General features: G+C 42.2%; 14 protein-coding genes and 1 long non-coding RNA gene across 20 annotated transcripts in view; 10 read left to right on the forward strand and 5 right to left on the reverse strand.

The window, feature by feature from the left end:
• Positions 1-443: 443 nt before the first annotated feature.
• Positions 444-2,360, reverse strand: LOC121195730 (GTPase IMAP family member 7-like). Its single transcript, XM_041059380.1, has 2 exons — positions 2,318-2,360; positions 444-2,210 (listed from the first exon to the last, which is right to left on the reverse strand). The coding sequence occupies exons 1-2, from the start codon at positions 2,343-2,345 to the stop codon at positions 1,420-1,422; spliced, it is 819 nt and encodes a 272-aa protein (XP_040915314.1). The 5' UTR covers positions 2,346-2,360; the 3' UTR covers positions 444-1,419.
• On the forward strand, positions 2,326-7,245 carry LOC121195729 (GTPase IMAP family member 8-like). Of its 2 annotated transcripts, none has more exons than XM_041059379.1 (5): positions 2,326-2,566; positions 3,586-4,129; positions 4,443-4,474; positions 4,669-4,701; positions 4,899-7,245. In XM_041059379.1, exons 1-5 carry the CDS (start codon positions 2,539-2,541, stop codon positions 5,540-5,542), a joined length of 1,281 nt encoding a protein of 426 aa, XP_040915313.1. In that variant the 5' UTR covers positions 2,326-2,538; the 3' UTR covers positions 5,543-7,245. The 2 variants fall into 2 exon arrangements, with proteins under 2 accessions (XP_040915313.1, XP_040915312.1); XM_041059378.1 differs by having other exon boundaries at positions 2,327-2,566; positions 4,669-4,716.
• A 650-nt stretch (positions 7,246-7,895) lies between these two features.
• On the forward strand, positions 7,896-13,770 carry dnajc25 (DnaJ (Hsp40) homolog, subfamily C, member 25). Its single transcript, XM_041059577.1, has 5 exons — positions 7,896-8,363; positions 9,962-10,114; positions 11,222-11,592; positions 11,720-11,819; positions 12,538-13,770. Exons 1-5 carry the CDS (start codon positions 7,911-7,913, stop codon positions 12,658-12,660), a joined length of 1,200 nt encoding a protein of 399 aa, XP_040915511.1. The 5' UTR covers positions 7,896-7,910; the 3' UTR covers positions 12,661-13,770.
• Positions 13,771-16,102: 2,332 nt separating this feature from the next.
• LOC121195716 (spindlin-1) lies at positions 16,103-25,732 on the reverse strand. The gene is made up of 8 exons (XM_041059349.1): positions 25,597-25,732; positions 21,426-21,527; positions 20,464-20,569; positions 19,998-20,046; positions 19,645-19,780; positions 19,192-19,309; positions 18,811-19,044; positions 16,103-18,700 (listed from the first exon to the last, which is right to left on the reverse strand). Exons 3-8 carry the CDS (start codon positions 20,501-20,503, stop codon positions 18,501-18,503), a joined length of 777 nt encoding a protein of 258 aa, XP_040915283.1. The 5' UTR covers positions 20,504-20,569; positions 21,426-21,527; positions 25,597-25,732; the 3' UTR covers positions 16,103-18,500.
• A 3,290-nt stretch (positions 25,733-29,022) lies between these two features.
• Positions 29,023-35,817, reverse strand: zmp:0000001301 (rab9 effector protein with kelch motifs). The gene is made up of 18 exons (XM_041059767.1): positions 35,756-35,817; positions 35,349-35,421; positions 35,171-35,210; positions 34,985-35,063; positions 34,806-34,894; positions 34,554-34,700; positions 34,325-34,376; positions 34,087-34,187; positions 32,603-32,688; positions 32,383-32,464; positions 32,195-32,280; positions 31,987-32,074; positions 31,721-31,769; positions 31,475-31,565; positions 30,201-30,301; positions 29,968-30,052; positions 29,531-29,635; positions 29,023-29,210 (listed from the first exon to the last, which is right to left on the reverse strand). Exons 1-18 carry the CDS (start codon positions 35,815-35,817, stop codon positions 29,106-29,108), a joined length of 1,521 nt encoding a protein of 506 aa, XP_040915701.1. The 3' UTR covers positions 29,023-29,105.
• Positions 33,869-38,033, forward strand: LOC121196004. Its single transcript, XR_005895528.1, has 3 exons — positions 33,869-34,210; positions 36,491-36,560; positions 37,871-38,033. It is a non-coding gene; the product is annotated as an uncharacterized LOC121196004 (long non-coding RNA).
• A 1,637-nt stretch (positions 38,034-39,670) lies between these two features.
• mfsd14ba (major facilitator superfamily domain containing 14Ba) lies at positions 39,671-48,114 on the forward strand. Its single transcript, XM_041059768.1, has 12 exons — positions 39,671-39,763; positions 42,980-43,078; positions 43,345-43,407; positions 43,487-43,614; positions 43,794-43,908; positions 44,453-44,671; positions 45,083-45,196; positions 45,611-45,682; positions 45,875-45,987; positions 46,495-46,592; positions 47,123-47,286; positions 47,842-48,114. The coding sequence occupies exons 1-12, from the start codon at positions 39,689-39,691 to the stop codon at positions 48,112-48,114; spliced, it is 1,533 nt and encodes a 510-aa protein (XP_040915702.1). The 5' UTR covers positions 39,671-39,688.
• A 3,527-nt stretch (positions 48,115-51,641) lies between these two features.
• LOC121195019 lies at positions 51,642-56,547 on the forward strand. Its single transcript, XM_041058169.1, has 7 exons — positions 51,642-51,747; positions 52,882-53,001; positions 53,088-53,459; positions 53,604-53,717; positions 54,404-54,985; positions 55,182-55,298; positions 55,385-56,547. The coding sequence occupies exons 1-7, from the start codon at positions 51,666-51,668 to the stop codon at positions 55,996-55,998; spliced, it is 2,001 nt and encodes a 666-aa protein (XP_040914103.1). The 5' UTR covers positions 51,642-51,665; the 3' UTR covers positions 55,999-56,547.
• A 3,069-nt stretch (positions 56,548-59,616) lies between these two features.
• Positions 59,617-107,332, forward strand: shroom3 (shroom family member 3). Of its 4 annotated transcripts, none has more exons than XM_041059605.1 (26): positions 59,617-60,235; positions 66,426-66,580; positions 77,796-77,978; positions 87,352-87,477; positions 89,518-89,739; positions 90,178-90,503; positions 90,591-90,846; positions 91,023-91,073; positions 91,273-91,758; positions 92,009-92,305; positions 92,419-92,845; positions 92,959-93,092; positions 93,314-93,460; positions 93,574-94,046; positions 94,207-94,434; positions 94,652-94,859; positions 95,050-95,362; positions 97,481-97,557; positions 100,133-100,215; positions 100,354-101,125; positions 101,251-101,473; positions 101,558-101,703; positions 102,828-102,927; positions 103,335-103,500; positions 103,639-103,760; positions 104,408-107,332. In XM_041059605.1, the coding sequence occupies exons 1-26, from the start codon at positions 60,044-60,046 to the stop codon at positions 104,810-104,812; spliced, it is 6,318 nt and encodes a 2,105-aa protein (XP_040915539.1). In that variant the 5' UTR covers positions 59,617-60,043; the 3' UTR covers positions 104,813-107,332. The 4 variants fall into 4 exon arrangements, with proteins under 4 accessions (XP_040915539.1, XP_040915540.1, XP_040915541.1 ...); XM_041059606.1 differs by having other exon boundaries at positions 91,023-91,072; positions 91,278-91,758; XM_041059607.1 differs by lacking the exons at positions 59,617-60,235; positions 66,426-66,580 and adding an exon at positions 70,204-70,282.
• Positions 107,333-107,534: 202 nt separating this feature from the next.
• LOC121195897 lies at positions 107,535-114,810 on the forward strand. Its single transcript, XM_041059609.1, has 5 exons — positions 107,535-109,024; positions 109,466-109,612; positions 110,553-110,956; positions 111,166-111,353; positions 111,452-114,810. The coding sequence occupies exons 1-5, from the start codon at positions 107,620-107,622 to the stop codon at positions 111,909-111,911; spliced, it is 2,604 nt and encodes an 867-aa protein (XP_040915543.1). The 5' UTR covers positions 107,535-107,619; the 3' UTR covers positions 111,912-114,810.
• An 11,443-nt stretch (positions 114,811-126,253) lies between these two features.
• ccni (cyclin I) lies at positions 126,254-138,187 on the reverse strand. The gene is made up of 10 exons (XM_041058886.1): positions 137,951-138,187; positions 136,584-136,743; positions 130,806-130,940; positions 130,157-130,231; positions 129,906-130,046; positions 129,680-129,808; positions 129,415-129,516; positions 128,549-128,714; positions 128,140-128,360; positions 126,254-127,060 (listed from the first exon to the last, which is right to left on the reverse strand). The coding sequence occupies exons 2-10, from the start codon at positions 136,695-136,697 to the stop codon at positions 126,842-126,844; spliced, it is 1,302 nt and encodes a 433-aa protein (XP_040914820.1). The 5' UTR covers positions 136,698-136,743; positions 137,951-138,187; the 3' UTR covers positions 126,254-126,841.
• Positions 138,188-139,419: 1,232 nt separating this feature from the next.
• On the forward strand, positions 139,420-146,645 carry ccng2 (cyclin G2). Its single transcript, XM_041059385.1, has 8 exons — positions 139,420-139,556; positions 140,948-141,105; positions 141,197-141,334; positions 141,801-142,051; positions 142,553-142,631; positions 142,783-142,881; positions 143,818-144,017; positions 145,380-146,645. Exons 2-8 carry the CDS (start codon positions 141,001-141,003, stop codon positions 145,510-145,512), a joined length of 1,005 nt encoding a protein of 334 aa, XP_040915319.1. The 5' UTR covers positions 139,420-139,556; positions 140,948-141,000; the 3' UTR covers positions 145,513-146,645.
• Positions 146,646-147,657: 1,012 nt separating this feature from the next.
• taf1c (TATA-box binding protein associated factor, RNA polymerase I subunit C) lies at positions 147,658-154,164 on the reverse strand. The gene is made up of 15 exons (XM_041059384.1): positions 153,734-154,164; positions 152,811-152,922; positions 152,456-152,505; positions 152,250-152,345; positions 151,988-152,055; positions 151,609-151,859; positions 151,355-151,486; positions 151,138-151,255; positions 150,979-151,050; positions 150,730-150,865; positions 150,357-150,485; positions 149,990-150,191; positions 149,722-149,859; positions 148,128-149,575; positions 147,658-147,975 (listed from the first exon to the last, which is right to left on the reverse strand). Exons 1-15 carry the CDS (start codon positions 153,893-153,895, stop codon positions 147,709-147,711), a joined length of 3,381 nt encoding a protein of 1,126 aa, XP_040915318.1. The 5' UTR covers positions 153,896-154,164; the 3' UTR covers positions 147,658-147,708.
• A 414-nt stretch (positions 154,165-154,578) lies between these two features.
• LOC121195732 (WD repeat-containing protein 7) lies at positions 154,579-240,553 on the forward strand. The gene is given in 31 exon segments (XM_041059383.1): positions 154,579-154,723; positions 156,143-156,314; positions 156,447-156,553; positions 156,655-156,733; positions 156,986-157,160; positions 157,500-157,576; positions 157,836-157,955; positions 158,056-158,201; positions 158,330-158,432; positions 165,081-165,209; positions 165,211-165,229; positions 166,431-166,546; positions 166,658-166,790; positions 167,084-167,304; positions 168,381-168,576; positions 170,690-170,904; positions 176,981-177,214; positions 177,465-177,758; positions 178,590-178,786; positions 183,930-184,027; positions 192,246-192,364; positions 192,663-192,786; positions 198,536-198,649; positions 212,093-212,320; positions 218,266-218,452; positions 226,998-227,115; positions 227,592-227,741; positions 227,869-227,951; positions 228,370-228,469; positions 234,987-235,091; positions 236,604-240,553. Coding segments are annotated over 30 exon segments (4,350 nt in total). The 5' UTR covers positions 154,579-154,723; positions 156,143-156,155; the 3' UTR covers positions 236,808-240,553.
• Positions 240,554-271,747: 31,194 nt separating this feature from the next.
• st8sia3 (ST8 alpha-N-acetyl-neuraminide alpha-2,8-sialyltransferase 3) overlaps positions 271,748-286,933 on the forward strand; it is a 19,747-nt gene continuing 4,561 nt past the window's right edge. Inside the window, exons 1-2 of one of the 2 annotated variants that reach the window (XM_041059108.1) lie at positions 280,216-280,899; positions 284,767-284,796. In XM_041059108.1, coding sequence (XP_040915042.1) covers positions 280,646-280,899; positions 284,767-284,796 — 284 coding nt within the window. In that variant the 5' untranslated portion in view covers positions 280,216-280,645. Of the gene's footprint in view, positions 271,797-280,215; positions 280,900-284,766; positions 284,797-286,933 lie in introns of those variants that run through there. The other variant, XM_041059107.1, reaches the window with a different exon arrangement.

Raw genomic sequence — 286,933 nt, forward strand, 5'->3', positions numbered from 1 at the left:
ATGTACACAGACTGCATTGTTGTGTCAGCATTGTTGCAGGGAGATTAGTTAGAAGCTGCAGCAAACTCAAACTGATGTGTTTTTTCGAAACACCTGATTTTCTCACCGTCTGTCACAGATACTTTAACCTTTAAACTGTAGCTGTGATAAAAAAAAAAAAAAAAACAATGAGGGAAAAGAGCCCAGGCTGAAAGACGCAAGAAGAAGTGATTGGGATTCATTTTCTTGATATTTCTTTTTTGGTATGTCTTTTGAAATTCTGAATTGACACTTGAACTTGTGTGAAGTGCGCCTCACCTCTGTGAATGTATATTACATGTCGTTTGCCTGATACATCTTCACTGGATGATAAATGTGAATTTGAGTAAAGCTGCTCACAGCATTTTATCTAGACAAACTTTTAATTCATAATGTTATGTGACTTATGTGACTGGAGAAAACTAAAAAAGCTAAGAAACACAGAGGCTTTTATGCTTTTTTATTTTTATGATGAATAGCTGTTGAACAGTGGAAATTCAGAAAATGTGGAAAACATCAGAGACATCATTGACCCTCTGCTAAACTGGGTCCTCTGTCCTTCATAAAAATCTGAACAAAATATACGTCATTGACCCTCTGGGTCTTCTGTCAATTACAAAAATCAGAAAACATCATGGACGTCCTTGACCCTCTGTTGAACTGGGTCCTCTGTCCTTCATAAAAATCAGAAAACATCATGGACGTCCTTGACCCTCTGTTAAACTGGGTCCTCTGTCCTTCATAAAAATCAGAAAACATCATGGACGTCCTTGACCCTCTGTTAAACTGGGTCCTCTGTCCTTCATAAAAATCAGAAAACATCATGGACGTCCTTGACCCTCTGTTAAACTGGGTCCTCTGTCCTTGACAAAAGTCTGAAAACATCAGAGACGTCCTTGACCCTCTGATAAACTGGGTCCTCTGTCTTTCATAAAAATAAGAAAACATCAGAGACGTCCTTGACCCTGTGTTAAACTGGGTCCTCTGTCCTTGACAAAAGTCTGAAAACATCAGAGACATCCTTGACCCTCTGCATCCTGGGTCATCTGTCCTTATAACATCCGAATAACAGGAAAAATACAGTCAAAGACATTCACCTTGCAAGAGAGACTGACATTTATTTGAACATACTGGAAGTAACATGCGTTAGTGCTGCTGCATTCCTGAACTGCACTGTCAGAAAACTAAAACTGGAAGATCCGGACCACCGGTTAGTTAACTGTTATTATTAGTTATTGTTTGATCACAAATACAATCACAATATCTGCGATTTAATTACATTAAACATGTCTGATAACTGTCTTTTTTTTCCTGTACATTAAAGTTTAATCCCCACCCAGATTATAACTGAACTAAGCTGCTTCGAATCCGATGAGTAGTGGAAACTGAAGGCTGTTTCCATCAGACAGCTGGTCTCACGTTGGAGTAGGAGGTGGCGATGGAGTGGCCCAGGTCGTTGGGGTTGTCCTGTGCTGCAGCAGCCAGTATGGCCTGGAAGAGGATGACCCTCTGCATCAGGTCGGACATGAAGGAGAAGTTGTAAACCTGCTGCTCTGCTTTGTCTCTGTCCTTTCTCTGCTCCTGCAGAGTCTGCTCCGCTTCCTCATACATTTCTTCACTGAAGTGCCTTCCGCCGTTCGCTGCCACCATCTCATCGATCTTTCTGATCAGCTGAACCACCTGAGTTCTGTCCCTCCTTTTCTTGTTATTGAAGACATGGTACCTGTTACCGCACCTGTTTATCACCTCTTGAAGTTTCGGGTGGCCGGTTTGCACGTACTCCTGTATGGTTCTGCCCTTCAGCTCATCACCACGCGTGAACAGAACAATCATGTACTTAGACGCCTCAGGCCCAAAGATTTTTTCCAGGGCTTGCACACAGTTTTCTTCTTCCTTGGTGAACCTGCCTATCTGGATGACAAGCACGAAGGCGTGAGGGCCAGGAGAGGACACCTGGATGCATTTTGCAATCTCTTTCTTAATGCTTTCTGCACTTTTAGATGTATCCAGAATCCCAGGCGTATCAACCACGTGGATCTTTCTGCGACTGTTGACCCGCTCTTTTTCGCAGCTCTCGGTCACAGACTGCGCACTCGCCGAAGACTCAAAAACCTTTCTACCCACGATGGTGTTGCCGACAGCGCTCTTCCCAACTCCGGTTTTCCCAATCATCACAATCCTCAGTGGAGGACCTGCAAACAGAATGAATGCCCAATGATAAAAATGTTAGAAGCTGAAAAAAAGAATCACATAATTACGACAACAATTGTTGACCGCAAAAGGAGCTGATGAACGTCACCTTCAGGGATTGAGGAGTGGATACCCATGTCTCTCTCGACTCGATCTGTTGGGAGAATGAGCAAAGACAGAGATCAGTTTTGGTTTTGAGCGAAACAGTTTTCAGCCCTCCCACTGGGTGGATCAGCCTTTATTAGCAAGATTCAGACAGCAAGATTGACAGACAGATCCAGAGACTCTGGTGAAACCTACCTGCTGTTTGTTCTCTACCAAGTAGCTGCAATGCATTCAAACAGACCACCACCACCAGGTAAATGAAGCTTACTTCTTTTTTTTTGAAGGGGGGGGGGGGGGGGGGGGGGCTAACATGGGACAAAGGCCTCTTGCAACATGCAAACAAAGGAAATTGCAATTGATAGTGTTTTTGACATGTTGAAAAACTGTAAAACAAAATTACTGGATGAACGGCTTAAAGTTTACGCTACTAATTTTAATTATGAGTGACATAGATTTCAAATAATGACAGCCTTCACCATCAATTACGCAAGGTATGTGTTAAAGCAGTGCATAGTAGCATAGCGTCTGAAATTCAAACTGAACCACAGTTATGCAACATTTAGTTGGCCAGGTAACTACTGTAACATAACAGTAGTTCATAACACCAGTGTATTTCAGGGAAGAGTGCTGTGATACCTGTGAAACCTTTACTCCTAATTTTTCTCCAAATGTCATTTCAGTGAAATTGTACTGGGGTATGAGCCTTACTCATCATTACCCCCATCATTTGCTTGTAAGCTACATTTTCCACGAGTTTGTTTACCCCGTCTTTGTTCCTCATTCCAGCCCTGCTGGCTACTGTCAATCAGACGAGGAAGCTGACACGCCCTTTCAGTGGCCAAGATTAAAACAAGTATTTCTGATATTTCCCAAAAGATTAAAAGAAAAATTGTTAACAATGAATTTAAAAAGCATTTTAATGTTATCCTTATTGCAAAAACAGATGACTAAATGTGGTTTCAAAGAGTGCAGTCTGGTTTAATAAGATACCATTAGATTAAAAATGGTATCTTTGATCACACAGATAATCTCACCTTTAATTTCACCACCACACCCACATCTAATCTGCACAAACCGCTGGATTTTGCATGAGACGCACTTGGCCATCAGTTAGCGTGACACCCATATACCAGGAAGTCAAAAGGCAAACTTGCTAGAAGAAGTTCAGGGGCAGGCTAACTGACCCCTGGACGTTCGACTGGAACCATTTGAAAACCCCAAATTAAATATTGTATATCAAAACATATTACTATTTTTTTTATCTTTCCACAGAGTATCCTCAGAGGCTAACCATCGCTCTGTTTGGAAAGAGAGTTCAGTTAAAGAACGCCATTGGAAATATGATCCTCAGTAGTAAAAATGCTTTTGTCACAATATCAAATAGCCATGTTGTGGCAGAGAGCAACTTGTTCAAAATAATCAACACTGCTGATTTCCTTGATGAAGACTGTCTGTACCCAGACCAGCAGATAATTGACTTCATGGCAGTTTCTCATCCTGGCCCCAATCTGTTCATACTGGCAGTAGATTCAGAAAACACTCAGGAGGAAAAAGTCGTCGCTCAGATCAGTAGGCTTCAGGACGCCTTCGGAGAAAAGATCACAGCGCACTTGGTCGTCATGTTACCAGACCTTGAAAGCTTCCACTCGCTCGGTCACCTGAGGGAACTGTTCAACATCCTGCTGGCAATCGCCAACGAAAATCTGGCCAAGGAATGCAGGAAGTGGTGTCAGAACCATCAGCCATTCTTGTATGACTACAAACACTACAGCCAAGATGTTGTGATGCGAAGAAAGACAGTCTTGGAGAAGCTAAGGTATCATTTAATTACTACATAAAAGCCGTGACCATGAATATGTGCAGACATCAGAGGTCCCACCTTACTACAGAGCTAGCTTGTGTTTCTCTGTGTTTCTCATTTTGAGAGAAAACATTCATAATTTATAGCCCACTAAAGTAGGAAAAATGAAATTAGCCTAAAATACAGCAGTTAGCCCCAGAAAGGCCAATTTCAGAAACCAGTCATGCGAAACATGGATGAGCATAAACTAACCTTAAACCAGGAAGGGACTTCTCTCTGTCGCTTTCATAAAGGGATATCGAAACACTAATTATGATAACTGTTTCAGGTCGAACCCTCAGTGTCACAATGGCAGACCTGGTAAGTCTGTGGTTTTAATTACTCTGAGTTATATAAAGAAAATACCAAATAACGTTTACCTGGCTAGATTTTGGTCCAGCTGTTGGTTCGTTGGACTCTGCCACAGCTGCCAAAGTTTCTTTTCATGGACAAGATTTCATGGAATGAAGGAATGCATCTTAATAAATGGCAGTTTGTATGTTGCATCTTCACAGGTGATGTCCCCACCAGTCCACACCCCTCACAACGTGTGTTTCCTGCAGGTGCATAACAACATATACATCAGAATTTAATAAGATTTTTCTTTTTTTAAAAGTCTGTATTTGTGCCTTTTTGCTAATAACACCAATATCCAAGCATGTAAGACTGATTTCATGTATGGGGTCTTTTCATGGTAATTGTCAGTCGAAAATACAGACAAATCATCTGTAACTGTATCCTCCAGGTAACACTGCCTATGGAGTGTCGGAGAACATATTCAACATCGTTTTACTGGGACTGACTGGGACCGGAAAGAGTGCATCTGCAAACACCATCCTGGCTGCTGGAAACTCCCAGCTGGATCCAAGTCAGCTTTTTAAATCTGAGCCAAGCTCCATGCCGGTCACCACGCAGTGTGAGGTCAGAATCATGGAGAAGCCGTTCGGGATGCACGTGAGAGTGGTCGACACTCCAGACTTCTTTCATGACCAACTCCAAAATCCCCAGGCACAGATAGAGGAGTGTAAGAGGTACTGTAAGCAAGGGCAATGTGTGGCGCTGCTCGTGTTACAGCTGGGCCGGTTCACAGATGTTGAGAGAGGAATTTTAGAAAACCTGGAGAACAAGTTAGGCTGGATGATCAGGGAGAGCACGATCGTGGTGCTGACCCACGGAGATGACCTGAAAGGAAACGTGGAGGAGTTTGTCAATGCACATGCTGCCCTGAGGAACATTATCGAAATGTGCGGTTTTCGCTATCATGTACTTAACAACAACTCCAAAGACATTAAGCAGGTCATGGAGCTCATCAAGAAAATTCCAAATTACAAAAAAGTTTTCCCAAAGTTCACAAAAAAGATGTCAGGTTCTGAATGCTTGGTCTGTTAGACGGCCAGCTTGTGCTCATTGTTGCAGTCAGTTAACCATGAACAAATCTGTTCTTGTTTTTTCATGCTGAAGGATTTAATTGATTCCAGTGTCCGAGCAATAACACAGATGTAGTTTATAAATTTATCAACCCGTTAGATCTTTAGGATCATGTTACCATGATTTTTGTTGTCGAACATTCAGAATATTCCATAAGTGTTTTGTGAATGTTTTCCTGATTAAATCCAGCAGAGAGCACAACAGAAAAAGGTTTATTTTTTTTTTTTCAAATGATCAAAAAATGATTTGGTTTTGTTTATCGTTTGTATGTTTGTATATTAGAATTTAGTCTTGGATTCTTTTCTGAGTGAGTCACTTTGATTTAATGTATTTTTATTCAGATTTTGGACTGATATATAGATTTTTGCCTGTTTAGCATTAGCATTCATGAACAGTACACACTGAAGAGCATGAATTCTGTTTATGTTATTATTGTTATTGTTTGTTTGTTGTTGGTTTGGTTAGGGTTTTTCATTTTGGGTTTTTTTTTTTCCATGGCACCTGCCAGGCTCTGTCAAGCAGTGTGTTGCATTTGCAGACAAAGTGCTACTGAACACAGATGGTCTGAAGAAGAAGACAAAGAAAAAGATGATACTTCAACACATTTCTACCACATTCTTAATCAGAGTCACCATTTAGTTTTTGAGTGAGCTGAATGTGTGTGTGTGTGTGTGTGTGTGTGTGTGTGTGTGTGTGTTTTGCCTCTGACATGTGTTGCACAATCAGGAGCACACAGGAGCTGTTCAGCAGGGAATTTCCCATTGTTTAGCTGTCAGTGTGACAAAGCTCACAATAAAATGTCTCTGACTTTCTTCATGCTCCCACCATGACCTGCTTCACCATCTGGCCTCATATCATCCACTGTAACAGTAGAAGTATTTCATAGCAGTGTCCTGCTACACTGCTCCTGATGCCTCTGTGACCTCAGTGGTATGAACTCTTTTTAAGAATCTTATTCTTAAGCTTATTTCTTACTCAGCTTATTCTTCCTCAAAGTGAGTTGAGGCGATCAACATCCATCTCATGCCTGTCTGTTAAATACAGAGCTGGAGTCAAGCTGTGATTAGCTTAGCTTATCTTAGCATAAAGACTGGAAGCATGGAGAAACAGTTATGCTGGCTAAGTCCAAAGCTCAGAACTACACCTACCAACACCTCTAAACCTCGCTGATCAACATGCTGCAACAACAATGTGGTGCAGTGACTCCCGGAAGTGTAGCTGTCACAGTGAGAATGATTTGTGAGCCACCTCAGCTTTTCTTGACAGTGTGTGTGCATTTATTTCTATGAGTCGGGACGTGACAGTGAGCATCCAGTGCTTATGTGCTGTCTGCAGTTAAGGGGACAAAGGTAGCAGATGTCTTTACCTGAGTCTTTCCATTTTGTCAGTGTTTTATATTGTCCTCTACATTTAAGAGGCAAATAATGTACTTTTTCTTCACTACATTTATCTGGCAGCTGGAGTTACTGGTTAATTTTTTGATTAACATTTTACACTCTGAGATCAGTATGGCTCCTTTGGATCAAAATCTCCAAAATGAAAAATAGCCTCGTTTCAGCTCCATAATAAAATTTGATTCATATGAGAGTTTTAGAGATTTTTTTTTGTTTATCTGAAAGGATGAAAATCCATGAATTACCATTAAAGTTTAGTCTCAAGTGCAATTTACTGCTTGTTCTTGCATAGGCTACTTAAGTGAGAATCTGAAACATGGACAGCAATAACACAGTAATTCACCACCAGGGGACGACAGAGGAAGCCACTGCATGGCACGTCATCATTCAGTCCCGGACACAAAGATTGTGCACACGAGGAAGAAGGATTACTCTGGAGTATAACACCTGATCTCCTCGTTTTTTTCTTTTTTCCTGAAAACATCTTTATTAGAGGAATACTTCGACATATTGGAAAATGCACATATTCACTTATATAGCATAGGTCCTCATAAAATCGCCATATATCTCACTTTGTGTATGGATTGTACAAACTGTTGAGCATATCAGTTGCTGAGCTTTACAGGTGCTGGAGTCAGAGGAGCTGCTTTGCTCTGTCTCCAGTCTTAATGCTAAGCTAGGCTAACTGACTCCCAGCAAAGTGCAGGGGAAGTCTCACATATAACAAAAATGATCAAATACAACAAGAAGAGAAAAAAAAGCCACTGAAAGATAATGTAAAAGAAAGAAAGAAAGAAAAACATGAAATAAATAGATTAATAAAAATAAAACAAAAAAGTGCTTCACTCGACCATTTCTACAGCTTCTACTGCTTTCAAGGAATCCTTGTAACAATTCAGAAACGTCCTCTTCCTCATCTCTATAGACGATCTCTGATGCTGTTCCGGCGCTTCCTGATGCTGCAGGCAGCGTGCGACAGGACAGCCTGGGCTCCCGAGCTGGCAGCGGCAGCCAGGGGGACAGAGATGGCTGCGTCCACGGAGCGGAGCCGAGGCGGCGGCGGCGGTGACGGTGGCGGAGGGTTTGCTGGGTGTCCGCGGACGGTGAAGCCTTGGCGGCGGTTGGCGGTGCTCCTGTTCTGTTTGTCCAGCCTGCCGGCGGTCACGGCGCTGGTGGAGGGCCTGTACTGCGGCACGGAGGTCTGCTACGATGTGCTCGGCGTCACCCGGGAGGCCTCCAAGGCGGAGATCGCCCGGGCTTACCGGCAGCTGGCCCGCCGGTACCACCCGGACCGGTTCAGGGCGGGAGAGCCCGGCTTGGAGGGAGAGACCCAGGAGTCCGCGCATAAGAAGTTCCTGCTCGTCGCGACCGCGTACGAGACGTTAAAGGTCGGTCCAAGTCTCTGTCAGAGCCTCTGCAAAGTTTTCCCTCTGCAGCCTCATGTCTGTCTGTTTAAGGTGTTTGTGTTGATAATGCAGACTGATCCTTCTACTCCCGTAGTACCACCGTAGATATTCAGTGTGTGCTCACATCCCATAATATTCCAGTAATTTATAAATGTGCAGGGACTGATGTTGCCTTATGGTACCATCATATTTATCCCCATTACTCAGAACCCAATTATAACCCACTGCAGGTTTTATCTTACGGTCTGTGTCCTGTGGTGTAGCTTTAACATTCTGATAATATTCATGCAGTGACTGACCATCTAATTCCTGTAACACTCTGTTAAATGTGTTCTCTCATAGTTGATAACATTATCTACTGTACTGCCCCTCACAGTCACTGCTTACCTGCTCTGGCACAGTCCAGTGTTGTAATCACTTGTTTTCTTCTTAATGAATCATTTCTATATTACTCTGTGGGGATTCACTCTGTTTACATCCTATAATAGTCTTTTTATAATAATCCATGATGTCCCTTATCATTAACCAGTATACTTTTCTCTCATAGTTTGTGTGTTTCCTTCCTGTGGAATCTCAGTAATATTCTCACAGTATTCATGATGATAAAGTGTTGCTCTTATTCTCCTCTATGGCATGTTGTGATCATTAAGGACGGCTGGTTAAGGATGGCTGCAGTGTGTTCAGGCAAAGCTTCACGCTCAGGAAACTCGTGTCAGTAGAAGACTTTATACGTTTATTGATCAGCCACAGAGGAGCACGAAAAGAGACACTGCAGACTCGTTTCCAAAATGGCTGGGTTGATAACGTGATGCATCTAATGGCCATCAGTTTGCACAGCTGTCACAGAGACGCTCACTAAAACAATATTACAAAGCCTGATAAATGTACAGTGTGTTATACAGAGAGGTGATTCTGTTGTTTAGCCAACTCTCATTGATTTGAATGGGGGAGTACTGTGGGACTGCAGGACTACTGTATTAGGTTTAGCTGGGTGTTCCTAATAAACTGCCAACTCGGTATATATTTTATAAATGCTAAACTAGAGTCTGTTCTTTCTAACATCAGGACAGATGTGTTTGTTTTGCTAATTGGAAGAGAAACTCATCTGCACATTTTCTATGTTTCAAATCATTTCAGTTTGACCACCGAGTCCATGCAGCGTGTTACTTTTCATACGCAGCAAACATAAAACATGACATTTATTCCTGTGCACAAAGTTACATGTGTTATTTTATGAGCACAAATCTCCTGTGAGATGAGATCAGGCTGGTGAGTCCAGAGGAAAATGGGCTAACACTCTCACATGACAGTGCCCTGAATAACTTTCATATTGACCAGTATAACAGCAGGTATGGGTACAGTGTACATGCAGACCAGTAGGAAAGTGCCACATAGACAGAACAACATATATGTTTCCCCAGATGTATAGAAAATGAAAATGATTTAGTTTCTTGTTTTTTTTTTTTGTTTTTTTTAATGATGAAGCAAGTTTTAGCTGAGTTCCTCCTTTAGGTCTTCAGGACAGAAACCATCACGTACAAACAGAAGTCATGCATCGTTGTCTGTGTGTGTGTGCGCAGGACGAGGACACGCGGCGGGACTACGACTACATGCTGGACCATCCTGAGGAGTACTACCAGCACTACTACGCCTACTACCGCCGACAGCTCACCCCCAAAGTGGATGTCAGGGTCGTCATCCTGGTCACCATCTGTGCCATCTCCATCTTCCAGGTACGACTGCAGCCTCCAGCACGTACAGAAAGTTGTTAAAAATAGGAAAAATATGTAAATATATAAGAATATATATAAAAATATACAATAAATAAATATATATATATATATTTTTAAAAAAACAGTTTGAGCCGTTTTCTCTCAGGACAGTTTAAGGGATCATCAGCTTGTTGATTTGTCGGTCCACCACTGAAACATCCCAAAATGAGATTTCACACAGGCGTTCAGAGAGAGACTCCTTCTAACTGTGGTGATGACCTGACTTTTCCTATAGCGCCTATATACTTTGGTATGTGACTAAATACATAGTTGATATATTGCACACGTATCTGTGTAGTATCCGTGTTTACATTGGCTGATGTGTCTGTAAATGACAGTATGTTGATAAATCTGCAGACTCTGAGCACAGAGCCACATACACACACACACACATACACACACACGACTCCACTGTGTTTACTTTAATTAAATCGATGCAAACTTCAGCTCATTAATCCTTTGTGTCATTGCCTCATTTACATCTTTCTTTTTGGAAAAAGTAGCATTTCACGTTTTACCACTGAAATGTTTGACAGTGTAAATGCAGCTGTGTCACATTTTATGGTCATGATGTGAGAGTTTATGACTTGAGAGTAGAAATAAAACTGAAAATCAACCTTTTTTATATATTACTTTTTTTTTCTATCATGATTGTATAAGTTAAAGTTAAAATTAAACACACACACACACCATCTGACTGTCGCTGCAGATTGGATCTGCTGTGTGTTCAGATTGTGCTGCTCTGCACTGTCCACACTACAACATGATCACCTGGAGAAGCTTCTGTCCTATTGTTGAACTGTTGTTGTCATGTGAACCTGTGATTGTCAGCTGCTACAGAGCAATGAGAGCAGTGATGTGACTGACCCTTTGATAATAGTAGGTCTACATATACATATTATAGATATAGATATATGTATATGTATATGTAGAACTACAATCACAACAGATCAATGCAGTGATAAATATTTTTATTTTAGAAATGGTAAACAGGACATGGGCTGAGCAATGTGATGTCCAGGTGTGAGACAGCCAGGTAAAAAACCCTCCCTGTGTCTCCTCCTCCAGTATTACAGCTGGCACAGCAGCTACAACGAGGCCATCAACTACCTGGTGACGGTCCCCAAATACCGAATCCAGGCCACGGAGATCGCCAAGCAGCAGGGGCTCCTCAACCGCACCAAGGAGAAGGGCAAAAACCGCCGCTCCAAAGAGGAGATCCGGGAGCAGGAGGAGGAGGTGATCCGTGACATCATCAAAAACAAGATCGACATTAAAGGAGGCTACCAGAAGCCCAACCTGTCGGACATCCTGCTGTGTCAGATCGTGCTCTCCCCTTACTACCTGACCAACTACGTGGCCTGGTACGTCTCCTGGGTTTACCGCTTCACCATCTGCAGGGAGGAGTACGGAGACGAGGAGAAGCTCTACATCATCAGGTCGGTTCTTATGGAAAAGTTGAACTTAGAACTGCTTTGGGTTATGTTTCTTACGCCAGCGTCCTCTCCAGTGTCCGTCTGTCCGTCTGTCTGTCTCACAGCATGCTGTCTGTGTTTTGACTCTCAGGAGGTACATGAAGATGTCTCAGTCTCAGTTTGACAGTCTGGATGAAAACAGCAGACAGTCCTTCCTGGAGAAGCAGCTCTGGATCAAAGAAAACTACGAGGTTTGTGGTTTTCAGTTGTCTCTCTGTAAACACTAACAATCTTTTGGACCACTTGCTTTTATTTTTTTTCTTCACTCCACCCTCCCTCCTCTTCCTCGTCTTCTTGATTCATCCTTATGGACTGTCCATCCTTCACTATTTACTTTCTTCTTCTTTCCTACCAGCTGCCTTCAGTCCAGGTGATATTTTTGTCTTCATTTTAGTTTGTCTTTCTTCTGTCCTCCATCCATTTACTCACCCCATGAATAAAAGCTTACGCAACACTTCCTCTTATTCCTGTAACCAGCCCCTGGTAAACTGAGTACACCCCTGGTCAGTGTCATTAAAATGCTAGATGATTCAAAATTGTATCATCATACAGTAATTGTATTATTTTTGAGTTGAAACGTAGGCTGTTCAAGCTTCTTTATGATTACATACGTACCCATATGGGCCCCAAGGTACAATGATAAACCACTGCAACAGATGTGATTTCCAGCTAAGACTAACTGCATGACCAAGGTTAGAAAAGAACCTGTGAACACCACAGTTTTAGTCTGAGATGTGTCTGAACTTCCTGAAGAAATGAGAAACGAACAAGTTAGTGCTTCTCCCGCATGAAAACATGACTTTACAGTAGGTTTTTAATGTGAAGGACCGGCAAAGTGTCCTGGTTGCAGCTGTAAGCCCCAGAATATGCCGTTAGCGGGGGTGTGACCGTTCCTCATGTGTGTTTCAGGTGTACAGGAAGGAGCAGGAGGAGGAGATGAAGGTAAAGATGGCGACCGACCCGAGGATGAAGAGGTACCGCCGCTGGATGAAGAACGAGGGACCGGGCCGGCTGACGTTCATCGACGACTGACGGGCCCGCGAAGCACCGTCTGTAACATACACACCTGCCTCAGTGCCAACATACACGGGACAACACACGCCGTGCCGTGTGGAGAAACGCCTGTACAGAAAGATTAACTATGCCTGTTTATATAGCCAGAGATATTTTCATAGCGATCGGGCCTCATAAAGGGGGGATGACCATGTGGAATAAACTGTGAGCTAAGAAATTTGAGTAATTTTTTTTTTTTTAACACAATGCTTTTTGTTTTTTCCCCTTTCCAAACCAAGTCCATTACACCTTTAATGAAGTTTAACGATTCTTTTAAACTTTTATTTCTGTCATTTTCTCCAGCTGTTTTTACTTTTATCCTGCTGGTGAAAACAGATTGATGGGTTTTGGCGGCTGAGTTTTTTTTTTTTTTTTTCTGATTTCTGCTGGATAACTGACATCATCCAGGTGAAAGGTGATTAACGTAGTAACCAGAAGGCTGCCGGTCTGCCACAGCCAACAGTACAGTCAAAGTGCCCTTGGGTGAGGCATTGGGTCGCCATCTGCTCACTCTGTATGCTGCTTTAGAGCATCTGTTAAACGTCTGAAGTGTAAAATAAGTGAAGAGTATTTGCATTTATTGCTTTCGTGATGAATAAACCAGGGCCGGAGCGTAATGTGAAAGAACAGTGACACTTTGCTTAAATCCTCCCGTTCACTTTCTGACTCACAGCCAGAAGAGAGGATGGATATCAGTTTGAACTGGAGGACGCTGATAAACTGGTTTAAACGGAGGATTTTCTCTGGGGATTTGGTCTCCTCTGATCTGTGTTGTTGAAGCTTTTCTATCTTTAAAAAAAAAACGCAGAAGCAAAAACAGACGAGCATCGTTCAGACGTTTGTGTAAATCAGAAGCCAAAGTCACAACTGCGAGTATGTGTAAATTGTGCAGCAGCAGATGTTTATCGCCCAGGGAGTCTGTTCTTGTGGTTTCTGCTCCGTCTCCTCAGAAGTTCAGGTGACCGCCTACTGTTTACTGCATTTTGCAACTTGGTTTTACTTAAAAATTATTTATTGTTTTCACATATCATTGGACTATATGTTGTCATTTTTGTGCTGAGGTGGCATTAAAGCTAAACTGTAACTACACAGTCATACATGTTATGAAAAAGAGAAATGTATCATTTCCTTATAGGGTCATTTCAGTTTGGCTTCAGATAAAGGAACGATGATTTGAATGTTGAAGTAAAGTCCGCAGAGAAATGTAACAGGAGAAGTGTTTATGCTGACTCATCCTAAAAAAAGGAAAGGTAGCAAAGGTTTGGTATGATGCAAGAAGAGTGAGTTTGTAAAAACTTGTTAACGCTCGCTCGTTCACACTGTCACGTTGTGTTGTGTGGAAAGCTGGAGTTCGTATCTGAGTCTCAGCTTCAGCTTCACCTCAACAGGAATTTCATCTCAGAAACACGGAACGCTCCGACTGTATTTTTGATATGATCCGATACCTGAAACAATGATTGGATTGCCATTAAATTCATCTGCAGCATTTATGATAAGACAAAAACATTATCTGGTTCTCGCTTCTCCAAAATGTTTTTTTTTTTTAATAACACTGTAAATTATATATATTTGGACACTTGGTCAAATAAATCAGGACTAAACAATTAGTTATTTTTAATTAATCCATTTGTCCAATTACTATTAGTCAATCAGTAACTGATTAATCAACAAACAAACAAACAAACCGTTTCATCACTGAATTAAAATAATCTGATGTTGCAGCCTTTGTTGTCATGTTGTTGACATGTTCCAGTTTGGTCACTTTGCAGAATGTTCCCATTTCCCAGCGTACACCACGGAGGTGAACAAACATGGCCGTTACCTTGTATACATGCACTGATTGTTTTTGTTAATATTTTGATCTGAATCTCTTAATATCAGTAAATGTGCTTATTCTTTGTGAATGAGATGAGAAGTTTGATATTCAGTGTTAAGTATGGAGCCGGAGTCAGGACGTGGTTAGCCTAGCTTAGCATTAAGACTGGAAGCTAGCTGTCCCAATGTTCAAACAGACACATACCAGCTACTCTGAAGCTCACTAATTAAAATGTGTCTGACCTCATCAGATGTAAAACGATGTAAAAACGATAATTAGTAAATTTCTGAGCAGTTACACGCTGGAACTGTTTAACCATCTGTCCGCTGCTTCTGTGCAGCGTCTCCAGTTACAGGACCAGGCTGCCAGATACGGTCGACGCACACAGGCTTTGGTTTTCTCTACTCGTTTACACAGACACAAGGTAAGTATCGGTGTTCTTAATTCACTTGAACAAGCTAATTTCAACAAGTGTTGAACTTCTCCATATGTCATGTTACGGACGTACCTCCCAACAGGAAGTGGAATGAAGCTTTAAGTGCGTTTTAAATTTTCTTTTTCAATTCTTTTTAAATTTAGGAGCAGAGCCCGACTGCTGCTGAGCTTTTTAGGGCTAATATACAAATTTTGATATTTATATTTGTTTGGAAATTTCGATCACAACAGTTGTTATTCCAGCCGAGGTGCCCTCGAGCAAAACAGCAAACCTCCTGATGCTGATACCAACAAAATGTCTAATACCTGAGGGTGAACCACGGCGGAAAGAAAACAAAGCACGCCACGTCAGGTTTTCCATTAACAATAAAAATTATTAACATACATTTTAAAACATACAAAAACAAACAATACAAGGCAGAAGGATGATAAAAGGCCAATGTCATTCCAACATTAACAACAGTAATCTGTTTTTAGTAGTGAAATGAACAGAATGAATGGACCAAGTCTTTGTAACAACGCGTTATCTTGTTAATTAAAATAGTGCCTGCTGAGATGATCACAATCATACTTCTCCTTAAAGAAAAACAAAACACATACACAAGTGCAGAAATCTACAGATCTCTTAGTCCGTCTTTTTTCTTTTTTTTCTTTTTTTTTTTTGTTAAGTGCGGTTATAGTAAGAGCTGTAATCTGCCTCGGCAACTAACTACATCACAGGAAGCACACAGACTGAAGGTTTTACATAAAAAGAAAAACAGTTCTGTGCATCAAGCTGAACCATCTGATTGCTTAAAGACACTTTTTCTTTTTTAATTCTTATATTTGATCACCAGTTGCTGTCGCATTTGAAAACGTACAACCTCAAAAACCAAATAGCAAATTGCAGTCAATTATTTAGCCTCAAAGTACAAGTGCAAAATCAGTACAGAACACGTGTTTATGAAAAACCTTCTGTCTTGAGTAAATTCCAAATAAAATAAAGAGTACATTTGTGGAAAAAGGAAATTTTAATCTTCACTGCTTGTTAATCTCTTCATATACTAAACACAACCGACTGTGTCCTCTCTTACTGCATACATGCTGTGGAACAGACCGGATCTTCTCCACGGGCATCTGACAGGATGGCCCGGGAGAACATCAGATCTACGCCACAAGGAGTCTGTAATATTTTGGTTTGTGTGTAAATACAAACTGGGATACTTCTGTTTCAGTAATAGTTGTTTTTTTTTTTTTCAGCTGACACATAGGAGTAAACTGGAATCACAGGCTTCCAACGCTGAACATCTGAACTGTCTCACTGATCCCTTCAAAACCGAGAACTCGACGGTTTCGCTACAGTGGATTTGTTTTTCTTGTCGATTCTGGTGATGTTAAAAAGTCTCACACAACCGTCAACTGCCCCAGGAACATTCTCCTCGTCTCTTGCTCCAAATTTTTAAGGTGCGTTTAACCACAGTTTTCAGCTCCTTAAATCCTTTGTGTTTCCACGAATTGTGACATTTAGAATCCATCAATGCGTCCGATGTTCAAATGAAGGAAGAGGAACCTGTGAAACTGTAGATCTGAGTGTTTGTCCATCCGTAACAAACCAGGTAACATTAAAACAAATTGCCAAGGACAGAAAGGGCTTTGGCCGAGTTTCAGTTTCGTTTCTCTGTCCTTTTACTCCTTCACTGACGATTTAGAAAAGATAACACAAGAGCAATTCCAAAGGCTTTAGTGAAGTCACAAGAAAGCTGTCCGATTGTCTTTAACATCAAACAACTTCACGACAGGAAAGGATTTTGGCAATGATCGAAGCAAAAACAAAAAAGCAAAAAAAAAAAAAAAGTTTTAACTGCAGATGCCTTTAGATGATGATCTGTTGACCTTCTTCATCAATGTTCAGTTGAAATTGTAAAATGGAGCCTGTGTAAGTAGCACACTGTGTGATGAAGAAATCTGTCTTGCTTTGTACAACGAGTGAAACAGAATCCCACTTCAGTCGACCCCCACTTTCACAAAAGGGGGAAAATTAGGGTTTGATATTTTTAATAGCTACTCTTTCAGAGATGCCCCCCTGGTACATGACAAAACCTTGTTTGAAGGTTGTTTTTATTTTATTCTTTTAGAATTTATTCTTTTAGACTGTCTCTAACTTTGAGGTTAAACTGGGACCAGTACCTTTTCACTTCCTGTCTTATGGATCTCAGTTGTTTGGAAGCCCAGAGGCAAAAAAAACCCAAAACAAACAAATGCAATATTAAGAATGGCAAACTCTTAGGAAATAATCACATTTATGAGATTAGAAGTTCTTTTAAGTTTATGATTTAAGTAAAGATTTTAAGTAAAGATTTACTAAGTCAGCATACCAATACACAATCAGAGATTTACTTATTCAACATTATGTAGCAAAGTAAAAGGAAAAATGATTGTCTTACTTCACAATCCTTAAATATAAAGTCAAAATTATTAAATGTATTATTTCAAAATTACAATTTCTTAAAGTAAACCATTTTAACTTACTAAGTCACAATTCATTTTTTTTAAAGTCTCAAAGTTAAAGTTAACTGTAAAATAAAAACATGAGTTAAAAAAAAGTGAATCTTTTTTTTAAAATATGACAGGTGAAATTCTTTGGACTTGATCGTTTTCATTTAGAAAGTCGCAATTTTTGACTTCTTGTCTCATAATTTTGACTTAAAGTGAGTATTTTTGTTTTCATCATTTCTAACTATTCATCTGTTATGTTATGTTTTGTTTTTTTCTTTTCCTGGCAGAATTGGGCTTCCATACAGTTGTGATCCAGTCCCTGGTAGATGTGACAGATGAGCGGGATTACAGAGGTGATCCACAACAATGAGCTGTATTCTCTGTTCTTGTCTTAAACTGTTCCAAAAACAAACACGAGCTCATTCTACATCGCGACAGCAGCTGCTTGTTCGTCTGGTCTGAGAATTCACCTCCTTCCAGTCTGTCTTTTTGAAGCCCCTTCCACCACTGAGCACCGGACTTCACTTCCTCACGGGGAGTCTCCTTTTAGCTGATGTAGGAAACATGACAATACATTTTTGAAGACTTTCAGTTTGACCATGTTTCCTCTGCAACCAGCACACTGGATGAAATCAGACACCAAAGATGAATTGGAAGATTTCATTTCTTTAGATGTGAGGAGGTCTTGGGAAATCATGAACAAATTTTAAGAGATTCTAAAAATCCTCCATCTCGTTTCAGCTCTCGTTTCAGCTTCACAATAGATTGCTGTCCAATAACATAATGTTTGGACAGCTTTCCTTTTTTCAGAAAGGTATTAAGGGGCTTCAAAAAGCGTAGGACCTTGTAAGGGGGACGCAATTTATTTTTTTCTGTTTTAAAGGTCATAGATGAGAGGCTTCCACTTCACCAAGCCCACTCTCAGCAAGTATCTATCCTGTGTTCTTCCGCAGCAAGAATTCTTTTTCGAGCTTTTGTTTTTGTGTTTGATGGACTGAGGGACAAGCACTGGATCAAATGCTTCAGATGTTTCACCATGTGTTGCACTTTGTTTCTGTCTCGGGGGGAGGGGGCTCAGGACGTCCGCTAAGTTTTACGAAGTTTTCACCAGGTCGTAAACGTAAATGAGGAAATCGTCGTCAAACTTGATGAAGTAGACAGAGGGCTTGGCCTCCACCTGGTGGATGACCATGCCCGTTCGTTTGCCGCCGTCCTCTTTGGCGTACTCGACCTGTTTACCCACCAGGCTGTCCACCACCTCGCCAGGTTCCCTCTCCGTTGGAACACTGTCGTCTGTAGAGAGACAGAAAGAGACTCGTTACCAATGATCTTAGTGATATCGTCGTCTTACTTAAAACAAGAAAAACAAAGACACAGGTAAAAGGACCCATCTTCTCACTCACTGGAGTCAGGCATGATGCGCAGGTCTCCTTCTTTATAGTCGTCCAGCAGCTGGTACATATAGAGGACAGGGTCTTTCTCATAGGTGATGTAAAACCAGGTGGTCATGATGGGAGCCCGGGCCAGCACCATCCCCCTCCACTCCTCCTTCGGACCCTCCTCCGTCTCAAACATGTGCTCCACTGCTTTACCTATCATGGCATCTGCCAGGCTGACGTCTGTCAGACGGGATTTAGCTGCAGGGATTAAAATAAATACTCATATATAATAAAAATATATACATATTATAATACTAATAATATATATATATATATAATTAGCATGTAGCACGTTATGTTTGTGGTCAGTCAGTCAGTGTGATCCTGCTCTGAGTTCAGCCTTACCCAGTCTGTCAGGGAGCACCTCCAGCCCCTGAACCCTCTCATCTTTATGAAGCTCCAGACCATAAACACAGTCGAACCCATCGTACTTTATCAGATAGAGAGCAGGGTTCACTGGGACCTGGTTGAAACACAAAACAGTTGAAACCCAGTTGAACGCTAGTTTTTCTTTTCGTACCATCCCTCTCTCCTTTAATTATACAGTATTGTGCAACAACAATACACGTTTTAGTTTGCTGGAAGCGGGCACCGGTGTAGCAGTGAAGATACTGAGCTCAGCGTAGGTGTAAGCAGATAGAATGAGTTCAACATGCTCAACAAGGACTGCCTGCATAGCTAAAGAAGGATTGTAAAATATAAAAACGTGACTAGGAAACAACTTCTGTGCCTGAGTGAACTCGTGCAAAGCTCCATCAGTCCCTCATTCGATCGCTAATTACTCAGCTCTTTGATTACCTGGTCGAGCACCGTTCCTTTCCAGACCACATGGCCTCCTCCCTCCTTCCACACGTGCTGGATCCTGCAGCCGACGATGTTGCGTCGAGGCTGCGACAGAACTTTGGTGGTGGGACCCAGGCTGCTCTTATGTTTCCTTTACAGAAATATGAAACGACCTGGTCAACATTATCTGCTCCGAGACTGTTTGTTTGTTTGTTGCTTGCGTTTTGATCTGCACCTGTCTGATACCCTCATGTGGCAACAGAAACATTATCTTTTATTCTAATCTCACATTTCCTGCAACAGGAAATTTGAGTCAGAATATATTGGCCATGACAAAAATAAATGAGCTGCAAAGCATCTTAACTCACTTGTGGGGATTCTTTTTCTTCATCATATTTGCAGAAACACCTGCATGCCCTGGGGGGAAAAAACAAATCACGGCACATTTATCAAACACCGTGCGAATTACAGCTTTCTGCCAAATATAAAATGGTGGTGGTTGCATGTGTTCTTGTCAGTTCACTGCAGCTCTCGGATGCTTCATATCACTGCCGACCATTTTTAGAAGCATTTTGATTAAAGTGAAAACCTCTGCATGTTGTGTTACAAGCTTTTCCCAATTCATGCAAGTGGTGCTGTAATGTTAAGTGCTTTTCTCTCTGTCTTCCAGGTTGGTCTCTATGCAGCAAGACTGTAAGTTGATTTTCATAAAGATGAATGGAAACCAGTGGAAATCCATCAGAAAGCAAATACTACTACCACTGAGTTGCTGCATGTTTAATGTGTGACATGTTAATATCTTTGTGTGTCCTGGCAGTGAATGCGGCCTCTGACCTGTATCAGCTGTGTCTCTGTGTCCCGGAGTGTTCTTCATTCATCTGGAGGCAGAGAGGCAGCCAGGCTGCCCGGCCACACAGCTACAACACAAACCTGTCCAGGGCTGAAACAACAGAGGGGAGAAAACAGAGAGGTGAGGAATAATAATACATTTTTTTTTTTTTTTTTAAACTACCATGCACCCCCTGCTGGTTTGGGATCAGATCATCAATAACCTTTACTGGCATCTATGGGTGAAAAGCAGGGATTACAACAACATCTACACACAGTGGCTTCAGAAAGTATTCAGACCTCTTCATCTCTGGACCCTTCACTGTGTTGTACATTTAATTTTACATGGATAAAATTGCCATTTTCCATCAGTCAACAATCAATAACCCATAATGACAAAGTGTAAACATGTTTTTTGAAATTTTTGCAGATTTATTGGAAAAAAAAAATCAGAGCCTGAAGTTTTACATTTACAGAAATACTCCCGACTTTTAATTCAGTATTTTGTAGAAGCCCCTTTGAAGTCCCTTCTTCCTGAAGCCACTGTATGTCCTGGGCCTGTACCAGGAAGCAAGATTAGTGGGTTCATTCAGTTATTTGGCCTCATCTCAGGTCGTCTGGTATCATGAGGCCAGCTTACTTTTGTCCTGGCTAGATCACCATGGTAACCTACGCTGCCCAAGAGAGCCAGACTAAGTTCATGAAACAGACCAAAGCACGTTTAGAATAACTTAGCACAAAAAACGAGAAAGCCGGGGGAAACTACTAGTCAAGGAAAGAGAATAAATAGACCTTCCACCAACTCAACTCAGAGCTGGTTGGTATTGTTGGTTGGTTGGTCAGGTACTGAAAGCTGGCACCAAACATCGGGTCAGATTTTAAAACATTCTTTACATATGAAATCCTAGTTTTACAGATTGTACACTGTATCTTATCTTGTACACATACACACACACACTGTATTTTACCCAGTCTTCAGTGTTCAGGTACGATGATGATGAGATGTTTAGCTCTGTTCTGGGTTCTCAGGAGTCAGGGTTCACGTCTGCAGGGCAAAACCAGAACCAGACCTGTGACAGTAAAACACAAGGCAACAAAAACTGTGAGATGATCGATCTGAAAACATGCAGAAGGGTCACAGTTATGTCTTATTTCACTGACTTTCAGTAAAAGACAGCAGTAAAATAAGTTACAACTATAGATCTGTAGTTAAACTTTACTCATTTATGATCAAATGTTATAATGAAGTTTCCTACTTCAGTCATGTGATGACAACAGAGACACACAGAGAATAAAGGGGGATTATAAGATGCAGCTGGATGCTGTGGAAAAGCTTTTATGTAGAGCCTACATATATATATATAAACAGCATATATGTGATTTATGTAATTATATTATTAAATGTCCAACTATGCATGTGACCAAACTCTACCTCACATGTCGTGGTGCAGAAGGAAAAACAAAATGTGGATTTTGTGGAGGAGTAAGAGAGCAGTGTCGGTTCAGGCCACAGCAGATCAGCCTTCAAAAGGTTTCATGTCCTGAACATGAGACTTCAATTATTGATCAGTGGAGCCTGTGAGGAAGGCCTGCAGTGTATTATTTATCTGTAGGCAGGGTGTTATGTAACACATCTGACCCTCTAACTGCTCTCTGTCCCCTTCACTCTCTGCTCAAAACCACTGACCATAAAAACCTTCCAAGCACAGTTACTAATGCGAAGCAAAGCTGAGAAAATTACAAATTAAAAGTTCAAACTAAGCTACAACTGTTCTGTTGTTGGGTCATATGAGACATTCCCTTCATGTACCCTCATCTTTTACACCTGAGATAACTGAAATCATCTCAAACGCAGCCAAATCTGAAGCCCAAATCCAACTCGAGACCAAAAGCTATATTTTTTTTCTTAGTACAAACTGGCTAGCGATGCATGGACACAAACAGTACAGTCAGGAAGACAAGGTGAGAAATTTCTCACTAAATTACGTTTAAGCTTTACACAGAAGCCGTCCACCAGAAACACAATACTAAATACGGGTTCAAGTCAGGTAGCAAGACGAAACCAAAAAGATATCACACAGTCTCAGTTATCAGCCACATGAACCACGAAAAATATATTTCCCGGCTCAAAGTCTTTACAAAACGTTAAGTGCTGAGATAATTAAATGATAGATCAATTAGTCTATCAACTAAAAATCATTCAGCAACTATTTTAATAAGCAGTTTTTTTTTTTTTTTTGTTTAAGTCTTTATTTTTTCTTTTAACAAAATGCCAAAAATTCACTGGTCCGACCTTTTCCACTGTGCATACTGCTGGTTTTGTTTGTACATTCACAGTATGTATTCAACATAAATGGCTTTTCAGTCTGATGACAGGTTCATAACAGCACATCTGAGGAAGTCAGCTTGAGCTTTGGGACAATGTGATGGACGTTTTTTTTACTAAATTCTGATATTTGCAAGATATTCAATAGATTTCATCATACAGTACAACTCCACAGAATGAAAGTGATGGAAGAGCAGAATGAAAATGGAAGCTCATCTACTGAGCGTTTGGTTTGCTTCAACAATCTCTGTGACTCCGGTTTCATGTTTATTAGTGAACAGATCTCAAATATAGTTATTGTAGTGGGAACAATTAAAGCCAGCACTATTACTTTAGGCTTTGGTAAACAGCTAAAGCTCCAGCTTTCAAAGAATGGGTAACTGTGATGGCAGAGATGAAATCCTACGAGTCTATAGTGAACACATTAAAAGGTTGTTTGGAGGTTTTTTGGACCTATATAAAGACTGATGGGGAGCCTGTTTAGATTTCCAGAACTGCCCAAAAACCTCATGTGACTGGGACACGTTTTCTGTTTCCTTTGTTGTGGACTGAGCTTCACACTTCTGTATGTGCTACTTGTTTTCATCCATTTCACTGTTATTTGTTTTCCTTGTTTTTGCTTCTCCGCACCGTGTCTTGCGGTGGTGTTTGCGCCTGAGATCCTCAAGTGATGTGGATGTTTTTCTGTTTTTTTTTTTTTGTTTGTTTTTTTTTAGTGCTATGCTCCAGTGCTTCCCGTGGAAGATTTAATAAAAGAAAAAGAATTACAGCAGGTACAGCAAATGCTTGGTGAAGGCTTTGCAGGGTTTGTGACTCACACACACTCCTGCTCTGCTGCTGGTTACCTGCACAGGAAACTAACCTACCAGAAACATGGGAGACATTTTGCAGTGTTTGGCTGCAGCTGGTGGTGATTTCCCTCCCGTTGCCCCGAGCAACACATGATTAGTCATCTGTTGTCAAGAGGGGCCGAGCAGTGCTGGACACGAATGAACGGACAGAACGTCATTCTGTCCGGTGTAACTCTAATGTACTGGGACCAGCGAGGTGGAGTCTAGTACCAACCTGGGAGCAAAAGTAGATCATTCTTTGCACACACTGTACGAGCTCAGGATGTGTGTGTGTGTGTGTGTGTGTGTGTGTGTGTGTGTGTGTGTGTGTGTGTGCAAAGAACTCTGGACTGAAAAATGTATCAAACACTGGACGTTTCAGTACCCCCCCCCCCCCCCCCCAAAACATCTGGATCATATCAAGTCCCAGAATTGCCCAAACTGTTAAGACGGTGAGACCACGGCTCCGTGGACCAACAAGTACAATAAAGCTAATGTGTATTTAAAGATTACTTCTAGTACTTTAACACTGGATCTACCAATTCTTTTCAATATGTTTCTCTATTAAGAAAAAAAAGAGAAACCTTTTAATGTATTAATTTGACATAAAATTTCAAGCAAACTGAAGCTAGCTAATTGAAACCACTGAAAGCTTTTTATTTTTAAACCAGTTTCTGCAGTAATGTAGTACGGCCTGCCAGATAAATTATCTATGAATACCTTCGACTGCCCTTCATTTGTCATGTGACCCTCAGCTTGCATCACAGAGGTCCCTCAAGACTCTACCGAGACGAGGGGACTGGTAACACCAGTGCTAACCTGTGGACGCAAACATTTCAGAGACATTGTCTCAACATCTTTTTTTAAAATAAAAACCAAAGCTATCAGCAAGGAAAGATGCCACTAAGTGTTAAAGTGGGACAACTGGGCGATTTGGGTGAAATGAGCCTTTAAAGAGAATGAAGCCTGTGGATGCAGACTGTCTTTGTTACAATGGTGGGAAGACAGATGTGCTGCAGATGTGTTGAAACAATACATTTTCCAGGAGCCGCACGAAAAACAAAAACGCTAAAAACAGACAGGAACACAGTTATAACCGTGTACGACTCTAATCTTCAGTTACTGTTCAGCAGGAGACGAGCATCAGCAGCTCGTGCAAGTGGGTTGTAGTTTTCCCTGCAGGATCATACTTGTTAACCTTTGCTTTGATTTGGTTACAAGTTGGAAAAGGGGGCGTAGCTGTCAGTGGACTACAGCATTCAAATTATCTTTCAGTAACTCACACATACACACACACACATACAAAAAAAAAAATCACAGTTGTGCATGCTTTATTACTTTATTGTCTGCATTAGAATGAAAAACTGCAGCATTATGCATCTGTGAAAGACTGTGCCACACCAGAGTCTGTGTTAAAAATACAGTTTTTCACTGCCTTCAGTCTGCACTCTGACAGCTGTTTTAGCCCCCTTTCTTTTGTTTCTTTCTCTTCCCTCTGCCTGTCTTTCTCTGTTAATACATGAGGTTGCTAGTTTGACCACCACCTAGCTAACAGGCGAGGTTAAAAAAAAAAAATCATAAATATACTGTCATCATCTGCACTGACAAACGACCAAGCAGGTTCTGCAGGGCCAACGTCAGCCATGTTGCTCGCTTTCTTTCTTTTTTTCATCATTATTATACACAGCTCCAGATCAGGTGAAAAGGGGGGCGGATAGGGGCCTCAAACGAGCGGACAACGGGCTGCTGTCCGACAGTATATCTGCGGAAAAGGCAGAAATATCCCAGACAGAAAGACAGCAGCAGACTGGGTTAGGTCTCTGGCTGTCTGCTGCTGCTTCCCCCGCCCCTCCCCCGCAAGACCAACCGTCGGCGGGAGAACGCAACTGACAAAACGAGCGCTCAGTGTGTGTTGTTTTTGGCTGTTTACCTGCGGGCTGGCTAGCTAGCTAACAGACAGGTGTATGTTTGTTTCTGTCTTACCGTTATTGTTTTTTAAAAATGGAGGTCGAAGGGGGCAGCGGCGGGTTTTCTCGCCTCCTGCTGTCTGTCCACAGAGCCCGTTTCGACTTCACAGGAACCAGCAGAGACTCCACAGCCATCTCACCGTGGAAAGTTAAACCAGACACGACGAAACGTGACACGTCCGGTCAAGCCTTTCACAATAAAAGCGTTTGTGCCTTACACTAGACAAAGACGAGATGAGAGTAAATGCTCCAAAATATATGACAAAAGCAGGGGTAGCTGGTACCCTGTGGCCACTAATGTAAGGCATCTTTAAAGGAACATTTAAAAATATCTTCTAAAATGAATTTTGTTCTGTTGTTGTCCTTAGAACCAGATGAGAAGATGGAAATTAGTTTTATCTCTGTGCATCCAGTGGGTAGGTCCAGACTTAGCTCAGCACAAAGACTGGAAACAGGGGAAACTGCTGGTCTAACTCCATTTCATAGGGAAAAATACTCCTTCCATATGTTATATCCTGAGAATCGAACAAGGGTGGTGGAAATTTAAATGTAAATACGAGATGTGGTTTGGCAGAAGTGAGCTTTTTGTTCATCAACAAAAACCAGCCAAAGCCTATTTCAAACCCAGAAGGGCATTCCAGCACCTTCAGTTAATAAGAACATAAATCTGTTTGGCAGTTTCACACATGATAATGTCAAACGATTTCATTTTCATTTTCTGCAGCCTGGTTCCTTTCAGCTGATGCCATCCACATACTCTCTCAACAAATCAGGAAGTAATGTCACAACACGGCTCCACCCCCACACTCCACACACATCCCTTTTTTCATTCTCATCCATAGTCAAACTGACCAATATGCATAAAAGGACCAGGATTTTAATTTATATGTTACCAGGTCTAAGTTAAGGTTATTAGAGAAGTGCACAGAGCAAATCATTGTTATAAAATAGAGAAAAACAAACCCTGACAAATATTAAGAACAAATATGGAAGAGGTGAGAGAGAAGTGAAATGTAACACAAAGCCCAAGCTCAGACTGGAGACCCAACTCTTATTTTATTTTATCGCCTCTTTTCCGGTCGTATTGCCGTGAGCGTGACGCTCTTCACTTTCTCTCCCCGCCCCTGCCTGTCTCTGCCAAATAGTGCAACTGAGAGGAAATACAAAGACACAGACTGGCGCATTACGCTGTTTTTCCTTGCTTAATAGTGATCCATCCTGGTGTTGAATGCGACAGTGGAGGAGACAGACAGACAGACAGACAGATGAACAGTCAAAAAGACATAGAAAGATGGGCGTGAAAGAAAATAAGACATGCAACAGTTCAGGCAGTTCATTCAAAAATAAAACGACTTATCATAAATATAGTGTCTTGGCTGTTAAAGCAACATTTTTCTTATTTTATTCCTCTTCTCAGAGCTGTGATGCTACTCTGTTAGTTGGGGGAGTTTATTGTGCCATCATATTATGTTGGATTGATCTAAATAACCCCATACCATTGTTTTGTCCATGTCTTTGTTCAGTCTGAATGTGTTGCTGCTAAGACACAGTGATGCAGTTGTGTGGTTTTTTTTTATTATATATATTTGTAATGTCTGAAAAGTAACAGACAAATGAGTTCAATTCTGTAAATTTTCTCATGAATAGCAGGTTGTACAGCAAACGCTGGGTTTTGAAACTGGAAATTTACTGGAACCAAACACTTTTCATCGCCGTGGTTAGACTGAGACCTGCATCCACTTTTGGGTGACACAATAGAGAAGTTCATGCATTGACCAGAGACCAGAGACCAGAAAGCATGAACATGGAAGAATCACGAACGAGTTCTGTACCAGAGAGAGATTCCCCAGAGACAACTCCTGAGACGGAGACCAAGTCTAAGGATCACGATGGACCAGCCTAAAATTGATCCTTCTGCTGATCCATCTGTTGATCGAGCTACTGATTCGTCTGTGGATCCACCTTCTGATCCATGTACTGATCTATCTGCTAATTCTTATTCTGGTCTTCCTGCAGATCCTTCCAATGATCCACCTGCTGATCATTTTACCAATCCGCCTGCGGATCCACCTACTGATCCAGGTACTGATCCATGTACTGATCCATCTACTGATCCATGTACTGATCCATCTATTAATCCTTGTCCTGGTCCACCTGCAGATCCTTCTGTCCCTCGTGAGGAGTCTACAAACAAAATGCCACGCTCTCAAGAACCAAAGCCAGGAGGTCACCCAAGCCAAACGTCTTGTTAACCAGACCATGGAGGGACTCATCTTTTCTCACGCTTATGAGAAATGGAAGTCGTGATTACAAGATAAGTTCTCCTTTCTTTCTTTGGTCTCTGGTGGTTCAGAAGAGTCTGTGTGAGAATCTGAGAAACTGCTCTGAGATTCTGGAATCTTATAGTGATGTCACCACCAGTTGTGAGGACACTTGTTGACATAATGCTTTCTCTAGCCCCTGACCCTGACCCTGACCTAAACCTGATTCTAACCTGAGTCCTAAAACCAAGTCTTAATCCTCAAACAGGCCTTTAAAGGTATATCAGAATAAAACAGCGTGACATGACTCATGTTGACCTTATGTCATATCTGCAGTTCACCCACATGTATAATGTGCGTGACAGATGCATCTCATTCTGCTGCCAATTCTGCTGCATGGCCTGCAACAGCTGTGCAGCCCCTCATGCTTCAGTGGTTTGTCTGAAGATGCTGCAGACAAACAAACAACTGATAAATGACTGAGAGTCGACAACAGCTGGTAAAAGTCCTGTTGTCAACTCTCTGCTGGAATCTGGTTTCACAAACACTTGTTGTACAGTGGAGCTGTCGTTATTTACCTCTGTTTGCTAAAGTTTCCATTCATACTGCTGCCACTTGGACCGGAAGAAGCTGAGCATGTCTCACTATGTAATGATAACCCCTGACTTTTACCTATTTCAACAATTCAGTTCAATACTTTCAGCCAAGAATTTCTGCCATTTATCCATTTAGATAATTCACTGATCCACTATTTTTAGCTACTTCAAATCTCAGTGTTTAAACCGCTCGCCAGCTAATGTCACCACCCTCAGGTGCAGCATGTGGTGTTCAGTTGTTTCATCTGACTCAGTGTGCAGATAGATTTTTTTTTAAATCAAATCATCATTTTTATTTTTATACCCGCAGGCGACTGCAGAGGTACTCCAGTTATAGAAGTAGCTCGGTTTGAGAGGGGAATCCGTGATTTACGCCGTCTGAGCTTTCAGTCTTCATTATGAAATTCTCACATTCTGATCAATCAATTAATCAGTGAAGTTATCCTTTTCTTTTACAGTTTAATTATCACTAAAAGATAAAAACTTTTCGTATTTTTAATTGTATTTTTATTGGAGGTTTACTTGGACGTTTTATACATATCGAACACTTTCAAATATAACTGACACATTGATATCTAACCCACTCCACCCCCATCCGGATGAAAGACAAAAGGCAAAGGGTCAAGACCATCTATCTGTCTATCTATCTTTCTATCTATCTATCTGTCTCACATTCCTTTGAACTGCTGCATGATGGACAGAAGATGTTCGCTGCGTTTCTGGATGCTGCTCTGCTCGTCCTTCAGCCTCTCCTGCTCCAGCAACATGTCCTCCTGAGGAGACAGACAGACAGAGAGAGGGGAGGTGCTATTTAAATTTAATACTCCCATATTTCAGACAGTAAGTCACTGATGACTCTGCCAGGTGCTGAGATTTTCACTGTGCAGTCCCCGATCCAGTCTCAGTTTAGTTTAGTTTAGTTTCAGTTTTAAGGACAAAAAGTCCTGTAATTTCCCCAAAGAAAAAGGCAGCACCTCATGTCTTGACCATTTTGGTGAGGACATTTTGACCTGTCCTCACAACCACAGAGGGCAGTTTGAGGGTTCAGATCCGATTTGTTCAGATCCGAGTGTGTGTGTGTGTGTTTACTTACTCGGAGTCTGCAGAGCTCCCTCCTCTCTCTGTCGTTCTCCTCAGCCCTGGCTCGGAGCCAGGTCTCATTCTGAGAGCGATGTCTGTCCAACATGTCCTGCAGCTCCTGACACAGACACACACACTTTTTTTTCTCAGTACTACAAACAATAAAATAATTATACTGATTAAAATGAAAGATTAAATTAGACTACAGTATACTAGATTAGATTCCAGAAAATAAAATATATTGGGTTAGATTAGATCATTTAGGGACAGATTACATTAGATTTGGATTAAATTAGAAAAATTGGATTGTTTTACAGTAGAATAAATTATTGCACATTAGATTAGATAAATAGAATGGACTGGATCAGATTAAAGTTAACTAGATAGAAATGATTAAATTAGATTAGCGACAGTTAGCTGAGATTTGATTGGATGAAAGCAGTGATGGACCTGTTGCTGCTGTTGTCTGTGGGCATCATGAGCTTCTTTCTCCCTTTGCAGAGCAGCAGCAGCTTTAGATAACTCTGACTTCTCTCTGGACAAAAAGACATTTAGCTGTAAAAGTCAATACAAGGTTGGTAGTTATATGGACAGATGTTTAATTAATGAAACTGTCAGTCAGATCCAGAATTGTGACCAGCAGTGTTAGTCTTATCCAAAATGGTGGAAACAGTCTTAGGTACCGATCCAGTTTCTGGAACTCCTGGTCCAGCAGAGTGAAGGCGGTCTGGATCATTTTCATGGCCTGATCTCGAACTGCACTGAAGTCTCTGTGGACAAACACCTGCAGGAGGACGCACACACAAAATCATCTCTTATATTATGAGTGTGAGCAGAGAGCAGCTGCTGCTGCTACTGCTACTACTACTGCTACTGCTGCTACTACTACCACTACTACTGCGACTGGTACTGCTACTGCTACTATTACCTGTGACTGCTACTGCTACTACTGCTATTAGTACAACTACTACTACTGCTACTGCTTCTACTCTTGCTGCTACTAGTACTACTACTATTACTGCAACTACTACTACTGCTACTGCAATTATTACTACAACTAGTATTGTTTCAACTGCCACTGCTACTACTAATACTACAACTACTTCTGCTACTACTACTGGTATTACTACTACTACTGCTACTGTAATAGAAACAGCTACTGCTACACCTAAGGTACTGAAAGAAGACACAGGGTGTTTATAACCAGTCCAGAGCATCTTCAGATCAAACAGCTTCTGTTTCACTTCACTTCTTTCAGATAAACAATAATTATGACACATGATAATAAGCGACAGCCCTCTCTGTTTTGTTACACAATGAGATTGGACCTGAAATCTTCAGCATGTGACAGCAGAGTTCCTCTTTGGGGAGGGCGGGGGGGTTTGGGTGATGCAGGTTTTGTGTTTCTAACTGTTCTTGTGCAGCTTCAGAGTTTCAAGCTTAAACTGTGTTCACTGGCTCAGTAGGTCTCTCCCTGCCTGCACCTGCACCTCTGATTGGCTTTCGCTCTCCTCCACCTCCTCTCTCCGCGTCTTTTTAATCAATCAGCTACAGAGCACTTCATCTTTGGAACGCGGTAAATGAATTATTCTGAATGTTTCATCGCTGATGGGACGAGCAAGAAAACAGCCTAATGATCATCATGCACTCACATGCATGCGACCATGGGAGATTTTAACTTGCACGCTCTCAGAAAATGGTTTCAGCTACAGGTAGAGTTTCACCTTGCTGCCACCCAAAAAAAAAAAAAAAAAAAAGGAACAATGATGTTGCTGAGTGACAGATGCACCAGCAGCAACTTACTGTCTGAAAGCTTTACTATTTCTACTGTTACTACATCTGCTACTGCTTTTACTTTACTGCTAAATTTTTCTCTGGAGGCTCTTACACGTCTTAACCAGCTATTTAATTCTTTCCCTTTACAAAGTGTGTGTGTGTGTGTGTGTGTTGTTGTCACTTGTGCAGTAGCTGCTGTGTTCCTGGACAGGCTGCATGGAGCAGACTCGCTCAGCTCATAGCGGACGTTGGGGACCTTTGTGGGGGTGAAGCTGTTAACGGTGGAAACCAGAATGAAACCAAAGTGTTAAAACTGAGAGACGAGAGAACAAACGGAGCATGACATAAGACTGAAACTGCAGACACACACACACACACCACACACAAAGATGAAACAGAAATGCAGGTGTCCACAGCAGCTGCTGACCTGTGGCTGAGTCCCTGAAGACCAAACTCTGACAGAATCTCCTTCATCACTGGGGAGAAAAGGTTGTTTTGTTTTGTTTTTTCAGTTTTTTCCAGAACTACTTCTGTCACTTTTCGGTCTTTAGCTCCTCCGCTGGTAAAACACTAAGAACTGTTATATCATCCATATGTTTTTTTTCTTTTTTCTTTCCAACACTTTTCAAACTGCAGCCTCTGGACACCAGTGTTAAAAGTTATTTTAGAATCAGTTAAACATGAATAATACACCTGGTTGTCTCTCTGAGGGGTTGATGAGCTTCATCACCTTCAGGTCATTAAACTCCTGCTCTTCATTCTTTCCTCCAAACACATACAGCTGTCAACCCAACACACACACACACACACAAAGTATGTTTTGTATTATAAGACACAATGATGATAAATGCACACAATGATGTAACAACATGAATATAATGTTATTATGTGGCACACTGACATGACTGTGGAGGATGAAGGCTGTGTGTCCGTGGCGACGAGCCGGAGGAATCCCAACGTACAGCGGAAGCTTCCACTTCATCTTAGCTGGAGAGACGCAGTGTGAGATAGAGCATAAGTCAGTCTTTAGAGTTTATTTAGAATAATTCATCCTTTTATTTATCAGTTAATCTGCAGTGTCTCGCTCACCAATGCTGAGTTTATGGATTTCGTTGGACGACGTCACTGTCCCGTCCTCATTTGTGCTTCTGCCACCAAACAAGTAGATGTCCTTCATGGGATTTGATGAAGAGGAAACGAGGAGCATTCAGTATCATGAAAGAACAACAACAACAAAAGTTAATCCAATGCAATCAGACTGTAGAAAGACTTCAGATGAATTGTGTTTTGTGTGTGTCTGTGTGTGTACTTTATCATGGTGAGCAGTCAGTGTTTGTCTGGTACAGGCTGCAGGTGATTCTCCCCTCACCTCCCATTTCTGCCATATCAGGTCCTCTAAAGAACAGGGCAGACACAAAGGTCAAAGGTCAGGGTCTACTGAATAATCTGTGGAGATAAAAATGTTAAATCTGAGGTTGTTAAAGGTTCACTGAAGCATTTTGAGCTCATGTAGTGCTGTGGAGCTTTTTTCTATGAGCAGGACCTTGATTTGTTTGAGTAGTGCAGGAAGGTGAACATGCACGTGTGTGCACATGGATGATGCAGCACACACTCCTGCCAGTGGTTTCAAACTGTTTCACTGGTCTACCAGTGGCATGATAAGCAGCATTGCACCAACAAAGGCAGGAAAGAAGAAGATTGCAGCATCAAGCACCATGGATGTAAACAATGCTAAAGTTAAGATGCCTAAAAATTTTTTTTTTGCAAATGTTTTACGAGAAAAAAAAGGATTTAACACTGTTCGTCTGTTAGAGCTTAAGATTACACACAGTGTGTTCTGTCATCACCAGCTGCTTTCTGAACCCTTTTGTTTTGAACTCTTTTGTGAACATTTGGACCTTTTTGGACTCTGGTTTAGTTTAAGTTCTGTTAGTAGTTCCGGTTTTATTTTGAACTCATAGCTCTTGTGTATCTTGTCTTGTTCTACTTCCTGTCTTTGTCGGGTTTTCCCTCCTTTTGTGATTGTCTGCCCCGCCCTAATTGGTGTCACCTGTTGTCCATTACCTCATATATTTAAGTCTAGTTGTTTACCTGTGTTCTTTTCAGTTGGTCTGTGCCTGTATCTGAATCTGTAGCTGTGTCCATACCTGAGTCTGCCCGTGTCTTTACATGTGTTGGTTCCCCATATTGATTCCCCCTGTTCATTCGTGTACCTGCGCCTTGTGTTTTTCCTCCACCTCATGGACTTACCTAGGTTACCTGTTGATTTCAGTAAGGACATTTGTATTTTCATTCCAGAGTCTTTTTCTCCTTTGTTAATGATTTTTAGTTGTTTAAGTTTTGTTCTCTGGCCTTGGAATCTCCCCGTGATTTAGAGTTAACTAAAAGACTTTTAAGTTTACTCATCACCTTGAGTTTGGGTCCTCTCTTCCCTCGTGTTCCCGGTTGCCTTGGACGTGACAGTGTTCTGATGCATAACCTTTAAACTTTTAAAAAGTCTGAACTGACTATATCACATTAACACCAGACATAAAATATTATGTTTCTACTGCATTTATATAAAATTCCAGTAGAACTTATGTTCATTTCAAACCACAATCTTGACATGTATGAAGTAAAACATGTCATGAAACCCACTATCTTTAACATTCAAACTGGCAGTGAAACATAAACACCCTTTGATTTCAATGAAATCACTTCTCACACTGTCTTTTCCTGTGTGTGTTTATGTGTGTGTGTAGGTGTGTGGAGGCTGAACCACGTGTGTTTAGCTGTGTTGGAATCAGCATCTACCTGTGTTGAGGACGTGGAGGTCTCTACAGAAGTCTCCACCTGCTCCGTAACCTCCGAACATGAACACATGATCTCCAACCAGGGCGAAACTCTGATCACACCTGCACACACACCACAACGCACAGTAAGTGTCAGTGTATGTTAATATTAATAACCTGCATATGTTGGATATCACAAACTCAGATTACACACTGAGTGACAAGAAACATGCAGTTTTCAGTGGAACAAAGTGTCTCACAGAGCAGGAGGCAGTGATCCACTGGTTTTAACGGGCGTCCAGGTGAGAGACACTGAAACACAGCCAGTCAGAGTGTTTGAGCTGTAGATACAGAAACTAGTTGTATTATTATTATTATTATTCCTTTTACCAGTAAAAAACATCTGCAGCCTTTCTAAGTTGAAATGGAAAAAAAGAAATATGACCATCAAGGTAGTAATTCTGCGAGTGTATTTTTAATTTCCTGGACCTGTGCTGAAGACCAGGAGGTCGTCGGTTGGACTCCCTCCCAGAATGCCTCCATACACATAGATGTTGTCTCCCACCACAGCAGAGCTGTGTCTGAGGGTCCTGAGGGTAATACCTCCAGTTGCTAAGCAATCCCAGGTCAGAGTCACTGTCAGAAAAAGGAAATACCGTCACTGCCATGTTTGGCTTTAGTGATGGAGGGGGGGTGGGGGGGTCTTCATCTCCTCCTCCATCTGTTGTGTAACATCCTCACCTATGTCAAAGCTGTGGACTCCTGGGAGACACTCAGTGGCGTCAGGGCTGGACTCTCCACCGAACAGATACAACTTGCCTTTCACAACACTGAGGACAACAAGACAAAGATATAACAGTACTGTCAAAGCTAGTGAAGTGAGTAAGAAGTCAAGTTTAGGAGTCAGTGTTGTAGTTGACCAGAGAGTGTGTCCTTCTCTGGCTGAGGGAACCTCTCCGCTCTGAGGAATCTCCTCCCAGCTCACATCATCAGGAGAAACTACAAACAACAACAAACCCTCTGATTAACCAGGGACCAGTTTGTAAGACCACTGTCCACTCCTTTAATATCTTTGGCACACGTGAGAATAAATAAATCATTTGTACCTGTTAACATGTAGAAGTCATTGAAGTAAACAAGGTTGTCCTCCTAAATAAAGGAGAAAAATAGTACCGTCCAGATTTCAGTCATGTTTTACTGTAAGTGTGAAGCAGGCTGCTGTTTGTCAGATCTGCCTGATTGAAAAGGGCTTAAAGAGGAAGGAGAAGAAGAAGTTCAGATCACCTTCTGGTTGATGCTGGAGGCTCCTCCGAACAGGAAGGCGACATTTCCTGCCACAGCTAAAGCATGTCCATACCTGTGGAAGACGACAGGAACATTTCCATTTTCATCTGAACACTACTCGATGTAAAGTGCGACTATTTAACGTTTAATGAACAGCAGCCGCTTTGGCCATAACTGAAAATTAGAGGTAAATGTTAAAGCTGGCAAACCAGTGCAGTGATGTCAGTCTACTGTATCTGAAGCCATCATTAGCCAGTGCTGTCCACTGGTCATACGTGACCAAGTGAGGCTGTAGTGTAGTAGTTTGGGCTGTGTTTCGCTGCTTATGTATTCAACTGTGTCGAGCTCTTTGTTTGTCAGAGGAAGAAGGTTTTCTTTTTTCTATGTACAAGAACAGAGTCACCCACCTGGGACTTGGGGCTTCTCCCCTCATTTCTTTCTCCAGCCAGTGACCGCTGGCTAATGCCATCTTCACATCCGCTGTCTCACACACACACACACACACACACACACACACACAAGTTGGGGTTTTTTTTGTTTTTTTTTTAACTCTTATTGTTTTTCCCGCTCTGTTGCTTTGTGTTTCAGTCAGAATATCTGCAGGCTAATTTATTAGATTCAAAGTTAAATGTGCTGAACATGCAAGAAGATGATTGGTTGTCAGCACCATGTGACATTAATGAAGCATGGCTTGTTTGGCTCATAATCCCTGAACTGTGAGTCAAAGAAGCCCTGGTGAAACATTGTTTTTATCACTATTCCTACAGAATTTCATGACCTGTTTCACATAATCTGTCATCACTTTTAAACACGTTGTGCTGGTGCAAGTTACTGATGACAGATGTCAACTCCCGAGTGAGTGAACCTGCAAAATCTGATGACCTTTCGCCTCTGGGTGGTGCTACAGCAGCATGATGAACTTAGATGAATATAGCTTGATTCAAACTAATAAATATTGTACATTTTCTGTCATAAACATAACAGATTTTGAGGATTGTGTGGCCTTGGTGGGCATATTAACTCTAAATGATTTGCAGTTATCTTCATAAAAACAGCATCATCAGGGTGAAGCCTACCTGAGGTCTGGGTCTGTCAGGATGTTAACGTCTGGGTTTTCTGCTTCTGTTGTCGTTTCGGTGAAGCTGCACTGAGCCACAGATCAGTCATCTAAGCTCGCAGTCCAACAGCTGTCCTCTGCGTCTCATCTTACAGGTAAGCCACACTTTCCTCTGCAGGTGCACTGTTGCCTAGCAACACCTCCAAACATACTGCTGACTAAAGCAGGCAGGCATCTAACAGGACAGAGTGAGAATAAAAAGGGAGAATCTGTTGTCATGGTAGCTTTGACAGGAGAAAAGATTGTGAGAATTACTCACAACAACTAATGGAGCATATCATTAAAATACAAGACCAACAAATAATCCTCATTATCAGCAACAGTAACAGGGGAGGAACAAAAAAATAACAATCCACCAAAAGATCCTCACAAGATCACTACATGTCTGTAACAAAGCTGTACTGGCTTAGTCCCTATGTGACAATTAAATTCATGATCACTTTCAATCTGGCTTTGGAAACACAGCACTGAAACAGCAACAATACAAATAATGAGCTTAGAGTCAGAGCAGATGACAAAACATGATCTGATTTGATAAATTGATAATCTGGATTTAACCCTGGATTTAACCATTGCATTCAATATAGCAGATCATAAGGTTGTTCTAGACAGACTTGTGAACTGGTGTGAAAGCCTTGACAACTGAGCCTCTAGAGAACATGTTAGCCTTTTTGGTGTTCTGCAGGGTTCGATTCTTGGTCTTTTATTATATATATATATATATATATATATATATATATATGTATGTATGTATGTATGTATGTATGTATGTATGTATGTATGTGTGTGTGTGTGTGTGTGTGTGTGTGTGTGTGTGTGTGTGTGTGTGTGTTTCCATGGTGTAAATTGTCATCAGTCTTTATCTGTAGACTCTGATGCACTGCACCCCATCGTAAATTGCCTCCGCAGCGTGGGACAGTGGATGATTCTTAAATTTCATGAAGACAAAACAGAAATTCTCATAACAACAGAGATAAAAGATTTTTAGTAAACTTGGAAGTCTGACACTTCAGATCAAGTGGAAGTTAAGAATAATAATTTAAAAAAAAAAAAAAAAAAAACACTGGGAAATGCCAAAAAGATTAGTCATGCTTTTGTATTTTCTCACCTGGATCATTGTTATGCACTTTATTCAGGATTGCCATTTTCTAGACTTGCCACTGCATAATAACCTGTTGTTATTATTATTATTGTTGTTGTTATTGTTATTATTATTAGTAGTATTATGAGTCCTCAATGTAAATGTTAGGTGAGTTATTTTCCACACAGACCTTTAAAAACATGTAAGGACCTCTTGTTTTTTTTTCCCAATGCATGCTGGGATAGTGGATGCCTGCCACCTCTGTGAACCCAGTATTGATTAAGAGGAGGAAAAATCTGACATCATCTTCTTATTGATGTTTAGAGACGGAGCCACAGTCCGGACTCTGAACCAGCCTCCGAGCTTCACACCGTCTCCCTGACAGTCTCAGCCTCTGCTGATTGATGATGTAAGACGGTCACGTTTCCCACCGTCACCACTCGTTTTTTTTTTATCATGTTTTATTCACACAGAGACACACACATATACACAACCACAGCTACTGACACGTGACAAACCGGAATGCTGTTTCATTTTCAAAATAAAAAGCATATATTAACAAATTCGTTAACACAGATTTCAGACTCCTTGATAAGAGATTGTGAATGACGCATTTAAAGGCGGTTTGTAAATGTAAAATTAGAACCAAATCAATTGTGTTTGTAAATGTATTGGTGCATTGTTCTCTTTATCTAGCACTTTGATTGTAAAAAGCGACATCATATTTCCGGTCTGGTTGTAACTGTTTCTGTCCAGCTTGACATAGCCCGTCTCCCCCCTCCGGCTCCGGGCCAAGAGATGCTGTAACACACTGCTCTGTGTTCTCAGTCTGTTTTTCACTCCTTCTGTGTTAATCTCGTTTTCAGGGTTTATAAACCAAACGCACCCTGTCCGGGTCTGTTTTCTGCCCCGTTCTGCGGGTTCAGCCAGGTACAGACCCGGATCAGGTCTTCAAGAACCCGTGATGAACCACACCACATTGACCACGACAAGTTCTGTCAATGAGACAGGATATAAAAGGACCTGCCTTTCAAAATAAATGGATGAGGTTATTTAAGTTGACCAGGCTGTAATGAGTCCAGGACGAGTTAATATGCGCGAGCTGCCAACATCCACTGCTGCTAAAAAAAAAAAAAAAAAGTTTAAATCAGACAGTACTGTTTCTGACCCATAGACAATTAAAAACTTTTATATAGCAACCACTACTGAGGCTGTACTGGTATTGTTCATGGATTGTGAGTAATTATTAATGGATAAATTAATGGACTGTAAATATTAATGTCTATGTGCTGGATTATCTACAGGGTTTAAGAACTTTTAAAGGGTTAAATATATTTTACCACTTTATAGACAGTGGAGATAATCAATGATCAGTTAAAAAACAAGAAAAAAAAAAAACAGTTCAGGTCAGTGGTTCCTGTAATGTAATGATTTAAGCTCCTTCAGGATATTACAGTGTCTTAATGGATGTCACGTTCAAAAATGTGCTTAAATTGTCAAAGTGCTTTTGAAATTCAAGTGTTTTTAATGGTTTTGGGGTTTACTCTTCAAATTAAATAATACATCTAGGGACTCTGTAATTTAGACTTTGTGTGTTAACAGAGGTAAATGAATTATTGATCAGGCATGTTTTCACTGGTTTTTCTTTCATAGAATTAAAAATCAGTTAAAGGACTCACAACTCATTTCTTTACCACAAAGAAAACAGTTCTTCCAAACAAATTAATCTAAACTGTGGTAAAACCAAACAAATGCACCAGGATTTCTCTGAAAATATAGATATGAATGTTTCAGTAAGTAAAGACTGGTTGGATAAAACCTCTGTACTCAGTATTTCGAGTGTTGCGAATTGTAGAAATTCCTCTTTTGTTCAGAAAAGAAGCGCAGCTCAAACCGGAAGTCCTGTGCTGTTTCCGTCTAACTTGACAGTGGGTGATCTCACCAGGCGATCCGCGAACTGACGCGCGCACCTACAGCGACAAGTTGTGCATCTAATCTGTCCCCGTTTATATCCTGTTATTATCCTCTGATTGTCGGTTTAGCCTCTTCGGGGCTAAGTAAGGAGACATCCTGGAAGCACCTGGAGAACCGCGGATATCTACGCGGCATGGGTGCTTCGTGACCCGCGGCAGGTGTGAAGAGATGGCGGGGGAGCCACCGGCGGGCACTGGCCGGGTGGTGCTGGTCAAGAAGATCATCATGAAGGACGGAGCAGCGGTGAGTGAACGGCCCCGCCATCATACTCCCTTTTTTTATTATCGCTTTACCAACCTGTATGAATGTTTTTTTTTTTTTTTCCTGCATGTATCCAAGAGATTTTATTAAATCATGTTTAGTTTCTGTAAATTCAATTCAACCACGCGCACTATACAAGTCAGAGACCCGCATCTAGTTAGAATCATTTTTATTTTCTGTAAAACTAAAAATACGCTCAGTGTGTGTGTGTGTGTGTGTGTGTGTGTGTGTGTGTGACATAACAGAGTATTAAAACACATGACGCAAGGCTCATATATAAAATCAGCGGTGCTTTAAAAGGCGAATATTCACGTTCTTGTTATTTTTATATTTTATTTTTTCACAGCAAAATACGCAGAAACAGGATCATTAGTCGAGTAAAGCCGCTCATATTTTCTGTATTGAAGATTCATAGCGGGGGGGGGGTTATTGTTTTTGTGAGCGTCGCTGTGACCAAACACATCTGATCAAATGTTCAGATGTTCAGAAGCTGATTAAATGAATGAGTGAATGAATGAATGAATGAATGACTGATGCGAGAATGAGCCCGAACAGAGCGGATCTGGTCCAAAATGGCTGGAGATGAGAGTGTGAGTGTGTGAGTGTGTGTGTGTTGTAATGGAGACATGGCAGAGAGCTGGGCTTAGTGTGCTGCTGCTGCTGATGTGGTCAGGATGGATCCATTATCTGTTACGTAACAAGCTGTGTGCCTGAAATACACCGAGGGCAGGCTCAGACTGCAGATCCAACACCCCGCAGCCTCCATGGCTCCGTCAGCGTCCATTTTACCGCCACCTTCACGGAGACGTTTCCATTATTCTGAGCTCAGATGGTGTTTGTCATCGACTTAAATCATCAGAGAATCAGATGCGTGCTATTAAAACTACCTTTACCTAAAATTATGGGAAACAGTGGGGTTTTTTTTTTTACAGCATCAAGCAGAAATGTCAAACAGTGTCTGATTCCAGCTTCTCCTCTGTGAAGATGCGCCGCTTCTCTCTGTTTGCCATCATCCTAAAGCCATAAATCCCTGGGTTTGGATTGTGATGCGCGTCTCCCACGATTTTCTGAGACTGAAGTAAATAATAAATAACAATGAATAAAGTCACTGTTAAAATAATCAACAGATTCACTGATGTGAAAATAATCACTGGTAGCAGTTCTACAGCATAAAGACTCTCGAAGAGATTAGAAATAAACATATATATAAAACATAAATAGACCCAGTAATGAACAAAACTGAGTTCAATTAATTCCAACAAATGTCAAACATTTGTTGCTTCCAGCTTCTGAAACGTGAAGCTCTGCTGCTGATTTTACTTTCTGGCCCTCTAGTCATTCTAGTAAAATGACCCATCTTTGTGTTTTGGGTCTGACCACGGTTGAATAAATAAATCATCGACATGAATATGTCAGCTTCTGCTCTGGGCGACTGCGATGGACATTTTTTTCCTCTGTTCTCTGATGTTCTATTGACCAAACATCAAGAAAATCATCCGCAGATTGATTGATACTGAAAATAATTGTTAGTTGCAGAGTTTCCCTGAAGAGATCGTGACGCAGCTCATCTTGTGATGACCTTACTGAGGAGAAAGTGGTCTAATCATTCATTTTATGGCGTCTGCTGTGTGACATATTGCCTCTTATTCCTGTTATGATGATGTCAGTGAAAGGCGGTCTTTGTTCCAGGCTTGGTGGGCCCTGAAACCTTGTATGTACACAATGGTGGCATCTTGGCAGGTACCAACTCATCGGGATATAACACCGTCCATTTTCGTAGCATGGACGTGGATCAGCTCTCCAGCTGTTTTATCACATTTTCTCTTGGATCAACATATTCCATATATGGCTGTACTGTATGTTGCACTTCATATTTAAGCTCTGAGAATCAGTGCAGTCAGTCTGTAAATACATAGGTGTTTTCAGACCTTGTTGCTTTTTGCACTTTACTGTGCAGATTTAATTTTAAATAGATAAAACTGCCACACTTGCTCATTAATCTAAACTCATATCTGGATAGAAACCATGGAAGTCCAGGGAACTTCACTGCTCATCCCATAGTTAATGCCATCATCCCTGTGGAGAAGCATGGTGGTGGCAGCACACTGTGGCTGGTCAGAATTAAGGAAAAGATGAATGCAACCAAATACAGGGAGGTCCTTGACCTGAGACTGGGAGGGACAAATCTCTGTCTGTCTTTGAGTGGCCCAGCTAAAACCTAGATTTAGAGCATCTGTGCAGAGACCTGAAGATGGCAGCTCACAGATGCTTCCTGTTCAGTTTGACGGAGCTTGAGAAAGAAAAGGGTAAACTTCCCAAATCCAGGTGTGCAAAGCTCATAGAGACTTAAAGCTGCTTCTGCGAAGTACTGAAATATCTAAAAATGTGTTTTCATTTTGTGTGTATGATATGAATGTACAGTATCTAAGAGCACAGTGTGTTTTAGAAAACCCCTCTGCATTTAGAGTAACAAAAGCCGTCATCAAACATCGGGTCGGATTCAAACAGTTTCTGGATAAAATCACAATGATTTTTTTTTTTTTTTTAACCTCAGTTTAACATGTTGGGAACGTCACTGTAAGCATGAGACAGATTAAACTTTTGACCTGATGGTGCCAGATGAAAAATTCAGAGGATTCTACCATACATAGTCAAATATTAGTCACTGTTTGTTAAATTTAGAGAAATTGATAGAGAAAAAAAAAATCTGATCCTCCAAGTTTCAAAGTCAGAGGCAACCAAAAAAATATAAAGACAGGAAACAAATCACACAGACTCTCACCTGCTGTCATGAAAACTAAATCTTTGTTGGTATAACCTATTATTATTCAAACTAAACATAGAAAATAGTCCATATCTGCACCTAAATCTGTGTCAGTGTGCTGATAATCACTTCATGTGAGGTGCTCCAGTTTAGTACCTGCTCTATTTTAATCAGTCAGAATGTTGAGCTGCGTTAGAAAATGGGTTTATCTCCTCGTCTCCTCTTTTATAGACAAGTTACTGTGCACAAGAGAAGAGTAGAATTATTCAGTTATATTAAGTTTATAATCTCTGTGTTTTTACTTGTTTTACGAATCTGTACGGATCTGTAAAATCGGTGGAGTGCCCCTTTAATTTCAGAATCAAGTTCAAATCTGAGTCACATCAAAACGTAATAGTGATGATAATTTGTGTGTGTGTGTGTGTGTGTTTCAGTTCCAGCAGGGTATCGGCAGACCCAGTGTGTATCACGCGGTGGTGGTGATCTTCCTGGAGTTCTTCGCCTGGGGTTTACTCACCACGCCCATGCTCACTGTGAGTAACGCCGCGTGGTGGAGGGAAGATGGCGGTCTGTGATGGCGTCAGTGTCACAGTTAATTTAAGTACCCGTTCTCCAGATCAGGGTCCAGAACGCTCTGTCTGGAAAACTGGTATATGAGATATATGAGTGCAGGGTGAATCAACCAACCATCTTTTTTGTTCACTTAGTTTATTTTGCTCCACAAATCTTGTTGTTGTTGTTGTTGTTGTTTTGCTGAAACTGTGAAGGTTGTGTGGGTAATTGTTTTCTCTTTTTGTAGGTTTTACACGAAACCTTTCCCCAGCACACGTTCCTGATGAACGGACTCATTCAGGGGGTGAAGGTAAGAACTTACTGTTGCAGATGCTTCTGTTAAGTGAGGGTTGTTGACACTGTCACTGACTCCGCCTCTCCCTGTCAAGGGTCTGCTGTCTTTCATGTCCGCCCCTCTGATCGGCGCGTTGTCGGACGTGTGGGGCAGGCGCTCCTTCCTGTTGGTCACCGTCTTCTTCACCTGTGCTCCGATCCCTCTGATGAGGCTCAGCCCCTGGTAGGACTCACTGTTTTCTGATGGAACAATGTGTTCAGTTGTCTACAGATTATTACGAGCTAATGGATCGAAAACAAGTCATGTGATCAATCCACGGTTTCCATTCGTTCACAGGTCAGTTAGAGTAGTTCACGTTCTTTCTTGGTTTGAGTTGTTCCTCACACCTGCTCACCCTGCAGGTGGTACTTCGCCATGATCTCCATGTCCGGAGCTTTCTCCGTCACCTTCTCGGTCATCTTCGCCTACGTCGCCGATGTGACAACGGAAAGAGAGAGGAGTACAGCCTACGGTCTGGTGAGGACGAATGTCTGACTCTTTGTCCCTGAATTTAAAGAAATCTTTAAATATATATTTTACTTATATATTTTACTTATATATACATACGTATGCACACACATATATATACAAGAGCATCTGTGAAGTGTCACAAAGCAGTCGCACAGGCAATGACATATACACATCACAATGATCTCATACTATCGAGTGGATGGATGGTGGTGTTGAATGACTGACACTGAATCTGCAACCTCGGAACAGAAACTGACACGTGAGCTAAATCAGAGAACAGACACAAGCTCAGGAGACAAAAAAACAGGAGACAACCACCTTTGTGTTTGTCTTTATGTCCAAAGTTACTTTATACATCGTTTGGACACAGTGATACCTGCTGTAAAAAGTAGGTAGTAAAGAACTTAGCTCACACTTCTATGACCAGATTCAACTTCATCTGGGTTCTGTGTTTATTTCTAATGAGCAATCATGTTAAGCCCTAAATTTGGTAAACATCAGCATTTTAGCATAGCTCTCTCCGTTTCTCTCTCTCCTCTCAACCCTCCAGGTGTCGGCCACTTTCGCAGCCAGCCTGGTGACGAGTCCAGCCATCGGGGCGTACCTGTCAGCCTGGTACGGGGACAACTTGGTGGTTCTGTTGGCCACGCTGATCGCTCTGGCCGACATCTGCTTCATCCTGCTGGCCATGCCCGAGTCTCTGCCGGACAAGATGAGGCTCAACACCTGGGGGGCGCCCATATCCTGGGAGCAGGCCGACCCCTTTGCTGTCAGTAACAAATAGTATCTGCTTGGCTCGTTGTATGAATTATGAATTTATAGCAGACTGACTTGTTTTGTTTTTATAGTTGCCTGAAGTCTTTTCTCAGTGATTTGATTCTCTTCTCTGTTTTTGGATGCAGTATGTAAAAAGTGGAGGCGGGGGCGAAGGCACCTCAGTGTTCCTCAACACAGTAACATTGTTTTAATAATTTAATGCTAACATAGGATTACAGGATGTTAGGATGAAGATAAGATAAAATGAGATGCACAGATTTCACAGCCTGTAACATTTACCCCTTTGAGTTCCAGGCGTTAATTGGTGACTAACTGATCATCTGACAGCACCGGTGTTGTATTTCCTATCTCTCTGTCCCTCTCTCTGCCTGTCTCTCTCTCTCTCTCTCTCTCTCTCCTTCAGTCCCTGAGGAAGGTGGGTCAGGACTCAACTGTCTTACTGATCTGCATCACTGTGTTCCTGTCGTACCTGCCGGAGGCTGGACAGTACTCGAGCTTCTTCCTCTACCTGAGACAGGTGAGGCACAGTGTTTTCCTACGTATGATTGCTAACATTGTTACTGAGATCACTACTACAACTGAGGTGAGGACAGAGCTGACCAGTGGATCCTACACTTCAGTGGTCACCACTCATTCTCCTATTAATATAATTGTTCAGCCTCTGGCAGAATTCTCTCATTATGGGAACCAGCTCATGTGAGCTAAACAGCTATCCGCCTGGATGTTGTTGTTGATTTTAGCCATTAATACAATGTTGTGTTGTACACAACATGTGTTGTACACAACATTGTGTGAAATTCTGCAACATGTTAAATGTTATGTACTTTTAATTTGTGTGAGTAGATTATGATCGTTTTTTTCTCTGACACCTGCTGAGCCGCTCCAAAGGTAACACAATAATAATAATTATTATATCTGTCTGTCCATCCAGGTCATAAATTTCTCCTCCACGACCATTGCTGTTTTTATTGGAGTGGTGGGCATCCTGTCCATCGTAGCTCAGGTAACACGTAGCACAAACACTGCAGAGTATATTCATTTACACATAGGTTAAGTTCCACATATTCAGATTAAATCGATAATCAAATATACTCATTCTAATACAACTTGCTTGTGTAATATATTGTAGTAAGAAAAGTTAATAAACGGGAGAAATTTCAAATTAAATATTTCCTTCCACCCCTTTTCTCCTCAGACTCTCTTCCTCACTCTCCTGATGAGAACTCTGGGTAATAAAAACACTGTTCTGTTGGGTTTGGGCTTTCAAATCCTTCAGCTGGCCTGGTACGGCTTCGGATCAGAGCCATGGTGAGATCTGAGTGTGTGTTAGTGTGTGTGTGTGTGTGTGTATGTTCCTGGTTTATGTGGAAGGCTTCGTTCATTCTAAAGGTGTAAAGCCGGTTTTAGACTGTGAGACATTACCGCTGTGTTGGCATTCTGTGTTTTGATTGGGCAGCAGCAGGGAGCAAATCCACCAGTGATCCTACCAGTGATCTGTATTATACCTGACAGGTTACACTATCCACCTACTCTAATCGCATAATCTAACCAAGTAGAGCAGGTTGTCGTTTCAGTTAGAGGAAATGTTTAGCAGTATGGCACAATTAATACAGCTGCCTAATATTATAAACATTGGTCATTGGCCCTGACCAATCAGACTTAGGAACTGATGACTCTGTTGATTGGGTCCCATTGTGAAATGGGACTTTTTTTACTGTTGGAAGATAATTTAACCCTATGTGTGTGTGTGTGTGTGTGTGTGTGTGTGTGTGTGTGTGTGTGTGTGTGTGTGTGTGTGTGTGTGTGTGTTAACAGGATGATGTGGGCGGCTGGTGCTGTAGCAGCCATGTCCTCCATCACCTTCCCTGCTGTTTCTGCTCTGGTGTCGCAGTCTGCTGATCCTGATAAACAAGGTGACCAAGAAAATCTCCTCTCCACTTCTCCTCTCTTCTTCTGTCCTCCTCTTTTCTTCTCTCCTCTCCTCTCCTCTCTCCTCCTTTCCTCCTCTGTACTCCTGTCCTCCTCTTCTCCTCCCACCTTCTCCCCTCTCTTCTCTTCTCCTCTACTCTCCACTCCCCTCCCCTCCTCTTCTTCACTCCTCTCTTTTGCTCTCCTCTCCTCCTCTTCTCTCTTTTCCTCTCTCTCTCTCCTCTCCTCTCCCCATCCTTGTGTCTCCTCTCTACTCCTCTCCTCCTTGCAGCCCCCCCCCATCTCACCTTCTCTCCTCCCTCCTTCTCTTCTCCTCTGTCTACCTCCTCAGATCAATAGGTCAGTGTGTTACTATAGATTTCTCTGATAGAGGTATGTATTACTAAACCAGGGAGTGAAATCAATCCACTGCCAGCTAAATATATCAGAACGTACAGAGTTCACTGTGTCAGCATTAACATGACCTGTCACACCCCCACCCCTCCCTCTCCCCACCCCCCAACCTGCCCCTCAGGTGTGGTTCAGGGGATGATCACAGGGATCAGAGGCCTGTGTAATGGTCTGGGTCCAGCTTTGTATGGATTCATCTTCTTCCTCTTCAATGTCGAGCTCAACACCATGGACCCCATCCAGGGAGACTACAACATCGACCCCCTGCCTCTGCACAGTCCCACTGAGGTACTGTTATTTTCCAGCCAGCTCTCCCTCATCATGATTTGTTAGAGATGTAGCAACAATCAATACAACAACAATTTCACCTACACAGTGTTTCGAACATAAAGGCACCACCTTTCTTTGTGTTAACTTAGGCTCCATCTACTTATAATGAACACTTGTTTTCATAAAGCCATCAGATTGGTTCAGTTTAAACTATATGTGCATAAAAGGAAAAAGGTTCATATCTATCTCTCTCTCTCCCATATATATATATATGAAATATCAATTCAGTTGGTCTTTAGATCCAGATATAGAAATCTGTCATGTGGTTCCTTGTGGCTACGTTGCAGAAAGTATAGTTCAAGTCAATACAATTACAATTAAGTGAAATTAAATGTGCTTTATAAATAAAATTAAATTAAATTAAATTAAATTAAATTAAATTAAATTAAATTAAAAGAACAGCAATATGGGACAAAATTCAAGTCAAGTTATTTTCCAGATTAAAAATGAAAAGACGGAAACGGAGAAAATGGAGTGAGAAAAATCTCTCTTCTCTCTCTCTTTCTCTCTCAGCGGGCGCTCATCCCCGGCCCGCCCTTCCTGTTGGGGTCGTGTACCGTGGTCGTGGCCTTCCTCGTTGCTCTCTTCATCCCTGAGAAGCCCTCCTGCTCCTCCTCTTCCTCCCAGCTGTCCCTCAGCGACAAGCCCCTCCCAGACAGCAAGGAGTCGATGTCCTCACTGGCCGGCATCCACATCAACACGCCCCTCCCGGGCAGCGATGAGGATACCCCTCCCACCGCCAGCGACGAGGACTTTGAGCCACTGCTGCAGGACAGTATTGTTTGATTGACAGGTAGAAGAACCACAGAAGGTGTGGTTAACATCGTGGTTTTATTATTATTATTATTTTTTTTTTGCAAAAAAAAAAAGGACAAAGAACCAGTAACACATTTGCCGTAGGGCAAAACTAAGTGTACTTTAAAAGTCAGGAAATTGTGATTGACAGCCAGAAGCTCCAACAGTATTGTTTCTTTGCCAGAAAGAGGAACTAACACATAACTTTACTGACCAGGAGCAGAGACAGTAACATCTTGTAAGCGACCAATAAGGATGGTTCTTTAAAGAGGGGGCGGGAGCAAAGAGCTACAAATAAGATGTCATTATTCAATTGGACAGAAGAGATAAAGAGGATTATCTGAGTGACGGAGAGACAACGGGGCCAACAGGAAGACAACAGTTTGAATGGAAACCATCATTTGATTGACAAGAGGAGGGACCAGCTGTCTTTTTATAAATGGGACGGTTGTGGCCAGTTTTGGGAAAAGCCCACAGAAAATCATCTGAAGGGAGGGAAGCGTTTGAGGTTTTCATGGAAGGATTCTCGTTCATCTTAAAGCTTGAAGTTGTTGATTGTTTTTGTGATAAACAAGAAAAGGTGTTTTTACCTTCAGCTGTATCATTTTGAAGCTGTATTTTAATGTTGTGTTTAATTTCTTACTTGTTATTGTGTAAAGGAAACACGTCTGCAGCCTATTTACAGCAGCCAAAACACCGGTGTTGATTTATACTTTGTTTTGTTGAAGAACACTTTTTGTTTTGTTAGAGCTTTTTTCTTTTCGCCAGGATTAAGGGATTTTTATTCTTTTTAAGTGTACAGTATCTTACCTGCTATGAGCTATCGATGCTAAGGAATGAGTGTGAAGACCTGAGAGATGAGTCAACCACCTGAATCCAGCAAACTGTCAAATGTCAAAATATCAATTTTAAACATTATTTTCATCTCACTGCAGTTTTTTAAAATTGTAATTTCATTAAATTTATTCCAGAACAAGAAATTGGAAGATGTTTCAGTCGGTACATTAGTGACAGACCCATAATGTATTTACTGTAGATTTTTTAGAAAATGATGAGAAACAAAAGAATCCTGAACGATACCGAGGTTAAATAAAACACCTCACTGGTTAGATTTTACTCCTGATTTCACCAGTTAGTGTCCCTGTTTGTCACTCTACCTCAGATAAACGTGTTTTTAAATCACACTCAACCTGGATTTACTCATGTACCATCACTTTTGTTTTGTTTTTATATCATAGTCACTTTATGAAAGTGCTGCTGGCTGCTGGCAGCAGGAAAACCTCAGATCTGCGACTCAGTGTGTGCTCAGATTTTTATTTCTAATTTCAGAGAAAAGTGGCTCTGCAGGCCAAACTAGATAAACACTAGAAAAACATTTACCGCTCAACAGATTCTCTGATTTGGTGTAAACTGGTATTCAGTATCTCAGGATTGCATTCTCAACATGTCACCACTTTTGGTTTGTGTATCCAGTTGGTGCTAATTGGACAGCAGGTGACACTGTCATACGTTTTTTTAGTATTTAATGATAATTTGGTTCCAGGTCACTAATGGAGTCTCAAAGTGACACAAAACATTTGAGCTCCAGTTTTTTTTCATACCAAACCTGGTGGCACTATCACACAGTGTTGCTCAAACATGGTCTGCACATGTTTTTACGAGTATTGTAATACCAGACCTGGAGAAAATCTGACTCTTTACGTTTCTTTTAAATGACTTTCTGACATTATCTTGCTTCCCATGGTGTCATGCTGTCATCTAATGCCTGTCCAGAATGTAGGGTTTAGAAATGCCAATAGCTGGCAGCATGACACTACAAGGGTTCTGACTTCCCAGGGTCAGTGTGCCTTTGACTCCAAGTTGCACCAGGTGCTTGGACCCATTTAAACTCTCTCACACGTTTAGTGTTTCTTTAAACTGTGAGATCTGCTGGTTGTTTGTGTGCTAAGGGCGCCTCATCACCCACAGTCCTTCACTGTATGATTTTAGAAAAACACTGAGTTCAGCTGACACGTTGCAGATATGAGGTTTTCCCCTGACAGCAGTGATATTCCTGTGAATGAATTTATACTTGAAGCATCAGACGGAGATTTTACGAGAGCTTTAGAGAAGATTTAGGATCAAATGCTGAAGAGTTTAACAATATATTACTGGCACAGAGTGTATATAGTTATTTGCTTTATGACCTTAAAATGTAAATGTACATGTGAATATTATGGTTTGTATATAATTTAAGTGAAGTGTGGGATTGGCTTGTTTGTTGTGGCTTATAAAGTTTATCTTCTTTTTTTTTTCCTGTGCAGCTCTATTGCATTAACACAGAACGGGTGGGGGTCGGGGGGTGGTTCAGTTCCCCTTGCGCAGCTAAACTGTTATAAAACACCAACAATCATTCTACTGGTTTTTCATATTTGTTCAGCTGAGACTTTGAAACAGACAAATAATTCCCCCTTCTTCTGTTCATTACACATGACTAAGTTTACATGCACACTATTATCTACTGTAAATCTGTCTGTGGTCATATTTGGTACATAATGTTTAGATGAAACAAAGAGACGCTGCTTATTTGTATCCCTGCAACTCTTTTTTACATTTTTAAAATTCTGAATTGTGCTGGATCAGATCAGTTTACCCGCCATAATCCCATCTACTGGGGATTAAGTTTCATGTCATTATCATAATGACAAAAACACCTGTTTTTGTTACCATTATTGTTTGAGATTTTTTCCAAGGACACTAGTTGCTTTCAAAATAACCCACATCACATAATTTAGGCCTCTGAATACCAAGATAAGTGATAATCCAGGGTTCTATAGCCAAGATATGGTGTTTGTATGAGCAAATACTCAAAACCATAGATCATAGGTAGGATATTAGTGTGCATTTGAATACTCATTTTGAATACTGCTCAGTTAGCAGTAAACCTGACTCAACGGTGTAAATATCGTACACAGACTGGACGTCTGTACATGTGACGAAACGAGATGTACATGGGGACTCACTGTAAATAGACTTTGTCTAGTGTCTCATCTGGAGTGTACCAGCCACTTGTTGGTTATTGGAAATTAAAACAACAACACTTGCAAGATGTGTGCCTTTATTTTTTTTATGCTTTTTTTTTTTCAAATTCCATCTGGTTGTTTACATCCCTGCATCCCCCTGACAGCAACAAGAGAAGTTTCTCTTGACCATATTTCAACTGTTAACATTAATTAACTTTAAATCTTGATATTTACTGTTGTTACATTATTAATGTTATTGGGGTTTTTTTATATTGTTCCTAAGATTCTGTTATTGGAAAAATTTGCAAATTTATAGCTGAAATAACTTTAATTAAAATCATCAACTAAGCTGCATTAAACTGATTTGAAATAAAGTCTGGGGGAAAAAATAAATATAGAGTAGAAGAGAAGATCAGTGACGTCTACTGGGCAATATGGGTTATTGTACAGGAACGTCCAGAAATCGTCCAATCAGAGCTTGGTTTGTGGGTCATGTGACATGGCAGCCCAGTAAAGACGCACCAAACGGCAACAACAAATATGGAGGCGTCTCCGTTCAGCTTCACACCGGAGAGGTACTGGACGGAGGAGAAAGAGAGGGCGCTCATAGCGTTTTTCTCCAGTAAGTCAACTTTACAACATCAACTTTCGTTTCATAGGATAAACTGTTCTAAAAGTTGCTGTTTTCAGCGATGCCTTTCCGGAAGCTGCAACATTTGCTGGCAACCGTTGCTCAACAAGACCGACGGCTGTTAGCAATCAGCGACACGGACATATAACAGCAATGGCGACTAGCAACTGGAGTCAAGTTAGCTGTTACTCCTCTAAAATACGCCAACAGCGTCTTCTTGATCTCTGTTTATGTTTTTAAAACTTATCTGAAGGTCTGATTATAAATAAATGACATAAACGAAGTTTTCAGGCTTTCAAATTTAATTAAAATGGTTTGGAAATAAAGTGAAGAGGGAGAAATCCACATAAATTCAGTTTGTCAGTATTTTTGTTATTGCACTGTACCTAGCGTTAGATTTTAGGATGATAGTAATATTCATTTTCTAAAGTCACAGTGAATATATAAAAGTTTTAGTCACGTTTATGTAGTCAGCTACATCCTCAGTATTTGTAACGTTACTTGATTGTAACGTTTGATAGTTGATAGTTACTCTGAACATGTTAGTTTTTAGTCTAATGCTCATTAAACAATCATTGTTCAGAAGCTATGACACACCTGGAGAGTGAAACTGCCCAACTGATCATGAAAGACTTGTGATGCTCCCATTAAAAAAAACACTATCACGTAAACATGTAAACAACATGTACAGCTGACCAGTACATGTTAATCAGTAACTCAGTTAATCAGAGACCAGAATGACAACATGTGAGCTAAACCACAGATGAATGATATCCTCCAAACCACTGCTATCAAAGTAACGTCATCATCACCACAGTGCTCTGGTTTCACCCCAATGTACACTTAATGCTGTATTTGCACATGTGCAATATATACTTTGTACTTGTATACCTTCCTGTAGTAGAAAGAAAAGTCAAAAACAGAATTGGAATATTTCAGACATACATAATCTTAGTCACTGTTTGTAATAGTCCAGTTTACTGCAGGCTGGTAAGATTTTATATTGATTGGCCTATTAACAAACTTTAGATCAATGACTTCAAGTCACTTTAAGTTAGCCGTTTTGGGATTTTTTATTTAATGAAACATCACTAGTCAAGGATCTGGTTTGTTTTCATTTCCCAGAACACAGTTGTCTGTGGAACCACAAGTCAGAGAGCTACAAGAACCGACAGCTGCGATGGAAAACCCTGGAACACCTGAGGATCCTTCTGTCAGCTCACCCTCCACCTGTTTCTTTCACAGGTAAGGCTGCAGGCAGACGCAGTGACTTTCACAGCTGCATTTTGGCTTGGAGGCCAAAAAAAAGAATAATCTTACCTTCTTTCCAGTGGAAGACATTAAGAATAAGTTCAAGAACCTTCGTACGACCTTTCAGCGTCAGTACAAAATGGTAAAGGCGAGCAAGGTGTGCAGGTCGGATGATGTGTTCGTGCCGCAGTGGAAGCACTACCAGCAGCTGATGTTCCTGCAGGGCTGCTGGGACCAGGACGACAGTGTCGATGATCAGCCGCTGTCGCCGCTGACTCTTCCACAGGAGGAGACCCAGTCTGTCCTCACATCCCCGGGACTGATCATCTCCTTGCTTCCTACTCCATCCACCTCCTTTCCCTCCACCTCATCCTCCTCCGTCCCCTCCAACATGATGGTTAAATGTTACTGGACCGAAGAGAGGGAGCGGTCCCTGATAGCTTTTTACTCCGGTAAATAAAACGCTACAGCTTCAAAATAATTACTTATTACTACAGAGGGATTGGCATACAGGAAAACCTAATGATATGGATTCTTACAATGACAAAGTTTGATCGTTAATGGGAGTTAATGCTGTTGTGTGTTGTTGTGAACAGAGCACAACTGTCTGTGGAACAAAAACTCTGAAAACCACAACAACCGTCAGCTCAGACGGAGGCTGCTGGAGGCCCTGAGAGACCAGCTGTCCGAGCACTCGGTGTCTTTCTCAGGTAAATGTAACCTGGTCCTGCTTCTTTGAATCACTACATCCCAGCACACCATCACTGTCAGGGTCACTGGTGGAGGTTTGCACATTATTTGGCACATGAGTAGCAAGTAGTGAAATTTCACTCTCCTGTGGGCGTCCCATGACTCCATGAACTTTACTAACCCCAACTTTAGAACAATTGCTTGAAAGGAATAGTTCAGCATTTCAGATAAATATGCTAATTCGCTTTCGAATTTAAATAATACACCTACCAGCACCTCTAACGCAAGTTGTATCTGTTTGTTTAATAACACAAACAGACTAACCAATCAAGGCAATGGTTGACCAGCAACTGGCATGTTCAGCAACAACTGAAAAGGATCTTACTCTTTAACCAAAACGTTTGCTGTTTTAAGACACTTAAAATAACAATCTGAGCCTGTCAGTGGCAATAACATTCTGAATATCGGATAGCTGTTTTAATGGTAAACATGATAGAAAACAGCGGCCAATTTCCACACCCCATAGACTATGAGTGACAATGTATTTGTGTCCACCTGATGAATGTAAGCCCAGTATTAACTCTCCTTTTAGCTCTGTTTTGGTCTCTACCAACTCCTGACAAAAATCTGTCTCTTTAGCTGCTGAATGTTCCACTTTCTTCACCACATTAACTGTGTCTGTCTGCTGTCTGTCAACGTTCTGCAGTTGAGGACATAAAGTGCAAGTTCAAGAACCTTCGGACAGTTTTTAACCGGGAATATAAGGCGGTCCAGGCCAGCAGGGCGGCTGACAAACTCTACGTGTCCAAGTGGAAGCACTACCAGCAGCTGCTCTTCCTCTGCGACTCCGGCGACGAAGACGACGGCACAGACGACCTGCAGATACTGATGCCACAGGAAGACAAGGATCAGGACCTTGGAAACCAAACACCCTCCTCCACCCTGAGCAGCTTCTCCTCCAGCTCCACCCAAACTAATAGCATCAAGGTCAATCACTCCTCTGCTCCCCCCAGCTCCAGCCAGAGCAACGCCCAAACTAACCCCAGCGCTGCATACAAAATTTTCCTGTCTGTGTCTCCAGACAGTCTCAAACTAGCGAGTCAGACAGCTCCTTCCACACTGCCAGCCTCCCCATCCTCCTCACCACCGGATACCAAACCGTGTACAAACCCCTCCCCTCTAAATTTCTCTGTATCCGGTGCAGTTCAGTCCAACAGCAGACTGAGCACAGACTCCCGCTGCCACTGGAGTGAGGCCAAAGTTCAGCAGCTCATATCATTTTACTCAGGTAGGTGGCATCATTGGAGAGCTACTGACTGACTGTGGGTAGGTTTTAGCTACATTTAGCCTTAGGATGTTTTGCTGGTCTCTGAAGTTACACAATTTTACATGACATGAGAGAATGGATGCAGGAGGAAGATGTCATAGATGTTTTTTTAATATTGTTTTAATGTGAGAAGGTGAAGGTGTCTCTCTTCTTTCAGATCACAGTTGTCTTTGGAACCACAAATGTGAGAGCTACAAGAACCGTCTGCTGAGACAGAGCCTGCTGGAGACACTGAGCAGCCTCCTGTCTGACAATGAGCCGGTTCCGTTCACAGGTAACAAAGATGGTGTGTTAGTGTTATTGTGTTGCTGTGCTTTTATCAGCTGAGACTAACGAGTTCTGTTATTCTTCATGCTCCAGTGGAAGACATAAAGACAAAGTTCAGGAACTTGCGAACCATCTTCCAACGTGAACACAAGGCGGTGAGCTCGAACAAAACGTGTGGTTCAGAGGACTTTTACCTGCCAAAGTGGAAACACTACCGTGAGCTCATGTTCCTCTGTGACTCCTGTGATGAGGACGAGCGACCAGAAGAGCTTCACTTCCACGAACCGCAGGAGTCCGGCCTTCTCAACCTGGATGCCCAATCCCCGCCCTCCTCCCTACACTACCGCGCCACCACTCAAACTGCTACAAAACTGAGCATAACACCTCAGAGCCTCGAAGCCCCACCCTCGCCCACTCCCCCAGACTCCCAGCACTCATCCCCTTCTTCCTCCCCATCCCCCTCCACATCCTCCTCTCACGCCGACAGCCGAGTGTCGGGACGCAAACGAGCGAGCCGCCGGTTGCCGCCCACCACCAGCGAGATGCTGGATTTCATGAGGACGATCTGTCAAAGTCAGACGGTGTCACCGCACGCCGGGTTCCTGAAATACGTAGAGGAGTGTCTGAACGAGACGCCGCCAGACAAAGTGAAGAAACTGAAGAAGAAAATAATTGAGACGATCCACAGCGTGTCAGAGGAGGTTTAGGGTTTCACTGTCTGAGGAGCTTAAGTCAGACTCGGTGCACTGATTTCTTTTCTTTTTTTTTTTTATCCATCGTTCCATTACTCCCTCCCCACCATGTGGTGCATGCAGATCAGAACTCTGGTAATGTACACACAACCTGATGATGGACAATGATAGACTAACTATAAAACAAGTCACAGGTTGAAACAAAGGTCTGCATGTCATAATATTCTGACGTTAGCAAAATGTCAGAATATTAATGTTAACACGTTAGCGCGCTGTGTTACAGGCTAGCACGTTATTGCCAAAGGTTGCACCTTAATGCTAACAGTAGCATGCTAGCATACATAAGGCCAGCATGGCAGTAGTTAGCTTTAGAAGCATTCTGTCATGAGCCAAAGTGTCCATAAGCCAAAGACATGGACATATTTATCTTTTAGGTGGCACTGAAAAGTATATGACATTCTGGTGTTTTAAAATATGTTGTGAATAACTTAATCCAGAGAGCCTTCACAGAAAAAAATGAATTGCATGAAACCAGGAAACATAGTTTGAGGAAAAAATGTTTTTGTTCAGAGGCTTTTGATCGCCGGTCAGTTGAATGGGAAATGATCCTCAGATGCCAAATTGCCACCAAGAGAATCTATCAGCCTTCACTTTAAAGATCTCAACCTCCAGCTTTCTGGTGAATTTGAGACGTAATCTTGATGCTGGCAGAACAAAGTTTTTTTTTAAACTTGAAGAAATTCAGCCGTTTAAAACCCACTCTTTGTCACTTTTGTTTTCTGAAGTGCTAAAATTCAGAAAGTACTTTTGAACAAACGTCTTTGACATGTAATTTACCTCTTTATTTATTTTAGCTTTAGCATTTATGGGGGGGAATTTTGGCATTATTGCCAAAACAATTCTTGTCAGGAACTGATAAGATTGTGTAAAAATGTAAGCAAACTAGACACTTTAATTAATTTTGTTTTATTATTTGACATATTATGATGTTAATGAGCAATTCCACCATTTAAGTACTGTAACTTTTAAATATTGTATTATCAGTCTGAAGATGTAACATTTAACTTTTCTTTTATAATTAAGATTTTATTCCAGTTTCATTATCAGCTGATGAACAGCTGTAAAAAATATTTAAAGTTTATTGACCTGTAAGTTGTTTTTTTTTTTAATTGATGCCTGTAAAAACTTTAAGCTGTTTAAAAATTTTATTCCTATTTAGTGTTAAATATTTAGGTTAAGGTGAAATCTAAATCTCTTGAAGCCATAATGGTTATTTTTGTAGTATCAGCTATGATTGACAGTGTTTTTTTAAAAATATGTTTTCTTTTTTAATAATGCACATTTATATAAGAATGACTTATATCCTTTCTCTGGTGTTTGTTAAAATGTTTGTTTAAATTTGACTCAGTGCCTTAGCAGAATTACAATAACTGCATATATTCAAAATGAAATGTACATGTATAAAATACAAGGACCTGTACAAAGTTCAGTTCCGGGATTTTCTTCTGTAAAGCTTTAATATTATATTATCACAGTTAGGATGAGATTGAAAATATTATTTAAAGCTAATTTTAAAAGGCCAAACCCTGAACTGACCTGTGAGTAACATTAGTTGAACTCCAGCTCATATTTTCATCTAGCAAAATAAAATTGATCTTCTCTTCTGTGGTTGTATGTTGAACAGTTGATTGTAATTCTCTAATGTTCCTCTAGATGGCGATCAGTGACTGCACGCTGCACGCTCTGCCTCCTCTCCCTCTGCGCTGGCCCTTCAAAGGTAAAACTGCTTTACATAAAAAATCAGATATTTCTGTTTCCCGTTCAGAAACAAAGGCTCAACTCAAGGTCCACTTACCTGTTAGTCCTGGAGCTTTTGACAGTTTGATAGATTAAAAGCTGTTGAATTTGGCTTATCTGACTGTGAGACAGAGGACGCCACAGGTGCAGTCATGAAGAAGACAGGCTGCCAGTCTGACGGGCTCACCTGTCTCCTGTTTGACCTACATCCATCAGACTGAGCTTCAGGTGGAAAAACCTCACCGTACCTGAAGTCTCCTAACATTCAAACGCTGAAACGCTTCGTGTGTGTGACCTCAGCCTTTTCCATCCAGAAACCAGGCTCCTCTCTCCTCTTCATGAAGCCCCTGTGACCTCTGACCCCTGTTAGCTGATACACTTGACGACACTTCGATCAAACCACATTCCCCAGCACCCCAACACACCCACACAAGCTGAGGGAGGGCTGGAATTCACTGGTGTTTTGCTTTGGTAGAAGGTGGCGGTGGGGTTCAGAGCCTGCTCTCACTGGGAGTTTAAACTCAGCATGAAGTCCATAAACCACCTGAGTGTCCAAAGCTCTCACCTGTACCTGCCCACGCCAGCAGCCAGGTCTGAGCCTGTCAGGTTACAGGTAAGACTCGGGTCTTACGTTAATGGCTCACGCTGGGCCTGGAACTGATTCACTTGGTGGTTATAACAGGTAAAACTTGTAAAACCTGGCCCATGCAGGACAGGTGTAGCCTCAGCTGCTAACTGAAGTTAGCAACAACGCAACGCAGTCACAACAGCAGGAGAATTTAATGAAGCTGGCTGTTAATGCAGGGTCAGAGCAGGGTTCATATGATTCTCTACTGTTATTACTCACAACTTTTCTCAACTCCATCACTACTATAACCCCCAGAGTAAGTGTGAGTATGACCCACTGAACTGTGTGAAGCACTATCACTCCCCAGTGGTTCAGGCCAGTTTCAAATCAGCTGTGGGTCCACTGACAAGATCTGTCACCTGATTTTTGCAGTTTTAAAGCTTGGATCCAGTGGTTTGAGCATCAGATCCTGATTTAACATCACTACTGAAACTTACCTCAACAGAAATCATACTTTCTTTCATGTAGTTTGAATCTTTGGGATCTTTTAACAGCACAAGCTTTGATCGAATCGATGAATCCTCATAACCCTGAGTCTGACATTTGTTGTTTTTAAGTGGCATGACAACTACTGGATCTAAACGCTCTGATGCTGTACGGGCTAGTTCATCTGAAACACACCGAGGCCTTCGTTTTGTGCTGCTGACGAGTTTTGTTTTTTGTTTTTTTTTTTCTTCCCCTGACAAACATTAACCTGATCATCAAACCGCTTATGTAAACTCCTGTTGTCGGTTTATTGTTAACCATGTAAACGATTTGATGCACCAGGCGGTTAAATCTGGTTCTCCCTATTAATCTGGTTCTGGTGTGAATGGAAACAGTGCCACACCTACTGCTGCAGAGCTCAGCTGCGCTGTGGAGGATTGGATTACAGCTCATCAGCACACACAGAGGAAACACTCTGTTTTCAGTCCTGTGTCCCTCTTTTATTCAGAGCTCTACTCTTTTGTGTGTGTGTTTTTTGTTTTTTACTTCTCCCCTCTCTTTAGGAGTTTCCTTTCTTTTTTTCTTCCTCCTTATTTAATTTTTTTCTTCCTTACTTCTCTTTCCTCTCTTCTTTCTTCCTAACTTCTGTCTCCCTCCTGTCCTGTCCCCCCTTTCTCTCCCTCTGTCTCACTCTACCTCACTCCACCTCCCTCTCTCTCTCTCTCTCTCTCTCTCCCTCTCTCTCTCTTTTCTCTTCGCTCAGTGAGTCGCAGTAAATCCTATTGTGATGCTAAACTGATTTTGAGAGAGAGAGACTCGCGGTGAGAGAGGGAGAGGGAGAGAGAGAGGTTTGGATTTCTGTTTGAACAGATCTGATCTGACCTTCCTTCATCTCTGAGTTTTTATCACTTTCTCCTCTCGGTAAACTTTGAAACTTTCTCTCCAGGCTCCAGCGCGGTAGTTTCGGGGTGTTTTTGGAGCCTGTCTGCCGGAGGATCAGCGGCTCTCTGCGCTTCAGGAATGCACTTTGCAGGAAGCTCAGCTCGTTTCTCGGACACCTCCTGCTTTCCCCTTTTTTTTTTTCCTCAGCGAGGAGTTATAAATGAATGAAGGAAATGCGTTCGTGAAGGACAGATCGTTTTCTTCTCTCCGGTTCCCCGCTCCTCAGTCCGCCGGGCCGCAGCCGGGCTGAGGACAGAGGAGCTCGGAATGAGCGCTCCCTGGCCGGGCATGGAGAGCGGCGGCGGCCGGGCGGGGATCCAGCAGCAGGCGGCGGCGGGCGGTGGAGGAGGCGGAGGCGACGGCTGGGTGCTGTTGGAGGCCCGGCTGCAAGGAGGAGCGCCGTGGGGCTTCACCCTGCAGGGTGGCCTGGAGCACGGAGAGCCGCTCATCATCTCTAAGGTACGAGACAGTAAGGACTGTCATCATCCTATGATTGGTGTTAACCATGATATGTACTAATGCATGGTTTGGTATCAATTATTGTTCGATTAATCGACTAATCATTGTTCATAAATGACAGGATTAATTGTCAGTGGTGATGGAAGTAGTCTATTCAAACTTAAAGTAAAATAAAAAATACAACAAGGTAGAAATATACCATTTCAAGAAGACATTCATATAAATGTTCACGTCAGTTAAGGGAAGTACTGTAAAGGAAAAGTGCAACAGAAGCAGCCTCATGCTGACAGCCTCCATCTGAACTATGTGACTGTTGATTTAAAGGAACACTCCTGCAGTTTTCATACATGCATAAACTTGGGTGATTCTCACGAGACAGATTTGAAAAATAACGGCACCAGAATGAAACCTAACCTAAGCCTCGAAGGATGACGTATCCTGATTTTTAAGCTCAAGCTCCAACACTGGACCTGGATCCTATGTTTCTGATAACGCACCTAAACTCCAGTCCCCCAGCTGGAACTTCATTATATACAGTCTATGGCTGTATGTACAGCTGTTATATACTGTTTCTCTACAGTCCCAAGCCGTTGACTTTGGAAAGCTCTGTAGTTTTGTCCAGCTTAGCATTTAATACATACAACAAATTGGCATGTTATAGCTATTGATAATGGCCACAGCTGTGTAGTTATGTTAATAATGACAAACATTAATATCAGACTTATGGACCCTTCGTACAGTTCGAGTGACAGCTCTTCACTGTAGCATTAACTTGACAGACTGAAGGCACAGCCAGCTTCTCTGCCTCAGTCCTGGACGATCCTAAAAGCTCTAACAACGTTTAGATTTTTCCTCCTAACCCCTACAAGTCTTCTCTGCGACACCTATTCATGAGCTAACCTTCGACCTAACCCCAGTTTATGAAGGCAGCACTATGGGAAGCACACAGGGAAACACGGTTTGTCAGGGCGACAGACTCTGACACCAGACCAGCATGCACAGAGTTCAGTTTTGTAGCTGTCCAACTAGAATTAACAATAATTTGCAGGAGACAGTTGTCATAGCAGTCATCAGTCAAAGCTGTTTAATTTTCCCTCTTTTCTTGATTTTTTTTTATTAGCTCCTGTATTTTGAAAACTGATCTATGGCTTGAAACAGTGAGTATGATAGTCAATAATATTTTATTGATATTTGATTAGTCATGGCTATCTCAGTTAGCTACTGTAATAAGGAAAATGACCACTAATGATCCCCTTCTGTCCTTACAGCCATCGTGGCCTCATTTTATTAAAATGCAAATCAGCAGGCTGGTATGTGTGTGTGTGTGTGTGTGTGTGTGTGTGTGTGTGTGTGTGTGTGTGTGTACGTACGTGTGTGTGTGAAGGTTATTCTGGGACGGAGGCCAAACGGCTGTAAAATAGGACAAGAATGTGAATGATGTGTTTTCCTGGGTGCTTTTATTTTGTACTGTATTTAGATGAGCGTTAGCACAGTCCTCCGCGTTTGACCGAACAGCTGCTCGATGTCTGGTTATCTGTCTGTCTGACATCGTCTCAGTCTTTCAGCTTCTGTGTGTTTCACAATATGTCGTCTTTTTTCTGTCCTTCTTTTTAATTCTTCTTCCTTTCAGTCCAGCCATCATCTCTCTTTGTCGTCTGTCTCTGTCCATGCTAAGGCGGCTAAATCTGAAAACACTGCTCCTTCATCACCTGTACAGGGTTTAAATACAGATGTTGCTCTTTTATGTTTGTTAGAAAGAATCAAACAGTCCTCTGATGGAGGAATAATAAAATAAAGAAAATTGGCATCATTGTAAGATGCAGATTTGTTGAGCTGGTCAAACATATGAGGCTTTTTTTTCTCCACCCTCAGCTTGTGTATCATCAGCGCAGTAAAGTTCTTGTGGTACTTGTGGCTGGGGTCAGAGGTCACAGTGAAGATTTCTGTTAATCCACACAGTTCAGGTCGGGTTAAACAGTCTTAATGAGTCTTAATCTGAAGGTCTCATGATTGGCATCAAACTGGCTGTGTGCACTAACACTGCCGTGGCTGCACCTTCAGAATGAAGGTGAACAGTAAAAGCTGTAGCTCACTGTTCAACTCTGACCGACTCTTCTCACTGTAATTGTACATATTAAAAAGCAACAGACAGTTTAGGTGTGTTCAGATTTGTGTCCACGTCCAATTATAGTCCTGAACAGACCTCGGTCTCCAGGGTAAACCTCTGACAGATTTTCAGTTAGTCCAATCAAAACGTCCAGAGCTCTGCCTAGATAGATTTAATATATCTTGGATCTGGTCTAATTTGGATCCAAAGTTGAGTCTCAGTTCTTCGTAACTGAGACCTCTGAAGACTTCTAGAGTAAAGATGTGACATGTTTTTGCTCATATCAGACTGGTCAGGGCTCCTGTCAGGTCCAATCAAATGTAAGCACCGTCCAAAGACCTGGAACCCTCCTGGAACTAGCACTAGAGGAGAGAATGGACCTGAGACTCGGTTCTGCTCAGGCCCTCAGAGGGGTTTCCACAGGGATTATACCCTGAAGACCTCTGCTGGGCTAAAACTGGGTGTGGCAGTGAAGCTGCTGAGTAAAATGTCATCATAACTGAGACGAATGATGCATTAAGAACAAATAAGAGTCAGGCTGTAAAAACACAGGAGGCTGCAGTGTGTGCGAAGATGACTTTACACCTGTCGTCTGTGCACCAGAATATCCAGGGAAAAAAAATATTTACTTAAATGTTGCCTGATCAGAAGTTGACAAGCTGTTGTATGTTTTAGGAAAACACTGTTCCCGTTTTAGAAATTTCACATGAATGTATTGAAAAGCCAGACGCCCGTGTTTTCCAACAGCGCTTTAAATGCAACATGCATTTGTGGATCAGAGGCTGTGAAAAGAGTCTGAAAACTCTTTTCAAAACTAAATTTCATTAGATATTTGAACATCCTGTTTTGGTTCTGGAGAAGTTTATAATGTTGTATCGATGCCATCATGGTTATCTCAGACCTGGAGAGTTTTTGTATGTAAAATGCTGTCGACATGCATCGTAAGAAATGTAGGATCCAGTGTTTTTGGAGCGTGACTAAGCGTCAAGATACATGGCTTTTTTTTCCTTTTTTTTTTAACTATATTAGATAGTGACGGTGTTGAGACAGACAGGACACATGCTGATAGAGTGAGGTGTATGACATGTGGCAAAGTTAACTGAGTCCGAACCCCTGGGACGTACCTGCCACTTTGATTTTTGGACTTTGCTCATTTGAAACAATGTTTCAAATGGAGGAAATCACTCTTCTTTGGTAACAGAGTCCTTTTTCTGGGTGAGGACCCCCGTTGCTGTCAAATCACAGTCTTCATTGATTAGAGGAGGTATGTTGTTTCAGTCACGGTATGAACAGGCAGAGTCGCTCTGTTTGGATATCTCTGTCTGCAGGATAATGAATTTCAGCTGGAATACCAAAGTCACTAACACACACACACACACACACACACACACACAGTTTTACGGAGTGATTCAGCGGGCCTTATTTGGGTATATTTATTCCTGAAAAAGGCAAACAGTGCAGGCATGTGATCGTTCAACAGAGCTGAGGAGCGCTTTATATTTTAACAGTTTTTCTTTTGAGGATGTTTCGCTTCCTTCACATCAGCACAGCTCATTAGACACAACTCGCATTTGTGTTACTTTTTTTTTGTTTGTTTTGTGTTACTATAACATGTCAGCACTGATGTAGATGCATTTAGAAACCTATCTTTGTCTGTACATGCCCTTGGCCTCACACTAAGCTGCTATTTGTTGTCATTATTTTAATCTGTGTTGTTTTGTATTTTATCAGTTTGTTTCTTCCAAGGTTGCTCTGTTTGGCCTCCTCAGGGCCACCATACTTAGGTGATTAATGTCACTCAGCACATACAGTAAATGAGCGTCGACACTTGCTGGAGCTTTCAGATTTTGGAGCTGGGGTGTGTGGGCCAAAACACGGGATGCTTTTGTTGAAAAGTAACACATGTTGTAATTCAGGGGAGGGTCAGACACACCCTGCAAGAAATTCTTGGCAGTTGTTTTAAGATTTGAAGAGTCCCAGATGGGCGGGGTTTAATATTTCTGAACCGTGCTAGATGCTTCTGTCGATCACAGGAAAGTATGTGAAAACAACTATGAGATAAAGACACTTTTGGGTTGTTGTATTTCACCCCACATGGTGAACCTTACCTTTCTCTGGTCATGTAACCTGTTCTGTGTAGTTATTTATAAGTTTATGAAAGGACGTTGGTAGTCAGGCTTTGAGTTTACTGGTCAGATTCATCTGTGCCAGTTACTGGAACCATCCAGTCTGAATTTGAACAAAGACAGGGTGGACATAGCTTGGACCTGTCAGTCAGTTAGGCATTAATATCTACTTCACAGAGCACTGACTCTGAAAGTTTGCTCTCAGACTCACATCAGAATGAATTCCATGCATAAACACTGTGTTGACATTGTATTTGCACAGAGAAGTTTGGGGTTTTCTCGTTCATTTCAAGTTCTCTTGAAGCAATATCTTGTGGCCATGATGGGAACTGCATCTTACATGCTGAATTCCCCATTCAGACATGGTAGCTGTCACTTAGTAACTTCCTAGTAGTAGCCTGGCTCTTCCTAGCTACTGCTTTTTTCTTATTTTCCCCAGTTCAGGATCCCTACGTTTTGATCAAGCCTATCTCATAGAGACAATGTGACCTTAAAGCAGAGGAACACACACACACACACTGAGATAAACGGACAGACGTACAATCTGGTATTGCTGAGCACACACACTGCACTGACAGGCTGCTAAGAAGCATCATAGGCAGCACTGATAAAGCCATGGGGTCATGCTGATATATACAGTGTGTGTGTGTGTGCGTGTGCGTGTGTGTGTGTGTGTGTGGGAGTTTCAGTTGAATCATCACTTCATCATCAGCAGGTGTTATTGTGATTCTTACTTACACACTTCACTGAACCATCACACAATAAAAGAAACATGCAGCTGGATCTCCTGCTCGCTTGACTTAACAAAAAAAAATCCCAGCTGAAGGTTTTCAGTATTTCACAACATGAAATTCTAGACTGTGGCTAAAGCTAACATGTTCTACATACATAAGAAGCCGATGATTCATTTACAGTAGAAGATGTGGAAATCAAGTAACACCCCTCATCTTGTTCAGCAGTGTAGAGCTAGTTAGGCTTGTATTATACTATAAGTATGCATGTTGTATATAAAGATACAATCAACACAATAATCTGAATTGTGCAACACTGTCATACAACATGTTTCACATTTCCTGTAGGACGATGACCGACCAAACATTACACTGTCTTGGGTAATGGGTTTGGCAGGGGGTGCTGAAGTGTTATTCCCCAAATCAAATGCAGAACAGGACATAGCTACTAACATTAGTCAAAACTCAGATATTTTAGAGTCTTGGTTCCTATACAACTGCTATTCCAGATTAAACGTAACCTTTAACCTCACAAATTAAACATACATACTAATTCTTGGCATTAGAAGTAATCCTACATCACTACTGTAGGTAAGTTAGCTCGATATGCTAAGGTTACATGGAAGCTTAAGGTTTTAAGGGAAAAAAAAGACAAGCAAAACAAAACAAACATGGTCAAATCCATTTCTTGGAATTATTTTTTTTTTTTTTATAAGAAATTGATTTTGGTTTTAGAAGGGAGCGCAGTGCCTTCAGCATGTGGAGTAGTTATGGAAAAATATTCTGCAAAGAATAGAATAATAGAGGCAGACAGGAATTAAAATGACAAAGCTACCAGGCAAACAGCCAACACTCGTCCCTGCAGTGACCCTCTACATAATTTAAACACACACACACACACACACACGCTGCAAGTGTTTCCAGCCTCCCAGACCAATAGAAGCCCTGATAACATAGCTGTCACAAGTGTGACTCAACACGTTTCATCACTGTGTCCAGTACAGAGATGGGTCCAGAATGAGTTTAGTCCAGCTCACAGTACCAGGGACAGTTCTGCAGCTGACACAGTGAACTGCTGCCTTAGTAAATCAGAAGCTAAATACACACACACACACACACACACACACACACCCCTTGCAGCCATAAAACCACTGACATCTGTGCAACACTATGACATTGTCTTGGTAAAATTGTCTCTCAGCGTTTGTGTTTGTGTGTCTGTGCAGGTTGAGGAGGGCGGTAAGGCAGACAGTTTGGAGCAGCCTCTGCTGGTGGGAGACGAGATTATCATCATTAATGACGTTGAGCTGACTGGATACCGACAGGAGGCCATTGCTCTGGTCAAAGGGTCGCACAAGACTCTGAAGCTGACTGTCCGCAGGTACAGACACTGTGTGTGTGTGTGTGTGTGTCTGTGTCTGAGACCCAAAACCTCTTTAAGACACAACCTAAGTGAATCTGACCATTGGCTCACCAGGTTAACAGCTGTTTCTATCTCTGTTATCAGACAGAGAGAATGTTTGACGAGGAAATCTCTGTGGTTGATGGTTAATGAGCAGGAAATTTAGCAGTAAGGGAAAACACCTGTTGAGAAAACATTTGGATTTTTGGATTCTAGTAAATCATTTATTTAGTAGAGACTCAAGAATCTATCTGTCACACACACACACGCAGACTTTCTATAGTGAGGTGAGATATTTTCAGTTTATGCATTTGTTGATTTTCTTTAAAATTACAGTTGAAACCAGTAAAAAGGTTTTCTGGTTTCCTCTGTTGGTGAGGTACTGAATCCAGAATCCAGGATTTTGCTGTATCCTGGTCAGTACTTTGATGTACATCCTGGTTCATAGTCCAAATCAGAGCTGACAGTCTGGAATAAACAGAAAGAGAGAGGACAGGAAAACACTGTTCATTAGCTGTCATCATCACTAGTGCTTCATTAGTAATTATTACTTCCATTGTAAAGCTAATTACAGAGTAAAAGCAAATGCAAATTTCTGAAATTCCTCAGAGGCTCACCTGATTCTTTGCATTTCAGTGAAGCAGTAAACAAAAAGCCAGCTGAAGTCGCTTGTTTTGTAACTGTACATCTGTTCAGTGACATTATTATTTATCAAAGTGAAGCAGTTAATTAGCCATCAACCTCATTTAACAGGCACTATGTTAGCATTAAAATGCTATGGCTATAGCTTCTGCAGCCTTAATCCATTTTAATTTGTTATGTGCACAAAGTGCAATGGCCAAGCTGCAGTATGTGATTAACATGTCAATCAGTCAACAAACAGCTAATAAAACACAGGACATCACACACACATTTATTCTTATCATATGCAAACAAGTCCAGTTGTAAACTCTATTCATTAATCCCAAAATACTTTGGTATGCAAATCTGCATGTTTAATTAAACAAGTATCTGGGATCATAAACAACATGTCTGGCGTTTGTAACAAATAAAATAAAATGTGGATAGACGTGCATGAACTTCGAGGCATGGCTTTCTCTTTCCAATATGGCAGCTGCACCGATGCATCACCACAATGAACAGTAGCAGCCAATGAAGAATCTATGTGCATGCTCTCTCATTTTAGCTTCTCTCAGCTCATTTTAGTTTGCATTCTTATCAGCAACGGCACAGTGATGCTTAGCTGTGCGCTGCAGTTCGCAAACAAGTGGACATCGCCGCCGTTAAATCAGAGATGCAGTCGTCTGGTGTTTAATGGTGAGTGGAAGGGTGGAAGACCTCCATTATGTCTGCCAGAGGGTGTGTCACACCACCCAGCATCTCTCTTAGCATTCACGTTGGTGCCCTGCCAGGTACAAAGCCAGGTATGTATTTGGGTTTGGGGCGTGACTGCTAAAAAGGCTGCTGTTGCTACTGCAGCTTTTATTTACTGGAAGACACATGAGAGGTATGACACAATGCAGGACTTTAGACCTTAGACACTAACACACACACACACACACACAGTAGGACAGGTGTAGAAGCAAACATGGCCTTGTGGGAAGGCGTGGCGAGGAGGGAAGGCGTGAGAATTAAAGCTCCAGACGAGTATGTGACATAGCAGTGGGATGTGTTTTGGTCTGATCAGCTTCCTGTAGGGATCTGATGGGGAACTGTGAAAGATCAGCTGTTCTGAGGTCTGTTTTTATTAAAGTAGATATGCAGTATAGTCTGTCCGGCGGTGCTAACAGGTTTATTCTGACCTGTACTATTACGCTTGTCCAGAGGCATGCTGGGGGGGTTAGAACAGTGAACCTTTGTTTTACGTGTTGTGGCAGTGTGCAGTGCACTGTGCAGCAGGTCAAACTCTGCAGCTGTGTTACCTGAGTCACATTCACCTTCGGACCATAGTGTCCTGCCGGTGGACTCATTTTCCCATGAGCGCTGATGACCAGGAAAGGTAGAGAGCTGTCGGAAAGCTGTAGAGGCTGTTCTGGTTCACTTCCATACTAATTTGTCGTGTGATTTCAAGCTTGTCATTTCACTGCTGCAGCACACTCTGGATGTGTCACACAGGCAGCAGTAGCCAAGTGACAGTAGCCAGTCTGGCCTGATCTGGGAAGCGAATGTGATTCGAAGACTCAGTTTTTTTTTTTGCAGTTGATGCCGGGAGAAGTTTTTTTTTTTTTTTTTCTCCAAAATTCCATTTCAGACTTCTTCAATACAGAAACAGGGGAGTCTCCTGAGTAACTTAACCACTCTGTGGGTTATGTTATTACCATAAGAGAAATGATGTTTTTTTTTTTAGGTCATCTCTTAATAACCATGAGCCTCAGCTGCAGGTGCTAAGGAGAAGAAGCCAGTCAGAGGAGTGAATCAGAGCTGGACGGAGCAAATTCAGCAACGCCTCATCTGTCCCGTTGGGAACCAAACACCACAGTGTAGTGAGAGAGTTCATTCAACTGATCCAGAATCAGAAAGTGAACAGTTTTACCCAGTTTAATCACACAAAACAGGATTCCTGGCTCTTTGATTGGATCATTGACTCCTCTCCTTCACGCTTTCTGTCCACAGGTTTGTAGCTTTGACTTTACTTTGCTCAAAATGACTCATTCAGCAAGATACAACATGTAAATCAGAGAGCTTTGAAGCTGTTGGAGGGTGTAGTTTGTCTCTTTCGATGTACTTAGGGTAGCAGTTTCCCCCTGCTTCATATGTTTGTGCTAAGGTAAACATGTCCTGGACACTTCTCTGTCCTGTAAGCACAGAGACAAAACTGATGTCTGTGTCCTGGTGTGAGTGAGGAGGACAGAGGATTGTCAGACTGACTCTGGGGTTTCTGTGATGAGTTGATCTTCTGCTTTAAAAGACATTTTCTGTGTTTTATTCTTCCTCTTCTCACTCCTCCATCAGCGGTCCGCCCAGCAGTTGTAAAGTAACAGCATCTCAGGGACAATAAAGGTTTATTGGATCAAATTGATAGTTATTGCAGCACAAGACCAAAGTCTGTGTGTGTGTGTGTGTGTGTGTGTGTGTGTGTGAGAGAGAGAGAGAGAGAGAGAGAGAGAGAGAGAGAGAGAGAGAGAGAGAGAGAGAGAGAGAGAGAGAGAGAATACTCTATTCAACAGGTGTTATAAAAGTGTGTGTGTGACTTTGGCAGGTGTTTTGATGTACTGTGTGTGTGAGTTTCTGTGGCAGGTGTTAGCTGGCTTTATAGTTGGCTGTGTGTGTGTGTGTGTGTGTGTGTGTGTGTGTGTGTGTGTGTGTGTGTGTGTGTGTGTGTGTGTGTGTGTGTGTGTGTGTGTGTGTGTGTGTGTGTCTGTCCTCCATCCTCAGTTTGTGTCAGCTCAACAAAAGGTGTGTGACGTCGACACCAAACAAAACACACCAGTCAGACTCCACCTCTCTCCCCACACCTGACTCTCTCTTCCTCTCTCCTCCATACCTGCTGAGCTCCCTCTGATTGGTGCGTTCAGGTGAGCCCTGATTGGCTGAGGGCAGAGAAGTAAAGTGACACAGAGGGAGAGAGACAGAAACACAGAGCCACAAAGAGTCAGAGAGAGAGAGAAACATGCCATTGGTGTATTCACAACAAGCCGAAAACAAAGCAGAGTGTTTTCTGAGGAGCTGCCCGTCAGAGCTGTAAGTCTGTATAAGAGTGTGTTTGGTGTTTTGTGTGTTTCTTGAATGAGGAGCTGAGTTAAGCAAAAGTGAAGGTGGGATTTTAAAAACAGTTTCATAAAATATCCAGATTTATAAGCTCAGAGCAAGTTTTGAGTGGACCATAGAGTTTAGAGGTTCAGCACATGGAGTCAAACTAAAATCATCATATTTCATATTTGAAGTCTTAGATCCATAAACATCAGCTGAGGTTTTGTATCTTCCCTGGTGATTCTCTCCCAGACCTTCACTGCAGCCTCCTCCAGCTCTTTCTTGTTGTGGGGTCTCTCTGTCTTTAGTCTGGTCTTCATCAAGTGGACTGCAGCTCAGTCAGGCTGAGATCAGGTGATCGACTCAACCAGTGGAGGTCGTTCCACCTCTTCACCCTGAAAAGCTCTTTGGCTGCTTTTGTCCGTGTGTTCAGACCTTCTGCATTCACCCTGTCGTTTCCATCAGCGGTGAAATCATCAATAAATGCCAGTGTTCCAGTTCCACTCGCAGTCATACAGAACCAGCTCAATGTTTGACAGATGAGCTGTTTCTTTTTTCCTCCTCACTTTAATCTTTCCATCATTTTGACAGAGGTTGATTTTTTTCTCTCCGGGTTTCTCTTTGCATGTTTTTGTTGCCTTTCTGTTTTTGAGCTGTCTGCATCTTGTGCTGAATCCTCTGAGGTTTTTGTCAGGAATTGTTTTGTTGATCATTGATAAGGAAACATGCACATCTACATTCTGGAGTGCATTCTTGACTTGCTGTGCAGACATAAAGAGGTTTTGCTTTACCATGCAAAGACTAGTGCTCTTCTACCAGCTTGTTTGCTATTTTCTGATCTTCCTGTCTGCACCTGCTTTTTCAGAGCATAACCAACTACCTTTGATCTCCGATAGATTTTTTTTTATCTCCTACACTTGTATGGGCACCTCTTTACTCCTCATGTTGACAGACAGCTCAGCTTAAATGGGAACTCTCAGTCATCTCTGAGCCACATGTGAACTAGTGTTTAAATCACACACAACTACTCAAGAAACATTTAGTAGCCAAATGTCCAATTAATTTTAAACTCTGAGCCTTTTGCGTTGAAAGTGTTATATCCAGGTGCACACAGTTCTTCCTATATTGACACAAACCCACTCAAAGTTGAGACATGGCACTTTAAGGATGTGTCACTGACCTAACACCTATGGTCTGGATTATAAATCACTGTACATAACAAACATTATGTGAAATTGCGGGTGAAAGGGGGGAAAAATGTCTTCTAGCAATCTTCATACCTTCATCAGTAGTTCACTGCAGAGTTTGACAGCCTGTCTGCTCCATAAGTGGCTTCCAGATCTGGACAGTTGTGGGTTTTCGTGGGGGAGTTAGTTGTAACTATTTCTTGGCAGACGACAGATGGGTTGCAGTGACTTTCCAGAGTCTTGTCATCACAGCGAGGTTGCCGGGAAACAAGTTGAGCCTCTGCACAGACGTACTGGGCGGATGGATAACGCTGCTGTTTGTGTCATATACATTAAACCAATGAGACTGTATATTAGTTTGATTTGGAGCTATTTGTTTGAGCTAACTGTTTCTTCACACACACACACACAAGGCTGATATTGATCACCTCATCCCATGCCACCAAAGAAAGTGAAGAAGGGTTTTTCCTTTGTGAAGAAGGAAAGTGAAGAAGTGTTGATCTATTGCTTTAAAGTCCAGACAGATTATCTGATGTGACATCACAGGAAACAGCCTGTCGTCAGATCAAATGCAGTTCAAATTTTTGCTCTCAGATGCAGTTTACATGACAGAGGAAGCCCAACTGACTGCTGAAAGGTTTTTTATTAATGAACTTCCTTATTGTGTGTGTGTGTGTGTGTGTGTTCATTACCTGTATTACTCCTTGCCTTCCATCTTGCAGCTGGTTTAAGCCGTAGTCTGCACCACACCGGTGTTCTGTTACACATACATGAGGCACCTGCTGTTCAAAGTGCAGTGTTCGTTACATCCACAATATGTAAATGTTGGACAGAACAAACAAACTGATAATGCAGTTATAGCCTTACTAGCAGCAGAGCTGAAAATATAAAGTTTGTGTTGTTGGTAGAGGTCATGAGGTGAATAAATTATGATAATCTCCTCTTGTTGTTTGTTTTTTTTAAGCTGGACTGTATAATGAGTCATTAGCTTTAAAAACTAACAAGGGCACTGAGGGCCTTGTAGGCTGCTGTTTGTTTGTGAGTCATTTAGATAAAACTGTATCTTTAAAGTCATGAGAAAAGTCGTAACATGATGAGATTTTTCCATTTAATACTGCTGTTGTAAAGTTACGATTTCATTCTTACAGTAGATCCATTTTTCTCAGCAGACATTTGGACTTGTCATAGTAAGAAAAACATTAGGCGTTACTGAACACATTAACAATGGCTCTGTTCCACTGAAGTGCCCCAGTGAGGCCTGACAGCGTGACACTGAGCCAGCACGAACAATACCAGGACTGAAACTGCTCCGCAGTCAAATGGAATTCAGCCATCATTCATTACACTGTTTACACCTCTGACATGTCAGAATGTCTTCATTATAACGCTCTGTCTTTCAAAGTTATGTCTTCATTCTTGTCGTTATATGACTTGTAGCCTCAGCATGTTTTTTGTTTTCTTATATTATGACTTTAGGCTCCATTAGTAAATCATAGTTTACACTTATCCTGTGACGTAGGATCAGTTGTACATTTCTTGCAAAACTCATGATATCACCTTTAAGCGGTGAACCAACACACTCAAGCCTAGTTTGTATCGATGGGCGCTGAATCCTCAAAGGAAACAATCAAGAATCAGGAGCAGGACAATTTAAGTTTGACAGCTGAAATTACTGGTTGTGCTGAGTCATTACTCAAGAGTAATGTTCTTCCCATTCATCTCTTCTGTCCTTTGTGTGAAATGCTAATTAGAAATGTTAGCATGCCTATAAAACACTGTCCACAAATAGACTTTTTTTTAGTGTCTTGCGTTTCATTTACATTCAGTCAGTTCCAGAAACGTCCATCATCAAAATATCATTCCTACTGTTTAACGTCAGTGTGTGTCTTCACTGTGGACACACTGTGCAGTCAGTCAGTATTTTGCAGAGCAGGTTCAGCTCTCATGTCCGCCCGCTCTTCAGTGGTCTCAGTATTTGCACATGCTTTGTTTTGTTTTGTTTGTGTGACTCAGGCAGAATGCAAAACTGACCACGGAAAACAACACCTGTCCCTCCTCATTCAGTCCTTCTGCTCTGATAAAGATCAGACTACAGTTGTAAGTCACAACTTTTATTTCCAACTTGTTATATTTTTACCTCTCTAATTATTTAAGTACGTTGATCTGATTTGATTAAAATGTGTTTTGTGTCTCTTAGTCTCTTAGAGAGCTGTGGTGTGTTAACAACAGGGGAGAGGATGCACTGTCACAACTCTAGTATTATAAAATAAGAATTGTAATAATATAGACTGATTTTCAGTTGAACAAAGGGACCTAGAACAAACCAGGAAAACCATTTGCAATAATGTAGCTTGCCAACATTAAATGAATAAGCTGAGCCTGACTCTGGAAATACTTGTCTGTGGAGCTCACACTTGGCAAATCACTGCTGTTTGAAATCGCTAAGCTGTACTGTCCATCTGGGATTTTATGTCTAATTTCTGTTTTACTGGTATTAATCCATGTTGGTTTATTCCTGTATTGTGGTTTCTACTGGTTGTTTTGAGCAAAAATTGTGAGAGTGCTACAGAACAGCTGTCTTTATCAACTCTGCTTTTATAACATTGAATGAGAGTTAAACAGCTGAGAGCAGGAGATGAGTCATGACGTCAAAATGCTGTGTCACTCTGTATGTGTGTGTGTGTGTTAGGAGGTCATGCAGCATACCAGCAGTTTGTCACAGCGTGTGCGTGTGAGATGAGGATTGTTAGGTGTTATAACTGGGATCTGTACGGGATCTGTACCTGTCTGTACGAACAGGTAGGCGATGCTCTAGCTGTTGTAGTGGTGCTTTGACCTTTGACCTTTGACTTCCTTAGATTTTGGTTATGATGCTGTTGATCTGAGGACCAAAGCTCACTCTGCTCACTGTAACTGCAGGTTATCATCAGTATGTTTCCATGTAAAAGTTTCTATCATTTGGAGTGAAGGGTTATTGTTGAACCTTACTGCATAAACATAAACCAGTGTTTATGCTGTTATTTGTTATTATTTATTTTCAATTATTTTTTTTTTTTATGAAAAAAATAAAACATTTAAATGAAATCAGGTGGGTTAAGAATGGAAATGTACTTAGTGACGATTGAGGGCCAAGAGGAGTTTGAACACTTTGCCTTCTTGAGAGTTTTAATCACAGTTGTGTGGTTCTCTGTAGGTGCCCCCCCCACCCTACACCCCCACCCTTTGTCTTCCTCCATTCATCTCCAGTGACTCTGTGTTTTCAAGCTCTTTTGTCGTCGGTTGACGTAATCGAGCTGAATGAATGTTTGAGTTTCTCTGCTCAAAAAAAGAAGAGGAAGAAGTCATTACGGGGACAGACCGCCACAATGCTGTTTCCCAGGCAACTGCTCTCTGTGTGCATCTGTGTGTGTGTGTGTCCTTGTGTTTAAGACATTACACAAGGACTGAGATCCGTTCACACAGTGACTTTGAGTGAGGACTCATCTGGGTCAGAAAACAAAGTTTATATTGGACAGTTCAGCTAAATTCAGTCTTATTTTCAGTGACAATATCTTGAAAATTCTTTACTCTGTACAACATCTGTGTAAATACAGCAATGTGTTCAGGTTCAGGTTAACTCTCCTGGGAATAACTGTGAGTGTAAATGATCCTGAAATTCATCTCTTTTTATTATTTTTTGAGGCATTTTATGCCTGTACTGGACAGCCAATAGTAGAAAGATGAGGGGGCACTTAATGTGGACCCTCCCAAGGGAAAGTGAACAAGGGCTTGTTCAATACTTGAAACCCTGAATGAACACAAGACCAAAAGGAATCACAGCACCCGCTGAGAGGGGATCAGAGATCAAACACCAGGAGTCAGCGGATAGTCGGAGAAAGATTAAGGAGAACGTTTGCACCAGAGACCATCTCTGAACAGTGACAGCGGTTAAAGTCAACCACATGTTATCATGTGACTCAAATCAGTACAGTAGAGCCGTCTCTATGACAACTGAGCAGCTGAATCCGTTGGTGAAGATCGAAAGATGTGGTTAAAAACTTGAAACTGAAAGGCTTTTTTGTTTATTTAATCATTTTTGTATTTATTTATTTGGTAGGCTATCGATTTACCTTTCAGAAGATTTACTGTGTCACGATATAATTTGCTATTGTTATGTAAAATGACATTGTACTTCTGATAGAATGTTTTATCCCTATCTAAAGCATAGTTGGCTTAGATGTACAAATGATTTCAGGGATTTTCTAACCCTGCCAGTTCTGTGAGTTTGAACAAAGTTTTGACAAACGGCATGAGGTTCAGTTGAAGGTCAGAAGGCGTTTAATTCATACTTTCCTCCTCTGACTGAATGCTACTGTTCAACTCTGCATGTCAGTGTATGTACCTGAAAACTGTTGCATTCAGGTGAGTTCTATGTGTGTGGTGTGTGTGTGTGTGTGTGTGCATGTGTGTGTGATGAAACGGAAAAATGGTATGTGACAACACGGTCCCTCCTGTTCTGGTGATTTCAGGGTGTTGTGGCTGTCACACATTCCTCTGACCAGCTCGACAGGTTTCACTTTAATGGTCTTTTATCTGTGCGCCTGTGTGTGTGTGTGTCCGTGTGTGTTGTACATAGATGTCTGCTGTATGAATCTGTTGTGAATACACAGCAGTGGAATGTCCTCAGTTCATAATATAAGTCTGGGTGTGTTTGTGTGAGTGTGTGTGTTTTTAGAAGTTGTGTATTGTGTCCTTCATTCATCTCCGTCTTTAAAAGGATTGTAGGTTTAAATTGCTCTGCGTGGTGGAGGGAGGACACTGCTCTTACTTTAATCACAGACTGAGGCGTTTGTTATCTGATGACAAAGGGATTTATTGTCATACACTGTATAAATTCTGATATTAAAAGTTTGTTTTTAACTGTGACTTCATCCTTTTCCTCAATCGTTGAGCTACAGTAATGTGCAGTGTGCACCTCACAGACCTGATGCATAATTAACCACCATGATATCTATGGACATCAGTCCACAATCTATAAAGACAGAAACATTCATTAAAATACTAAAATATATGTCACATCAGTTAAATGTATGTCTGTAACAGTTCATACATTTAACAGTTCATACATTCATCTCCACAGTTAAATGTATGTCTGTAACAGTTCATACATTTAACAGTTCATACATTCATCTCCACACATTCAACAAGACACTGTGGTGGTTTGACTTGACCCAGATTTGATTGCGATGCGGGGAAAATCAAGAACGATTGCAATCAGATTTGTGATCTGGCCAGCAGAGGCAATTTTATGTTACTACGCCAGCGAGCCAGCGAACCAGCTCACGTGGAGGAGATTGTATGTGAATGTAGAGATAAAAAAGCAGAAATACAGGACGTGTGTTTACAGAGGAATCCAGAGCCAGAGTGGTTAGAGTCGTTGCTACAGTCAGGAGTAAAATGCTGGTGTGTGTGTGTGCGACAGAGAGATTTAAACAGAAAGTCATTTTCTTCTTCCTTTGTGCAGCTAATCAAAGAACACACAGGAGTATTTCCACTTCCAGGATCCTCTGACCTCTAAACTTTGACCTCCCTCACTGTTGATTCTACCACAGTTGACCTTTGAACTGCAGCTTACTGAGCACGCTCTGTAGGCCCACTGTGGTGAACAGAATTTCATAAATGACTTAAATGTGAATGCAATGTTATAGAAACAGAGACCAGACATGCAGATGGTCCTGTTTGAACTGGTTGGACCTAAACGCATCACGCCTGGTTTATTTTGGCAGCCGTGTGGTGATTCTGTAGGTGTGGTGGCTGTAGATTAGCCGATCTGCTCTGGGCCAGAAAATCAGGTCTGGATGATTTGGTTTATTTACGAGAAAGATTAGAACAAGAGCAGTGTTGTGAAAGCAGCAAGTTAAATGCTGAAAATCCATCTGTTACGCTGCCATGGACAAAACCCAGCACTTCCTGAAAATATTTAACAGTAAAAGCCTCATGGCGGGTCATAAGTCATGATCCCTCCCTTCCGTGGTAGGCTTTTATTGTGAAATGTGGAGGAAGTGTTAGTGTTTTAATGTTTCATTGACAGCAGTTTAACAGGGATTAGAAAAACATCAAAGTTGAAGTAAGTGAAATAATTAGTGATTAAAAATGTGACAGTATGTGTGTTAAAGAGAGTAACACAGAGCTGCAGAGTGATGAATATGATTCACTGGCTTTTATCTGGGAATTTATGTTATTAGCACATTTATTAAAATTTAATTCAGGGTATAAAAGATTATGTACAACCAGGAAGGATTTCTCATCAAAATAACATTTTCTGTCTCTGTCCTCAGGGAGTTTGATTCAGGATACACCAAGGAATTTGGGACATCACCTCCCTCGCTCCCTGCTCTTCCTCCTCCTTCTCCACCTCCTCTTTCTTCTTCACCACCACCACCACAACAACCAGCGCCATCGCCGTCCCACCACAGCAGACCATGTTCAGCAGGAGGAGTCCAACTACGCATCAAGAACAGGTAGGCGAGTGCCGAGAACCTCTATCAGCTGCCTGAACCATAAACCTCTCCCCTTAGCAACAGTAACTAGGCACAGCAGGACTGTCAGTCTTTGGATATCGTTGTGGTGTGCATGAGTTTCCGTTTCAGCCGCAGCGTCCCTGACAGGGACTTCCTGTCTGTGATGAAGGTTCCTTCCAGTTCTGATACGATTCTGAACGTGTTGGATGGTCGGAGGAAGTGATGTCAAATCTGTGACAGGTTTACTGCTGTCAGCTGAGGAGGTCATCACCCCTGGTGTTAGGATGTCCTGCCTGGGCTTCCTTTGTGTGTGTGTGTGTTACGGTCAGAGGATGTTTCACAGTGTCCTGTCGTGTGTTTGTGACTAAGGTTCAATCTCAGATCAACCACCTCACAATATTTTCTTGTGTCTTCTTTTAATCTAAGGTTTCTGCAGCTGACACTTGTCACAGGACTTGTTGATTTAACTGTGTGATCATTTTGGAGGATGTAGTTGGTGTTTCTAATATTTTGTCTGCCCGGAATGATATAAATGGGTGGACAAAATATTAGAAACACCTCCCTGAGGGTCCACACTCAGTGATAGTGGATTAGAATAAATACTGCAAACGTCAGCACATCGCGTCTCCTGCTTCGTCAAGTGTTGATTTTGTCAATATTTAACCAAAGACACCATCTTTTCCTAACCCCACACCTGTGTTAGGGATTTTCTTTGGCCACTTTAGCGCAGATGAAACCAGATGCAAACTTGCAGTCCTCTAATATCTATTTGCACATCCGGTAGACAGAGTAGTATTATCATTTGGAGTCATGCATCTATGCTTTTCACAATAAACAGCTTCCTACTGCTGCTGAAAACAAGTCAATGAGGGTGGAGAGAGCGAAGGGAAACAGTGAGGTTGTGCCTCGTAAAACCAAAACCATGAGCTGAAAGACACTACAAAGCTGTTTAGAGGCGAGAACTACAGGATCAGGTGATAAGTTTCCACGGCTTCATTTCAAACACAGAGTAATTTGATCCGTTGTTGATGTCAAAATATGGATTAGAGCAGATTTAACCAAGCGCTTTGAGTCATTTTAACAGAACCGTGGAAAGGATCATCATGTTTTAGTTGCCACAGATGGATGGTCTTTGAAAACAAATGGAAAACACTGGCAGTGAACAGTTTGCAGAGGGATTTGTTATTAACATTTCCACATTGAGTTGATGTGAAAAATGTAATCTCGTCAGCATTATAGTTCCTTCAACATGTAGCTGTATATGAACAAAATCCTTAGAAAACAGGGTTGATTTTTCTGTGTTTTGTATTTCTGGGATTTCAGTCTGCAGTGCACTGGAACTGCACTGGTCCTCTATATCACAGTCGAACCGTTGTCTAATTCAGTGTGATGAGAAGGTACAAGAGATGTGTGTAAGTTATATGTTATGGTTTTGTGTGTCAGCATATGAGACCTTGCTACAACATTTGCACATCCTCAGTTTTGTTGTCAACACTCAAGCCTCCTTTCTATCCCTCTCACTCTCACTTTCCCTCTCTCTCTCTCACACAGACACAGACACAGACACACACACACACACACATACACACACACACACACACACACACACACACACACACACACACACACACACACACACACACACACACACACACACACACAGTGTTATGTGTATAAACTCAGGTCCGTACAGACAAACAGTCTATAAATACTGACACTCTGCTACAGCCAGTTTCATCCTAATATGGAGGTCAGCTCCTGGAAATACTCAGTGTGTGTGTGTTTGTGTGTGCGTGTGTGCGTGTGTAATAAACATCCCAGCCTCAGGAGGGTGCTCGTGTGACTGCAGACAAAGCCCTGTCCTGTCCTGTTGTCCACTGTTATCATCGGAGTGTCAGAGCTGGAGCCTGGACTCAGCTCTTTACCTTGTTCCAGAATCTCCGCTGCAGAGCTCGCATCTTCAGGATTATATGCAGCGCTTTTATTTTGGAAGGGTGACCAAACAGTTACAGCAAGCTTCCTGCAAGTTTGAAGTTAGTTCTTAGCTAGGTGTCTGAAGTCTGCTGAAGTGCTGCTGAGCAACATGTTTGTGGGAGAACTCCTGGAGTCAGCGAGACGTTAGAACGCACTCTGCCGTTGGTCACATAAACAGGCGAAATGGCTCCCTTCTCCCACAATCCCCTGGGCCATGGGCGGTTATCAGATAACATGGAGAAGACAGGAGTGGATAGAGGGAGTAGAGGATGGGAGGGGGGAAGGCTGGGTGCTTGCGTCCCCCATGAGGCTGGGTGTTAATCTGAGGAGGACAGACAGGCTGATTTCTAAACACCCACAGAGCCTTCCTCTGACTCCTTCTTTCCTTTCCTTTTCTTCTGTCTTACCCCACTCCTTCTCCCTCTTTCCTCTTCTCACCCCTCTTTCACTCCTATCCTTTTCCTTCCCCTTTTCCCTTCTTTCCTCTCCTTCTCCTCTCCTCACATCTTTCCCTTCCTTGTCATCCTTTCTTTCCCTTCTTTTCCTTACTCCTCCTCTCCTTGTCGCCTTTCCTCTCCTCTTCTCTTCTCTCCTCTTTCCTCCTCAGATGTTTCTTTAGTTGAATCACCACATTTTTCTAAAACGACATCATCGCATAATTGCACAAACACACACACACACAGTGCAGTTTTATACAAACAAACTCCCTCATAGAAAACATAAGTACACACAGATGCACACAGACACACACACACAGTCCAAAGACAGACAACAAGTGCAGTCTAGAGTTTGTCCCTGTATTAACAGACCTGTCAGTCAATGTGGGAATCGTAACAGCATCCAATCCTGTGCTTTGACTTTTGACGGTGGGCGGGGCTCAGGCTTAGTTTTTGCCTGACGCATCAGTAATGTTGCTATGGTTACCAGTAGTTTGATACACCTTGAGCTGTGGTCAAACTGTTGACCAGATTTTTAATCTCAGTGATGCTTTTTCTGATTAATTAAAGTTTATAGAAATAAATATAAGAATATTTTCACGCAGACACCAGGCAGCCAATCAGAGAGCTCGATTTCTCTGTCCATGGTTATAGTCCAGTTTGTGTTTGCCTAAGTCCTTGATGAGTTTGGAGGGGTCCTTGAGAAAGTTTCAAACGTTGCTGATTAGGTTCCCAAGGGCATAGAAATGGTTCCAGGGGCAAGGAAGAAGTTTTGTTGTGTCCTTGACAGACTCCAGGTGTTCTAAGTAGGTACCACGAGACCTTGAGAAGGGTTTGCAAAGGGTTCTTTAGTAAGTTAACTAGTAACAGAGAGTGTAGAATCAGCGTTGTTGTTACAGTTAGCTGTAATGTGATTGAATGACATGTCCTGTTACACAGTTTAAACAGAGACATACTATCAGGTTCATAGGGCATTGAAGAGTTTCTGGGGTTCCTTTTGGAGGCTCCAAAGGTCCATGAGGATGTTCCAGCAGTCCATAAAGAGCTTCCCAGAGCCCTTGAGGTGGCTTAAAGTGTCCATGTACATGCATACACACACACACACACACACAAAGAGTTAAAGTGTGTCCTCTGGATCAACACTCTTGCCTACCTCTCGCTTCGTTTTTGTGGTAGATCAGAGAGATTATTGTTTTATGGGCTGGAGGAACAGTTTCCCACGGCAACAGATAAGGTCTCTATTCAAAGAGACACACCCTGCGTGTGCACACACACACTCACACACACACACACAGAGTGGGCAGTAAAGACAGCTTGAGTCAGACTGTGTCAGTACAAACAGTTTCACAAAACTTTTTCTTAATAGTTCATAAAAAATTTTATCAGCTCTGATTATTTTTCCATTTAATGGATGGATTTGGATCCAGATGCAGATTCAAAATGACATATAATGCACATTTCTTTTTTTTAGAATAACACATTTAGAGGACTGAGTGCTTCGTCTCTCAGCTGCTTTTGCTAACAGTAGAGTTAAGGCAGAGCTCAAACCTGGCAACCCCACCACGAGGACAGGGCTCACTACATCCAGCCAAGGTTGGTCAGGAAAATAGCTTCAGTGCTAACTTCTGCTACAACTACAATGCATGTTCACCTGATCAGGAAACACATACACCTGTGTGGGGTCAGCGTAGCCTTAACACCTGGTTTGGACGTTACAAAGTGAGAGGATTTCCACACACACTGTCCCATCATCTGTTTTATCTGTGATCTCAGATACATCTGATGATATTCCCATGACATATTATTCCCAGGAATCCGGCCACTGCAGCGCCAGGAATTATGCTTGTTATCACATTGGTTCTTGAGGATGCATTTAGTCCTGGAATGAGTTCCAGGATTCTTCAAGAAATTACCAAACGTCTCTGAGGAGGGCTCAAGTTGTTCATGGGTATTTGAGGGCACGTGGTGATCCTGGCTGGGTTTTCACGGAGCGAGATGCTAACATTAATGTGTTAAAATGTAACCTGGACCTGGTGGTGGTGGTGCTAAGGAAAAGGCAGTGAAGTTTATCCACAAGGGACCTCGGATATCTATAGCATCGTGCCAATGCATCCAGCAGCTGTTGAGATATTTCAGTGCAGACCAAAGGGGGCGGACCCACCGACTGACAGCGCCCTCCACAGAGCCATGGCAGCATGGCTAAAAACACTGCCAACTGTTATTTTTCATCATAGTTTTTGTTGACAAAATTACTAATTAATAACTAATAACTCCCTAATAACTTTTTAAACACGTAATAAGTCATGTATCAAAAGTTGGTCAATACTGATCCATCATTCTTAGTCTTTGCTGATACGTCTCTACGTGTTTGGACTCTTGTCTGTCTCACAGTGATAATCGAAGAGCCAATAATAGTGAGTTCATTGTTCCCTGTGGAGCCACATGCTGCATCATGAGATGTCTTTCTCCCCACGGCTTCAATATCCATTTTGGTTGCGCTGAGCTCAGTAATCCACTCTTTTCAACAACTCGCTGTCTCTCTCTCTCTCTCTCTGTTTATCTGTCCTCCCTCTTCCTCCTCCTCCACCCTCGTCCTCCTCACCGCCCTGCTGCTCCTCCCTTCCGCTCTCACCTTTGCACTTGTTATTGCATCTTCTTTACCTCTCACCCTTTCCTCAAGTTATTCTCCATTTTATTTTTACTTCAGGTCTGTTAAACAGCAAAGTTGTGGCCTTCCCTTTACTCTCATCCTTCACCCCATTTTCATCCTCCCTTTCCTTTATCTCTCTTACTATTTCCTTTCTTTCGATCTTCTCTCTCTATCAGTCTTTTGGTTGCTTCATTCCTCAGTATCTTCCCCCTAACAGCTCTTATCTACTCTCCATCCTCCCTCCCTCCCTTTCTTTCTTCTCATTCCTGCCTCTCTGTTTTTCCTCCCTCCTCCTCTCTCCCTCTCTCTCTCTCACACACACACATCAACAGCTAACGTCCAGACCGAGCCGTGCCAAGGATGTTTACTTCATGCTTTTATCGTACGGCGGCCTAATGACATTTAATTGCTTCGTTTGCTTAATGAGCTTGGGGCCGGGCCCAACGCAGTGCGACTCAGTCCGACGTGCCAGCCCCAGACTGGAACTGGAGCAAAGATCAGAAGGTGCTACAGACGGAATCAGTAGTTTGTTATAGATGAACATAGAAAACAGAAAAAAATAGAGCAGTTGCACCCGAGTATGTTTCATCATTTTCAAAGGAGATGCCACAGACGGTGGAGTGCAGCATTAGAGACTCATTTGACTTAAAGAGAGGGTCTTAATTTGTGTAAGATTTGTTGTAGAGGAAAGAGGCTCTTAGGTTAAAGCTTCAAAAAGGTGTGGCAGAAGAAGACGACTGGAAGTTTTGCAGAGTGAAGTGGTTTTGTAGAATGCAGTAGAGCAGAGGGCAGAGTAGCTGGGCAAGTAGGTTTGGAAGTCGTACATAAAGGAAAACCTGTAAGGGAACAGTTCAGTAGAAATTGGAAAAGAAGTTAGAAAAGAAGTAGAAGTTTTTTAGAAGAAACCAAGCAGCTCTTAAGACAGAAGAGTAAAGAGTGTAGATATGGAACAGTCAAGCATTCTCTAAGAGCAGATTTAAAAAGTAGAGTAGAGCAGATCAGAGAGCGGCAGAGGAGAAACTAGAGTAAAGCGCACTTTGGATCGAGCCATGGAGCTGCTGGAGGTGTTCTACCGCAGGAAGCTCCGGAAGAAGCAGAAAAAAGCGGAGCTGGGCCGGTCGGACGGGGCGTTGTGTCGGTCGCCGTCGGAGGCCAGCGTCAACGGCCTGGCGACTGGTCTCATCTCCAAAGTCCTCAGGTTCACCTCCAGGTAAAAACAGGTCACATGTTTCACTTATTCAGTCAGACTGCTGAGAGACACTGAGGGAATAGAGGTCAGGTTTGTTCAGGTCAAGAGAGCATGTATTCACCAGTGAAAAAAGAAACACACATGATTGACTTGGTTTACACGTTTTAATATTTCTTTTTAGCACAAAGATTGTCAGTGTTGATCAAACCGAATGTGATAATCATTGCTGGAGCGGTGCTGTGATAATGACTCGACTCCAAATTGTACACCCGAAAATTCAGGACTCGAATAGCAACTGTATATTTGTACCAGGTGAGATTTTTGTTTTCAGGACTGCAAACTGAATGTGCAAAATGAATCATTGTGAGGTGTTTGTAAGATTGGACATAACAGTTTTCACTTGATATTTCTTGATGTTCTGTGATTCAGACCTGACCTTTGTATCTTTCTGTGAAGTGGACATCGAATTAGTAACTCTGACATGGAGAAATGAATACGAGAGGACGTGTTTTTATGTCTTTATCTGTATTAATGTGGTCCAGGTTTCAGGATTAGACCTGGAATCGAAATATAAACCGTATCAAATCACACCATACCCAAGCCAGCCGCTCAGACCTAATGGAGAGGGTGAATATCAGTGTAAGTGCAACAGCGACGATAACGCGTTGAGGTATTCCAGCCATGTCCTGTCATTACCCAGGATCCTGTGGTTCAGAGACATGCAGGCTTTCATGTCTCTGTCTCCTACTTACTCAGATAAAATCTTTTCCTGTTTATCAGTGAGGATAAATACGGTGCAGCAGAACATGTCAAATATGACGAGGACGAGGAAAGATTGTTTCAGCTGCCGTGCTAGGCGACGTCTCTGTTATCACAAGTGGTTAGATAACACGTTTCGTAATTAATGATGGTGATGTCATGAAGATTATCGCCGCAAAACAAAAACACTAAAATGAAGAGGTCATAACCAAGAGGAAAGCAGGAAAATGTGAAAATACAAAAAAAGTAAACAGCACATTAGATGAATATGAGAGCTTGTCCACTAAACACTCAACAGCAGGTCTTAAAAGCAATATGTAATGCTAATCTTAATCTTAACTATTCATCTTTTCAGAATCTTTATGATTTGGTATCTCAAACACTGTGACAATGCTTTCAAGACCTAAAAGGCCGATACAGTTACACGTCCTGTCGTCATCACATCGTCCAGGCCGTCAGTCCGTCTGAAACACCACAACAACGGCAGCACACAAGTCCCAGGAGGGCAGCAGACTCATACCTGCCTTGCCTAAGTCAGAACTGAATTAAAAACTTCTGAGCACAGTTCAGATATCACTGTAGGCTGTCAGCCTTTCACATGACTGTGACTGCATAATGATGTCCCCCGTTCAGACATCAGAGGTAAATAGACCTTTGAAAGAGGATAGCGCTTGAGCTTGGGTCGACAAGGCTCCCTTAGATGGGGTGCCCTGGACCTCCACAACACACTATCAGTTTTCAAAGACAAGAAGAATAAATAGTCCTGCCACAGATGGTCTGGCGCCCCCACAGGTCCATAATGCTGGGTTCGGGGCTTTATGGGGGGCCAGACCATCAGTCAGAAGACACTGAGACAGACTGAATCCAAAGAAGAACTGTGGCAAGTTCTCCAAGATGCTGGAACCACCTTAGTGTCAAGTACCTTGAAAAACTGCAACTGGTCTCGTTTTAAAGACAAAGGGGTGTCACAGCAAGTAATGATCTGATTTACTTTTAGTGCCACGGTACTGCCCAGTACACTCGGAATGATTGCTTAGTACATTAATTAGTCCCTTTCTGATTACCTTAAGATGAAAGGGAACATTTTGTCGGATCTGAATAATAAGTATTAAAACGTCATTAGAACCTTCTCACAACCTGCAGCAACGTTTCTCTGGTCTCTGCAGGATGAGTACACATGTTCTGATTCAGACACACAGTATGTTTTCACCAGAACGTGGCTGAATGAATATTACTGTTGCATGTGTGGAAATGTTTTACACTTTTTTTTTTTTTGTAATATTCAATTTTCTTGAAGTTCACTTTTTTCATTTTTGGGATTTGAAGTGGAAGGGAGAGGCAGAGATAGGAAGAGGCTGAGTCAGATCCCAGATCAGTGGAATGAGATCATACAGCTGTGTGTGTGTGTGTGTGATTAGGTTGAAATAATCAGTTTTCTGGTTGCAGCTCTGATGATAAACTTTGCTTCCTCGCAGCGGTTTGAGGCATTTAACGGATGTGTCAATGAAAATCTGTGTAGAATGAAAGGAGACAAATGTGGTATGAAACACAGAAAGCATGATGCAGTGTGAGTGCTGGATGTTGCACAGCTTTCTGTTAAACAGCCATCTTTATTTTAAGGAACAGCACGTAAATACGAGCAATACAGTGTCACAATGATCGAAATTTGTTTTTCAGTGCTTCAGTGGAAGTACTATTTGTTTTGTTTGTTACACTAAATAAATCTGTAGCTGGACTCAGTAGACCTTAGCTTACCTTAACATAAAGACCAGATCCAAAATCCAGTATCTTTAAAGCTGAAGTGCCCAAAAGACACTTTGGTTTAACCATTTCTCAGCCGGGTCCGGTAACTTGCTCTAATCTCTGCTGGTTGCCTAGCAGCAAAAGTAGACATTTAACCTTTCCATGATATTTTGTAATAATTTCATCTCTTTACATTGTGGTTTAAATGTTGTTTCAAAGCTTCCACTGTGTTTTAATTCTGATGCAGAAAAACAGTCCTGATATTTCAATAATTTTTTTTTCTTACTTATATAGTCTATAAAATTTCAGAATCAGTCTCAAAAACATGTATAATTTCTGTGTCAACACAAAAGGTAACTCCTCTTTGTGTCATTAAATCCCTCCCAACGTACAGAGGCTAAACTCTTTACATTTAAACATTTCCTCCTGTTGCCACCCTCAGAACAAACATTACAATTTTTAAGCTAAAGGTGGTGAAGTGTTTTTTTTTTTCTCCCTTCGAAGAGTATAGTTCGTTAGTGTCGTTTAAGGTGTAACATTTGTTGCCGCACTGTAAACACACCCATGAGTCCAACACTGCTCATACGCTAATTGTCCCTTTTTGTGTTGTGACCCCGACAGACGCCGTGAGCCAGCATCTCGTCCTCACTCGTGGCATTCAACAAAGCTCGGTGAAGGTCAGCAGGAGTCGGAGCAGAACGAGATGGACACAATGAGCAGCGCCTGGCACCACAGCTATCACACCAGGTCAGCGCTCGAAAACAGCCCTGACGGATTCCTGCCGCGTACTGATACTCTGTCGTACTGTCACACTCTGTCAGCACTAACAAACTCTCTGTTTAACTTCTTGTCGAGCTGAACTTGTTGACTCCTCTGGCTCAAAAGTTTACAGTTTATGGCTGTGAAGTTGCTCTTATGTAGCTGAACGTCAGTGAGGAAAGTCATTCATCAGTCGTACATCATGTGCATAACTACGCATACAGTATAGTGCAGTATATTGTCCACCATTCAAGGCAATTTTCAACCTGATTTCTTCCCTGTGGGACCAGTGGACACATGTAGTCTTAGATAACAGGACAGTAACAGTGGGGTAATAACTGTAACAACAGAAGATAAGAAACACATTGATTTCTATTCTTATATTACTCTCTATTTCTAACATACTAGTAGTTTAAATGTTGTTTTAGTGTTACAAGCTGTACAGTGTCCTGGATCAGAATGGTATAAACTTGTCTCTGTCTGTCTGAGAGGATATTTTGAAGCCTTGGGTTATTGGGTTTGCCTCTTTCCACCATCAGGGTCACCCTCTCAGAGGGTTGTACTTCATGTTCATGTCAACAGACATATAACGTTTCATGTCTTATCTTATGTCTGACTAACAGACACCCGTCTTCTCTAACGACATTAAACACGTCCTGCTTCAGAATTTCAGCTCCCAGGTTAAAATCATATGAATTTGACTTTTTTTTTTTTAACAGTCCTTTAAGTTGTATAATTTATGTAGATGATGGAAAAATGGCAGTTCTGCAAAAGCAAATGATCTGTGATCAGACTATGACATGCAGAGTAGTTTACATAGTTTATAGTTTTCCTGAGGAATTTATGGACAGTGTTTGTCCAGCACTAACTGTGGTTCATGTCACTGGGTGAAGGACTTTGTTTAGCTGACAGAGGTGCAGAGGTGGATCAGTATGAGCAGCTTTTTGTTGCTGTCTATCTGCTCAGGGATGTGACCTTTGACCCTCTGCACGGCCTGTTGTGATTGTGAAGTGTCTAAATCAGTTCAGTTGGTGATCTCAAGCTTTTTATTCTTTACCTAAGTGTATGATGATATCCAAAATGCAGTGGTTTGAATGCAAATTATGCATTTACAGGCAATTGCAGCATAGATTAAAGTTACCTCAAGAATGAGGACTCTTGTGTTTTATGTGAAGTGGATCTGTTGGTCATCAGAGGAAGTTACATCACTGATTCTTCTAAACAGCAGTGAAGGCCGAATAAAAGCCTCTGATGTGTGTGTGTGTGTGTGTGTGTGTGTGTGTGTGTGTGTGTGTGTGTGTGTGTGTGTGTTGAGTGGACGGGGGCATTGACATCGATGCCTGTAGAGAAGGACATTCCTGATGCCCCCTCCCCCTCACCTCTAGGTCTCCCATGGCAACGGTCCCACCACCCACCCACACACACACACACACACACTGACTGTCGTGTCCTATTAGTAAAGTAGGGATTTGAATAAAAGTTTTGTAGTCAAATTTTTGCAGCTCTGTCATAGTGGAAGTGAAATCCTCAGTCAGACTGAGATTAAAAAAAAAACTGAAACAGAAGTTTGAGACAAAGTTACGGACACACAAAAAAAAAAAAAACCCTACAGACAGAAACCGACAACAGAGACTGTCCTCTTTTCCAGAGCAGTAATTGCATTGTGTTTGGATGAAAGACTTGGTGGGTCAAACTGTGACGTAGACACAGACGCAAACACACACACACACACACATTTACATTCCAGTCAATTATCTAGAGTGAGGTAACGACTGATTCAGCAGCAAATCACCAACTTTACAACCAACAGTCAGGACGCACAAAGCTTCTCTCAGACATACACCTCGTGCTGTACATGTTCTGGCAATCACGTCTTGTTAAACCTTCTTCAGAGCGTGTAATAAACCAATCACCTAATTATCATCTCTTATACACAGAAATCAGCATAAGAAAAATGTGCTAAACCTTAGCATGTTCATATGCTGTTGTTAGCACAGGTGTCATTGCCTCTGTCTCCGTCTCTCTCAGTGCCTCAACCACCGATCTGTCCGGAGGTTTTGACTCTGGCGGCAGCTACCTGAGGAAGAGTCCGGACCAGTACAGCTCTAGGGGCAGCATGGAGAGCCTGGACCCTCCCCAGCCCTCCCAGCTTCACTCCGGAGCTCAGCACCACCACCACCCGCTTGGCCATCACGCCCACAGCGGACCCCACCCCGCCTACTCCTCCTGCCACCAGCTGTCCTCTGCCAGGTCCATGCAAATACACCTCAGCAGATATTAGTGTATTAGAAGTTAGTTTTGAAGTGACCTGTTGACCAAAGGTTTCCCTAAGTCTACTGTTCGACTGCACTAGTCAGACCTGAACATCAGCAACAAAGATCATAAGATCCTTATTGTGTACTATGAAAATCCTCCCCACACATGACGCAGAGGCCACTTTGTCACTGTGTGTTGTCCTTTTGTGTGTGGTTCTTTTGAAAGTACCATATTCAAGTACAGTTTGACTAACCTATTGTGTCCTAGCTATAAATACCTCAGCCTGCCTTTTACATTGCTGTATCAGCTGACATCGGTTCAGTTAACTGAGATTGTTGCTCACAATCTGTCAATGTGATTGCTCTTTAAACGAACTAATCCATGACTACAAGAGTGTAATGATCTCAAAGTAAACCTCTCATCATGCTCCAGGTCCTCCAACAGCATCGACCACTTCCACAGCAAACGAGACTCCGCCTATTCTTCCTTCTCCACCAGTTCCAGTATCCCAGAGTACCTTGCCTCCACCCCCTCCTTTAGCCCAGAACGCTCTTATTCTCTAGAAACCGTCCCTCAGAGAGGTGGAGGAAGTGGAGAGATGCAGCAGGCTGACATACGTTACATCCGGACAGTTTACGACGCCCAGCAGGTCCTGTCTCAAGAGCATGAGCTAAGCTCCACCTCCTCTGCTTTGCTGCGCAACTGCGATTCCAGAGGCGGCGGAGGGGCGAGGCCCGGGCTGAGCCGAGATCTGCAAGGTAAAGTTTCTGTTTCAGGAGTGGCTTTCAGGTAATATCATTGTGATGTGATGGCATCACTGTTTCTCTTTGTGCTGTTGGTTCCAGGTTCACTGGGCGGGGTCTGTTACCGTGGCAGCAGCAGTGGCAGCAGCAGCAGCAGTAGCGGCAGCAGCAGCGGTGGTGTGCCAGCTTCCAACAGGCACAGCGTGGGTCCAATATGGGGCCCGGCAGCCAGCCGCAGCTCCTACGAGAGCCTGAAGGGGGCGCCGGCTCCACCAAGACGCAGCGACAGCTACGCAGCCATCAGGAACCACGAGAGACCGAACTCCTGGTCCAGTCTAGAACACGCCCGGTCACTACGGTGAGTAGGGTCTGTCACAACAGGGTACTACCAGTGAAAGAGTCCAATTACTATGGTAACATGATTCAAAAGCATGTGGTACAGTATGATGGAGTACATTTATATTAAATACTTGTATGAAATGAAATGTTATTCAAACTAATCTAATTTGATCTAATCCAATGTATTTTACTCAGATCTCTGCAGAAAGGTTCCTGGCATCACTCCAGTGGCTCTGTGGCCTCAGGTAAATGTTAATTCTACCTCCATGAGTTCACTCAGTTTAAGAACAGAATAGGATCCAAATATACCATTGAATTAATGATCTGTCATTAAAAATGTGATCCAGTTTAAATAATCTAGTTACCCTTTAGTTAGAGGACAGCCAGTACAAGCTGTTTTATCATTAAACCTCTGTATTACTATCATAAACATCACTGCTGTGGTTCCAGCTAAAGGCTCATACAGCACAGAGGGTCAGCTCCACACAGTGATAGAGAAGAGTCCAGAGAGCAGCCCCACCACAAGGCCCCGGCAGGGTGGAGGCTTTCCCCAGCCTCCTCCACCTCCTCCTGAACCCTCCTCTGGACCTGCAGGCCCCACCCCGCAGTCCGGTCGGCTCATTCTTCCCGCAAGTGTGTACCCCGTCCCCCAACTTGAGCCCCACTATGCACAGATGCCCAACTCCAACACTGGGCCTGGCTCCTCCGCAGTGTACCCCGCCCTCGCCAAGGAGAGCAGCCGACAGCAGCACCAGGGGCTGCAGGGAATCAGAGGGAGGGATGAAGGAGCAACAGAGGGGCAAAAGGACGGAAAGATATCAACTACAGAGAACGGACACCAAAATAACATTTCTTCTTCACCATACCCGCACTCCTCTTATTCAACATCTGCCTCTTCACAGCTCAGGACTCAAGCACACGAGGCAGACAGGTGATGATTTGATTTTTTAAAAATCTTTTATACTGATATTTCAATACCTTAATCACTCACTGCCAAGTGGTTGTAAAAGGTTAGTAGCTGGCTGGAGCCAATCCCAGCTGACATTGGGCAACAGGCCACCTATGGGCAATTTAGAGTTGATGGTTAACCTGCATGTCTTGACCATGGGAGAAAACCCAGATTGCATGAACAATTGTTCCTATTGACCCTTAATTCTAACTCAGTCTTTGACTTTCATCAGGCCTCAACAGGAAGAGTCCAACCTTGGACACTACAAACCCCAACTGAAAAGTGCTGGAGGGCGATCAGAGGGTCAGCCAGGTGCCCAAAGGCCCCGAAACCACCAGGAACCTCACAGTCAGCGCTTCCACGAGTCCAGTGCTCATAAAAACCCTGGACCTCACAGCCAAATGTTCCAAGAACAGACCCAAGATTTCCAAAATCCACACATCCAGTTGACCCCTGGACCCAGGGCCCCATCATCACACGAGTGGAGGGACCCATACACACCTGTCCAGTACAGGGAAACCAGGAGCAGGTATGGAGTGGTGTGTGGGTTTTACGTCTTGGAATCATATTTGTCCATGTCACCGCGGCATTATGAGATTGATGTCTGTTCTCCATTTTCTCCTCCTCCCTCCCTCCCTTCAGATCAGTGGACCAGATCAGCATTCATCCAGACCCAGTGGCGTTCTCCAGGCCCGCCCAGGGCCAGATACCACCTGCCCACTTACCTGCTCAACCTCAGCCTCAGGCTCCACCCACCCCCGCCTCCCAGACTTCTCCCCGTCACCTCAGTGACTCAGCATCTCTGCAGTACCAGCACTGGGACCACAGAGACCGGGACAAGGACAGAGAGCACCCACTGACTCGTCTGGAGATTGCCCTCGCCGAGGTCCAGCGATGTGCCAGCTCTGACAGTAACCATGGCAACAGTAGCTTTACCGATGGCAGCCAGGGCCCTGCCCGCAGCCTCTCTGTCTTGGAGAAAGTCAGTCGTTTTGAGCGGCGGGAACGTGCGGGAAAGCAGCGTAGTCACAGCACAACCAACACACACAACAAAGCCACCCATCTACGGGTAACTCCAACCAAACCTGTCTTTTGAATGAGTAAAAAGCTTAAGTCATGAATTTGAAAATGTCTGAAAGCTCCTTGTGGTGCTGCTTCACTGTTCTGTGTTTTCTGAATCAGACGACTGAGAAAGGTCGCAGCTCCACCTGTGGAGCAGACAACCTGAGGAGCATGCTGGAGAGAAGCACCAACGGGACCAAAGCCCAAAGAACTCTGAGCTACAGAGGAGGCAGCAACGACCACATGAGATACAGGTAGAAGAGCTGCACATAACTGTTACAGTCAGAGCTAAAAACACTGCATCAGATCTGTATAATCCCCAAAAAATGTATTTGCCATTGTAACTGCATTCATCACAGTTCCAGCCATTGGCCATATTGGATTTATATCCACTTTTGGTTATAGTCAAACTGAGGCACATTTGCTGGAAGTAACTCCCGATCAAAAGGCAGTTACATTTCTGTGTGGTGTTCAGGATCCCAGCTGATCCCAGTTCAGCCCTGCAGAGGAGTCGCAGCAGCTTCCAGCTCAGTGAACCCAAGGAGGGTGACAGCAGCAAAGACCTCCCCCGGAGACAGACCACACAGGAGATGCTGGCCTCCATGCAGGACACATCCAACAAGTTAGTGTCCTTCTCTAGATCACAGTTGCTGTCCACTTTGTCCTAAAACAGGTCAATGTCCAGAGTCTCTCTAAGCCATCCTGACAGCATCCTGGAAACTTGTCTCTTATCAGATCTTACAGGGACACTTTGAAAGACGCCCAGTCCAAGGTCCTGCGGTCCACCTCCTTCAGACGGAGAGACCTCAGCTCCTCGGTCAGCCCTCCACCTTCAGCTCCTCCTCCCGTGTCCTCCTCCAGCAGCCATCAGCCTCCACCCGTCCCTGCCAAGTATCACTCCCTGGAGAAAAAAGGACCAAAAACCATGCCTAAACCACAGGGCATCGTCATCGTGCCGCAGTCACTTCCACAGGTCGCGTCCCCTCACACCCCGAAGGAGCGGCACATCGTTAGCCCGGAGGTGCGAGGCCCGAGCCCCCCAGCTCTCCCCAGCGTCCCGCCAGTTGGACCTCCTGCTCTGATACGGATCTGCGGCCGCAAGCGTTTGACAGCGGACCAGAAGAAGCGTTCATACTCGGAGCCAGAGAACATGAACGAGGTTGGGGTTTCAGATGCTGAGACTGCTGCCCTCTTCAGGCGCGGAGGAGGTAAATAAGAAAACACTGTGAAAAGCAGACTGATAACAGCTGTGGTAATATACTCCTCTATCCTGTGTAATACAAATGTCAGTATTATGGAACATCAGAAACATCTGGAGTCTAGATGAGGCTAACCACAGGCCATGACCCTGATCTCCCTCTCTGTCAGAGACCAGCGTGGCAGACCGGCGGAAGATGTTTGAACTTGCAGCGAGTCGCATCGGGGGCGAGGCTCCTCAGAGCGCCACGTCAAGGCCCGACCTACGGCAGCTTCAGCACGACGCTCTCGCCGAGTACGTGGAGAGGAAGAGAGGCGCGAAGAAAGACGACGGAGGACAGAGGAGTGGACCACGGCCTCGCAGTGCTTATCTACAGCCTGACCATAGCAACCATACGGGTGGGTGGGGGAAGGGAGTGATGTGTAAATAGCCAGGAAAAAAAAAAAACAGTGAGTGATGATGATTTGATGGGTGGATGACGTGTGTATGGCAGATAAAGCAAATATTTAAGTGAGAAACAGAAAAAAAACTGGTATATTAATCAGATCATTGCTTTCTTTCTCCCTTTTTGTCCCTCCCTTCTTCTTTTTTCCCTCCTTCCTTCCTTCTCTCCAGTCTCCCCCACTTACTCAGAAACCCTCAGCCTCTCCTCCGCCTCCAGCTTACTCTCCCTCCAGGACTCTGGCCCAGATCGAAGTTTCTCTGGGGAGAGGCGTCTCTGCTCCACTCTTCCTCCTGGAGCCGACCTGCGGAACCACCAGTCCAACCTGTTCTACCCGGGCAGGGTGACGACTCCAAGGCCCCCAGCGCACCCAGCACCCAGGTAACCAAAGCCAGACACTTGCTGCAGCTAAATCTGGCATTTTGCCTTACTGATGGTGTGGCTTTCGGGATTACACTGTCAGGCTGTTGCCCGGTTGCTCAACTCCTTTGGTCCAGACCAAAATATTCATGAATTATTATAACTTAACATTAATGTTTTAATAACTGTTTTTCCTGGTTTCTGTTCCCAGTGCTCCTCCTGGTTCCTCTTCTGAGCCCCAGGCCAAGTTCCTGCAGGATCTCACCCCTGAAGCAGGTCTCAGCAGACAGACTCAGTCTTTTAGCCGAGACCCAGGCCTGGGCCTCCAGCAGCGGGGCACGGAGCCACAGCTCAACCTGGGACTGTCTAAGCAGCTCAATGGGGCTCTGCAGAGAGCCGGGTCAGATCGCAGCGCCGGGAAGTCGGCTTCTGCTGAGGATCTCCTGGAGCGATTCGAGGAGAGACAAGCGACTCCTCAGCACTACCGCTCCCGCTCCTCCCCCACCATGGAGACAGGAAACCAGGTAGCCCTGCACTCCCACAAGGGGTCATGTATTAGCTTATTGCAGCCCACAGCTACTAAATTTACTGTGGATTTCCTACAAAATATACAAATAATTAACAATGGTGACTTTTTCCAGAGACTTACAAAGAGGTGTAAAACATGGTTGTCCTTTATTCCCCTATTTAATATGGTTACACACATTTTAGGACAGAGACTAAAGAACAAAAATCAAAGAGACAGACATAGAATCAAGTGTTTGCAGATGATACAAATATTACAATTACAACAACTGTTGTTCCTCAGGGGATTTTGCTCCCTGAACAACACAACACTAACCTTAGTCCCCCTCATCCATTTGAATGAGGCCAAGGATGAAACAAACTGCAATCTCACGACTGTCACAAACTGCTGAGATGACTTTCCACAATCTCATAGTACTTTAAACCACTGCTTTGCTGTCCAATAAAGCATCTTGGTGTTTCTGTAACGTTCTGAAACCGACGATCCAACATTCACACCGTGAGAAAGGAGCCGGGGATTGACCTTCTCTCTCTAGCTCTCTTTTTTCACTGGTTACACAACTATTTGTGGCACTTTTTCACATGCAACACTATGGAGGCCTTAAAAGAGAGACTGTCTGAAAATATGCACCATTATCCCCATATTTATTGATATAGCATCTTACAAACTAGTAAGCGTACCACAGTCTGTCAGCTCACTGGAGAATGTTGTGGACTGAACATATACTGGCCTCAATTATATCAACGAAGCAAGGATTTTGTTTATTTTGTTTGTTTGCTGATTTTGCTGTGATCGTATTTGAGGGTGACTGTCTTGTCTGAATGGATTGGAAGTTTCAAACAGAAAGTCACGATCCTTGTGGCACTGCCATTTACTTGAAGACATTTTGCCGTTAAGGGACAATTTGGCCCCCGGAGTCACACAGGAAATTCCCAGAATCCTCAGTCTTTCCTGTGAGGTGCCAGAGAGCCGGAGATGGTGGCTGGGCGCTGTCCGATGTGGATGATGGCAAAGATAACACACGCAGAAAAACACACACATACACACGCACACGTACATATACATATGACAAACACAAAGGAATGTAGTAAAGGATGAATTTGTTGTTTATCTGCGTCAGTGATCAGAGCCGCTGCTGTCTCATAAACATCATTACAGTTCAGTGAGACAGACAGACATCCTGTCCTCTTACTTTAAACAATAGCTTTCACTGCAGGATGGTGTTACAGTGTTGAATTTTTAGGTTATTAGTGTCAAACAAATACATTATGGATCACACATGGTGAATAACTTCAAAACAAGCTGTTTTCCGATTTCCAGTTTTTGATTCCAGGCAGACTCTGGTTTCAGCTGGGTTTTTTTTTTTAAATGAAAATCTACTGGAAAATGACTTGAGACTTTGTCTGAGAGCTGTTTTGAAAATAGTCTGTTGATATGTGAGTCAGTTGCTGAGCAGCAGCCTTTATCACTGCAAAAGAAATATAACTACAAAAAGTCAGATTTTCCTTTTGTCATCATTTCCTTGCACACACTCACTGTGGTACTGTGTGAAGTTGTGTGTGTTTTTTAATGCAAATTTAGAAATTATGTCAGACATAAATATTTCAAACAGACTTGTTCAGTGTTCAGTGGAGGATCAGTAGACCCTGCAGGCCTGTGTGTGTGTGTGTGTATTTTTGGTGTGTGATAAGGTCTTTGGTCAGACATGTGATTGCTGTTGCCAGCGTCTGGATGTATTTTTTTAAATGGGTCAGAGAAACAGAAACGGGACCTCATACCCTAGATTCAGATCCTAGATGTCAGGTACAACTTTGTGATCTCTGAATGAAACAAAATGTTATATGTAATAATAAAAGGCGATAATTAGGGGAACACTTTCATTTTAAGGTCCCATGGTTTCCTAAAATTTCCCAGCAGCCAACTGATACATAACTTCTAATATAGATTTCCCAGAAAGAACTACTGGAAATAATTTGGTACAAAAAAAACTTTGCAATTCAACAAATATAAACAATGTTGTATTAATGGTGGGGTGTCCTGTGGCCTCGTGGTTAGAATTAGCCAAAGCATGGGATTATGATCCAGTCTTAAAAGGACTTGTGTCTGTGTGTTTCAGGACTTCCCTCCAGGTGATGTCAGGATGTTTGACGTGTTCACCTCTGAACCTGGACGCTGCGCTCTAGCGAAGGACAGGTACTGAAGGGCGTGTGATCATGTGACCAAACAGCTGGTGGTTCAAATCCCAGAGCAGGTTTCACTGTTCTCATTTTTCATGATCCCTCAGTTTAGTTTAGTTTAAACTTTAGTGGTATGAATGTAAGAACGACTCATTTTAACCAGCTTGAACAAAACGTCAGGCTGCTGTTTGTTTCATGCAGAATAACTGAAGGACAGTGGGAATTCACTTCTATGACTGTGCCAAAGGTTTCGCTCTCTTCCATAATAGGCTGTTAACAGTCAGTCTGTGTGTGTGTGTGTGTGTGTGTGTGTGTGTGTGTGTGTGTGTGTGTGTGTGTGCTTCTGGCTTTTTGCTATTTTAAAACCAACTGTGGCCTTATGAGTCCATGTGCCCTGCTGCTGTCGTCACAGAGCGACAGAGGTGGAGAGAGAAGAAGGAAGAAGAAGAGAAGAGGTGAAAAGCTGGATGGGAAAGAGATTGAAAGAGGGAAAGGGGGTATTGGGAGAGGAGTAGAGGAAACAAGGAGAGGAGAGAAGGAATGAGGGAGCAGGTGAGAGGAAAAGTAAAGAGGGAGGATGTTAAAATGGGGAGAACATGAAAAGCAGAGGAAAAGAAGTGGAAGCAGGGAACAAGGAAGTGAAAAGATATAATGTGGGAGAGAGGGGGAGAGAAAAGAGGAGGTGAAAAAAAGGACCACGGAGGAGAGGCAGAGGAGAAGAAATACAGATGAGATATGATGAGAGGGTGTGGAATAAAAAGAGGGAGGAAGTAAAAAGAGAGAGAGAAGAGAGAAAGAGAAAAGGGGGTCAGGAGGAGGGAGGAGGATGGGGTGAAAGGAGAGAAGTATAAGGGATGATGGATGGAGTTGGCAGGGAAGAAGAGAATGAAGGAAAAGAGGAATTCAAGTTTTTTTTCTCTTCTTTAATCTTGTTCAGTGGTTTCACATTTGCTGAGTTAATCTCAACTTTTACTAATTAAGTTCAGTTTAGTTTATTTCTTTATTTTTGTTCTTCAAATGGTCAGAAGTTAAACTCCAGGCAGCTTTAGAGGAGGATTTCTGGAAGCTCCCGGAAAGGAAGCAGGGAGTATCCCTGGGCATGAAGAGCAGACCTGACAATGATAGGTGAGAAGTGATGGAAGGAGTGAGGAGGAGGAGGGGGAGGAGGAGGAAGAAGGTAGGAAAGGAGACAAAGGAGTCGGGGGTTTGGATGGAAGGAAAGACAGAGATAAGGGGCACAGAGGAGTGGAAGAGTTCAGGAGAGGTGAAAGGGAGGGGGTGAGAAAGGGAGGATTAAAAGACAGGAGGAGTGAAGAGGAGGAGTTAAAAGAGGGAGAAACCGAGGAATTTAAGGAAGCAGAGAGGTCTCCCTGGCACAGAGACAGAAAAATAAATAAAATACCAACTCCAGTCCACAGGGATTTATCAACTTAAAACTCTTCAAGATGTTTGGTCTCAAAATGTGAAGGTCAAAGGTCACTTCAGGAATTCTGTGTGTGTGTGTGTGTGTGTGTGTGTGTGTGTTTACACAGATTTGTCTGGTGTCTGAATATAACCGGGAATATAGATGCAGCACAGCTGGTAACTGAACACTGACCTTTAAAAATCAGCTCATGAAATAACACACAGTTTGTTTTTTTTAACCTTTGAACTTTACCTATATTCATTTTTTTACATTTTCCAAATCATCAATCAGCTGTTAGAGGATGCAGTGTTCATTAGATCCACAGTGATAAAAGTGATGGACAGATCAAATACACACTGTTGAGGTAGCTATTCTTAGCCTTACCAGTGGTGGAGCTAATAATGTGTCCTGCGGGTGGCACCAGGCAAAAGGTCACAGGGTTATGAAAATCTCATGGATGTATTGAGAGAAGTGGATGCAGCAGAAAGTCAGACTGAGTGCGACTTAAAAAAAAATCCCCTGTGTCGCAAAATGCATTTCTCCCGTAGACAAAATAAAAGAGACACCTGATCTGAGACACCTCGGTTGGACATTTTGAATTGCCAGCAGACTCAATTATTACCTTTGCTGTTCATTTTCAAACCCCAAATGTTTAATATTTGCAAAAAGCTTCCTATTTGTTCATCACCTGAATGTTAAAGTTATGGGACGAGCAGGTGAGGCCAAGAGACGAGACACTAATGCACATTAACAGAGACACAATCTAAATGGAAACCAGGAAGAGAGGAAGTATTTTGGGTGTATGTATTGGATGAGCAGTGTTCAGCTGAGGCAACTAAACTTCAGGTATATCTGTGCAGAGATCTTCAGTGTCTAAGTATCAGTAGTAGTGGGACAGCTGTAAGCGGTCAATAAAATTTGGTCAATACAAAATATTATTATCATTTAACATGTCCTGAAATATTTTTATTTGCTGCTATTTTTGATTGTATATTGTTAAACGTTCCTCTTATTTTGTTTCACCTGGTTTTACAGTAACACCACTAACTACAGCCTTAGATCTGACCATGTCACCATGACGTGGACGCACCTGTGATTTAAACTGGACAGTATAACTGTCTAAATGTCCGTCTGTTGACATGTCCCTCTGTTTCTTTAATTCTTCCTTTACCTGACTTCCCTTCAGACCTGCAGACATCCAGGTGTCAGGAGGTCTCGCCCGTCCTCATCCATCCCAGAACAGTCTGAACGCCGTCCAACCTCCTCAAGGTTAGCAAAAGTTTTAAAAGCTGTCAAACAGAATCAGACTTTTGGTCGTCTAGACCTATTGAATCATTCTTTGATTCTTGAATCATGCATGATAGTTGTTTTCTCTCTCTCTGACTCTTCCTTGCTTTCTGATCCCAGACCCAGGCTCCTCCCACACTCCGGTCACTCGTAGGGAGCGACAGAGGAGCAGCGAGCGCCAGCGAGCCCACAGCACCTCCACCTTGGCAGCTTCCGTGGGCCTGTCCTACCCCTTCTTCCCACCTGGGACTCAGGGTGGAGGCGGCACTGAGTGGAAATCTAGTGAGAGGCTGAGCCTGGCAAACCTGGATGCCATCACCTTCCCAGGCATCCCACAAACCAGCACGGGAGACGGTGATGGCACTAAGGGTGCTGCCATTAACACTACCGGCTTTGATGAAACCCTGGTAACAGAGAGACAGACAAGACACAGTCTGAGTGACGCCACCATATTAGAAGACGCCGAGAAGGACATGTACAGAGAGAGAGCCTACAGTTTAGAGATGAGGGGAGGGAATTCAGCAGAAAAGGACAAACAAGTTTCACCTGTGAGGCCAGCACCCCTGTCCCAGTCCCTGCTTACAGCCCCACCAATCAGGAAGGACAGCGGGAACACCGTGTCGCCCCCTTCCTCGTCCTCCCATATGTCCATCCGCCACCTGTCCTCGCTGCGGATCTCTGAGTCCAGCTTCTTCAGCTCCATTGACCAGCAGCAGCCATCGGAAACATCCACAGGCCCACCGCAGGACGACTTTGATGAGGTCTTCCTCCAGAATCCCGCCCCTCTGTCACCTCACTCACCAATCAAAGAGACAAGCATCATGGAGGACTTCCCTCCTCCTCCCCCTCCCCACGAGCTGGAGCAAGAAATTGGACACCTGCCTGTGGGAAGGTCTGTTGTCCAATGTTTTTTTTAATTAAACCTGAATTTAAATATGATCATCATGGACCTTTTTTTTTATTTTACTTCTGTCTCTTTCTCTTCTTCCATTTCTCTCTTCTCTTCCCTGTTTTCAGTCCTACTTCAGAATTCTTAAACAACTCCAGGGTTCCCACCAGGAAGTCGTCCCTTCCATCCCCTCCAGTGTCCCCCACCTCCTCTGTCTCACTTCCGCCTGTGCCCTCCGCCATCACCTCCTTTACCACAACCGAGGACAGCCTAGCTCTTGAGTACCAGCCCCTGCCCAAGAGGGAAAAGACAGCCCAGGAGCTGCGAGTGGAGGCGCTGGCCCGGCAGCTGGTGGGTATCTGGAGTCAGCGGTTACCTTTGTCATTGTACCTTCCTCTGATGCTTAATCGATTCCTCCTACTTCACTGTATCCAGGTGTTGCAGGATAGCTCTCTGGTGCCCCTCCTGGACACATGGGGGGCTAAGTCCACTGTTGAGCTCATGGAGGAGATCTTTCCAAACAGCAGATTAGTTGATAAATCACCGTGGCAGCACAGGAGCAGTAGACAGTTGGATGACAGGTAACTTTTTTTTTTTTTTTGGTCAACATTCTCATTTCCTCCAAACTATTTTAATAGGAAATTAAACAGCCTTATCAGGAAAATACTTTGTTGAACTATGCGCCAGGATGATGGGTTTCAAACAGAAAGTGAATTACAGCACTGGAGTTTAATGCTGAGGGAGGATCACAGTGAACTTCCTTTAAAGTGTTTTATGTAAAAGAAGGATAACAACGTCCACGTTGAGTGTGTTTATTTCACCGCACGACCCAAACTGCAGACAGTGAGTTTTATGTAACTAAAGTAAAATAAGATGAACGTTTGAGGAAAAGGATTTCCTGTAAACCAACATTTGTCGCTCCGCTCGTGTTGGCTGACGGCCTCCTTTTCTTATCGGCTGCTGACCACAGAGAATAAACACGACAAACCTCTGCTGTCTCTGCGTGTTTTCGCCTTTAAAGTCAGTGACATCTGAGGGCAGCATTTTGCAACAGCAAGCTTCAGAATCATTTTGATGGTACGCTGGCTCTCACTTCACCCTCAGCTTGGGTTGAGCGGCACCATCTGTCGTGAGTAAGTGTGTGATGCTTTGCAGTGCTATGTTACACATCGCTGACTCAACTATGGGTCTTCAGCGAGCTATAAAAAGAAGCTTGTTCTTTCATTTATCAGCCCCTTTGGTGAATTTTGTGTTTTGGTGGTTGATAGGCTTTGTTCTCTGTGCATGAGTGCTGTGTTCGGTACATCAGGTTCAGCCCAAGAGGTTGACCCGTTGGTGCTGGTGGTTCACAGGTGTGGAACTGGGTTAAAGTGATGATCTAACATTTCCTGTTGACTGACTGTTGAAGACACTGTTAGCATTATACGTCAGGACAGGAGAGACCAGATGAACCTGATCAACGCTTCTCAAAATTTAAGACACACTGGAAACAGGTTTCGTTGTCTACATGAGGCCGGAGTCTCAGCTCAGAGGACAAATGTGACACTTCTGTCAGTGGTCCTTCACTCTTACTGTAGCAGATGGATGTTCATCCATCTTCTTGTTTCATTTGGATCCTCGGACAGACAGACAGGCAGGCAGACAGGCAGGCAGCTCCCTGCAGTGTGAATGGTTGAACAACACTGACACCTTGTGGCCTCCCTAGGATCCAAGATGGCACCTGTGATTCTGCTCCTAGGGCAGGGATGGATGGAGGGACTGAGACAAATGTGGACGAGGAAGACAAAGACCTCAATAGCAGGAAGGTAAAAAAAAAAAAGATTTCTTAATTAACTCTTGTCTTGTATTATTACTAGTAGTAGTAGTGGTATTGTTACTATTAATATTATTATACTTGAGCTTCTTTAAATGTTCTAAACAACAAAACATCTACATGGCCAATCCAGAGTCAGACACACAGCTAAACCAATAAATGCAAAATCCACTAGCACAACAATGATGGAGAGAAATATGAATGATTAGAGAAACAGGGCCTTTGGGAGTGGTCTCACAACCAGTCCATGACTGTCTTTTACACATTTGTTGGGACAATAACTCATCCTCTGTCTCTGCTCTTCCATGTTCTGATTCAGTAGTTTGTTTTATTTAAACATCACACAGCAGCAAGAGGTGAAACTCTGAGTCTTGTTGTGTTTCACTTCCTGTCCTCCAGGTGGAGCTGTGTGAGGCTCTGAGGAGCAGCGTGGAAGCTCTGCAGCAGGAGAAGGAGGCTCTGAGTGAGGAGATGAGGCATCACCAGGCGCTGGGAGCGAAGATCGAATCGCTGGTACAGGAACACCTCAAAACCAACGAGAGGGACAAGTACAGCGTGTTTATCGGTACAACATCTGACTCTCACTGTCAACAACACATTACGAGTCTTCTGTTGATATTCAACAACTACGGCTACCATGATGCTTTGGTGTTTCACTTTAAATGTGTCAGAGACTGAGATGTTGCCCTTGTTGTGTTTGCAGGAGATCTGGAGAAAATCGTGAACCTGCTGCTGTCTCTGTGCAGCCGACTGTCGAGGATCGACAGGTCCCTGCTCGCTCTGAAGAGAGAGGAGCTGACGCAGGAGGGCACGGCGGAGGAGAGGGTGAGGCGGGACGCCGTGCACCTGTCTGACACATATGACTTTACCTGTGTGTCTATTTATCTGCCCATCCTGTCTGTCGCTCTGCCTGCACAGGACTGATATCATCCAGGTTTAAGAGCCCTCAGATGTCTCTGTTAATGTTTACTGTGTCTTCCTTTATCTCAAACTGAGGAATGATGAATCACAGTGTTGACGGTTTTCAGTGAACTCACTGATCAAACATTAACTTTCTCTTTACCAGACTCACTCATGGTGTGTTATTTTACCAAGTAAATTCCCATCATGCCTCAGCTGGGTTGTAGTGCAGCAGTTTAGCCACAAGATAGCACTAAAGCTACATGTATGTGTTTGTCCAGCAGCCATGTCCCTAAACCACACTGTAATTATACCTGTGATATGTCAGATAGCTCCTGTGGTAAAGGTGTATTTTTGTGTGCGATCATCCAGCACCTGGACCAGAGTCACACACTGCACCACACTTGTCCACTACCACCACACTCTACCACCACACTACTGCCGTGGCTTCAAAAAGCAAAGTTCCAGTTGTAGTTTCCATTTATCTGTTGACATGATCAGTTTAGAATTATTAGTAAGAAACAGAATTGTGTATAAACTGAAGAAATTTTGTGTCGTCTCCTCCTCCTCAGGACTCCCTCCATCACAAACGCTCTCTGCTCCTCCGTCAAACTGAAGACGCCTGGGAGCTGAAGGAGAACTTGGACCGGAGGCAGCGGGTGGTCCATGCCATCCTGTCAGGCTACCTCACCGAACCACAGCTCCAGGACTACCGCCACTTCGTCAGCACCAAACCCTCCCTCCTGATTCGCCGACGGCACCTGGAGGACCTCATACGACAGGGGGAGGAGCAGCTGACGCGGTTGGCCGAGAGCCTTCCGGTGGAGCTGGCGGAGGCTCACAGTTGGTCGAGGGCGTCTCCGTTCTCATTGCCGGGCCCCACGTCCTGCTGTTCTCCATTTCCGTCACTGCTCCCACAGTCTGTGATTCCAGGTCCCGTCCACGCAGTCAGGTCCACCACTGTGACATCACTGTGATGTCACGGACATGCCACTGGATGGGAAACGAAAAACAGACGTTTGGCTCCCTAAAAACTCTCAGAGCTTGAGCAATGCTTTGAAGTGAAGGTGGTGTAACATGAAGGAGGAAGAGAACCTGATGCAGGCGCCGTTCACACTTTGGAACTATGCAGGATTCGTACATGAAGAAGAAAAGCCTTTAATGTGCCTCATTGTCACTCTGTTCACACCTGACTGTACGTGTTGCACCTCTGTTCACCTCAGCATCAGCAATCAGCACTGCATGGACTCAGACCAGGACTGTCAGGTGTTTTCAAGTCAGAAGATCCTAAGAAAGTTCACTGTCAAATGCTTTAAAGGGCAATTCTAGTGTTCCGGGTATTTTACCTGCAGATATTCCCCCCCTAACCCTAACCCAATCACACTGTAATTGTCCTTAAACGACCCTGACGGTGCTTTCAGGAGCTTAAAACCTTCAGACGTTCCTCTTTATTTCTAATAAGCAAACGACGTGAGCAGGTGTCTTATCTCTCAAAAACAAAACATTATCGTCTGTAAAATATTATCACCTTGTCAGAGTTTTCAGAGATCTTCACCAGCCCTGCTCAGCTCCCGCACGTGTACAGTAAACAAATAAATAAATGAATAAATTAACACCAAAATTGGAGGGGACACCGCAACAAACAGCTCTGTGCACAGATCTTAAAGGGGAACTGCTTTGAGAAAACTGTTATCGTCACTGTCACATCATACTGTAACACTACTACTGCCACTACTGTCTGTGTGTCTGGAGCCTGTAGCACTTTTAGCAGTTTGACTACTGTTTGCAGCAGAATTTACACTGAATCATAAAAACTGTTCCGCTTCTTCCTCTTTTAAAGTTTTGATTAAACATTTGATGTCCCAAAAATGAATATTCCAGATGATTCTGAAGATGGAAGATATTCAGAGTTTTGAATTTTTGATTTGAAGCTTTTTTTGTTTTGTTTTTTCTTTTAGGATCCAAATATTTTATGTTCCTGCAGTTCAGCGTTTCAGCATTTTACTCGGGACACAACTGTAACAATCACCTCAAATAATAACAGTAACAACAAATTCACCAAACCTAAAGAAAGATATTTAATTTATGATGACATGAAACACAGAAAATAAAGCCAGTCCCAGATTTTAGAAGCTGGAGCAAATATTTTAATTCATAAATAATGTAAACAATTACTCAGTCATTGAAAATACTCATAAATGTCTGGCTGGCTGTTTCATGTGTGGTTAAATGTCTGAAGAGACTGATTAAAGTCCAGTTCTGATCAAACTATCCGTCAAATAAATGTTGCACATTTTAACACTGAGAGCAATTCAACACTACTATTAGAAAACTCTGCATTTCACATCTCTTTCAGAAAAATATGAAGAACTTGAAATTCTTCATCTAATGTGCCCGAAGGTTTTTATCCAGTAAAAATAGCAGCACTTTGTCATCGTTTCACTGTCAGTCTGTCTCGTAATTTTCTCCTCTGGAGCTACAGAAGACAATTTACATCTGTATTCACAGACTCAGTAAAATGAACCGTGATGAGGTGGAGTTCCACTTCATTGTTACTGAAACCGTCCTTCTCGCAGATTACCGTATTAACTTCTGGAATTAGGAAGATTTTCTTTTTTTCTGTGGTCGTGAAAAGTTAATACTGACAAAAAATGATTGTTGGCACAACCATGAAGTATTTATTTATGTCAAAATCCTAAACGTGGCAAATTTGTGGTCAGACCAAGTGAAGTAAATAGGAAAAGGAAAAAAGGAGCAACATCCAACATTCACGCTATCATGTTAAAATAGTAATTAATTGGAAATAAATGTTGCACCACTTTCTTTTCTCTTACTCTGTTAAGTCACAATCATAAAATATAATTTCTCACAACACAATCATTTTGTGACATCAGGCTTGTTTAGTTTTTTTTTTTTTTCTTGTCATTTTACCTTTATTTGATAATACACTGTTGTCCACTCTGGGCTCCCATAGTTTCTCCCACACTTCTTGGGTCAACTTCTTCAACTGCCAATGAAAGATCAGGTTTATACACGTTTTATTTTTGCCATGTAGCAGGTGCCATTTTTCTTTCTCTTTGGTTAATTTTATCCGGGGGACTCCAAATGGCACAAAGAGTATCTGTTCTACAGGGTCAATATTTATTGTGTAATTACCAGCTGCAGCGGTGTGTGGAATCTAAACCACAAACAACTAAAGTACTGATCAGCAGAGGATTTGACCTGTTTTCACTCTTTGAGAGCACCTTCCTTTGAAATATTTTCCGAGCATCACAGCACACAGTCTGCCATATGTCCTCATTAATAACCCAGATTTTACTGTTTAGTAGTATTTGTTTAATTCTTGTCATTTTTCAGATGCACAACAGAATATCTCAGACATTTCTTGGTTTATTATGGAATGAAATTCAATTTTTTTTGTTTGTTTTTTGCTTTGAAGGATGGATGATTGGAGAACAGCTCCTGGTTTTTGCAAAATAAATGTATTTTTGAAATGCTTTAAGACTTTGTGTCTACTTTAAGCGCACACACACATTTTCAAATAAATAAATAAATACATATGGTTCATGTTATAGTTTCTGTAACGCAATAAATCTCCACGCATCAGAAACATCCGGGTTACCTGCAGGAATGCAGCAGGTGAGGCTGGGCTTAAATACCTGAGGTGGGCGGAGCTTCATTTCCGTCTGACAGAAACAACTCCCCGACCTTTGAAACCAGCAGGGAGGGAGAGCGAAAGAGAGAGGAAGACTGAAAGAAGAGAAAAAGTCGGGTGAAGAACAGAATGGCCACAGATTTCACTCAGGACGCGGTGTTAGATTTCCTTCAGAGCAGCGGAGGCATGGTGAAAAACTCGGATCTGCTTCTGCACTTCGGAAACTTCATCCGGAACCATGCGGACCAGGGTCGAAACCGGGAGCTGTTCAAGAAGTATGTCAACACCGTGGCGACTGTCCGGCAGGAGGACGGCGTCTCTTATGTCATTCTCAGGAAGAAATTCAGAGGACATGTCCCTGGCGACGGTGGAGGGGGCCCCTCCGGGCCGCAGAGGCTCCCCGCCGGGAAGAACACTGAGCCCTCCCCGGAGAGCAGCAACCTGAGCTCGGCTGTGAACACAGAGAAGCCTCGACTGAAACCACAGCTGAGAGAGGTGACAGGACCCGCCCCGCCAGGAGAAGCCGCCAGGAAAATAGTCCTCCCTGCAGCTGGAATCATGTCCAACAACAACAACAACGCAGAGATGAATTTGAACCTGAAACAGAAACAGCATCAGGTAAACAACACACCTGAACCTCCTAATAGACCAGCAGAAGCTCAGGTGCTGACTCAGGTCTTTGAGAAAAGAGAGCTGAGCACCCCCGGGCTGTCTGAGCCTCCTGTCCGAGATCAGAACACGAAGATGCCTCAGCAGAGGGTGGGTTTTTACCTGCTACCTGGGATCAAACCAGTGGTCCCTACATTCAGACATCATGGGGAGACCAGCCAACAGGTCCCTGTCCCTCAAATGCTCAGAGGGAAGGAAGCCTGTCTGCAGCCTGAAGGAGGACTTCGTCAGGAACCTCAGGATCATCACGTTGGTCTTCATGCTGAGGTCGCTCCACGCCGCTTCAGACACAGGCCAAGCTACAAATCTGCTGTTTCTTATGATGAAGATGAGGAGGAAGAGGAGGAGGCCACAATGAGGCGAGGTTCAGCAGGAGGAGGGTGGCCCCTAAATGCTCCTCTAGGAGAAACAGGGAGAGCCATCTCCTCCTCCTCGCCGTGCATCATAGACCAGCCTGCAACTCCCTCTGTCGTCTCATCTTCCTCCTCCTCTTCATTTGAAAGGAATCTCCCGAAGATTTACATCCAGGATGTGGAAGGGGAGGGGGCACTGTGCCCTCGTGGCCCAGGTTGGGGGTTTGAGTCAGAGTTGGGGGCAAAAGGGCCATGGTCGAGGACAGGACTGCCATTTCCAGACCGAGCTAAAGAGGCTTCACCCCTTCACGAAACCCACCAGGACTCGCGGGCCTCAGGTGTTCAGGTGGAGCCCAGGCAGGGGTCTCATCAAAGCCAAGGGTCGTCTAGCCACAGCAGCCTTTTCTCCCCATCATCTGATGCTGGCTTCTCCAGCAGCGACTGGCCAAAGTCGGACTCCTCCAGAGGATCAGGGTGGAATAGCAGCTGCGAGGATTTACAGGACAAAACAGGTATGGCAGCAGTCTGTATGTCAACAGTAAAGGATAAATCTGAAGTATTGTGTGTGTATCCAAAGCCTGATCTTACTCCTCTGTGCCACAGAGCTCCATTATTGTCCAGAAACTATTAAAGCACATCAGTGACACATGTTTTTTTTTTTTACCAGATTAACATATCTTTGCACGACCAGGAGACAGAATTTAGCTTTTCAGGGGGCATTCTTGTGATAGTTGCTCACAGGCTCCTCCCCTCATCTGTCAGTCAAACAGTGTGGGAGACTAGAATTTGAGTCCCCCCCCCCGAAGAACATCAAATGAAGGAACTGTCATCATCTGCATATTACGACAAATTGCTGTTTTGTTGCAGCTGTGGAGCAGAAAGTGGACGAGTATTCAAAATAAATAAATAAATAAAAATGGTGGATTGTCTCTTTAACTGTGCTCTGTCCACAGGTGAACCTGGGCAGGATGTGCTCCGGCGATCTCAAGGGACCAAGCTTGAGTCTGCGACACACCTCGCTGACAGTAAAACCACAGCAGGCCATCGCCACGACAACCAGGACTCTACAGTGCGTGTGATGCCATGGCACCTCTCCACAGGTCAGAGACAAAGATTACAGGACTAAACTCTGTCAACCAACAGGTTCATTGTTCAACTCAAAACAATTATTTGAAAGCAGCAAAGCAGCAAATCTTCACAGTGGAGGTAGAAACAGGAAGCATTTGGCACTATTGTTTGATAAATGAGCAATAAATGATCAAATTGTTCATCAATTAATCTCAAATTTATCAAACACTTTCTGTTTCTAGCTCCACTGTGAAGATTTGCTGCTCTTCTCTGTTTCGCATCAGTGTAAACTCAGTATGTGTTTGGGTTTTGGACTCTCGGCCAGAAAAAACAGGATATCTGAAGACGTTGTCTTGTTGCTCTCTCGTGTCCGCTTTGTTCAGCGGTTCAAAAAGTTCTGGTGTTGTGTTTGTTGCCAGCTGTTTCCTCAAAACAATGGACCAATCAGAGCTTTGTAGGTGCTGCTGAGAGCGGGGGCCTGCATCACAGCTGGTTGGTTAGCTGTGTCTTTGGCACGTAGTGCCACTGATTGGGTATTATTTGGTCTGGTAGTATTTTCCACTACACTAACATGACACACTGAACATGCAAATCCCAGTGTTAGAATAACATTTCACAGAAGACATGTTCATGTTAGCGTTGGTTATTTTGAACCTGTTGCAACATGTCTGTGACATGTGCTGTACAGTCTGTTGTAACATACAATGAGGAAGCAAGAAAAGTGAAAGTACACAGCGTCTGAACTTCTCTATGAAGTGCCCTTTGTCTTTTTTCACAGAGCTACCTCTGTTTCTGTTTCTCGGAGGAGATGTTCACGTCTACATACGATCCATCGTGTCTCTCACAAGGTGTTTCCTCCCCTGGTCTTTGTTGGGGCCATTTGAAACAACAGTACATTAAGATGTGTTCAGATGACGTGTCATATGTCCTGGCTTTTTTTTAAAGCACTGACACCTTTACTTGGCTCCACAGGTGATCTCCGCGACGACCACGAGGACGTGGAGTCGAGCGAGGGCTCCACCTCTTCGCCGCAGCTGCGGGAGCGCCCGGTGGTCGCCAGGCGGTTAAGCAGCCGGTTGAGGAGCAGGATGTGCCGCAGCCTAGGGGCTGACCTCGACCAGCTCATCCACGAGGAGGCGAGGGGAGGAGGAGGGGGAAACGAGGCGGCCCGACTGAACCGCCTCCACATGATCTCCTCCTCACTCAGCCTTCATTACAACCTTTCTTCCTCCTCGCTGTCGTCCTGTTCCACGCCGCCTCGCTGCCACAGCCTCGCCGACCTGGTGGAGGGGGAGGAGCCGAGGGGAGGGAAGAGGAGCTTCCCCGCTACCGTCGCCTCCTCCTCGTCCGCTCACCATGAAAGCCACAGTAAGCAGGTGAGGTAGAACAAAGGTCACACGTACAACTTTCCACTCAAAATGATTTATGAAGAAATCTTTTTATGTACAAACTACGGGTGTCACAAACTTTGATTTGAGACCAACTGCACTAATTTGTAAATTGGGGGAACGATTAAACACAGTCAGCTTTAATTGACTCCCTGGTGGGGAATGAAATGAAGCTTGATGTTTGTTCCTGTCATCAGTCGCTGGTTCCTCTGGAGTCCAGGGAGCACGCCTGGCTGGTGAACGGGGCAGCGGGCGACTGGCCCAAAATCTACTCCTTGTTCAGAGATGACTCGTCCCTGCTCAACAAACGAGACTTCATCTCTGGCTTCACTGTGCTGCACTGGATTGCCAAACACGGTGACCACCGAGTCCTCAACACCTTATGGTAGGTAGTAAACAGTTAGGTCAGGGAAAAAAAAAACACACAAGATACTTGATGTGACCTCTGTGATGGTGATCTGCTCTCTCTGGCTGTGGTTTCAGGTACGGAGTTGAAAAAGCCGGTTTGATGTTCGACATTAACGCCAGGTCGACATGCGGCTACACTCCTCTCCACATCGCCGCCATGCATGGCAACAAGAACATAATACGACTGCTGGTTAAAAAGTTCTGCGCTGATGTGAAGCTGAGGGACACGGCGGGAAAGAAGCCCTGGCAGTACCTGAGTCGTGATGCGCCGCCGGACATCTTCCAGCTGCTGGGAGCGCCAGCTCGGGCTGCTGTGGGAGGAGAGCTAGGAGTCACGGGAGCGGATACCAACTGGGGGCAACAACAGCAGCACCGCCGCCGTCGACGGCATCATCTCTCCTCGGCTTCGTCGGGAGAGAGGCCGTTGACCATCGCTGGCACGACGAAGGTCAAAAGGTCGTCGTCGATCGCTGCGTTCCTCAAACACAAATCGCTGCTCCGGTTTCATGGACATCAGTCAGACTCCTCGATTTAACAACCTCAACTGATGGATCAAGCTGGATTTTTGTTTGGGGAATTCTGATTGGTTTACTGTCTGCTCAACTGCAGGACTGTTTGGCTGGCTGTGTACTCCCCACAGCATGTACTGATCCTTGACACTGACATATCAGCCAGACGGTATGACTAAGTCATAAATGGCGAATGATTTCTGTGCCACAGATACCACTTCTTCAGTGGTATAAAAAAAAACATTCATAAAGTTCATTATAGTAATGTGCCAACAAACCAGATAAAATACAGGTTTTGTGATGATTACAAACTTGGAACATGAGTGACACTCTGTATCAGTGGAATATCAATCAGCAGCAGAACGATAGTAAGATATGACCCAGAATCAGCACATGCCATTTAAACTACAGGGACATACCATGATGTGTGATCGGAACAGGATTAGCAGGATTTGTACATGATGTGTCACCGCAGCGTCCCTCAAAGTTTACGTCATTTACGTCACCGTGGATACAGGAGTTACGTTCAGCTCCTGTCTGAGGTGCTGCAGGGTGAATCTATGAGCCAGCTGGCTGCAGAGATGGGCAGGATGCAGATAAGATCACGGAAGGCCTGGAGTATGACATGTTCAGTGTCAGACCTGAAGGTCTGCTCGCTGCTCTGGATGAGCATGTTTTTCTAAACTGTGCAGGAGCTGTGAAATAACCAGTAAAAAAAGAGTAAAAAATGTTGACTGTAATTTTGTCCCTCGCACTTTGCCGGATTCCAAACGGTGAGCACGTCCTGATAACTGGAACAAAAGGGAGCACCTTGTGTCCTCGACTGAGCTTTCAGTTTCACTGTAATGTGCATGCCAGAGACAAGACTGTGTCACAAACAGTGCTGGATGTGAGATGGGCGATGGCTTAAAGCGAGAGGGCATTTTCAAGCACTTGGTGGAGCCGATGGGTTTTCAGCATGATTGTCTAATGTCACTGATGTCAGAGAGAGAGAGAGGGGGAAAAATCAGAAAGTGGAACATGAGCTCCAGACTTACTCACTGAAGCTGTGATTCACAGAGCCATGTTCAGGGTTCAAACAGTCAGCAACAGAGACAGAACTGCAGCTTTTTAACTCTTGTGGTCTTCATTCATGTGTACGTTATACTCCTCTTATTGTTGCCAAATCATTCATCTCTTTTTAGATTTTTTTTTTTCCTCCTTCCAGGCTGGTAAACGTGTATGGATTAAACAAACAAGATTAAAAATATCAAATGAGCCTAAGAAGCACCAGCAGGCTGATTTTGTTCCCTTATATTAACAGCCAGACATGAAACATGAAACTCACAGCAAGAATGCGAATTAGTGCATTTCCCAAAAACGGTTTCCTTTCACTTGGTGAGTACATTTTTAGTTGCACTGACAGAAACGATGGACATCTACGAAAATAAGTACGAAATACACTGAAATTTAATTTCTGAGCCTCTAGTTTATGATGGTGCTTTACTCAGCTGCACTTAGTTGTTGTCACCGTCTCCTGTCACTTTTACACAACACTTGGCTCATTATAGTCACAGTTAAACAGATAAATCTCAAACTCCAGTGAACTTATTCCCCTGTTTATTATTTGTCTACATTTTAAATTTTATTTTTCAACACAGCTTCTCGATGCAGCATATTTCTCTGTCTGAGAGTCTCCACACGTTCAGCTTAATAACCAGACAAAGGAATGAAGGATTCAGGATTTGCAGTGAATGATGAAAACATGTCAAACATCAGGATCAAAGTGCTGTGTTTTTGTTTGTCGGTTGTTCTGGTCTGAGGTTTACTGTAATTCATTGTGCTCCATGTGGGAGATGCACAGTGTTTTTCACACCCCACTGAAAGAATAAGTATTAAAAATGTTTCACTATAAGAGACGACTGTTTGTCGCTGTGGATCAGTCAGGGAGTTTTATATTTTCAGTGCATTTTTGCGGAGCCCTGAAACGGATAAAAGATGAGCCCAAAAATATTTGGAGTATTGAGTGTAAAAAAAAATATAAAGCCAGTCAGTTGATATTAAAAAGTAAATAAGAGCCGATTACACTTTGGTGCAGGATCCAGGAATTTATTTATCACTTCACTTAACATTGCAGGAGAGGGGATTTTTCACCTTGGGAGAGGTACTGAGAGCCAGTCTAGTTTACGGATGTGATCAGTTAGATCTGTGACTCTTCTGATCACCTTTACTACCTTTTGTCAGCTTCAGGGCTCCGTATTTTTCAGCTTTACAGCTCGACAGTCTGTCAGTAAAGAGGTTCTCTTGCTAAGTCTTGAATCTCTTTGTGGAGTGAAACCAGCCCTGAAGATTAAAAGTGAGTTCACCTGTTTTACAGATGATAAGTTTAAATAACGAAGCATTAGCACATTAACTTGTTAAATTCACCACACTCAGGGGTTTTGCCACTACAGTATATCTTAGTCTGGTGGTAACAACTGTAAACTAACTTTAGATAGAAATCACTATGTAGCTGACATTTTTGTGTTGTTTTCTGACTTCACGGCTCTCCTCCACTGCTTAGCACTGAGCTACAGGGATGTCACCTAATGATGATGTCTTTAAAGCACCTAACTGGTAAATGAACTGTTGGTAAATGAAAGGAAACTCACTGTGCCATTACTGGCAAGTTGCAGGACAGTTGTAGTCTTTCAATGTCTGAACCAGAATTCTTTTAAATTGCTTTTATTGTCAACACTTTTCTTGTTCCTTTGTTCCTGTAATGTAGTTTTATAAGACCTTTATCACTTCAGCTTACACTGTGCTAACACAGTGCATACTCAAATTACTACAAGTGGACTGACACACAGAGACTCAGGGACTGAGTAGGACTGGTATTCCATCATAGATACTGGTTGGTTTCTGGTCTGTTAGATAAATAAATGCATGTACATTATGTGAGTAACACAGAGTTTCAGTGGATGGTTTTTAACAGGCGTGTTCTGTAGGTCCACCCAGCGCAAACCGGTAACAACTTGTTCAGGCTGTCTGGAGAAACACTGCAGGCTGGTGGACATGTTTGTTCATGACTGTGTGTGTGTGTGTTTGTGTGTGTGTGCTCTTGTAACCGTGAGAACCAGTTTTAGACTTTGAGACTTGAGGACATTTTGTCCAGTCCTCACTATTTCAAAGAGCTGTGTGGATCCTGTTCAGGATTAAGGTGAAGATATAAATTATGTAATTGAGGTTCCTCACAAGTATAGAAGTACAAATGTGTGTGTACATGTGTGTGTGTGTATACAGTTTTTGTTTGCACAAGCTCAGTGGGTCTGTTGTGTACATTCTGAAACAGCTGGTTGAACCTGTAGTGCATCAGAATTACATAATACTCTCTCTTATCAAATCATAAGCTTTATTGGCATGAACAAAGTGTTGAATATTAATAGCTTCCAAGAACACTGGATGGGTGGTCCAGTTAACATGATGGCATCTTCAGCTCCACCCACACAAGGACACACACTGGCAGAGACACAGACAGACATCTCTGGACCAAGACAAAAGCTTGCTGCCTGCCCCCGCCCCCCACATCCACAGCAACTAGCTCCTGGAAGCTGATTCAAGAGGAAGGAATGGGAACAAGGAAGATGTGAACAAAGCAAACAAAGAGAGCAAATGAGTACACACAGGAAGAGTCCAGGCTCTGTGCTACCCTCAGCTGGACGGGGAGATGGTTGCACTGACGTGGTGCAGCAGAGCAGAAGGCTTTGTCCACAATGGCACAGAGTCCGGTGATGGGGACCTGAAGAAGCAGGCGGCTTGATGACCTGAGGGTGCAAGACCGGTGATGCATTTATAAGTGAGCAGTAGGATTTTGTACTTGATCCGGGGATGAGTCAGGGAGCCAGTGCAGTGAGTGAAGAACGGGGGTTATGTGTTCATATTTATGGACTCTCATCAGGATCCTGGCAGCGCTGTTCTGAATGTACTGCAGCTTCTGAATGTTCTTGGCAGGAATCCAAAACAAGAGTCCATTACATTAGTCCAGTCTTGAGGAGACAAAGGCATGGACAAGTTTCTCTGCATCTGGAAGGGTTATAATGGGATATGGGTTTGTAGATATTGCGGAGGTGGTAGAATGAGGTCGTGCACAGGTGGTTTATGTGTTTGTTGAAGTAAAAGTCAAACATAAAATAGATAAAAGTAGTAACAGTAGCAGATTTAGTGGTCAAGAACTGCAATTGCAGCAAGTGCAATAAAAGGGAAAAATGTAAACATGTTATTGTTTCTGAACAAAAACCTATAAATCTGTGGCTCTAAACATGGGGACAGGGCCCAGAAGGGGGACCTTAGCCAAAGGTCATTAATGACAGCCAATAGTAGTTTTTGCTTTTGTTTAGTTATTTGCACTTTTTTAAAAATTTGCCCTATTGATTTTATTTTTCACAATTGTGTGTAATGCAAGCAAATTTTTTGTTAGATTTTTATAGCGAAAGTTATTTTGTCATATTGTTGTATTTATATATTGTTGTTTCTGAACAAAAATCTTAACTGAAAAAGTAAAATTTCAACTTAAAAAGTATTTTTTATTTGCCTAAAATCTTTGTCCTGTGTTTTATTACGATCATAATCATGATCAACTAATTGAAAATTGATTCAATGATCGTGAAAATTAAATTTTTTTTTGCATAATGAATTCAGTTCATAAATTCTGTCGCATTGCTCCGCTCTACACAAAAATAGATAAGCTGCTTTTCTGAGTAAAAAAGATATTGGTATGGGTATCAGCAGTACTGGCCCTGTATTTACTTGGTATTGGATCGTACCAAATTTTGCAGTATGGCACACCCCTATTGGTTTCTATGTTTTGTTTCGTGATATTATGGTCTGGCTCAATTATCAGTGGCCAATCGTTAGCCAATCAGAGATGACGACCCACCTGGTCGTTAGAGGGGGTGGGACTTATAAGGGGCAGGTAAAGGCCGCGAGGTCTCTCGAAACAGGTGGACACGGAGACGCTGGTTGTGCGTTCATTCAGCTCTGTGAAGCACTGTTGTTCATCAGGTGAAGAGCCGGGACTTTGAGTCAGTGTGTAACCTTATAAAACCGGACGCTGAGCCGTGTGTTGGAGCTGGTGTCAGCTCGTAGTTCAGCTAAACAACGGTACCACTGCGACCACCACGTGCTGTACCGAGTCCGCCATGACCGCGTCGGTTTGGAGGAGAGGAGAGCGCGTGTGCGCGGAACACAGACTTCCACCGAGTATAGACACAGTGTGAGTACATTGAGGGAAACAGACCAGGTATCAGACCTAGTTGTATCAGATCAGGTGTATCAGACCAGGTGTATCAGCCTGTGAATCTCTGTGCTTCAGATGCCGCAACAGAGGCCTTTCCACCGTTTGAGCCACAGACGCTTCTCACGCCCGCGCACACAGCCTCAGTGCGCGTCTCCATCGCGCCGCTCACCTTGGACAGACTGTTTGGAAACGGACTTTCTGGACTTTCTATGAAAAGTGAGTACACACAGCATTTAAATCCACGATTTCAGACGAGCCCCAACCAGCGCGACAACAACATGGTTCCGAAAACAGTCACAGTTTGCGGTGCCATGGTGCGCAGGTGCCACCTGGGGTTTTATTTAAAGTTGGAGTTGTAGTAAATATTCCTTCAGTGTTGGTGGTTTGACATATTTAATTTCTGGACCGTGATGTCGTTCATGTGGTAAAGATAAAGGCTGAATATGACACTTGGGACAGCGCAGCCGCACAGAGACAATTAGGCCTCAGCGGCCTCCTCAGCTCACGTTAGTAAAGGTATGCGTAGTAGTGATGGGAATTCCGGATCATTTGGCTCGGCTCACTAAAAAAAAAAAAAAAAAAAGAGCCGTCCCTTTCGGCTCCCAAGCGGCTCTTCAGATTGTTTTGCTGATTAATTTACTGTCGACAATAATGTAAAAATATGCACAAAAAAATACATTTTTAAAAAAATACAAAAAACAACTTTATGTTTGCCACAATGCACAGTCTCCGTGGCATCACCTGCGTTGGTCTCCCACCCGCTCAGTGGGTCTTCACTTCTGTGGCAAAGGGGCTCCTCAAGGTAGAATCTCACTTCCAGTGTTGTGTCTGCTGAGGGATTCTGTCTTGTAGTGTCTCCACTTGCTCTTTCTTCAAAGAACCTCCAAACAGCAGATACTTGTGGCTCTTCCTGTTCACCCTCTGCTCCCTCTTCTCCCTCTTGGCCCCCCCGGCAGTGGAGATGGTTGGCTGGATCTTGCTGCTGCCGCCGTTATTCTCTGAAGAGCTTCATCCACCACTCTGTTATCATTAAAGGCCAGCTTCTTGAGTAGTAATGCAACAAGAACAACTAATAATAATAATAATAATAATAATAATGTGATAACATTTGTACACTCTCCTGTCTGCACTGATCTCCACAGTGACCTGCTCAAATGGCTCCAGAACAGTGCATGCCTCCTGTAGTACCTCCCGTTCCTCTTGGCTCAGAGGGTCGACCGGTGCATTGATAACTGCCAGGGTAGAGATGACTGCATCCTTGGACTCCAGAATGCGTTTCAGCATCTGAAAGTTCCACCTTGTGATACATTCTTGTTTGAACTTCAGCGCAGGCATGCCCATCTGTCTTTGGGTAGATTTCAGTTTGTGTGCTCCTGTGGAAGAATTCCTCTGTTGTCTTCACTTTGTCCACAGCTGGCTTCATCACCTTCAGAGCATCTATTACAACTACAGTCATGGAAAAAATGATTAGACCACCCTTGTTTTCTTCAATTTCTTGTTCATTTTAATGTCTGGTACCTAAAGTTATATTTGTTTGGACAAATATAATGATAACAACCAAAATAGCTCATAAGAGTTTAATTTAAGAGCCATTTTGCATGGTTTTCTTGATAATAACACTTAGGTTCTTACATCAGTAGCTATGGCATTGTAGTGCCAAAAACAGTGCTTTTAGGCATTCCATGTTTTCTTTTGTCTGTTTTAGTCACATGATACACACAGGAGCTAGTACTTGATTGCATAACCATTGTTTCTGATGACTGCATCCATGCATCTTGGCATGCTCTCCACCAGCTTCTGATATTGTTCTGCTGCCACAGCAGCCCATTCCTGTTGCACAAATTCAAATAAATTTGCTTTGTTTTTGGGCTTGTGGTTCTCCATTTTGAGTTTGATGATTTTCCACAGGTTTTCAATTGGATTTAGAGCTGGTGACTGAGCAGGCCAAGGCATGGTTTGAATGTTCTGGTTCTCCATCCAGGCTTTAACAGGGGCATTGTCTTGTTGGAAAATCCAGTCATTTGAGGCAGGAAAGAGTTTTCCAGCTGATGAAAGAAGACTGTTTTCAAGAGTAGCCCTGTACGTCACCTGGTTCATTCTCCCTTCACACAGTTGCATTTGCCCTGTTCCACCCATACTGAAACAACCCCAGATCATCACTGATCCACCCCACGAATCCTGACACAGGAACAGATGAGTGCACGGTCATCTCGAGGGGTTAGAAAGACGTTTCCTGCTTCAACCAGCTAGCAATTTGGTAGTACCATGTTCGGCTTGTTTTTTCTTGGTGTAATGAACGGCTGTCTTCTTCAGTTTTTTGGCTACCTGTCTCTCACTCAGGCCAATTTCCAGCAGTACCAACATGGCTGCCTTTATGGCTTCACATAATTCTTTTGTTTTAGGCATTATGTGAGAGCTGACAACTTCTGAGTTGTGCTACAGCTTGAATGTAAGCAGGAAAGCACTATTGGCCTTTGCATGTGCAGTGCTGCTTATGACATGAAATGGCCTCTTATATACCCTGGGAATACAATTAAGCATGTCAAAAGGGACAAAGTATTATGTAATCAGCTGCATTTTTTTGTTGTGTCCATTGTATTCTTCAGGTAATATACCTTTAGTGGTACCAGGCATTAAAATGAACAAGAAATTGAAGAAAACAAGGGTGATCTAATATTTTTTTCCATGATTAGTAGATTGTGTGTGTAAGACATGGGTGGTGGGTCCATTTCAGGATTTTAATTGCTTTTGTTATGTTAGCTGCATTGTCAGTAACACAGCAAACCACTTAGTTTTCCATCTCCCACTCTTTTGCCACTTTGAGCAGCTCCTCTGCTAAATTGTCAGATGTGTGCCTGTCACTGAACTCAAAACAATCCAGAAGACAGGACACCATTTTATGATTTTCAATAAAGTGACATGTAACTGATAAGAAGGATGTGGTGGCTTGGGATGTCCAGCTGTCAGTTGTTAGATTGCTGTGGCTTTTTTAACCCTCTCTTGCAGTGATGCACGTTCTCTGTCCTATAACCCTGGGATGATTTTTTTGGGAGAGTGTCTTCCTGCTTGGAATTGCATACATTGGATTGAGTGCATGAATAAACTTTCTGAATCCTTTATCATCCACAACTGAAGATGGTTGGAAATCAAGCGCACTCATTTTTGCCAATTCTTTGTCAATAGTGTTCTGTCTTGCTGGGGTCACAGACCTCTGCCAAAACTGTCTCATAGAGCTCTGGGTTGTAGGCTTAGGTGGTTGTGGTGGTGTACTGCATGATGCTGTAGATACTGAAGCAAAAGGAGCAGCAGCAGTTGCAGTAGACACACTGACACCTTCATCAATATCAGACTCAACTGACTGTGTGTTATCTTTGCATTGCACTAATGGGTGCACAGTTCTCAGGTACCTGTTAGGGGTGTGCCCGATTCGATTCATAGATTAATCATGATGCGACGCTTGACGATTCAGAATCAATTCATTTAAAAAAAGTTGCACATGCGAAGAATACGAGCAGTGACCATATAGTGTCCAAAATCCATATGAGAAACAATCTGGCTGACATGCACATATAAAAGATTTATAAGGATTACTTTCTGGACAAGTAAAGTGGAAATATTGTCAATTTCCTTTCCCTATTTTTTTCTTTTCTTTTTTAACAGATATTTTTTTAATTTACATGTTCATAATAAAATAATCAAATCAGTATCATGTCAGTACAGCCACACAATATATATTTTTAGTATTATTGTTTTTAATCTACATCAATAAATGAAACAGACATTTAGAACTACATGTGTGAGCTAATGTTTTTTTCTTTTATCAGAGGAGTTGAAAACTAATACTTTCTTGTGGCTGTTGTCTTAATTGATAGATGCAACTACTCAACAGTTAATTTCTATTTAATTTGTGAACATTTTAGTCATTTACATTAAGAACACACTGTTTTTGGGTAGATTCCCAAAAACTATAATGGAAAAAACATAATTCCCAAAAATTAAAATGGAAAAAAACAGAATTTTGGGAAATAATAAAATGGAATTTATAGGGCCCTAACATTAGGAGACGGACCTCAGTCCAAGAGATAACGGCATGTAATGTGTCACAGTGTGCAGTTCACACTTCGGGTTTAAAAGCGACTGTGGAGACATTTTGTTTAAAAGAAGTTTTATATTTTCTAAATGCTGGGAAATTGCTAAAGTTAATAATAAAGAAAAGAGAGATAAACGTGTTTTACTTCAATGAATGGCTATTTAAAAATATACATTATTATACAAGTAACTACAGAGTGAGAAAAGAAACATTCTATGTGGGGGAAAAAAAAGATGAATTGAGATGCATTGATAATCTGTGAATCGTAATCGAATCGAATCATGAGGTGACTCAGATGGCACACCCCGAGTACCTGTGCAGGTTGTTTGTGGAGCCGGCTCTATATAAGATTCTTTTCTTGCAGACTCTACACTCTGCCTTTGTATTGTCAGTATAATTGAAATGGTTCCAGATTTTACTACTTTTTCTGGTGTCACTCATTTTCTTAACTATACCTTTTTAGTCCGTTGATGTTGTCTTTTCTTGAAGCCCCTTGCGCGGACTGTGGCTGTCTGGAGCGCACCTGCTCCTTTGGCTCACAGGTGCAGCAGCGGCCTGGGTGAAGGTGAAGCTGAGGGCGGGGGTTCGCTCTGAGTGAAGCTCACTGATCAGTTTGATCAGTGTTGATTTTCCGTTTTACACGTGTGAAACGCTGCTCAGTGAGGAGAGCATGCTGCCGGTCTCTAAACCACCTGCAGTCAGTCTGAAAATCTTGCCTGTATTTTGACTGGTTATTGATGATTGGTTTAAATAGAATTATTGATAGAACATTGCCGTTCTGTTCTTTCTCAGGCAGTTATTCAGCCCATGGATGATGTTTTATGAATGCATTTCAAATCTGGATTGGCATCTGAATTATGTGTATGTTTCACAGAAGAATCCGTAGCAAATTATTGTTCTAACTTTAGGTTCCTATGATAAGGGATATCCTGCTGTTTCCAAGGTTACCATTCTCAGTTTGTTCTGTGAGGTTGGTATTATTATTATTGTTATTGTGCTCTGTGTCACTTCCAGTCTCTGGTCAGTCTGTGTTGAACTGCTATAAGCATGTTCATGATATAACTGACTGTGATGTAATTAGAGACCCAAAGTAATTTGTTCATATTTTATTGAATTTTATTTAAATGACACACACACACACTTACACGGACACACACACACACTACTATTGATATTACTGACATTCACTTTTTACTACTATTGAGATTCTTCCATCCTTTATCTTCCCTAACTCCCATTAAGGTCTCCTACTCATTTTTATCCATCTTTTCCTCCTATTTTGGTTTCTGCCTTACAGCAACAGTACAGACAATGAATGGGACGGCACAGCACGCCGCACCACTCTCACGATTTCCCGCAGGGGAATTGTCTAGTTTTTGTTTGTGTTTTATTTCGTGTTGCTCGAGGGTTATGGTGAGACTGAAATGTAACGACGACTGCCAAATGCCACCAGCCTCACCTGTGCTAATTAGAAAATATTACTGTGCTAACCTGCTAAACTAAGATGGTAAACATTAACGTTAAACAAGCATTAATTCATCAGGTGTGGGATCTGGATAAACAGGGGCATTATTTCTGTAAAGAGATGGTGCTGCTGAATTTTTAAAAAGAATTTTAGAATCATTTTTCAGTGATGTTACAACACACGCTGCATGATGTTAATCTCCACAGAGGCAGAAAGGTCAGACAGATCATTTCAAAAACAGGGAAACTAAACTGAAACTGTCTGCATACCAGTAGAAAAAAAAACGTTTCTTGTCATTTGGGTGAACCGACCTTTAAACCTCAGCTTAAACATAAAGCTGGCTGCAACAAGCTGAAAAACACAACTTCCTATTTATATATATTTATATATATTTTATTTATATAAAAACCATACATTTCTGCTGCTATCATCATCTCAGACTTGTTCTTATAACACTTCATCTGTTGTCTTTTTTTCCCTTAGGTACCGGCATGCTGTGACCTTTGACCCATGGCCTCCTCACTGTAAGTTTTATTTCTGTTTATCCAGAAACTCAAATGTTATTCTGCTGAACAAGGCTCAGTGCTGAAAGTAGAATCAAGAACACAAAAGACAGTTGTGCTCATAAGTTTACATACCCTGGTAGAATCTGTAAAATGTGTACCATTCTTTAATGAAAGCATGAGTGATCGGGCAAAACTAATTTCTTTTAAATGGGATTCAAGCTAAACTACGAGGCATCTAAAAAAAAGCACAATCATTAAATTAATCAGGCTGTGAAATCCTTCCTTTTCTTCAACTGATAACGGTTGGTCATCGAGTACGATGAAGTTAAGCAACCTCTCGGTAATCCCTTTAGCTTTCACGCTGTCTGGCAGAAGTTTACCTTGTTTAAGGAAGTGATTCCTGCCTCCTACATTCGTCTTTCTGCCCCCTGGCTAAAAAAATCCCACTTGAATGTGGTGCTTTTTCAAATGTTTAATTAGGTTGGATGTGTTGTTGGTAGCGACTGAGCTTCCGCCACGGTGCTGCTCAGTGCTCGCCTGCTGGCTGGCTGCAAAATCCGATGCATTAATGGATCGGAAATCTCCGCAGGTTGGATTGGAAATTTCTGATCCGTGAATTTTGTTGGTATCGGAATCCGATAACGAATCTGGATCGGCCCCATCCCTACTGTGCATTTGCCCCCTTTAGCATCAATGACAGCTTGTAGTCTTTTGAGGCAGTTGTGGATGAGGCACTTTATTTTCTCAGAAAGAGAGCACTGTGCATGTTTGAGATCTCCCCAAAGTGGTTCAATGATATTGAGTTCAGGAGACTGTGATGGCTGCTCCAGAACCTTCACTTTTTCCTGCTGTAGCCAAAGACAGGCCGACTTGGCCTTGTGTTTTGGATTATTGTCATATTGGAAAGTCCAAGTGCGTCCCATGCGTAGCTTCTGGGCTGAGGAGTGCAAATTGTCCTCCAGTATTTTTTGATAACATGTTGCATTCACCTTGTCATCAATTTTGACCAAATTCCCTGAGCTGCTGTAGCCCCCCACCAAAAAAAAAAACATAGACACTGTTGACATCTCTCCAAACATATTGTTTGTGGTTGTGATCATAAAGTTTAATCTTAGTCTCATCACTCTGAATGATTTTGTCCCAGCAGCTTTGAAGCTTGTCCAGGTGCTGTGTATCATATTGTAAGCAGGCTGTTTTGAGGCACTGGGCTAGTAGTGGCTTTCTTCTGGCAACTTTTCTTCAAATGTCTCCTTACTGTGCATCTTGAAACAGACATACCACTTTTCTGTAGAGAAGCCTGTATGTCAGCTGAAGTTATTTGTGGGTTTTTCTTTGCATCCCGAGCAATTTTTCTGGCAGTTGTGGCTGAAATTTTTTTCAGTCTACCTGACTGTAGCTTGGTATCAACAGAACCCCGTATTTTCCACTTCTTCATCAGAGTTTGAACTCTACTGATTGGCATTATCAAATGTTTGGATATCTTTTTATATCCTTTACCTGCTTTAGAAAGTTCAACTACCTATAGTAGTTGAGTATACTTTTGATCAGGGCCGTTTGGGTGGTTCAACTTGTCACTATGATTTAAAAAGAGCAAATAGTGTGATAATAAATAACTTTGCTTGACCACTAATTCTGAATGAAAGAAAAGTTTTAGCATGATCAAACATTATTTTACAATATTTCACAAATTTTGCCAGGGTATGTAAACTTATGAGCACAACTCTATCTGTGTATGAGAAAATGAAGACAAAGAGCTCAGGGTCAGTTTTCATACTCTTATCTCTTTATTTATTGGTGCCACGGTGCGTTCAGGGACCTGGGGCAGCCACCAGCCACCACCACAGCAGGAACGACAGAGCTTTTTGCAGGAATAAAAATATATTAAACAGAAGTTCAAGAGATAAAAACAGAGCGTGTTACTTTAGCATTTTTTTTTTTTCAAAACATCAAAGTGAAGATTGTCACTGGTGTTTCTTTTTTTTTCTGAGTCAGCTCTGCTCAGTTCAGTCACCAACTCAAAAACACATTTCTGCCTCTTAGTTTACTGTTAAAATGCTTTTAATAACTCAAGGTTGTTTTATTACATCTGAATATATTAACTAGAACTTTAATTGCTTCAACACGGAAGCCACATGCTGTTTGATTGATCTTTGTACGAGGACAACAAAGTCGGGTTTACTGTAAAGCCTGCATTTTTTCTGAATTTAACAAGAGCTGTTGTCATAGCAACAAGTCCTACTGTAAAGCCTGCATTTTTTCTGAATTTAACAAGAGCTGTTGTCATAGCAACAAGTCCTCACAACCAAGACCTTGACGGTTTTAAGAAGCTGATTTACAATTAACACGATCATTTTAAACTGGATTAGTTAAGACAGGTTTAAAGAACAGGGCCCTAACTGAACAACAAGAAGTGTAGGTCCAATCAGAGGTTTGGACAGCATTTGTTTTAAACTGTCAGTAGTGTCAGTAGGTGGAGTGTACAACAATGGACTGTGGTCAGCTCCTCCTACTGACAGCTGCTGTATGACTTGGGCTCAAAATAAACTAAATGATCTTCTTTTGGCAGCCAAGACTCCTGCAGGAGGAAACCAGATTTAAGCTGCCGATGCTTTTTATGTCTATGGCTGAATAAAACAACCTGAGAAACTTTCATTCAGTCAAGCTGTCACAACAAGCTGAGAGGGAAGGGAAACAAAAAGGGATTCATAGGAAAGAAGTTCAGCTTCTCATTCATTAACAATCAAATTGCACTTCATTAGAAAAAAAAAAAAAAACACAAAAACTTTTTTCTATCTGGGTGAGTACTACAGATAATCGTCTATACAGTAACATTCATACACTTGGATTTAGACTCTTTATGAAGAAGTTATAAATAGAGATGAAAACATGCAGAGTGAGGAAGGGAAGGGGAGGAGACGCAGTTAAAACATAAATATGTGAAATGAAAGAAACGTTTAAATTGTTTAACATGTGAACAACAAATATAAGTTGACAAACATTTCCAGAGAACAGGACAGAGAGCGAGACACTGGGGTAGAGAAGTCAATTCTAGGTTTTTTTTTTTTGAAGATAACTTTTTCTATTTATTATTTTTTTAAACCTTTTGTAACATTGTATTGGTGTTTAACAAATATCACTAATCAGATAGTAGCAGCAGCAGCAGGTTTTTTTATTTTTTGAATGTTTAAATTTTTTTGGGCTCTGTCGTTCTGCTGCAGGGGATGATGGGAGCTAACCTCAGGACAGCTGAACGGCTCCGGATCACGCTGGGGTCATCTGCACCAAAACCAAAACCACCTTAACCACTGACATCATCTGTAAGTATTTTCCTCTGTACTGTATGTTTCGTCAACATACAGTACAGGGCAATTTTCTGTGGCAACTCTGATGGGCAACGTTCCCCAAGGAGCTGCCTCTATATTGCTTTTTAATGCAAATGGACACACTGAACAAAATCTTTCTCTTTCATTGCCTATTGCTAAGGGAGTTGTCCATTACTGTTGCCACAAGAACTGCCCAGTGTCACTGTTTGGTCAAAATTTATTTGTATTACTTTGACTGGAGGACTTTAAGCTGAAAGTGAAACAGGAAGAGGATGTCGGTGTTGAGGTGGTTTTGGTAATCAGCTTCCTGTTTGGTCTTTAGGAGGCACTGACTGGCTGCAGAGGCGGGCAGGGGGAAGAGCTGCCTTCCTGTCGGGACAACAGGACACTGCAGGTGTTCAGACCTCCTCCTCCTCCACCTGTTGGTACCGCCCCCGACGCAGGTGTTGCCCCCTCCTGGACGGCGATGGTGGTGACGTCTTCGTTGTAGAGGCGTTTGATGCCATCATAGAAGTCGTCGACCTCCATCTCCTCCACCTGGACACACAGGCAGACGTAAGTTGTCAGTAAGATCCTGGGTCACAACTACCAACTATTGTTATCATCAGTTACTCTCTCAATCACTTTCATGATTAATTGGTTAATGATTTGGTCTATAACATGTTAGAAAAATAGAAAAAAAAAGGTATACAGATCTAAAAAACTGGAACCAAGTCTTTTTTGCTTAAAAAAATGACAAATTATCCAAATAGTTGCAATTAATGTTCTGTCTGTGCAAGTTCTCATTCATCTAGGGCAGAGGTGTCAAACCTGTTCCACAAAGGGCCGGTGTGGCTGCAGGTTTTTGTTCCAACCAAGCAGCAGCACACCAGACTCATTTAATCAACTGATCTCAGTCTTTATTGGTCAAACTGTGTGCTCTTGATTGGTTGGAACAAAAACCTGCAGCCACATGGCCCTCTGTGGAACAGGTTTGACACCTCTGATCTAAGTCATCGTGTCTTAAGGCAGGGGTGTCCAAACTGTTCCACAAAGGGCCGGTGTGGCTGCAGGTTTTTGTTCCAACCAATGAAGAGCACACAGTGTGTGCTGCTGCTTGGTTGGAACAAAAACCTGCAGCCACACCGGCCCTTGTGGAACAGTTTGGACACCCCTGTCTTAAGGGTTGACTGAAGGCAACTGGACTTCTTGGAAGCTTGAAGACGTTTCATCTCTCATCCGAGAAGCTTCTTCAGTTCTGGAGACTGGCACACGCCTTGAGTGGCTCCTGCTGGGCTGCGTCAAGTGGAGTCAGTAGCACCTGAGGGTACTTGGGTGAGTGTAGAAACTAGGTGGGTGGTACCTCTGGGAGCGACAGAAACCAGAGGTACCACCCACTAGGTGGGATAGGGATGAGTTTAAATGTTTGGACTCTCTAACCAGTCTCCAGAACTGAAGAAGCTTCTCAGGTCAGAGGTGAAACGTCTTCAAGCTTCAAACAGGAAGTCCAGTTGCCTTCAATCAACCCTCAGGATAATTCATTTTCTGTTGCTCAACTAACTGAATCTATTAATTGTTTCAGCTCGTATCAGCTCCCTACATGATGCTCAGAGAGAGAGAGAGAGAGACGGCGTTACCTTGCGCTTGGCGGAGGCCTTGCAGCGCAGCGTGACCTTCTGCAGGTGGTTACGATGGTTTTTGGGTGGGGAGAGAAGAGCCGGGATGCTGCTGTCTGTGGAGGAGGAGCTCCAAGGCTGCAGACTCTCCTCCTCCTCCTCCCCTCCAGCAGGTGTCCGCGGCTGGGAAGAGGAGGCGGTGACGTGGTCCCTGGAAGACTCGGTGGTGGAGGTGATGGTCCCTGGAGAGAAAATGGCAAAGTTACAGAAATATTTTAATAAGTATTTGTTCTGACTCAGTAAAGCAATAAATTGTTAGCACAAAAGATTTTATACAACTTTTTTTTCCCCCACATATGTGGTTATACTCCCCAAATCCTGGGCATAGACCTTGATGGGTGAAATCAGCTGAGTTGTCCTCTTAACGTACCCAGTGTGCAGCGGGGGAGTGTAGGGTCCTGGGCCGGACGCTGCAGGGTGGTTTGGCTCTGCAGGGGCAGGTAGATGTAGACAGTGTTTGGAGGCAGGGAAGCTCTCAGTGTGGACAGACTACGAGCCACCAGCTCTCGACTCCTAATCAACTCAGAGCTGTCGATCTAAGAGAGAGAGAGAGAAGAGGAGGAAAGAAAGACGAAGGAGACAAACACAAATACAGTGAAAGAGAGAGAAAGGGAGACAACAAACAAGACAGACATTTGTATTTTTATGTCTGCAGTTCTACATGCTGTAGTATTCATTACATCAGACAACATATATGATATTTTGAATCTGTTTCCTCCTGCTGAATGTCTTTAAAAAAAAAAAAAAACACAAGATCTGCTTCACAGCAGCGCCACCTGGTGGCTCCACACCCTCATCGCCTTAAGGGCAGAGACAGGGACTATGTGCAAGAGGACAGATAAACTTCTTTTAAAACTTTTTTCAGTGCAACAGCTTCTACAAAGTCTTATTTCTAACCTGTCTTGCTCTCAGCCTCCTTTTTCACTACATTAAAATCATTAGTTTGAATTTGTTCAGACCCTGAGCTTGACTCTCACTGCTAAGTTGTTGATAATGATGTGTTATTCTGTTTTTTTTTTTACAGTGTCTACAACTGAGAGACGACACATTTTGAGGAACTAAATGAAACTTGTCTGGAGTTTCCCCATTTCAAAGAAGTTAAATAAAAAGTTCTCTGCTGCTTCTCCAACTACACTGCTGTCTTTTAGTTTTTAATCACATGACCCACACTGAGCATTCAGAGCTTCTGACTGACCACAAGTTGAACCTAATAATGAAAGAGAAGCAGCCTGGTACCTGTGCCCTCCTCAGCAGGTCAATGGTAAGAGCCAGCCAATCGGGACAGCAGGTCTCCAGCTCCAGGGTGATGAGGGCCAAGGCCAGCATGGATCCTCTGAGCTACAGAAACAAATGAGGGACAAACCTGTTCAGTGTCCAGGCAGATGAATGTCCTCTATACTGTATTTAAGAACAGAATATACCAAAATACATCCTAATTCTCCACTGTTACACAACCGCAGAGGTATCTGCAGGTGAAGTGAGAACTTGTGTGTGTGTGTACCTGTATGAGTTGGTGGTCAGCCAGACAGTGGTAGAGTCGCTGTGTGAGCAGGGCGAGGTGCTGAGAGCGGTTCAGTCCCAACATGGAGTCCAAAAACCCAGAACGACAGGACAACACCATTGCATGGAACTATGGGAGAGGGAGAGGGAGAGGGAGGGGAAGATGGTAAAGAATTACATAACCAACACAGGGTATGTGTGAGCGTGTGTGTGTTTTACAGACGTACAATGTGCAGGAAGTCCAGTGCTGTGGCGGTGTGCAGGTCCCAGTTCAGTTTGTCCAGGATGATCCTCTCCATCCTCAGGATCTCTGATGGAGAACAGCCACAGTCGCTGGAAGCGGCCAGCTCCTTCAGAGAGGGCACACACTGACACACACACAGGGACACACAAGTTACGTGAACTGTTCTGATGCATCGCCATCTACTGTCTGATAGTGTGAGTACTCATTAGTATGTGCTGTGTTTTCCTTATTCACCTCGTCCTCCTCACATGTCTTGGCAGCCAGGAAGAAGCAGGCGATGGCGATGCAGCGCAGGTACTTTGGACGGGCCTGAAGACAAACAATCCAACCGATCGGTCAATAAGTAACTTCCTTACAGTCAGTTTTACACGTGTGTTGAAATCAGCTTGACTACAGATGTTATTATCATGATACCATGCATGTTTAAAGCTTCCCTGGGAAGTTTTTTTTAAATGAGTGGCTCCCTGTGACATTGTTCCCCTGATCTGCAGGTGGCAGTAATACCCCAGCAACGGCAGAGAAGACAGAGACCGCTAGCAAGTAAACATGGATGTTGGCTTTCCAAATGTTTTCTGAGGGAGGAACAGTTTGTTATACCTCCAGGATATACACAGTGCATCTTGGTGAGTAACACTGAATGTATACAAAGTTTGTTTGTTTACAAGAAAACTCCACAGGGCATCTTTAACACCTCTTTAACATGACTGTTGTTTTGAAATGAGTCAGTGACTAGTGATTGAGTAGACCTACAGCTTGTTTGGAGTCCACCTGTGGAAAAGTTGAATTGATTGGACACAGTTTAGAAAGGCCCACGGTTCACTCATCTCTGCCAATGCTCACTGTAACAGCTGTAACTCCTGCAGTATCGGTAGTATTTAATTACCTTGATGGGAGCGAGGAAGCGGTCCAAGATGCTAACAGCTAACACCAGGGTCTCTGGGTACAGCTGCAGTCTGCTGTGGAGCTCCGTCAACCAGCGCACAGCCTCGTCTCGCTGGGCCGGGGAGATGTCTGTATCCTACAGTAAACAACAAGGTAAACAACAGCATCAACATCATCGTCCTGCTAGGCCTCTGGGATATTTGTACTGACCAAAGAAACATTTGCTCTTGTCCCGTGTTTCCCCATAAGAACATACATCAATCATACTTATCCTTCTGTCTAACAAAAATGAGGCAGGACATTTTGATAGAGTTGTCATCTTGATTTCACTGTAACTGCTCTAGAGCAGATTTTTCCCATAATGCCTACTTCCTTCTTTACTTTGAATACTACGTGAATGTAAAAGGTGATAACTGCAGATCCAGTGAAAAACTCTCATCTTTTGATAATAAATATTAATCAGTACTCCTGACTCAGCGTATGAAGTTGTTTTCTTGTCGTCATGAAAACAAATGAACTATGATAATGAGAAAATAAAATCATGCTTGGCCGTCTTGATGAAGTGTGAGCGTAGTGAGAAAGTCTGGCGGCAAATATTTACCTTTTAAGAATAAAAAATGTGTCTACAACTTTCTGCTCTCTCTGCCTAAACAAACGCAAAATCCAACAGCCAATCCTCAGCAAATCTCAGGTTTCCAGTGGACACAGGGGAAACCGTTTCAGGAGGTAATAGGAAACCTCCAAACAACACAGGCCATGAGTTCTGTCTCCTCTTTTTAAGACAGCGGTGCTATTTCAGGGCAACATTTGGCCTAGTTTCCATGCAGGTCCAAACGGGGTTAGACAAGACTTACTTATTCAAATGAATCACCTAGTTTTGGATATTCAGTAAGGACCCAGTGGAGGCCTTTGTGACTGACATACTTCTGCCAACAGGACAACCAGGATCTTAAACCAGCTCGACAGCTAGACCAAAAACCAGACACCAAATGTCCTCCAAAACTATTCCAGGAATTCCATTTGTTCTTCTCACAGCTGAAATAATTCACCACATTTCCTTTTCAGAGGCTTCTGCTCCATGAAAATAACATAGTGTAATACGGGTGTTTAACAACATGTACTTAACAACAGCGTTTTTGTTTGCATGTTCTGCATGTTGAGCTGGGTTTCTGCAGGTTAATCAGAGGCAGTGACGAGGGTAAAACATGTCTGATGGTGGCCTGAACGGCCCAACATTTGTTATCTGACCAGAGTTCAACGGGTCAATGCAATCCAGCTCTGTTCTGAAAGCCTGAACAAAGGCTTCTATAACAGATACAGACTCACTATACATTTACTATTTGATATTATTATAGGATCGTTACATTATTTATTGTATTATTATAGTATTATTGAATTAAACCCTAAGGTAGATAATGCAGCAACTTACAGAGAACATGATTCTAGAGAATCAGTTGTTGCATTAACCTTTGATGGTAACCACAGCTGTTAGGCCATGTTGACAGTAAACACTGTTGTGATGGCTACTTTTAAAAGGTCTGTTCACTCATATCTGAAAAAAAAAAAAAATATTTTGCAACTTTCCCTGGTGGCATCTTGCCATGCAAGATCGCTGTGTGAAGACCACTCCCAATATTAACATATATGACATTTGGAAAAACTCAGAACAGCAGTATGTCTTCCCAGAAACTATGTCCCTGTTCATGCACAGACGCCACTGTCAGCAGACGTTACAGTAGGGTGGTATCAAGTGGCCAAACATGGCCTGGATACATGTTTATTTGTATGTGAAAATGGTTTAAGAATAGATAGATGATACTTAGTATACCGCTAAAGCTGCTGTCAACACCAAATTACCGGGTACTTTCATTATTCTATCAACCAACGCAAGGATTATAAAACCACAGCCCTCCCATATGATAGTTGGTTCCATGTCAGAATTGGTGCTGAGGCAGAAAAACTTGAAACCACCAGTAAAAATGACTAGTATTAGGCTGATCATTATGGTGTCCATTTTCTGGCCACACAGCAAAACCATATTCAACCAAGACTAAAGGTTAGGCACACTACCTTTATTCAATCATTTTTGTTTATATAATTATGTAATTCAGTAGTGATTTTTGTACGTGTAGTCAATGACATGCTAAAATATTTGATATTTCCTAAAACCGATGCCTAAAAGTCAAGGCTTCAACACTGAAATCAATTCTTCATTTTTGTATTTCAGATTTGTCTCCGAGCTGAAGTCACTGGTTCACTGAGTGGAATGTGTCACACTGGACTAGCAGCACGGGTCAAAGGTAAGAGAGCAACCGACCCTGTTAGCCTACTAATCTGCAACTTGACACCGTTCAGCCTCTCAGCTCTTAGATGTCCAAACTAAAAACAACTGGCCTGCTTCCAGCCTGTTTCCACTGCTGTGTGAAAAAGACAAACTCTGAAAAGAGTCTCATCCCTTCCTGGTGCCTTGTCACTGCAGAGCATTATGACTTCCTCAGTGCCCAGTGCTTCCTCCATGAAGGCCGTATTGGTAAAGTACAGGCCTCTCCTCAGACTGTTGCTTCTCCTGCAGCAGCTGTTGAGCTCAGCAGTTCTACAGCTGAGTCAAACCATCATGCTTTCAGTAAAAATGATGATTTGTGCAGAGCAGAGATATGATGCAGACATACAGATGTACAGACCTAACTCAACAATATATAATAATGTCAGCTACAGACCACAGAAACTTTTAATTCAACAAAGACTAACCTCACACCAGCGGGGGTGTATTTTACCCAGCGACACTGCTGTGCCTCTGAGGAGACTGGCTGCCTCCTTGACCTCTTACACCAGTTTACATACCTACTAACTCGGCCAAAGGCGCTGATAAGCACTATAACTGTCTCAGTGCTGTCATTTACGGCCTTTTATTGGCCTCTTCATTATCAACACTACACTTTCAAGGCCTAGACAAAGACGGGTTTGTTATTCTTCATGTGAAGCCAGGTTTATTTGGATATCTCAATATTACATGCAATAACTTATTAGACTTTACTCTCCCACATCAGCTGTGGCTTCTGAGGCAGTTCAAGCTGCCTGAGCTCTAGGTCATTGTTTAGATTATTTCTGTGTTGTTCCTCCAGGATGTGTTTGAATTTGAGGATGTGAAGAGATCGGTTGTGATGCCTTGGCCAGATTAAACTCACACAGTCATGAACGTGCAGCAGCAGTGACAGATTAGCCCTCCGCTAATTCCATTTAACTTAAATAGCTACACCGTTAGATCAGCTGTGAATACAAGATGAAATAGAACACAAGAAGGAAAAGATAAGAAGAAAAAAATCTAACTGTAAACACAGATGTCTGTGGAGATTTAAAAAAACATGAGTGAGGAGAAACTGGTTTTGGGATCTACAACAAGTCCCACACTGTAAAAGATAAAGAAAATCACAACAGCGCTGATGCAGGATAAATACAAGTAGGACAACTTCCTTGCTGTCTGCCACTGTAAACTGTAATAATACATGATAGTGGAATGCACAAATCAAGTTTTCAATCAGTGTTTTGAAAATTATGACTAAATCTATTTGCTGATAACCAACAAAATGTATCATAATTTTCATCCACATACAGAAACATCTGATGATGTGATTTGTGTTACTGTCACTATCAAACCTAAGTTTATAGGCAGAACAAATCTATACAGAGTCAAAGGAAAGAAGGTCCTGCAGGCAAACGTGCAGCTTCACTTTAGCCTTCAGACCCTCACATGACGTAATAATACAGAAGGTGCTGAGATTCACTCCATCACTCCAGTCACCACAAACTATCAGCTGATAGTTTTATGACTTTAGACTTTAGAAGTAGACAGAATATAACTTCAGTCTTTCCACCACTTGTTGAACCTGGCTACAGGGATTTGCTCCCATTCAGCAACAAGATCATTAGTGAGGTCCAACGCTGGCTCACAGTCACTGGTCTAGTTCATCCCAAAGTTGCTGGATGGGGTTGAGATCATGCCTCTGTTCAGACCAGTCAAGTTCTTCCACATCAAACTGGGAAAAACCATTCCTTTATGGAACTGGCTTTGTGTACATGAAGCACACTGAAAACAAAAGAAAACAACACCTCCACCAGCAGACAGAGAAAACCGGTGTTAAGTCAAAGGATAATTGCCGTTCTGTAAAATAAACAACTGTGGAAACAAACTCCACCACAATGCCAGAGCTGCACACAGAGGGCTGACCTGGGTCATGACCTGACAGAGAGGAAAAAAAGCTCAACTGAACAGAGTGACCTCGCAAATGGCTTCATTAAAATCAGAAAGTAAACAATAGTGCTGCTTTAATTTCCAAAATATAGAGAAATATAATATCTCTACCATCAAATATTGAATATGTGATTAATAATTAAATACTTTTGTTGTTGTGGCAGGTATTAATAATGAATATTACATTCAGTAGCTGTTAGACTGAGTGAGACCAGTTGAGGGTGTGATCAGAAGAAAACATTTGTGACATCAAGTGAGGACGTGCCTGAGACCTGCAAACTGGGTGAGTCCTGAGTCTGGTGATGTGCTGAAGCAACCACTGGAGTCTTGCTCAGTGACTCACTGTGTTTCTGATACACTGCTGCTTCATGTTATCTACTGACGTGTCTCTGACGCTGAACCAGAGCTTTCTGATGCAAACCTTAATTTTAAACACTTAAATGCTATTTTTTTTTTTTTTTTAATTTATAAAAAAAAATATTTAAAGCGTTTAAGAAGCACATGAATGAAAGAATTTTCTTTGATGTAAGTGCTTTTCTTATACACTTTATACTCATCCAAATGTTGACCAAGTTCTCTCACAAGATGTTTTCAAGCAAAAGTTTCTGAATTTGGGCCCTCAACAAGAAGGAGAACATTCACTGTTTTTAGTACTTATCTCTGAGGGTCTGAAAAGTCCTTTTTTACACTTCCACTAACATTTCAAACTCCTCTCACGTGATATTCAAACTGCTTTTCATGCTTACATTTCTGTGGCAGTTCAACTGACACCTTACACTTGAACCAACAGTTCAACTGTTGCCAACTCCTTTCAGGACTCTATCTTCAACGACCAATTGCTGCTGCTTTAATCACTTTAACTAACTAACTGTCAGCAATTTGACAACTTTATTAGGCACTTAAGAAGAGGATATGGTCCAGAAACAGCTGTATTTATGCTTCACCGGCTGTCTACGCACACACACACAAAATAATTCACCAATTGACAAAATGAAACATGACGGATGATCTAATAATAAACAAAATCAATCTGCTACTACTGACAATAACTAAACAATGAAAGGTAGCAGCCCTGATGGAATTAACTCAAATTTTATCATTTATCTATGACGACAGGAAAATGATTTGGACAGCTTCGTATATCAAGACCACAAAATAATAACACTAACTAACAACTGTTTCCATCTGACAGTGACATAAATATTTGTAATGGAAACAAGCCATGTGGAGATCATGACCTTGACTCCTGAGTCTTGTAGAAAACTCATCTTTACCAGGTCCTCTCTGGACTTTGACAGAATACAAACAGTGTTGTTTTTCTGTTGTCAGGCTACTACATGAAGCCAGTTATGGTGTTATAGTTGTTATCTTTAGAAACACTTGAGGGGGTCAAAAGTATGGCTGCATTTATATTGCGCTCACTGTCCCAAACAGCAACTTTGAATTTAATTTTGTCAGTGTTGAGGTGTATTTTGTGAGTGAATCCATCCATTACATAATGAATGGAGGCACTCAGAAATGAATCCTCACCTGTGAGGAGGGCTTCTTTGGCACGTAGACCTTCCACATCTTGGCTTCCCTAGAGGCGGCCTTTTCCAGAAGAAAAGACAGCCTCTGGTGTCCCCAGGGTTCAGTGAACTTCATTCTTTCCTTCCCTGGTTGAGCCTACCTCCCCACCGGATACAGCTACCTGCATGGTGACACAGCACATCAGAACATCACACAGTCCAACTCATCTAATCCACCAAGAACAGGTGAGTCTGATTTGCACTTTAACTTTAAACAATACCATGTAATGGAGTTTACATTTCATGACATGACATTTTATAGCAACAGTTGAGATTCAAGATAAATGACTCTCTTAATCGTTATGTTGCCATTCATAGCTTCAGTATGTTCTCTCATACTGCAATATGCCTTAGGATGATATATAGTGTGTCACTATCCATTCACCATCTGTCAGAGACAGTTTAATAACTCTGTGTTTACTGGGTCATTATGAGGAATGTTTCAAACCAAATGTTGGATTTTATTGTGATTTTTGCCCCAATGTGACTGACTTCTCTGATTTGTCAGGTATTTTAACTGGATTCACCAAAAACAGTCCTCCCTGTCTGAGCAATTTAGCAATTAACCGTTCCCAATTGATTTTCCAGAAAATGTATTATATCACGAGTTATACAGATATAGGAACATAAAATTACATATACTACAAGATAGGAAATAAATGAATATTCCCTGATCTCTACATTAAACCATGAAAAATAAATTTGTTTTGTTTCTGACTGAGGATACAGTCAGAGAAATATTTGGTAACTCAGGGCAATAAGGATGCTGAGGGTGATATTAGTCCAGTTTGCAGTTCCCAAATGGTTCAAACACACCACAGTCATGTTACACATTTATTTCTGAAGAAACTCCATAAAACTCTCTGTACTTGTTGTTATCCAATTAAACATAAAGTTAGATAATATCTTACTAAACAAACAGATTGCTTCTAATCTAGCTAACTGTAATCCAATCAGTGACGGACTGAAGTCATGCAAACTTCTCATAATGAAGAAAAGTACCAAAAACCTCCTCCCACTAGGTCCCAATTTTCTGGGAAGCACCGGGCCTCCCGAAGCAGGTGCATTACCGAGCATTTCCTCCTATTATTACCCGGTAAAGGACTATTCCCTGGGACGGAGCTAATATACGCTAACAACTCGCTGGCTGTGTGAGCAAGTTAGAACGTATCTGGCAATTATAGGCATAAAACGTTGGTTTCTATCTTCGGTTGTTTTCAGAAAAAGGGAGCTGAAGTGTAGTTTATGGCGAAGACTTAGCTAACTACACAGTACGGGCATTTAAATGGCTGACTCACACCCAGTAAGTAGACGGAGCCCAAGCCTTACCTCCCCTGCGAAGCGGAGAAAACCACAGTTGGATTTCATCCGGTCCACTCAATTCAAGGATAAATTAGGGGGTGAAATCGGTTACCCGTTCTTCAGTTTAGTCGTCCATCTTGGCTTCCATGGTGCTAAGTGCTGGGGAAAAGGGGTTTCTGTAAAAAATGTATAAAAATAAAAGAACGGAATATAGACAGATACGTCTACTTCCGAGGAGGGGACTGGGGGAAGAGAGAGGAGAACAGGCTCCGCCCACATCCAGGCAGAACCGGAGGACAAAACAATCCTACCCTCTGTGGAATATTCCCATTATATTAATCTTATTTATTAATATAGAAACATAGAAATGATTCCTCAAGGATCTTTTAACAAGTCAGTTGTGAGTTTACTGTGAGCCTACTGTACTTCATGACATGCACAAAGAGTTTATCATGAGTGTATTTTGTGCTGTTCTAAAATTAACGTTTTATTTATTACATGGCTAACAACAAATACAGAATAAAAAAAACATGTCTTGCCTTAAATTACAAGACATGGTTTAATAGAGTACAAAGCATTATGACTAAACTCAAATCCACCTACACAAAGGAACTCACATAAAATAATCACAAGCCTGAGGAGACTAATAAAAGTTTTCTATTAAGTTTTTAATGTGGCCATTGTTGTGACTGTTCTTGGGGTTTTCAGGCAGCTTGTTCTAGAGACCTGGACAGGTGTATCACAAAGCGTCTTTCTGGAACTTTGGGTAGCCTATAGTTGTGCGAGCAAGTGAGCCATACGTTTGAGGACGTGGTTCCTCACCTACTCCAAGTAAATATTTACGTATTTGCCAACTTTTAAGACCACTTCTTGAATAAATTATATATGGTTATCAGAAAAAAAACAGTCCTATAAGGACTATTGACTGCAGATTGTTTTCTACTCTCCTTTACAGTTACCATTTCTTTGACTACATGTATGTTCCTATGTTGTTAGCACCGCAGTTAGCCCACAGTCAGACCGAAAACCATTTACAACATTCATAGACGTTATTTCTGACACTTATGAGCTTGTTGTATTTAAAGTCTATGGTTGTAGACAATTAAAGACACCATCTACAGTCTATAGATACAGTCAAAGGGCACTACGTCATTCTAAGATATAACCTCGGGACCCTGTGCAACCATTGGCCAATCAAAACATCCAATTTTGGGCGGACTATTTGAACGTCCTAAACTGCAGCTCGCTGATTGGTTAAGGGAATAGTCAATCACAGGGGAATCGCTCACATTAATAGATGTGCTGTATTTCACTACCAGTGGTACTTATCGGTTGATTGAAGATTGATTATCGATCTCAGATATAAAACGTATCTACGACATTGTGAGAAATCAAGTCAAAGCAACACCAAAGCACTGGATATTAGCTTTAATTCACAGCGCTAAGCCTGTAAGGAGGTAGTTTCTATTCTGGATCCCTGGCCTGTGATTGGTTGTCGTGTGACGTTGGTATGTGGGCGTGAGCGTTATGAACATCAACAAAAGAGAGAAAAAGAGAAAGGAGAAAGACTAGAAGGGATAAGTCTACAGCTGCAGGAGATACAATAGATATGTGGATTTAACTCGAGAAACAGGTATTGTAAATCTTTAAAATTTTTATTAAAAGTACAGACGCCTATTTACTGAGCTGTATGTGCGTTTCCTGCTCTAACAGCATTAACTCGAAAGACAAGGGGGAAAAAAGCAAATGGACATGAACTGTTGACAATGGGACGGTATTTTAGCTACAATCTTCCTTAACAAAAGATAAGAGTTTGAAACATTTGCTTTCTTTTTCTTTTACAAATATTTTTCCATCACACGATTTCGACGGAACTCGTACAGGAACAACTGAAACTGGCTTTAAGTGATTTTTTTAAAGTCTCGAAGTAAATAGCGTTTCATTTTTCTTGTTGTGGTTTCAACTTTACAAATAGCTATTTTTTTTATTCGCTAGCTCTTAGGATTTTCTTATTACAGCCAAAGATGTTTTCTTCCTGTCTGTTGTTGTTGGTATCCCCTGATCCTACTCCAGTCGACCTTTTTTTGTACCATCGTAAACGTTATATTAGCGAGGAGAAACCACTACAATCACATTTTTTTCGGTTAATTACATAAATACAACGATATAATCAATTAAACAGTAGTTTTTTGTATCGATAATCGACGTTGTACAGTATAATTTGATAGACCTTTAACGTTTGAGGAATGTAAAAAAAACCCAGCCCCTCCCCCGCTCCGGCCAGAGGATTTTAAACGTTAGCTAGCTGCCGTTGATGTTAGCTTCCTCGGTTACCATCGAGTCAAAAGATAAAACTGGGGATTTTCAGCCGTGTAGATTATGTTTTTGTATGTTGTGGGTTGTTTATTAACAGACAAAACCTTGAAAAGTAGTTGTTTTTCGGTCAGAGGACAGAAGGCGTCAACCAGAGGAAATCTGACACCGGAGCCCAGCTGAGAGAAGTGGGCTGGGCTCTGAGCTGTGACCTGTGTTAGCATCGAGAGCGAATGTAGGCCAGTTATGTACAGTATCGCAATAGTCCAACAGAGATAGAAAGAGAATCACCTGAATAAAAAACGAAAGTATAACATAATAACAGCTGCCTGGGTATTAGAGAAACAATTGACAGTTTTCTAATAAAGATTTTCTGTTACACGATGTAAAAATAGTTGTGAAACAAAATATGTTGTGTTTGATACTGTTTTCAAAAGATGTCTTTTTATTTGGGTTTAACATAAATAATCATTGTTGTAAGCAGATTGCTTTTGTTAGTAAATTAAAAGTTTGGCCTGCAAGGATAAACAAAATAGCTGTCCATCCCAAAAATCTTAATAGCCCAGAGTGATGTCTTTAGGCTCCAAACTAGTTCTCCAACTATTTTTTGAAACGTGTGAAAAGCACTGTATTACAAAGTCAAAAAAGTATCATACAAGACACCATCAACAATATCAGCAATATCTTGAATTGTGATTTCCTGTTTTGCAGTGTAAATACTGTGGTGAAACATAGAGATCACTTCTTCCAGTGCCAGCCGAGACATGGACGCGTTTAGGCTTATGAAGGAGCTGCGGGTGAATCATGAGCAGGAGGTTTATTATCTGCCTAAAGAGACGGGACTGAGCCTCATCGAATCCACAACACGGGTGAGCATGTTTGACAAAAACCCATCGTTGATCCACATTAGATTCACCTGACATAATCCAGGTTAATAAACACCACGTCTTTGTTTTCCAGGACGACAGTCGGATCTCAGCCAAGTGCAGAGATGCCAAAGTGGAGGACCTGTGGAGTCTGACCAGCTTCTTTGGATACAGCACACAGACCTTTGTCCTGGCTGTTAACCTGCTGGACAGATTCCTGGCCATGATGAGGGTATGAGATGCTTACACCTGATAAGACCAGACATAGGACAGTTTAGCTTTTGTGTTTTAGCAGGGTGACACATTTTGTCTGCTTTTGCAATTTGCAATAGCAGAGGTAAATGCAAACAACATCAAACACACACAGTACCTGATTACTTTGGTTAAAGGATTCAGCTTGAAGTTGAGCTAAAAAGATTAGAGAATTTATACAATATTCTTCATTGTTACAGTAAATAATCATGGACATATTCCTTTTTTCAGTCTTGTTAGTTAATCTTTTATTTATCTTTTATTGACTCATAAACTCAGTGCAAAGAGTAAAATGCTTTTGCAGACCATGTGATATTCTCAGCAGCCTGAAGTGTCCTATAATAAACCTGGATCAGCTCACATCTTTTCTGACATAAAAACACAGAAATTTTTTTTACTCAAGTCATTTTCAGATTGTTTCTAACTCACCCCTCGTCCGCCCTCAGATCCAGCCGAAGCACCTGTCCTGCGTCAGCCTCAGCTGCCTCCACATGGCGGCCAAAGTGACAGAGGAGGAGTGCAACCTGACGCCCACCGACGAGCTCATCCGCATTGGACAGTGCAGGTTCACGGTGTCTGACCTCGGCCGCATGGAGAAGATTGTCGCAGAGAAGCTCAACTTCAAGTCCAAAGCCATCACTGCCTTAACCTTTCTGCACCTGTACCACCAGATTGCACTTTCACACTCCACAGACAGGTGAGACCATCACGTACAGGAAAATATCTCCAGTTTACGTACTTATTCTTTTCCAAATCATCTTTAGTTTGATTTCAGATCGGCTTATTTCACTTCATTTGTATGAAATGTCAGCGATTAGTCAATTTAATTTCTTTCCTCTGGACCAGCTTCAAACGCATCAAGTTTTTTCTGAATATGAAAAGTTTGCAGGTCCTAGTCGAGGTGTAATCAGGATTATTTCTCCCCATATGAACCTTAAAATAAAACACCAGAGTTCAAACACTGCTTGTTTGTCAGAGCAGTCAACCATCAGTCAGCTCCAACGTCTGACTGAAGTGCACTGATAAGATTTGTTGTTGACTGCTATTCGCACCAACACCTCACTCTTACATAACCCTGGCATATTGTTTTTAATCTGCTCAGCTTCACTTTGGTTCTGTAGCGCACACACACGTCTGGGAAACGCCACTGGCCTGGATACACGCCGCAACTTGACTGTGTTTTTGTCTGTGAGAACAGGAAGGAGACGCTCAGCCTGGAGAAGCTGGAGGCTCAGCTCAAAGCCTGTCTGTGCCGGATCTCCTTCTCTAAAGCAAAGGTAGGAATTCACGGCAGGGGTCAGAGGTCAGGCTGGCTTACAGCAGCTCAACAGTCTAATGAGATGCTCAGAAATTGGTATTGCTACGTCGCTGTTAATTTGACATTAACGCTGTTTCTGTGCCTCCTTCCCTTTCTATTTGTCCATCCAGCCGTCCGTCCTAGCCTTGTCTCTTCTGAGGCAGGAGTGCAAAGCCATTCAGTCAGAGGACCTGTTGGAAATCGCCTATCACATCCAGAAACACCTGAAGGTAAACAACACGCTGCGTGACTTTCCTACACAACAGCTCGTCCAGGTTAGGGAAAGTAACACCTGTGGAAACCTAATGTAAAGGAAAACCAAAGTAAAAGGACAGTTTGCTTTTCCACAACAACGTCAGGCAACGTCACGCACAACAGCAGCTCGGAGCAAATTAATTTGAGAGGAAATGAGAGTCCAAAGGTTTATGTTGGTATCAGCTCACAGGTTCCTGGATCCGCTGCAGATCTTTGTGGGACCAGCTGAGACATCAGCCCCACAGACAATAACATGACCAACAGTTTAGTTAAACCAGGCACACAGCCTGCAGGCTTTACTACTTTACAGTGAAACGAAAGCTTCTGGCTGAATGGAAGGGAATTGAATACAGTTCTTGAATGGCAGCAGTAGTGGGAGGGCGTTCTGTGTTCATTCTTAGCCCGGCTCTGATCCAAAATATTTTTTGTGGGTTGGTGGCTGTGGTTATGTAATGTGTCTTGTGTTGTGGTGACTCAAGTCTAAACACATGAATGTTTTCTTTTTCTCTCTCAGCAAATCTCCAGTTTACACAGACTTGGGTGTATTTTCCTGTCAAATTTATGTAATTTAGTGCCAGTATTAGCATATATAATTCATTTTACTTGAGCAACCTGGAAATTATTTTTTTTTATAGTACTCTCATCCTGAAATGTTTTTGAGATTAGGATTATTTTCGATCTCCAGGTGTTACATGACCATCTGATCAGGTTTCAGTACAAACCTGCAGACGCTGTTGTAACCTGGTTTCCCTTAACCCCCTGACCTAGAGAAAGAATCCAGGTTTCCGTTTACAGGCCACCGTCCTGTTACGTGTTAAGTAATGGGATTATTTTAAATATACTGATGTCAGTTAATGTACAGGGCAGAGGGCCAAACAGCTAAACTGACCCGCTGTGATGTTTGGTTTCAGATTGCCAACGGTGAGCTGCGGCAGTGGAGCGAACGTGTGGCTCAGTGTCTGTCAGACTACGCCTCCCCCGAATGCAGCAAGCCCAACCACAGGAAGCTGCAGTGGATCGTGTCGCGGCGGACCGCCCAGAACCTGCACAGCTACCGCAGCGTCCCTGAGCTGCCCACCATCCCAGAGGGAGGCTGGGATGAGAGCGAAAGGTCAGAACTCCAAACACACCTGAGCTAAAAGATACTATAAGTAAATATAATAAGTCACCACATCTCTCATAGAAGATTAGGTACAAATACACACAGTTGCACAGGCAAAAGAAAAAATAAGAATCTGACCAATCAGTAACAGCTGATGTTGAGAAGCTAACACACTTCGGGCAGACCTCACAACACTGTGCTTCAAACCAGACTTTAGACACAGACCTGGATTCAGTGTGAGTCTGGTGTGGACGTCAGACTGACGTCATGTGACAGCTCACACCAGGTACATGCCTATAAAATACAATGACGACAGAGGTATTTCAAATGACAAGGAACCAGACACACCTGTGTGTCACCACACACACACACACTCAGTGTTTCAGTTTCTACAGCGACATAACACTGATAAACACACTCCTAACTCTAACTGTGTGTAATCTGGTTAGTTTAACAGAAATGAACAGAACTCATGAGGCTGCTTGGGTGAGACAGATCAGCACAGCGAGTCATTTCATTAAAGTCTTTGAAATGAGTGTTTAGAGAGCAGCAGTTTTTACAGTGTAACTGTGTGGGCTCCTCTGAGGCAACCAGCTGTTCAGCAACACACAAATTTCTGTAGTGTTGTAACAGCACGTCACACACACACACAGAGACCAGCCCCTCCCGAGTGTCAGGGCTTGTCAGGGCCTCTCATATCTCCCAGCAATGTATGATGGGGATGAGTGCGAGTCACTGGTTGCGTCCCACTGAGACAGACGTTTCCATGACGTCACACAGTCAGGGTGCCTCTCCTTTATGTAACTTCTGGAGAAGTTTTTCAGTCAGTGTGGAAAAAAAAAGGAGGAACCAAACACGGGGACTTTTTCCCAGCTGGCTCTGTAAACAGAGAAGCTCAGTCCAACTACAACCACAAACATGACCATATTCATACTTCAGTTTTTTTTTAAATGACGTTACATTTCACACCTGACTCCTCAGCAGATGCTGACAGACTGACACAAACTTAGTCAGGCCTGAGATCAGCCGATATGTGTGTGTGAAATAGAGGAAGTGTTTATCTTCACTCTTCTGCTTTCTTTTCTTGCTAAATCGTGTAAACTCTCTGGCTTCCTGTGTACCAGTATGACGTGTTCAGGTGTTTAACAAGCTCAGAGGATAAAGCAACAAACATTTTCAGCATTAATCGATCCATATTTCTTGTTCAGTGAGAAACGTTTCACTGGTTTTCACTCAAGTAGATGGTGGTTAAATAGACGAATTAGCGACTTCTGTATTAAAGTAACACACTAGAAAACCTGATTGTTTAATCGCACTATGGTCTGTGTGTACATGACTGTACTCTGACAGTGTGTCTCTGTGTCTGTGCAGTGAGGACTCGTGTGAGGACGTGATGAGCTCAGGTGAAGAGTCCCTCAGCAGTTCTCTGGGCAGCGATGCTGAAGGACCCTTCTTCCCTCTGCACTTCCGCTGCCAAAAACACCGCCAACACCTCCACGCCTGAAGCCTCCGCCATCCCGTGCCTCCTCGTCTCCACCCCCCACCACCCCCCTCCCCTTCCCTCTCCTCTAACTGCTCCACCTGATGTCTTTTAATTTATTGCTTAATAAGCTCCGGTGCGGGTGGAGAATCGCACAACTGGCAGCTGAGCAATCGGGGCTCTTCTGATAGATTTGGTAGATTTTACTTAGTAGATGTGTGGGTGCATGTTAAGATGTTACATTCCAGGATGCAAGATTTTAAAGATACACACGAGTGATGTTTGGCAGGTGCCGAGTCAGATCAGACCAGAAATGGTTCTCATTGTTGTTGACAAGAAGATAATTTGCCAAAACGTGGTGTTTATTTAATAGAATGTTTTTGACTGTTATTAATCTTAAGACTGTTTTTATTAAGGGTAAGGAGGAGTTGTCCCTTTGTCCAGAGGCTGAGCGGCCGCGGTTGCATTGTTTACTCCCCGATAACAAGATGTCACGCTGTTATCTTGGGATCATAACTCTGTTATTATGTGATAAACACAAATAGTGTTTGCAGCTATCCCGAGATAAACATTTCAGTTCTCATCACCACTGAACTGAACAACACATTACGTCATATTCTTGGGGTAAACGGTGCGACTGCGGCTGCTCCGATCCTCTGAGGCAAAGTTTCATTTGCACAGTTTTCTTTTTTTTATCTCGTTTAAGTGTTAAATGGTGAAACTGGAAGTCGGAGTTGGAGTCTGATAGGAAGCTGATCTTTAGCTTGGGAGTTTTCCTTCAAATTCAAACTCCACTGACACGACAGGGTGTTCAGATAAAAAACATTTAGTGTGTGTGTGTGTGTATGTATGTGCGACCCTGGTTTAAATTTAAAGTTGCCAATCTTAGGATGTAGCTTAAAAAAAATCTTTGATGTTTTGAAACTGTTGACTGAGAGAATGTTGAATGGAACAAAAATAATGCTGACCAAGTGTCAAAAAAAAGGCTAAAAAATGTTAAAAATGTAAAAAAATGTTAATACAAAAACATGTAAAACTGTAAATGATGTACAAAAAAAAACCTGTTAATAGTTCTTTGTAGATATTAAGTTATTTATTCTTTTTTTGTCACCTGTACTGAAAAAGAAAATCTTATAAAAATGTTATTTTTAACCTTTTGTCTGCCTTTTTTCTTCCATCGTCACTTCCAACTGATTGTACTAGATGATGCAGATTATGGAAAGTAAACATAATGATTGATGAAAGTTGATTCTGTCTGTCTGGGAAACGTCACTGGCCCTGGATACACACCTTAACCTGACTGTGTTTGTGTCTGTGAGAACAGGAAGGAGACGCTGAGCCTGGAGAAGCTGGAGGCTCAGCTCAAAGCCTGCCTGTGCCGGATCTCCTTCTCTAAAGCACAGGTAGGAAATCAATCAGAAACAACTGAATGAACCAGATGATGCAGATCATGGAAAGTAAACATAATGAATTATTCAGATTGTTGTTGTTACTCTCTCTGGTGGCAGCGTGACCAGCAGGAACGAAACCTTCCTGCAGATGTTCTAAAACTAAAGTTAGATTTCCAGATTAAAGTCAGAATTTTGAGATAAAAAAAATAATAAGTCATGTAACTGAAGTTTGTACTATCTCAGAAATAAGTTTTTTTTATATGTTTTTTTTTCTCCGTATGTCCCTTGTCATCTTTCAGAATGTTTTTCAATAAGAACCCAAGTCTGTGCCATGGTTTTACTGAAAAAAAGTTCATTTGTGTTTGGAAACAGAAACATATAAAGGCTTTATAAAAATAATTTTTCACAGCGACTGTAAAAAAAAAAAACCTTTATCTCAGACAGTGCAGTTTCAAAAGTCACCTGCATCATACTGCTGAACCAGCAAAACCCAGAGACCAGTCACACACATCACCATAGTAAACAAAGATAGTAAATTGAATACAGTCCTACCAAACAAGTCTGCAGTCAGTCTTCCTCAGCCTCAGGATTCTTCAGGGAGACTGCCATGGATCCAGTATTCAGTGACTTTATCTTCCTTGATTAGATCCAGTCTGTATGTTTGTTTATTGTTACAATCCCAGTGAAAAAAACCATTATAGATCCATGACGATGCCAAAAACCAGAGAGACCTTCTCTTTCATTTGAGGTTGGGTTGGTCCAGACCCTCTTTTTTTTCTAAATTCCGAAGAAAAGAATTCTATGTGTGATGGACACACCAAACAATGAATCAGAATCCCATTCTTGACTTCTTCCTCTTAGGTTGAGATGCCTGCGACGCCTGCGACAGCCCCAGCCTGCCCTGTGAACTCTGGGAGAGGGACAGAGACTGGGAGAAACCTGAAGACCAGATGGAGGAGCCTTGGGACAGATCCCTCCTTTGAGGCACAGACTGTGAACTGCGGAGCTGAGAGGAGGAGGAAGACGCAGGTGGAGGTGGGCGCTGTCTGCCGCTTTCCTCTTCCGGGAAGTAAATGCTGTGCTGTGAGGACTCGTCCTGGAGACAGATGAGAAATAATAATAAGTCAAATGATATTTACTCGGGAAGACGTCTCTCTACTCTCAAAGACAAAGATGCCAAAAAAGCAGTTTTAGGTTTCTGTGTCAACTGGACAGATGACAGATCTGTCCAGATCACCGTCCTCTTACCTGCAGTGCAAACAGAGAGCTGAGGTAGTCCTGTGCTGGACGTTTGTTCTTCCTCTGACTGGCTGGCGTTGAGTCTGGTTTTACTGTGTGGGACTGAGCGAGGGTGCAGGGGCTGCTGGGAGTCTGCTGGTCACCTTGTTTATCCTTAACAGGTGTCGCAGTTGGTGTGGCAACTGGGGTGTCGTTTTGCACGGTGGAGGACGTCGTGGCTCTTGGCGTCCCGTGCTCCAAAAAGCCCTCCAACTTGGACAACGGCCCCGTCCCCTCTGTATCAGACCACATCCCCTGACTTGCCGCAGAGGACCAGCCTGTCGAATCAGAGAAACTGTCCAGATCTGACTGGTAGCTGACCGACGAGGTGAAGCTCCCAGAGAGCTCCAGGCGTCGGCCGGCAGCTCTCTTCACCTCCTTCTCCCTCCTCCTCTTCCTCCTCAGAGCCTTCATCTTCTCCTCCCTGTTCAGCCCCAGATGGTCCTCCCACCACGCCCGCCACGCGTCCTCCCCCTGCCATGAGAGGGTGAGCCGCTCGCTGAGGTGATCTCTCCAGACTTCTGTGTCCACTGGGTTTGGCAGCGGTACTACATCTGGAACCCTGAGCGAGCTGGAGACGGCGCTGTGAACCAGCAGTGAGCGTTTGGACATGCACGCTCTCAGATCTCGCCTCAGGCTCTGCACACGCTCCTCTTCTGTCGAATCTCTCGCTTTGTCACGAGGCAGGCGCAGGACGTCTTTGGTTTTGACTGTGAAGTGCTTCAAGCGGTGTGGGCGGGGCTTCTTTTCACGACTCTTTCGCATCAGTTTTTGGAGCCATCGCTTCCAGGTGATGAGCGCATCATCGCTGAGCTTCACGTGAGTCTGCTGCTCACAGGGACTCAAGTTACTTGTGCTGCAGGCTGTTCCTTCCACACCGCTGGGGTCATTAGTATCGTCTGCTTTAGCCCCACCCACTTCTCCATCCATCACTTCTGCGTCCAATCCACTCCCATGATCTGGGTCTGGATCATCATTGATGATAACCTGCAGCCCCAGCTGTATCAGCTTTCGAATGTTCCCCCCTGACTCTGAATCCTCAGAGTCTGAGTCAGAGAACATGCTTGCCACTCGTTGTTCCCTCTCTGGTGTTTCAGCCACAAACCTCGGCACATTCGGACCCTGAGTCGGCCCAATGATGCCCTCGTCGCTCAGCGGGTCTTCTAGAACCAGCTGAGAATCTGGAGCGAGTTGTTCTGACGCTGTGGCTTCTTCGAGAGTCGGTCGCAGCAGCTGGCGGGCTGCTTGCTGAGGCAGCGGTTCGTCCTCTGATGCTGGAGGTCGAGATGCATCGGAGTCCGGTCGCTCCGACTCAAGGATCTGGTAGAATATATCTCCCGCCTCTGTCAGCTGCAGGACACAGATACACTCCTCTCCACCTGCTTCTTTCTCTCCTTTCTTCTGAACACATGTCAGACCTGACAACAAACAAAACAAAGGAGATGAAATCTAATGGACGTCCATGAGATTCGATCTGTCTTCAGCTCTCTGAAGGTTTAAAACTCTTAATATTCAAATAGAATACACACACACATACACAGTGTCCCCCCTCGTTCATCCATACCTGCAGCAGGTGAGGACAGTCTGTTGGTTGCAATGTCCAGGCGGTGAGGAATCTGGACAGGGAGGTGTTTCACACTATCTCTGGGTCTGAGCAGGGCCTGAGCAGGACCTCGACTGAGACAGGCCTCTGCTCTGCCTCCTGGACACACAGAAGAGAAGACCAAACGCTCAGAACAATTCGAGTTTTAAACTGAATCCAAATGAGTTAAAATCCCATCTGTCTTGCTCTCATCATGCCACAACCCCGCCTCCTCCCCCTGTTGGCTGACCTGAGTACTGCAGCAGGGTGATTTCCTGAGAACTGTAGGAGCCCAACAGGACCTTGGTGGTTCTAGCCCCGTCCACTGTTGATCCAGAGGAGAGCTGGGAGCCAGGAAGGACGTGACAAAACAAGGGCGGGGACTGCATCATGTGATCCCACTTGAGCACGGGCATGCAGGGGAAACGCTCGTCCACGATATAGGCCGAGTACTGACGGAGAGAGAAAGGACGTGTTTGGATGGGATGGAGCTTTGATAGAATTATGTGACATCTGTTGAATCTAATCTCAAAACATCTGTGAATTTTTTTTTCTCCGCTAGAATTAAGAATTTGTGTGCAATATTAGTATGTTTAGAATATGAATAATTAGTGTACCTGAGTGGTGATGAGGTGGTGGAAGGAGTGGGCCTCTGTCAGATACCTGGACAGGATGAGTCTCTCTCCTCTCCGACACTCAGAGGTTTTACTGATACGAAACAGAGTGTGACCGCCGACGGGATTCGCCTGGAGTGGGTGGAGGAGGCATGACGGAGGGAGGAAAAGAAAGTTAAGAGGAAAAGAAGCAGAGAAAACAGGGAAGACAAGTAACCACGGTAGTCATGCAAGCTGACAGTTAGCTCACTGACTGACAGCAGGCCATGCTGCGCTTTAATGCTTCTCTTGTGTGTGTTTATGTTCTCTGCTTTCACAAAGAGCTCACAACTGATTATGAGACGACCACTAGATTACCAACAACCTCTTGTCTCACCCTGATGTCTGTGAGCTCCGCCCCCGTCCTGTCTGCGTACAGCATCACCCTCGGGTGGGCGGAGAACTCGCACCATCGCCACGATGACTTGGCATTGAAGTACAGGTTGCTGTCCTCCTGTCGAACCTTCTGCATCCTGATGAAGGGGGGCATCACTTTAATGTCAGATTGACTTTTAACCTAACTTCTGTAGGAAGAAACATTTAAGACCTTCCTCTCTAAAAGAAAGAAAGAAAAAATCCTCCTCACTCTTTGCCAACCGTCCACAGGTTCACTGCTCCGCTCTCACTTGCCACCAGAACTTCACCTAAAACATGAGGACTGACAACACAGAGTGGAGAGGTTGTTACTTTAACACCTTCTCCTCAGCCGGAGTGTTTTCCTTGCTCCTCCCCGATGATCACTGACCTCACACTGACGCAGGTTGCGACCTCTCTGGTGCTGACGACCTGCAGCAGACGAGGTTCGTTTGTTTCGCTGACACTCCAAGCTCCACACAGGCGATCCGACCGCACAGCAACACAACCTGCAACAAACAAACAGGATAAAATGTCTGCACAGCGTGGAGGAAACTACGAAACTGTATTCAGTTCTTCATGTTTAAAACACTTTCCCTCATCCTTACAGTTGTTGAACAGGGAGGTGGAGCTGATCTGTCTGATGGGACCTTTCAGCTGGAAGCTGAACGGGTCACTGCTGCTGGTGTTCAGAACGGGGGAACTTCCTGTGTGGTGCTGCAGCTCCACTCTGTGGAAGTCTGAGGTACTGAGTTAAGAACCACAACCAACAGGAAGACAAAGCAGGAAACACATCACAGTTTATTTCTGCCTTAAAAAAAAAAAACTCAATATGGTTTCTGGTATCTGGTTTGCAGGATACTGAGGCGGTCCAGTCCCTGGTTTCCGGGGTAGAGGAGGCAGCCTTGCTGAGAGCCGCTGCTGCTCTGTGAGAAGGGGACGAAGGCCAGAGCGCCACCGGTGGCCCGTTCAGAGAAGAGCAGACGGTCTCTCTGCTCTGTCAGCTCCTCATACAGCAGATCACCCAACAGCTCAGGAGGGACGGAGTGAACCACATCCGACAGCAGGACACTGTACTTATTAAGAGTTTTGGAGGAAAATGACTGCTGACATCTGGGGAAAGATGCAACAATACAAACAAACAAAACATAAAACTTCAGTCTGATAAGAAGAGATATTTAAACGATTTCAAATCTTTCCACAGACACTCAGTTTCACACCAGTCAGTCAGCTCCACTCACGTTTTAAAATTCAGCATATCAAGGATGTTTCTCACCCTCCACATGTGAACTGAATCCTTCCGATATTTCTGCAGAACAAGCAAACAAAACGAACAAACAATGTTAATAACCTATCAGTGATTGATTCATCATTCATTTTAGTCTATAAAATCACAAATCTAACAGGGTCCAATTGATATACAGACACTCAAACAAATGAATTATTGAATAAATACATAAATAAACTACCTTGTCTGAGAGAGTCTGTTGCTGGGAGACTCACCTCTTTCTTTCCTTGTTTAAAGTTGAAGTTTTTGCCCAGGATTTCACTCATGCACCCGAAGGCATCGTGGCAGTGATCCACGAAGAAGTTCTGCATCTAAATGCAAAACGTGTTCATAAACAGATCAAACTTCTTCACATAGAAAGACTGCAGAGGACATTAAAAAGGTACATTATCCCTGTTTTCATCTCTTCAGCTGTACTCACATGTTCTCTGAAGTCCTGAGGATCTGGAGGCTTTGAAGGCCACAGGTAAGCTGGAAAAATGTTTACAAATACATTTCTATACACATTTATATACAATAAATATATTTATTACTGATTATTACAATGACTGCATCCATGGTTTTGAATACCAAAAAAATGTGAGAATATCAACTGGAAAAAAAAAAAAAAAAAAAAAATCGATCCTCCAATATGTCAGCCACTGTGCAAGTCCAACACACGTCATATACTAAGTCTGCGGTGTCAAACCTGTTTCACAGCCCCTGGTCTGAAGTGGAAGGTGAACAGTGACTGGTGTCTGAGGCTTGAAGGATAAAACAGGGTGTCAGGGACTCACGGTATTTAGGAGACAGGAGGGGAACAGGTACAGGCTCAGTGTGACGCCACGTCTCCCCTATGGCCTGATGTCTGGATGTGAACGTCCAGCTGGAGAGAGGACCAGAGCCGCCCTGAAACCACAACCACATCATAAGAAAATCTGACAGTACAGACACAGAACAGGGGACTCTTTCAAACTGCTGATCCAGATATATTTATAAATCTGGTAAATACATTTATTTATTTTTATTCTGCTGAATTTGAACTTTTGTTGAGTGCTACTAAGATTGAAAAGTGGTTGGTGGAATGCCACTGGTGCTTTGGCAGCATATGCTCATCTCTAGTGGTTTGCGGCCATGATGTTCCCTCCACCATACTTCATTTGTGGAGTGATGTTTTTATGTTGTTATTCAGTGTGATTTTCACACTTTACTGTGCGTCCAAAACAATTCAGCCTTAGTTCCATCAGTCCACAAAACCCTTATTGTCAGTAGGGTTGTGGAGTCTCAAGTTGCTCTTTGGAAAACTTCAGGTACCCAGTGATGCTGTTCTTTTGGAAAGCTCTTCTGTGGTGGTTCTGCCATGGGCTACATGGACCATGATTTACACATGACAGGCTCATGAACAGAGATGTTAACCAACTCCAACAAAATGTTTTTTTTTAACCTCACTGAGCATCTGCACTGTGCCTTTAGATTGATTTTAAACCAACTAAACCATCCTCATTAATAGACTGTGGACTGATGAATGTCTAAACTCTCTAAGATGACTCTGTAAACCTTTCCAGCTTTATGCAAATCAACAGTCCTTAATGATAAGTCCTTATCTATCACATCTTAAGACAAATTTATACAGAATGTTAGATCTTCTGCAGGAGTGTAGACTGGGTGGGAGCATTATTTACTCATCAGTGAGTCAGTCTTGAGCAGATAGCAGACCCACCTGAGGTCTGACATGGTCGTAGCCGCCCCAGTTTCCAGCGCAGTGTTTCAGGACCGAGTCCGGTGGTCCGTCGTTGTAAAACGAAGGGAAAAGCTGCTGTGGGAACTTGTAATCCATTTTGTCTGTTATTAAAGCGATAAAATAATTATCAGGTATACTCATGGAGTATGTGTCGTACTTCCCTCGCTCGCCGAGTGTCTCGGAACAAGTCTGGACATGTTGTTCCTCGGCTCAGCTAACATTAGCTCCCCAGTCTTCTGCAATTAGCTAGCACAATTACACATATTTCTCCTCCTCTCGTTGCCATGACACGCTTTCAGCACCTCAAACTACAAGTCGTACACATCGGAGGGAACAGGGTAGTCCTAAACGACACAAAACGATACAATGAGGATTTTTTCTCAGTGTATCGCCGAACACGTGCCACCACCAGAAGCTTGACAGTGAAAGCAGCCGGTAACAACCAACAACAAAAACATTTCCGGTTTGATTTTTGAAAACTGATTTTTAAGTGAAAACTGCAAATTTAAATTAAAAGGGAAATGAAATGACAGAGATTATAGATATTTTTGGGTAAATAATTCGATGAAGAAGCAGCATGTTGGTTTAAATAAACGTATGCAGAAATAGAAATTAGAAATGAAAAGCTTTAGACTTATATTTATATATTTTATTTATATAACAGTGGATTGTGCTGTCCATTGACAAACAAAAAAGGCTTCGATATTCGCACAAATCATGCGATCGAGACTGGAGAGTCCACACTCGGAAAACGAACTGTGCAGGTTTTTATTTTGAAAACGTGAGGCCGGAAATGACTCTCGGTTGTCGCGTGATCAGCTGACTGAACTGATCGGTTTGTGGGTAGGACAGCAGCTAAAAACAAACCGAAAAGAAGGGTAATTTGTGTTTCTGTTTCTCTTAGAGGGAAACGCTCATCAACAGGCCTTTCATTAGAAGGAAATGTTTCAGTAGGACTCATTTCTTCTGGTACGTATCTACAATTTTCAGCATTGTGTTTTATTCCCGTTAGCCGTGTTGCTAATCCCGGAAGTCGCGACATTGCAGGTGTAGTTTTAGCGTTAGCACTTCATAGATCACTGCACAGCAAATCTATCGTCTAACGTTTTATAATCATTTAGCTTTTGGTTAAAATGTCTTTCTGTCGGGTGCCTGGGTGGGTGCCTGTGACTGTCCTGCAGCGGAGCATAAATTAAACGTGTCTCCCTGTGTCCTAAACGCTGCTGTGCTGGCTCTAAACCTTGATTAAACGCCAAGGTTAATTATTCAAAGGCAGCACAAAAGCACGAACCGATGATGTTTTCATGTGAAAGCGTTTACTGTGTGTTGCTTATTTCTGTGAGCCGATCACTGTTGTTTCTGTGCATGTCTTCGTGACAGCACAGTGTTTGGTGACTCATTGATGGTGTATTTGGTCAGACTGCACCAATGACACGACTAATGCGTTAAGGAAGAGATTAGATGTGAAGTCCCAATGATCGTGACTGCAAGGAGCAGTGTTAATATTAATATTAGCATGTTCTATAATGTCTGTATACGTGACAATGTGCCACCTGCTTAATGTTAGCATTTTAGCATGTTGTGTATTTAGCATCTTTAGCATGCCATGGCTATAGACTAAATGCTACTCTTGTCAGATAAATACTCTTAGCTAAAACTAATGCAGTATAATACAACGGTCTTATAGCCTCATGGAGATTTCATGTTGAAACTGTATCAGAGAGTTGTTGGCTCATCTTATGATCATTTGGATTGTTGTAGCTTGTGGTGTTCGCGAGCAGTGTCGCGTTAGACTGACATATGTTTCTGTTATTTAGCCCATCCCATGGTTGAAGACAGGCTAAAACCGATTGTGGAAAAGGGTAGAAATCAGTGAGCAAGTCTGCTTTATGGTAATTTTTACATCATGATGAAGTGCTTTGATTTTTTTTTCGGGTATGTTATTCACAGCCAGACCTTCCCATCGGGTTATTTTATCTACTAACGACTTCTCAGTTTATTTCCAGAAATTAGATTATGTCATAGTGTGTGTGTGTGTCTGTATAGACATCACAGTATAAAACTACAAAGACCAGGATTCATTTTTTTTTCACCCACCCCTTCTCCACAGTGTGAGCAAACATATTTGGTGGTGTGAGTGGTATCATACACCCTTGCTCTCATAGCTAACCTCAGACAGGGATCCAGCGATGGAGTGAGGATTTTTGATTTTAGTTTAGTTTTACTTTTGGTAACTGTACAGTCAAAACCAGAAAACACAGATCCTGCTGAGCGGTTTTCACAGTGGCATCTTAACTGCTGATCTTCAGATCACAGTTCTGTCTATTTTGATCTGGTTCTCTGCGTCTGTTTGGGTCCCTCTTTTTAACTCGCTGTCTCTTGTTCCAGACACATCATCATAATGTCGGGGAACAGCCTGGTTCTGCCCATAGTGCTCTGGGGCCGCACAGCTCCTACTCACTGCATCAGCAGCCTGCTGGTGATGGATGACTTTAGCACCATCATCACCGGCTGCCATGATGGACAGATCTGCCTCTGGGACATGACACCCGAGCTGAAGGTACTGTTGAGGGTGAAGGTATTGATGAACATGGTGGTGATGTTAAAGGGTGTGTGTGTGTGTGTGTGTGTGTGTGTGTGTGTGTGTTATCTACCTGTGATGTCTTATTTCAACCTTCTTTTGTCTCCTCAGATTTGTCCCAGAGCCATGTTGTTTGGACACACAGCCTCCATCACCTGTCTTTCTAAAGCCAGTGCGTGCAGTGACAAGCAGTACATCGTCAGTGCATCAGAGAGTGGGTGAGTAAATTTTTATCTCACACACCCACACACACTTTTATTAGAAATTCCATTCTAGATGTTGTTTTTAATTGTCTAATTTTTGTTTGTTTGTGTTTCAGGGAGATGTGTTTATGGGATGTAAGTGATGGACGCTGCATTGAGTTCACTAAGCTGGCCTGTGCTCACACTGGTATTCAGGTAAGACACACATTCATTAAAATAAGAGCTGGGAATCAAATACTGGTCAAATCTCACATAAACATAAACCAATTAAGGCCTCTTGCTAGGTTGTTGCTAATTTTTCAAATTAAAAGCTTAACAGGAAATGGAAGTCTTTTGGTGTTTTTTGGATCAGATTTTGGTAATTTGTCTCCTGTTGTCATCTCTCCCTCACCCCGTGATCTCTCCTTCTCCATTTCTCCTCCTTCTTTGTCCTCTGTCGTTCTCCAGTTCTATCAGTTCACCATCGGCACTCAAAGGGAGGGACGTCTGCTTTGTAACGGCCATTACCCAGAAATCCTTGTGGTGGATGCCACCAGCCTGGAGGTCCTGTACTCGCTGGTGTCTAAGATTTCTCCTGACTGGATCAGCTCCATGAGCATCATCCGATCCCACCGCACACAAGGTGAGAGGCACTGATGGGAGTTTTCTCCTCTTGTGGACGATATCGCACCACTTTTCCCTTTTCACTGAAGGCATTTTGACACGCTGTAGTAGAAAAAGCACAGGAAATGAATGATGGCTGAATTCCATTTAGCTGCTTCACTTTCAGTCTCTTGGTTGTGCATGGTCGCTCAATGGGACACATGAATAGAACAGAACCACTGTTGTTAACTGCTGATATGCTAAATGCTCATGCTATACTAACATGTTAAAAGATAGAATGTTACCATGCTAAATGTACACATTCATATTATGCTGTCATGTTAACTGTTGATGGACAAACGTTTGTCTCTCTCTGCAGAGGACACAGTGGTGGCGGTGTCAGTGACTGGGATTTTGAAAGTCTGGATCATCACAGCTGAGGTCAGCAGGATGCAGGTACCCCGCCGTTTGTCTGTGTGTTTAAAACAAACCATCAGCCTTGTGTCAGGTGTCTGTATACTACTTGAAAAATGTGTCAACGCACGTTAAGGTGCTCAAAGGTCTTTACAGTATTGCTTCTGACCATCGGGGAAAATGTTTTGTATGAGTTTAGAATCATATGTGATTTCCAATCTCAAATATCGATATGTGTTTCAGCTCAGATTCTAATTTGAAACAATTAATCCGGTTCTAATTTGTGTTTGTGTGTTTTCAGGACCTGGACCCAGTGTTTGAAGAAGAGTCCAAACCCATTTACTGTCAGGGCTGTCAGAGCATTTCCTTCTGTACCTTCACTCAGAGCAGCCTGCTGGTCGTCTGCTCCAAGTACTGGAGGGTAAGAGGCTTCAGCTCCACTGTGTACTATACGCAACTGAACTGACAGTTTCATTTGTGAATATGTGCATCCTTCTTTCTCGTGTGTGTGTGTTTGCCAGGTGTTTGATGCAGGTGACTACTCGCTGCTCTGCTCGGTGCCCAGTGACAATGACCAGGCCTGGACAGGAGGGGAGTTCATCGCTGCAGACAAAGTCATCATCTGGACTGAAGACGGCTGCAGTTACATCTACAAGTTGCCTGCCAGGTAATCCTGCTGCTCCTCCGGGTCTCACATCACCGCTCGGTGTCATCTGATGGTGTAAACACCACAGCAGAGGATCAGAGGATTTGTCTAAACTTAGACTTACTGTATTGTGTATGTGTGTTTTCCAGTTGTCTGCCAGCTAGTGAACATTTCCGCAGTGATGTTGGGAAAACCAAAGAAGGCTCGATCCCTCCTCTGGTATACAGCATCGCTAACTGCTCAGACAAACAGGTCAGTCCTCTGTCCTTCACTCTGTCCAGCTGTCAGCTCTTCTAACCACACATTCAGGCAGAAAGACATGTGACGCCTTTGAACACAGCTGAGAGCTGGGGAGCTCAAAAAAATTCTGCACTTGCAATATTAGTTGACACTGAAACAAAAAAAGGGAACTTAAGTGAAGATGGTTTCATACCACGCTGCAGTATCTAGCAAATATGTTATATGTTACTTTCTGTGCCTGATGAATTCATACTTATATATGCATACATAACACTACTAAGGATATAATATAGGTATTTTACAGACCTGTGTCACCTCAGTCTATTTCCACCCAATGTTCCTACCAGTAATAGACAGATTCTGTTGCTAATGATTTAGCTGTTTTAGATTCTAGAGATGTAAATGATGCGGTTTAGCAAAAAAAAAATTAGCTACTGAAATTGTTTGTAAATTTATTTTACATACATACATACAAGATGTAGAGTGAAATGATTTAGTTCATGGTACCAGACTGCAATGCAGTCCAGTACTGGTCAGTGCTCTGCTGAACTAATCCAGCCATGATACTAGCTGTCACTACTGCACTGCAATAAGCAGTAGATGTGTGACTTCGAGTGTACGATGGCTACACGCTGTCTGTACAGGCAGCTGTTTGTAGCTGTGCTCTGGTATTGTGTTGGCGGTCTTTTTGTGTTTTGTCTGTACTGATGGTGTTTGATTTGATTCATTTTGATCAGTGCTCAGTTCAGACACATGGATTATAGACCTGGTGATGTTTTAAAGCACACAGGGCAAGAGAAGGAGCTCACATCATGGAGATGCTGTCAGTCTGCACCGGAGCAGGAGATATCAGGCGAATACTAGCTTCCTTTTATATTTATACTTTCTAGTGAAGGTGCAGAGTGTAACACACTCACACAGCTAAAGCACAGCTCTCTATAAAGTAACAGAAGTGACAATATCTGATAATACAGAGAATAAAATAGTTTAAAACAGCCCTGACAACAGACAGTAACTTCACAGTTCATTCAGTGATGAATCAGTGTGTTTGGTCACACTCAATTCAGACAGTATTTTCAGATATTCAGATATTTTATATTAAAAGCCGTCCAGGTGTTCGAAAGGCATCTGGCTAGGCTTTTAATTTGAAACATTTGCAGGAAATGTTAAGTGTCACTTATGGAAAGATAACAGGGACTGAAAAAATGTCCAAATTCAGGCGATTGGTGAATGAAAACAGTGATTGTGTAAAAAAAAAGTAAAGGTGAGAGCAGCAGGGTGGCGAATACAACGTGACTCCCGTGAATGTGGAAATGTAGACTATGCTGATTTTTTTCTATGTGAAGTTCAAACCCCACTCAGTGTTTTGAATGAGAGACCAGCCTTTGTCTGTTATAATTGGACATGCCTGTTAATTTTTAAATCATAGACATCAAATCTACAAAACTTTAGATTTTTACTTCTTCTACTAACTAGAAATAATCAGTGGGTTTTTAGTCTTAAGTCAGATGGTGAAGGGTTGAGTTTAATTCATGTGTGTGAACCTGACCCTTGGTGTTTAGTGTGTACTTTCATTTTGGTCCTTCAGTGTTTTTTATGTGTGTATTTATAATTTATTGTCCTGTAGGTGTTAATTTGTCATCTGTGCCTTTTGTTGTTATTTTTGTTGTTCCCTTTTATTGTTCTCCCCTCTGATGCTGCCATGCCCCCCTCCCTCTCTCCTTCCTCTGACCTCCTCGCTCCTCTTAGAAGGAAGGAGAAGGAGGTGAGGATGAGGTGGTTGTGGAGGTGATGTGCCTCCCTGCCAGCGGGTGCGACTTGGAGCTCTACACCCCAGAGCTGCTATACCACCACCAGCCTCTAGAGGCGCCAGTAAGCCCCAGAAAATGCATACTGCAAAGCAAAGACAGGAAGAAGAAGGTTTTCACCTTCTTGGCTGAGCTGCAAAAGCTAAAATAGACTTAATTGCAGTGATTACACTAGTATACCACTTAATGGTATACTATGGTATTGTATGAATTATAGTTTACAGAAAGATTATACTTATTTATTCTGCACCATCAAATAAAAAGTAAAGCATTATACTTCTTGAAAAGGACCATACCACTGGTTTAGCATGTTTTTAACTAACTAACTAACTAACTACAAAGTTTTCATTCTTCATACTGTTGAATATCCAGAATTTCAATATTTCCTTTACTGGTATATATTTTAACAGAGGACAAACAACAACCAAACATGGACGTCATATAAAAGATAATATGAACACCAAGATGTAAAACAGTGAAACCAGTTCAGTTGATTTCAATGGAATCGCTGCAGTCAGCACATTTTTTTTGCATTGGGTTCAACTTAGGTGAACTTTGACACCCAAATTTTTAACACAACAGGCTGTCTTGAGAGCTCAGCCCAGAGGAAATACAAACAAGCTCATAGGGCTGTCCTGTTATCAGAACTGATTAATCGCCTGTGGCACCTAAATGTTCACTGTGATGAACTGTTTCTCTGCAGCTTAAGTTTAAAGCTGCTTTTTGATAGAAATTGACTGAGACCAAGAGAAAATGTTGGATTTCAAATGTGAGCCAAAAACAGTGGTGTGGCCCTTTAAGTACGGTTGGTGTCAGGTGTAAGCGCTGCGGTCAGGTGAAGAGAAACGTTCAATTTACCTTTGAAACGAAGAGACTGTAAGTTTTTAAGTAGTTATGAGTTTTGTTGGGGGAAGGTTCAGTTACAGTTAAGTCGTCGGGAGAAAGTTTTTACTGAACTGTGACTTTGCAGCTCAGCCAGAAAGTGACCATGATACGAGAGGAGCAAACTGCGAGAACAATGGTGAAAACACATGACATCCACACAGTGGCTCACATCCACCCTGCACTGTAATGAACAGGGAGGTGAAGGCAGAGTTTTTCTTTGCCTGTATGGGAGCTCAGAGGGCTCTGTGGTATCGTGGCCAGTGCTGATTTACAATTATTATTAAAATCTTACTTACTCTTACACAAATGACAAGAATAATGACATCAGTCATATCACCAGTTATCATTAGCTGGTCAATGCACATATTAAACAAACTTTAACTGGGTAGTTGTTACTTACTTGGCTAAAACACATCTCTGGTGTCTAAACAGCCACTCACAGTCAGTCATAAAATATGTGGCCTTTAAAGTGTGATGTAACGCCACTATTCAGTTTATTAAATTCTAATAATTTTTGACTTCAGGAGAGACTCTTCATTTCAGATGAGGCTCAGTGCCTCATTTATAAAACACCACTGGAAACCCTGTTGTACAGAGAGTAGACTGGTTGTTTTAAACTGTCAAAGCAGGAGAGTTGATTGCAGGTTTTATATTTGTACACGTGTTTGTTAGGTTAAACTGTGGCCTTCAGACTCCGTTTCAAAGTGTTGGAATTGGAAGTGTGAGCCGCTGAGTCGATGACATTGAAAGTGAACTACCTGTTTTGTTTGCTTCGCTCCTTGTTTTCCTTCCTGCCCGACTGACAGACTGAACTCATTCCGGTTCACCTGGTTTTCATGCTCTCTTCCCACTAATACAAATGTCCTCCTCCAAAAGCACCATCACCCTCCTCATCTGTCTTCATACTGATGAAGATGCATGCAAAGTCCCCGAGCTGCTTTTTAACCCAAAAAAAAGCTTGGTACATTATTATATTTACATATTTTGATGTGTGTTTAAATACAGCATCAGGTACAGATAGGGCCAGAGGACATGGCATTTCCTTGCGTGGTCCATCAGACCTCATTTAACAGTTGTTAGTACAAAGTTATTTTTTTTGTGTTTGTTTCATCCTTGTTTGGACATCAGGTGGGTGGGATTTCTCCTCTGCTGCCCAGAGCCAGTCAAAAGAAAGACAAAATATTCTTTGAGGTCGATATTTCTTCTTGATCTCTCTCAGCTTCTGCAGTGCTCTCTGCTCAGAACATAACACTCACTGATGTACTCACATCTTATGTCAAGATGTGGTTTGGTTTGTGTGTGTGTTTGTTTAGGAGTGACTGTGGTTTTTTTTTTTTTTTTTTTTTTTTTTTTGGACAACATTTGGTGGCACTTTGCATACCCGCTCTCTGACTGTCCACAGCGTTCACATGAGCTCAACTAACTGATCGGTCAAACACACCGGAACACACCTCAGTCATTTCCCACTTTCCGTACCTCCTGCAAATGTTGTGGTTGCTGTGGGGATGGCAGCCCATCCTTCTACCACACCCACAGGTTCCCTATCTTTCATCTTGTCCATCATTGCCACTGTGATGGATCATCAAAACACTCCACCTGCTGGCAGCTCCTGCAAAGACAGTTCACCAGATTCTGTGCTCTTAGAGGGGAAAAGACCAAATTTGCGTTAGCATTAGCATTATCCAGCCTGAGACTCTAGATCTGCTTAGTAAACCATTTTTAGTACTTTCATCACAGTAAGGCTCCAAATCTGGATGTTTGTCTTCAACCTTTAGACCACGGCCACAGTGCCTATGTGTCATAACCAGGGCAGGTGTTATAAACCACTTAGGGTGCTGACTACAAATAAGCAGACAGATTCTAAGTCCCTGCTGCAGCATGATTTTCTCCACTGCAACCTAACTTACTGTCCCGGCTGAGACCCAGCATCAAACTGTTTGTTCTTCCAACTCAGCAACAAATTGAAGAGGAAAATCCACCCTGAAGCAGAACGGCTAAGTTGACTAATATTTGTATGATGTCTGGAGCGAATTTAGGAGAAGAGTGGAAACTGAAGCAGAACATGTAACAATGGAGACACAATATGTTCTATTAAGCTCCTGCAGTGAAAAAGGAACTGCCCAACAGATGTGGTTTTATCTCAAAAAAGGTTCATTTTTATAGTTTCTTTGATGTAGTTTCTTTTGTTCGCTTCAAAAATCAAAAAAATATACATATTTCGTTGATGTTATGTAATTTGGCTGGGAGTGGGCGAACTTGCATACAACAAAAGTTGTCCTGTAAACTGTTAACAGGGATCTAGTCTTTTTTTTTTCTTTGTTTTACTATTTTAGAAGTTTTGAAGATAACAGTATCAGACAGTATCTCTGCTTCGAGGGGTAATGGCCATTAGTTTGCTTAGCTGGTCATCAGTTGGTGCATGTTGACACTATAGTAACTATACTGGTAACTATAAAGATGAACAAACCCCACAGCTTTGTTTGCATTTTTCAATGAGTTTTTAACTTTTTCACATTTTCTCTTTCTTTGATCACCACCACTGGGTGTAGTAACCGCTGAGCAAACAAAAGAAAAGAAAATAATTTAGTTCTGTTTAGGGGTGGATTGTCTCTTTTGTAGCAAAAAAAGGCATCATTCAAAAAAAAAAAAAAAAAAAAAAAAAAAAGCTATGCTGCCCTCCTCCCATCTCCTCCATTATTCTTCAGTGGCCTCTAAACTGATCATGTTGCCTTTAAAAATGTTAGATTAGTTGTTTTGCAGCAGTAGTCGTTTTGTCCGGGAGAGGTCGGTTTTATCAGGATGTCCAGAACCAGAGAGCTGGTTCATGTCAGACCTCTGACTGGGCTCAGGTCAGAGAGTTTACCCAGGATTCTGTTGACCACTTTGAAATGAAGCCTTGTGAGACCTGACGTGTTATTATGTGTAGTAACCACAAAAAAAAAAATAAAAAATAAAAAATAAAAATCAGCCCATGTTTTGGTGATACCTGACAAAACTGACCTCATCTTTCACTTGGTCCTACTCTGACAGTGAAGCCCCGGTGAGTTTCCCACCTCATGTTTAAATCCGTCAGGCTCTCATGCATCCAGAGTGATAGATTTGACACAACTGTCCATGTCTATGGCTCTTGATTTTGTCCATGATTTTCTTCAGTGGACACACTTTTCACCTCACAGTGCTGCTGAGCCGAGCAGAGGGAAACTCACCTGTTAATGGACAGTGGTAAGCCAGTGTAGAAGACGCCTGATCCACTCCTCCTGTCCTCCTGGGGACACGGGAGGGACAAATATGGTGAAAGTCATGTCATGTTAAGAAAGCCGTTGGTATCATTTTGTATGAGGATATTTGGTAACACATGGTAACACATGCCACTTAAGATATCAGGACTTCCTTCAGCCCCATGACTCTCATCCTATCTGTACCTGTAGTTTGAAGCCCACCTGTCCTTCCTCTGTGCTGCACAGGTGCACATTCTGATGGGTGGCGCACAGTGAGGGTGTGATCAGCGGACTTCTGCAGTGGCTACATTTGGTTTTATTTCATCTTTATACTTCACAGCAGTGTGCTGCTGTTTCTTAGAGCCCTTTCCTGAATTAAAACTCTGCTTAGACCCAAACAGTATGTTAGAATCAGTCAGTATTTGTTTCAGAGGAGTCAGAGGTCCAGGTGAATCAGAAGTGTTTGGTTCTGTTTTCCTGCAGTTTGCTGTGTGTTGTTGGTGTTTGTATGGAGACAACCAGAGATCAAAGCCAAACACTTCAGCTTCATGTGGCCCTCAGACATAGATCCAATATGGCATGACAAACTAAAACTAACAAAGTCCAAAATGTCCAGTTATTGTTTCATTTCTATTTATTTAGCCTAAAACACTTTAATCCCTAAAGAGAAATAGAGATATTGGATGGATTTGGGGCTTCAAGTTTCCATTTGTTGACAAACATTTTTTTTTTCTGTCACCATCTTCCAGCTCCTAATCTGTCCTCCTGTGACTCGGTTCTTCTTCGGCCGGCGGGAACCTTTCCACAAACTGCTGATCCAGGGAGACTCAGCAGGCAGACTGTCGCTGTGGAGCATCCCAGACACCTCACCTCTGCAAGCCGCTGTCGACCGCTGCTGGTAAGGACGCCTTGAGTCACGTGGCGTGATCATTTCTCCACAGAAGAGTCGTCAGGCTGTTAGTCTCACTGAACTGTAAAAAAAACACACAATCCACACTTGCAATTGAAGTTAGAAATAAATATTCATATTTATTTAAAAAAGTTCAAAAGAGTAAAAAGAGCATTGATGAAAACAAGCTGCTTGTTCTCTGTATTCCCTCTTAATAACCTGAGAACTCAAGGGTTAAGAAAATAAACTGAAGACTTTTACCTGAAAAATATATAAACGAGAGAACTACAGGTAATAATATACACTGTATACCAATATAATAATTCAGCATAAAAAAAGGAAAAAAGATATTGTTTAGTAATAAATTAGCATCTGTCTTTTCACATTACCTTTTTTGGTAATCCCTTTTCCTCACCTCCAGTGGTGGTGAAACACTTAGGTTGAGTGACATCTAGTGGCCAATATATATAATGACTGAACATTAAAACTACAACATTAGAACTATGAATTTAATGTTGTAAAAACTGTTAGGAAAAATAAAATGATTTTTTAATCAACACACTTCCATTTTACTTATTATGTATGTATATATGTGTGTCTATATATATATATATATATATATATATATATATATATATATATATATATATATATATATATAGAGAGAGAGAGAGAGAGAGAGAGAGAGAGAGAGAGAGAGAGAGAGAGAGAGAGAGGAGAGAGAGAGAGAGAGGAGAGAGAGAGAGAGAGAGAGAGAGAGAGAGAGAGAGAGAGAGAGAGAGAGAGAGAGAGAGAGAGAGAGAGAGAGAGAGAGAGAGTTGATCAAACCAAAAACAGAAAATTGATGACCCCAAAAAACAAGCAAAAAAAAAGAAATACATATTAAATACTCCCCTTATGCTGTAATGGAGTGGTAATATATTAAAATATTTGGCCTTTATTTAAACATTTACACATATAAGCGTTTGTCTTCCAGCCCACATTAGGCTTTTCTCCTGAATATTGTTAAGCTGAAGTGACAAGCAACCCAGCTTGTAGTGTGACTCCCATTATGATCTATGTAGTTAGTAATGAAGGCCTGAACAATCGTCTCTCTCATTAACATAATGACATTTGCTCCAGGCAGTAGGGCCTCTGCTCCTTTTCTCTGCCCTAAGTTCTTTCTTTAAGACTTCTCCGTGGCTTTGATTTTGTCTGTCTCTCTCTGCAGAGCTGCAGGTGTCGTCCACCATCAGTCTCCAGGAGGCGTTTGATAAGTTGACCCCTGTGTCTGCAGGGATCATTGATCAGCTCAGTGTCCTGCCTGGCAAAGAAGAACCCATCAAGGTTTGCTCGTCCTCACCCCCCCCCACGTGAATAATTCAAGACGGCCGCTGTGTGACTAAAACATTTCTAGTGTCGTTATAATTTCGTTGTTGTGTGTGTTTTATTCCTCAGGTGACGGCCAGCGTATACATCCCCTCTCAGGGTCGACTGGTGTGTGGGAGAGAAGACGGCAGCATCATCCTGGTCCCTGCCACTCAGACAGCCATCGTTCAGCTACTGCAGGGGGAGCACATGCTCCGGAGAGGTGAGGGAGGGACACTGGGAGGGACGAGAGAATATCTTTATCATCATTAAAGCTTTTTTTTCTTTTTAGGTTTTTAGGTTCTCTGTCATCTGTCTGTCTGCTCTGCCATTGTACACAGAGACTCAGAGAACAACAGAGGTCACAAACTTTTATAAACTGAAGCTTTTCACAAAATAACCAAACAGCAACCGTAACTGTGACAGAAAGAGAGGACACTGATGGAATCTTGCTGTTTCCATCTGTCAGTAACTGTCCCACGTCCATTCTTAGCATTGTGTCTGTCTGTCCTGCAGGCTGGCCGCCCCATCGCACCCTGCGAGGTCACCGGAACAAGGTGACATGCGTCCTGTATCCGTACCAGATCTCACCCCGATATGACCAGCGCTCGCTGGTATCCGGAGGAGTGGACTTCTCCGTCATCGTCTGGGACATTTTCACCGGAGAGATGAAGCACATCTTCTGTGTCCACGGAGGAGAGATCACCCAGCTCATCATCCCCCCCGAAAACTGCAGCGTAAGACCTCTGACATATAGCTCTGTGTTTGTTTCTTAGCCGTCTTTTCCTTTCCACTTCTTCTTCCTTTTTTTCTTTCTCTTTTCACAAATAAGACAGACCCAGGGACGAGGACGTTCGGTTTGTTGTCTGTTGCTTTTGTATGTGTTGAATGTGTTTTGTTGCTGACATTAGATTTAAATGTTACGGGCTTGATGCCGTTGTTACTGTGGAAATAACTTTAATGACATCGCGTTGTGGTCATGTTGAAAACACACACACACACTGTTGCTCCTCAAACCAAATGAGAACACTGAGAATACCTACAGGCTCTGTGCTGTTTACATGACATTAAGATCAAATAATCAGAACTGTGTCGTTGCCACGGAAATCAGGTTAATGCTGTTGTGTGGTGGCAGTGGGACGACAATGACTGACCTATCACACGCATGCTTTAATGAAGACACTGGATGTTTTCCATCAGTTCACTTGTGGAAAATGAATGGTTCAACGAAACCATAAATAAAGTTTCTAAGTCTTTTCTAAGTGAGACTGTCAATCAGTTTGAGTCTGTTATTCCCAGTGCGGATGCTATATCCGTATCTTGATGCAGCAAACAACCCGTCTGCTGAAGCTGTGCGAGCTGTGCCCTGTGGAGTTTTCTTGTAACCAAACAGTTTTGTTTACAGTCAGTGTTTCTCATCGAAGCACATCCTGGAGGATCCTAGAGGTCTAACAAATGTGTTGAATTTGTTTCTTTCTCATAACAAAATTAGCATTGATGGAATATATTATAATCATGAATTGTTTACATTCATGTTTTCTGCCTGGAATCTTCTTCTTCTTCAGCGCCTTCGGGGCCACATTGCTTCACTTCTTTTGCCGTTACCGCCACAAACTGTCGATTAGCGGAATAGTGAGAATGTGTATACACAAACAAAACAGGGACCCGGCTCATAAAAACAACACTCCATAATGCTATAAGCTGTAAAAAAGTCCATAGGCTACTTTTAATCTGTGTGAAAGACAGACTGTTGGAGACGAGAAACTTCTGCTGTTCCTCTGACCTGTCACTGACCTGACTGTTTCCTCTGCAGACTCGGGTGCAGCACTGTGTCTGCTCGGTGGCCAGCGACCACTCTGTCGGCCTGTTGAGTCTCAGAGAGAGGAAGTGCATCATGCTGGCGTCGCGGCACCTCTTCCCCATCCAGGTCATCAAGTGGCGTCCGGCAGATGACTACCTGGTGGTGGGATGCTCTGACGGCTCCGTCTACGTCTGGCAGATGGATACAGGTGAGAAATGGGTGATAAATTGGTTTGGATTTTAAAACTCCTGTAGCCTGAGCCTGGCTTTAGATGATTGATTGGTTGGATTGATTTTTTTTTTCTTGTTTTGTGTCAACTTCACACTTTGGCTGCTGGAATCAGCTGGTGGGTTAGTCGGTTGCCTGATTAGCTGTTAGGATAAACAGAGTTCCAGCTCATAACAACTCCTAAAACCGCAAACAATCGTTTGTCACATTTCTGATTGTGTACTGATTAAATAAACAAAATACAGAGTCTCAGATAGTGTACTTTAGAGGTTTTGGTAGGTGTAGCCTGGCTCTGTCGGGACTAACCCAACCCAGGCTCTGGTTAGGCTAACTCCATCCTAACATCATCTCCTCCTCTTAGTTCTAACCGTGACAAAATAATCTGCAGTAAACATGTATGTGGCACAGCATCAACGTAGCATTAGCTTGAATGATGACTAGCCACTGGAAAAGATCAGGTGTGTGAATGTCGGTGTGTGCGCGCGTGTGTGTGTACGTGTGTGTGTGTGTGTGTGTGTGTGTGTGTGTGTTGGCAACCTGAATGAGCTGTAGTGCTGGGAGATTGCAGGGTAGCTAAGTGTGAAATTAAGGAAGGTGTGTGTGAAGTCAGGCGTTGGACATGTAATAGGTCCATGGCTCACAGGCCCTTCGTCACACACACACACACGCACATGCACACACTCACACTCACACTCACACACACACAGGTATAATGGTGCCACTTCTCCTCTCACTCAATACCAGAGCCAATACTGATGTCAGCTCTGTCTGCAGCTAATGATGTCTCTCTAAACCTTTCTCTCTTTCTGTAAAGGCAGAGAATTGTTGCAGTCAGAGAGGGTGAACACTGTGTCTGTGACCTGAATCATATTCAAGAGACAATAGATGATGATACTGAGCATGGAGACACAGCGAGTGGGAGACGGTGTGAGAGACAGTTTGGAAGATTGATATAAATAGAGGGAGAGACAAGATGGATAGGAACAGAAAGCAAGTGTGGGACAGGAATGAAGACAAAGAGGGAGACAAAGCACAGACAGACTGAGGCTGAGATAAAGCTGGTGCGCTTACACTCTACTGTGGTACTCTATATGGCCAAAAGTATGTGGACATTCGAGCTGAACATTCCAAAACTACGAGAATTAATGTGTTGCTACAGCAACCTCCAGCAAAAGAGCTGAACCAGGCTCAGCTTTTGCTGCAACATAATGTGACACCATCTGGCAAAGTGCTTCATTAGCCAGTCGAACACATGCAAGCACACATCCCTGGTGGACACTTTAAACGCTCTGTTTGTACTGTTAGCCTCACAGTTGTGACTTCAGATAAAATAGATGGGTTGGATTGAGATCAGGCCTCTGTGCAGACAAGTTCAAACTGGGAAAACTTACTTAACATTATAAATCTTCTATGGATCCAAAGTCCACCGTAGTTAAACTGACAATAGCACTCATGTTATTGTTGTTTTACAGTCGTGTTATTGTCTTTTATGGTGTTTGTGGATGTTTTACTCCTCATTTCTGCCTGTATATGTTTTGTTTGTTGAAGTGGTGAAAACAAAGACAGGTTTCCACATTGTGGACAAGAACAACACCAACCAGCAGTCCTGTCCGGTTCAGTCCAGATTCTCCAGATGGTTACTTACTGTAGTGGATCAGGACAGTAACATCATAAGTGAACCAGTGCAAGAAAGGAAACTGAATGCATATGCACAGGCATTGTTGCACTCACTGTTTTCCAAGTAAATGTCACCTAACATTTATTGTGACATGCACAGATTTTAGGTTATATTGCCTGAGCCTAATCTTAATGGTATGTGAGATATGAGACATCATGTGCAAGGCTGACATTTTAGCCTGAGGGTTCAGTGAAAGGTCCTAGAGTGTCCAAAATGGACAGAGGTTGTTCTCTGTGTAGCAGGAGTATGATCAGTAATCTGAATGTTGGGGGACCATCTGCAATAATTAAATGTTAATCTCTCTGTAGTTGTTTAAATATCTTGCTCTGAACCAAAGTGTCAGTTCCTCATCATTACTTACATGCTCCTGTATTATAGGTTCAAGACAGTTTGTTTACTTTATTTGTGTTTCCAGGAGCCTTGGACCGCTGTGTGATGGGCATAACGGCAGTAGAGATCCTGAACGCCTGTGACGAGCTAGCTCCGGCCACCGTGGACGCTCTGAGCCACTCTGCGGTGAACCTGAAGCAGGCGATGACTCGCCGCAGTCTGGCGGCTCTGAAGAACATGGCCCAGCACAAACTGCAGACGCTCGCCACCAACCTGCTGGCTGCAGACAACGCTGACAAGGTACGGACAAACTAAAAGCCAATGACGTGTGCACTGGTCCTGCAACAGTTACAACAGAAGATTAATTATTATTAATAGATTATTTAAGTTTAAATCACAATCATTTCCCTGTTCCAGTCTTTTAAATGTGAGGATTTGTTAATTTTCTCTCTCTCATATCTTCATAAATATGGAGATGTCTTTGAGCAAAACAACCAATTTGAAAATGCCACCTTGGGCTGCTGGAAACTGTAATGAATATTCTTCACTATTTTAGACAAGAGTCTAAAGCCATGCCACCAGCTCTGTGAGTCTGCTCTTACAGTGGTGGTTTGAGCTTAATGCGAATGCTTTTCATTGGGATTCCTAATTTTCCTTTAGCATGAATACAGTAACTCTCTATCATGACAGTTTGTTATGCCACACGTTTTTGATTAAAAGTCAAACTTTAAAAAACAAAAAAAGCAAAAAAGAAGAGAAATGACGTAACTAGTTACTAAGGTTTCTCTTTCTTTAGCTTTATGTTTAATTCATCAAAAAACTGTCGCACACACTAACTCTTATAAACATACACACACACACACATACATACAGACAGACAGACAGACTGGCCATGTCGGTCAGATAGCTGGCCGAAGTCACAGACCAATTAAAACACTGCTGGAGACGAACCAAAGGTCAGCACTTCAGCCACTGTGTGTCTGTGCGAGGGAGAGACCACTGGTGTCTCCCAGGGAAGCTTGAACTATCTTAAATGTCAAAAAAAAAAAAAAACAAATGCTCTGTTTCTTTTCTCCGAGCTTGACTTTCCAGAGAGCTGGTCAAATTTAAAGAGATGTGAGTCACTGCTGCAGAAGGGACCTGGAGTTCATCCCTCTGTTTTTGAGTGGAAGTCAGTTAGCCGAGCTAGATTCTGTACAACAACAACATTCATAGGATGTATGATTAGGATGTTCTTCAGTCAGTAGTGCACCACAGAAGTAACTTTTCTAGCATCTCAGCAACTCTGTTTGCTGCAGCAGCAGCAGGCTCTGATAAACCCACTCTACAGTATCTGTCAGCATGCTGCAGACAGACACAACACAGTTAGCAACTAGCTGGTGAAGATAGTGAAACATCTCACACCAGATATTTGTGGGTGGAGACCAAAGCAGAGCTAAGAAGAGAGTGAACATTGGACTTAGATTGATGTGGTGGACATAAACATGGCTCCAGTGTGGTGATCGTGTTGTTCTGTGTCTGCTGATGTGGAAGCAGGCACCTGTTTGTGAACCTGTTAGCTATAACAGTAATTAACGTGTGTTAATCTGTCTCGTTTTTGAGACTGACAGCTTATTTTTGATTGTGGATTATTGGAAACAAAAAATCAGATTACTGTACAAACAACAGTTTTGTTTTTGTTTTTTTATGTGGAGCAGCTTTTCTGTGTTGAGGTTCACTTGTGAGACTGAGATGATCTGATCTTTCCTGACAGAGTAAACCCTGCCCACCTGGGCATTCCCAGCACAGAAAACAAACGCTATGAATAATTTAGTGTGCAAGCAGCATTTAGTTCAGCTGGTACAGTTGGTACAGTTTGACTTTTACAGTTTGACTTGGGAACCATTTAGCTCAGCATCCTTTCTCGCCCTCTGTTTTCTTTGTCCTATTTCTTCTCTTTCAGGTAACCTCTGTGTCATTTCATTTCCCCTCTGTGCGTTGAGTTTATTGTTGGTGTCTCCTGGGTTTTTCCTGCCATAACTGCCTATAATCACAGCTCTTTTCTGAAAAGGCCAACACACAACAGCTGCAATCTTTTCTCCCTCTTCCATCAGAAACACATCGCTGTCCTTCTCTTTTCTGTCTCCCTCCTCTCTATCATTTCTCTCTCATATCTACTCAAATTATGGGTCAAAACCACCCACTGTCGGCAGTGTGTGTGAGTGTGTGTACTCCCCTGCTGGGTGTAATGACAGATAATGACCATGAAATGTCAGACTATCAACCCAAACATTACACTCTGTATGCCAGCTGCAAGTCTTCATTTGTGTGTGTTTGCAGCCGATGTTTGTTTGCTGTTCAGGTTTCAGTTCGTGTGTGAGGAGGTCGATGTGTGACTTTGAGTTCGTCCTCCGGCAGTTTTGCTGAACCTGCTGATCTGTAAATGTGCTTGTGTGATGAAGGGGGGGGGGGCAAAGCTTGAGCTGAAACTATTGGTTGATGAACATAAAATTAATCAGCTGTAATTCTGATGATTTTATTCATTCAGTCATTTAATCAGCTAAAAACATCTTTTAATTAAAAACAAAAAAAAAAAGAATAGATAGAATAATCAATAATAATTTCTCACAGCCCTAAATAAAACCTACGCTGGTTCTGATTCAGGAAAAGGTCATCACAAAGATGGATATTTGTTCTTGTCATAAAATAAGAATCAGGCTTTGGATGTACGGATAAGACTTGTTGGTAGAATCAGTTCATCAGTGGTTTGGGTCTGCACATGGTATTTGATGAGGAGTAAGAAAATGAATGAGAGAACTTAAAAATGGATATTTTTCCAGTGTCTATATATATTTTAAAAAATTTCTAAATCACGCTGAAACACAGATATACATGGTGGTTAGGAAGCTTCTGTAGCCACATATTCTCTTAGACTAAATGAGGCCATCTTTGTGCTATTTTAATGAAATTTCCAAGTATTGATCGCTGCCTTCTTTAGCATGATTTCAGTCTCCTGTGCAGCTGTCTGCCAGGTGTCCATTAGACAACGTTCGATTTAAAGGTCCCATGTTGTGAAAATGAGTTTCGATTGTGTTCTGTGCTTTTTATAAACTTGGAGGTGTAAAATAAAAACTGTGAACATATTAAGTTACAACAAGATGACCCTCAGCTTGACAAGCCAGTAAGAATCTGATCCACTGTGTTCAGCTGGCAGCGAAGTTGCCTGTGGAGGGTGAGACAGTGTAAACAAACTTGTGTTCGTAACTGTGAGTTAAGGACACAAAGTTGTGTTCCAGAGCAATGGCTTCACCATTTGGGTTCTGGGCTTTGAATTTGAGCACTGGAACTGTGCTCAGCCAATCAGAGCGTTTCCTGATGAACAGTGGGCGGTACCTTCCGCCCTGTTTTATACAGTCTATGTCTCCGCCTAGTAACAAAATCTGACCGCGTGGTGGCTGGGGCAGAAAGAGGCCCTTAGAAAAGCAGGGGAAAATCAAATCAACTCTCTATATTTTTTTTGTTAACACCATTACCGACGTGTTAAATAGACACACAGATAAAACTATAGGTATTAACATATGGGACCTTTAAGTTAAACAAGAGGAAATTAAACAAATTAAAAGACGCTGAAGGATTTTTACATTTTTGTGTGCGTGTGTGTATGCGTGTGTGTGTGCGTGTATGTGTGTGTGTGTGTGTGTGCGCATGTGCGTGTGTTTGTGTTGGACTCCAGGGTTATTTGCCAGAAGGGCCCTGCAGGACGATGACCTTTAGACCTACTGCCCAGGAGCTATAGGACACTGTGAGTGTGTGTGTGTATGAGTGAGTGAGTGAGTGAGTGAGTGTATGTGTGTGTGTGTGTGTGCGTGCGTGTGTGTGTGTAAGATAAGAAATTGAATTGACAAAACACAATCAGTATAAAACAGGACTGAGATGGGGTTTGAAATCCCTCATTTGCTACTCAGTCTTGTTCACTATGGATATACTGTATTTATAGAAGGATATATTTAGTTGAATTTCTGGAATTTAGTAGTTTAGTTTTGTCTGATACCAGAAAATTCAGATTGGCATCAAAACCGAATATGTCTGTTGTTTCTGCATCTGCATGTGTTCATTCAGCCTCAGAGCACATTTAATATCCGCTCAGTCACAACAACCTCAAACACATATATGTGTTTATCATTGTCACTGTGTATGTGTGTGTGTAATGTGACTTTCTCCCTTTAGATGGCAGTGTTGATCCATCAAAATAACACACACAGGCGCACACACACACACACACACACACACACTAAAACATGGGAATGAGGCACCAATCTTGTGATTTAGATAGCTTAAAATCCTTGTTTCTTTAAGACATCTAACATGTTCTGTGATGATAATGTTCACTGAGGACAGGTTGTACACTGGGTGTATGTTTATAGGTAACATGTCATCCATCTTTACCGGTTGTATTTACCGTAGAGCAGACACGGTGTTCCATTTCTTAGGGACAAAGATTTGACTTCAATCAAACAGCTCTTTGAACAGATTAATAAATAAACACACTGTGCAGGAGCCTGACCAACAGAGTGTGAGTGAATCAGGGGCGCACATGCATTTACACACATGTACTTTTGTTACACGCACAAATGTACTGTCTTGTTTCACCCCTCTCACACACACACACACACACACAGTAAAATAGAGGAACAGCATCACAGCTTTGACAGGAAAGTCTTCCCTGAGGGCTTGTGTGTGTGTGGGTGTGTGCGAGTGTGGGTGTGTGTTCCAGCTGCAGGTGTATTGTGTCTCTTGGTCAGTCAGGAGTTTCCATGGCTAATTATTGTCCTTTCTCCTGTCTCTCTGGCGCAGTTGCACCCTGTTCAATTCACTGAGCTTTATTGACATGAAAGGTTGAAAACAGTGCAACACGTTGAACTATCAGTGATTTTAAATGACAACAGTATTATTACAAATATGGATAAAAACACCTCAATCAATCATTTCCAGAAAAATGTACCTCCTGAAACAAACATTAGGGCAACAGCAGAGACATGTATCAAGTGTCTCTCAAATTTCTCTGTGGTTCTGACTGTGGTCGGGTTCTGCTAAGGCAGCATGTCCTCAGTGTGAACATTACTAGCACTGAAACCTTTAATCAGTTCATTGGCTGATCAGTCAGTGTCATTTATCTAATTAAAATTAAAAAAAGAAAGAGCTGAGAGAGTTCAGAACAGTGAACAATGAAAAATCTTTCATTAAACAGGCACTGATTGAAATCCACCTTTGCCCTTTTTTCTCTTTATTACCTCACTTCATTCTTCCCTTAATCACCCCCCCCCCCCCTCCTGTCCTCCTCCCTCCTGTCTTCCTCTCCTCCCTCGGAGTCACACTCTAACAGGATCACAGTTGCCTGATTGCAGTCATCAGGTTATTAACATGCAAACAAACAAGCACTGTTCTACATACGGCTCCACACAGGTGTCTCTGCTAATACAGTTAGAATCGAGCAGTGTGTTAGTATTGGTGGCAATTACAGCTGATGGTTTGTGTGTGTGTGTGTGTTTGTTGTGTACCTGTTTGTAAGATGGTTTGTGTGTAAAGGGATGACTGATGTGAATCATTATTCTCTAAAGTGGTAACAATGCTGTTCTTTGTTCTCTAAAGAAATGTGTTGCCACTCACAGTAGCTTTATACCAGCTTTTAGCTCCTAGCTTTGGCTTTGGTTGGTGGGGACCAAACCAGAGCTAAAAGGGGGAGTGAATATCGAACCTCAAGTGGACACAGACAACTCCAGTGTAATGTTGATGCTGCTTTGTGTCTGCTGCATGTGGAAGCAGGTACCTCTTTGCTAACATGTTAACACATAACAACTTTAGAAGATGACAATATGCATGACAACAGAAAGCCTACTTTACAAACTGGACGTTTGGTGTTTGAAAGACAAGAAAGACTAACCCCTCAAAGAAATAGTAAAACAGGTGACAAGTTTAGATACTGTAAGTAGAAAATTATTTTAGTGCCATCTAGTGCACACTGTTGCAATTCCACCCAACAGATGGAACCAGAACCAGATAGACCAGGCTTCACCGGGATAATTAGTTATAGTTCATTTTCTATAAAGAAAAATTAGTCAACAGAATGATATGAAAGATGCTTAAACATTTACACATATTGGCTTTAATATGTGGCCAGTCAGTAGGAGGGACCTTGGACTGGGACTAGCTGGTGAGATGATAGAAAGAATATGTCCAGAGCTGGAGCTCTGCAATCTGACTCATGAATCTTTATATTTTCTTTTTTTTTTTTCTACTGGAACAAATCAAACCATGGGCACACAGTTACAGTTTTGAAATATTCATCGCTGTTTCCTTCAAGTCTTACTTTTTAAGATTCTCTCTCTCTCTCTTCCAGGGCAACCTGCCGAAATACTCTCATAACGCCCTGGTGGTCCAGGCGATGAAGACCAACCTGACAGACCCTGACATGCACGTGCTGTTCTTCGACGTGGAGGCAGTGATCATTCAGCTGCTGACGGAGGAAGCCCAGAGACCGAACCCCACGCTGGTGTCTCCAGAGACACTGCAGAAGAGCCAGGCTGGGGCCGACAAAGGGGGTTCCTTCCTGGCCAACAAGATCTTCAAACAGGTCAGCAAAAACAAAACGGAAAAGACAGTCCTAATAATTTTTATCTGCCTGTTTCAAACTGGCTAATAAAGGTTATAAAGCTTAGACTTTTTATGTAATTTGTCTTAATGTTTCCAGAATTTTATTTATTTATTTATTTGTTTGTTTTCTTACTTATTGTTTACCCTCTATTATTTCATTCTTCTCTTAATCTGTTAACATTTAACTTCAGTATTTTTTTTTAAAAAAAGTTGTGTCTTGTCCGAACCAGGTCAAGGAGACGATGAAGGAAACCATAAAGGAGCACCTGCTGGACGAAGACGAGGAGGAGGAGGAGGAGATGAGGAGGCGCGAGGAGAAGTCCAAGTCTCTGAGTCTGCTGGAGTACAACCTGACGATGGACACGGCTAAACTCTTCATGTCCTGCCTGCACGCCTGGGGTCTCAACGAACAGCTGGACGGCATCTGTCTGGAGCGACTGGGCATGCTCAGACCACACTGCCCCATCTCCTTCGGCCTGATCTCCAGGGGAGGTCACATGTCCCTCATGCTGCCCACCTTTAAGGTACCTGTCTTATTCCTGTTTTATTCCAAATACTTTTTTGTTTTCCAGGGCACTAGCTTCAGGCTTATAACCCTGTTCACCGTGTGTCAGACCATTTACTTGTGTTTCTTCCTCGCTAAAATTGCAGTATGAAACGTAACTGGCAGTTAAGCTAAATGATTTGATGAAAGTCAATGTCAGACAAAACAGAAAATACTGATAGTGTCATCGTACTCGTACCATTGCAATCCAAAATGCTATGCAGGTGCAGATCTGCTTCTGCAGCACTAAGCCAAATGGAGTTCAGAGCTCCACTTAGCTAATGTTAGTCTTCAGGCGACGACGTATGAAGCTAACTGTTTGTTAAGGTAGTTATTAAATCCAGATATGTTCCCAAACACTTGCCTTCATTGAGGATGACCTACAAGATGACTTTAATGCTGCGGTGTATTTTTGCAGTTGAGATCATTTTGCTGTTTTTGTTGCATCGACAATGGTTTGGGGAATTTCAGAACTGATCCAGAATCGTAGAAGATGAGTCTGAATTCTTGTGAGAATCAGTAGCCCCCCCCCCATGCCTGGTATTAGTATTATTTCATTTATATAGCACTTAGCAAAACAAAGTTACCAGTGCTTTACTTAAAGTAATCAAATATCAGTACAGTAACACAAAAGAGTAAAAGGACAGATATTACATGAGACAGAATAGAGTGACCGAGTTGTATAAATCCATATGACCCAGGTCAGAGAACCTACATTCACCCGTTCACTCCACACAGCAGCATTTCCAGGGTCCGTGGCTCAGTGTGAAAGAGGTACAATCTTCTAACTCGTCTAACTCTTTTTTCCCAGGAGTCCTTGCTGTCTCAGTTGTCCCTGGTGACGGGTCGGAAGCTGACTCTGTCAGACATCGTAGGGAAGGGGACGTACGGCGTATCAAGGGCTGTCACCACGCAGCACCTCCTGTCTGTTATTTCACTGGCCAACACTCTGATGGGCATGACCAACGCCACCTTCGTTGGGGAGCACATGAAGAAAGCACCGGCCAGGTAACAAACATCTGAATATGCTTTTCTATCTTTTGATAGAAGTTGATCCAACAAAACTTCCATTAAAAAAAGTGGAATTAGCTTCTGAGATAAAAAGAATTCCTCTGGTAAAACTTTATTCAGAAGTTGGAGGTTTTCTTCTTCCCTTCACTCCGGTCAGTTTGGATTATCCTGACTGGTTTCAGTTGGACGTCTGAGCTGATGTGAAGTGTGTGAAAACCTGGAATCCGTTTTGAGACTAGTGGACTTCATCAGTCAGTGAAATGAGTCTTGATTACTTCAGAATCTTTGAAGTACTGCTCAGAAAAATCGGAACATGCCGCTGATTTAAACACTGACTTGCTCCTGAATCAGACAGATCACAGATGCCCCAGACGTTTATTTCAATTGTTTAATCCAATCCAGTGCCACTGAATGTTTCATCCAGAGCATCTTTAAAAAAAAGCTGGATTCACCAGGTAGAAAAACACATCCCTGATCCATCATCAGTGATTCCAGCTGAAAAACAAAATAATAACCCAAACAAGCCGCAGGAGAAGCTGAATTTGAAGCACAGGAACAGAGACTCTGTTCACATACACAATGATATCAGCAGCAGCAGCAGCTGAAGTTCAACTCCTGTCAAGTGTGTGTGTGTGTGTGTGTGTGTGTGTGTGAAGCTGATTGTTTAGTCTGTCTGTGCCTGCATTGTGTTGTGAAAGATTTAACACAGAGGTCGAGGTCCTGCTGGGGTGGGTTAGGGAGGGATATGTGGGAGAGGACCTCTGTGCAGGTCCAACCTTTCAGCTTTCTCAAGTTAATTTTACACCTTAACACCTCGTCCTCACAGACAGCGAGCGAGCGAGCGAACTCCAGCAGACGAGCGATGTAGCACAATGAGGGGATGTGAGAGGAGGGAACAAGATTTTTTTTTTCTGCTTGTGAGTTGTATAACGATATATTTTATATATATCTTTTATTACAACCTATTGTTATATAGGCTGTAATAAAAAGTGATTAACTGTCAGAATAATGGAGTTATCTTATAATCTAGTTAGCGTCTCACTACCAGTCAGGTTTAAATTCACACATTTAAATCTAAAACATTGGTCAAGTGCGCAAAATTTTTGCAGAGATAGAGCCAGGGCGAGCGAATTTTCAAACGTGTGGAACGTGTCGCTCATTTCACACCTAAAGTCCTTGAAGACAGGTTGGAGTCAAGTCTCAAGTCGATTGAGACAACTCCAAGTCAAGTCTGAAGACCTTGATTGCAAGTCCAAATCAAGTCTCGAGTATTTGAATTGAAGTCAAGTCTCAAGTCACTTGAGACACAGTCAAGTCTGAAGTCCTGGAAAGCAGGTCCACTTCAAGTCGCATGTCCTTGAGACCAAATCCATCAAGTCTAATGTCAACTGAGATAAGCTCCATGTATAAGTTAAAGGGCAAATCTAAATCAAGTCTTATGTCTTCATGAGCAAATTGCAAGTCACTTTCAGGTCTTACGGGTCTTTTTGCTGACCATGGCTGCTTTGACATTTACCGTCTCAACTTCTCAGGGGCAATAACAATTGCTAGTCGCCCCAAGCAGCTAGTTTAGACTGGCTGTTAACCACGTCGGTAGCCGCGTTTCCTGTGTTCGTTGCAATCAAACAATGAAACCACCACTGCGTCTGTCCTTGGTGGGACCTTTCATCTCATGCTGCTGTGTCATTGATTTGCACAGTCAGAAGTGATGGAAAAAAAATAAACTGTTGCAACTTGATTAAAATATGAAGGAAACCGTCAAGAAACAAAGAGAACCGCAGCAGGAGAACGGAGGACAGAACACAGACTGTTTATTACTTTCTTAGAAACAAAGAACTCTTCTTCTGTGGTGCGTCTAGATCAGAGCAGGTGATCGTGCAGCCGCACATGGAAGCTGGAGGCTCCTTTATTAAACACAAACAAAGATCTTCTCTCCAGCCGTCTCCACCTCAGCAGGCCGAAACCACGACGGTGAATATTTGAAGGTGTTTGGGTTTTTGGCTTTTTCATGTTCCCTCTCTTACATTTATGACAGTGGAGAAGCTTCCTCCCTGTGTGCTAGAGTTTGAAAAGAAGCGCTCCTGAACTTTTAGGCTTTTAGTATTTCATCACAGCAACCACAGCAACACTTCCTCAACCAACCCTGGTTCAGGTCTTGCACTTGCCCCTGGGACGAGTCCTGGAGGTTCCTCGTTTTGGAAAATGATCCAGACAAAAATAAACGTGAAAACATTCCAAGTTTTCCTGGTTCTTGTTGCATTTCCCAACCTCGGTCTCTAAAAATATCTTCTTATTGTGTAAAAGTCATATCAAGCTCCGTCTTCTTCATGCGCATGTCCACGCTGACTTGGCTAAATATAAAGAATATATCTTTTTCTTGTAGTTTCAGAGACATTTAGCGGTTTTCCTGTTGTGCAGGGGTTTTTGTGTGGACTCTGCTCTCTGTACAAATGACCTGAGAACGCATGCATGGATTCACTAAACTGCAATTTAAGGATGATCTTAGTTTGGTTGTGGAGTCAGTCTGAAAAGCTTTAATTCACTGAACATTGGGCTTGTTTTCTTTTCCTTCCTCCTCCATAGTTTTATTGTTTATTATAGTTTGCATTTCCACTAGCTGCAGTGTGTGCTTGCGGTGCAGGTGAGGAGGACACCCATAATCCACACATATCCACACGGATTGATTTTCACTTTCCAATAAATACATACACCACCTGTCAGTGCCCCACAATTTCACTTTAACTCAATAAGTTTGTCTTGTAGATAGAAAAAAAAAAAAGTTTTTGCAGCTTTTGCTTTTTACCATTTTGACTCAGAACTTCCAATCACACCTGAGGCACATTTCAGCTCCGAATTTCGAAGCGAGAGTTATTTTCTATGGTTTGAATTGAATTGAGTTTTACTAAAATTGATGGATTTAGATTTTATTTAGATAATACCCACCAATTCCATTTTCCAGCTAGAACACACATCACGCATGCAGATACATAAAGCAGCGGTCGGATAACATCATGAGCTGCATCGACGAGGCGTGTACTGAATTTGTTTAGCCTGATAAAGTCTGATATCAAATATAATTCACATAAACTCACGATGTCTGAAGATTAAAATGAGGTCTGATGACCTGTCACAATTCAGAAGCCAGCTGTAGTTACTTCCACTTAAAAATAATCTCTAAAATGTGTTAAATTATTTCAGTTTTGATTTTATTATTGCAGCTCTGGTGCAGTTTTGCTTTAAAAAACAAACTCAGACTACTGAAGTCATATTAGCTTCAGCTGAACTGTAGAATTAGGACTGTGTGCTTTTAGTTTGATCTCTTATGTTAGAGTCGTATTAGGAGGAGACCATTTTAAGGCCAGTATGTACAGGAGGTATGACAGTGACTCTTTGAATGGACACTCAGTTTGGCATGTGAGAGTTGATGAATAGGCAGATGCTTCAGTCTGATTTATTATTGTTAAATTGTTTTTTTTTTTTTGTGGAATTTGTTGCGACTCATTTTTGTGTTTTTTGTGGAACTGTGTGTGTGTGTGTGTTTCTTTGTCTTTTTTGTGTGCCACAAAAAAAAAAAAAAGAAACGACTGGATGTGTGTGTGTGAGGGGATGTCACTGTGTTTCTTTGTGTGTGTTACAAAGGCAGTGAGAGCAGGTGTGTGTGTGTGTGTGGATTGGGTGGGGTGGGGTGCAGTGGGAGTGCATGCAGGTGCACATGTTCTTGTGCTGTGTTTTTTTTGAATGGATCTCACTGCCTCTTCTGTGTAGAATAAAAGAAGCATGTGGGTTTGTGGCTGTGTGTGTGTGTGTGTGTGTTATATAATTTAAACAGAAAAGCCTATATCGTCTGTATGTGATGGCCGGTACATTCCAGGAGTTCATTTTTATTTTTATTTTTTCACGAATCGATTTTTTTTTTGTGCACCTCTCCTTCAGTAACTACAGCTTAACTTAAAGTGGATTTTTTTCTTTCCCCTGTTTCATAAATTTCATATAAATAAATAAGTGTCCCCATACTGTATTTCTCCAAAGACTTGCAACACTGTCATTTGATCCCTGTGTTATTTTATACTTATTTCTTATTCACATTACTATCACTGAAATGTCTTATTTGTTATATGGAATGAATATGAGTGAAGAAAAAATAACAGCAGCATTTGGCCCTACTACAACAGATTATAATACACATTATAAATACAAGAATAACTGATATTGTATTATATGATATAAGTAAAATACAAACTGAGAGCAGCAGAGTGGTATGACACAGCTCTGGTATTCTACTGATGGGATTAGATGTGTTGAAATGTACATCCCTGTAAAGTGAATTGAAGTAAACATGGGGCAGGTGTAAAGTTTGCAGCAAATTAAAACAGGAGCAGATTAAAAACATGGAGGCTTCTTAATAATGTATGATCAAATATACTTTTAAAACAGGGAAAATTAGAAATATAATATTATAAAAGCCTGTCTCTGATGCCACCTTGTCTCTGGTTCTCACTGCATTATTGCGTCTTGACACCCATGTTGGTAACTACTGGTACAGTTCATGATTTTTGGACAGTCTTTGTCTGCTGCTTCTGCACCTGGACAAAGAGACGAGCACATGTTTCTACACTGTTTGTAATAACAATCCTAACAGTGATCATACTTTTTGACCTCCATCCTGTCGCTTCTCAAAATTTCCCTGCCGTAGAATTTGGGTATTTGTAACTGCTTAAAGTGTAGAGCTCCCTGGCAGTGTGGTGTTGCCTGGCAACTGTTATTGATCACTCCATTGATTGTTGTATTGGAAGTGTTTGTGTGTCTCTGAAAGTTAGACGCCTCCAGTCTGTTCAGACTCCGGATTGTGTCCTCCACCCAAAATTCAATAGGCTGGAGCCTGAGAAGACACACACACACGCGCGCACACACACACTCACACACTCACACTCACAGATTCAAGCAGTTGGTTTCAGGAAACTGAAAAAAGAGTTGTTTGGGTGAAGTCCTGGTTTTATGTATGTGTGGGTTTCTGTGAGTGTATTCTTTGTATTTTGTTTTCTGTATGTGTGCGCACATGTGTGTGTGTGTATGTATGCTTGCCCTCCTCCCTCATCCCTCCCTTAATATTTCATGCCTCCTCTTTGTGATCCACCTCCAGGCCTCCCAGACCAGGAGGAACCCCGGAGTCTCCTCGTAGGACGCCGGCCGCCCCCCCTCAGCCCTCCTGCCCGGCGCTACAGGCCCAGATCAAACAAGGTAACTACAAAAGGAGGGGCGCTCACTTCACACATCCCTAGGGCCCTGTGGGGAGGGTGGGAGGGAGGAGGGGCGGGTGTTTGATAATGCAGCCCACCGGCAATAAAACCCACCGAGAGTTATAAAAAAAACCCCAGAAATATCACAGAAGGAAGCTGCTGCTGTTTTCTCGGTCAGCAGGTCTTTAAAGGGCTGTTCTGCTGTTTTGAAAATGAGACTGGACTTGTTGGACCTTGAGCTAGGTCCAACAAGTCCAGCAAGACCAGACTCACTCAAATGTTTTTGTTTTTTTTTTAATCAATGAAAGACTGACTGACTTGTTAATTTAGGGGACAACAAATTTGGGAACTACACAGTTTTAGCTCAGTCTGTACTCTCATGGTGATTATGGGCTCCTGTGCCTTGCTCAATGGCACTTTGAAGGGAGATTTTTGGGGAGAGGCTGATTTACATTCATTGTGAATGAATGTAACCATAGCACTTCAAGTCAGAAAAGTCTGTGTAAATCATTGTTGTAATGGTCATATGGGTTGCTCTGAAATGCAGTGACGGAGAACCTGTGAGATCCTGTGGTTTTGAGGATTTGTTGGACATATCCCATGAATCCAAGTGAGTCCCCTACGAATCAGAAGAAGAGATTTGATTTTATCTCATGCTCAGCACCATCTGGCATGTCTAGAGTCAAGTCTCAAAATCTCAGCGTCAAACCAAGAATACGTTGATCACCAGAGATCAGTCAGTTGTAAGAATTAAATAAAATTGTAGTTTCCATAACTCAACTTTTATGACCACACTGCTGCTGTGTATCAAATAGAGCAGCTTTTAAAGCAGGTTTGACATTAAACATGAAGAATTATCAGAGGTCTGTCTTGTGAAGCAACTGTCATACCGGCGATGATGCTCTTTATCTTAGAGGGAACACATGGTAAATATTTTTATACTGATGATCCCTCGACCACCCATCAAAAACCTGCCACAGCATCAGTTGTTTGCAAATCATTTCGAATTGAAAGTTGCGATGGATGCTGTAGATGGAGAGGAAAAAAAAAAGAAGAGTAAGAACAAAAGAGAAGAAGATGAAGCAAACATCAAGAGAAAAACAGTAGAAAGTAGTAGAAAGAAAGTAGAAAGTAGAAGTAGAAAGAAAAAGACTTTCACTCAGTAAAGGTGAAGAAAGAAGTTTAGAGTCTTTCATTGCTGGTAGAAACCTGCTCTGGGTCGCTGTAGGGGACATTTTTAACCAGCTGTCACCATCTGCCTACCACACACACACACACACACACACACCTACCTACCACACATTAGACAAGCTCAATACCTACAAACACACACACACCAAAAATCAAGTCCATGTGGATACACACACATACATGTGCCATGGGTGGCACCCTCTGGTGTTGGGGGGGGGGGGGGGGGGGGGTTTCAGGACTATTGTCACGCCTTAATGGAGGCCAAGCGTGACAAGCGCGTGGACTTATTCATGCCACACGCCTATTCACCACCATTCAGAGGGAACGCTCGGCCGTGACCTCTACCCAGCCAGTTACTGCAGCCTGGCGTGTGTGTGTGTGTGTGTGTGTGTGTGTGTGTGTGTGTGTGTGTGTGTGTGTGTGTGTGTGTGTGTGTGTGAGAGAGAGAGAGAGAGAGAGGGTGTGTGAAGGGGAGCGCTGTTAACCCTGCTCACTGTTTCTTTTCACATGGAAATAAATGAGGAGGCCCCTCTAATATACTACAGCATTTAGAGAGAAATGAACAGAGATCGCAGGGTGTCCGCACAGTGATTTAAAACACCTAAAAATGTCTTACGGTTATCATTTCAAGACGTGATTGCGGGAAGTTTTCAAAAAAACATTCTTAGTTTTCTCTGTTTTGATCCTTTGTCCACACATTTCCTGCAGTTTCCACCAATAAAAGATGTTTGAGTTTATTGCTGTAGGTTTTAATGTAGTAGTTTTGTTCATCGTTTCTACCTGTAAAAAGGACATTGTCCTCACCAAGTTAGACTAAGACAGAATGGAGCGTTAAATCACTGAGACCAGCAGGAGGAGGTTCTTCTTTCATTCAGCCATCTCATCAGATAATGGTGCTGGTTCTAGATTCATGTCACGTTGACGCTTCGACTTAAATATGCTGGGAAACGAAGTGTCAGCATTCAGGTTGTAATTACGACAGAGAAATTCCTCGTTAAATATGAATATTACTGTATAAACTGGATCTTGGTCACACTGCTGCTAAGACTGAAAGTACCACCTTAAAACTGACATTTATATGTACATTGACTCTGCCTCCCTCAATAATCAATTTGTAGTAAAAAGGGCTTAAAAAGAGCTGCAGACTTAAAGATACTCTCAACGTCTCAACGTATCTTATTTATTTTTTTTAAGTCAAAATATCGTAGTTTATATTTGAAGAGATTTCACGTTTTAATTATTTGTTTCAGGTGTACTGCTGATTTTCTTTTTTTTTTTTTTTTTTTTAAACCAGGGTTAAAAGCACTTGAAACTGATCTTGAAACTGGACCTGGGTCACCAGGCTGAGACAATAATCCACAATAGTTTAGTGACAAATTGTTTACAGACTAAAAGCAGAGAGTACATTATATTTACGTTCTTTACTTTTACCATATGTGGGCACTGAATCCTCAGGTTAGCTATAAATATCTTCTGCGAATAAGATGATTTAATCATATAAGCACCAACATCCAAGCTTTTTCCAGAGGGCACCGTCCTGCAAGGTTCAGCCACTGCAGATGATGTATAATATAAGATGATTCAATTGTATCTAACCTCCTCATACAGCAAATTTTTATTAGAAATTTTTGTTTTTTTCCTGCACCGATGCTAGCAAACTGCTGTCGACTGCCCTCATCTTCTCTGGCTATCCTTCTGATTCCTTTCTCACCCCTTCTCTGTCTCTCTGTCCTCTCTTTTCTATTCCCGTCTCTCTTGTCGTCCTCACACTGTCATTCACTGCATGGCTTCAGCCTGCTGCCTGCTCTCTGGACAAAACCCCGTTCCACAAACACAGCTCTCTCCACTGTTTCTTTGACTGTACTGTCATTCAGTCTCTTCTTTGTAAATGTACACGTCTTTCTTTCACTATTCCTTTTCTTACTGTTCTTTCTTCCTTTCTTTGCCACCAACTGATGTAATGTTGCTGTAACTGTTTTCTCTGTTGTCTCTGTGCTACATGTTTTCTCTGTGGTAGATGAACAGTTTTATTGACAGTGTTTTTTAAATGGTACGTGCTGCATTTTGCTGCTTTGCTGGTTCTGTGTGAACCGTAAGGCTATGCACTGTCTAAAGGATAAAAAAAAATGCCAGTGGTTATGTATCGTGTTTTAAAACATCATGATTTTACCTTTGTGAGAAAAGCTGGGCTTTCTGTTCTTTTATTGTCAAATACCCTTAAGGAGAAGTGTTTTACTGAGAAGTGAGTGTTCAGATGTGAAACATAATACGTAATCATTTGATCTCCACTGTATAAAGGTTTCAGGTTTTTGGCCCTAATATAAAGAAACATCAAATCTCCTTGTGATCATTTGAAACAGCACATAATATTTTTACCTGAAGGTCTGTTTTTACAGACATTATTCTTCCTCTTTAGGTATTTATGTTAGAATTTTTTTCTTTTTCAAAATTTTCCTAACGAACACATGGGAATAAAATGTAAGTGCCATTGTCTGAAACCTTTGTGTCGTGGTCCAGGATTTTTATTCGCTTTGATTTGTTTGGGTGTAGTTGGTCTTTCATCTCCAAACTAACAGCTGATTTTTCATCCCTTTACCAAGTGGTTGCTGGGAATTAAAGTGACATCTTTGTTTTTATTGGTGTTTTATTTTGATATTTATGTGCCTTTTATGAACTTTTTGTAATGTCACTTTTCTCTGCATAGGAAGTCTTTGTTGCTACCACTGGTTTATTTTCCTGTTTTATGTTTTGTTTTGTTTTTTTCTATTTTCTGAGTTTTTCTTTTGCCAGCTGATATTGTGCAAATATTTTTTCTCCTTAATATTTCTTATTAGTCTTCCTCTTTTGTGTATTTTCTTTTTGGGGTTTGATTTCGATTCTGTCCAGAGGATATTTAATTAGAAGACGTGAACCAGTATTCAAAATTTCAGAATTGGATCAGCTTATGAGATGAGCACAGTCAAAGAAAATCCAATGTGCATTTTTTAACCATAACCTCGATCTTTCCCTAATTATACATATATTTCAAGCATGGTTCATTTGCCATGACCACTATTTTCCCCTAACTTTAACCCTGCCGTAGTTGCCATGTACAGAATTTTCAAACTTACCAGGGTAGGGAGCAGGGCTTATCAGGTTTGATGTAAAACCAACGTAAACGCTATTAATGTAAAACAAATTTTATATGAATTATTTTTAAACTTTTTATCTCTTTTCATCTGATGGTTTCCTATTTTTTTTCTCTTGTATGCGTGTTTTTGTTTTCTGCTCTTGTCTGTTGTAAATACGTTTTCTTCTTCCCTCTTGCTGCTTGTCTCTTCTCTGTTTGGTATTGTTTATATTTATATCTTCCTAACCTGTTCTTTCCTTCTTGACTATTTCTCTCCTTCTCTTCCTTTACAAGCTGCTGTAGCTGCCGCAGCCAACACCAGCACTGCTACTACTGCTGCCACTGCTGGGGCTCTGGGGGCTCCTGGGGGCCTTCCCCAGGGGGCCCCTGGTTCCCCCAGCCCCGGCCCTGCTTCTCATAACTTCCCCTCAGTGAACGAAGGTACAGAGTGAACTGACGGGTACCACTTAGGAAAAGTCTGACAACCATACTCTTTTTTGTTTTTTCCAGTCGCTTATCTTTGTCTTTGGAGAGCTTCTGCTTCCTAGATCTTCTTTCCTACCATCCTTCGTTCTGTCTTTCTGTTTGTTTCTTCTCTCCTTCCCGTATAGATTTTTAATTTTTTCATTGTCCATTCCCATTTCTGTTTTTTCTTTGTTCTCTAGATTTCCCTCTCTCTTTATGTCCTCACAGTTCACCTCCCCTCTCTTTATTCCATCAGTTATTCATCTTCCCACTTTTTTCTCTCCTTGGGTCTCATCACCTCATCTCTCCTCCCTTCTGTCAGTCTTGATTTTCTCTGCAGCCAGTGATAGGTTTTCATCTCAGATGTCTAGGTCCAGTTTTTTTGAAGTGTCTTTGTCCTTGTTTGGTCTACAGCGTTGTCTGTCTGTTTACCTGTCTGTCTGTCATAGCTGAGTTCAGTCCACTTTCAATACAATCAGTTAAAGATTTCGGTTTTATTGGGTTTTTATTATATCCGATTTGATCATGGGAAATTAAACTTTTAAAATTAAGCCCTGAAATATTTGCAAGAGGTGGAAATCGTTCTTAATACCCAAAATATTAAAAAATGAAAACATAAATTATTCATAACATAATCTAATACAAAAGTATTAGAACAAGCACAAGAACCCAGCAATCCTTTTTCTCTCAATCTGTTGCCTTCAGCATGTTATGTTCAATTTTCAGTGTATAATAATGATAAGAAAATACTTCACAAACAAGAGGATGTTGGACCACTCTAATGAAAATTGCAGGCACCCAGAACAAGTTTCCTAGCATAGCAAAATTTGGAGAGACAAACAACTTCAGTCATCTGCAAACAAGTGAACTAATGTTTGGAACTGATGCATTTGAGAGTGCATTGACCACAGTCCTTATGCCCTGGTCTTTTGTCTTTTTTAGTTGTTGGCAGTATTGTGCAGTCCTGCCCTGTCTGCCTCTTTGTCTACCTGTCTGTCTGAATGCCCACGTGTCCTGATGTTTCAGTGTCTCTATGCTCACTGTTTGCATGCTTGCTATGGGGAGTGTGTCACCGCAAAAGTTATTTAAACGGATCAAACAAAAAACAAACACTGAATTTGTGCTTAGCAGTGAATGAAATGGTCCCTTGTTTGACAATCGGCCGTCCCTCTGTTTTCACCCGTAGCACATCCGACACTGTGCTCATGAACTTTGAATTTTGATACTCTGACAATATATTTATTGTATCAGTCATTTAGTAGGTTATAGCTGGGGTCTTTCTGGTATCCCAGTAAGAACCTTAATGTTGTTTTTTTCTCTTTAAACAACTATTTTAATTTTTTTTTTTTCAACAGGATGTTGGCTTTTACCATGGAGGCTTGCTGCCCCATCTAACCACACAATGAATGTACTCTCAAATTATTTAAACAGTTCCACATTTGTGGTTTGTATAGGTAAAAAAAAAAGTGCCTTTCAAAGTTGTTAACCTTTAGTTTCCAATTTTCAGAGACTAAAACAGAGCGGATCAAGATTATTTTCATTTAGTTTTATAACAGAAAACAGCAAGCATGCACACAGAGGCTCATTCCTTCCCAGTACATGTAGGGATATTTTAGAAATAAAATTACCTTTAATTTTCTGTAGGGGTAAACAGCAACTGTAGCAAATGTCAGCAACGTTTATATACTATGTTCTTGCCAAAACACTGCCCTGCAGAAACCCCATCATCATCATCATTATTATTATTGTTGTTATTGTTATTGTTATTATTATTATTATTATTATTAATATGTAGCAGTAGCAACAATAGCATTATATACTCTCAGCAATAGTTGCTAGTAGCACCAAAAATGATGGGAAAGAAAGCCTTTGTGTTTTCTGCTCCAGCCACTTGTAACAGTTGCTCACTGTTAACCTTGTTTTAGTAGTACTACCTGGTTTCCATTGCCTGACTGTATTTTTTTTTATGTGTGTGTACAAATAGCAGATGAACAGGAGCAGTAGTGGGAGCATTGTTAGAAGTGCTACTACCTGCTGTACACGCAGGTAGTAGCACCAGTAGCTGGTGATAGCAACAACAGTAGTAAATCGAGTTTGCAAAGTAATTGTCATCTTTGTAACTGGCTGACTGGATTTCTGTTTTTCTCTGTTAAGGTAAAAAACTTAGGAAATAGTCCGAATAGAGTGATCAGGGTTTAATGAGTATTTGAAGAGGTCAAATTCAGTTTTTTAACATTTGAGGTTTCTGCAAGACAGTGGTGCACATTTTGCAACTAGAGGTTGACTGATTATTCTTGCCTTGTTGCCAATACTGAATTTATTTGGTTATTATGATATATGACAGATGCTAAATATTTGACAGAATATTTCAGATTGGATTTTTATGAGATTTGTCACAGTAAATCTGTCAACCTCTACATACAATATTCCTGAATGCATTATGTTTGTAATAACAGTTTGAGTTTTTCCTGTGTATTTCAATGGCTGAGGTAAGTTTACATGGTGCCTCTGGTAAAGAAATTTGTATGGAATTTCTTTCCTGCGCAAAAGCCATTCAATGTCCATCATACAAGCACATTTAACATACATGCATCTTCTCTGGAAACCATATATTGAACCAATATATGTGAATAAGGTGCTTGGTATATGTTGAGTATCAGCAAATAAACATTTCAGTCCATTTTATTTGTGACAGACGTGTAGAGGTTGGTGTATATTTCTCTGGTGTTTGATATAAAATATGGGTAAATGCCATTATTTTGGTCTGGCCTCATACAGCCAGATTTGAGCCCTTTTTAAGCGATACCAAGACATTTTGAATGTTGGTTTTCTTCATCAATCACTCAAGATAATACAACTGAGAAAAAGGGTTGTGTATTTGTAGCACCTGTCATTTGTTCTGAAAACCCATGTTTTTCAGTGTTTTCCTCTGTTTTAAGTATAATCCTCCACATAATGAAGTGTTTCTAAATGAAATAAAACACCCTTAAATTCATCATGCCAAGGTATCGTTATGAGGCTTTTGTCAGTCTGCCTGGCAGTGCTGTATATCTGTTGTTTAAACACCATCAGACATATTCAGGCTCTGGTTAGCAGAAGTAATACCTTCGCTCTAACCAAGACTGCAAATAATAGTGTCAATAATATTCTCATCCTGTGTTTAACTGTTGTTAGTATGATTTTTCTATGAAGACTGTATAAGTACAAAGTCAAGTGTGTATGTGTAAGGATGAGAGACACTCTGCTGTCATATGAAACACTTGATTGGTATCATTGTCAGGCCTGCAGTGAGTTGAATGCAGTTTTTATGTGACAGCAGTGAGGTTTGTGTATGAGCACATGAGAGGCTTTTTATATCTAGGTTTATCCACCAACCCTCCCTTTAGTCTTTTCTGACAGTGTCTATGTATGTGTGTTTGCGTTTGTTTGTGTGTGTGTGCGTGCGTGCGTGCAGGTTGGAGCCAGCTGGCAGCCATGCACTGTGTGATGCTCCCTGACCTCCTCGGCCTGGACAAGTTCAGACCTCCTCTGCTGGAGATGTTGGCGAGGAGATGGCAGGACCGCTGTCTGGAGGTAACACACACACGCACACTGACTACAGAGCTTCAAGCAAATGTTCCAGGTTAACCCTGTACCTTAAAAATGACATTTATATATAACAAACTGTAGTATATTCTATAAATCTTTTGAAAGAAATGTAATGCTGTCCACGTAACTGTTTTTATCAGCATAACGAGGCCACGTTTGTTTTGACTGTATCTCCAGAGTTGTGAAATGTTGATACTGACTGTGTCTGCAAAATAGTCACAGTCTAGATATTTTATTTGCTTCACATAGAATTAACATCACTTTACCCTCTGTGTGGTTTTAGGTGCGAGAAGCGGCACAAGCCCTTCTGTTGGCTGAGTTAAGAAGGATTGGCCAATCAGGACGCAAGGACACCATCGACATGTGGGCTCCCTACCTCCCTCAGTATGTGGACACAGTCAGTTCCCGTAAGTACTTCACTCTGGAAGAAATAAATCAGGAAATCTGTCTTTAGTTCTGTTGGGTCTTTGCACAGCTGAGCCAGTACAGGCCTGTCTGTCCTGACTGAATCAGACTGAATATCCATTTCATTTCACTTAATTTATTCAGTGTGACTTTGTGTCATGTTATCTGGTTTCTGTCGGGGAGAGGGTTTTTTTTGTTATCCTTTACCCTAAGTTGTTGTTGCATCCATCTCATCTACAGTTGTGCCCATTTTTGTTGCTTTTCTCCCGTCACAGTTTTTCTTGGATGTAGCAAAGTAGCTAGCAAGCTACGTACAGAGATGATGTCCCCATGATGTTCTTAATCCTGCCTACAAAGCTCTGATTGGTCAGTTGTTTCCGTAACTAGGGGATTGAGCACCTATGTCAGTGACCTGCTTATATCAGAAACATCAGTCTTTCTCTGTGTCCTCTCTCTCTACCCTCTTTCTTTCCTTTGCTGTCTTCTCTTTCTGTCTCTCTCTCTCTGTCTGTCTCCAGCTCTGTGTGCTCCCTGGTCTCTCTCTCTGTCTATAGTTAGACCTGCTGATGGGAAGAAAGGTGAATCTCCACCTTCTTTTACTAGAAACAGCCTTCTAAAATGCTCTGTGAGTGTGTGTGTGTGTGTGTGTGTGTTCAGTAGTCGCCCTGTGGTTGCTGAGGATGCTGGGGGTTTCTCAGGGGAGCAGTTTCCATGGAAACGGGCACCGGTCAGTGTTGTGTTACCACAGCAGTACCGCAGGCAGGGGAGGTGGTGGGAGTGATGGACCGGTGACCTCAGGGGATGAGGGAGGATGGAGGGGGGGGAGGGAACAGAGCGAGAGAGAGAGATAGAGCGAGGTTAAAGGGTCACTGAATTTGATCCGTGTGCTGCACAGCAGGACTGAAACAGACAGTAAGATGACTCCTGCTGGTCCTGGAAATCCTGGAATATCATGGGAGACTCAGGGAATGTGTTGAATGCCCTGGAGAATTTTTTTTGAACCTGAACCTCTGCTTGGATCTGTCTGTCCTTAAATGCCACATATGTCATTTTCACACATCTTGAACTCGACATCCAACCCTTTTTTTTCTTCCCATGAAACAGGGTGTGTCACCCTTTTCTGGTCTGTGACCCTTTGTTTTGGTTCCAAAATTCTCCTGACCCCTCTCCTTACCACTGCATAAAACACTCAGGTCTGCTTCTGTCCTGAAGCTAGCCAACACTAGCAGCGGTAACGTGGCTCAGAGGTCTGTATTTGAATGTAAAAAAGAAAGAAAATAAACTGCAGGAGATTTGTGGGATTTTAACCTTAGTGCTTGAAGATTACTGTTCTCTCAGAGACCCAGAGGAAAACAAAAAAAAACAAAAAACATTGGATTTTCGGTCTTAACGTGTAATATTTGATGAAATATCAAATAAAAAAAGTTGCCACTTTTTGTTACTACCCCTCTGCTGCGACTCAATGGGAAGAGACTGTCTAGGGAAACACAGAGAGATAAAAAGAAGGAAAAGATTACAATGAGTAAACCTGTGTTATTGTCCATATGGGCCTAACTGCCGCTTTAAGACACTTTAAAAATTATGAACTTATCCTTTAAAGTCACCACGACACCTGCACCGTGAAGTATAAACATATTACTTTAAATAAGTAATCCCAGAGTCATGAGTTGTCTTGCTAACACTGATAAGCAGAGTTTTATCATCTGACTCTCAGCCAGCTTTTTCTTTTCAGAGGAAAATAAACCTATCGATGATATAAAATACTATAAACTGTAGCGTTGAATATAACACTGACCCTGCTGTCATTCACATGGGAGGATCACTGTAACATAAGTAGTAGGGATGGGACTTATTTCTCACTGTTGACGCTATCATCAAATAGGCACTCTGTAGTCCTCTTGAGCCTCTCTCTCTCTCTCTCTCTCTCTCTCTCTCTCTCTCTCTCTCTCTCTCTCTCTCTCTCTCAGCTCCTCCAGCAGCAGAGTGCTTGCTGTTTGAAGGAAGACACCTGTATTTATCCATTAGCTTTTAGTGCCTAGGAAATGTCACTGAGTCAGTGACAGAGTCCCACTGTCGCAGCATGGGGCTGACCAGACAACACACACACACACACACACACACACACAGTGGTGGCCATGGTTGACCTTTCAGCTCTCCTGGTCTTTAAAAGGCTTTAACACAAAGGAAACAGGAGTTGTTAACCTGCACTCAGAGAGAGAAAGAGAGAAATAAACTGCCCACGCCGTCTCCATCATCATCGTCATCATCATCATCATCACTGCCATACCTCGTGACTAGCTTTTCAGCTTAAAGGAGCAGTTCAGCGTTTTGTCTTATTTTGTTTCTTTCGGGCAGTGAGACGAGAATATTGATATCAGTTTCATGTCAGTGTGTTAAACCAGGACTTGGTTAACCCAGTGTTGTATAAATACTGGGATGGAGACATGGAGCTAGTCAGTATCTGGCAACCTACCAGTCGGACGTGCTGCACAGCAGTAACTGACGAATAATGAAACAAGAGCGGGAAGCTTTAATCTTTGAGGTGGAAGACGTCCAGAGCTGCAGGGGGGGAGGCGTAGCAATGAAAGCCCAGGAGAGAGGCTACAAGGCTGGGCAGCAAAAAGAGTCAACCTAGGCGGGGCTGGATGGATGGATGGATGGATGGATGGATAGAGGGGGGCTCCACACACATTTAACACTCTCATATTCACACACACTTGATTAAACAAAGTCCCCAGCATTGTTCACCTTCACATACGCATGAACACACACAGTTTTAAGGGTCAAACTGTGTGTGAGAAGCAGCTGTTTCTTTGATCACTGAACAGCAGTCACCATTTCCTCTCTCTCTCTTTCTCTTCTGTTTTATTAGTTTGCTGTCTATCTTTATCACCCAATCCTGTGTGTGTGTGTGTGTGTGTTTTATTTTTACTTGTCAAGCTACTGCTGTTAAACATTTTCCTCCTCCTCCTCCTCTCTTCTGCTTTCCTTGTCATCCTCTCATCTTCTCCTCCTCTTTTTTGCATCTGTCCCTCTGTCACCCCTCTTCTTTTCCTTTTCCCTCCCTCTCCCCCTTCTCACGATGTCTGTTTTTCCTCATTTCCCCATTTTCTCCTCTTAAATTCCTTTCTTTCTCACACCATTGTTACTTTTCATTCTCCAGTCCTGTTGCTTTTTACTGACTTCTTTTTCCCTGCTTCCTTCGTTCCTCCTCTCTTTCCCTGCCTTTACGTTTCTTCTTGTCACCTTCCTTCCTTTGTTTCTTTCTGTTTTTCCATCCTTCATTTTACTTTCCTTTTCCATCTTTCCTGATTGTCCCCTCATTCTTTTCCTGCTTCTGTCCTTCCCCTGTCCTTCTTCCCTCTGTTTTTATGCTAAAAAGTCTCATATGAAATAACATGAAATAAAATGTCAGTATTTTCAATAGGTCTATTACCTGGAATAAACAAACACAAATGCCGAAAAGAAGCAAATAAAAAAAGGGAAACTGAAGAAGAGGAGAAAGATTGTGTGAAAGAACAGGAAGTATGTGTTTTAAACAGAGGAGGAGAGCGAGCAACAGACAGAGGAGAGGAGGAGGAGGAGGTCCTGGAGGTTAACAAGGCATGCTGGGAGCTATGTGTCATGGCTGACATGACAAGCTTGACCTTGGAGCAGGGCAGAATGTCTCCTCCCTCCCTGTTCTCCCCTCCTCCCCCACTGTCATCCACCCCTCCTCCACCACCACCTCCCTCCCTTCTTTTTCTCCCCCAGCTCCTGGATCTCTCTCCTTCTCATCCCCTTGGCCAGGACAGTTGAGTTATAGGCCTGAATGCTGTTTGTATGAATGGAGGATGAACCATGGACACTGTGGTGGTTCATAATGAGACACGATTTTATAACCCTGTGACGTTATCACAGTGACGGCGCTTCATCCTTACTACAGCCGCTGTTCAGCTTTTCAACCATATCCCCACAAATTGCTGTCAGATTGGACGATTTCTCAACTCATGGTTTACTCGTGAAGCCGGCGTTCATTCCAACTGCAGGGAGCGGTGTGCCATTTATGTAGGGAGGTGGAGGTCAGGGTAGTGAATGGTTGTGTAGCGTGTTGAGCTCTCACCTGTGAACACTTGACTTTACATCCTGTCACTGACCTGCAATTCATGTTTTATTAATGTTCTTCAGTGTTTTTTTTCTTTCTTTTTTTAATTCACCACCATGGTCTTTCCCTAATCCCTAAAAGTGACAATTTGCTAAACCGTAATTAAAATTTTTCAGTTTTTCTCTAACCATAACTGTACTAGCATTACAGTGCACAAATACTGTTAAAAGACAAAATGTTATGAATGAACAAATTCCATCGCATGGTTCTCATGCTGACTTTTTAAATATTTAACCAAGACTGAGAAGTGGCATGATTCTTGGTCTACGTCAGGCCTTAGTTTACCATCTTCTAACGGCTGCTTCGTCACGAAGCAAAAGTCATCTCTAACTGGTTTCATGAACATGACAGTGAGCTCAGTGAACTTCAGTGTCCTCCTCCGTCTCCAGACCTCAATCCAGTAGAACACCTTTGGGATGTGGTAGAACAGGAGATTGGCAGCTTGAATGTGCAGCTGATAAATCTGCAGAAATGATGAGACGCATCATGTCAACATCCATCAGTGGAAAGTTTCCACCATCTTGTGAAATCACATGAGAGCAAAGGGAGGTTATAATCACTTACATGTTTAGTACACGTTATTTATTTTGCCTTGGCACAGAACACTGATATGTTTTGCATCAATAAACCTGATGTAACTGAACAGAGAGAGAGACTGACAAAGAGCGCCCTCTGTTTCTACGGGAACATCAGTCAGCCCTTCTGTCCAATCACAGCGAAGCATCCGTTACATTTTAATTAAGTCCAATTAAGTTTTTATCACTTTAACATTGGAGATGGATAATCGGCAGCCGAGCTGTGTGTGTGTGTATGTTTGTGATACAAAGCTGTACGGAGTCATTACACTGTCAGCAGTGTGTGTGAGCAGGTTAATCGGAACATGGAGCACAATGTTAAATAGGATTAATCAATGTAATTACACATAGTGTAATTACAGTTTGTTTTTATTGCTCTCAGACTGTCCCTGTCCTCGTTTGATGTTTGTGTTCCTGTTGTTATTTTTCATTTTTATTTTCTACCCAAATGATCTCATTTCTGAAATGAGCTTTTCTTTCTTTGTGTGTGTGTGTGTGTGTGTGTACTTCATTAATTAGGCTGTTTTCTCAGAGATTAGCCCAGCACCAGCTCTGTTACCTTTAGTCGCTTCATTCATTAGCGCAGCATCATTCATTAGCCCCGGCCTCTAATGAAAAGCCACCCTTAATTGGCAATGGAGAGATAAGGGCTAAATGAAAACACTAAATACAGAGGAAGCAAGGGAGTATGTGTGTGTGTATGTGTGTGTGTGTGTGTGTGTCTGTTTGTGTATGTGTGTGTGTGTGCATTTCCATTAATTCTCTTGATAACAAGGAGGCCCAATAAACCTTTATTAGCTGCTTAACCAGGACAGTTAGCCTGATTATAAGGGCCAACACATACATACACACACTATGCACGATCCCAACCCTGCTGGGCTGTTTCCTGTGATGGTACAGGCCGATTTTTGATATTAACGTAAATGTTGTTAAATAAATATAAATGTCTCTCTCTCTCTCTCTCTCTCTCTCTCTCTCTCTCTCTCCTCTCTCTCTCTCTCTCTCTCTCTCTCTCTCTCTCTCTCTCCTCAGCCGGGACGGCCACAGAGCCCTCCCCTCCGGCCCCGCCCCCTCCTGAGGCCCAGCCGGTAGAAACCAAGGCTCCTGAGGAGGAAATGGACGTCACTGACGACGACATCACAGCAGGTAGGGACACAAATACACATACGTATCCAGGAGTCCATGTCTGAGCTGGTATAGCTGGGTTTGGTTCTTATGAGCAGTTGTCTGTACAGGAGCTCAGAGGAGAACTCCTGCTCCTTCAAATGAACAAGTTAAAAAGGTTTATCATCTCAGCGGAATGTCTTAAAGCCACTTTGTGTCTTCATATTTCACCTTTAAAGTTGCTGGGAAATGTTTGACTGTGTTTGTGGTGTAAAATTAAGGGACTCTTCTCTCCAGTGATCTGTGGAGCCTCATCTGGTTTCATATGAGAAACATTAAAAACCCATTTATCATTTATGCGCTGCTGAATTCAGGTGTTTTGCTCTGGTGACTCTGAATGTAGGTTAATCTTAGTATCTCTTAGTGTGTGTGTGTGCACGTGTGTGCGGGTGTGTGCGTGTGTGTGCACGTGTGTGTGTGTGTTTTCTAATCAGTGCCTGACAACCCATGTGCAATGCCAGTGTACTGTGACCCCCATGGTGTTAAAAGCAGTTTGGTGTTTAGTGTGCACACATGCTCTCTCTCTCTCTCTCTCTCTCTCTCTCTCTCTCTCTCTCTCTCTCTCTCTCTCTCACTCTTCCTCTCTCTCTCTCTCTCTCTCTCTCTCTCTCTCCTCTCTCTCTCTCTCTCTCTCTCTCTCTCTCTCTCACACACACACCCACATGCACACAGGATAAGGTGAGAAATTATTCTCCCCAGGAAACTTTGACACCTGCAGTACAGGTAGAAAACACACACACTTTTCTGGTCCATTTGTCTTTTGTCACATTTCCCCTGAATGTTTACCAGTGACAGACACACAGACAGGGAGACCAGTCTGGGACAGTCTTCTGTAGAGCCTACTGACAACACTCACACAGAGGAGAACATCTTAAGCATTACATTTCTCTTTATTGCTGATCACAGTATAATAGCTGGATAATTTATGTATATGGTGTATATATATATTGGGATTCACAGGTATTTTCCATTAAGCATTTTTCAGTTTTGAGCGGCTTTTGTTCCACATTCAGAGCTGATCATCATCATCATCATCTCGTTAAGCATAGTGAACCCAAACAGCACAGAAACATAGAATTAACTTATTTGTCTAAAGGGAAGTTTACATTATTTCAGCATTGGGATATATATTCTGAAAATGCCCCAAAACTGGCTCCAACACGCTGTTACTGTCTCTCTTCTACCCGCCTTCCTTCTTCCTCCCTCCATCCTTCTCTTAGACCAGTCAATATCACAGACGTGTGTGACAATTTATCATTTCTCGCGGCTCATTTTTCTCCTATTGACAGCAGTGTTTTTTCATTCAGTCTCTGCAGTATTAAATCTGTGAGCAAGACGCCTCAGACACCGAGCAGGCTCTGAATCTTCTCTGCTGTGTAGGAGAAAACTTTTCAGCTCCTGCTCGTGGTTTCACTGTCTTTCCCACTCCGTCCGTCCCTCCTTCCTCTGTCCCTCCTTCCTCTGTCCCTCCTTCCTTGTTTTGTGAACTCTTGCGAGACTAACTCTGTGTGTTGTTGAGAGAGAGAACCGTACTTTTATAGAACCAGATATTTTTGTTTGGGTCTTTGACATAATTCCACAGTGGCCTGTGGTTATAATGGTGATGTTTAGGGCTGCAACAAACAATTATCTTCAATATTGATTAATATATTGAATGTTAGATTTTTTTTTTAGTTAATCAAATAATTGTTCATCTTATAAAATGTTAGAAAAGTAAAAAATGCTTTTCACAACTTTGAAGAAAGGATTCTAGGTCAGTCCAGAACCCAAAGATATTCAGTATTCACACTGGAGAAGCTGGAACCAGAGAGTGATCGACATATTGATTGACCAGTGACTTGAATGATTTATCGATTATCAAAATTGTGATATCATAATAATAAGAAGTCCTAGAAATTGAAACAGTGAATGCCGCCAGTGCAGTTTCAGTTTTTTTACTGAAATTAATGCGTTAACATGTTAAATCAATTAATCCATTAGCCGATTGACAGAATGTCAATCTGATATTTTATGAATCGACTAATCAGAAATATAAAAATAGAGACAAAGGACGCAGACAGTCAGACAGACATGTCGAGTGTGATGCTTTACATTTAAGTGAGCTGTTTCCAGCAGGCGAGCTCATCAGGTATTCACCCCACAGCTCGCTTAAAGGACAGTTTTAGGTTTTTTTTCAAGGCAGCCCTTTTTGTTTTTGTTATATCTGCGTTAAAGGAGTTACTGGTTGCTTCCTCTCTACACCAAGAAAAAAAAAGAGGAGGAAAAGAGGTGAGGAATTAATGGAAGGGGAGGAAGGACAAAGATGGGAAGGGAGGGAAAGAGAGAAGTTGAGAGGAACAAAAAGGAAAAGAGAAGAGGGGACAAAGGAAAAGAGACAGAGATGTCGACAGCCACAGAATCACTTGGCTGCAGGCTGTTACCACGGCGATAGACTCATCACCTCAGTCTACTGTCTCCCCTGTTTCACACACACACACACACACACACACACACGCACGAACATAAACCTCTGTGTGTGTGTGTGTGCTGTAATTATGTCCCTAGCAGTGTCAGGGGATGTCATTAGGATCCACAGCACCCTCCTCCTCAAATACTCTCTCTCTCTCTCTCTCTCTCTCTCTCTCTCTCTCTCTCTCTCTCTCTCACACACACACACACACATACACACACACACTTGTACCTTGTTCTTTGTGAGGACTTATTGACATAATGCATTCCCAAGCCCCTTACCCTAACCTTAACCATCAAAACTAAATACCTAGCCCCAACCCTTACCTAACCTAACGTAAACTTGGCCTGAAACCAAACTGCTGTCCCTAAATGTCCTTAGTCTGTGAGGTGTGCATCTCAAACTGGTCCTCACAAAGATAGGAGTACAAGCAAACACACACACACTCCAGTTCAGTTCATTGAAATACTGCTGGAATGAATAATGTGCTTTGTACAGTGATACATGAAAAACAAACAGGTAGTGAACTGCTAACACTGAGGTAAAGAGAGGATGAGTCAGAGTCAGAAAAAAAAACAGGACAGCTATGCAGACCTCTACATTCATCCTGTTGTTTCCATCATCAGTGAAATCATCAATAAAAGCCAGTGTGCCAGTTCCACTCACGGCCATACATGACCAGCCCATAACAGAACCAGCGCCATGTTTGACAGATGAGGTGCTGGTTTGGGTTTTTTTTCTCCTCACTTTCCTCTTTCCATCATTTTGACAGAGGTTGATTTTTTTTATTTCATCAGTACATAGAACTTCGTCCCAGAGCTCGTCCGGTTTCTTATGTTGTGAGATTTACCAGGTGTTTGCATGTCGTGGTGAATCCTCTGAGGTTTCTTGATCGTTACTAAGGAAACATGTGCCTACTTTAAGAAATTTTTCTACACCGTGCAGATAATTTTCTGGTCATCCACTTTGCTACCTCTTCTACCAGCTCATTAGCCCTTTTCTCATTGTCCTGTGTGCACCTGCTTTTTCAGAGTGCCCCCAACTGTTGACTTCAGCAACTACCTGATATCTCTCAGATAGACTTTTTTTTTTTTTTTGGCCTTATCATTATCTTCTACACTTGCATGGTCACCTCTTCACGCCTCATGTAGACAGACAGCTCAACCTCAGTCTAAATGGCAACTCTCAGTCATCTCTGAGCCACGTGTGAACTAATGTTCAAATCACACACAACTGCCCAAGAAACCTTTTAGTGCCTAAGTGTCCAATTACTTTTGAATGCCTGCAATTTGGGCCCTGTGTGTTAAAAGGGCCAGATCTCACACATGGTTCTTTCAGTATTGAGGTAAACCTGCTCAAAGTAAAGCAGAGGCTTGGCACTTTAATGTGCTATCTGTTACTGTGTTTCAGATTGAATGTGCTGAAGCAAACAGCCTTTTAAATATCATTCAAATCTGATCACATCAGTGTGGAACAGTAATGTGGTTCTACACTAGAGGGAAGACTGCCTCCACGAACCGAGAGAGCGTTTCATCTCTGCCTCTGATGGAGAGGGCAACCCCAGGGAGGTCAAAGGTCCCTGCTGGACACAGCCCTGTCTCCCCCTCTTTCATACACTAAACCACACACACACACACACACACACACACATTTTCTCTGTGCTGGCGGGCATTTTGTCTTCCTCAGGATCCAGGGTCTTGCAGACATGATCAGCTGCTTGATTCCAGTCAACGTGATGTGAAATGAAACTAGAAATGGATACCTGCAGCACTTAGCGTCTGTTCACAGCAGTGTGAAATATTTTTGGATTTATAAACGATTGATCTTTGTATTCACAGTACAAATTAAGACTTTATGACATTATGATTTTCTCATAAGCTCTACCCATCATTACTCATGAATAAAACGTATTCAATTAAATGCAGATGTAGTAATTACACATAATAGAGTGAAGACACGCAGTGTTATTTTTAATTTCACATCGGTCTCTCATCCTGTTCAGATTTATTTTTTCTTCTCCTTTTTTTCTCCACCTTTTTGTCCCCCTTACTTATTCCTCATCCCACTCTCATTCGTTGTGAGGGGTCCACAGAAGCACAGATAGAGGTCAGAGGTCAAAGGTCAGGCTGACCCTCACCTCTCTGTGTCATTAGCCCCGTTGTGATTTGGTTAGCTGAAATGCTAGCCTCCCCTGTTAATCTAATATCAGAGCCTGGAGGTCGTTTGGGTCAGATCACATTTCTCCTCGGAGCAGATTGAACTTATGGAGAGATAAATGTTCAGAGCTGCGACTCTGTATGTTCTGATTGTTTCTGATGATTGTGTTTCTGCTGTTTTACACGGCGAGGGAGCAGCTGGCGTACGGCCATATTATTATATTACAGACGGCAGAGTGAAGTTATTGTTCAGATGTTATAAATGTACAGGAATGTATTTCAAGTGACTTTGGTACAGAAACTGCAATATCGAAGACAGTAGTACAGGACAGGTCAGCATGGTATAGTATTGTTTGGCATAGTATGGCATAGTGGAGTATAGTATGGTATAGTAAGGTAAGGTGTACTGTTGCATAGTGTAGTATTACTGTATATGGTACAGTGAAGGACAGTATAGTACATTATGGTGTAGTACAATATGGTATTATGTGAAATTGTTTTTTAGTGCCAAACCTGAGAACACAGGTATATATAGATATTTTTAGGTTCGGTGCAATTCACACTTTTCCTTAGGATGTTATTTGTATATTTTTTTCCATCCACCAGCACAAATGATGTATGTGTTAAACCTCCCACACACTCTGATATCTCAGAAAATTAAACTGATTCTAAAACATCACTGTACGGAAGCAGTGATGACACACATGAACTCAGGGTTTAATAACTGCTGCTATCACAACACCTATGGGTGATTTAAAGTCTCATATTCATATAGACAATCAGACAAGAGACAGACAGACAGACAGACAGTGAGTCCTTGTAGTGTTTTAATGTAGAGTTTTCAGGCCTGTGGGCAGATTCAGATGTTAATACTGGTCACATTGATCAGCATGAAGCTCAGTTTTCACCTCAGAGACTCAAATCGTCCACTCACCACACACTCATAAAACAGAAAACACACTCTCTAATCGGCTTAAATGGAAATGAGATAATGGGATAAAGGCAGAGAGAGAGAGACAAAGAAGGAATTCTGACTGCAGACACATCAGCACATCAGCTCTGACCCACATAATGTAAATGTTTGTTGTGTCATTCCAGTACTGACACAGTGAGTGTGTTTACATATGTAGTCTCTTCAGGCTTCCTGCCTTCCCTCCCTCCCGTAGTTCCCCTCCGGTATCAGGTCAGATGTAAGTAGTCTTATGCTGAATGGACTGAAGATCAGTGAACGTGAGCAAAGCCAATTTCAAAGTCAGGAAAATACCAAACTGTCAGAGCGCTGCTTGCATCGGTCGTCGCACTGCAACAGAAATAGTCACCTCCATCAGTGTTCGTCTCTTCTTCACTGTCTTGTCTAAATTTTTTTTTTTGTCCATTACTTCTTTCTTCGCTGTGCGCAGTGATGTTCTCAGGCAGTTTGTCTTTTCACCGCACAGATCTGCTTCTTGTATCTAATCAGCTCAGATTAACTGTCAGACATCTTGAATTGATCCGATACTTCAGACTCCACACAACAAACTATAAATCTGTCATCAAGCTTTTTTTCCTTCTTCATTTCTCCTCCGCCTTCTCAGCGAAGCAGCTCTCTCAGTCAGTACGAATCGTAGGTATTTAAAAATAAAATGGTTCACCTCTGATATGCAACATAACACTGATCTAACTTTTTTCCTTTCGTTTTTCAAGTAAGAAGATGCAGAATGTTAACAGTTTAACACTTTAAACATCCAGATGAAAACATTTTGAATTTAGACAATTTGATTCAAATAAATGTAGAAGCTCTCACCTGCCCCCCTCCCCCTTTCTTTCTCTCTGTGGGGTGAGAAGATAATTTTCTTTTCCCTCTCTCTCAAAGTTGTGGTGCTTTTCATTTGGGGCGGAGCTGAAATCTAATTCTGTCAGATGGCTTTGATTCTTGTGTGAGCGAGGGGAGCGTGACTAAAGCCACGGTGCCTTTAATAAAAAATAATTCCTTCTTTATGAAGACGCGCTGTGATGGAGGCCGTCCGCTGTCTCTGCATTAGGGAAAATTAACATCCAGAGCCATTTTTCAGACCGCTCCATTAACAGCGTGAATGTGACAGCCGCAGAGTGACGAAAACACCGGCTATATTAAAAAGCTGTCGGTTCGCAAATTAAACTGTGAAACAAACCCGTAATTGATAATGGAGGATGAAAAAAAAAAGTCCACAGGCTTTCAATAGATTGCCAGTCTGTGCTTTTATACAATATTACTGATTTATGAAGTGGAGTAAAGTTAATGCGACTAAGAGTAGAAATCACTGTAGAAAAGTCCTACTCCATATGTTGATACTGTATCTGTCCTTCAGTACCACTGCACTGGAGCCTATTAGGTAAGTCAAGACAGAAAGTACAGGGGATAAAATGTTAAAAAATAATCATGAGTTAAAATTGAGAATATTGTAATCAATCCATTAGCAGTGCAGTATAAATGAAGAGAGTGCGTTTTACAGGGCATCCAGCTTAGTGCTAAAAGTTCTTTTCTTTTGTAGAAAAGGGAAGTGCTGCCACATTGCTTCCACGCAGTAGTGGTAGTAATATATTTCTAATATATAATAGGATAATATGATATATAATAGTTTTTGTACCACTTCCTGTCTCCTAACTGTCTAAAAACATGTCCGTGTTGTGGAACAGTTTACACTCAGAGGGGAGTTATATCCAGTAAATTAGCTGTGATCATTTTCTTTGGACTTTTTTGGACTCTCTGGTTCTTTGTCCCCTCAAAGGTCAACACTGTCAGACACCTGACCTTTGACGTTGGTCAAAGTTTGGATTCATTTTGTCTTCATGAGTGAATCCACACATTGTGCAAATTCTATTGGAATCAAATGTCCGTGTTCTGAATGCAGCTGCGCCCGAGCTCTAAGTCTCCTTTCCCATTCCTCTCTCACATGGAAAAAAAAATAAAATGGAACTAAAATGTAGACAGCGAATTTCCGAACAGGTGCTTACGGCAACATTTCTTACTTTGTCATGGCGTGGGATGTGTGTGTGCTGTTGTTGTGTAACTCTTTGGATTGATTGGATCGTGATGTAGACCTAGTCTGATGTGAATATAGAGACCACCAGCCGCCTGATGATCAGCAGAGATGTTAAATCAGCTGTGTGACTGAAGGACTGGTAAAAGCAGCAGGTTGCCTCTGTCTGGTCTCCTTCTCCTATAAACTTATATCCAGTTTGTTTGTGGTATCTCATGCGGACGCCCCTGTGACCCCTCCCCACCCCATCTTCCATACTGTCTAATTGAGGCGTTGTGTTTCCAGTGAGCGCAGATAGCTCCTCTGTCTGTGTCTTAAGATGGTAAAATACACTTAACCTTCAGATGGACTCGGGCCGGTTGGAAGGGCAGCGACCGTTTCAGGACTCAAATCTTTTTTCTCTATCAACTTAATTGTGTTTTCAATTATTTCCCCCAGATTTTCTGTCTCTTGACATTTGCTGTAAGGGCAGTGTTTGCCCTCTCCTCCCCCTTTTTCCTCCCCCCCCAGCGCCGCTACTCTTTTGTTTTAGAGAACTTTTTCCTGCTTCAGAGACATGTAAAGGCCTGTCTCTGGCTTGAGGCTGCGCTCAGAGTTACATTTGTTTGTCTGCTTGTTTTTGAGTCGTTGTATATTCTTTTTTTTTTTTTTTTTTTTACCTCTTTTCCTAAATCTTTTCTCTCCCAGCACTTCACTGTAGGCTGTTCACTGTCTCCTCCTCCCTCCATCGTTCTCACATCAGTTTCCTGCTGGTATTGATCCCCTTCCTCAGTCCCTGGTGATCAGTTTTTACCAGTCTCCCATTGATTACCAATGGAGGCAGAGCTGAGTTGCATGATGGGAAGATGGTGGGGTTACAGCACTAGAGGAGAAACATGGGAAGGTTGTTGGTTTGATTTCTTAAGCTGAGTTACCAAAAAAAAACCGATCTGTTCTGTTTTTATCATCACGAAAACATAAATTGTTTAAAGTTTATAGTCTGTATTTATTCTTATCATCTTTCAACTAGAATAGTATAATAATTATTGCTTATTTAATTTTAGTTGTAGTGTCAAATGATTTTTTGACACATTTTGTTAAATTTATAATTTTGTGCAGTGTATTTCATACATTCCTTAATACTGAGTTCACTTTTTCAAAACCGTTAAATGTTTTTATACATAAAATTAACATCTGATATCCGGTGCAGTATGAACAGAAACACGTGGGCCCACAGTCCGCGCTGCGGTCTGCGTCCAGCTGCAGAACATATCTGACATGACTGAGTCCAGCTGTGACGAAGACACAGCGTAGACGCTGTAGTCAGACATGAGACTTCAGTATCAATAAAGTTTAAATTCAGTCATTATTTAGATAATTGAAAATAAATAAATAAATCTGTATTTGTGCTCTTATTTTTTTGAGTTGTCACTAAATTGAATCCTCAGGATTAATGAACAGCTTTTATTATCTGGATGACAGCAGGTTCTTTTGAAAGTGAAGTTAATTGGTTGAGATCTGACCCTAATCATTGTCTGTGTGTGTGTGTGTGTGTGTGTGTGTGCACTCTTATATTGATTACTGCTCTTCAAACAAAGAAATCAGCTCTGTTCCTCTTCCTTTCTTTGTTTTTCTTTCCGTCCTTCCTCTATTTTGTCTTTATTTCTCCCTCCGTTTTTCTCTTTTCACCTTTTTTTTTATTGTTTCCTTCATCCTTCCTTGTTTACCCCATCTTTCATTTGCGTTTGCCTTCGTTTTCCTCTCGACTCTTTTCTCTCCTTCTCCCTATGCCATCGTTCTCTACATTTTATTCCTTAATTTATTCTCTCTTCCTCTTCCTCTGCCTCCAACACTCCTTTCTTTTTTTGTCCCCACCCTGAGATTTCTGTCATTGGATCTTTTTAAAAATCTTTAAATTATGTGAAGTTATTATGCGTGTGTGTGTGTGTGTGTGTAAGAGCTCTTTATCTTTCTGCCTTTCATTTGCTAACATTTCAGTTGTTTCTCTTTTTTTGTGACACGTTCATACATTGATTGCTTGGACTCCACAGGTTGTTGCATTACACCGTCCTGCCCTTTTTAATAGATGCCTTCCTTTATGGATAATGTCATTTCAGCCAGAAAGCCTTTTTATCCTGATCCATTTCTGGTTTTTATGAAGATTTAGCCGAGCAGGCGAGCCGAGAGGGGAGCTCGTCCATCCCCCTCTTTAGTTTATTGGGTTATGTTTGGGAGCAGGTTGGCCAACAAATAGGATTTAGATACAATGTTATTATAATAGATCTGCTGGTCGTGAAGGAAGCAGATCAATAAGCTTCAAAAATCAATCAGTCCGTCCACACGGGCTGAGAAGCAGCAGGTACACAAACAGGAAGTGGTGCTACCTGCCGACTGTCTGCTCAAAAACCTCACATCTCACTGAAAGACCGCAAGTCTTTAGAAGGCCTTTTATTATGAAAAGGACGGCATTTTTATTATGCCAAGTTTGTGTCAGGTGATCTGGACATCATTTTAATTTTCCACAATTCATCCTGACTTATTTGGTGCCTCTGCAAACTTTGGGGTCTCCACTAGAATTTAATATAAAGTTCTGCGTTTGATTTTTCTAAAAAAAAAAAAAAAAAAAAAAGATGCTTCAGTCGTGAAGTATTTTAAATCCATCAGTGAGATTAGAAAACACTAAAACTTTTCCTCTTATATTTCACTCTGCTCACTTATTGTTTTTAACAACAGCAAGCAGCTGTGTTTTTGTCATCTTTGTTTCTTTGGTTTTTAAAGTAGAATTCAAGTGTTGGTTCAAGTTGGTCTAAATTCAGGTTTCCTGTAACTATAACTGTAACTATAACTTCATGGTGAAACTGGGTCCTGGTGCAATTTTGAGGAAAAATTAGAAAAAGAACTTCAGAGGTGCAGCCGTGTTTATTCCAGTTTGAAAAACCAGTGACGGCACGGCAGGTGATACGGACCCAATCAGGTGTCAGAAGGTGTGACAGAATAATCCCTTCACTGTTTATTGATCCTGTGTTGCCAACACACCAACACATACGCACGTTCATGCCACACATTGCACACTTGCTCACCATTCTCCTCTGTAAGTACGCTAAGAAATGAATCTCCATCACCTGACTCCTAAAAACTGGGTGCATATACTGTCTCATGTTTGAGTTGGCCTCTGAAACCTGCAGATACACTGTCAGTCTGTCTCAATCTGTCTGTCTCTCCCTCTCTTTACTTTCTCTTTTTCTCTGTAAATCTCAACTTTTTAGTAATTCTGGTTGGGAGTCTATCTCTAATTCTGTTATCTACTGGCCCAGTCTGGCCCGAGGGATGGATGCCATCTGTAATCCATTTATCAAAGCTGGCCGCTGGGCCTTCTTCCAAATGACAGCTGGCCTTTAGCAATCTTATTATAAAGAGCACCAGGATATAGTATGGAAATACAGGGGGAGGGGGCTCCTGAGGTCTGATAAATGGACTGAGAAACAAACACACATACAGAATATTAGAGTTCAATCTGTAATTTTTTTTATTTTTTCTTAAACGTCCCCCATCACTATAAAACTTATTAAATATCTATTAAATATATTAAGATCCACCAGCTTAGAGGTGTGGGCTGGACTTTGATTTAGAGGAACATCTCAAATATTTTGAGCTTGCTATTTGCGAGAAGCATCTGCTGATAGACAGATAAAAGGAATCATTAGAGCTGGTGAACAGAGAAGAGCAGGCAGCGCTGTGTATGGTGTAAAAAGAGCACCAGTTACCAACATGAAAACATCCTGCCAGTGGTGAAGTATCTGGTCCTAGAGGCTTTGCTGCCTCTAGGACCAGATGGGAAAACAAATTCCCAAGTTTATCATTGTGTCTTACAGGATAATGTCAGAGTGTCTGTCACCAGCTGAAGCTCAGCTTCATGATTCGTGATTTCACTGTACAGCTTTTTAACTGTCATCACGGATCATGTGATGTTAACAAATCCAACTTTGGTGAAGAGAAAACTCCATGACGATCCGCAGGATGTAGACGCAGCAGTGAATCCGCCCCTCCCACATCACCCCCATTCAACACGCCCAGTGTGCCTCCTCACCCCTTCCTCCTCACAGACACTGCTTGTTCCCTTGCAATACAAATCTATAACAATGCTGTGCTCACTCATCCAGAGAGAGAGAAAATAAGAAATAAAATCAGAGGGTGGACGCAGTGGGAAGGTGTGTGTGTGTGTGTGTGTGTTTAGTCATTGCATACACACACATACACACACAGTTTTTATGTGGGTCTTTGATCCAAGGTGAGCAAGGAGCTCTCACCTCCTACTGTGATTCTCCACACACACACACACACACGCACACACACACACACACACACATATTCCTCTCAGAGCTGCAGCACTTCCCCACTGTGCAGACCCTGTTACACGCGCACACACAAAAGAGGTTATTTTGGGGTCGTCTTGGTGAACAAAGTGGAAGGACAAGCACACACACTCACTCACACACACACACGCACACGTGTCCCAAACCCTTCTAGGGGTCCTGCGTGTGTGTGTGTGTTTGCACTGTGACTAAAGGCTTTCAGTGGGACAATAAGACGTGTGCCTGCGTGTGTATGTGTGTGTAAGTAATGGTTAATACCAGGACAATAGAAGTGTGCCTGTTCAGTTGTTATCAGCTCACTGGAGACTCACAGACCTGCTGTTTTTTTTTTTTTTTTCGTTTTTTTTTTTTTTAAACCACCCTTTCCCCATGAAAAGGAAGAAAGAGAAAGAAATGAAAAGAATAAGAAAAGATCCCCCACACTCTCTCTTCCCAGCTTAAAAAACATCTCTGAAAGTGTCAGAAGAAGGAAATAAATAGATATACAGTATCTCCAAATCTTTCAAAAATAAACTGTGATCCTCTTAAGTTATCTAAAACAAATAAAGTGTGTTGAGAAAAGCATTTTTTACATTCAGTGATGGCTGAAATTTACAGGAGGCAAATTTGGGAAATGAGACAGGTGAAAATGTTATGACTTGCTGTATCATCAAAATAAGTGATACGTAAATAAAATATTGAAGGTTGATAGATATAGCTTACTTTCAATTAACCGTGTAATATAGTGAACTACAGTGTATTTTATAAAATTGTTTAAGACTCAGCTTTTGATTAGGAGTCACTTCAGATGTAATGGCAACTGTGGGAGATTTCTAACAAGTAGTCTGATGTTTCTTCTTAAGGCTAACATACATTAATGGAGTTGAAATTTATCATCATTTGTATATGATATATCTCAACCTCCCTACATTCTAATCTGAGGATTTTTAGGAGATTAAAAAAAGGCCAGAAAAGATTCACAATCTCCATTATAAACTGCCGTGTGTTGTAGTGTAATGTGTTAAATGGTACTGTATTATACTCCAGTGTATTTAATGTAATGCTGCTTTATTGGGTGTAGGGATCAATGTAGAATTACCACCAAGGCAAATCTGGCAGTAACCAGAAAAGCCCCACGTCCACTGCCTTTCATTTTTGGTCATTTGTAGAGAAAGTCTGTGTCAAAATCAGGTTTTGAAAACCTTATTATTTTAGTGTGTATTGTCCTGATGTGATGCATATTTCTAAATAAATTTGTGTGGCTCCATCAACGATGGCCAAACAACAAGTTTTTGCTTTGTGACCCACAAAAAGTTTGAGGTTTTCAGGTGATATTTGTTATTTAAGAAGCCTGAAGGGGCCTGAAACTAAATCTGGACTGTTGAGTTGCTCGTGCTTCACCTTGTTAATAGTAGTTAGACGCTGAGATTATTTGGTGTAGTTTGCACAGTCACCATGGAGTTTAATATCTCTCTCTGTCTCTTTACCAGGTTGTCTGTCCAACCTTCCACCAAACGCCAAGAAGATCTCCAACTCGTATGAGGAGCGGCGTAAGCAGGCCACCGCCATCGTGCTGCTGGGGGTTATTGGGGCTGAGTTCGGCGCAGAGATCGAGCCGCCAAAGGGGGCTGCACGGGCTCGGGCCGGTGGACAGGCTCCAGAGGGCTTTGGCTTGACAAGCGGAGGGTCTTCCAACTACTCACTGGCCAGGCACACATGTAAGTACAGACAACACACACACACAATGAAGAGTATGGAGATGATACACACTCACTGTTGTGAGGCTTTAGTACAGAGTTCTTGTGTTTTTACTGTATTTTACAAACGTTGTTGTGAAGTTTTGGATGTACGTGATTGAAAAGGTGACATTGTGCTGTTTCAAAGCGAGTGAGGCCAGTGGTTGTGGGGCAGACAACAATAGCGGAAGTGGTGCTGATATTGTTATTGATTTTCTTTCGTTGTGACCCTTTATTTTTCTGTAATCTTGTTGCACCTCTTTAATTTATTTTTTTCCTGTACTGTTTGGCTGCGTGCTATATTGCCATTTCTCCCAGACACTGGAAGACCTTCTGGTCCACCGTGGGTTTCTAACTGTCCAGCTCCCTTTGAATAGCCTCCTCTTGTTACATAGATTGTCTTATAGTTTGGTACAGATATTTAAGGCCCCGATAACGCTGCTGATCCCTGAATCTATAATCAGCCTTTTTTTGTTTTTTTGGTTTATGACCAAATACTTGGAAAACTAATGACATTCTCATCAGCCTGAACTGACGAGGGTTTTGTTAAGTTTCTGACGTCACAAAGGACTATTTTACTTCCACGTTTGCTGTCACTCTTCTTTTAAACTCCCATTTCATTGGCTTAAAGTTTTCAAACCTGAAATATCATACCATGTACAGTTGCATATAAGAGTGGTCTGTCTCGTTCACACAGACCAGAACTGAAATGCTCAGTGGTTCATGTTTTGGTCCTGAATCACATTTTTTCGTAGACTCAGAACTACACAACTGACAAAGTAGAAACTTCAGCGTTGGATTAGAGGTGAGGGGAGAGATGGAATTGATTTTTACCCACCAAGCTTGACACCTTAAGGAGCTTGGCACTGACTTCCACACACTCACACTGACACACACACTGACTCACTGAGCCCAGCCTGTGCCACACTGTGCCTGCAGTGTTGGACCTTGGTGGGCATCAAACCTGCACTAAGCAGAGCTGTTCTTCCATCCCGCTGCTCCTGAGCTCTGATTGGCTGCCTCTGGGGGGGGGGCATCCGCCCAGTGACAGGGCCTGATAGGCTGTGGAGCATGGTGCTGCTTAGTTGGACCTGTACACAGCGGTCAGCTCACCTGTGTGGACTCAGCAGACACACACACACACACGTAGAGACACCCCAAGCCTATGTCATCAGATGAAAACAAGCTCAAGATTTAATCGATCCCCTTGAGGCTCCGCCTGTCGAAAATCTTTGGACTCCTCAGGCTGGGTTTCATTTAGACATTGTGGTACCAGTCGTAGTATGATACTCAACCTTTTTTTGAAAAACTTTTTTTTTTTTTTTTTTACTGAATAATATATTAACCTTCAAAATGAGAAAAATCTAAAATATTGGATCAAAGAGTAAATTAACAAGACTAAGGTCCCACATTGGACAAATACGGTACAGTGGTTTTTTTTTTTTTGTGAGCTATGTTCGTACCAGTGTTCTGAGTTGAATTCAGCAAACTCTCTTAACTGCACAAACTTGTAAATTGCTTGTTTCATAGTGATGAATGCCACCTGTTCATTGACACTTCATAGCTTGATGCCCTGCAGTCACAGATCAACAAATGAAAACACAATAGTAACAGAGTCAGTAGCTGCATTTAGGGGGAAACCCCAAATTCATTCAGATTAAAGCATCATCATTCTTGAGTCAAACCCTGTGGAGAAAGACACATTATCTGTACATGAAGCTTAGGAAAAAGCTTGTGGTTGTGTTTAAAAATAACCTGAGTCTTGTTCTCGTAAGCGTGGCCGTTCAGACTACGGGTCATGCCGACTGTGCTAAAGAAAAGCATCTGTTGAAGAGATTTGAGAAAGTCAAAGCAGCACAAGCTTCCTAAAACTGATCCAATAAACTTACATTTTACCAAAATGATGTTAAAGGCTTGTCTCTGACATGTCAGTGAATTAGTCATTTTAGCAAACTGCACAGGGATCGACCTCAACTCAGGGTCCTTCAAAAAGACTGAACCCGGACTCCACCTGCTCCTTTATGCGACCTCACACAGTGAACCCTTTAAAAGCCTTTATTACTTAAGCTCAAATAGACAATTACAGATGACTGTAAAAATCAGGTGGACATTCTTAATGTTTTTTTACTCTCTCTCATCTGTTTTGCTGCTGTCATTTCTCCCTCCTCCTCCTCCTCCTCCTCCTCTTTTCCCTTCTTTCTCTCTCTCTCTGTTCTTTTTTCTGCTCTCATTCAGTTTGTTGTTTTTCTCCCTCCTTCCAATCTCCATCTACCCCCTCTCCTCTCTCTATTATGAAATTGAAAGATGGATCGGTGTTGTTGGCATACAGCGCGGCGTGTGATGAATGAGAGCTGTCCACCCAGAGAGAGGGAGGGTACAGTAGTCTATACAGCAGAGTATAGATTGATGTTTTCATATTGCGAGGGGGGAAATGTAGGGGAGATGGAGGGGGAGATTGAAACTAAGGATGGAAGGAATGAAGGAAGGACAGATGACGACAGAGGGAAGGGAAGATGTGGATGGACAGGATAGCAGAGACAAACCGTACATCAGTAAACCATCACAGGACAATAACGCTCACAGTAAATGTCAGAATACCTCAAGTACTTTCTGAGGCCCATTCACTGGACAGTGGCATATCAACACATTTGAGAGAGCTGATTGGACAGTAAGTTTTATTTTGTATGGTAAAACATTCAACAGAACTCCAGAAACTGGAAAAAAAATTTCAAAAGTTTTTACGCTTCACATCCAGTGAAGCTCCACTGAAGAGATGAAAACTAGTTTTCATCAGTTATTTAACTTCATACATGGTGCAGTAAACAAACAAAAAACTGTGACTTTAAAATGTTCTTCTTGGAAATCTGGCTGCAGTTCTTGTGTGGCTCTCGTCTGTCTCAGTGTCTCTGTCCCTTCATGTGATCCCACACTGACTGATATTGAGATCAGGACTCTGTGGGGGCCAGAACATCTGTTGCAGTTCTCCTTGTTCTTCATCTCCTTGAAGATCGTTCTTTATGACTGTGGCTGTGTGTTTGGAGCCACTGTCTTGCTGCAGAATGAGTTTGGGACCAATGAGACGCCTCCCCGATGGTACTGTGTGTGATAGCTAAGAATCTAAGCACTGCGTATTTTTAAGTTGCTGGTTGCCAGTTAGTGGTGGACAGGAATTCTTAATGCATGCTGAACTTGCTGCCCAAATACTGTTTCTATTTTATTACATTTAATTACATTTTGGCTGTGTAGACGTATGATGCACACAGCAGCACAGCTTCTCTCTCTCTCTTTCTCACCCAAATTGGCTCTCGTTCCTCTTTTTTTTTATTCTTTTTTTCCCTTTCTCTCTCCCTCTCTCTGCAGCCAGTCCGATCCGGCTCTCATCCACTAACCAAGTCCCTAGCATTGATTTACCTTCACCTTTCATTTAAGTTCAAACAGAGAGAGAGAGAGAGAACGAGGGGCCGGGATGGAACAGGGAAGGAAAGTAGAAAGCCTGTTAGTGGTCGACTCGGCCTAGTAAACTTTAGACGTCACCAATCTGTCACTATTTCACGCTCTCAACTTCCCTCCCTTCTTCCTTCCTCCCTCCTCCTCCCCATCCTCCTCCGGCTCTAATCACCCTCTGTGTGTTAATGTGACATGTTTACTGCTCTAACTAACAGCTCATTATGGCCAGCTGATGCTTTGTCAATAGCTATTGGTTCATTTGGCCCCGTCCGGCCTTTAAACAAAGATGTCCACTGTGAGAAATGGGCCAGAGTCCAGGCCTCTCTCACTTCCTGCTCACTAACAAAGAGGGGAGGGGCCATAAATTTGAATCTCGATCCAGCCAATTACAGCGCTGATTGTTAACGGCCATCTTTAATTGTCCTGAAAAAAAGACTCTCTGGGTTTTATTACACACACACACACACACACACACACACACACACACACCTGCCCACCCACAGTCACTGCCACTGTTTACGATGTTGAACTTTGACCTCATGACACCTAAAGCCCATTATATCTCTTATAGCGATAAAACACTAAATACAGAAATGAAAGCTGATAGTATTACATTTCTGTATTTGCACCAGACTGTATTACAGAAAATTCATTTAAATATGGAACTGTTTAGAAATAATAATAATATTAATAATGATAATAATAATAAACTTTATTTGCATAGCACCTTTCATACAAGAAATGCAGATCAAATTACTTTACAGTAGAGAAATTACATGCGTCGAATGCATGAGTAATAATAATAACTGGGTGGAAAAAGCACAAAGGAAATAGTGTAACACAGAGTATAATTGATTTCTTTGTGGTCTTGATGATTTGTAATAATCATTAACTGAGGTCAAAGTTCATTCAACCCTACATCACTGCTGATATTTATAGTCCGCTGTTTGTATGCATATTCATGTACGTAACAAAAACATGATTGATTTTAACTCCCGCTGGTGTTTGCTTGGTGTTGATCGCCAGCTAAGGGTCAAAGTTCACCACCCCATCGCTGAATCCATCACAGCATACTAACAACACACCTGATCTGCATGTTTGACTCTGTTTCTTTACCTACAGCCATAACAGCTAACAGCATTAGCACCGTCATCCATCTCTTATACTCTATGTCACCCATAACGACATAGCACAACAATGCTAACGCAGTTAGCGCTCTATCTGTCACTGCTGGTATATATTATAACAGTCGTATCCAGCGATGCTAACATGGTTAGCCTCTAGCTATATCTTTCATAGCCCCATCCATAGGCTGTGTGTGTGTGTAGGTATAAACCAATAAGGAAGGGGGTTTGCCATTTAAGGCGGGCTGATGATAAAATGCCAGAAGATCCAGATGATGAGATTAGCTGTGTGTGTCTGGGCTGGAGGACCTTTAGAGCCACCACGGTATTATAAATACTTAAAGTAAATGATCTGTATTATATTATATGTTTCTTCATATTATGACTGTTTAGCATTTACATTTAGAGTGAAAATACAATGAACTGTATTGATCTCTGAGCAGTAGGAGATAAGAGCCTTCCTGAACGTAGAGTCTCCAAGAAAAAACTTTCTGCTGCAATATTTAACTTAACTTAGAGTCCAGAATATTCTGCATGTATATCACTGATTTTTGAGAAATAAGTAAATGACCAGTTAACCAGCATGATAGCTAAATTTAATAGGAAAATAAAAGAGTCGACTGTGAGATGCAGATGGCTTTCTGTTAACGTTTCCATATCAGATACTTAATCTGCTTCTCTCTGGTCTATATTTTTCACTTTCTTTGTCCTTGTGTAGCACTTTGAATCTGCTAAGAGCTCTGGCCCTCAGGCTGCTGTGGGTGAGACTGGCCGAGAGAGAGAGACAGACAGACAGACACCTGATGGGAAAGGGGGGGGTTGCATGTGTGTGTATGTGTTTGGAGGAGGGGGGATATTATTGAGGGATAGGGGATATTTTCTGGAGTCTTAATGGTCAGTACGTCCCCACAGAGACTGGCTCAAATGTCAGGTCAGTTATGAAGTGACCTCCATCCTGCTCGCTGTCTTTATCCTCTGAGTCTGTGAGTGTGGGGGTGTGTGTATGTGAGTGTTTGTGTGTGTGGCATAAAAGTTGAATAATTTTTACCTGAACTTCCTTTTAAATATTAGGTTTTCTTATTTTTGTTTGCAAGCAGATATGAGTTCTTTATGGAAAAAGAACCTTTGTTTCAGCTCATTCCCATGGTGCAGAAATTGAATGGGCAGATTTGATGTCCCGTTTCGGCAAAGGACTGTGGTGCCTGACACAGCTGCAGTATCTCAAGCTTTAATTCATCTGAACATTTCACAGACCTGATTAAGTCACCTAAAATGTGCTTGTGTGTTGTCGGATGTCCGACCAAAATCCCACCTCACTCTGCTCCGTTCTGATTCTACTGTTTCTGCTATTTACAGGTAAGGCACTGACCTTCCTGCTGCTGCAGCCCCCGAGCCCCAAGCTGCCCCCCCACAGCACCATCCGCCGCACCGCCATCGATCTGATTGGCCGAGGCTTCACTGTCTGGGAGCCGTATATGGACGTGTCAGCGGTGCTCATGGGACTGCTGGAGCTCTGTGCCGATGCAGAGAAGCAGCTGGCCAAGTGAGTCCACACACACACACACACACACACACACACACACACACACACACACACACACACACACACACACTCACAAAGTCCTATGTTGCTTTTACTCAGATAATTAAATTGTGTTCTGTACTTCAGTATATAAAGAAAACAGTAAGCGGGCCGAAGGAAATAAAAATGAATATGAATTTTTTTGGGTGGAAGTAAACAAGCAGCCATTATTGCAGTGGCGTCTCACTTGTAAACATGTGGAATATTGTTGTAACATGTGCAGGAGATCCTGTAGGACCTGCTACATAGCCATCAGAGGGTACTGAAACAACAGGTACACTGAATCTAGATGCAAAAGAACATGAGAAAATGACTTCATGTCTTTAGACTCATGCTAATGCCATTATGATTTCTAGAACTTGCATGTTGTAGCTTTAAGTATTGAACCATGAGACCTACACATAGAAAGAACTCTAGTACATCATGATGAACGAGTCTGAAAGGTAAAAGTGCCTTTTTAATGGTCAGAGACCTAAAAGACTTAACATGAACTTACTCCAACAGCTCTGAAGCTATGCTCTTGAAACAAAGCCTAGATATAGATTTAATCGTTAAATGCACACTGAGCACAAAGATGCCGTGATTCAGATCAGTCCTGTGTCCTCTGATTGGTTGATTTATTGTTTGTGTTCGTCTATTTGACTGTTGAGTCTTCTCTCTCAGAACAGCCTGCTTATAGGTACAAACACACACATACACACACACACACAGAAACACTTAGGCATTATAGAGCCGACACACTGAGTTATGGAAGCCAGGCTGTAATCTGATTGCAGGACATTATGATGATGTAACGATGTCTGCGTTGCTCTGACATGTGAGTCCTCTGTCTGTGTGCACGTGTGTTTGTCTGTGTTCATGTGGCATCATGGTATCTGTTTTCTTTTTCTTTGGCCTGCTAGCAGTGGTATTTCAAGGAGGACTCCACTGATTCTACACACCAAAGTGTGTTTACAGCTGTTCAGATGTACTAGTCCATGAACAAAGTTTAATAGAACTTTTAGAACTCTACAAGACCAGACCTCTGTAGCCCACTTCACATCCCTGCTTCAGGCTAGCGGCTCAGGAACCACTACTAGCATAACACACCCAAATCTCTGACTCAGCTTATAGGTGTCTTTACCCGTATTCACATATGCATCCTGGACAGTCAGGTCCAGATATTGTCTGGAGGTGCCCTTTCACACATGCAGCACACAGCTGGAGATTGTCTGTGTGAGACATGTTCTCACTTACTGGAAATACCCCACATGGTTTAGGTTAGGGGACGCAGGAGACCAGCACCGGTCAATGGTGCTGCAGGAGAGAGGATCCAGTTTGACTTTCTGAGATGTCCCTGTCAGAAGCTGGTGTTAGACCACAGATGTTGACAGCAGCAGAATAAGCTTCACTTCCTGGACCATCAGTATCACAACCAGGAGTGAGGAGGTCAAAGGTCGTGGTTTCTTTCATATAATCGCAGTGAGACTGTGGTTAAGGTGAAGCTGCATTTTATACACGTGAAGGTCACAGGTCACATAAAGAGGGTAATTCAGTGGCATCTTCTTATGTATGGGACAAAAGACTGCTGGTGTGTGTGTGTGTGTGTGTGTTCGTCTTCCTCCCTGCTGAAATCTAACTGGCCAACATGAGTTGATCCCATTAAGGTTGAAACTCAAGCCGGGCCAGTCTGGTTAAATGAGTATAGATATGTCTGCTGTGTGTGTGTGTGTGTGTGTGTGTGTGTGTGTGTGTGTGTGTCTGTGTGTGTGTGTAAGAGAAAACAAGACAATTCAATTTCATAGCGGATAAATTTTGAGTAGAACACAAAGTGAAGAGAACTTGAACAGAAACAGAAATAAAGATTCTCACAGCAAAGAGTAAGAGTAATACAAATAAGCGGTGGAGCTTTTTCACCCCCCCCCCCCCCCTCCCCCGACAGACCCTGTTTTTTTTTAATTAAATCAATACAGGTTTTGATGATATTGACAGACATTGTGATGATTTTTTTTATTGATTTCTTTTTAGCTAAATTAATTAAAGTACAGTAGGTATGTCAGGTGATTATAAAGATCAGGCAGGCGCTTTATCTCGGAGACACTAAAATTAAAACAACATATCTAAATTCACAGACAGACACAAGAGTTAGAAGTGACAGAACACAGAGCTAATTTTAGATGCAGCAGAAGGTGAAGAGGTGTAGGTGAAGAGTACATATAGTGACAAGAGAAAACGTGAGAGAAACTGGAAGAAAATAAGAAAATAAGGGACAGAACTGGAGTTTATGTTAAACACCATATCTCTCTGGGGTGAATAAACATAGAGTGCGCAAACAGGCCGGTGGTCAAATTTGTGCACATAATGCTGGCAAGAAGTTATCTTCCAGTTGTGTGTCTCAACACACCCTAAAAGTTTATTTTCTGCTGTCAAAAGTTCTGTCGATATGTGAGAGGACAACCAAGCTGTCAGGTTTTTTAATTAGAAATGTAAATATTGAGTGCAAAATTATGGTGCAGGTCCACAGAAGCTGACCGTTGTGTCAAAAACATCACCTGAAATTAACAACGCTTCATGTTCGAAGTTTTCTCACAGAAATTGTTCAACAGGCTGCAGACAGTTAGACAGCAGGCAGTTAGCTTCGATTATCTGAATTTACAGAAACGAGAGTGCTGTCGATCCTCTCATCTAACTCTTCACCAGAAAGCGAATACATTTATTTCCCAAAAAGACTGAACTACTGCACTAAATGGGATCATGTGGCCAAATTTTAGCTAAGAGGGAACAATTCTGTCTTATATTGTGAGGTTTTGTGGAGTCAAATTCAGAGGTTTTTATTTCTGAGTACAGGTTATATTCAGTCAGCAGTAACTTACTGATAAGCTCGGGTAAAAGCTAAAACCTTTACCACACACACACAAGCACATGCACACAGTTTATGATCATGTTTAATTAATAATGTGTTGTCTGCAGGTGTGTGTCGTTGCCTCCTGGTGTTGTTGAAGTAAACAGCACAAGGACTGATCAATGAAACACACAATGATCAGATCAGTGCATTACAATACAGAGAGAGAGAGAGAGAGAATACATAAATACACACACACACACACACACTGCTTTCACTGTGTTTCACCATTGAATCACTCGTCAGTTTATACTGTAGAAAGAAGGAGAGTTTGAAGAGCTGAATGCATGACTGGCTAAAAGGGAGTGCGCACACACACACACACACACACACACACGTTCACAGAGGGTCTATTTCCATGCAGCTGACTTGCAATGAGGCTTTTTTTGTCCCTGATGCACCCAACCAGTCGTCAATACACTCCTTGCAGAGCTGTGTGTGTGTCTGTGTGGCTGTGTGTCTGTGTGTGTGTGTGTGTGTGTGTGTGTGTGTGTGTGTGTGTGTGTGTGTGTGTGTGTGTGTGTGTGTGTGTGTGTGTGTGTGTGTGTGTGTGGTAATCCCCTCTCTATAGGCAGAGATTTTAAAAAGCTCCTGGTGTAGACGACTCACAGGCACGTTTTATACTTTCAGACACACATGATGGAAAAAAATAACCTTCATCAGGGTGAAGGTCGGTGTGGTTGTGAGTGTGTGTGTGTGTGTGTGTGTGTGCATTACACTTGCAACACAGAGTTTTAAGGCACCTGCTCTTGGAGGCTGAAGCCCCTTTCAGACATACACCTTGTCACATAAGAGTGACCATAATCCCAGCTGTAGTTCACGTCTGAATAAACACCTGTGTCCGTTTTACATAAACATCATGACGTCTGATCCTGTCAGACCTTGTAACATCTGTGTAATATTTCCAAACCATGAGGAACATTTACCTTACGTTAACTAGACATTGATTTCTTTAATATAATGACACTACCCGGAAAACTGAAATTTTCATTGCAGTTTTCCAGTTATTACTTTTTAAGGAATCCAAGAATCTCGCCATGTTGGACAACCTGTGCATGTAACTCCCCTTAGAATCACATGTCATTTTTACATTTCTGCACGTATTAAACAAACAACATATAAATCAGTGAGTTTCTGAGCTGGCGGTTGGTGCATTTTGTGAACTCCTTCCAGTGTTTTTACTAAGCTAACCATGTCTTAGCTTTAGCTCCGTACATAAGGCAAATTAGTGTGTTTTATGAACTCTTACTTGTTCTTCTTGGCATTTCCACTGTCATTCCACTTTTCTTTTCCAAAATAATAATTTGAATAAAGTGTTTTTCATGGAAATGAAAGAAATAAGAAAACTGGAACTTTTGAAAGCGACTTCTCAAACTGAAAAAACTTCTGAATACCATCAGTAAATGTGTAAACCTTTAATTCTTTTACCTCCTCAAACAGCCTGCGGTGGGATTTAAACACCTCCTTCTGACCTGTCAATGTTTCCCTTCCTGCTCACATCTGATCACAGTGTTATGTGTTTATAGACCCCACTGCAGAGATAAATGCATGTTTTAATGTGTGTGTGTGTGAAAGATAAAGAGTATGGTATCTATTTGACATGCAGCGATAAAAACCCCTCTTTATATTTTCTGTCTATGTGTGTTTTTGAAAAATTGTTCTGGCAGAAGTAAGTTCATGTTTTGGTAATCGGTGTGTGTGTGTGTGTGTGTGTGTGTGTGTGTGTGTGTGTGTGTGTGTGTGTGTGTGTGTGTGTGTGTGTCCTGTAGAGATAAGTACATGTTGTTGTCACCATGGACATCAGCTCATGCACACAACAGGACATTTCAACACAGAAAAATAATGATCAGAAAACTACAGGTCACTTCTTAGAAAAAAAATCATCCAAAAATTTGATTTGTTTTGAACTGTGTGTGTGTGTGTGTGTGTGTGTGTGTGTGTGTGTGTCATGTGTTTGGATCTTTCACTCAGCTACATTTAGACCTGGTTTGTTGATTAAAGGGTGACTCAGAACTGAATTTCAGTCAACACTGAAGATATGCAGGATGTCTCAGGGCTGTCAGTCAGCCCGTGAATCAGTTCTTTAATTAGTCAGTTAATTATCTGGTGTGTCAGTATCTTACTCAGCCAGTAAACCTGTGAGCTAATAACCCTTCTATTAAATCAGCCAGCAAAACAGTCAATACATGACCCAGACGGTACGTCTGTTCTGAAACCAGCCATCCAGTTTCCAGTGATTTACCTGCAAACCATCTATGGTACCAGCCAGTCAGCCAGTCGGTTTCTTTATAAACCAGTTGGTAAACCAGTATTATTTCTCAGTCAATCAGTCATTCAATGAATCAGCTTGTCAACCATGCCTGTACCCACATCAGCCAATATCTATCATGAGATCAGTTGGTTGATAGAGGACTCAGCCATTAAATCCATTCTTAATCCAGCCTGTTCCATGCTTCTCTGTGCAAACACATCCACGCGTCCACAAACCTCTGCAACTTTGTAATTGTGGCTGGCAGTCGAACCCAGGCCGTGCCTCCTGTGATAAAATTTAAAAAACAAACTGCCATGCCGACTGCCATGTGGCTCCTTGTTGACGATTGGCCCGTTGGTGTGTGGTTTGAGATTGTCTCGCCCACTGTGTGGGAGGAAATCCTGGACGGTTCTGATAGAAAAGCAGATGTGAGCTCTTCTCTTTGACGGAGGTGGGGAAGTCAACCTGACCTGCACTTACCAAACCTGCCAGTTAAAACCAAAACATACTTACTCTGAAAGCATAAACCTGACCTCTGCGCCACTTGTCCATGAGAGTTTCTTGTGCAGGATCTTCTTTGTCTGGCTGTGGTGCCCCCTGAGGCTGGAGGGCAGAAAACACCCACTGGTATTTGATGATTGCAGAGAGCCACAGTTGTAGTGGCTGATCTTGGAAGAAAAACAAACTTCTACAAGTGACACAGAGGTGAGCTTTATGCTGTATCCCAACCTGTCAGTCAATCAGCCTGTAAGCCTGTCGATCAGTAAACTATCCATTTACCTTGTCTGCACCTCGCGGAGCAAACCAATCAGTAACTCGCTCCCTGAACACTCAGTCGTGTACGCACAGCCTTGGTTTCTCACAGCAGTGATTCTCGTCATGTGACTGAGGTTATTCTCTCCTCCCTCACACACAAAAATCAATACTTCCAATCCTCACTGTGTGTGTATGTACGTGACTTAGTATTGACTGGATAATGTCAGCGTGATATTGGCTGTGAATGCAGTCATGTTGTCAGGTTCACACACGCTGATCCCTGCGTGTGTGTGTGTATGTGTGTGTGTGTGTGTGTGTGTGTATGTTTCTTGTCAGCTCTACATCAGTTTATCAGAGCTGAATTATTTCAATCTGAACTCACAGTCCGTTACAGTTTAGTCTACACTTTTATTTTTTATTTTCTGGGATATCATTATTTTTGGATTTTTTTTTTTTTTTTTAGTAGCACTCAGCCTTACTTTTGTGTGTGTGTGTGTTTGCAGTTAAGAAACAAAATAATTGTGCTGAAACAATTAGGTACAATTCAGTAAGTCAGTGTATAGTGTATAATCTCCTTGGGTCTTTGGGGCTGTTGATCAGACTGACACACTCAGTGGCCACTTACTTTGATACACATGTACAGTTTAATGCAATCCAATACAAGTGCTCTGCCATAAAGTTTACAGTTATGAAGCCTGTGATACTATATAATTACATGTTTTAGCACTGAGGTCATAGTCAATGATGTGTTGTACTGGACTGAATCATAATGAGAGGTGATTCTAATACTGTGGCCTGTATGTAATAACAAAAAAATAGAAACATGTCCCAGTATTTAGTCCAGTACAACACCACCTTTAACTGTGATCTCAACAACACACATATAATTGAAGATATTATATATATATAGATATTATATAAGATATATATATTTCTAATAATGTCAACAGAAACTAAACTGCATAGACTCTGTAAATGTAAAATTTATGACTGAAAAAAATCTCTGCCTATATGTTAACTGCACAGATGTACCTAATTAAGTGGACACATCATTTTTTTCATCATTTTAATTCTTTAAAAAAAAAAAATCTATTTATGACAATGACACTCTGTGTGTGTGTGTGTGTGTGTGTGTGTGTGTGTGTGTGTGTGTGTGTGTGTGTGTGTGTGTGTGTGTGTCCTCCTATGACTGTAATAATAATCCAGATTATTTCATTACATGTTCTGAATGCTGCCTATTAACCTCAGTGGTTCTAAGTACAATTAGCTCCCTGTACTCCTGCTGCCTTATATCAACATAGTGACTGTTTCCAATTACAGCCACCTCTCGAAATGAAATTAAACATCTCAATATTGCTGATATATTGCCAATATATTACCAGTATTAATTGCAGGATCCGTGGCTGTGATCTGTAATCAGAGGAGATGAATTGTGCAGCTCGGCCATCCGTTCACCCATCACTCCCTCCCTCCCTCCCTCCCTCCCTGCCTCTCTCTCCCTCCCTCCCTGCCTCTCTCTCCTCCCAGAGTCATTTGTTAACAAGGTGGCTCAGCCTCTCTGTCTTTCTCTCTCTGGCTCCCACACACACACACACACACACACTCAGAAGGGTGTGTGGCCAGCTGTTAGGGTGTGTGTGTCTAATTCCTGTTGCATTGTGGGAGTCCATTATGCTGTCGTCTGGTGAATGGCTCCCATTGACTCGGCCTTGACATTATAAGCTGCCCGCTAATCTCTTCACCCCATATATTAGAAAGACTCGCTCTCTCTGTCTCTCTGCCACGTTTCTTACTTTTGTCTAATTTTTCCTCTCTTTCTAAAATTATCTCTTTAAAAGTCTCTTTTTCTCCGGCTGTTGTCTTTTTTTTTTTTTTTAATATCTCTTTAAAGGATAAATACAACATATTTCATGAGAATGTGCAACCTGGCCAAATATTATCTGTGCATTCAAAGCCTGATGAATCTTATTCCTCTGGACCACACAGATCCACTGTTTCCCAGAAACTATTAAAGATCCATCAGTGAGCCACACTTTCACACTGGGTGACATGTTCCTTCATAACCATAACACACACATAAACACAGTTTATTTTGACACATGCACCGTCTTGCTGCTGGAAACCAGGTTGTGTGAGCAGGAGGCAAAGGTGTGTTTGGCTGCTCACACCAGTGAACACACCACAGATGATTATCACATCCAGATGTGATCCAGATCTGCCGTATATATAATATGTTTATTTTAAATTAACATACAGTACAAAGTAACATTAAAAGGCAGATATTATTTCTGTGAATTCAGTTTTCCTGTTAAAAAAAGCGAAATGGCAGTACGTGTTGTGAAGGGTGGATATTACCTTGGTTAATACTCAAAACAAATAGTTTGGGACTTGGACTATGTCTTTCTAGCCTTTTTTTTTAATAGATTTATGTCTTCGGTAAGAGTCAATGAGTTGGGGGAATCAGGATATATAAACAGTTCAACATGAAATAGTTGTTTTTTATTGAATCATGTCTCCCCTGCTTCTGCAACCAAACCTACAGCTTTGTCCGACTTGCTTGCTCTTTCTTCCCTCACTTATTTTTAAAAATTAAGTAACATTTTGCTCTCTCTCCACAGTATTACCATGGGTTTGCCCCTCAACCCGCCGGCGGATTCAGCTCGCTCTGCCCGCCACGCCCTCTCTCTTATCGCTACTGCCCGGCCGCCCGCCTTCATCACCACTATTGCAAGAGAGGTGAGACTGAACTGTTTAAATATCTTCACAAACAAATATAAATCCCCTCAATGACCACTTTTGTTTTTTTAAGAATGGTGTCATAGGAAGAGCTGGGTAACAGACTTCATAAAAACAGTGGGCAGAGAATTCCTGATGTAAATTTTAGCCTGTATTTTCTGTAGGTAAAGTTCCTGGATGGTTAACTGTGTTCACGTATTTCACTTTTCAGATGGCCTCTTTTGTTAAATGACATAAAAATATTGTCTATATTCTGCCAAGTAAATAAATAAATAGATAAATAAATAAATGTCTTTTGAAATCCATCACAAAACTCAGGTATCATATCAGCAGTAATTAAAAAAAATAATAATAGAATAAAATATTCAAGCATACCCAATTTTCTGTTTGTGTTGTGTTTTTCATATACTACACATACATCACTCCACAGTAATAACAGTGTTACGTGTTATGTATTCATATTTTTTGTTTTTCAGGTTCATCGATACAACGCAGCCCAGGCGAACTCTCAGTCACAGCAGAATGTTCACACCACCACTCTGGCCAGAGCCAAGACGGAGATACTGCGAGTGATTGACATCCTGATAGAGAAGATGCCTGGAGACGTTGTGGATCTACTGGTTGAGGTAAAACAAAAAAAAAAAAACATATACATTTCACATGTTATGTCACTAATAATGAACAAGACGGCGTTTTGATGCCTATAGTACAAAATTGTGGGGGAAAAACACCTCTCTGTCCTCCTCTCCTCAGGTGATGGACATCATCATGTACTGCATTGAAGGTTCTCTGGTGAAGAAGAAAGGACTGCAGGAGTGTTTCCCTGCTATTTGCAAGTAAGTATGTGTATGGGTGTGTTAACAACCCCCCCCCCCCCCCTCCACATTTCCTTATAAGGTCACTGGGGATGTGAATAGGGGAGGAGTTAAGGCAAGTTGGCCCTTGGGTGTCTGTGCTGATGTCAGAGGTCAGAGGTCGACATTGGTCGACGGGTGACAGATATCAGCCTCGGGGCATGTGGCTGGCAACTCAATCTGTATGTGAGTGTGTGAATATATTAATGTGTGTGTGTCTTGTTTGTCCCTGTGCAGTCAGATTTTGTATTTAACAGACATAAACTGTACAGTTGTTGCTTTGTGGAAACCCGTGGTAACACAGTATAATCACTCATCTTTTGTCTCTCTTGCAAGCGTCTTTCTTTCTTCGCTGAATTGCCAGATGAAGCCCAGTTGAATGTTAATGTGTGTCCTTCAGGTTCTACATGGTTGGTTACTGTGACCGCAGTCACCGGATCGCAGTCGGAGCTCGCCAGGGTTCAGTGGCTCTCTACGACGTCCGTACCGGAAAATGCCAGGTACGTTCAAAGCTCTCGCAACCATTTCTGATTGACACCGAAGTCAAGCTTTCCCCTGCTCACCGGTTTTATCTGTCCATCTCTTTGTCCATCAATCAATTTCACTATGTCTATCCATCATCATCCATCCGTACTCCCTCTTGCAGTCATTTCTATCTGTCTGTCCATCCATCCAGTCCATGATCCATTCGTCCTCTTGTTACCCATCCTTCCTTCCATACTTCCTTCCATCCACTCTTCATTCCCCCAATCTGTCCTTACATTCTTCAGCTGAATTCTTCAAACTTTTCATTGGTCTGTCAATTCATTTTTATCTTTAATCTGTCAATCGTTTAGCATCATCCATCCACCCATTCCATTCATTCATTCAGTCAGTCCTACATCTGTCCATTTCTTCATCTTTTCATCCATGCCGTCTTTTTCCCTTTGTCCATAAACGATCAGTCTTCCATCATTAGATTCATCTAACTCTCTGCCCATTTGTTCCTTAACCATCTTCAAATTTTTCTGTCCATCCATGAAAAAGACAGACTGCCTCCTATGAAGTGAGGGCAGAGGAAGAAATGAGAGGGGACAACAGCAGGGCAGTGAAGTGAGGTGCAAATAAGGGGAAATGAGAGAGGAGGGGAAACAACAGAGGGAAGGTGGAGAGGGGTTTTGTCTGACTGATTTTTTTTCCCTCAGTAATTGATTAATGATGAAGCGATGACTCTCTTAATCACGTTTTCGTCTTTGCACACGTTTACGTGTGATTGTGTGTGTGTGTGTGTGTGATTGTGCAGTGTATGCATTTGTGCGTGCTGCTTTCCTTTACGTGTGTGTGCATTTCTGTGTGTGTGTGTGTGTGTGTGTTGGTAATTTGCTGCGTATTGATTTGCAGTAACCTGAGCAGTCTAGTCTGGTGGAGGGGGTCATTTATATCTGATAACAGCACTGGCCCCTGTTCACCCAACATCTAGTTTGATTGTGAGTTTGTGTGTGTTTGTGTGTACGTGTTTATGTTTGTGTGCACGGTGTAAAGACAGGAGGTGCTTTTCCTTTGTGTCTTATTTGCAGTAATTAACATTTAATAGATAATGGCTTTGCAGGAACTGTGTGTGTGTGTGTGTGTGTGTGTGTGTGTGTGTGTGTGTGTGTGTGTGTGTGTGTGTGTGTGTGTGTGTGTGTGTGTGTGTGTGTGTGTGTGTGTGTAAGCTGGAACCACTTCAAGTATTTCATTTCAAATGTAAGATAAAGCCATCATCTTTATTAATAGGCCTGGGTATCTTTTAGGTTTTATTAGTTCTGATTCTTCTTATTGATTCTGGTACTTATTCGTACGTGGTTGTGCTTCCAAGTCTTGGCCAATTACTTCAACAAGAAAAGAAACTAACAGATTTTGTTGCTACAGGCATCTGGTCAACATTACAGTCTGTTCATGAGGCATAGCAACGTGCTGTTTCTCATCTTTTCTGCTCAGAGTTTAAACTTTAAATCCAATGAAATTCCCTTCAGCTTTCTGCTAATTAGAAAATGATAGCACTAATCTAGGATGGTCAACATGGTTAATTTTATACCCAATAAACATCAACATGGTGCCATTGCCCATTGCATGTTAGCATGCTGATGTTAGCACTCAGCTCAAAGCACAGCCTCATAGAGCTGCTCTTATGGTTCTACACTCTTAGTCTGGTTACTGTGAAGCAGCTGCCTGTAGCTTTGACTTCATCACCTCCTTGGTTCATACTCTACTGTACAGGAATGGGACTTTATCTCACAGTGAGAAATGTTAAAAGATGAAAAAGACAGAGGTGATTTGACATAGAGCTGGAACCCACGGACTTTAACTACAGTTTAGGAAACTCAAAATCCAACACGTCACCAAGATGGAAGACATCTTACAGTTCCTGACACTCAAGATGTGAAGTTTAAGGATGTTTTAGACCCAGTTTTGACCATAAGGTCATGTCCACTGTATTGTACAGTACAACCATGTTGGAATCTGGCCCTTTGGCTTCATGTCATCCCCTTGCCTTTCATGTCTATCTCTACTGTCACTGTCAATGAAGCAGAAGATGCCAAAAAACATCTAAAGCCTTTAAAGCCTTTTATAATTTTATGTAAGATCAGATATAACAGGAATGGTAAGCAGTGGTGTTATGACCTTTCAATTGAAACACAGTTTCTAGTTTATAGAAACAGAAAATGCTAAATAAATGGTTTGATTTGTTTCATTTGCACATTAGCGAGCAGGTGAGGAGGGGGATCATTTAAACGAGTGAAGCAGAAAAGAAAGGAGAGAGGGCCTGAAGGAAGGAAGATGGGTTAAAAGGTGGAAAAGAGAGATAAAGAGACAATTGAAGAAGGAAGGAAACAGGAAGGAAGGAAGTGAAGAAAGAAGAGTATCAGGAGGAGAGGAAGAAGATGAGATGAGAGTTTTTGTTCATAATCCATCTTTGTGTGTGTGTGTCTGTCCAAGCGTAGCTAGCTAGTCCCTGCATGACCATCTGCCACAGCTTTGATCAGCCTCCGTGAACAGTCCTTTGTCAGCTGCATTACTCTGTGTGTGTGTGTGTGCGTGCGTGCGTGCGTGTGTGTGTGTGTGTGTGTGTGTGTGTCCAGCTGCTTGCTCTGCTTCTTTAACAGACTCTACTGAGTCTACTAATTGAACACAAAGAAACAATCTGACTGATCTTTCTCTCTGTCTGCATCTGTTTCTTTCTGTAACCAGAGAAAACGCTCTGTGACTGAAGGTGTAGCTCTGCCTCAGGGTTAGCCCCTCCCACTCTACAGCTCATAAGAAGCCAACCAAGTGTAGCTAGGATATTAGCTGGAGAATCGCCTACACTTCAGGCTGAAGAAGAAAAATATTCCAGCCATTTAATTTTTGCACATTTTATCGTGTTATAGATTTAAATTGGATGGATAAAATTCATCCTTTCTTGATAAACCCATAATGACAAAGTGTAAACAATCTTTTAGAGATGTTTGCAGATTTATTAGAAATCATAAACTGAGATTTCCCATTTCCAAAAGTCAGACCCTTTGCTGTAGCGCTCCACATGGTGCTCAGGTGGATCCTGTTTGATTCCACCTGTGTCAGAGACCTCGGTGACGGTTCACCTTTTAGTACAACAATGAGCCGAAGCATAGAGCCAAGACAGTGCTGGAGTGGCTTCGGGACAGGTCTCCTTGAGTGGCCCAGCCAAAGCCCTGACTTGAACCCCATAGAATATCTGTGGAGAAATGCCAGGAACCATGAGATAAACTGGCTCATTCAATGTGTGCAAAGCTTGTAGAAGACTCAAAGCTGCAATTGCTGCCAAAAGGGGCTTCTACAAATGGGTTAGTCATATAACTTTAGTACTGCCTGTAATAACTAGACCTGTTGGTAGGTACTGAGATCTAACTAGCTGACCCATCTTGGAAAGAAAGTCAGAGCGAGTTCAGGAGTATGAGGCCAGACTCCCTCCTGCAGTGCACATGGCCTGGATCTGCTCCAGGACTGGCCCACACCTGTACCACATGATGTAGCTTAAAGTAATAAATGTGTCAATGTTAAATATTTAAATATGTGATGTAAGGTTTGCTGATTTTAAAATTAAATGTTTGCCTCAGTTGTAGCAGTCCTTTATGGTGGATGCAGATAAATTAAAAAAAAAAAAAAATACTAACAAACAAACAAGAACTTTCTACTGGTTAACATAATGCTTATTTACAGAGGAGGTGGGGCTTAAGAGGTGTCATGGGGGATGGAAATGAATAGGGATGAGCCTTCTGTATGACACACACACACACACACACACACACACGAGTTGGGTCCCCAGGCATCAGGTGTATTGAAGTACAGCGTGCTGTAAATGGTTTCAGTGTGCTTCACTGCTCTCTGATAGGCTGATTGATTTGGTAGGCAGTCCACCATGACACACACACACACAGACACACACACACAGACACACACACAGACACACACACACACACAGACAGACCCTGATCATAATATATATAGAAGCATCAATATTTGATACACATTAAACAGTTCTCCTCTGCATCCTGGTTTTTCTCCTTCATAATCTAGAGCACTGTAAAAATGGCTAAATGCCGTAATTCAGTTATATTGTGCTCTCGGCATGTTGTTCTTGCAGACCTGCACTCTGATTGGACGATAGTTTTCATGTTCCTGTCAAGTGTAAAATTGGTCTTATATTTCAGTGTAAGTGGAGGCATTGTTCGGAGCCTGGGACTTTTACACATAACCCACCTTTTTTATTTTAATATAAATGAATTATAATCAGTGAGTAAATTAATTTAATAAAGATATTACAAATTAATTTGCATTTAACGATAGATTAATAAACTCATTATGTTTTCATTATTGTTTCTCCTGATTCTGTCTTTTATGAATTAGTAGTTAAATCTAAAAACTGAATTATAGGGTTTATTTTTAAATTATTTACTTAGGTTAGTGCATATCTTGATTTAACATTTACAGTTTCCATTTCCTGATCACATACTTACCTGAATATCAAATGAAATCCAACCCACAGAGCAGCACAAGGAGCTCTGATTGGCCTCTTCTCATTTGTGAGTTAGAGCTGGGGGGGTTGTGTGTCTGTGTGTAATGTGAGATTGTTGTTGCTCAAGTTTCCTTAGCATTCCTAAGGATTATTAAATGATTTTAACAAAAATGAAGGCTGTATTTCAGATTGAGTCTTAGACCTGAAGCAGCTGTTTGCTTGAACGTTGTGAATCCTCTGCTACGGGACACAAAAAAGAAAAAGTTTTCAAAAAGCAAAGTCAGAAGTTTTCAGAGTCAGAGAGTCAGTCATCACTTGTAGATCAGTCTGGTAGTTGTCGCTCAGGTGGAAGAGCGAGTCGGTCCATTCCCCAGGTATTTAAAGACTTCAGTGATCCAGATTTTAACAACTGGATGTTAATGCTCTCAGATATTCTTTGGTCTGAGCTGATGAATGTTTGCAGACAGACTGTGTCCACTCTTTCTGCCTTTTGATCATTTTACCTTTAGCAGTGGTGATGGGAAATGTGATTTGGGATCTCGCCAAAGAGAAAATAATAGAGGAGACTTGATGGAGATGAAAGATGGAAAGGAGGTGAAAGAAAAAGAATTGAAGGCATTCATTAGGAGGTGAGAGAGAGATGAAGAGAGGCAGACAGGACGGAGGGCTGGGAAGAAATATTTTTTCTAAGCCAACACTGCTGGAATCTAATAGGATTTCCCCCAAAAGGAGGAGAGAGAGAGCGAATTAAAAAGATGAGATTTTGATTTCATTGCGTTATTATTTTTTTTCTGCTTTAATCGCCACGGACGGGTTATTATTTCAGGGTCTGGGCGCCTGAGGCGACGCGTCTTAATCTCATCTGGAGGTGAGAGTTTGTAATCCCAGTCGCAGGCAGAGGCGGGGTGGGGATTTCGAGGAGGGCATTTATTGCGTTACACACCCTGCATCTGGTGGGACAGTTTATTGCGTTACACATGCCGCTTTATTTTGTCCCCTGAGTTCTGGAGGCGGATGGCAGCATCTGTTGGACCAGAAGCTGCCCCTCATCTGATGGAATTATCTCGTCCAAACCAAACACTTACGGTCGAGGAAAATCTGGGCGGCGTCGTGGGCAAAACGAGTTTTTTCTGAAAGGTCTTGATGAAATTTCAACAAGGACCAAAATTTGTTCTTCGTCTTGTCTTCATCACAAAAGAGAATTTATTGAACTCTGGGTTTGAACCTCGAGCTATGGCAGGAGTTTGGGATCCATCACCAAAAGGGATTGTGGGTAATTCTCAAGGACCAGCCGCAGAATTAGCAAAGCCAGCGGTAACAAGACTGAAAATCCTCATCGCAGTTTAACAAACTCTGTAAATTTTCAGATCACCTCTAAAATACAATCCAATTCAAATCCAATTCCTCTGTCTCCAGGGTCTCATTTCATTATACTGAAACGAAAAAAAAAAAAAAGATACTCAGTAGCACTACTTTATCGTTTGTATAATATCCCCGTAGAGATTTAGAGTTTTACATTAGAGCAGTGATGAGAATTATCATTTTCACTGTGATGTTTGGATGTGACTTGTAGCCAGAGTGTGATAAGACACACTGATGAAGCTCAGGTCTCACAGGGGAATTTTTGACTGTCCGTCCATCTACTTTATCTCAACATGCACTGCAGCGTATTTCCCATCAGGCCTTTCAGTCACCTCAGAAATCCATGAGTCGTTTGCATCGTGGAAAAGATCCTCAGTCCTCATGATCATGTGTTTGCATCCATACCTGTGTCCTCTCAACATCAAAATGTCCTCACAGCACCTCACAGTTTTTTTTTTTTACATTTTATTTATTGTTACTTTTGAAATGATTTAATTATTTACAGGTTTACATCACATCACTCTTTGGAAGCAGGGAACTTGGAGTCTATTTTAATGACAAACTGTGTCTGTAAAATCAAGGAGAACTGTTCCAGCTCTCATTTGCTTTTAAAGTTTGGTTTCACTTTTTAAAATTGTCCGTCATGTCCATCTCTGCAGAACATCCATGGTCATAAGGGTCCAATCACAGCGGTGTCCTTCGCCCCCGATGGCCGTTACCTAGCGACATACTCCAACGTTGATAGCCACATCTCCTTCTGGCAGGTAAGTGACACAAACACAGATACATATGGAGTTTCTTACACTTTTATGTATTTTTTAAATATATTTGGTATAATTCTCATTTATCTGCATATTTGTAATAATTTGTTTTTAATAAATGAAATGAAATAGGAACAACATCAAAATAAATAATAACACAAAGTAATGCGACTGATCACACACATGAATAATACACACATACAGACAGACACGTACTTCTGATCTTCTTCCCAGAACTGTTATTTTGAATGAAAGGTCTTTACGACCTCTGACACGACTGTCTGCAGACACGCACACACACACGCACACACACATACACACACACACACACACACACACACACACACACACACACACACACACACACACACTAATGGCATTACTGTAAGCATAAACCGATGCTAGCGCGCCGGCAAGACGGCTGCTGTGGTAATGAGCTGGCAGACGCTCTGTCGGTGTGTGTGTGTGTGTGTGTGTGTGAGAGAGAGAGAGAGAGAGGGAGGGGCAGTGTCGTCTCAGGAAATGATAGAGTTTCTATTCACTGTGTTTTTCCTACACACACACACACACTCAGGCAGTAGCTGTGTCCAGTTTCAGGCTCTGCCTTCTTTACGGGACGCAGCGACAGAAGCCTCACGGGTTAAACTGAGCACTTCCTCAGAGGGTTCAGCAGGAACTTGTGATCTTCTTACCAAAATGTTCATTAACTATTTTTTCACCACAAGTATTGACCGTTTGTATAGAATCCAATCTAACTACCAAAAGACTTGTGAAGGTGAGGCAGGCAGAAACATGGAGGTGCAGGAAAGTTTCACCTGTGATTCCTGCAATAATCCAGCCTGAACGTACTAGAATAAAAGATAATAATACCACTGGCTCACTTGGAATTAATTGAATTTGTTTATATTTACATCACTGAAATCTTATTATTATCTCAGGGGCCTGATGTACTGCAGAACAGACACTGATATCGGGTTTATTCGACACTGAGTGTTGTGTGGATTAACTTGCAAGGGAGCCAAGGGCCAAAACTGAAGTGCATGCCCTGGTTTAGCCCCCTTAACTCATGCGCTGCAACTTAAATGTTGAGTGATTGTAAATCTAAAATATAAAAGTGCCAAGCTTATTATCCTTTATCATTTTATGTATTCATATTATATTAAAACCAGATAGAACTGGAGCCTTTAAACCGCTGAATGTTTTGTCAGGTTTCTACAAATCTACAGCTTCCTCCTGACTTTAGCATCATTAGTTGTTTCACTGAAGCCTCTGAATACGGTAAAAGTTAATATGGTAAAATATACGCTGGCTCCAGTTTGTCCAGTGTGAGAATTCGCTGCTCTTTATAAAGTTTGAAGACATCGTTTTGAAGTCTGGTGACTTCTGTTGGACCTGGTCAGTATTTTTTTTACTTTTTACAAGCTAAATAATTAACAGTTTTACCAGAAGAAACATTGATTATTGACTGATTAATGATTGATTGATAAGATAAATACGTTTGTTTGTCCTCCTCAGATGAACACCAGTCTGCTGGGCAGCATCGGGATGCTGAACTCGGCCCCTCAGCTCCGCTGCATTAAAACCTATCAGGTTCCTCCAGTGCAGCCGGCATCCCCGGGCTCCCAGAATCACCTGAAGCTCGCCCGCCTCATCTGGACCTCCAACCGCAACGTCATCCTGATGGCCCATGACGGCAAGGAGCACCGCTTCATGGTCTAAACCAGATCTGTATCTCCAGCTGAGCCCCCCCTTCTTGTATCTGACAAACCTGCACCTTTTTAGGTTTTAGTTTTTTTATTTTTTTGGCCGCAGCATAGATTCAGTCATTGGTTTCTGTAGTTTTAGCTCCCAAATCCTGAGCTGCTGCATCAGTCAGTCAAAAGAGTGTAAAACAAGCTAAGCTGATGGTATTCAAAGTAGTATTCAAACTGCAGTTTGAGCAGAAAGGTAAAAACCCTGCTCGGGTCCAGGTTAGGACTGGATGACTTTATCCCCTGTAGTGATAATTGTGAGTGAACTCGCTCTAATGTATTTAAAGGCCATCACAGGAGGCTTGTTTACATTTTAAACTGCATCAATGTGTTTTTAGTCATTCACACCTTCTCGTCATTCCTATTTATTTGCTGTTATTGTCTCATGTCACAGATGTTGTTGGCGTTCTTGCCACAGCCAGTTTGGGTCCCGATTGCTGCTGTTTAAAGTCGGCCTTTGACTCACAGCCATTTGGCGTTAGTTTTTAAGTTTATTTCAGTGCTCAATAAGAGAATCTTATTATTATTAAATGTTTTGAAACTTATTGCAAGTATTTGTGGATTTACTTTGAAGAAACACTCACAGGAACATGGATTTAACATAGGGACTCAAAATGAATTGATCTTTGCCATCTTTTTTTCCCCCATTTTCTGCTTTTTACAAAACAACCTAAAAGGAAAATCTTTAGTTTTCACTGCTGGACTGCATCATTTCTCGTAGATTGTTGAGAAAGTTTAAAAGAAATTTTCCACTGCCCTCTTGAAGCTTTTGCTTCGACCTTTGTAAGACAAGAACACACTTTTCACATTTGTGTGTGTGTGTGTGTGTTTGTGTGTGTATGTGTGTGTGTAAGTGCTTCGGTGCTTGCTTTTACTTTTGTGACACCTTGGAAGCTTTTCCATCCTCTCTGAGCTTCATGCAGAAATGTGTGTGTATGTGTCTACACCCAAGTGTATTTTCACCGTTAAACACACATTCTCACTTCAGATTGTTCATCCTAAAAGCATGATTGCAGTAAACCTTTAGTTGCTGGAGGTGCAGCGGTGCTCACCCCGTATCTATAAAAAGACACCAAAGGACACAAACTAACAGAGCAGTGGCCACTAGAATCAATGTTACATCTTCAGATGCATCAGAAATGCAAACAAGGGACTTTAAATTAGATAAGTGGCCCCTTTGTACCTGGAACTATTTGGTAAGAAAGGTGCATAAGACACTTTGATAATTGTCCATCATGAATTTGGTCATTTGTCCTCACAATGCACGTCTGCACAACTCTGATCTGAACTCTGTTGACTCTGATAGTTTTGTCCCTCATTATGTCGATCTCATTCAGCTTGCTGTCCTTGGCCTCCCTGTTTTATTCAGTAACAGTTTCCACAATTCCTTGTGTCCACATTTTGTCCACTTTTTGTCTTGATTTTCGTCTCACGAGGATGCCAGGACATTTCCCTGAGTTCTTTCTGTCTCTTTCGGGATGTAGACACTTTCCTGAAGGTTTGTCTGTTTGAAGGAAAACAGCCCGTTTCCTTGCCTCGTTTTACCCCTCACTTCTGTTTTCTGGGAGATTGTGTTTCTTTGCAGATGATGATGGTTAATATTAGACTGATAGATGTGAAGGCTGCTCTTTATCTTTCTGCTTTCCTCTTGTCATTCATCCTGCTCACATCTGACTTTTAGGAGAGTATCTCTAGATATAAATGTGTACATATACAGTATATATATATATATATATATATCATCAGAACTGCTGTGTTGTGTAGCCTAGTGTCAACCTTGTACAGTGAGTGTCGATCTTGTTGTGTGTATTTATTGTGGCTAACGTAACTGTCTGCCTGGCACTGACTAGTTCTTCAGATAAGCAAACTTTTCATCTAAGTCAATTTTAAAAAATGATATTTTGACATTTGAGTTTGAATTTCTTTAAAAGTTACTTACAAAATAGTTAGAGCGTTTTCCTTTGTTTTTAACAAGGTAAATTAAGTGGCTCAGTTTATTTAACAATACTTGAAAGGCCAAAAAATGGCAATATCTTCTTATGATGTTAAAAATACCTGAACAAATGGAAAAGCAAGAGAAAATTCAAAATTTCATGGTGTTCCATTTTCATCTGTAGGTGTTTTACGTCATTTCACAGTTGAATATTTATTTTTCTCGGTGCATCATGAAAGAAAACTGCAACTCTTCTCTTAAATGCTATATTAACATCCCTTGTTAATAGCAGTGAATACAACAAGGCATGAAGTATCTGGTTAGCCTGGAGCTAACCATACCCATCACTTCTTATGAGAAATGCTAACATCTGTAACAGCTGTTTAAAGAGAAACCTAACAGCAACTTAGTCTTCTCATCTTATGGTTGAAGACATGTTTTTGCACATTATACCTGGACAGTCAGTCAGGACCTTCTTGCTTTAAAAAGTTCTTTTAGTGCTCAGAGTTTTATGCAGAGAGAGAAATATATAGGAGTGTACATACAGATACGATATTTATAAAGTGACAGCTTTCTGTCAGTATCACACTGCGTCTAAATGTTTTTATTTTGACTTTTTGTGACTCTCGGAAGCAGCTGGCATATGTTTGAACACTTGCTTTGCTCCTGTCTTTTCCTCTCTTCCTTCTCCTTCCCTCCCCTCCTCTGTCCTCCCTCCTCTCCTCCCTCCATCTCCTGTCAGTTTCATTAGTGCTGTCAGAAAGCTTCTAACACCGTTACACACCTGTAAACCCGAGTGTGTCAAAGCTTTTCACAAGTTCTTCCACTCTGGAAAAAAAAAAAAAAATCCAGCAGCTTGTCACACACTAACACACACACACACACACACACACACTTCTTCAAGTCCAGCCAGCTTTGGACCGCCTGGTCCAGACAGCTTTGAGATCTTGATTTTACGTTTTCTCCAGCACTCTTAACAGTTTGAGAAAATATGTTTTTGGCAGCCTCTCGGGGGAGGAAAGGTGAGAAAAATAAAGAAGGCAGAGAGGAAGAGCTGAAGAGTAAGTAACAAGCGAGGAAGATCAGGTCAACCACCCAGAAAAGGAAGGTTCTTTGGTGAAGGTAGTGAACCGAAATGTCTGAAAGAACCTTGTGGTTTTTCTTCGAGTACAACACAAACAACATGTGTTGCAGTTACTGAAAATGTCTCAGAGTACTGCAGGTTTTCAACATTTGATACATTCAGAAAACGGATCTTCTCGGTTTTGTACAGAATCACTCTGACGAAGCTCTGTGACTAGTTGACAGAAACATTTTTTACATTTTAGCTCATTTTTAGGTCCCATCCTCCTGTTTTCTCCTTCTTCCTTTTCCTGTCTCCTGTGAGGTTGAACATGTGGAGCAGCTTCTTCAGCTGCAACACAGGATTTCCCTGTTTTCAGCCTATATGTTGTTTGATGGCCAGCTTGTTTTAAAACGTGTCTGCTTACTTTCATTTCATTTCTGAATATCACACTAAATATAATCAGCATTTTTTTTCTTCTTAATTTTGTTCTGATGTGATTATATATTTATTAAGTGCAGTAAACTCAGTCTAGATATTTAAGGGTGTGTGTGTATGTGTGTGAGTGTGCGTGAGTGTATGATGTAGTGCATGTATACAAGCTTTCCTTGATGTAACACAGAGCAGGTTGAATCTACAGTGCATCATATAAACAACGTGTGAAAATGTGTTGTTGTTGTTGTTGTTGACTTTGTGTCCAATAAAGATGAAAATTAGACAGAAGGTGTCCAACACCATATTCTTTAGACTTAAGTTTGCTGTTCTCTGTTACTGTTCTTTTGTTTCTGCTGATCAGGGTCACTCAGCACTAACCCTGACGACGGTTCGTTGCATTTCCTGTGCCAGCTTCACAATAAAAGCAGCCTTGCGGTTGGGCAGTTTGATGCTCTCGGCGTCGAGTGGCAGGAGGAAATGTTGGCTTTGCATTAGCAGTAACTTAATTCAGCTCTGATACAGCTGCAGGAGAGTGGACTGTAAACAGTGTGGCTGATATCAGTGAGCTATTTAAACACGATGTAATGTGATTACACACATGAATGGTTTCCTGTGTATCTCTCATGCATGTGAAAGCAGTTTGGATCCAGCAGAGAGATAATTATTGAATGTAAATACATTGCAATGGTATAATAGAAACCAGAAATAGAATCAAACATGGGGTTTAATTGAATGAAAACAGGATCACAGGGATCATAACTGATCATAAGAGTTAAAAATTCAAACATAACATGCAACATGCTTTAATTCTTCAAACATCTCCTAAAATAGATCAGACGTTTGTTCCTCTATGTTTCTGTCTAATTAAACTCTCTCTCTCTCTCTCCGACCTGTTTGAAGGAGTCTCTGATGATGGAGAAATGGATCAATCGCTTCCTTTAATCTCTCATCTCTTTAACTTTCTGACAGTTCCCGTTTCCATCCGTCTGATGTTCGAGCTGAGCTTCGTGTGTTTTTCATCTCATTCAATTTTAAAAAAAACATGAAACGTGAAGTTTCTTCATAATTCAGAGGTGAGTAGTGATTAAAGTTGTACTTGTGCGTGTTAAGTTAACTCTGTGCTCAGTAATTCCCTTTTAACTTGAGTATGAAATATTGAGAGCGAAGCAGCAGAAACTGTAATTAAACACAGAAGGAAAGATCCTCAAACTTTTCTCTTCCAGTTTCTCTTCCTTCCTGTTCTTCTTTCAGAGTTTTAAACATCTGTGTTCTGATAATGACACAAATTAAAACAGCACGAAGTTTTCTTTAGTAAGTTTAGGAAAAAAAAAACCTTGGTTATGGTCAGAGAAGGTTCAAACTTTTAACAAATAACCAGAATTGTTGTTTATTGTCTCAATTGATTTCACCTAAAATAGTCACTGCTTCTATCAGTTACTCCACTGATTTAAAACTGTCCTTCCACAAAGTTAATGCACTGAATCTCGTAAAAGAGCAAACCTTCAGGTGGCTTTGGCCTTTGACCCTCCAGCAGCTCCATTAATCAGTCCTCAGTATGAACACCATCAGGTATTGATGGCATTGATCAGGAGGTAGAATCTGCAGTCACAGCTCTTCTCACCTCCGACTTTAAATTCCTTCACTCAGAACCCGGGAAACAACCTGCAGAGCTTTGAAAAGTTTGAAAATGAGCTCCAGGACCAGTTTGTGCTTTTACTTTTGATGCCTTCAGGTGGAACATGAGAGTCTGCTGCTGCTGGACTTTTAAATTAGACCGAACCACCAGAATCCACCTGGAACCATAATGACTATAATATGTCTTGGATCCACTCTGTTGTCTGCAGAGCTCCTGCTGCTAAATGTAGCATTGGTTCTAAAATTCTTTCTTTCTTTCTTTTTTTAAATCTCTTTACAGCCTTTGGGTTTTTAACTGAACACGAGCGGCTGCTGATGATGGTGAAGACTCACTTTAACCTCAGACTCAAGGACATGGATCTGCAAACATGGTAAGGTTCACAGTAACCCTCAGCATTAAGCACAGGCTAAGACTGATTTTGTGACTTTTTGTTTATGATTTTATGGAGAGTTCATAGATTAGTTCAAACACAAGTAACAACTGAACATTTGCCAGAGTGAGCTTCTCTGCCCTTCTGTATTTTTATTCAGAATTTTCCTCTTTATTAAGTTGTACTTGGTCTCTATTCTTTCTTTTCTTGCTGTTGCTGTTGTTGTTGTTGTGTACCTCCTTCAGAGGTCCTCGTGGACTAAAGAAAAGTCTAAAAAGCAGCAGGAGGTTCAGTCTCTTTGGTCTCAGGTTTTCTTATTGATCAACAGAGCGAGGCAGCCAACCAATCTCTCTCTCTCTCTCTCTCTCTCTCTCTCTCCTTTACTACTGTACTCCCTCTATTCCAACATTTTCTCTCTTTCCCCCTTTCTTTCTCTGCCCTCTTACCTCTCCCTTCTTCATCTGTTTCTTCCTTCTTCCTCCCCCTCCCTTCCCCCACTTGCCTCCTTCCTTCTCAAAGAATCTTTTCTGAATTTGGTCTTCTCCGTGTCTGTAAGTTTTCCCATTTAAACAACAATGATTGAAGGAAGTGACTTTCCAGCTTTTAATGTCTTACTTTTTCTCCCCTCACTCGTTTATTTATTTATTTATTTATTTAAGCTCAGGTGTTTTTCTCAAACTGCTGTTTGTTTAAGCTGCTCTGGTGAAAGTTTTGTCGAGATCAGAAAGTCATGTTGTTCCAGTTTGTGAATTTATCCATTATTGATGTTCCCAAAAGTTCCTGCATTTCAGCTGCGAGTGTGTGTGGTTTTTTTTTCCTCAAGATAAAAAGATTATCAAAAGATCTGCGCTTGTTTATAATCGATACGATCTCACAGCTGGATGAGAGAAAGTTTTAGGGGATAAACACAGAAAATATTTCATCAGAAAATGTTTTGTAGGGACCAAAGAGTTTGAGACGACCCAGATATAGAGCCGCACCACCTCCGCTGTTTGAGAAGTTTCAAACTTTGACTTTAAGTAAACCTTTAATATAAAGGACCACCACGCTGGTTTAACATAACATTAGTAATGTTTTCATGGTGGTGGGTTCACTGTCACAGCAACTGGTTAAAGTTTGGGAAGGACTGAAAAAAGTCAGGGGTGTGTTTATGCCTCCAGTGTTGATTGTTCCAAGTTAACTCCCATTAGGTCTTCATGTTATTTAATGTAGTAAGTCTAGATCCACATTCAGTTCTCTAAGGCTTAAAGGCCCAAGTTAGTCCAGAGGACCTGAAAACACACTGATATAGTTCTTTGGTTTTACGCCTCTGTTCTTACTAAACTGTCATTTGCAGTTTTTTTTTCTGTATCAGCGCATGACGTGTTCAGAATTCAGATTTCATGTTAAAACTTCTCCCCCTCACCCGTGCAGATCTTTATCCGTACAAACAGTTTTAAGTAGTCCACTTATCCTCGCGTATCTCTTCTCTGAGCCTCCTGACAGCAGCCGCACATTTCAGCATCAGAGCCTTCAACCTGCTAAGTTCCCTTTAATCCTGAGAAAGTATCAGCGCATACTTAAACGTGGGACAAAGTCCTCCGCTGTCGACGTTTAAAGAAAATACGAAGGAAAGTCGATCTTAAGTGCCGAGCGAAGAGGAGATCAAAAACAGGACAATATGTGTGTTTAGCTCCGACAAGCTTGGAGTTTTTTTTTTTTATTAAAGTTAGTGAGGATGGAGAGAGAGAGAGAGTGAGGGAGGAGGGAGGTGAAGGGGGTTTAGGTTTCGATCAGTTAAGAGCAGAGAGGCTGTGATTCTGCTCAGCTGGAGAGAGAAAGTATCGACGTGGAGTCAGAGAACCTCGGCTTCCCCTTGCCTCCCTCCCCTTCAGTCCCTCAGGTAGGCATTAAAATCCAGCCAAGCGATGGAGGGATGGAAGGATGGAGAGATAGAGGGATAGCAACCCCCGAGAGCCCAGCCTGAGCTTTGATTCACCGGGGTTTCTCACATCAACCGCTGGAGTCTGGGGCCCGGTGCTGGAGGAGGGGCCCTCCGCCTTAAAACCGCAACGCTGTCAAAAATTAATCGCCGCCGCTTTACTTTTCAATTATCAATTCAGCGTCGAGCCGCGCTGCAGCTTAGAGCAGGCTTAAGGTTACTAACGGCTGTTAAGAAGCAGGGGTTTCTGGGATTGGAGAGGGAACGAGTGTGTTTGGTGTTTTAACGAGGTGAGGAGATCAGAGATGAGCAGCGCCGCAACGCTAAGATCGTTTGAATACACTTAAAGAAGTGACGTGGCCCAGACATGTTTTTACGTTTTAATTGGACTCTGAGCTGAGCGCTCTAAGTTCTAAGAAGCACATCGTTAACTAACGGCATCAGTTTGTGGGGTTATAGGTTAGATTAAAGCACATTTGGCAACTCCCACATCCACTGTATAGAAATTTGGTCTTGGACGCTCGACAACTCCAACTTCAACGACCATGTTCGTTGTTTGTCCGTACTCTCAGATTCTGGCAGTAAGAGAGAACCAGCAGGCAGGCGTACCGGACCTTCATCGTCATGGTAACTACAATAAATACCTTTCAGTTCTGGTGACTGTGGACTGGAACTTAGTGAGTTCAAACTCCAAAGAATGGAAGAGTTATAGAGTCTGGTGTCCTCCAGCAGAAAGGATCTGAGCCTCCTGCTGAGTGTGCTCCGATGTCCTTCTACGGAGGCCTGCAGGAGGTGAGAGGGACTGTCCACGATGCTGAGAAGTTTCTGCAGCACCCTCCTTTAGTTTGACTCCCGGAACAGAACCAGCTCTCAATGAGAAGGCTGATGGTGACAGGAGCTGGGAGTGTCCTCTGCTTCCCCACCTCAGTAATGTTAGACTGTAGGTGGTTTAGCTCACACCTGTCCACAAAGCTGTCCACCACCACCACCCCCATATCCCTCCTCCTGTCCTCCATTAATATAGCTCACAATAGCTGAGTCATCTGAAAATTTCTGCAGATGGCACGGCTTTGATCTGAAGTCAGAGACAGAGAAGGTGAAGAGGACGCGAGCTAACACAGTCCCCTGCAGGGTTTGGCTGCTGCTCACTAAGGTGTCAGAGCAGCAGGTCTACAGCCAGTCACACTGTGGACGACCTGTTAGGTCATTGCTTATCCAGGGTATGAGTCATGAGTCCACCTGCACATCACTGAGCTCACTCCCCAGTAATAATAGTCATATGTCTGCGACGCTGAAGAATCGTGACATTTAAACAATGACAATTATTTATATCACTCCCGTTTTCTTCTGGCTCGTGCTGCTTCTTGCTCTGGAGTTGTCTGTCTCTGTGAAGCACATCACTCGACTTTCATGAAAAACGTCCATCTTATTGACCAGAGACCTCAAGCTTCTCATTACTTCGTCCCCATCTGAATGTGTAAAGTAAATAGTGAATTGAACTGTTTTATCATCAGTCAGTTAGTGCGCCGTTTCCTTAAAACATCATCCCTCTGCTCCTTGTCACTTTTTGCAGCGTTCAGGCTCCGTACAGTGGTGAACTCCTCTCTTCTTTTGATGAACGGCACCAGAGCCTCAAAGAATAAACTTTCTAATGTTACATATTGATCAAAAATTACTTATGCAGCAAATTTAGGCCGCATTCCTTCCCTCTGCTTCTCTTAATTCCTTTCATCAGTCGGTGTGAAGGCTTCTCTCCATCGAGCGGCCGAGACTGTTTTTATCTTCCTGCTTACTGTGGAATGACCTCGTTATTTATTATGAAGAAACCAAAGAAAAGTTCATCAGCTGCTCTACTTCACTTCTGTTTCACTAGCTGCAGTACTAGCAGTGTTCATGCAAGGGTTCACAATGAAACTGAATCCCTTACATTTTTTTTTCAACTTAAGTTCCATTATTTGCTCACTATTATTGATGCATTTAAAGGAATTTAAAAATGGGATTCTGAGGGGATGGATTTTAATATATTAAGAAGTTTTCACAGATTTGAGAGTTTCCCCCTTTAAAATTTAGAAAATAACAAACTGTTACCCCTTAGTGTGTAACCCTGACAGGACCTTTATTTTTTTAATAAAGGTGAAAAATTCACAGGTTTATCAAGTTTAATAATGAGTTTAATCGTATTAAATTAAGGGATTTTAAATGGATAATCTAAAGTTCTAAAATTTACCATTTTATCATAGCCTTCTTTGAATTTCTGCCTTGGTAAAACATGCTAAAGCTGTTTCATGGTATAAATTAAATGATGACTTTCATGTTATCTTGTTCATAATAAGAGTTGTTTTATCCCGTCATCAGTTAATAGTATCTTAAGTGATTAACCCCTTGTATGGGGTAAGCCCATTAACGTACCTCTTCACCTCTTAAATGATACTTTATTTGTTAGCCAAGGCCTTTTCAAATTAAGGTGTTTTTAAGGGGTTTGGTTTTGCCTTTTCAAAATAATAGACAAAATTAAATGATCCCCGGCTGTTTTCAGGAATAAAGTAAGGATTCAATTATTATATGGGAGTTCTTAGTTCATCATTATAAGCACTGAAAAAGCAGCATTTGCAGTAATAACCATATCAGCTACAGTGGTAATAGTCTAAAGTAGTTAAGAGTTAGTAGCAGTTGTACTGTTGGTTGTAAAACTAAGCACAAAAAGTATAAATTAGTCTAGTCTAGTACAATTAGTAGGAGTAAAAGTAGTAATAATAGAAAAGTAGTCACAGAAGTATTAGGCCTGTGTTTTGTGGCAATGTCAGAAACAGTAGTTGTGCTTGTTTCAGCAGCAGTAACAGTGTCAGTGCTAACGCCTGTAACATCTGTAGTACCACCTGTACTGTTCCTTTCTTTCCAGTGGATCACCGTCTCCCTCATCAATAACCAGCTGTCAGACAAAAGATCCACACACTGCACCAACAGCTCCCAGAAAACGTAATATAACACAGATATTCATCAGACCTTGACAAACAGGCGTCACAAAGAAGAACGAGGAATATATGCAGAGCTGCACACTGTGTGAGGCTCTCAGATACATTCAAAAAATTCAATCAAATGTAAAGCATGAATCCCATTAATCAGCCAGAAGAAATTATACGAAGTACTAAACAGAAAATCACATAAAAAATGTAGAAAAAAACTATATGTTACTTCCCCAAAAAGGTTTAAACAACAAAAGTAAACAGAAACAAGCAATGGGCTAAAAGTTGTGTTGATGCTTACAGCATGGAAATCATCACAACGAAGAAAGAGAATAAAGAAGAGGGGATTCGTCAACAGATCAAAATACATATATATATGTCTGTAAATGAAGCTTTTAGGCATGTTGCTGGATGCTGTCGGTGCAGTGTGCAGATCTTTTATCTGGTGAGCAGCTCAGAGTAGTCGGGGTTGTCAGGAAACAGCTTTTGGGATGTTCCTGTTGCCTTGGGATTTAAAACTCTGAGCATGCAGTCACAGCATCCCTGGTTTCAGCCTGTCCAGGGACGTTTGTTGCAGGTCATTTCCTTTTCACTCTTGACACCTGACACCTGTCCACTGTCAGATTTACTTTAAAGAAAAAAAAAAGAAAAAAAGAAAAAAAAGGAAACATAACTGTCCGATTCCCATTCACAAAGAAAAACTTGCACAAAGTAATTTGTGAAGTTTATCTGAAATCCATAAACCTACGTGTGCGTGTTTTTTAAGCTCATCTGCCTTGGAGTCAAACCCACACACACTTCTATCTATTTAGACTATCCCGCCTCCACACGTGTCCTCTGACCCTCTGGGGTTATGACCTCTGACCCCTGCTCTGCTCATCACGGTGTCACCACATCCATCTGTGTGTGTGTGTGTGTGTGAGAGGAGGGAGGAAGGGGAGGAGTCCCTGAAAATAACCCATCTGTCCCTTTTAGGACACACACGTCTGTAGTTCTATCCTTGTGAGGACCCACAGTGACATAAATAAGCACTGAGCTGAACCTACACTGACCCTGATTCTGTGACGAGCAGGTGAAATGTCTTCACTTTCACAAAATGCAAAACTTAAAGCACAAGATGTCACAAAGTGAGTGTGTTAACACAAAATAATACAACTTTAGTACAACAAAAATGAAAAGTATTGACACTGGAGGCTTTTCTTCATTGGAACATGATCAACTTTAATGTAAAGTTTACGGGGTTTATATGTAATGGATGAAACCGTAGTCCTTTAATCTGACTTACATTGTCCTTCATGGGCTTTTTTTATGCGCATCTGGATTCAGATTAAAACTTCTCACCACAGCGCACTTACTGATCTTTATCCCTACAAACAGTTTTAAGTAGTCCACTTATCCTCCCGTATCTCTTCTCTGAGCCTCCTGACAGCAGCCGCACATTTCAGCATCAGAGCCTTCAACCTGCTAAGTTCCCTTTAATCCTGAGAAAGTATCAGCGCATACTTAAACGTGGGACAAAGTCCTCCGCTGTCGACGTTTAAAGAAAATACGAAGGAAAGTCGATGTTAAGTGCCGAGCGAAGAGAAGATCAAAAACAGGACAATATGTGTGTTTAGCTCCGACAAGCTTGGAGTTAAAGTTAGTGAGGATGGAGAGAGAGCAGAGAGGGAGGAGGGAGGTGAAGGGGGGCAGGGGGGTTAGGTTTCGATCAATTAAGAGCAGAGAGGCTGAAGAACTGACTTGTACTTCTGAACTACACTGAACCAACGTAGTGGTGCTTTAAAGCAAAGATCCATCAGGTAAACTGTCCATTCAGATCTGAGGTTAAATCCCCAAAACAACAAATATCCTGAGCTGGTTCCAGGGTGGATAGAGGAGACAGGAGAGATGATGAAGTATTTTCTATAACGTGTTTCCCTTCACTGTAGAGAATTTTCAAAGTAAGGTTGTGTTCACTGTTTATCTGTCACTGCCGGTCACGTGACTGATTGGCTCCTGCCACTGTGTATGTGACGTGCCGGGTATACAACTCCCCACCCTGCTGTAGTCCCCCATCGCTGCCTGACCTCTAGACTGCTTGTGGGTGGAGAGAGACAAAAACAGTTTTCCCCATCAGAAACAGGCATAATATTTATATATTTTTAATTTTCAGGCAGCAGGAAAACTCCTATCTGTGTGTTCACATCGGTTTCGTGTTGGGTTTGAGAAACGAGATCAATACCTTCTCGTGTTTGATGTCTTGAACAGGCGTTGGTACAATTCCGCTCTTAACCGTCATGATTTGTACACTGGAGGGCATAACGATTGATCAAGTTTCCAAACCAAGAGCTTGCTTGATGATAAATATTTTATATCCGTGTGCGTCGATAAATGACTCCCTAACAACGCGGGAGTTGCTGTGAACTCGTTCTGGACACAGATGATCTCAGTGAGGATATTGATGGACTGTTTATGAGCAGCTGATGGGAGATGAATTGGTTTTGTGGCGTAGCATCCGTCTGTGTGTCGGAGATGCTGCTCATAATCATAGCTCAGATGATTGACAGCTGGCTGTCTTTAGCCTGTGATGCACATACAGAGAGAAACCTCATAACTCTAGTTTGCAGCTGCTGATGCGTCTTGATTCAGGTTTTTATTTATCAGGGTCTTGATGTGTGCAGGACTGATAAACCTGAAATGACCAGTTTGCAGATAATGAACCGTAGAAAAGAACAAATCCAACAAAACGCAAAATATTCAACATTCTATCTCCACAAACTCCTCACAAAACTCCCTGTTAGCATTTTCAAGGACACTCACATCTGAGTTTTGTGAGCTCTGAAGACGCAGCACTGTCGACCTCTGCTGTCAGATCCATCAAACCCAGAAGACGCTCAGTATTCAAACATGGACCCAGTGCAAAGGAAGACGTCAGTTTGATTGTTCCAAGTTTTAGACAGGTTGTTGTTCAGTATCCAAAGCTCAACTCTCCGATGTTAAAGCGTCCTTGAATGCACCAACAAGGAAGGAATTCTAAATGAACAGCACAGCTCTCTGATGACCGGGAACTTTCAAGATTCAGATGAAGAAAAAAAATAATAATCCAGCTCGAAAAGCAGCAAAAAAGTGAAAACAATGGCCTCATCTGTGTGCAGCAGGTCTCAGGTCTCTGCAAGTTGATTTTTCATAGAAATGAGCTGACAAGTTTCCTGGACTGAAGGGAATCAATCTAAAAAAACTGAGGGTTCGGAAACTGGTCAGCAAAAATCATAAGTACGGAGGATCTGTAGTTACAGTTACAGACCTTAAGATGTCAGTCCTGGTTGATTTACTTTTTAAAGTTAAACACTAACGGTGATTCTGCTCTGTCCATGTTTCCCATTATGACAGTGGGACAGTGAGAAAGCACGAGCAGCAGCAGGGGCCTGAAACTGAAGCAGCTAAATGGAACTCATCATTCATTCTATTCTGTTCTATTCATTCTCATTTGTTATGTAAAATACAGTATGTTTGGAGGGAAACTAAACTTCCAGAGAGATAAGGTTTAAGAACTGCAAAAATCAAAATGACTGGAAACACTGACCCACTTAAACCCATAAAAGTATTAATTTTAAATCATTATGTCACATGACCTAGAGGCTATTGAAAAAAATGATGGTATATATCAAAAATTGATGATCAGGCTTTTGCATTTGTGTTGTGGCTTTTGCGTTTGTGTTGTGGCTTTTGCGTTTGTGTTGTGGCTTTTGCGTTTGTGTTGTGGCTTTTGCGTTTGTGTTGCGACTTTTGCATTTGCATGGCCTTTCTCGGCCACCGTAGATAATTTAAAATGGAGTTTCATATAATTGCAAACCTTAAGGATTATAACTTTACCTGTGAAACCAGCAGCAGGGCCCTTTAAAAATCTTTTCCCCCTTAATCCTGCTCTGAACAAACACTTTGTGATTCAAACTGAAGAAAATGCATCACTGGAAACTTCTGTTGGCGGAGCAGGTTTACAGCAGGCCTCTGAACTGAAAACCCTTCCAACAAAATCCGGGGGAAGCGAAGAAGAAGAAGAATTATTTTCACTAAATGGCAAATGTCAATTCTGTGATGCCACCACATCTGAACCACACTCACATCAGTCTGTAATTTCGCCTCAGAGCGAGCGCAAGTAACAGACAACTAACAACAAACAACAACAAATAACAAACCCCCGTCTGCAGAGGCACATCGTGGAGAAGCAGGGTTGTCAACTGACGGCAGTAAATCGCCTCCACACCAGATTCCTCAGGTCTATTAAAGTCGGAAGCCGAGCAGGAGAGACGGCGGCGAGCAGGATGTGACCGGCAGCAACATCGACTGGTTAAGGCTGAAGATTGGTGAGAGCGGACGGATCGATGCGATCGGAGCCTGGACAGAGAGCTGGACGCTCAGAGAGAGAGAGAGAGAGGGAGGGAGAGAGAGAGAGGGAAAGAAAGAGGAGAAATATTCCAGCACTTTTCTTTTCTCTCTGCTCTGACAGAAAGTTGTGATGTTTGCAGGGATTGTGTTAGAGATGAAAGCTATGTTAAAGATTTTGATTGTTGAAGGTTGTTGAAGTTAAAGGTCAGTGGACAGAGTGTGTGACTATCTATTGGTTGTCTAGATTAAAGAGGGTTGGGTCTGTTAAAGTCCTGAATCAGGTGGGCTAATATACATGCTAACTGGATTAATGGCTGGATGTTATTTAATAATCTGATAACCTGCTGCTTTCAGGTCATTTGGAAAAGACACTTTCTGATTAAAATGATTCATATCTGATAGAAAAAAAAAAAAAGAAATTCAACGGCTTACTCTACCTTCTCCTCAAACCTGATTCACCTGGCTGTTTCCTGTCCATCCACGGACAGCAGCTCGTTTCAGGATGCTGTTGCTGGCCTCATCGTTGTTTTCTGTGTCCAACTTGTCAGAGGTGTTCTCCGTCAACTTCCAAAGTCACTGGACCTAAAACATCGAATTAGTTTTTCCTCTGTACGACTGCAGGTGCATGAACACAGTCACTGCGTCAGGTGATCAGGCCCTGCTGCTGTTAGAAGCTCAAGTAAAAGTCATTCTCTGAACTACTTTCTCAGAGTAAAGTTTATCTTTTTGCAGTTTTTAAAAGTTTTTAATATTTTGTGGAGCTATTGTATGAAATTACGAGACAGACGAGTAGTATTTGAGACACTGTACAGCAGTGTCTGTCCATATTTGTCCAACGCTGGACTGTGTTTTATGGTTTTTAAGCAATTTGATCACAAAGAGCTAAAAAGACACAAATCCAGATGAAACAGAGATGTGTGTGTGTGTGTGTGTGTGTGTGTGTGTGTGTGTGAGAGAGAGAGAGAGAGTGTGTGTGTGCACATGTGTGACCTTGACACTGACAGAGCTTCAGCCTGAGGCCTATCCTTTAGCTATGGGGTACACACACACACACACACACATACACATACACACTCTCACATTAACACAAACACATAAACATCCATTAACACACGGACCCTCACACATACATGTAGCTAATGGAGCAAATGCACAGACTGATAAACACATGCATACAGATACAGATAAAAGCTACACAAACACCCACACATTCCTGTCTTACATTACTTGTGTGGACATTCAGTGACATAATGCTGTCCCTGACCCTGACCTTAAACATGATTCTAACCTGAGCCCTAGAACCAAGTCTTAACTCTCAAACAGGCCATTGAAGGTGTGAGGACCAGCTAAAAAAATCCTCACAATGATGGTTTGTTCGCACCAAAGAAAGACATGTACACACACATACACACACACACAGTGCCCAGTGTAGCCAGCAGGGCTGTGGCTCATTAATATTGCATTGATTGGACAGAGAGGAGCAGTGGGCTGGAAGAACTGTGTGTGTGTGTGTGTGTGTGGGGTTAGAAGAGAAAGGAAAGCGAGAGGAGAAGGAGTGTGAGACAGACAGAGGGAGATGGGATGACGACTAATTAAAAAAAGTCTGTACAAACTGTGTGATTAGTAAACACATATATCTTACATTAGAGGAACACAATCTGATGCACCCGCAGGTATTTACAGGTTTGAAGAAGTTTTTAGGACTTTTTAAATTAATAAGATTCAGAAGGAATCAGGTCCCAACACTGTGACCAAAAGAGGTGAAGCAATTCAAAGAAAAGTAAAATAGTGATGTTTTCCACACAAACAAAACATAGTATTTAGAATTATTGTAACATGAACAGACACAAGTTAGTCCTGTTTGGGACAGTCTCATCCACTGAGTGGGAGACAGTGAGAAACCAAAAGGTGGGATGAAAAACTAAAGATACTAAGAAATGAAAGGAGTAAGGAAAGAAAAGGGGCCAGTAAAGGAAGGATCATAGAAGGAAAGAGAAAAGGTGGAGAAAGGAAAAGGAGGGAGAGAAAAAGGATGTAAAGGATGGATGAAAGGCTAGGAAGGAGGAAAGATGGAAGAGGGAGGTTGGGGGAGTTTGAGGAAGGGAAGTACAGATAAATAGGAAAGTATGAATGGGTGAGGGAGGAGGGGAAGGAGGAGAGAACTTGGTTGGAGGAAGGACAGAAAGGATGGAGGAAGAAAAGGAACGACAAAAGAAAGAAGGGACTGATGGAAAGCAAAGAGCAAGGAAAGGAGAATAGAAGGCACTGAACAGGAGATAAAGGTGAATGGGAGGAAGGCATAGATGAACCAAAGGACAGGTGGAGGAAGGGAAGGATTGACGGGGGAAGAAATGAGGCAAGAGGGCAAAAAGGGATGCAAGAGGAATAAGAGAGAGAAGGCAAAGGAAAGATGAAACAAGGGGAAGAAAAGAGACAGGAAGGAAACGAGGGATGGATGGAGAGACGAGGGAGGGAGGGAGGTGAGATGACAATTAAAACAGTCGTCAGGCACTTTGGATTCCCCTGACTGCATCTCATCATTACATCACACACCTACACACACACACACACAGTTTACAGGTGAAGTGAGACAGACGGGCCAGACACGAAGCTCTTTGGTTGCCGTGGGAAACACTTCCTTGTTTGCCCTAACGCCCTCACTTCCTGTCCACTGAGACGTTTTAGAGAGCTGTGTGTGTGTGTGTGTGTGTGTGTGTGTGTGTGTAGTTTTTATGTTGCATGGCTAATTTTGACAGCATGGGAATGAGAGAGTAAGTAATGGTCCCAGCCGACTGTGTATGTATGTGTGTGTGTGTGTCCAGAGAGTTCCATCCATTAGTGATAATGGGGAAACAGAGCTGCTATTAGCTGTTAATGGACAAACACACAACCACACTGCCAGCTTTCTCTCTCTCTCTCTCTCTCACACGCACACAGGGCTGTGTGTGTGTGTGTGTGTGTCTGATCTGACGTGTTCCATCTTCCACGTTCTCCTGATTGGATTTTTGACCCACTAGACCCTCAGAGCCAAGGAGCCTAAGAACGGTGATCTAAACTAGTGGTTCTCAACTTTCATCGGGTCCTGAACCCTCTCTGTGATGGGCTGACATGCCCTGAGGAGCTGCACCACTACACACATTTGTGACTGTACACACACACAAAAAAAAAACACCTGGCTACAAACTACTGATGGGCAATAAATGATTTCTCATAATGTGAGAAGATCTGATCTGAGACAGATCTGAAGCCCCACACATGGTGCTCTGGTTCAGGCTGATTGAGGATGTGTTGTCTCTGAAGGATCTTGGTTCAGACAGGCTCTGGACTGGACTGGTTTGGTTCATTTAGGGCGGTGTAGATGCTGTCAGCTGAATTCACTCCAAGAAATTACATTTATACTATATACTATTGATTTGTGTTGTTCGATACCTTTCGGAAGAAACATAATTGCATCCTGCTTTATAATCACTGCAACATTGTTTTCTTTTCTTGTTTTTTTTTCCAGTTCAGGAAGTGAGAAGTTTTCGTGCTGAAGAACAGAAGTCTTCAGGAGGACGTCAGGGTACATGTGTGTGATGATTTGTGAGTAATTTGTGAGTGTTCACAAATGCATTTTCCAACCGTTTGAACAAATGCAAAACGGTTTTACAAATAAACACATCCCAGCGTGAATAGATATCAGTATTTTACATATACAGCACGTACAGCCACGACCCCCAGCCTGCATTTCATTAGCAAGGGTGTTAGCTGGAATAACTTTATTCTGACAGCTCTTTCTTTAGGACGTCCCTTCTTTGCGTGATAGTGTGATAGTAAGACTTTTATTCTGAATGTTTTTTTTTTTTTTTAACTTCTACACACTTTGATTTTCTGTTCTTAACTGAGACCTGATTGAGGCCACATGAAAACAGCTGATGATGATGTTTTAATTTGCCAAGTCCGTGTAGCAGAGGCGGTGGTTCAGAATTCTGTGGTACACATCCAGTCATCCTCGCTCTTATTCGTCGTCCTCCCAAACCTGATCCAAGATGTTTGAATGAATATTCTGAATTTTTATCCTCTGTCATTCTGACCTATGACAGGATTATTATTACTGGTAACATCCACAAATTAAATATTTGCTCTAGTCCTATGGCATGCAAACACATCGTCAAGGAAATGCCCTTCACCTGGAGATGCCAGAAGGCTGCAGCATTGTCGCTGTCCCGTGTCCCCCGGTGTGATAACAGAGGGTGGCAGCAACTGTTCACATGCTGACTGCTGAGTCCCGGCTCAGTCTGTGACCTTCAGGGTCGGTCATCTCCTGCAAAGTGTGAGGAATTAGCTGCTCGCTGTCTTCACCACTCGTGTTTCTTGTGTCAGAGCAGAGCAGATGTCGTAGCCTGAACGACGTGTATCAGAGAGTAGAGAGCTCTTCTTTTCCTCTTCCTCCCAAGGCCTTCCTACCCTCTCTGCCTTCTCGTTTCTCCTTCACTCTCAACTGCTTCATCCCTCCTCCTCCTCCTCATCTCCTCATCCTGCGCCCCTCTACTTTTTCTTCCTTTATCTGCTATCTTCTTCTCCTTCTTTCGTCCACTTCTCCCCCTTTCCTCCCTTCTTTCCATGTTTTTCCTCATACCCTCCCCTTATTTCTCCTCCCTCCATTTTGCTCATTTATCCTTTTTTGCTTTCTTTCTGCTTTCCCCTGTTTTCTTCCCTACTCTCTTTTTTCTCCCTCCCTCCCTCCTTCCTCCTCCTCTTATTTTCTCACTCCTTATCTTCTCTGTTTTTTTCTCTCTCTTCTTCTTCTTCTCTACTTCTCTTGCTTTTCACCTGTTAGATCCTCCTCCTCTTTCTCTCACCTCCTTCCCCTCATGCTTCTCTTTCCATCATAATTTCTTTCTCTTTTCCTCATCCAATTTTCCCTCTTTCCTCCTTTTCTCCAGGTTTTAATCCCTTCTCCTCTCTCTTCCTCCCTCACCCTTCCATCACACTGGTTCTCTTTTTGTCTTCCCCTCTGCCCACCTCCTCTCCCTCTTCCTCGTTCCCTACTTCTTGCCTCTTTCCTTTTTCATCTCTTCCTTTCTCCCCTTTTTGTCTACTCTCTTTCCCTTCCTCCCTTTTTATTTTCTCTCTATCATTTTCCCATTTTCTCTCTCCTCTCCATGTTCTTTTTCCTCCTCTCTCCTCTTCCTCCTCCCCTCCATCCCTCCCTTCCTCCCTCCTATTAAGGTCAGGATGGTGCTAAGTGTCTATCAGTGCTGATGAGGCTCAGGAGACTCCTTTGTTCTCAATGAGGGTGAAAATTCAAAACAGCCACAAGAGCGAATAGCATAACCCCCCTCTCCTCCTCCTCACCCCCCCCCCCCCCCCCCCCCCCCCCCCCCCGCCCCTCCATCCTTCATCCCGTCGTCCAATCAATCGCTCCTTCTCCCTAACAACTCTATTGATCAGATGCACTAACAACATCTTTCATTTATTAATTATGAGAGAAAGTCTTCCTGGGAATTCTCTCCCTCATTTTGTTCTCCTAACACCCCCCATCACCCCCCATCTCCTCGTCCCTGCTACCGAAATCCATCTGCCCATCCCTCCATTGTAAAGCGCTGATATTGAATTTAATGTATTTTGGTTGGAAACATTCTTGTCTTACATTTTGATTCGGCTTGATCTCTGCTTCTTTCACCTTCTTTCATTTTCTCATTTCCTTTCTTTCCCCTTGTCTCACCTCATGTTCACAGCTTGTCTGTCAGGAGCAGCTAAAGAAATATGAGGCTTTCTGTACTTCCAGCCCTGTGTTCTGGGTTTTTAATATTAATGTGTAACAACAAATATGTAATGCTTTGGCTGCAGGACCATGCATGGTGGCTTTGGCTATTAAACACGGGTAAAACTTCAAAACAGCTCATCTTTATTAAGGCTCGTCAGGCAGACAAACCAATCCAAAGGCAAAATCCATAAACAGGTACAACAGGTAGCACAGGCTGGAAAGCTACAACATAGAAACGGCGATGGACAGTCTCACAGGAACAGATGAACGCTTGGGCGGGGAAGATTCAGGTGGCTGAAAGGTGGGAAAGCCGGGGTTACTGCAGGGCAGGAGAGCGCGGCAGGGTCTGAAATGACACGAGAGTTAGTAATATGGAAAATGCAGCAGAGGATGAATGAATGCACGAATGAACTGTGGCAGAAGCAGACCGAAGGTCAAAGGTCAGTTTACCTGGAGTCAGTGTTCTTTGTTGTCTTATCCTTTATCCACATTTTTGTGTTGCCTCCTCCTTGTTGGCCTTACCTTGTTGTCTCCTTGTTGATGTCTCCTTCCTTGTCATCTCCTTCTTGCTTTGTCCTTGTAGTCCCTGTTGTCTCCTCCTTGTAGTCCCTGTTGTCTCCTCCTCGTTGTCCCCTCCTCGTTGTTTTCTCCTACAGTTGCGTTTACAGACTCAGTGAGTCTTCATTGATTGGAGGAGTGAGCGCTGACAGACTGACAAATAGCCTTTTTATTAACGGCCTGTCTGTGTCTGGTAGCCAGAGATCGCAGAGAAGAACAATTCAATTCAGTTCAATGGACTTTATGTCTCCCTGAAGGGCCATTTTCATTACAGGCATAAAAACACTGATTAAAGACAAAAAATAGACATTACTCTCATAAACTCTCTCTCTCTCTCTAAACCTGGACCACACAGCAGTCTCTCCATGTGAGAGAGGCCTGCTCTCAGGCCACGTGTTATATTTTGATTATATTTGGTTTATTTTACAGAATAACATGGATTTGCATTGACAGTCTGATATTTAGTATGAGGAGCCAACCAGCAGTGGAAAAGCATTCAGGTTGGTTGCTGTTTAAAATAAAGGACATAATCAGCGTCAGATTAGATGAACTGTAGCTAATAAACTTTAATTTGGTAGCAAGTAAATTGAAAAGTTTGGCTGTTCCCAGGTTAATGTGCTCTCTGCAGCTGATGTCTTTACTCAGTTACAGTTTGATTCATATCATATCAACATTTTGATCTACTCAGCTTCATAGTTGTGAATTAGGACCATGCATTTATTTAAACATGTCTCATGTTATGCTGCTCATCTCTTTTCAGATTGTAGATGTTGGTAATATAATTAATAAGTAAGTAATTTACCAACTCAAGACAGTGGATTAGTGGGTTTTTTTTTTTTTTGTTATTATTTCTCAAATACATGCATGTGTTTCTTTTCGCCTGTAGAGTGGTTCACTATCGGGTGTTAATGATCATTTATCCTCCTACAGGACACACATTTGCTTTCTCCCTCCCTCCCTCCCTTGCTCTCTCTCTCTCTGGTGTCCTCTGTCTCACCCGGCCCTCAGGGCTGCTGTCACACAATTGGTCGGTGACATGACAACCAATTAAGGACTAATTAATCAAGCTCCAGTTGATAGGTAATATCCTGAGCCACTCGGGGTGAAACTGTGTGAGTGTGTGTGAGAGAGAGAGAGAAGGAGTTAAATTAAGAGAGAGCAAAAGAGAGAAAGTGAGAAAGAGAGAGAAAAAGGTTTGTTTCCTCCCTAAATTTTAAACCAAACAAGAATGTGATTTTTTTTGTGTTTACATTTTGAGGTGCTTTTGTTTATCATCGTGATTCTAGTTAACTCACCTCATTCAAGCTCTAAACATCTGTGGTCTGTAACCCAGAGTCTCTCCATATCTCATCATATGACTGAAATGAGTCCATGGGGGAGTCATGTGGCCGTGGTTCTATAATAAGGACACAGAGAGGGACAAATGTTTAGTGTAGATGTTTTTAGACAGCAGAGACTACACCTAAAAAACTGGAGACATGACCTTAGAGGAGATGTTGTTGTGTTTTCTGAAATGTTGTTGTATATGGGCCCTCAGGGCCACCGTAGATCTGGCAGGACCACCCGATGGCATTCACAGAATTGTGCCTAAGCCATTCCTGCGTTGTCTTGAATGTGTGTTTTGGGTTATTGTCCTATTGGAAGGTGAGCCTTCAGCCCAGTCTGTGGTCCTGAATGCTCTGGACCAGGTTTTCATTAAGGATGTCTCAGTACTTCCGTTCAGCTTCCCCTTAACCCTGACCAGTCTCCACACTCCCACAGCAGGATGCTGCTGCCATCATGCTTCGCAGCTGGGATGGTTTTGGGCAGGTGATGACTGAGGTGCTTCCAGACATGATGCTTAGAACTGAGGCCAAACACTTCAGTCTTGGTTTCATCGGAGCAGAGGATCTTGTTTCTCACAGTCCGAGTCCTTTAGGTACTTTCTTACAAACTCCGAGCAGCTTTCATGTGTCTGCACACTCTCCCATAAAGCCCAGATCAGTGGAGTGCTGCAGTGATGGTTGTATCTCCACACAGGATCTCTGGAGCTCAGCCAGAGTGATCATCAGGTTCTTGGTCACCTCTGCTTCCAGGGCCCTTTTCCCCTGGTCCTGGTTGTTCCAAACTTCTGTTTAAGAATTTTAGAGACCACTGTTCTCATGGGAACCTTCAGTGCAGCATGGTACGGTTTTCATGGTCGACCCCCAGTGCCTTGACACAATCCAGTCTTTGAGCTCTGCAGACGGCTGCTTCGACCTCATGGCTTAGTTTTTGCTCAGATAAGCATTGTCCACTGTGGAACTTATGTAGACAACATGTCTATATAAGGTGTGTCTTTCCAAATCATGTCCAGTCAACTGAATTTCCCACAGGTGGACTCCAGTCAGGGTGTAGAAACTACTTTAAGATGATCAAGAGAAATGGGAGCTAAATTTCAGTCATCACAGAAAAATAATTATGAATAATTATGTTCATGTGATATTTCATTTTTTCCCTTTTAATAAATTCTGTTTTTGCTTTGTCGTTATGGGCTGTTGAGTCTAGATTGATGAGGGAAAAAATGAATTTAAACAATTTTAGCATAAAGCTGCTATATATCAAAATCTGAAAAAGTGAAGGGGTGTGGATACTTTGTGAATGCACTGTACTGCTGCAGTACAAACACATGGAGCAGTAATCACCCCTGCGGTGAAACTCTGTCGGCCCTCTAAAAATAAATGTGATCACTGTGGGGGGGCCCGGGGCCCTCGGGCCGACCGAATGGAAGTATTGATGAGAGCTGAGGAGAGAGAAACAAACACACATGCACACACAGACAGACACACACACACACGCACAGAAGTGTTAGAGCCGCTGGCTAGAGGCCACAGTAAACCTATTGATCCATTGTTGTTTTCAGCCCATCTCTACACGCGCTGACACACACACACACACACACACACACGCACACACACACAGGCGAGAGATGCTATTATTGCAGGCTCTTGTTGCTTTGTTTTTTGTTTTTCTCTCCATCCACGCCTCATTTTAACCTTTCTAATATCTGCTTTCACTTGGACAGATCACACTCTCAGACCTGTGACAAGCTGCTCAACCCTAAAATATGTCGTTCTTCTCTATAGTGATATTCTCTGAGGCGTTCTGATGTGAGAAAATATTGTATGAGGTGCCTGAACGTCGTGGAGGGCATTAAGGCTGGTATGTTTGTGGTCAGTTTAACCCAGGGTTAGATTGGTTTTACCAGTGACAGTTAACTAGTAATGCAGTTTGCTACAGGTAATTTGAAATTACCCGTAGTTCACTACAGATAATAGACATGAGAGGTTGTATCTAGTTAGCTGTATCTCCTTACAGCTGTTACAGCCATTGGAACTGAAACGGTACACAGTATGAAATTCATGCCCCCAGGAGCACACCAGTGTGGATGATGCTATCACTATGCTATCAATATATAAATCTCTTCTTTTTCACGTAAGTCATTTTGCTGTGTTATAGTTAGTAAAGTACAGGTTTTTACTAATAACATGAAGGATGGATCTCTGCTCTTCAAGTCTTCAACTCTGAACTATGGCAGTGTGACAGTGAGCCAGCACCAGGACCTTGAAACTGGAGCAGCTAAATGGAATTCAGCCATTGTTCATGTAATTATACACACAGTTTTTGATGTATTCATGCAGTATGTACACTCAGATGTCGACCATATGTTTGAGGTACAGATACAGTTTCCCAGCCACAAATCAGTGTATTCATTGGCTGTGTTCAGTGATGGCTTCACTGTTGAAGGACATGTGGACATACAGGTGTACAGCTTGTGTACATGTTGAAATCAATTGGTCAATAACTGATCATCAGATACTGATTGACAGAATGTCACACATTAAATGCCCAAAACCCAAAATACATTGAGATAAACAGAAATAATGTTTTAGAGCCTCTTTGCTGGAGATACAAACCAGCACGTTAGGTGTGCGTGCGTGCTGCCTCCCCTGTTGTGAAGTCCTCCCTCATGCTCTATTTGCAGTGATTCCATCGCCCTGTTCCCATGCCCTCTCGCTCTCTTGTTTGAGATGAAAGGCGGAGCAAAGCCCTGTAAACGCATCACGCTGCTTCCACATTTCTGACCAAACACCTTCCAACAGTTGTGGAGCTGATCCTCTAGCCTGTAGTGCTGCAATGTTGGACAGAAAACAGACTTTAACTCCTGAACTGAAGAGGTCGACGGTGTGTTCACATGCAGTGAGAAGCAAAAATGAGAGGCATGAGAGGCATTTGCATGCACAGCACTTCAGCTAAGCCAATATTTCAGGTGCCCTCGCTCTCAGCTCTAATAAAGTGGTGTATGTTAATAATCTGGTTTATTTACCACCTTTCTTGACTGTATGACTGCTCACATGTTGTAATAAGTCAGAAACCTTTGGATTCAAGTGAGGATGTGAAATGATCCGACAGTTTGAATGTCACTGCTTTATAATGAAAACAGGACTAACTAACAGATGTTTGGCAGAGGTGGAGCTCTGAAACTCAGAGTAAAGGCAGAAACAAGACAAAGACAAATGTAAGGACAGAGACAGTTTAAAAACACAGACAGACAGGGCATTGTGGACGAGCGGCATCGCCACTCAGAGATTCACTGATTTAAATTGCATATGACGGATTCTATTTTTGTCTCTTTCTCTCACCATCACATCTTTTCTCCGTCTGTCTCTGTCTCCATCTCCGTGTCTCTTTCACTGTTTTGCTTTACCAACTCTGCTTGGCCCTCCATGCCTCTCTCTCTCTCTCTGTCACACACACACACACTTACTTTAACATGGCCTCTGGTCTGTTCTCTACTCACAGGCCAATCAATAGACAACATGTTGAGCTCTATACAGGCAGAGCTGCTATGGATCCAAGGCCTAATTGCATGGCTGTACAGCGTGTGTGTGTGTGTGTGTGTGTGTGTGTGTGTACATGTGTGCAAGTGTGACAGATAGAGAGGGAGAGAGGGATGGATGGATGAGGAGGGCCAATCAGAATGCTGGATTTAATGTGTGTGTATATATATATATATATATATATATGTTGGTACATACTGACTTCAGGAAATAGCCACATGCTCACACTCACACACTCTCTGACCTAACACTCTCACTGTCTTGGCTTTTATATACCAAACTACCTGCTCGCCATATAAATGAAGGCCTATTCAAAACAGGCTGAACAAACAGTGTTATAGCTGAGTACTGGGTTACTAACAGTGTCTGTGCTGACTGACTGAATCATGTTTTCCCCTTGAGGCTTGCTGTAGCTACAGTATGCGCTGGCTGCTCAGACGGTTCAGTACCACAAACTATTACGCTCGCCTCAGCTCAGCTGTGTTCTCCTGCGTGACGAACTGCAACCTGCACGCTGAAGAGACCGCTCGAGAGCTCTGAGGCTTGGTGGATTCATTCACGTATCAGTCACAGTAGAGAGCCTGTTAGCCTGTGGATACTGGTCCCGGCTGCCTGAGGACTGCGGACAAACTCACTGCTCCAGTTTGGTCGATAGTTACAACACTTTTACGGTTAAGGTTGGAAAATGTTGTAAAGTAAGATTTGTCAATTTCAATTATGTTTTAAGTTAAGTTTAAGCTGAATTACATCTAAATGGTGCACTGAGGCAACTGGTCCTGCGTGAGGAGACCCCAAGTCCATTTGCCTCAGGATTGCATTTAGATAAACCAGGACCAGGCTGACTGAGAATCTTCACAGACAAGCTGGACTGTGTTTTAACTTAACTTAAAGTTTAAGTTATGAGTTAAGTTTAATGTTTTGGTTTTAACTTTTGAATTACAGTAGTTTTAAGTCAAGTAAGGTAAAGAACTAGGCCAAGTCTTATGTTCTATATTTTAAGTGAGGTTGAATTTTAGGGTTAGGTGAAGTTAGTAACTGATTAACCGTTTACAGTGTCATCATTACAGGGAGTTGATCTGTTTCTGGGATGTTTCTTGGAGCATTTTGTTTTCTCTTCACTCTGAGAACAACAGAGTGTGTGATGAAAATCAAATGTCCCTGTTAAAATGTTTCTCACCCGTGTCCTCCAGAACTGTTTATACCTGGGACACTGTTGGCATTTAGCACCACAGAATAGGTTACTTCAAAAATCTTTAGATCAAAATAGAACAGGGAAGATCTCAGATGCAAACTCATGTGGATTTTCTACATTTATGTGAAAGTAGTTTTGCAGTGCTTAATGAATGTGAAACGTGTCTCATGTGTTAAAGTTAATCTTAAATATTGCAGATGTGGGCACAGGTTAACTGTCAGAGCTGAACTCCAGTAATGACTTTTTTTTTTTTTTTTTTGTGCCTGCAGTGAAAATGGACTGTTTGTCCAAAGCAAGGTGACCTTCAGCGTCAGACAGAGTGGCACACATGATGATGATGATGTCACGGTGATGTCATCCGTCAGGCAGGTAATTGTGCGGTGACGTTTTTAATAACTGCAGCTCACAGAGGACACGGTTTGTTCTGGCCTCACCCCTAATCTGTTAAAGACAAGCCAAAGGTAAAGACTGACATGAAGAAGAGACACAGTGATACAGAAAACTAAAAGATAGAGGACGGACAAGGGAGCAGACAAAAACTGCCAGGACTAAGAGGAAGAGAGATAGGTAGACAGAAAGACAACTGCGGATAGTAGTAGTCATAACATATGAAAAGAGAAAGACAGAATAGGAGAGACAGGTACAAAGAGACACAAACGCTTGAAGACAGGTAAATAGAAAAAGACAGAAACAGTAAGATGAACTGTAGAAGACAGGTACAGAGAGAGGCAAAAACAGAAAGACAGTACAAAGACAGTAAGAGAAAAGGACAGACAGGCAGAGAGACAGACAGGTACAGGTGTTGACCCCTGTAGCGTGTCCTCGTGTATCCATCGTCCTGCATCTCCCTGCTCACAGATCAGCAGGAGGACAAGACACAAACTTATGATTTGCCCTCTCCATTGAGGCTCCATAACTCACCACCACGCCTGCCGTTCGTTGTCAGCGGACGAAGACCCGCGCCGGTTTCGGGTTGAAATACAGCCGCCTGGGCCGTCCCAGCGGTCCTCTCCAAAACAACGTTAGGCTGGAAAAATTGCAGGAGGAGGCGCAGGGTTAATAGAGCGGTCCTCCTCTTTTAATTGGAAAAGTTAAACGAGGCGATGGGGCAAGGATGTTATTACAGGGAATGAGATGGGAGCAGAGAGATGAATGGCGGCCTCAGAGGTTGGGTTAATGAGGACACAGGGGAACACGTAGGATACTGGACACGAGGGTCAAACGTTCGTGTGTGTATGTGTGTGTGTGTGAAAAGCAGAGTTCACAAGGAGAAAAGCTGAGTTTTTAGGCACATGGTGAACAGATGTTTTGTCCAGTTTTCTTCTCTTCATAGAAGCTGATCCGAGCTGAAACCAGTTTTCCATGTACACAGTTTTTGCAGCGAATGTACAGTAAAATCTCTGCACTTCATTGTTGTATAGTGACGTGAAACTGAGCATCAGAAATGTTTCTTTAGCTTGGAAATTGTAGTTTGATAAAATACAAAACCCCCAAAGTCCTACCTATGGACAGGATAACTTCATTTGTCTCTGTCTCATCAGTGTCTCATTTAAAATTGCAACTTTGTTAAGGTGAAGAAACGTTCATCATCATAGTAACAACAATAGCCATGTTAAGGTTAAGGTTAGGGACAGATCGGGGTCATGGTTAAAATACACCCACGCTGACTGTTAGACATGGGGGCACCACTAACGGCCTCCTCGTCCTCCTCCCTATGAGGACTTTGTCACTCTATGACAATGTCACCTGACTTCCTACAACGAACTAGAGTCACAAGTCCTATGGCCACTAGATGGCTTTGTAACCTTGGAACTTAAACATGTTGTTTCTCTTACCAATGATTATTTTGTTTTCTTGGAGAACAAAAAACAGCATCATAACTTCTTGACCTTTCAAACAGTAGTTTGACATTAACAGAGGTTCCACTTAAGTGGCTCTATTAGGAGCTTTAAACTGCATGGAGGCAGTTTGAATGGTCTGATGATTAATATCAAAAATTGTCCCCAAATCGTTCCTTTCTGCTTCCATTCTTTGTAAACAAAATATCACATCATTTGCTAATTTATTCTTTAACATCCAAACATGTGGAGTTGATAGAAACCCACAGGGCAATACATGTAAACAAACGGGCCTGTGAGAGTGGTTAGCTGGGTAGTTGATCCCCATGCAGATAGCCTGCTAATTCAGGGGGACCCAGAGACAAGCATTGTCCAATTATACATTGCTTTGCTAGAGTTCTCATCAACCATACTCCAGTCAGCCAAAATTATGAGAATAAGACCCATTTTAAAATACCATATTCCCCCTTTAACTGATGTACATTACTAAAATTACTAAACTGAAGGTTTTTGTTTTTCCCTGTACAATTAGCTGCCAAAACCCTGAGGTAGTACTGGTGTTATATGTATTCCCCACAGATTTGTAAAAAAAATCCTTGTTCTTCATCCAAGTGTGAATCCTTCATCACCCATTCATGGTAAAAACAGATTTAATCACTTCATTGCCACAAAATGAGACAAATCAAGCGCTCCTTTTTCTGTTTAATGTCTGAAACTGATCCAACTCTCCCCCTTTAGGCCCCGTCAGCTCTCACAGCACCCCTCCCCCCTTTACATGCCATCATTTATTAATGGTAAGAGGTCTGCATAAAGCATTAGCCGTGTTTGTGATAAACCATTAGTGATGTATTTCATTTCTCAGTAGGAAACGGAGGAGCGTTGGGGGCCGTTAATATCCGTTAATGTTAAGAGGCGGCGGAAGGGGAAGAGGTTCCTCCCTCTGAGGTGATTAGACCCGTCCATTTAGTTAGAGGACGCGCGCACGCACACACATGAATACTCACACACGTGTACTCACACATCCTCAAGCCTTTGTACACATGCATCTAGATATCTGAATATACTGCCAACTCGCTCACAAGGAGTCACCAGATCATAGATATAACCAGGTGTCTGACCATTCATTCATTCTGAAATTCACAGGTGAGCCAGTGAAGGGCAGACAGGACTGATGTGATGTGGTTGCTTCTCTCAGAACATGTTAAAATCCAGACAGCAGTGTTTTGTATAAGTCGTCGTATTTGGATGTTTCGTCTGCTGATACCAGCGTTAAGAGTGTTGCATTATTTGAGTCTGAAGGAGATGAAAGCAGAGGTGACCTTTTCTAGATCTGCAGATGAAAGGAGTGACCTGACCTTGGTTAAATGTCTCAGGTGGACAAAGTAGGATAGTACAACTTTAGTCACCCGGCTATCAAAAGACAGCTCTGAGTCGAAAAATGTCTCCTTGGTTACTGTTTCTCAACATTATTATATAAAACAACCGTGAGGACGAGAGATAGTTCATGTTAAAGCCAGTGTTAGGGGCCAGAAGGTGTAATAGGATACTAACAATAACATTTCTGATTTGGAGTCATTCAGTTGTAGGTGTCATGGCTGGTGGTTGGAGCACAGACAGTGCAGACACACAGGGAGGCAGGAACAGACAACAGGTAGCAGAAACATTGGAAGACACATGGAGATGCAAGCAGATGATCCAGCAATGGCAGGTTTAAATATCTGGCTGTGGTGATGAAGGGAAGGACATAGCCTGGAAGAAGAGAGCAGGGGCTGGAGACAGGAACTGAGGAGCAGATTTCCACTGATGTAAAATTATTGTAGGTAGTTTAGATTAAGATTTTTTTAACTCCACCTACACCAACTGAAACATTAATATCTTGCCAACGTGTTAATCCAGTGACACAAGTAATTTGTAACTGGTTGTTATCAGTTTCCTCTGGATATGGAAACAACAGAATGACCCTTTAATCTCAATCCTGTGTGTGTGTGTGTGTGTGCATTTGTGTATTGGTCTCTGGAGTTTCAGCACACAGGATCTGATATAAATTAGTAATGATGAGCATGCAGCTGGTGTCAGTACAATGTTCATCTTCACAGCTCAGTCACATTTTGAAGCTTTTCTAAACAACAGAGAACAGTTTGTATCATATGATACATTAAAATTCAGACTGACTCCTGCAGGGATGATGCACCGTGACCCAAAAAGAAAATCTCAATTTATGTCCAGCTTTGGGACGATTTATAACATTTTCATAGGTTTTTCCCATAAAGCTATGGACCGTCAGAGCCACATGATTCCACTAAGCAAAGCCAGATATTCACTTTAATAATCAGATTCAACATAAGCCCCTCCTTTTTCTGCTCCCGCTGTCTGTTTTTGACATCAGGGTGACATTTGCAGACCACTGCTTGTTAGAGAAGAGACAGACTGTGCAAAGTAGAATCTGTACACCTGGAGATAATGCCACGTCAACAAGCACAAACTGAGAGCTCAGATTTCAGTTTTTTTTTAATCCTGTGTATGTGACCTAGTCACCTGGAGCCTCGACAATCTTGTACAACTGTTCATGTTGCAGTTTAGGGAGCTGCCATGACCCAAGATGTGCATGTTCTAATATGATATTTATAATATAAACATTTTACACATCATGCAAAAACAAAATTTTCATTGATTCAATATATCAACCAGGCCGAGACTCTATTTATAATTATTTATTGGTATATATGACTCAGTGTAGTGGATTGTGATATGTGGCATTAGTGATAATAACCTGTCTCCTAAAAATAATCTTTATTCACTACTTGTTTGCAGCAGAAAATACGTTTTGGAAGAATTGCAGTGCTGCTCACTTTACACTGTTTGTCAACATAAACTTTTATAAGTGACAAATGGACAGCACAGGAGTAAATTACAGTCAGTAGTGGCAGTGACTCCAGCAGCATTTGGCAAACATGGGATTAGAAGTAGTAAAAATAGTTTTAATGTTCTGTGAGTTTTTTCTGATGTCCAGAATCCTTTCATACATTTCAGATTATTCCTAGTTTGCTTCACGTAGAGGCTCAAACTGAAGCCCTAATATCTCAAGTATTGAAACCTAAAAAAAAAATCATAAAATAAAATAGAATGAAACCATCAGTCAGCTCCTGCCTGTAGTCCTGCAGTGTCATAGCCTCAGTCGCAGTGTAATAAGTCAACCGCTAATTACCGAACAAGTGAGATTACAACCTGAGTGTGTTCCAGCTGCTGCCTGCTTGTCAAACATCCCTGCAGCAGAAATCAATAGGTCATCATCTCTACATATTACTACATATCAGGAGGAGTGGAGGAGGAGTACAACGCCAGGGAGAGGACAAGAAATCAAAGGAGGGAACAGGAGAAATGAAAAAAAAAAGAATAGGAGAGTAAAGTCCGTATTGTTGCCAATGCTGGATATATGAATAAATTCATGTCTTAATGTGAGTGTTCATTTTTGATGAAGGCCCACAGGATGCTAACACCCAGCAAGCCACTTAGCATTTTGTAACCATTAAAATAAATCACTGTTTTATACTCCAGGATTCACAACGACAAAAAAGATACTGTGAATATCAGTGTCTGTAAGAACAGCTGCACTCTGTGATTGACTGTACAACAACAAAATAATGATATAATATATCATTATATTATATATAATGATATATATTATCATATGATAAAATTTGGGTGGTCAAAGCTGAATACCTTCAAAAGAGCCGGTTGTTAACAGCAGCAAGGACCTCAGATACGGTCACCAGAGGGAGTGTTGTGCCCTGATTGTAGAGCTGACAGACAAACTCACAATACATCAGCCATTGGCCATTGTTTGAAAAGAGACAATCAGTCTGTAAACAGTCAGGACATCAATAGTTAAACTGGGAAAAGACAAAGAAGCTACAAGAGGGTGTGTGTGTGTGTCAACAGAGAGACACGCTCATTAGAGAAATCCACTTAAAATGTGCCGCTGAATCACAGTCAATGATTAAACAGTTCAGTCTGAGAGTCAGAGCAGTGATGGGGTGTGTGAGCTAATATTTGGATAGATATCGATGGTCATTTTTTACAGATCATTTCCTCTAAAGATGATTAACATGTCTGTTTCTCAATCATCGTACGGGCCGGCACTGTCTCAGAGGACACAGAGGGAGACCGGTGAGCAGAGAGTTGCTAGTTTGAATCCAGAGGAGGACACATCATATTCTGAGTGTATTGATTTAATGTATTAAGATCTTTGCAGCAGTGGACATCCAAAACATATTTGGCAAAACTATTTATTCATTCCCTTCCCATGGTGCACTGCACAGCAAATCACTACCTGCTTTTGACAGCGCCGTAACCAATACCAAATACAAATTAGCCACTAAGCTGGTTAAGTTGTGAGTTAGAACTGAAAGTCAGATCTATAGGTTTCATGTAAAATGTTGAGTTGAGGCGAACAAACAAATTTGTGCACTCAGAATAAAAATGTGTAAACATATGCACATTATGGAGAAGGAGCAGTTTGTTTCACTATTTAAAAAGGTTCAACTTTTCATGTATTCTAGTCAAACTCACATTGATTGTGTCTTCTACTACGACTAGATTTCCTCTGGGATTGTGGGTAATTCCTGATGGAAATAAAGCAAAGGTAAAAATATGACTTGCTGAATTAGTTCATCTTTTCTCTGTTGTACCTCTGCCGCTGTCTGTTCCTCTCTGCCACTCCTCTGTGTAAATCCCACCCTTTTCTCTTGATCACATTTACTTTCATTTTCACTTTCATCATCTTCGTAATCAAACATCCCAGATTACATTTTCTGAAATGAATTGAGTTAGTGTCACTCTGCCTCATGTGTCAGACTGTCCCTGTTTATTCCAAATGATGGGAGGTACACTGTAAAAAATGTCCCATGCTCAGTCGGTGCTCAGATCTTGTCGCTCTCAGTTTATTGTCAAAAAGAAAATATAGAATATAATCAGACATTATCCTTTAATTGTAGTTTAGTAACTCAGATCTTTTATGAACCTTAATCATACCATAATTGCTTTCAATTGCCAGAGTTGAACTACCCAGTTTGCCATGTGCCCGAGTGGGAAAGACGCCAGAGACAGGAATCAAGGTCCCAACCCCAATTCATCTAATATCAAGCAAGTGAACTGACCAAACTACTGAAAGTGTTTTCTTTAGCTTCAGATCTTTGTTAGAAATGCTCTGTTCTCTGTGTTTTAATTCATACAGTGTAAATGCATCTTGGGAGTTGTAGTTGACTTCTCTACTTCAGTTTTTATGTACAAAGGCTTTGGCTTTTTATCAAAGAATCCTCATATGAATATGTTTTTATACTGTTTTTCATCTTTGTGGACAGATATGACAGAGTCTGGAAACTTCTGTACCTCCTGTGCCTACACATCACTGACAGTCATTTCTTGTCTCACCACAGGGTCAGATGGAGTGAAATGATTTGTGGGGCTTGTCATATTTTACAGTGTTCATCTCATGAGGTAAAATCATCCTAACAGATCAGATCAATGACAGCTCATATAAGGACGGATCAATGCTGTTTAGAGACAGACTGATCAGTAAAACTGGTGAGTTCTGGTGTCTGGGAGCCTCAAGTTTAATGAAGGAGACAGACAGAGACAGACAGCGAGAGAGGAAGAGGACAGACAGAAAGGAAGGGAGGAGTTTTATCTACAGCTCTGCTACTACTACTGATAAAACTGCTCTGCTGGAACTTGGACTTTGACTTTGAATTTATATTCACCCGCATTGTTAGAATTAAACAAAGTAGAATTAAATAAAGTAAAGATAAAAGTGGAAACTAATGTGCAGGGAGAGGAAAAAGCCTGGTCTGATGGATTTGGATTTCTGCTGAGGCTGCAGATGGTCGGGTCAGAGTCCATGGACCCAACCTGCCTTGTGTCAACAGTCCAGGCTGCTGGTGGTGTAACGGTGTCAGTCTGAGCCCAATCACTTATTGTGTGAATGGCACAGCCCATTCGAGTATTGCTGCTGACCATGTCCACAGTTCACCATCTTCTAATGGCTGCTTCCAGCGGGATAATGCTCCAAGTCACAAAGTAAGTCTTTGAGAATTCTTGGGCTCAGATTGGGCTCCTCAAAGAACCTCTTCCCAAAAGATTCTTTGAAGAACCAAAACTGGTTCAAGCTGGAAACAAGTGTCTATAGCTGATGCATCTTTGTCTGCTTCATGTAAACAGTCTTAACAGGAGTCCTCAGTGTGTCTGACTGTACTTCTATTAGCTGCTCCACCTTCTAACACGCCGATGATGTTATGTTGTTCTCTCTATTACTGTTCGCCCTCTTCCTGATTATTAATGCATATTGTTGTTATGGCTGTGATTGATTAAGCATAAACTGAATTGGTTTGTGGTGTTGAGCTCGATGACAGCTGTAAAACGTTAAAGACGCACACATTGATCTGAGGCCTCGTCTCCAAACTCTCGTCCTTCATTTCTCCTTATTTACGCCTCTGCTGTTTTTTTCTCTCTCTCTTTTAAACAAACAATTTTTTTTTCTCTTCTTCTTACTTTCCCAAATTCCTCTGTAATGAATGAGTTTTCCTGTGTGTGTGTGTGCGTGTGTGCCTGTGCCATGATTGATGCTGGACAGCTCTGGTCACGCACCTGCTGAAACTGATTGGCCAGAGCGACTCCTGCAATCAGTGACCAGTGACCACCGCCAAATCCTCCCCCTTTTTTTCTTCCTCACCTCCTCATCCCTTCTCCTCTCTCCCCTCCTCTTCCTTCCTCTCATCATCTAGCCTCCTTCCCTTCTCTCCTTCCCACCTCCTCTCCCTCCTTCTCTGTCCCTCATCTCCTCCCCCATCTTCCCCCTCCTCTTTCGCCTTTACCCCCTTGGCTTCTCCACACCTCGTTGGTCAGCCAGGTTGCTTGGCAACAGCTGCTCTCTCTCCCTTGCTCTCGCCCAGGTATTGTGGATGTGTGAGGAGGAAAGACGAAGAGGAGAAAAATAGAAAAAAGATGACTGATAGAGGGAGAGAGGATTGGAGTAGAAGAGATGGGACAGAGAGGGAGGGATGGAGGACTGGATTAGAAGAGAAGTGAGAGAGATAAAAGAAAGACGGGGTAAGGATGGAGAGAGGTAAGGATGTTGGTGAAAACTGGATAGAGTGGGAATGGGGGAAGGATGAGGAAAAGATGTCGCAAAAGAGTGAAAAAGAGGTAAAATGTCAGAAGGCCAGCAAGGAGGGGAAGGAAGGATGGGGCGATGGAGGAGTAGAGGGAGAGAGGGGGGGGGGGTGTATTTTCTGCAGCACAGAGACCATCTCCTCTCACCTAATTCTCTCATTTATCTTTTCTCTGCTCTGAAATGGAAAGAAATTGACCTTTCAGCCTCTGGACATGTGGAGCTGCAGGACTCAGGCAGGAGCCCTGCGGAGACAGGGTTCAGCCAATGGACGCAAAGCAGAGCCTTAAAGAGGGAGAGTTCAGCAGCTGGAGTCTGGCTGCATACAGACACTGGGATCTGCTAATCTGAGCAGTGAATATGATAAAAATTGCAGTTTTTCTGGAAATGTTATGCTCAGAGTTGAGTCAGTTTTAGCTTTTTTATCTTGTTTGATGGAAATTTTTAATTTGCAGCCAAATCTGAAAATGCTGGAACTTTGTTTTTTAGGGTGGACTGAAAAACCTGACTTTAGGGAAAATGATGACATGAGCCTGGAGCTGAGAAGACAAATTTCTGTCTCTTCTATTTCCTGTTCAAGTCAGAAATAAGCATTAGACCAGATTAAAAAAAACACATTATTTTAACTGTGTACTCAAATTAATCAGTTAACAAAGCCAATATGTGTTTGAACTTCACCAAAAAGAGTAAAAGTAAATGACTCTTCATAAAAGTTGTGTCACTTAATGAAACTGTCCAGGTAGAAATGAAAAATACTTAAATATTGTAGGATTCTTTTTTTTTTTTCAAAACTGGACAGTGTATACCTTATAATGCGAGGTGGTTCAGATGAAAATAAAGTTGGTAAAGTCACACCTGGTGTTAGGCTTCAGTGTGCCAGCTTTTCTTCTTCTCTCTACAAGAAATGAGACACAAAAAGTTTTGTCTCAGACTGAAATTTATGCACAAATTTCTTGCATGTTTCGGAGCAGTTTAAACTGAGGACAAACTCTCAGAGACAGAGTTTGGCCACTGAACTCAGCTCAACAAGAATTAAAAAAAACAAAACAAAAAACATACAAGCTGACGACAGCACTGACCTGCAGATTCTTAAAGTCACAACCTGATATAACTCTGTCTGTGTAGGGCTCTGGCCAGTTTGGCCTATATGGCACTGAACGCAGTCCTTCACTGCTGTCTAAACACACACACACACATAGAAAGAAGGTCGAGTCTATTGCTGTCTGAACCATGAGTGATGTACAATCTGTCTGCTGTCCTCCATCGATACAGTGGACATAACAAAGCACTGCAGCCTACTCCATTTACACACACACACACACACACACACACACACACACACATACCTCATCTTCAGAGAGGAACAGGTTCAATCTTGGGGTTGGGATGATGAATTATGAAATGTGGAAAGTGGATTTTTCAGTGTGACCTTGGACATTCAGCTGAGGCTTCATTTACACCCACTGTCTGTTCTTTAACAGCTGAGCTCCACCTCACCTGACATCCACGCTCACACAGGAAATAAACAAACCTCTAACCAGACAGTAACACGTTGAAGGAATTACAGTACATTTTGAGAACTAAAGTTTTAATTCAGCTTTTAATTTCAGCTACGGTTTTAATTCGACTTGGAAACAACCAGTGCATGGCTCCAGGCTCATGGCATGTGACTTGGTATTGATAATATGAATGTATTTCAATTGAACTATATTTTATTAATTGAATTAACTGATTAATTGCATATTTGTTTGGGAATTTGTGCCTAAAAAATGCAATATGACCTAAGATAGGTTGTGACCTATTAACTTTCCTTTGTCTTCCTTGCCCTGTCTTGTAGAGGAGCTTTGTTTTAGTTTAGGTTGTGCTCACATAGTGCTTAATCCTAAGTAAAGTCACGTTTAATCAAATTACTATAAAAAATACTGTTGCTACTCAGTACTGTTTGGCCTCAGGGTGTCAGCATGTGAGAATGTGTCCTCCAAAAAGGCTAAAACCCTCCATGAACCAGAAAAACTAGGGTTTAATGTGGTGAAAGCTGATTGAGTAGTATATGACACAGGGCTGCAGTGTCCTATTTGTGAATTTCATTCATAGCTAAGTAAAAATTCTGAGTGAAAGTACGGGAAAACTGGTGAATGCCACAAATTCTCTTAAATCACTTGTATGAGCTGCTCATGCGCTTTTTACATGAGGTGTGTTGTGAATTCTGATTGTAACTGATCCTATGGAGGCAAAGAATCACTCTACATGAATCCTCCATGTTCTTTGTTGTGCATCATTATTTGTAAAGTTGCTGTTTTCACACGTGAAACACAACGTGTACATTTGATTTTCAAATTTAGAAATTTTGAAACCAGTTTTAAATTTTTTTTCCTATTTTCATGGCAGGTTCAGGTGATGGGCAGGAAGGCCTCTCCCACAACTTTGATGAGTGTTCGTTTCTGTGTGTGACTGAGTGTATGTGTGTGTGTGTGTGTGTGTGTGTGTGTGTGTGTGTGTGTGTGTGTGTGTGTGTGTGTGTGTGTGTGTGTGTACGTGTGTGTACAGTTCACAGAATGCAGTCATTTCATGCTCCTTTGGCTCAGGCGGTGCTGCAGCCTCTGATCGTCCACCCGCCCTCTGCTCTAATGACTATTGATTATTAATTGACTCTTTCATGAGATGTGAGCTACTCTGATTGGTTTCATATCGTAGAGTTCATATGAAAATCTGATCAGCCTGATTCATGAGTTCATTTTTGGTTTTATTGAAGTGCTCAGTCGACTGCGGCAGCTGAACAGGAACAAAGGAAAAAACATGCATTTCATCCTTTCACAGTAAAATTTTGCATGTTTCTTTTTTCTTGCAACAAAAGTTTTACAATCCCACTAAAGAAAATTTGTTTTACTTAAAAAAGGATTTTCACCTTCCATCCATGCATTTCTTTTTCAGTGTTTTCATCCTTTTTCACTTCTTCTTTCACTTTCATGTTGCTGACCAAGTGCTGCTGAATGAGGCGCTGTCCCCAGAGCTGGTCCAGGTGCTGCTCTGGCTCAGCTGGTCCCACTGAATAAATACTGATGACAAAGTGATTCTCAGCAAACCTGCTCTGGATGAACCCTGCTACCTGCTCTGCCCCAGAAACACTGTACAAGTGTGACTGCCCTTATTTTGCATCAGCAGCTGCTACCACACCACAACCACGTCACTTTTTGAAGCTGCAGTATAACCTCTTACACTTCTGCAGTAGAAGGCCAAAGCAGGAAAAACACATTTAGTGCACTGCTATGGAACAGAAAGACCAGGGGAGAGATATGGACTGAAACTAAGCTGAATGAATGGGGTTAATTTAGGAAAAATAAGCCTGTCTAAGCCTGTGATGCATTCGTGGTGACCTTTATTTCACTAAAACTTAACTTGGACCCTTTATTGTCATAGTTACTTGCCATTGTTATTATTTGCTCCTATGATAATCAAAGTCAGTCTACTACCTTAAGAACATATCAAGGATTGAAGGACTTACACCTCAGCAGGATCTGGAAAAACCATGCCCATGTGTTTATCTTCACTCAACTTGACTGCTGTAATGTTGTGTTTACAGGTTTCTCTGCACTGCTGCTTGAGTCCTCACTAAGACCAGGAAAGTGAATCATATTCCTCCAGTTTTCAGGTATTTTCAATCTTTCTTCTTCATTTCAAAATACTGCAGTTGGTTTGTAAAGCTCTGAATGTTTTAGGGTCAGAATACGTTTCTGATCTGCTGCTATGTTATGAACCATCCAGACCCCTCGCCTGTGACAGGCCTGCTTTCTGTCCTCAGAGTCAAGACTAAACATGGAGAAGCAGCGTTCAGTTTATGCTCCACGTATCTGGAGCAAACTCCCAGAGAGCTGCAGGTCTGCTGCAGCTCTCAGATCTTTAAAATCAGGGCTGAAGACTTTTCTGTTTGCCACTGTCTTTTATTAAAGCAAATAAATACTCATTTCTGAAGAAATATTACGTTTTTTAATAAAGTGAAATGAAACAAAGAGAAGTAAATTAAAGTGTAGTGCAGTATAGTGTAGTGAGATTAAGTGCGGTAAAGTGAATTAAAGTCAAATGCAATGCAGTCCAGTGAAGTGCAGTGAAGTGTAAAGCAGCGTAGTGAGGTGAAGTAGAGTCCAGTGAGTTAAATACAGTGAAATACAATACAGTGCTGTGAAGTAAAGTGATGTGCAATGCAGTGCCGTGAAATTAAGTAAAATGAAGTAAAGCAGTCTCCCTGTTGGGTCAGTTAATTTAAAACGTAACGTAGAGACAGAAACACAACGGCTGAATTCATTTTTCAATGCTTCATCTCCACTGTGCTGTGTTGGGGTGGATATTTCAGAACCTTTGGCAGATAAAAGCAAACTGTCTGCATTATTGGATTACACACTATAACGTGACAGCAGTGACAAGCAGAGTGCTGGTCCACATGTTTACACACTTCCTGTTGACAGAGTGTAAAACAGTAACAGCTGGTGACTCTTTAGGGCTCAGAGGGATGAAGCAGTATCATTACACGGTCAGCTGCTCTCTGAAGAAAAAAAAAATCCTGATGGCCTGTTTTATCTATTGGAAGCTGATACTCCAATATTTTCATCCCGGCTCTGTCTCTTAATCTCCTCCTTCTCTGTCTCTCCTCTCAGTATCATTTTACTTGTCGTCTATCTGTTACACTCCCATCTCCCACCCTTACTCCTTTTCTTCCCTCATCTTGTTTCTTTAATGTGACTGATTCCAAAAACCCTCTGCAAGCAAACAGGTGATGTCGGTCAGTGTGAGGAGGTTATAGGTAAAGAAAAGGTAAGGGTCTGATTTGGGCAGAAACATCAGGAGTGGTACAGCAGCAGATGCTGGCACTTTTCTGTTGGTATAGTCACATTACATCTCTTTCCTCAGTCTCTGAACTACTGATGAAATCAAGCCTGTATTTCCTGTTTCAGTGCTGGCTGGCTTCAGCTCCTCACAGGTCAGAGTTCACATTTGTTCATCTCTGACTGACTGAATTGACATGACGGAAACAGTGCTGCCTACATATAAACTGCCCAGCATGATGTTATTGTATAGTTTGCTTTTAAGACTTTGTCAAACAGTTTGTACATTTTTTTCATCCCCCACCCTCTACAATTTTTACAGTTTGTGATTGAAAATATATTTAATGCCATGACGTCATATCCTCTTTCAGGGTTGAGGCCTTTTTTTATGGCAAACATTTTGAGTTGTCACACTAGGAAAAAAGTACTAATTTGGTTACAGTACCTTTATGATGGACATGATCTGAGTTGTCACACCGATGTGGCCACTAACATTGATAACGACTGTTTTCTGTTTAGTTCTGTCTGCGTTGCTTGCTTACATACTTCACTTTAGCTGCTCTAAACACAGCATGGGCTGTTGTTAATGTTGTTGGTTACACCTGAGCAGGCAGGACAAAATGTCTGCTGGAGGAAATATTTATACCTCTGAGGCAATTACACTGTTTACAGTGAGGTTCACAACAACTAAAGTCGTGTTTCTGTAGCCCAGCAGCAATTAACTGCTGCTCAGGGATCCTGTATACAGATTTCCAAAGACAAGACTGCAACGCTGACTGGGAACAATGGGTCTGCTGCTGTGTATGACTTTGTGTGTGTGTGTGTGTGTGTGTGTGTGTGTGTGTGTGTGTGTGTGTGTGTGTGTGTGTGTGTGTTAGTGAGAGAGATATTTGATTTGAAGCTTTAGGATCTTAATCTGTATACCCTTTCGACAGCCTTTACAAAGCCATAGGACCTCTCTCTCAGTGTGTGTGTATGTGTCTGTGTGTGTGTTAGGTTCAGGCCTTAAGACCAGTAGAAAGGTCACTGTTGAAATGCCAGCAGCCGTGGCAGCCTGTCTTTCTGTCCATCTGATGTCTTTACCGAGCCTCTTGTTGTCTGTCTGTCTGAGTGTTTTGCTGCAAATGTGAATCAGTTGTGTAAAACGATTGACAGTAAGGAAACGTTGAGTGGTGGAAACTAGATACCTAATCCCACACAAATCCAGACAACAAGTTCAAAATCACATCCAATCCTACAGCAGCAGACGATGCCACGTTGAACTTGTAGCTTGTATCTGTAATCCTTTAATGCTGGGGTGAACTGTGGCTCATACGCTGGAAATGCTTTACCACCTTTAACCATAGCTTGAATGAGAAACTTACCACTTTGCTTCAGGGATCAGAATATTACCTTCACCTTGCTGAGACAGCGCTGTTTGTCTGTTGATTCAGTATCCTTCTACTGAACTTCCAGTGAGTTTTGATGCATTTGGCTGAATCTGAAGCTCAGAAAGCTCCCGTTCGTCAGCGTTGTTCCACAGCTCCACTGGTTTCTTTTAGTATGTTTTTGTCAACTGCAGCCTGACCTTTCTGTTTTTTGTGTTTTACTATGGGTTTGTATCTTGTGGTGAATCCTTTGAGGTTATGAAGTCTTCAGAGAGTGTTCTTGACCTGCTGTGCAGTCACAAAGGGTTTTTTTTTCTCCACTATGGAGTGCCTGTGTGCACCTGCTTTTTCAGAATGTTTCCCAACTGCTGATTTTGACAACTACCTTTGACATGTCTCAGATTTTCTTTGAGCCTCATTATTATCTTCTCCTCGTGTTGTTAAACCTCAATCTAAATGGCAACTCTCAGTCAACTCCGAGCCTTGTGTGAACAAACAGTGAAATGACACACAACTGCTCAAGAAACATTTAGTAGCCAAGTGTCCAATAACTTTTGAACCCCTAAACCTGAATGTGCTGAAGCACAGAGCCTGAAGAACAAACAGTGTCTTACTGTCCAAATACTTATGATCTGGACTGTAAATAATTACTGAACAACCATCCACTTGGGTGACTGGGAGATTCAAACCTATACATATGATGATATGAGCAGAAAACAGATGCATTGAAACATTTTCATGTCTCTGGAGTTAGATTTTGTTTGTTTACACTTTGACTCTTCGTGCCCCAGCAGCTCCCCGCTCAGTCTGAGGGAGGGAGTCCTCTCTCTGTGCGTCTCTGTGCCTCCATCAGGACGCAGAGCTCCGCCTCGGATGCTGCTGCTGCTGCTACTGCTGCTGTTTATCTGATTTCCGCTATAGGAGAGCTGCGTCTCCTTAAAGCGACACTCGGGTTTAATTAATTAGACGACCGGACAGGGAGGAGAGAGACGCTGCGGATGCAGATGAAGACGGGGAACAGCATCCGACATCCTCCATCTTATCCCCCCGCCGCCTCGCTTCACCGCCTTGAGGTTATGAAACCGGCTGTAATCTGATCCTGCATGCCTGCAGAAAAATCTCCAAGATCACCCCCCCCACCCTCTTCCCTCCTCTGCTCTCCATCCCCGGATACATGGACTGTCAGTGCGTCACACTCGTTCTCCCTGCGTCTTTTCTTCCGCAGCCGCGTCGCTACCTACAGCCTCGTGTTCAGGTGATTGAATCGGCTTCAAAATCGCGACCTCCCGCTCTTCACCTCTGCTCCACACATGGACTCTGCATCACTCACGGGCTCTGTTAAAAACGTAAGGAAATCCGCGGTTGGCGCGTCCTTTTTCGCCTGTCCGGCCTTTTGCATGTCTGCGCTTCCGTTTGCCGCCGACGCGTCGCCGCTGCCGCGCAGCTCTCCATTCAGTCGATGTAACGCTAGCCTACAGTCCCGCGGCACCGCCTCTGCGTTTCCTCCTCACTTGAACTATGATATCTGCGTGAAGCGCGCGTCTTCTCCGCGTCTCCGCCCTCGCTTTGCCGCTGATGCGGTGCGCCTGGGTGTTCGCTATCTCCTCGTCCTGGCCGGTCAGTGATCCTCTGGTGCGGGGGGGCTGCTTCCCGCAGAGAGGCAGGATGGTGCGGATAGCCAGTGCGCTGGGGCTCGTCATGTTCAGTGTGGCGCTGCTCATCCTGTCCCTCATCAGCTACGTGTCCATCAAGAAGGACTTCCTGCTCAGCACCCCCAGATACGGACCTAATGGAGGACCCAGGATGTACATGTTTCACGCTGGGTTTCGGTGAGTCCAGGCATGAGATGCAGGTGTAAATGCTTGTTGGTTTGCATCAGACCAGCTCAGTGTTTGGGTTTTATTTTAAGTGATTCCTGGTGTATATATGCTGACCTTCAACCTACTGATGCTGCGTGTTTCCTCTAATATGGTATTTCTTGATTCTTTAGGTCCTGAATAAGATTAAATGCTCATAAATTAGGAATCAGTCAGTTTGCACTTGTGGAACGGAGCTATAAAATCAGAAAGAAAGCATGAACGTTGTGTGATGAAAGATTTTTAAAAGTGGCTCCGGAGGCTGTTGCCTTGTGCTGATCGGACACAGCTGAAGGCCTCAGTGCTGTGAAGGCCTGACAGCTCGCACACTGTGGTTACGTCCAATCACGGTTTCCTGTTTCTCAGGCCAGACCTTATTAAAGTCTTCATTCTCATCATTTATGCATTAAATGGCCAAAAGTATGTGCACACTCTTGTCCACATGCTGTAGTTTACCTTTTGTCTGCGTCTGTTTTTGCATGGTTTGGGGCCTCTTGGTTCCAAAGACAGGAAATCTAAAAGCTAAAGCATGCAGTTGTATTCTAGACTGGGCTGCTTTTTTGTCAACAGTTTGTCTTTGGCCCTTTCTTTCCACATTGACAATGCCTCCGGGTACAAAGTCAGGTCCATAGAGAAACTAATTTGGAAGAACTTGACTGGCCTGCACAGAGTTCTGACCTCAACCCTATCCGGCACCTCTGGGATGAACTGGAATGCCGAGCCACTCACTGCTGGACCTCAGTAATGCCCTTGCAGCTGGATGGGAGCAAATCTCTGCCTTCAGGTTTCAACATCTGGAGGAAAAGCCTTTCCTAGAAGTGTGGAGGCTGTTTTAGCATGAGATGTTCAACTGTCTCATATGGCCAGAATGTCCAGGTGTCCTAATACTTTTGGCCAGACAGTATGTCATGTACAGTGGCAAACAGCAAAACCTCACCAAGAGCTTTAACGTTTTAACCACTTTACTCCGGGTTCACTGTCCAATTAAGCAGACGTCAATTAGACATTTAAAAATCAAGAATCAAAGACATCGGTTCTCATATAAACAAGCCTTTTCCTGAAAAAGTATGTTTGATTAACATGTTATAACCCAGTTGTTCAATCCATATACAACATGAAATTGTGGTTTTATAGGGAGTAATGTCCTTTTGCTCTTTCTTTGAGAAACAGGACCAATGACTCTTTGAACTCACCTCTGGCAACATCATGGTGACGAAAAGAGTCCAGAAAGTTCCTGCAGCCGGGAGCTGTTCGCCAAGACATAGTTACAGCACGCAACTTCTCCTAAAAAGCACAAACTGTCATTTTATGTTTATATTTGGGGAGAGATTAATGACAGTATATTTTTTTCAGTTTGGACAGAGCCAGGCTAACTGTTCCCTCCTGCTCCCAGTCTTGAGGCTAAGCTGAGCGAATACCATCCCAGTTCCAGCTCCTTACTTCATGTTGATTATGCAGTTTAAATCTTAAACAACTAAACATACTAGCTGATATTACAGTACCGCTACTACTCCTAGTAGTATCATCCACTGTGACTTGTACCATTACTGCTGCTTTTGCAACCACTAGTTCTACTAGCATTCTTATTCCTACTACTACTACTGGAGTACCACTACTAGTAGTGACACCACTACTCCTGCTGCTGTTACTCCTGCTTCTACTAAAATACTCCTTCCAATCCATATCTACTGTCATTGCTACTATCTCTATTGGAATCATTGCTGCTGTTAATTGTTGGTATGACTACAACTACTACTACCAGTTATATGTATATTTACATGTAGGCTGAAGTTTGAATGGAACACAAGAGACGCTGGTGCATGCATTCATTACTGTAGAATGAAGTACTTCCGGATATTTTCTTAAACTGGCAGTGTGTTATTAATATTCAAACTATACTGACACATACTGACACTGATGGGCTGATTGTTGTTGGGTTTTTTTTAAAATAAGGAGTCAGCTTTGCCCTAGTAAACTGGTCTAAATGTGGCACATGTCAGTGTGTTTTCCAGTTAGTGAGAGTGTGTGTCAGCCTGAAGGAAAACAGGGCATCTGTCACTTAATCCCACAGCTGTGAACTAGATCAGCTCATTCACTCACAGCTCCTCTGTCTCTCTCTTAGTCACTTCATTGCCAAGTATCTTTATGTATTTTATGTGGTATTTTATTAGAAATTATTTAAATTATTTAAATTTGATGAAACTTTACTAGTGAAAACTTAACCTTTTCAGTTGCTCAAGCACAACAACAGTTATCTCATACTGACCATGCTGCTGTTCACAGCTTCTCTTATAATACAAATGCAGTTTTCATTCACTAATGATTTGTCTTCTACTTTGTTCGTTTCATCAGTGTTGAGCTGCTGTCAGTGAAACTCAACACTTCCTGCAGGTGTTTCACATTAGAGGCCTTCTGGTAACTAATTAGTAACTAAAATTTATCAAAAAAAAAAAAATCTAAAGGAAGTGATTCTGGACTTGGACTGAATCAAAATCAAATCAGACAGGGAGACCAGTGCCTGTCGATAAGATACACCCACCACCCAGTCCAGCAGTAGAAACGTATTCGTCTCTCAGCTTTTTGAGAAGACTGATGAAAGAAATGACCAGTGCTGAAAAACAGAGGCTAATGGCACAGAGGCCTGAGCTCCTCTAGTTTATTATTAATGAGGCAGTGTATCAGGCCATCTCCAGGTTTACAGGTTTAGATAGTCAGATCTTATTGCATCTTTCATGTTTCTGTTTCTAGTCCAAACAGAAGGGTCAAACTTTGTTGACTCCAATCTGATGCCTTATACCTTTTAACAGGTTTTCACAGGGCCACTGCAGTACAGCTTGATGGAAAGTCGTTCTGTAAATCTTGGTTGTCCAAAAATGTTCGGGCAGGTCTGGAGTGTGATGCTAAAACAGGACTGGCCTGGCAGAGGGTCTGGAGGCCAGCGAGCCGTCTTTGGCTCTGATTTACAGCACAAGAGCCGCGTTCATTTTCCTCCTGCCTGTAATCATTTTCCTCTTCGCTCACTGTCGCCCCCAGGCCAAGGTTACGCTCAGAGTGAGTTAGGACAGCAGCACTTTGAAGGGACAACACTCTGGTTGTGGACAAATCTATACGAGTTTCATGCAGTGTTGTCCTAGAGTGAGAGTTTATCACCAGGAGCATGGTGATGCTGGGAAATGTGTGATTTTGCTCTGAATGCAGTGCAACCCAGTGGATGGAGAGGATGTTGGTCCATCTGTTGGTCTGTGTGTCCTTCAATATGTCAATACATCTGAATCGCTACTGGCCACAGTACAGTGAAAGAGAGCATAGTCCCAATGGCAACCCCGAGTTAGATTTTCATGTTTATGCTCAGTGGAGCATCCTCAGGCGCTCTGGATATGCAAGCCAGGGCGTGATCATGTACCTCCCAAACTAGGGGATACTTTGTGGCCAGGCATGAATTGCACATGCAGAACTTTCATTCAAGATGCAGGAGAGACAGGGTCATATGTCATATGACCTATGAAGAGTTGGTGTTGACGAACCAAATCTGTGCCTGACCATCAAAGTGTATGTCTTTTTTATTTTGTCAGCACAAAAGTTCCATATAATCAAAATGATCACCAGTACAGATGTATAGATGTATAGATTATATTGCAACTGATAAAAAGTTTTATAATGTCCCAATAAAATGATATACAGTAAGTATATGAAATGCACTTTACGTCTGCATGCCAGGTCTTCACAGAGTCAATTTGTGTTGTTCCTTTCTGTCAGTTAAATGTTATAACTGATGAAGATAAGAATGAGTTTGTTTTTTTGTTTTTGTTTTGTTTTTTTTGTTTCACATCCCCGCTGCAGCGAGAGGCCGCCTCGTAAGCCAGACCTGAGGTGAATACAGAGTGCTGACGTTTTAATTAAAAACACAAGGATGTACTCTGTCTTTCAGTTTATTTTATTTCAATATTTTTATTTTTCTATGCCAGTTTGATATTATGCGCTCATCTATCTATCTATCTATCTATCTATCTGTCTATCTGTCTATCTGTCTATGGTATGACACTCAGAAACAAAAAGCATACTTCCAGCTGTTGATCATTTCACATGCAGGGGTCTCTGACATTTGTAGAAGAAATGTCTTCAGTCTTGTAAAATAAGCAACAGCTTCTGCTTCAGCTTTTCTTCGCTGAGATGAGACACACAGCCATCGAACTGTTGTGTAACAAGACACAAGGAAACATGTAGCCTGAGAGCCTGAATTTTCTTAAAGCCTTTCGGATGGTGTGGTGTTGAATTTGAAACAGCATGAAATAAAACCTTTATAGAAATGAGCAGAATAAAAATAGTTTTCCTATTTAATTTCCTAATTTTTCCTAAATTTCATTTTAAGGAGGATTTTAGCCATAATGGTCACATAACTTTAATCTCATGGAAAGTTATTAACAAAAAGTCTTTAATAACCATAGAATTCTATTAAAGAAACAGTAACATAGAAGTTTGGTGTTAACTTTTAGATGAGTTTCTTATTTTATGCTGATCCTTATTCAGCGCTGCACCTCTCTGGCTGAGTCTCACTATCTACAAAGATGGTGGACGATGCAAGAACAAAGTAATGCTGCTGGAGGTCTGACTGCCATCAGATGCAGGTCAAACAGTATATTTTTTAGGGTTTGTTTTAGCCTGGCTGGGCACCGCAGAGGTGGGGTTTACCATGCAGGACAGTATGATAACATGATCACAGGAGCTTTTTTTTGGGGTTGGATTTTGTCAGAACCTCTGACACTGTCTAAACTGTCCTGATGCAGTGAACTCCACTGACCTGGTTTTCCTTGCCAGATGAATCAAACTTACTTGCAAATACTATTTGACCAGTTGCGTCTGTCATAGCAGAGCCTTGACCTGAAACCTTGACATTTTGATGCTTGGTCAAAGGTAACAGAGAAACAGAGGCAAGTTCTCTGATTTAATCAACTTTCCTGGTGTTTTAGGGAAATCCTCTTGGTCAGTCCAGAGAAATCCTCTTGGCCAGTCTTTCCCAGAGTATAAGAAGATTGGTTTCATCTCTTTGCATCCAGTAGAGAAAGACGTCCAGGACATATAGTCCTAGCTTAGCACAAAGACCTGAAGAAGTGGGAAACTCCTATCCTGTCTCCATCAACAGTGGGAAAAAATACACCTTCCGACAGTGGCAGAGTTTACTGATTGACATGTTGTATTGTGTAAGCTAAAAGTTACTGTCACATCTTTCCCCTGCAACACTAACTGCGGCTTCAACCTCAAGGTACAAGATGTACTGTAAATCAGACAGTTGACAGAGTGGTTGGAAGGTGTTGTCTTTTGTCCTTTGATAGAGCTAGGCTAACAGTTTTCCTCTGCTTCCAGTCTTTGTGCTAAGCTATTCTAAACACATGTTGGACCTTTCTCTGTATCAGATGCACAGAGATGAATCAGATGTCCATTTCCTCCTTTAACTCTGGGTAAAACGGGGTGCGTTGCTTTTACAGAAAATGTGAACTGAGTGCTGTCCTGATCTGAGAGAGCAGCACATTCTACCAGGCGACAGCACCAAGGGCAAGAAAATTACAAACACATTCAAAATGTCAAGATTTCCATGCAAAAATGAGCACATAGAAAAGCTTACAGAGTATTCACATGGTTAATCTCCTGGTTTAGTCTTGTCTTTAAATTATGAGGATTATCATTAAATGGAAATGGAAAAGTTGAGGCATTTTGCACTGCAAGAAAGTGTTCATCTTAACAAGTACTCGCACCAAATGTTAAGCATTTAAAAAAAATACTACTAGATTCTACAGTGTCCTGAAATTGAGAAAACAAAGCTTTAAAACAAAATAAGAGTATGAAGCTGAATTTGGATGAAGGGTAGATATTTCATTCCATATACCCAGTTTAACCATGAATAACTTGCTAAGATGGACAGAATTACTGCAACATTATGGCATTACTGCTCATTTTCCCACAGTAGACTGAAGTGAATTTAAACTAGATTCACGAGTATGAAAGTGGCTGT

The sequence above is a fragment of the Toxotes jaculatrix genome, chromosome 16, assembly GCF_017976425.1.
Source record: "Toxotes jaculatrix isolate fToxJac2 chromosome 16, fToxJac2.pri, whole genome shotgun sequence".
In the NCBI taxonomy this organism is placed as follows: Eukaryota; Metazoa; Chordata; class Actinopteri; family Toxotidae; genus Toxotes; species Toxotes jaculatrix.

Excerpts from the sequence above, each read along its gene's own strand:
- shroom3 (XM_041059605.1), top strand. The coding sequence starts at position 60,044 with ATGAGCGCTCCCTGGCCGGGCATGGAGAGCGGCGGCGGCCGGGCGGGG. Across the intron at positions 89,740-90,177 it reads CACCAGCTGTCCTCTGCCAG|GTCCTCCAACAGCATCGACC; the intron begins GTCCATGCAAAT and ends ATCATGCTCCAG. Across the intron at positions 100,216-100,353 it reads CGCCGTCCAACCTCCTCAAG|ACCCAGGCTCCTCCCACACT; the intron begins GTTAGCAAAAGT and ends TTCTGATCCCAG.
- mfsd14ba (XM_041059768.1), top strand. The coding sequence starts at position 39,689 with ATGGCGGGGGAGCCACCGGCGGGCACTGGCCGGGTGGTGCTGGTCAAG. Across the intron at positions 43,079-43,344 it reads TCACCACGCCCATGCTCACT|GTTTTACACGAAACCTTTCC; the intron begins GTGAGTAACGCC and ends CTCTTTTTGTAG. Across the intron at positions 44,672-45,082 it reads AGCAGGCCGACCCCTTTGCT|TCCCTGAGGAAGGTGGGTCA; the intron begins GTCAGTAACAAA and ends TCTCTCCTTCAG.
- LOC121195716 (XM_041059349.1), bottom strand. The coding sequence starts at position 20,503 with ATGAAGAACACTCCGGGACACAGAGACACAGCTGATACAG. Across the intron at positions 20,047-20,463 it reads CAGAGACACAGCTGATACAG|GGCATGCAGGTGTTTCTGCA; the intron begins GTCAGAGGCCGC and ends TTTTCCCCCCAG. Across the intron at positions 19,781-19,997 it reads AAGAAAAAGAATCCCCACAA|GAAACATAAGAGCAGCCTGG; the intron begins GTGAGTTAAGAT and ends ATTTCTGTAAAG.
- LOC121195897 (XM_041059609.1), top strand. The coding sequence starts at position 107,620 with ATGGCCACAGATTTCACTCAGGACGCGGTGTTAGATTTCCTTCAGAGC. Across the intron at positions 109,613-110,552 it reads GCCATGGCACCTCTCCACAG|GTGATCTCCGCGACGACCAC; the intron begins GTCAGAGACAAA and ends TTGGCTCCACAG. Across the intron at positions 110,957-111,165 it reads ATGAAAGCCACAGTAAGCAG|TCGCTGGTTCCTCTGGAGTC; the intron begins GTGAGGTAGAAC and ends TCCTGTCATCAG.
- dnajc25 (XM_041059577.1), top strand. The coding sequence starts at position 7,911 with ATGCTGTTCCGGCGCTTCCTGATGCTGCAGGCAGCGTGCGACAGGACA. Across the intron at positions 8,364-9,961 it reads CCGCGTACGAGACGTTAAAG|GACGAGGACACGCGGCGGGA; the intron begins GTCGGTCCAAGT and ends GTGTGTGCGCAG. Across the intron at positions 11,593-11,719 it reads GAGAAGCTCTACATCATCAG|GAGGTACATGAAGATGTCTC; the intron begins GTCGGTTCTTAT and ends TTTGACTCTCAG.
- LOC121195729 (XM_041059378.1), top strand. The coding sequence starts at position 2,539 with ATGCATTCAAACAGACCACCACCACCAG. Across the intron at positions 2,567-3,585 it reads AAACAGACCACCACCACCAG|AGTATCCTCAGAGGCTAACC; the intron begins GTAAATGAAGCT and ends ATCTTTCCACAG. Across the intron at positions 4,717-4,898 it reads ACAACGTGTGTTTCCTGCAG|GTAACACTGCCTATGGAGTG; the intron begins GTGCATAACAAC and ends TGTATCCTCCAG.
- zmp:0000001301 (XM_041059767.1), bottom strand. The coding sequence starts at position 35,817 with ATGGCATTAGCCAGCGGTCACTGGCTGGAGAAAGAAATGAGGGGAGAA. Across the intron at positions 32,075-32,194 it reads CCTTCATCCTCCACAGTCAT|CTGTATGTGTTTGGAGGAAA; the intron begins GTCAGTGTGCCA and ends TTGGGTTGACAG. Across the intron at positions 30,053-30,200 it reads GAGTTCCAGAAACTGGATCG|AGAGAAGTCAGAGTTATCTA; the intron begins GTACCTAAGACT and ends CTTTTTGTCCAG.
- LOC121195730 (XM_041059380.1), bottom strand. The coding sequence starts at position 2,345 with ATGGGTATCCACTCCTCAATCCCTGAAG. Across the intron at positions 2,211-2,317 it reads CCACTCCTCAATCCCTGAAG|GTCCTCCACTGAGGATTGTG; the intron begins GTGACGTTCATC and ends TTCTGTTTGCAG.
- ccng2 (XM_041059385.1), top strand. The coding sequence starts at position 141,001 with ATGGACGCGTTTAGGCTTATGAAGGAGCTGCGGGTGAATCATGAGCAG. Across the intron at positions 142,882-143,817 it reads ACATCCAGAAACACCTGAAG|ATTGCCAACGGTGAGCTGCG; the intron begins GTAAACAACACG and ends GTTTGGTTTCAG. Across the intron at positions 144,018-145,379 it reads GGCTGGGATGAGAGCGAAAG|TGAGGACTCGTGTGAGGACG; the intron begins GTCAGAACTCCA and ends GTGTCTGTGCAG.
- taf1c (XM_041059384.1), bottom strand. The coding sequence starts at position 153,895 with ATGAGTATACCTGATAATTATTTTATCGCTTTAATAACAGACAAAATG. Across the intron at positions 152,923-153,733 it reads ACGACCATGTCAGACCTCAG|GGCGGCTCTGGTCCTCTCTC; the intron begins GTGGGTCTGCTA and ends TTGTGGTTTCAG. Across the intron at positions 150,866-150,978 it reads CTGTGGACGGTTGGCAAAGA|GATGCAGAAGGTTCGACAGG; the intron begins GTGAGGAGGATT and ends CCCCTTCATCAG.
- ccni (XM_041058886.1), bottom strand. The coding sequence starts at position 136,697 with ATGAAGTTCACTGAACCCTGGGGACACCAGAGGCTGTCTTTTCTTCTG. Across the intron at positions 129,809-129,905 it reads CACTGGACTTCCTGCACATT|TTCCATGCAATGGTGTTGTC; the intron begins GTACGTCTGTAA and ends CCTCTCCCATAG. Across the intron at positions 128,361-128,548 it reads ACTCCCCCGCTGCACACTGG|GGACCATCACCTCCACCACC; the intron begins GTACGTTAAGAG and ends TTTTCTCTCCAG.
- LOC121195019 (XM_041058169.1), top strand. The coding sequence starts at position 51,666 with ATGGAGGCGTCTCCGTTCAGCTTCACACCGGAGAGGTACTGGACGGAG. Across the intron at positions 51,748-52,881 it reads GCTCATAGCGTTTTTCTCCA|AACACAGTTGTCTGTGGAAC; the intron begins GTAAGTCAACTT and ends TTCATTTCCCAG. Across the intron at positions 53,002-53,087 it reads TCCACCTGTTTCTTTCACAG|TGGAAGACATTAAGAATAAG; the intron begins GTAAGGCTGCAG and ends CCTTCTTTCCAG.